This window comes from Tauraco erythrolophus, chromosome 1 (genome assembly GCF_009769465.1).
Source record: "Tauraco erythrolophus isolate bTauEry1 chromosome 1, bTauEry1.pri, whole genome shotgun sequence".
NCBI lineage: Eukaryota > Metazoa > Chordata > Aves > Musophagiformes > Musophagidae > Tauraco > Tauraco erythrolophus.
The window spans coordinates 55687054-55975411 of record NC_141465.1 but is presented as its reverse complement, the minus strand read 5'-3'; the positions used below and the strand labels follow the sequence as shown (position 1 = coordinate 55975411).

Here is a 288358-nt window from a genome sequence, read left to right as displayed (position 1 = left end):
GTCTTCGCTGACAAGAATCCAGCAAGATGTATGTTTATCCTCATTCTCCCTTATATACATTCATACATTCCTTTTTTCCTACAGAATATCAGACCTAGATTTTATTTTCTTTTCAAACATTCAGTGCTATAAATGTTATATGAACCTCTACTGAAATCAAATAAAGCATTATTACGTCTAGCAACATATAAAGAGATTTGACACAATTGATCCTGCAGTTCTATTAGCCTTACTTTAATGTTATACTATCGCATTTACTTTCCATCCTTTCTTCTCCAAATCAAATAATCTAAGCCTTTCCATCATTTCACTGAATAAAGCCCTTTACCCCTTCCTCCTCATCAGTGCAAATTTGATTTATTATCTAAATTTTGTCTAGTTCTGAAATATCACTTTTAAACTTTAGATGCAGCATTTAATGTATGGATGAATTACTGACATAATAATGAAACCGTAACATTTTCCATATCACTGTGTGACATCTGTCTTTTTCATAACACTGTCAACATCCTGTTCATGCTTTCATTCAGTCTTATTCACTGAATAGGGTTTTTCAATGGACTATTGTGGTATCTCCATTTTCTCTAGGAAGGGTACAATCCCACCATTATGTCTGAATGATTTAACTTGTTAGTGCCAATGTGCATAGCCTGCTGGCTCATGTTATTTTAAGTGACCTCTTTCAGTGTAGAGCAATGAATTTACTTGTAAAGCATATTTTGTTCACTCTTAGCATGTTTTTTAACAGTGACTATATGCACTAAGAAATACCATATTCGTGACTAGCTGTTCAAACACTTCAATTTAGAATTGCAAATCTTTTAATAGTTCATATTAGTTGATATTTGTATTCACTTTCAGGTAGGATTCTAGTCTAGAGATGTAATTGCAATTCTGCTATAACTCAATTTTCTCACCAGGCCAAGGAACAAAATTGAGCCAAATGATTGCAGAGCAAATAAAATTACATATAAGAATACACATCTTTTTAATACTGTTATGAATATAAATGTATAATATATACACACAATTATACATAATATTTGATAACCAATTAATATTGGTATATACAAAAGAAAGGGAGAAACAACCTATTGATTAAGGCACTAACATGAAAGGTGGAAGTCTCTTGAATGTCCTCCCTGACAATTGATGGAATGTAAATTATTTTAAGATCTTTCTAGATTACAAAAATATCATCTATGTTTTTAAAATACACATCAAAGAATCATTTAAAATCTTTCTGATTTTCAGTCAGGGCATTAAAATCAGTACTTATCTGATGTATTAACTTAAGAAAGCAGGTGTCTCGGGGCCTCCCGTTCATCCGGGATTGTGGTATCGGGTTTTATCTGTTTCGGGATTGCAGCTTCGGGAAGAGATGGGCCTCGGTCAAGGGGTGGTGAGCAATTACACCGTGCATCACTCGTTTGTATATATTTATCCTTGTACATATCTGTACATATATATATTGGTAGCAGTAGTAGTAAATTGTTCTTATCTCAACCCACGGGTTTCTTTTCTTTTTCTTCTTTAATTCTCTCCCTCATCCCTGGGGTGGGGGAGGGTGAGAGAGCAACTGTGTAGGGTTTGGTTGCCGGAGTGGCCTAACCCACGACAGCAGGTTAACAAAATTGTCTGAATTTAAAGTTTTTCTAATTATTTTCTGTCCTTTTGTGCAAGTCCTGCTTAAATGCATTAAAGTGTGTTCGATTCAGCTACAATCAAGAATGAGAGTAAAGCAACAATTTTTAAAGAATGCTTTTGAAAGTTGATTATGAATAGCAAAATAAACCAAGTTTGTGGGGTTTTTTTTCAAATTTCAAACAGGTACAGGCAATGATGTGAAAGTAGTCTATCTGGAAGATTGATCTTTACTAAGTATCATGAATCTATTTGATTACATATGTACAATATTTCAAAAAATTATACCTAAAAGAAACATATTTATTAATGCTAAAACAGTAATGAAAACAACAGCTTCTTTTTGTTGTTAACAGCATGATTGCTTTAATTTAAGTAGTAAACCCCGCACCAATGAAGTAGCATTTGAAACATAAAGCTGGCCATAAACTCTTTTAATAGCTGCAGGAATAGATAGAGAAAGCCTTATACAGACAAAGATCATGCTATAGCCTAAATAAAGAAATTAAATGGATTAGTTTTGACTTATGCTTTGGGTTTATGTCAGAAAAAAATCTTGCCTATATGTATAAATAATTATTTAGGAATTTATTATATTTTGTTAAAGTAAGTTCCTATCTTTAAAAGATCTTTGATTGAAATTATGATTGATGAAAGAATCTGTTGTACTCTTTATTCTACAGTAGAAAGCTACTACACTTAGTAGCCTTAAATCTCACCTTTTCCTAACTACATCAGCATGTGGAATGCAGAAAAAAAATTGCCTTGCAATGCCTCCTTCCATTCTCTTGCTGGAGTAAATGAATATTGTTCTAACGCAGCCTCCATAACTTCCTTTGTTTTGATAGTCAGAAACAAATTCTGAAGTCCATGTTATATTTTCATTTTTCTCTTTAATGAGTAAAAATGTAAGTTTCTAAGCAAAGTTTCTACACTTACATTTTTGCTTTTTTCCTTCATTTTATGTTCTCTTAAAAATAATTATTAAAACAGTCATAACACGTATGCCTCCTGAAAGTGAGCTCGACCTTGTGCTCACCAACAGGGAGGGACTGGTGGGTGAGGTGAAACTTAAGGACAGCCTTGGCTGCAGTGACCACGACACGGTGGAGTTCAAGATCCATGGGGCAGCAAGGAAACCATTCAGCAAACTCTGTACCCTAGACTTTAAGAAGGCGGACTTCGGCCTCTTCAAGGACTTGATGGGCAAAGTGCCGTGGGAGGCGGCCCTGGAGGGACGAGGGGCCCAGGAAAGTTGGTCCACATTCAAGGAGCATCTCCTCCAAGCTCAGCAGAGGTGCATCCCGATGAAGAACAAGTCGGGCAAAAAGACCAGGAGGCCTGCGTGGATGAGCAAGGAGCTCCTGGACCAACTGAAAATGAAGAGGTTAGCCTACAGAGGGTGGAAGCGGAGACAGATAGCCTGGGAGGAATACAGAGAAGCTGTACGAGTGACCAGGGATCAGGTGAGGAAGGCTAAAGCCCTGAAGGAATTGAATTTGGCAAGGGATATAAAAAGCAATAAGAAATGCTTCTATAGGTATGTAGGGGACAAAAGGAAGTCCAAGGAGAATGTAGGCCCCCTCCGGAAGGATACTGGTGCTCTGGTCACCCGCGACATAGAGAAGGCTGAGGTACTCAATGAATTTTTTGCCTCAGTCTTCACTGATAAAGCCTCTTGTCTTACCACCCAAGCTGTGGAAAGAACTAGCAGGGACTGTGAGGATGAACCACCGCCCACTGTACTTGAAGAGCAGGTTCGGGAACATCTGAGGAACTTGAAGGTGCACAAGTCCATGGGACCTGATGAGATCCATCCGCGGGTCCTGAAGGAACTGGCGGATGAAGTTGCCAAGCCACTGGCCATTGTATTTGAGAAGTCGTGGCGGTCTGGCGAGGTCCCCGATGACTGGAAGAGAGGGAACATAACCCCCATTTTTAAAAAGGGGAACAAGGAGGACCTGGGCAACTACAGACCGGTCAGCCTCACCTCTGTGCCTGGCAAGGTCATGGAGCAGATTCTCCTGGGAACCATGCTAAGGCACATGGAGAGCAAGGAGGTGGTGGGTGACAGCCAACATGGCTTCACCAAAGGCAGATCGTGCCTGACCAACTTGGTGGCCTTTTATGATGGGGTGACAACGTCGGTGGACAAGGGTCAACCAACGGATGTCATCTACCTGGACTTGTGCAAAGCTTTTGACACTGTCCCGCACGACATTCTTCTCTCTAAACTAGAGAGGCATGGGTTTGATGGATGGACCACTCGGTGGATAAGGAATTGGCTCAATGGCCGTACTCAGAGAGTAGTGGTCAACGGCTCGATGTCCATGTGGAGACCGGTCACGAGTGGCGTCCCTCAGGGGTCCGTGTTGGGCCCGGCCCTCTTCAACATCTTTGTCGGTGACGTGGACAGTGGCATGGAGTGCACCCTCAGCAAGTTCGCCGATGACACCAAGCTGTGTGGTGCCGTCGACACGCTGGAAGGGAGGGATGCCATCCAGAGGGACCTCGACAGGCTGGAGAGGTGGGCCCGTACCAACCTCATGAAGTTTAACCAGGCCAAGTGCAAGGTCCTACATCTGGGTCGTGGCAATCCCAGGCACAAATACAGACTGGGCGGAGAATGGATCGAGAGCAGCCCTGAGGAGAAGGACTTGGGAGTACTGGTGGATGAGAAGCTCAATATGAGCCGGCAATGTGCTCTTGCGGCCCAGAAGGCCAACCGCATCCTGGGCTGCATCAAGAGGAGCATGGCCAGCAGGTCGAGGGAGGTGATTCTCCCCCTCTACTCTGCCCTCGTGAGACCTCACTTGGAGTATTGCGTCCAGTTCTGGAGTCCCCAACATAAGAAGGACATGGACCAGTTGGAGAGGGTCCAGAGGAGGGCCACGAAGATGATAAGAGGGCTGGAGCACCTTTCCTATGAGGACAGGCTGAAAGAGTTGGGGCTGTTCAGCCTGGAGAAGAGGAGGCTCCGGGGTGACCTTATAGCGGTCTTCCAGTACCTCAAGGGGGCCTACAAGAAAGATGGGGAGAGGCTGTTCAGGAGGGGCTGTTGTGATAGGACAAGGGGTAATGGTTTTAAAATAGAGGGAGGTAGATTCAGGTTGGATATTAGGAAAAAATTTTTTACCATGAGAGTTGTAGAACACTGGAACAGGTTGCCCAGAGAGGTGGTGGATGCTCCATCCCTGGAGACGTTCAAGGCCCGGTTGGATGAGGCCCTGAGCAACCTGATCTAGTTGGAGATATCCCTGTTCCTTGCAGGGGGGTTGGACTAGATGACCTTTGAAGGTCCCTTCCAGCCCTAACGATTCTATGATTCTATGATTCTATGATTTGGCCATTGTCTATAGAAGATCTACGCAAATACCTGCAGGCAGATTCAAACTTGTTCCATCTGATTAATCATGCTCAGCATCTTAGATCGCTCCCAGATGCAAACGATGCTGGCGATTCCCACCAATTCAACACAAGAGAACTCAGCTTTTATTGAAACTTTTAAGATAAGTTGTCCCAGTTTTTACAGAGTCCCTGAAGTATATGTATATAGTTTGTTGTAGTTTCAGCAGTCTTCAGTCTTCAGCACCATCTGTGCTGTGAATTACCAGTCTGGTTTGTACGTTTAGCCTGTCAGTCCGTACTAAGAGAAGAAGAGACATAGTGCGTATAGAACTGACTAAGATGTTAGATATGGTTATTTTAACATGTTGAATGTCAAAGGCTGAACAGTGATGACGACTGGGCTTGCACATTTAATTTTGTTTCAAGCTAGATGTGTCTTCTTTGGAGAAATATTGACAATTACACAGAACCATCATTAACATTTGCTGTTCTCTGTGAGACTTTCGGTCAGAGACAGCACAGTGCTAAAGTAGCAGAAGTATCCAGATTTTGGTGCTATGCTGTCAATCCATGTTAACAGACTTGACATATTTGCCATTATAGCAAGTCTGGAATAGGACTGCTATTTTTTTTATGCAGCTAGGAATGACTTTGTCATACATGTTAAAGTGATTTTTCCTCAAAATGACCCTGTATGAATTGGATCTCTTAAGAAACTGTTGGAAAATGTCCATATTTTAATAGCAATACTATTGAATGGTAAAATGGACTGGTAAAGATCATGTGGAAATTATTATGTAGATAATGAATCTACAGTTACTTAAATATCAAAGAAGGATTTATTTTTTTTACTATAAAGAACATTGTTAGAAATAAATGTAGATAACAAAATGAGCAAATCAAATATGCCATGTATTGAACTTGTCTCTGCAGGTAGTGATAAGATACCTAATTATTTGAGATTTTTAAAAGTACAGTAGGCTGAAGATGGTCTCAAGTCTGGTAGGAAACAATTTAGGATTTGACAGAGAAACAAGCTAAAAGTGCTGTGAGATCAATTTTTTTCTTAGCTTTAAGATTGGATAAGGGTGTTCTCCAAGGCACTGATGAAATTATAGCATTCAAAAAATACATTAAAACATAAGAAAATAAGGAAAGCAAAGCACTAACTTCAGTGGCAAATAGTAGGACCAAATGTAACCATACCTGGTGCTAGTGTTTTCCTTCAGATATCTATTTAGATATAGTAAAGTTGATTTTTGAGAGGATCCCAAAGATCGTTCCACTGTAAGGTGAACATCTAAGATAAAAGAATCTGCTTTTTAAATGTCTTCCTTCAGAGTCTACAAACACTGACACAGTTTTGCTGTAGGTATCTGAATTTAAATGTGAGATTAAATTCTCCAAATATCGCTATAAAAGTTTTGTGAGACATTTGTATATGAAGATACATATGTCAGTTAATACTAATTGATAGACGTTGTATCTTGCATTACTTTTTCTACAAGTACAACTCTTGTTTCTGCGCTTTAAGGGTTGCTGGATTTAGTCTGATCCACACTAGGATGAAAGAACAGATTGCACTGGAGTTGTCCTTGACATCACATTCCAAGTCAGGTTCCCATTTGTTTTATCTTCCAAAAGGACAAGTGGAGAAGAGTCCCATCTTGCATCCTGCCTGTGGTTAGAGTAGAAATATTTTGCTGAAATTCTTATTGAGTGAGAATTATGAGCAACCTGGTACTTCTTTCACAAGTTCTGCAATCAATAGCTTTTTGTCCAAAGGCGTGCTCCTCCTCCTCTGTTAGGCATACACTTTCAGAAGGGAATGCTGCAAAGAAGACAGTCATCTCTTCAGACATACTGCTGTGACTGATCTTTCGTAAGATTTTACTGGCTACTTTGAATTGTGTCGTCTCATTCAATGTGTACGAGCTGTGAAAACCCTACAAGACTCAAACCCAATCCCATAACATAGTGGTTTTCTCTACACAAAATGGAGGTTCCTTGTTTGAGCTATCTGGATCTCTCTCCAGAAGAAATGATGTGCTTACTGGATAGAAAGCGTCTGTGTTCAATTTAAGGTCTCTGTGTTGCTGGAATCAGGTATTTAGATTTGAATACTGTAACACCAAAATGCAGTGGAATAAATGTGGTCACACATTCTCTTTTTCCTAACAAGCCCTTTTACACTAAATAACTAAACAGTAAAATAAAAATATTTTCACTTTCTTCACTAAGGTTCTGTGAAAGAAAGCTTTGATTTAGATAATACAGCTATGCAAGTATTAATCTCATTTTTACAAAGTTGATTTTCAAAATCCCCAACAGAACAACTCAACTATCAGTTTATGGATCTGAAAAACAAGAGGGAAAAAAGTCAGAATTTTTTCAGTATTTTTCAACATTTGCATTCTTAACACATCTTACCATGCAATGAAAATTCAAGATACGTTCTATGATCCCCACTCATTTGAAGTAGAATGTACTTCTAATTTAAGAAGGTTTGATCCTGTACTTTTGGAGAACATTTATCTTATCTAAATCTGAAGAGTGTAGATTTGCTGTGGAGACTGAATAATTAATCTATTTCATGGACCATTGAAAACCAATTAGTTGATTATTCAGATTCTTTTGGAATACTTTACACTTCTCTAGTTATATTTTTTTCTAAAAATTCACTCAATAAAAAGATGTAAATACTTAGCTATCGTCATGAAATAGGCCTGTGACCTTATTTAATAATTTCAAGGGAAAACTTTAAAAAGGTTACTATAAAGATGAGATTTTATGTATTTTTAAAAGTGCAAAAATATAAAACATTATGCAGGAAAGAGTTGTTCGGTAAGTATGAACAGACAGAAAAAATCATACTGGAGAACATGCAAAGAGAAACAATGTCATTAGTAGATGAATTTTTTCCCTGACTATCACCATCAATGCAATCTGCTGTTTTTTTAGAAAAAGCATGTACAGATGGAGGAAGTCACATGGAATATCTATTTTCTAAGCACCCACCCAAAAAATAACAAGGCTGTATTATGAAAAAAGTCACTGAAGTTCCAAAATAGTAATGAAGATGAAAAAAGGGCTAATGAGGAAAAAACACCTACATGAAAATCCGAAGATATAAAAGTATTCCCAAGAAAATCTCATACTATCCTCTGCATTTTATTGGTTATCAAAGCACTGTCGTCTGATACCAAATTGGAATACTGCAACAACAGCAGAATTAAATGAAGGACAACTTTCTGAAGTGGGAGATGTCATGACCGGCGAGTACCCCCACCCCACCGCAGGGCATGGCAATGGGACTTGTGTCTCATTTGGGTCTAAATTAAACTCTTCCTCTCCATCTCTGCTTGATTCACAAGTATCTCCATCTCCTGTTTCCAGATTCCAGTCCTCACTCTGGACTGCCATTAAGGCTTCCCAGTGCTGTTTCCCTTTGTGCTTTCACCTCTCAGTGTGCTCAGTCCTTTGTGGAGCCATCATTGCTGTCATGTCCATTAGCCCTGGAGTCTGCTGAGTGTCTCTCATGGAAGCACTTCCAGCAGCAAATAGGATTTCCTCTGTTTTTAACCATTTAAACAGTCTTTCAGCTTCTGAAGAACAGCTCCTTGCCCTTGAAGTGCAGTCATTAACAGCCAACACAAATAGACATGCTGATCACCTGTTTTTCTCATACTATTCCTTTCTTATTTTATAAGACAGCAGTGATACCATATTGGACCTATCTGAGCTTCATCCAAAGGAAGAGGACTAAGGACTTTCACGGTCAATTCTTTTCATGGTCTGGACAAGCTGGATGCCATTGTGGGACATTTTGGGAGCCAGGGGCATCCACCTTCTTCCTGTCCCCACCATCCTTCTGGTCAAGCACAGGAAGCCTTTGAGGCCACACAACTCCTTTTTTCCTAAGCTCCTGACCCAGAAACAGGTACAAATGTCAAAACACCCTTCTATAATTAATCCCAAGAAACTCTAATCACATACAGACCCTCACACAAACAGAGGTAGGTGTGTACCACTCCCCCCTCCACAATGTGTAAGTCCCTAGGGGGTTCCCCCATTCTCCCTATGGGAGAGGTGGCTGCTCCAGTGACAAGTGAGCTCCCACTACTCATGACTGCCCACTGACCTGCACAAGGAGGAGCCATCCTGCAAGGTCTGACACCCTGAAGGGGGTCCCCATACGCTGCCCTGTGCCAGCGGCCCCTGGCGAGGCACAGGTGCCCCATGGCAGGGTGCTCTGTCCAGGCTGGACTTTCCACAGTGTCAAACCCTGTTTGGCTGCTGTCCTCTTCCCACTCCAATGTTTGTCTTCCTGTTACAAACGTTCATGCTTTTTAAAATATTTTTTTGCAAGCTGATTCCTTTATTTCAAAAGTCTTTTTGTAATTCCCTGGTTATTGTTGAACAAAAACAGTGATCATCTTCCTCTCTAGCACTATCCTGTCAGTTTGAGTCAAACATACTCTCAGATAGCTTTGGGTATTTCATTCACACACAGATTGCACTCACGTTCCTGTTTAGAAGATGTTGTTATGCAGACCATTTTACAAAGGTTGGGCTATGCAGACACCCCACACAAAAGAAATCTGGTTCTGAATTAGGGATGGCTTTAAAAAGTAATATAAAAAAAATCAATACAGCACCTTGTAGAAGGAAAGGTAATTTTTATTTTTTTTTTTTAATCTTTAAGTTAATTTTACCTCTTCATGCTCTCACACCCACATATGGAAGGCACCAAGGTATCTGTGTGAAAGTGGTCTGGCCAGGATCAAACAGGAAGAGGCAAACTACCTGCTAACACCTCACTACATCTCTGGAGTTCTTCTTTACTGGTGACAACAAACTGCTTTTCAGTTTCTTCTTCAATATTGTTTGAGTGGATGCTGCTGGGGATCATTTGCATCATTATTTTGTTCCACTGTTTCTAGGTTTCATGTAAAAATCCTGAGCTTTACAATTCTTAATTCCCTTATAAAATCATAGAATCATAGAACGGTTTGGGTGAGAAAGGACCTTTAAAGATCATCTAGTCCAACCAGCTGTCCTGGTTTTAGCTGGGACCGGGTTAGCTCTTCTTTTTAGCAGCTAGAAGAGCTCCGTGTTTTGGTTTTACTCAGAGGCTCGCTCTGAGAAGAATGCTGATAGCAAGCTGATGTTTGTGCTTGGATGTGAAACTCCAAGGACTTTTCAGTGTGCCGGAGTGCAGAAGCACAGCGGGATAAGGGGGGAGTATAGTTGGGACAAGGGGGACACGATTCCCCTCGTGATTTGTGGTGGAACTTAAGACTTAGGGCCAAACTGGCCAATTAGTATTCCATATCATGCAGCGTCATGCCCAGTATAAAAGTGAGGGTCAGCCGGACAGAAGGGCTTTTGCGCTTTGGCTCTTTCGCCGCTTTTGCTCTTTTGCGCTTGCTGCGCTTTTGCTCTATTGCCTTTTTTTTCCCTCTCTCTCCCAGTACTCCCACTCTCGGAGTACTTTCTCTCTCTCTGCCCCTCTCTATTTTGGGGCCTCGTGTTCATCCGGGATTGCAGCTTCCGGATGAGACGGGCTTCACATACAAGGGGGTGGTGAGCATCTACCCTGTGTATTAAATCATCTGTATTAAATTGCTCTTATCTCAAACCATGGGTTTCCCGTTTCTCCTTTAATTCTCTCCCTCATTCCTGGGGGTGGGGGAGGGGGAGTGACCAGCTGTGTGGGAGGGTCAGCCTAACCCACGACACATGCTATGGCTGATTCTGGATTTTTTGCCACTTCAGTCCCATTCCTCATCATCTTGATATTTGATTTTAGTGTCAGTTTGCTCTCCTCTTCGTTTGAAGGAAATCACACATATGACACTAAGATATTTCTTCTTGTCCTTCTTCTGTTGTTTCTTCTGGTGCTTCACCATAGACATGCACTCTTCTCCATACGCATTGTAATTCATAGCTAATTCCTAGCAATAATAATATTTGTTTTACAAATCTCTACACTTGGATATTCTCCAAGACCTCAGCCTGTACTGGTCACCTATTCATAAACACCTAAATCATAGAAGCACAGAATGATTGAGTTTGCAAGGAACCTCTGGAGCACATGTGGTCCAACTCCCCTGCTCAAGCAAAGCCACCTAGACCATTACACAGGAGAATGTCAAGATGGCTTTTGAATATCTCCAAGGAGAGAGAGGTTGCAGACAACCTCTGTGGAGAGCCTGTGCCAGTGCTCAGCCACTCTCACAACAACCAAAAAAACCTTTCCAGATGTTCAGAGGGAACCTCCTGTGTTTCAGTTTGTGCCCATTACCTTTAGTCTTGTCACTGGCCATGACTGAAAAAAGCCTGGCTCTATCCTTTTTGCACCTTCCCTCCAGAGATTTCTGTACATTGATAAGATCTACTTGAGGCTTTTTTTCTCTCCAAGCTGAACAGTCCCAGTGCTCTCAGCCTTTCCTTATAGGAGAGATGCTCCAGTCCCTTATTAGGCTGTTGATAAGGGATCAAGCCTTTGCTATCCACAAAGCATGAAGTATTTGGAAAACAGGACATGAAGGATTTAGACATGAGTGCCTGAAAGATTAAAATATTAGGAGATCATGTTGCTACATGGAATTCTTGGTTAATTTGTTCTAACCAATTTATAAATATACAATAATAGTGTAATTTGGTCTCAGCTTCTTAACAAGAACAGTATGTTAGATAGTTTTCTAAGTCTATCACATAACAATTTAATTAAAACCATTGGCAAGTATTAAAATAATTTGCTGTACATATAGATATTTAGCCAAAAACGTAGCTAAATATTAGAACAGATCATGAAGAATGTGCTGGCTTCTTTGTCACTGGACTAATCGTTACTGAATATTAAATACATGTCAATTTTTTAAATGGTTTTTTTTTAAAGTATATACTCATGCTCTTGAGTGTGGAGCATGATGTACTATAAAGACATACTAAAGAAATTACACATTCTGATCATAAAATCCAAGGGGACACGTTAAGGGGTAAAACAGGTAGTGTTTACATGATATGATTCCATGCCTCAACATGAGCAAAGAAATGAGACTGACATCTTTGAAGTACTTGTAGGAATCAGCTCCCCTCTTTTCTTGCTTATACCGCACTCAGATGCCTCGTCTTTGATACTAACCCAGTTTCATTCCTTGTTCTGTTTAATCTTTATAATATCTTTTTTTACTTGTTCTGAGACTTCTGATTTGCCTCTTCTCTGCCATCCATGCCTTATCTTGAAGAGAAATCAGGAGCTCTTGAATTAAAAGAAAGTAAAGATATATTTTCTTCTTATGGAAACATTCCCACTTCTGAAGTTCCAGTGGAATTTAGCTAAAACTGTTGCATTTTTATGAAATCTTTCAACTCAACCAGTACAAACTATCTGACAAAGCAAAAATGTTTTCTAGAAGAGAACTTTTCATCAGAAGATAATAGTTAACATGTTGAGGTAAGGTTTTATTTCTCACAGAAGAGCTCCAGAAGGAATTACATCCTGTCTTACACTCTACAGTATTCAGGATGTATGATGCTATCTGACTCCAGATCTTGATTTGTAGGATCAGTAGCATCACAGATAAGGGGCATTATGTTACAAAGTTTTCCCATTCCCTCAACATAGTGGTATGAAATTCAGCAAAGATGTACGGAAGGTCTGTTGCAAATGAAAACAGAAAAATCTGGCTAGATGATATGCGTCCAAAAATGTCTCAGCACAGACTCACTGAACTGCAACAAAAATGCCCTGAGGCTCTGTCTCAATGAACATAATCTATTCTAGGACTACAAGAACCCTTTTTGTATTAATCACTGAGAGATGAAGGGTCTCTGCAGGAGCCAGGACTCTATTATAGAAACTAAGACTAGGAGTGAGAGACAAAAAGGGGAACTATTTAATTTATGAGAACAGAGTTAGAAAAGGGGGTCAGGTCTGGCAAAGGTAAAAGGACTGAAAAGCCACAGAAAAGAAGTGGTGGGTGATGTCATGGAGACACCGCAGAGAAATCTGAGAAGTAGCTTTCCGGTTGAATATTTTCTTTATCAATACTGAGGGAAATTTTCATCATCCAAAATCAGCACTAATGTTCTTTTGTATTGCCTTTTTTTTTTTTTTTTTAAGAATAGCATTGCATTCGTGTTTGATGTCATCAAATTATATTCTTTTTCCATTATGTCTTCACAAAGTGGACGTTATGTCAAGCTTTATAAATTCTAAAGTCTTCAGCTTTGTGAATTGTTTACATTTTTGTACTTCTTGATTTTCTACATTTGCTGTATTTATACTGCTTCACATAATTAAATTTAATGAATTTCGTCTTGTTAGTGAGGTCCTAAGTGATTTCACAAAAAGCTTATCTCTTAAATCTGTCTTAAATTGAGCTAATATTCTTTCAAATCCATTTTAAGCTAAGCTGTATAACTTGTTGTTCAAATTAAGCTTTTATCCACAGCTATTTTGAAGCCTTATTTCAAGAGCTGCTGCACATGAATTAGTAATATCTTTCCTCAGGTTGAGCTAAAAACTGGCATTTAATTTATTTTAATTGTGCAAATACCAACCTTAATCATATTTTTCACTTTTGATATTTCTCACCTATCTGTTTTGAGGATTTCTGAGACACCAGCAATAACTTAAAAAAACCCAATTTCTTGCTTTCAAGCTACTTGAAATTTCTGGACTCTCTATGGATCAGTTACTTAATAAAAATCCCTAAACCTCATGACCACAAAAAAATCCCTGTATTTTTTTTCAGGCTACCATTATTTGTTCTGCATTGAGAAACTCTGTATTCCAGTTTACTAGAGAGACTGGTGCGTTTTTAGTATTTTCATTTTGAAAGCACTGACATAGAAAAAAATTTCTGTTTATGAATGTTGTCAAATATGTAAAGTACAAAGTGTTTACGTGTTTTACACAGAGTAGAAAATGTTCACAAAATGATTGAATTCTAGGGTTTTCAGGTAGCTCTTTGTGTGAGGATTTTTTTGGTCTTGCTCTGGATTTCTGAAGGGTTCCAACTCTTTGAAAAACACATCTGGGCTTTTTTTTTTTTAATTAGCATTTATCATAAGCTTTTCTCTGAATAATTTTAAATCCTTTTCCTATAAAGAGAGTACATCCATATCAAAAAATCCCTTGGATACAGAGAAGCATGTTTATTGAAAGCAATTTTACATTTTTAACATCTGAAATGTCTTTTGAAGAATGGGACAATTAAACTGGAGGAGGAATGAGCTGAGATCTTAAAGGTAAAATCTGAATATGTATCAGGGAATTATGCAATACTAGGGTGACATCCAAATATTAACCTTTCAGATATTAATATAATAACAGAGAAGACCAAAATAAAAACAAACACCAATAAAATAAACTCACAGTGTCCCAATTGTGCCACTATTATCCTTTGCTATTGAAAATCTGTGAGAATATGGGAGCAGTATGAATAAAAATGGTTACTACTATTAGAATTCCTTGCAGATTATGGCATCTTAGTAGAAAATCTGCTTCTGATACATGGTGAATGATACATAAGTAAGATACCAGTAACTAGCATTAGCCAGGTATAATCTACTCACAAAGAATATATCTTGTCAGAATAGTGGCATTTAAAGTAGAACTAAATAGTGCTAAAGATATCACATACTCTGGTAAAAGAATTTTAGTCAAATTTGTATTCATACAAGTCAAACTGTAAGAGAACACAAAGTATTATAATATGGGCTACTTAGAGATTAGGTGAAAATTTTGTGGCAAAAATGATTATATGATTAGAACTCTTCTCTGAGTAGGGTTCAAATCAAGCTGCAAACCGATTATAAAGACAAAGATTAAACAAGACATGAGAAGTTCTACCTACACACTCTTAAATAAAGTATATCTAATACATTTGACAAGGAAGTACACTTTAAAATGGGGAAAGGACATGGTTTTTTGTCTTTTCCAAAAACAGTTTGTAGAACTCTGCTTGCTCTTAGATGTCATTCAGGCAGTAATTTGAAATAAATCAAAAAAGCATCAGACTTCCGTCACCCTTCTAGACATGAGGCATCAGATAGCTACCAGCTTTCTAGACACAAGAGTTTTTTCTTTTGGGAAGAAGGAGTGTGGAGGAGGGTTGTTTTGTTTCCTTTTGTGTGTGTGTGTGTGTCGGACTGGCGTGGGTTGTTTGTTTTTTTTTTTCACAGAAGACACCAAATCTTTATAATTTAGGACAGTTAGGGAATATCTATACCATGCTTTGGAGTAGTATGCGAGAACAGCCAAGTTAGATCCATCTTAAACTCTTGTAATCATATATTTTACTGTAGCACAATTTATAATTGAGATCCTCAAAGATATGTAGGCTGAGCTAAAAATCTTGTTTACGGGCAAAGAAACACACCCTGTATCTATGTAAAGTCAAGAGTTTATTGTTATTATAATTGAAATAGTTTAATTCACGAATCATTATTAGTCCATATATAACTATTATTAAAAAAAAGGGAAAAATAATAATACAGTTAAAATTATTATACACGTGCTTAGTTTCTACCTCTTTTCCTGATGTTATGTTCTCAGGTTTTGTGCTCCTCTGGGTCCTAAGGCCGGTGGTTTTGTTCTACTGAGAGTTGTGAGTGCTGCAGTGAAGGCAAGATGGAAAAGGAGACAGAACTACAGATTACTGAACCCCCTGTACAGTGCAACACTGGGAGTAGGGTGGGGAAATCTTAAGAAACTCAGGATATATCATGTAATAGTGAATGGGAGGTTTAAATTTAACTGTTACTGTCAGGATTTCATCTGTTAATATCACTCTGTGCAGAACTCCAAACAGACATATTAAAGAAAATAAAACTCTAAATTGAATAAGCACAAGGGTTACTGGAACAGATGGTAAATGAAGACGCTTTCATAGGAGAAATCATATCTTATGAACTTGAATTATACAGAAAGGCTAATAGACAGGCAATAGACTTCCATGGCAGAATATTTTGTTTTGCCACATGACCGAAACAGAACTCTCATGTTCAAGATAACTGTGTTAGATATTACAAATTATTTGATTTTTTTCTGTTTGCTTTATTTTGAAGCTTGATATGAGCCAGAAGTGTGCCCAGGTGTCCAAGAAGGCCAATAGGATACTGGCGTGTACCAAGAATAGTGTGAGCAGCAGGAGCAGGGAAGTGATCCTGCCCCTGTACTCGGCACTGGTGAGGCCGCACCTGGAATATTGTGTCCAGTTTTGGGCCCCTCACTTTAAGAGAGATATTGAGCTCCTGGAGCGAGTCCAAAGAAGGGCAACTAAACTGGTCAAGGGGCTGGAAAATAAAACTTATGAGGAGCGGCTGAGGGAGTTGGGGCTGTTTAGCCTGGAGAAGAGGAGGCTGAGGGGAGACCTGATTACAGCCTACAAATACTTGAGAAGGGATGGTGGGAAGGTAGGGGAAGGGCTCTTTACATTAGTGATGGGTGATAGGACAAGAGGAAATGGGTATAAGCTTAGTCAGGGGAGATTCAGGTTGGATGTTAGAAAGTATTTCTTCTCTGAAAGGGTTGTCAGCCACTGGAATAGGCTGCCCAGGGAGGTGGTTGAGTCCCCATCCCTGGATGTGTTTAAGAAAAGGGTGGATGTACTGCTTAGGGACATGGTTTGATGGGGGATTAGGGACGGTTGGACTGGATGATCTCTAAGGTCTTTTCCAACCTAGAAATTCTATGATTCTATGATTCTATGATTTTGGTTTGGTCTGGTTTTTTTTCTGTCCCAGATAAAGTCATGGCCCGTGTTGCCATGAGGCAAACAATACTCTGCTTTGAAACAAAATGACAGGTCTTGGCAGTCTGTTGATCATAAGAAAATGATGCCATGTCTTTGACAGTTATGAAAGGGATTTCCAACTAGCTACTGCAAATCAGCATTGTTATAGAATCTTTGTGATTCCTAGCTGCACTGTCCTCTCAAAGTCTCATTAACATAACTAAAACTGTAATTTATTCAGTTCTTCTCAAGTTGTTTCAAAAGGGCTTATTATGTGCTTTTCCCCTTGGAGCACTCATTCACCCATTCAGTTCATCAGAGCTGCAACATTGAAAGGGGGCACAATTACATACCACCACAAATTGCTTAAGTACTTCTAGGAGAGAGGATGTCCTTTCAATCTGTTTAAAATAACATGGATTGTTTAGTGTATCAGATAAGTTCTTAAATATTTACAACAAATTTTGTTCTGTTATATAGCTGAAATGTAAATAATGACTTTATTAAGAGATACTATGGGTTACTTGCAGCCACGTGGATAATAATGAGCTAAAATGTCTTTCTGTACTGATGGTTTTGGTTCATAGTTGCACAAAGTAAGTTGAAACAACATATTGTGCACTCATAATTAAACAACCTTATGCCAATTGCTTGTGTTAAATAATAGCTTTCTTCTTAGACGAGTTCTTTCTCATCATTAAGGACTCTATTGCCCTTTTGACTAATACAAGTCACTTTCCTTGATATTGATAGGATTTTGTGAACAGGCATCGATTACTTCCCCTATATGAAAGATTATGCATTACTTACATGTTCAAAGCTGTCCTCAGGTGCCTCTCAAGTGATGTCCAGTCCTTCAACTAGCAGTACAGTAGGAACATGTGTGCTGCTAAATATATGAGGACCAAACATAAACCTTGGGTCTCAAGCTGACCATGTTGTTAAATTGTTAGGGCACTCCTCAGATTTGCTGTGAAACTCAGTTTCTCCAAAATAAGTTTAGTATTAGAGGTGCAAGCTCAATGCAGTGTCAGCATGAAGTTGCTAATGTCACTTCACCTCAGACCTGGACATCCTTTGGCTTTTTTATTTAGCAACATGAGTATACAGAGTGAAACTTGTCATTATACTTGAGTCTCAATACACAGACTAAACATTTGCAGTCTTGTTGATGCAGAAGTTGCAAATTTTTTTTTTTTTGTCTATGAACAATATGATATTTACATGCACTGAATGCTGTATGTATTAATAAGCTTCAGGATTGGGTTATTTTTCCCCTCTTGGCACACACAATCCACTGAAATATTATTAATAAGTACTTATAAGTAATTGATCATTATAATTAAAAATAATTATAAGTAATAAGAAAAAAATGTAGAACCTGAAAAAGAAAAAGAGAGAGAAAGAAAGAGAGGACGGAAGGAAGGAAGGAAGGAAGGAAGGAAGGAATATAATTTTTTAGATGTGTTTAACCTGTGATGTCACTCAGAGCAGCGAAAGTGATTGAAACCTTTGACAATCAGTAGATGCTCAAGTATCCTTCTTTAGATGTGCAAAACAATACATGAAACTTTGTTTTGTCTACCAGCTTTCAGTAAAGTGAGAGCCATGGTGTTTCTTTATGTCAGTTGACTAGCTGTAAGCCATCATTGTTCCACTACAAATAATTCAAATGCAAGACATTATACAGACCTGTAGATTGCCTGAAAGAGTGGTTTTATATGGTTTATTTCTGTTTTTTTTTTCTATGCTTCTTAATGCAGCATGGGCATCAAATAAGGAAAATATATTTTAAATCTCTTTCTTTCCAACTCAGAGGAAGGACTACACTCTTTTACTACAATGCATTTCTCAGAGTTTCAGTTTTCACTAATGTATTTATTCCCATCTTCATTTAGTAACAAATTTGCTACACTGTTTACTGATTTTATGTCCATAGTGCTTTGCCTCTTATGATAGAGGCTTGTTAAATTACATTTCACAAGTGCTAAATCCATTAAGATTCCTTTCCAAAATTGTGGAGTTTTTTATTGTTACTGTTGGATTTTATTTTCTCCTCTAGTTCTCTTATTTGTATCTAGACATGTTACAAATCTTTCACAGTTAAATCTTTCATTTCTTTTCTCATGGTTCTTACAAAATACTTTGTGTAATAGCCTAAAATTAATCTAATTGTCTGATAAACTGATGTTTAAAATGTGTCAAAAGTTTGATTACATTTCTCAAATATTTCTTGACTTGTTTTAAATGTTTATGTTTTTCTTTCATTTCTTTCCTTTTAGTATCTTTACTATTTCCTTTTTGTACAGGGTGACTTGGGATAGACTTTGTTGTTGGTTTTTGTTTGTTTGTTTGTTTTCTTGTTATTTTTTTTTAGTTTCATAGAAATACTAAGGTTAAGAGCTGTAACTCCAGGTAAACACCACAGTCGCCTCCAGACTCCTGGTCTCTACAGATCCTTTACCACTTGGTTTCTAGGTATGCATGGAATTTGGGTATGCAACTAGGAAGATTACAAAGTCCCTGTGAACAAAACGTGAATCTATGCAATCAGTACAATAAGGACTCTAGGACACTACAGAGCATGTTTTCTATTTAGATCAGTTTATGCATGGCTTTTAAAGACATTTTCAGTTGGATTTGATTACTGGAGACCATTGTCTAATGTTCTGTTTCTCAAAAGCAGGAATGTTCATCAAGTTCTTAGTATGAAAATAGCTTTCTGCTGCATGCTATTTAATTATAAGAACTATATGAAGCTCTCAAGCTAAACTTTCATCTTGGACATGCATTAGAATTTTTGGTAATGAAATCACTAGAATTCTTTGTCATTGCTCCTTCCTTCCACATGCCCACTTTTTATTCATAAGCTTTAGTTTGGACATAATACCTTTAGTTTGGTTTTTAAATAGATAGTTCATTGGAAAATGAGATAAATTTCATATTTCTAAAAGTGTAATGCATGTTTGTACTTGTTCTCTATACATAAAGAAGATGTCAAAAAAAAGAAAATAAAAGAGGTTGCACTGGAAGACTGAAAAATAACTTTTTTATTGCACTGGACTGTCAAGTAATATTTGCGTTTTGTACAATTAATTGTAGCTCAGAAGCAGACTTCAGCATTTCATAGTGTCTTCACTTGCAGTCTTTGACACAGTTGGAAATCAGAAAAACTAATGCTAAGCAGTCAACATTTCATTTGAGTTTGTTTTTTGTTGTTATTGTTTCTTTTCTCAGATGAGTTCTGTTTAATATCTACCTGAATAAGCCTGATTGACATGGTTTTACTTACAATTCTAAAATTGCATTGGACTATAGTGGACAAGAATAAATAATATATACCTTACACATTGTGTTGCTGCAAGCAAACAATTTAGGAGCTAGCATAACTCAGCTTCTAGTTCAAGATTTGTTTTTCTCTGCTGTCAGGAAATCTTAATGAAAGAGCAGTAGAAAAAAAATCTATGCATGTGAATTTGGAGTGGAGACAAGACAGTGCATACGACCCCCCTCTATTTGAACAGAGTAACTTATTACTACGGTGTCAAGAAACACTGAAGGAATCAGACTGGCTAGGGATGCTTTTCGTTATTTCTTCTTTCTATCAGACATCTTCTATTAGATTTAATAGAATCTTCTCCAACAACCAATTTACCAACCAATTTAGTAAGCATTGCTCTTCCTCAGCTAACTAATTTTGAACTCTTTTTTGTGTATTATTTTAAAAGTCTTTTAATCACACTTGCATGAGACCTAGAAGAGTGAATAAGAGAAAAAGAAATTTTTCCTTTATCTTCATCTTCCACAGAAGCCAAACCACTAGCAAGCTAGAGCGCTGTGCAAAAAACACCACTTATTACTGGTGTGTTTTTTTATTCAGTAATAGATCAATATTGCACTGTTTTTTCCAGCTGGCTTCTACACCAACATACAGAACCTCTAATTTTGGCACTACACCAGATGTCAAAATGTCTCCATGAAAAGAATCACCCACTCTACTACAGGAGTTCATGACAAAATGGGGTTGAAGCTGAACTATTTCAAGGCCTGCATATGCCTCTTGTTTCTCTTAGCATCTCTCTAGTGGGAATCAGGCTGTCAGAAGTGTCTTTAAAACTATTTTTCTACATGTCTCTTACTCAAAAAGAAGTTTTCAAATAGCAGGAGAAAATCAATGTAAATAAGCACTGACAATATTAATTTAGCTACCCCAAGGGAGGGTTGTCATGCAGTGTCTTTAACTGTCTCAGTTGTGTCAGCCATGGTGATCTTCCTGTCAGCCCCTTGGGAGATTCAGTGGGTCTAAGAGAAGAGGATGGTAAAGAATGAACTACTGTCTGTGCCAATTTGCAAGCCAGAATTCATTTAATCCTACTTTCTTTATTATGTAAAGGCAGAGCAGAAGGCTGGCACTAAGAAGGTAAGACCCTCATGACATCACTCTTTTGTCTACCTGTAAAAGGTTGATCACATGTTCTGGCATGTGCTGCTATCCGAAGTATAAAATTAGACAGAAAATGCAGAAAAAAAGGAATTTCCTCCAACCTCTTTATTCATTTGCCATTTAATTTTCTGTCTTTAATTGGCTTAAAGGGATTAATGAAGTATTTGGTTACAGGAGTTTGTGATCTGGCAGTTTTATAGAGCTGGAAGGGATAAATAATTAGCTTTGAGAAACAGGTAATTCTAAGTGCAAAAGCACGATGCCCATGTAACTTCGTCATTATTTGGCACTCATGGCCCCTGGCAAAGAACTTGCTAATTTGCCAGCAGGCTTCGAGCCCTCCCTTTTGTAGTTCATAAGTGTGAAGAGACAAGAGGATATATCTGGACCGGAAATAATTTCAGAAAGTTCCATTGTATACATTGCCTTCTGTACTCTGGTGGTCTGCCCAAAGAATCTGTGGACCAGTTAATCCAGCTCAGAGCTGGATTAATTCTAAACACTGAACATAATACTCCTCTGTCACTAAAAGGCTCATTTTTGATCCGACAGTCAGGGAAAATGCTCCATTGCAATAGAGATGCGTATTACAGGGAAGTGTTCCTGCCTTGTTGGTTTGCTGAAATGTGTTACATGAAAACTGAATCTTGTACAAACAGGTCATGTTCTTGTTAAATTATTCCTTTTGATTACACAAATCTGGTCTATTTTTTTTTTCTGCTTTTTTATTGATAAACGCATCTACAAAAGAAAAAAGCATTCTCTGCAGTACTATAATTTTTACAGTCAAGTTTTTTGTTTTCAAAGGTCCTCTATGTATTCGACTTGAACAAGGAGAGGATGACTATATCTTGAAGTAGATGAGCAGCTGTGATGTGATTCCACTTGCTTTCACTAATACTTTATAAAGCACTGTAATAGCACCTGTCAGTATAATCAGGTTCTGTCAAGTACTATCATAAATTTCAAGTCTAATACATTGATAGGTGATTTTTTTTTGTGTGTATGATTTATTTATCAAGAATTATTAAATGTTATCTCTGTACTAGTGGGAAACCAATGAAGGCATTGTATAAATATGTATATCAAAGCTGTCACATATATAGAATGAGAAATATTCTTTTTTATCTGCTAAAGATGCCAATAAAAAATAAAGTAGAACTCCCACTGAAGCGGTTTTACAGTCATTGTAAAACATAGCCTGGGAAATTAGAACGTAGCAGCATTTTGGGGATCTTTGCCTGGAATTTAGGCATCTAGAAACATTAAGTAGTGCTTTTCGTTTCAGCAAAGGGCAAGGACTAATTTGCATTCTTCAGTGGCTCTTCCTACGAGCAGATCAACAAAGCAGTGTTGGCTTCAGTCCTGACAATTCTGGCTGATAGCCTCACTTCCCTGGCTGCATGGTGTGTGACTCATGCATTTACAAAGTGTATGAGGGATAAAGGGATTCATCCTGCACCGTTGACTTCAGTGGGATGGTATCAGACACAAAGACTCATTGAAACTCAATGGGACTTAGAATCTTAAGCAGAGCTGTACAAGAAACTGATTCTTTGGTTGTGGCATGGAATTTTTTAATTAGGTTTAAAAGTGCGATGTTGAGAAACATATCTGTGTTAATTTTTGCAGAATTATTAAAGGTCAAAGCAAGCATTGCATTTGCTCTAGATAAAATTCTCCTTGTGTAGGGGAAAAGGAAAACTTCTTTATTATTATTTTTAAAAGTTTCAAAATGGAAAAAGGTGTTTCAAAAAAAAATAAATATTTCACTTCGAAAATGTTGATATGAAACCTTCAATTAAAATAAAATATCTTTTTTCACTGAATCTGTTCACAAATAGTCTCAGACTCTTCAGATTTCATTTTTTCAAAACAAATAATTTACAGAAGAATATATTACTAAGTCTCTTCATATTAGATTACTTTATCAAGTTGGGATATACAGTTTTGTTCCCTTAGTGGAGATGACTTGTTTTGAGGAAGGGTTTTGTCCTTCTTCTAGTGTAGTCCTTTCCTTCAGCGATTCCTATCCTTGGCACATAGCTGACTTTGAAGACATTACTGAATCACCTTGCCTTTTTAAAAAGAAACATGCACCATTTTTTTCCTAATTAATACATCAGGCTGTAAATTCTGCTTGTTCAGGATCTTGTATGTCTCATAGCAAACTGAACAGGCTATGCAGCAAATAGGAGATGGAAGAACCCAGGAGAAGAGAGGATGAACTGGAGGAACAGTGACTTGTACTCCAGCTTGATTTTGAACACATTTTTTTTATGAATCAGAGCCATTGGACAGGCATTTTAAAGATACTTAGTGAACTATTCCCATTGATTGCAGTGGGATGTACCTACATCCATCCACAGTCTGATCTTCAGATAGCACAGATCTGAGTAGCCCTGTAATATAAATACCTTAAACATTTTGAACTCTAGTTAAACTAAGTATTTTGTTCTAATTTAGAATTGTCTCACTCTCCCTTTCCTTCTGCCTCTCCTAGTTGCTTGTGTTGGAAAAAAATCAGGACTTTCAACTGTTCACCAGACTGGATGGGTTAATTTACAGGACTAAAGCCTTTTTAAGACTTATAGTCACCTCTGTGACTTTTTGCTTGCTAACTGCACTCATGTGTTACTCCTTTGAAAAATGAAAGAACAGAGAGCTTCTATCTGAATGTCCAGGACCTTATCGCTATCTCCTTGTAAAATTAAAATCAGTCAACTACGAAGTAAAAACTCTAAAAGAAGACAACAAAACACTAACTGTAATTCGTAACTAGATAAGAGGACAACAAAACACTAACTGTGATTTGTAACTTTGACAAGGCTTTTCCCAGAGGATATAAAAAAGCTTTTGTCAAGTATACCAATTGACTTGGAACATCCTTATGGAGATTCTGTCTTTTCAAGCTAAGACTCTAATAGATAGCTATGATTTCAGAGTGTATTAGATGAAGAGGTAAAGTTTAAAGAGATCTGTGGCGTATTACTAGTTTTATTTGATAAAAATAGGTACTACAATAGATTATTTAAGTCCTTCTTAAAAGTCGTTTCAAAACAGTGTAAGAACAATTAGAAAAAAAAAGATTTTTAATTCTTTCATACTGTAATCTTCATATGAAATTTTAAAAGGCTAAAGACCGTTTACTATGTATGAATTTCTACGTAATGGCAAATTAACTACTCACATAATTAAGCAATCTGCTCAAAGTTCTCACTCTGATTTCTGAAGTGTTAATAAGACTAAATTGCTCAAATCCAGGAAAGAAATTAAGAGATGTGAAATGTTAATTAGATGAAGAAACAGAACTAAAAGGAGAAGCAATATGAAATAGGGATTAAACAAGAATAAATAAATATTTCAGTTGGGAATTAAAAAAAAAAAAGAGAAATTGAATAGAGACAAAATAACAATACATAAATGTATTGTCCTCATGATACAGTAGAATATAAGCTCTCACTTATGTTAAGGTATGTTGCTGAGATAGCACTATGACTTCCTATTTACTGTAAATGCTGGAAATACTCAGGATGTTCTGAGCTGCTGGGAGTGTGGCTCCACATCATTATGGACACCAGGGATGAGACTCAGAGCAAGGCTATTGGAACCTAAATTTACAGGTAAGATGACTCTGCAAAGTGTCATTACAACCAAAGGTCTGGGCAATACTTTCACTGAAGACTAGAAAGCTCCTCACCTGACCAGTAAGCTTCTACTTTAGGATGAATACACTAGTTCTGTAAATTCAGCTGACTATGGACTAGACAATACTGTAATGCAAACCCCGATATTAAAAGCACTTACATTTAAGTATCTGAATGTGAAGAAGAATTTCTCTCCCATTTACCACTTGGTTTCAATACACACGTGCAGAACAACAGGCAATACTGCTAACAGTAGCCTTGACGTAGCATACCACAGAAATATATGATTGCATTCTCTTTCCTGAACATACATAGAATCACAGAATGGTTTGTGTTGGAAAGCACCTTAAAGATCACCTAGTTCCAACTCCCCTGCCACAGGCAGGAACGCGTTCCCCTAGATAAGGTTGCCAAAGTCTCATACAACCTGGCCTTGAACACTAACAGGGATAGAGCATCCACAACTCTTGTGGGCAACATGTGCCAGTGTTTCATCACCTTCACTATAAAAAATTTCTTCCTTAGATCTAATCTAAATCTACCCTCTTTCAGTTTAAATCCATTTCTCCTTGTCCTATTATTAAATGCCCTTGTCAAAAGTCCCTCTCTAGCTTTCTTGTAGGCTCCCTTCAAGTACTGGAAGTCTGCTGTAAGATGTCCCCGAAGACTTCTCTTCTCCAGGCTGAACAACCTCAGCAATATCAGCCTGTCCTCATAGGAGAAGTGCTCCAGCCCTCCCATCATCTTTGTAGCCCTCCTCTGAACTCTCTCCAACAGCTCAATGTCTTTCCCCAGAGCTGAACACAGAACTCCAGGTGGGGTCTCACAAGGGCAGAGTAGAGACATAGAATCACCTCCATCGACCTTCTGGCTACGCTTCTTTTATAGCAGTTCAGGATACAGTTGACTTTCTGGGTTGCAAGCACACATTGTCAACTTATGCTGAGCTTCTCATCAACTAACACCCCCAAGTCCTTTTCCTCAGGGCTGCTATCAATCCATTCTCTTCCCAGCCTGTACTTGTGCTTGGGATTGCCCTGACCCATGTGCAAGACCTTACACATGGTTTTGTTGAGCTTCATGAGGTTTGCACAGGCCCACTTCTCCAGCCTGTCAAGGTCCCTCTGGATGGCATCCCTTCCCTCCAGTGTATTGACCACAGCACACAGCTTGGTGTCATCAGCAAACTTGCTGAGGGTGCACTCGATCTCACTGTCCGTGTCACCAACAAAGACGTTAAACAGCACTGAACTCCAATATCGACCCCTGAGGAACACCAGTCATCACTGGTCTCCACTTGGACATCGAGCCATTGACCATAACTCTTTGAGTGCGATATTCCAGCCAATTCGTTATCCACCGAGTGGTCCATTCATCAAATCCATGTCTCTCCAATTTGGACACAAGGACGTCATGCGGGACAGTGTCAAATGTTTTGCACAAGTCCAGGTAGATGATATCAGTTGCTCTTCCCTTATCCACCAATGGTGTAACCCTGTTGTAGAAGGCCACCAAATTTGTTAGGCATGATCTGCCCTTAGTGAAGCCATATTGGCTGTCACTCATCACCTCCTTATTTGCCATATGCCTTAGCATTGTTGAAACTTAATATATTTCTGTATCCATGAGGACGGCATGCTGAAGGTAAGATATATTGGAAACCCTTCACACTTCCAAAATGGAGAACACCCCACATGGTTGGAAAATATATACTGGCTTTTTGCTGAAATCCCTTTTAGTGGGAGAAAAGGAGGCACAGATGTCCCCAGAGGAACATGTAACTCAGTTTTCTAGGGCTCTTCTCTGCGATCTGAAGGGAACACAATCTGCTGTGGTTTGGCCATGATTTTCCCCATGTTTACTTCCTAGCTCTCCCTTTGATGCTTAGCGATGCCAGCTAATACTGTTCCCATTTTCTCATCCACACCATAGTAAAATCCATTTTTCTTTCCTTGTATAGTTTTTTTTACACATTTTCTCCCTGTTCTAACTTTAGGTGCATGACACGCAATAGTCACAAAGCAATATGGAAGCTTAGACTGGTTTCTGTATGAAAAATTTAAAACATAATTTAAAGGAGAACCTGTTTGGGGGATCAGGGAGACGAAGGAGATAAAATCAATGTTTTCCCTGTGCTCTCCTTTCAAGGTTAATAGTTGCATTGCTATTGACTCTCAGGTGATGACTTCATCTTACTACTTGTCTGCTGGGATGTTAAAGAATGTTGCAAAGAAATTAATATTCCTGTAAGCACTACTAGCGAAATGTAGCTAGTTGTGCTGGAGGTGGAAACCAAATGAAGGTTTGCTGGAGTGGAAACAGGTTGGAAAGACTGGCAGTCCTTTCCTTGTATTGCTCATCGAATGCCTGATCATCTTTACATCACGAAAAAATAACTAGTATGAATCAGACAAAATAGGAGACTTGTTTTCTGACATATTTTGGGGATACATAACAGACTGATCCCTAACATACGTGACAGTCTGAAAGACAAAAATAAGAAAAATCAATGTCAGGAAAACACAATTTAAGAGTAGTATTTCTTTAGGAGAAGTTGCATGTTTTCAACATGCAGCTGATATCCTAGCAATATTTTTCTTACACAAAGATTAGTAACAAGAATGATATATAGCATGATTAAGTATTAAACAAAACCCAGGCTGCTGTGTTAGGAAATTTATTATGAAAGTACATATTTAACAGCACCAAAAAAAAAAAAAAAAAAACCACAAAAACCTAAAAATACAACGTTGGGGTGTTATATAAGTATGCTACACAGCACTGAAAAAATGCTGTATGAACAGGTGATTTTTTTTGGTTCTTCTGCTGAACAAAAAACATGAAAATATCTTTGATATACTCAGGAATAGGAGTAAAACTCTATTAAACACTCTTTCTGAAGCAGAAATATTGTAAGTTACAAGATACTATCTTTTATTTGGAAGATTTTTCTTTTTTGATTAAAAATACATGATGTTAACAATTGCTGCATGTCGATTTCAAAATGTCAAACCAAAAAAAAAAAAGAAATCCTATACTTTGAACCTGCTGTTTTCTGCTTTTTATCTTTCCATCCCAACATTTGGAAAAAAGTCAATCATTCTGGAATGAGATGAGGGAGAAGGTGTTTATCCATTTAATTCAGAACACTTTCAAATATTTTAAATATTGCAAACTCAATCCTTAAGATAACTTGTCATAGAAAGTAATAAGTTCAGTGATTTTTATGTTTACTCAGTAGATGCTACCTAATTTATTTGTTTCAGTAAAGTTTCTTCTGATTTCTTTATCCTGAGCAACAGTGGTGGAGCTTGTGCAATGCTAGTAGCTTGCAATGTAAAGTGGTATAATTCAGCAGCAGAAACCTAGCTCAGTTTTGGATTACTTTTGCAGAAGCATATTAAATACTTTAACACAGACATCTACAGACAGAGAGGTATTCATCAATGAATAAGGACAAATTATGAGAAACTGTAGTGATAAGTAAAATGATTAAAAGTAATCATGTGCAAGGGGAATAATGAAGAAAGGCATCCTACTGATAGATCTATTGTTAATCTTTGAACTTCCAAGGGAAGTGACTAAAGTTTCCTTGATCAAGCCACATGATGTTCAGTTTGACAATATGCTAGCAAACACTTTATGAGAAATAATGCAGGATGGAGTCCTTAGAGGATTTTTTAAAGGTGATTTTTGTTTTTATTTTCTCTTGAAGACTTCAATGTTTTGCATATGGGACACTCATTATAAATTATTTGGCTAGCAGAATAATGGGAGAACATTTTCTCTTTACAATCTATGAAGGTTCCTCTCCTTTTAAAATAGTTCTTCCTCATGCAAAAGACCAAAATAGAAACAAGTTTGATGATATCGTTGAGAATTTTCCTTATCTTCGTGTTACTCTTGCCTATGAAATCTTTAAAACAGACGAAATCAGAGGGAGAAATATTCAGAATATTATGGCTTTCTGCAAAATCTAAAACATTTGGATTGTGTTCTTTTCTTCTGAAGACTACAGTAAACTGCAAGAGAGGAAAATGCTTGTAATTGCTCAATTTACATATGATTTCTTAGTAGTGTCTCATATCGCTGTATAGTTGAAGGATATTCTGTGAATGCATATTAAAATTCTGGGGCCATTGCTGGGTAGTTCCACAGAAGCAAGAATCAGGTTCAGTCTATTTAAATTCAAAACCTCAATTCATATTATGTGGCATATCTTGTATTACTGTAGAACAAAGACACAGTTTATATTTTCAAATAATGAAAGCTGCTTTTTTTTAAACCTCCAACATTATTGTAGAGAACCACAAATATCAAGACAAAAAAAAAATAAAGATTTCTGAGATAAACGCATAGATGATTTTATAATATTCATCAAATGTAAAATTCATCAAATGTTTCAGTTATAGACCTGTAACAACAATATACCTCCGAAAGTGCTACTTGCTTTTCACATATTTTAGATTTTCAGCAATACTGACAAATGATAGATTACTTTAGAGATCTGGTTGAGACTACTTGGGCATTATTTTCGTCAGAGTAAACTAACATCACTTGCAGACATAAAGGTCTGATATAAAAAGTCTGACTTAAGATCTTTAGAGAAAGTTAAGGAGCTGAGGGACATGATGATTGGGAAGAAAAAGAAAATCGCAGTTTCCCATTATTTAAAATTACTGGATTTTATCTATGGGTAAACGATGACATTAAGGTTGTGAAGATTTTTCTGTCCTGTTCAAATATGAGGAATGATGAGTCACAGGAATAATAGCATTAGTCAGTTGAAGGCAGGAAGCTGTTGTTGTTGTTCTTCTTATTACCATCACAACTGATCTGCCAAGCTGTTATTGTCAGGGCATTGCATCAATTTAGCAAATTTCATTAATGTAACACGACATGTGAGGCCAGAAGCATGTAGATGATGGTAATGCTAATTCGAATTACTTGGGAAAGAAAAAATAAATCATGCAACAGGTACAGTAATCTTTTTATTACCTTCTTTCCCAATTATCATGACTTTATTTTTGTCCTTTAATAAGCACAACTAACAATGTGTTTTTTTTTTTTTTCTGGTATTACAAAATCATACAGTTTAATACCATGATGCTAAGGTTAGACTGTATGGCTTTGCTTGATTCATGGCCTTGTCCTAAGCAACAAGTTTTAATGGTCACTGAAAGAAGTCACTGAAAGTTCTTAAGGAAAAAACACAGGACAAAGTTTGAGAACTATGGGTTAAGGCATTGCTTTCCCGAACTCAATCTCCTGATTAACCTGGCCTTGGTGATGTCCTAGGTTACAATGTAAGATGTGCCCAAAAGTATGTATTCTATCACCATCTTCATGAGCTGTTGAGACCAGGTGGGGCAATGTTTTCCTTGCCTCCTCCTTCCAGACCATCTTCTTTTAATGGGCCCATCAATGCCTTGCCGGGTGACTCATGGATAACTCCCTCCAGGAGCTATCTCTGTTTAATGGGCAATCAAGGATCCGCTGCCAGACTCGCAGAATAACATCAGCCCCATGGTGAGATGCTCCAGACGGGAGGGGAGGGGGCGCCTCGCGACTGCGCCCGGGAAAGCGGCGGCGGCCGGTCGGGCTCTTGGGGTCACCGGGGGCAGACGGGCACCGCTCGCTGCTGGGTGCCTGCTTGGAGCAGCGCAGCCACCCGAGGCCCGCTGTGTGCCTTCCTCTCAGACCGGGGGGGCCGGGTCGGTCGGCGTTGACCCTACAGAGGAGCAGCTTTTCTTCTCCGCCGGGTTCCCGGAGGAAGACCGGGCCCCCCCGCAGCCCCGCCGGCCCTTCGGAGGCGGCCCGCGCCCTTCTGCGGGATCGCTGCTCCAGCGGAGCCACGTCTGCCGTTCCAGGAGGGCTGCAGCCACCGTTTGATCGGACTGCTGCCAGCACCCTGACCGGCAGGGTGTCAGGTCGTATTCTCACTCTGTCAGTAGTTTTTTTTTTTGTGTGTGTACTATTGCATTTGTGTTTTTTTCCCCCTTCTCTTTAATTTTCCTAGTAAAGAACTGTTATTCCTACTCCCATACCTTTGCCTGAGAGCCCCTTAATTTCAAAATTCTAGTAATTCGGAGGGAGGGGGGTTTACATTTTCCATTTCAAGGGAGGCTCCTGCCTTCCTTAGCAGACCCCTGTCTTTTCAAACCGAGTCAGGTGAAAATGAACGGCAGTGTAACGTAGTACAGACTTTGTTCATGCTCTTGAAAAGCTCTTTGAGAGAAGAGTCATCAGTTTTCTTCAGAGACTGCAAAATAAGCTCTGGAGAGGAAAGGGATAGATCATTTATAAGTAATGGATTGAATCCTGAAAAATCTTGTAGTACATGACTGAGAAAGGTGATGGACAGAAATCGAGGATACACTGAAATTCATGATCTTTCTTATGTTGTTTTTTCACTCTTTTTGATGTTCTTTTCGCTTGGCCATAAGGTCGTGTCCGTGTCAAAGTATGGTGTAGAAACACATTTAGCGGTAGGAAGTAAAATAGTTTGGTCTCTTCCCTTCTGAGGAGGATGAAGTAAAAATCTAGATGAAGAAGACTGAAAGGGATTTGTATAGAAACAATCAAATTTTTCTACCGGCTTTTCATTCATGCACTTTTTCTGTATTCTGCTACAAAGCATAAAGACCCCAAAGGCAAGCCAGGCAGTCTTCTTTCTCCTTTCAAAAGCACCAAGAAATCCAGGAGAGCTGATATCTTTAAAAACCTTGTAGGTCCCATATAGGAATTTATTATGTTTTTTTTTCTCTAAAGAAAAACTTTTCAGTAGAGATGGGAAAGGGGAAACATTTATGTGAAGATTTGTTTTTTATAAAAAAAGTGATGGTGTCAGGTTAACCAAGTTAAGTTAACCTCAACCATTCTAAGATCCTGTGATTCTGTGAAGTCCACAGCAACAGTCTGTAGCAAAGAGTAGAGCATACTTTTCCCTAAAAAGCAGATTATTTGTTTTTTATTAGGGAACAGGTTTTTGCTTTAAGGATTGTCAATAAGAGTATTTTCAGGGTCTGAAATGTAAATGTAGAGAAGGACTGGAGAACAAGAAGAGCAATTGCTTCCATCCAGATACAAGTATTTCATGTTCTTCCACCCTCAAACCAGGTTGAGTTGGGAATCAGTGGTTATTGAGCAGTGTTTCCCACTTTTTTCTTGTAACTTGATATGATAAAAATCATGATCATTTGTCTCCTGCTGTGATTTTATATTTTGCTGGCAACTCAATTTGAAGGTAAACATTAAGGCAATCGAAGGTCTCAGGGAAGAGTTGACGTGTTTTGCTCCTGATAGAAACTGACTTTAAAGAACTAAATTCACTGAAAACTTGCTGAAATAGCACTAAAATAACAAAATAGGAAATAGCCCCCTTATGGCAAAATAAAATAACCCACAACAACAAAAAAAACCAACAATAAAACCTAAACAACAACCAACCAACCAAAAACCCCCACAGGACAATACTGTATCATGCATCATGCCAGTTACAGTATAGAGGAATAGCCACTTAATGGAGGAAAGGTAAAAAAAAAAAAAAAAAAAAAACAAACAGATAAAAAATATTATTAGTACTGCTGAAAATATGTGGCAAACAGTAAACTATAATTTACTTGGAAAGTAGCCTAGCTAAAATTATCTCATGTATACCAAATTATCTTTAAATTAAGACAAATATGGCGGCAGTGATGACAGGGGCAAAAACTGATCTGAGAATTGCAGTACTACCTAACATTTTCAGTCTTTTGTTTATACTGCTTTAAAGGAACAGTAAAAACAATTCTATTATCTTCATTAACAGTAACTTGATAACAACAACAAAAATATATCTATAGTAAAAACATACAAGGAAGACTTTCTGTGACAAATCTTCATCTGCCCTAAAGAGACAAAGCTCTGTTAAATTCAATGGAGTGAATTATTCTATTTACTAATCTATTTATTCTGTTTATCTATTAGAAATGGTACTGTTGCTCTTGCTTGCACAAACTGGTTTTACTTTGCTCCTTTTGTTATGCTTCTATTTAAAATGCTATTGCAGCATACATGTCTATATCAAATGAAACCCACTTTTCAACCTCTTCTGTGAAATTAGAAGTTTAAAGTGAAAACGTACTCTGGCTAATGAGACCAATTGTTTTTCTAGATATGTCACTGCTGTCACATAGGAAACACTCAAATTCTTCTTTCATTGACATTTATTTGTTGTAGAATTAAATAATAGAAAAAATCTCACCTTGCTCACTTTGAAGCAAACATGCAACTTTCAGATTAATCTCAATGTCATACGTGATTTTTCTTCTTTCGTCCATTTTATGGCTTAAATTAATTTATTTTTCAACCACAATTTGATGAGATATACCAACTACTGCATGTCTTTTTCCTTTTATTCGTTTGTGAGTTGTATTGAAGCTTTTAAGAACACACTTGTGTGTAAGTCACTGTACAATGTGGGTTTGCTAATATGTTTTTGGGTGTGGTTGTGCTTTTTTGGTACGACATTTTACTCTTTTATTTAGGTTGCTCGATTTTTTAGGCCAATTGTGCATATATGCTGATAGTGTGCAATCCACAGGGTAAATTCAGCAAATTGCTAGTTTATTTACCTTGGCCTTCTTTATGCCTTATACTGTTTACAAAATAGAAAGCTGATTTTACAAAGTATACAAAATCAAAGTCACTCTGATTTCATATTTTTCAAAGATAACCAAGTTTTATTGTCTTATTTCTGGAAAAATATACTGAAAAATCCATTATGAATACAATTCAGTGAAAAATTTCTAGTATAATAAAAATTCAATCATTTTATCATTCCCCCTTCCCTCACTTTTTTTTTTTAAATAGCGTAAGAAATTCTTACAAACAACTATACGTTATTTATATGTGAATTGAATCTAAATGGTGAAATGTACATACTGACAGAAGCAGGCATATATTAAAATTTCAAGTGGCGTATAATTTGCATTTTGTCTAATCTTGTGATTTTTTTCCTTTACATGAGTCATCCCATTTTATTATGAATTAGACAAAGTCAGAATTATGAATATGTAACCAACTGAGAAATTTCTAGTATAATTAGAAAATTTTTCCTATATAAATAGGAAATCTTTGAAGAATTAATTAAAATTTTGCTGACACTGGAATAAATTATTCTTTGATGTCAGTGAAGTAACCTGAACAGCTTTTTGAGAAAAACACAAATTCCTGGGGCTTCATTTTCTTTTTTGAATGTGGTATTTCATCCAGCAGGGTGCTTGTAAAACTGAGTGCCGTTTTGTAACAATCAACATTGTTTTCAATCTTCAGTGATAAATTATAACTCAAACTATTACATGACTTAAAGTTGGAGACTTAGTGAGTATCACTTCTAGTGATATTTTTAATAAAAAAAACTTGACTGCCTAAAATTTTTTAGACAGATGCAAGTAAATCCTTCAAATACATGATAAATACTGCCTTAACTGTAACTTTCTTGCGATGGATAAGCTAAAATTCAAATGTGCTATGAGTATGGCATGAGTAATTATTTTTTTCAGCTTCTATCAGGAAGGAAATACACACAGAAAAGACCTCAGTATACAAACAACAAAGCAAGTGCTACGCGTTTTTCTTAAGAGAGCATAAGTATTGTTCTTGGTTCAGCAGTGTTGAATTCAGTGGGAATGTTGCTATTGCTTTTAACGGGAAGAGATTTAGACCAATATGCACATCTATGATTAAAGAACTAGTGGAATTAAAGCCTTGCAGAAGAACACATAGTGCTTTCCAAAGTCACAAATGGACGCCTAACATTTGCAGGCTTTATGTCTAAATCTTGTTTGCTCATTTGACCTTGAATGAGAAAACCTGTGATGATAGCTGAGTGAACAAAGGGAAACGCTTTCCGCAACACTTGGTTGTCTTCAAGAGTGAATTTTGATGTGAATGTTTGCAGTCTTTTCATGTTAATTAACTCTAATTGTGAAGTACATATTTAAATGTAATAAAAAACCAAGTGTGTGGTGGGGAGAATTAAGGTATTTTCAAAATAGTCCAATTTAAGGAATTATGGCTTTCATTCTTGAAGGGAGCTACGGGGGAATTTTCTCAACTACAGGCTGTTGCCAAGAGAACCCTTGACAGACCACCACAGGGTTATTGGCATGTCTTCACAGCATAAGGTGTCTCTTCATACTTGAGCATGTTATTCATTTAGTCCTTTCTCTCTGGTACAGTGTTTCGCTGTTCCACCATCTGTTAGACATTCTACTGCTTGAAAATACTTGCCCAGGTAACTGAAATGAGAGTCGTGATTGCAGGTGTACAAGTCAATGAATTCTTCTCCAGAAATTGTCAAGAGAGGAAAGGGTTGCTTTTGCTCCTCGCAGGTCATGGCCTGACACTGGACCAAGGAGCACCTGAGGACCCATCTAGTAGGTCCCTTGAGGTAGTGGTAGGAAGACAGTGAGCAAATCGGGACAAAGCAGGTCGCATACATTACGTACAAACCGCTTCTGGATGTAGTCATAAGTCTAAACTCATGCTTTATCTGGCTCTGCCCAGGCTCAGGCTAAAATGGGTACCTCTGTGTGTGTGCAGGGAGGAGGAGGAAGAAGGGCAGGACAGTTAAATACTAGTTACATAGCATAGCCTAGTGGGTGAAGCACTTTGCAAGCTAGGAATTTTGCACCTTGTTTTTCTTTTTTGTTCTCAGAAATGTGACAAAATGAAATACAGTACAGGAAGCTGGAAGCAGGTATTTCCTCTTCCACTTAAACATTCCACAATTAAGTATTAGAAAGGAAAATATATGTATTTTAAAAGGGAATGCTGATTTTATTATCCACAAAGTATGTGTTGGAATAGCTGGCTTTCAGTAGTGGATAATGTAGAAGATATAATGTTCTACAGCTTGAGAAAAGAATGGACTGTGATGACGAAGACACATTAAGGTATTTTTCTTTATGTTTAGAAGAAAAACTCTGAACAGGATACAGTACCATATTTTCTAGAATAAACAAATATTACTTTTTCATTTTCTGGTTGCAATCACTCACCTTTTCTATGGAAAACTCAGACTGTGCAGCTGTGAACTCACCAACCCTACCCATATGCCACTACAGCTCACATGTCACCAGAAGAGATGAGAACAAAGAATCAAACCAGTCTGTATGTTCTAGAAAATGTTAGAACTGATACCACTATATAATTTATAATGTGGGAATGCATTCAATTTTCACAATATTGTTACTTTTGCACCTTCTCACAATATCTACATTTTTCCAGCCTCTGCTGTCCGTTACTGCTATAGCTGTTAAGTACACATTATGCAGATTTATAACACAGGGAATAAACACTTCTGCATATTTCTCCACCAGATACCTAAATAGAAAGAACGCAAGCGCATTTTTCAGTCCTGCTGTTTATCTGTTGTTATTTTATTTACTTCTAGTCTTCTGTTCTTGTCAGAGTTGTGCGTAATATTTTCTAATAGTTAATCTTCCTCATGACCTCTTTCATATACTATATTTCATTCCTCTGCTTCGTTATGCATGGCCATTATGGCACCCCTGTAAATATAAGTCCTGCTTTCATCTATTCTGAATTTTTATGTCACAGCTCTTTGGTATCTTTACCTCCTGACCCAACAGCAGTTTCTTTTTCATTGTGAAATCTCAGCAAAAATACTGAGCTCACAGAACGCTGCTTCAGAGATGCTTGATATAGGCAGTCCATGACTGTAGCTTCCATTTTCAATTCTCTCCCAAAAGTCCTTGTGGTCATTTAAATTACTGTGGATAGAATGGGCCACTAGAAAACTGATTCACTGAGCATGAAAATCGTAGAGGAAGGCTACAGGCCTGCCTAGCCTGCTCTGCTGAAGACCATTCACGTTCAGATTTGTCTTCTAGATGACGTCTGTGCATTCCTGAATCACTCCTTTAGCCTGATGCCAGTGAAAACCACTACAGCTGTAATGCCATGAAATGATCCGTATGGTGTGATTCTCATCTCACTCTGCACACGCTTGTGTCTTAAAACCTCTAGGCCTTAATGATGAAACTCACTGTTCCAATCAGATCTGACCATAAATACTATTTTTTTTTTAACATTTTGCAAGTACATAAATTTCTGTGCTTACAGTAGTCTGAAAAAAATATTTGACATCTACATTAGCAATTCAGTTTTCAATACTGAAAATTAATTCTTTACCTAAACACCGAGTCAATCTTGCCCTCTCAATTTCTCCATCAGTTTTATCTCTGGCTTTACAAACTCTAGACATGTCTTTCCTCTTCCTGCATCTCTTTCTTCAAGCACAGTGCCACATCTATTCTGCTCCTACCTCCTCCATATGTGCCTCTTCTCCCTGGAACTCACTCTCCTTTTATGCCTTTCCATTCTTCCTTTTCTTCTTGATAGTTGAATGACTGCAGAGTGACAGAACTGCAGTGACACTCTGTTCTCTATCCCATTACTCTTTATTCTCAGGCTATGTATTAGTAGGGTACATAGAGCAGAAACCAGAAAACTATTTCTTCATTCACAGGCATGGACGGCTTGAAGGATGGTTGCAGTTGAACCAGGAGGAACAGTCCTGAGCTGCTAAATGTTTTCTAGTCTTCCTCCTTATTCCCAGCCGGAGCAGCTGACCAGGAAGAGGGAAATCCGCTTTCCTGGTGCAATAATCTTGTTCATTTATAAACAAGGGAGCAGTCAGTAAGACACAGTTTCCTAAATCACTAAGACTGTCATACTAATATCTGTATTTCCAAAATCTGGAAATCACTGTGTTTTGAAGTATTTAAGTATCAGCTATTTGAGTGAGCAGATCATTTGATTTGTTAATATTAAGTGGCATGGGAAAAGCTATAAATAAAGACAGAGAATTAAAGAATATCTGTGTTTTCAAATGCTTCAACAGCAATAAAAGCATTTTCTTTATGGAAACAAACATTTCTGAACATCTGTTGAGAACGCTTTTCTGTTTCATGTGTGCAAACTCCACTTTCAGTTTACGAGGTCTGTTTTCACTGTCTCCTTTAAAACAATGTTATTACCTGCTTCCATTCATAATGATTAAAAGATAAAGAACTTTAAGCTTTTCAGAATATCTTATTGTGATAGGACACTGAGTTATGAAAAGCAGACTTAACAACTATGTTGACATTCAGATATAGAAGTTCTGATTTTCCTGGAATGTCTTATAATAGCTAAATAGGTTTGCTCTTCTTCTAATTAACTAAATATTACCTTTTATATTAGAGAGGGTTTTTATACATATAGATGTAATATAAATATTTTTGTTTCTTATTCTACTATGGCCAATGTATTCGCAGGGGCTACAAATAAGATACTGCAGAAATTAATAATCACAAATTTATGCATGCATGGGTGATTCAGATATTCAGAAAGAAATAATGATCAAGTTCACATAGTTCAACTGTTCAGTAAAATAAAGAAAATTGTTTATTTTTGTTGCTTGATTTGAAATTATGTAAATTCCACTTTTTGTCCCTCTAATACTATTATTTTGCATGGAGAGATAGATTTGCTAAAATGAAACACAGGTCATTTTGCTTAATCAAGATAATTTGACGTTCTGACTCCCTCATTCACAACTGTATTAAAACTTCGATGCAGCTATATTACTTTAGGTTAAAATTCCTTTTTTTACCAAATGTCAATAGATTTTTTTGGTAGTTTTTTTTTTTTAAATTCATATCATTTCACCTAGAGTATAAAGCATGATAACTCTATGTAAACAGCTGGTTTACTTTGATTCTTTAGACCGATGGGTGATTTTATATAAATTCTTCTAAAGACTTCACTTGTATAGGAAGTCTTGAGAGCCTTTAGAAGTTTAAGATAATGATTATTCAGTAGATAAAAAAGGGGAAAAAAAGAAATCAAATGAGGTTTAATATACCATCTTCAAAACCTTCTAACATAGTCAAACTTAATCTCTATCTTACTCAACATATAGTATCTATTTTAAAAATAGTTCTGTTAATTTGTTCTTCTGAAGATCACAGAAGACCTGTCTTTGGACTAGTGACTATCACATGTGATGTGGATCAGATTCAGTATTATGTGCAAGTTTTCTTTTGTCCAAGAGTAAGATGCCTTCTAAAACTTTGTCCTTCATAAATATATAAATGTTTTGGGTTGGGCTTTTTGTTTGGTTTGTTTTGTTTCATTTTTGCAAAAAGAAGCTGTTGGAAGTTAACTTACAGACTGAAATAGTTATGTTCCTGTAAGCCTTTAAACTGGGAAAATCTTAACGTTTAGAGTTTGCAGTACATGATGAGTTATCCTAGGAGTTTTCTCATTTGATCTTGTATCAGAATTCTCATGGAAGCATGGAAAGCATGCATTGTTCTGGGTCCCTGTTTTAGTTAACACAGGGGCTTGTAACTAGAATATTCAAGGCTCAAATAATAAAAATCCCAGCTTTGACATGAAAATCCTCACTATGTCTGGTACACAAAAGAAACCAGAAAACACTTATATGTTCCTTTTGCAGAGTGGAGTGACAAATCTGTAGTCCATGGCTGTCATATTTGCTTAGAAGATGTAAGCAGGGAAGAACCGTGCAATCTAACACTGAAATTCATATTTCATTCCCCGCAGATCTTGTGATGAAAATAATTACCAAAACAAGTAAAATAAATCTTCAAAAAAAAATCATGCTAGGTAGTGTCTAGATTTGATAATGCAAAAGGATTAAAATAAAATAAGGCATTCAAAAAAAAAAATCCTTAAAGTTATGAAGCTTGCTTTTTTTTTTAAAAAAAAAAAGAATCATTGCATATGTCCTCTCCCAATATCCACAGGTGTCTGACATTTTAAGTCAGTGTTAGGAATATATAGCATAATACGAAGGGTATATATTTTTCCACTAAAACATTTAACGAAAGATTTCAGGTTCTAAAGTGGACAACAAGTAAATTTCAGTGCACTGTTGAATCCTTAAATCACCAGGAGCAGAATTAAAATTAATACTATATGTTTGACTGCATTATTTACAGGAAAAGAAATATTCTTTTGTCAATATCATCTGCTGTGCAAAGTCAACCGTGGGATGTGCCCTCTCCATTTTTCATAGCATTGAGTAGAATTTTAAAGTAAGTGTTTTGTAAATTGTTTTAGGACTTGGAAGTTTAGGATGTGTTTAGGGACTGATATTAAAGACACTGCGCCATGAACAGAACTTCGACAGTAGGATTAATTAGCCTTGATGTGGTGGGAAAAGTCTGTCATTTTATACCCACGGACCATATTTCTAAATTGCTAGCCTGTTAAATACAAGAGGGACAAGGACTGGTGTCAGGGTTGTAGGGAAGCGTCAGAGAATGGTTTGCATCCACAAATCTCAGTGGTTTACTTGGAGGCATGGAGTGTGCTCATAGATCATCTCTTTCAGTATATACCTGCTAAGGAATCCAGCTCATCTGCTCCAGGATGGCTCGTAATGCACACCGAAGTTTAGTTTGTGAGGAAAGTTTGATAAATGGGGAGTGGGAGATTTCCTTTACTGGTATATTCCTGATTCAAAAAAATACTAATGCAAACACACCTTGGCAGTCCAGTATTACTTCTTTGTCCTCTGCACTCTTTGTCACTGAACTTTTATTCTCAGTATTGTTATATGTTCTTTCTGCTTCTTTTCTCTTCCTGGTTTCTAGTTTATACTTCTGAACTCTCTCTGGGTTCAGTCAATCCAGGCTCAGATCACTTCCCAACTCCTCCTCATGTGTCTTTGGTTAATGGTCATATTTCTTCTGTAGCTCCTGCTGTCCTCCTGGCTCGCTTTGTCCATTCTGCGTCATTCGCTTTTACTCACATTTCTGTAACCTCATTTTTCACAGATGAATGGGATTTATTCTTTTTCTCTGAGGAACAACTGAGGACTAGATTCTGCAACAAAACTATTGCAAGTTGAGTTATTTTCACTAAGTGAGTGAAAATAGACAAGATAAGTTATCTTCACACCTTTCCCTCAGTTACATTTGTGTGTGCATCTTCTGAACAAAATCTTGTGTATATCTCTGGAAAAAAAGGTGTTTAAAAGGACTAGTTCCAAAACGTCTGTGAAATGTATTGGTACTTTTCATATTCTGTGACTTGTGACTAATTAAAACCAGCTTTTATATTCTGACACAGCATGGAAGCAGATAATAACTATGTGTGTGTATATAATAGTATAATATAATTATATCTGCACATATAGATAGAAGCCAAAATACATCCCAGATATCTAAATATGTAGACTTCTGAATCAAACAAAAACCCAGCTAGCCAGAGTTCCTACAAAGGTTCTGTATTTGCACATTAATCATCATATTGCCTATTAAAATAATTGAAATGGTATATGTTCCAAAAATCTTCTTTGCTCAAATTAAATATCCTCTAAAATTGTATTGTTTCATATTTTCACAACACTTCAAAGCTTGCAATGCAGTAATTGCTCTGAAACCAATTGCTAAAGTTGAGGAGGCATATAAAAATCTCAGAAGTAAAAGCAATACAGTTTTGTTTTTTTTTTCATAAATTAAAATTTTCTCCTTTATAAAAAAAAAAGATATATGGTCTTGTTTACATCTTTAAGTCAGTTTGTATTTGTTTTATAAGTTTCTAAATTCTTCATGAGGAAGAAAATTGCAGACTTAATAAATGTCAAGTTGGATGAGACTCCACCCCATCAAGAAGGAGGAAAATACTGTTATACCTTAACTTTGTTTTCTTAACAGCTGGAAAAGAAAACAAACCAGAAAGTAATAATTGGTCATCTGCTTCAGACCTAAAGCAACTGTTCCTGTGAAATTAAAAGGGACAGTGCCATCTTACCTACTTATAAAGATACTCTTTTGAAAACATGAAAGAATTGACATACAGTGAGAAATATCAGTAAGAATTTGACAGTTGTAAAAAGTTGTATGCTCAAACATGTTGTCTCTGAAACAACTTTACTGTCTCCTTCAGATAATCATTTACATGGCTAAATTTTGTTAATTTTTACATTGTTAATTGCTCTATTTTTAAGGAAAGCAGAGGTAAAACTCCACAAGTTCAGAATGTGTAAAATTCCCAACTATGCAAAAAGGCGTAAAACTAAATAATTCCGAGTGATAAAGATGAGATCAGATCTTGAGTTCAGAATTGAGACTTATGATCTGTTTAGTACAAATGCACATATCTCTGCTTTTTAGCATTTGCCTTTGCCTCCAAGATTATCTGCAGTCTCCAGATTATTAAATGTGAGATGTCAGATTCATAAGGATTTTTGGAAATTGCTGAAGTGCTTCTAAACCGCTGTTATCTTATTAATACAAATATCTGTATCTCTGTTTTGTGGTTAGCATTCTCTCTCATATAGTACTTAATTAATAGATTTTTCCATTTCTTATTCATCATCTATTAGTAAGCTTCTGAGTTCCAAGGAAATTTCTAAACCTGCTCTGCAGAGGTCAGTGCAGTCACTGGGATATTATCACCACTCTGAGGAGCTATTTTTTGTTTTCAATCCATGTTAGTCCCTAGTTACCCAGTGGCCTTCTGAAAGAAGAAACAGTTCTCCACAGGAAAATTTATTATGCATAAGATCTGGACGGTGTGTTGGTAGCAGGAGCCGCAGAAGACCAGGTTCCTAATATAGGTCTCAGCTGTCCAGAGTTCCAGCAACTTATGTCTTTGTTTTTCTTTAACTGTGTGCTGCAGGTCCGAGAGCTGCTGGCAGTTGTTCCATTTGTCCTTGACTTATATTACTTCACATCCCACAGACTCAGGAAGAAAAGGTAAGTAACTTCTTACTCACTATTTATTGAAACAGCAATTTCTAGCGCTGTTGCAAAAGAAAGGCCACATCCTAGCTGTGTGCGTGTACACCTGACTATTTATGCTAATGCCTCCATTGAAACTCTCATTATAAGTGTCTGATTTAGAGATATATTAACACATCTGCAGTTAGATCACAAGATTCAGGCGACACTGAATATTACTTCTTTTACACATGCTGGAGCTTTAATTTTTGGTAACGAAGTTTTTATTTGATTAATTTTTAATCACATTCTTACTGACTTTCTGCTAAATTAATGATGCAGAATCCACAGTCTTGGGAGCAGCATAGAAATTTTTTTAATAAGCCTGTTATTATGAGGGAGAGAGAGGCCTTCGGTTCTCAACTGAGCAAGTGACTGTTGTCCCATCTTCAGCTACTCTCTCACTGACCACTACTCCTTGAGTGCCTCAACTGCCTTTTTTGCAGCTGGCAGTCCTACCAAAAACTAAGTAAGGAGCTTGGCTGGCTCTCCATGACTGTTGGGGAGTGCTTAAAGCACATTGCTCTTCTTCCCTTACTTCTTCCTGACTGTCCTTCACTGAGAAGAGAAAAAAAATGCTAGTAATAAGCAAACAGTTCCTATTCCTTGTTTTTTGGCCCCAGCTCCAAGCTTAGAGGGACCTCTAGCATATATTTGTTGTCAGCGATGTCTGAGGGCTCAAGGGACAGTGGTTACTGGAACACAGCATATTCCAGGGATTTTCCCTCTCCATGCCCCCCCCCCCCCCCCCCAAGTGAGAAAAAAAACAAATTTGGAGCATAATCCCTCTGTTAAACTTTTCATGAAAAATGGTTCTCCAGGCAAGACCTGCACCTGGTTTGTACTGTCATTATCTCTATTTATTGAGTCTAGCACTTTGCCTTTCTTGGAATAAAATGAGTTGAATGTTTCTTTTGTCATTCCTTGACACAGTGCACATTTCACTTTGCTGTATTATCTACCATGGCAGCACTGTTCTCTGGCTAAAGTAGGGCATCTTGGGATCTAAATTTATACTTCTCAATACCCAGATGAGCACTGTAGATTATGTTCAACATATCTAAATCCATATGGTATAGCATTATGACACAACATCTCTGTGCAAAGTTCCATTATAATCTCATTATCTGCAGTGATTTCATTTGACTAGTCCCTGTAAAAATGTATCCTTTGAGATACTCGTCTTTTTTTTTTTTTTATGTTGGCCAGTCACACAGAAGAAATCCATCACATTATTTTAACATCATATCATATCACATTGTATCATATTTCTTCCTGTCAAACTCATTTAGAAATAATTTGCATTCAATTCATATTTTTTCAAACTATTCTTCCTGCAGTTTCTTTGCTGCTGCTTATAGGCATTCTTGAAAGAACAAGCTCCATTAAAAATATTTTTGCAATATCATCTTCATTTCCTGAAATCCACAAATTCCACTCTGTCTTCTCAAGTGAGATATCCAGTGACTGATGGATACTAAGCACTCATGCACCTGCTGTCGATCTGCACATTGTTACCTTTACAAAATAACCACCAGCGCAGGATACTAGAGTGTGATCATCAGTATCAGCAGTTTCTATGAATTTTACCTTAGGCCTTGCTTGCCTTTGACATGATGTAATGAAATCTTGATGCATGAAAATGGTAATTGTATTTATTTCCCCAGATATGTGAAACAAGCCCCCACCAAATGGAAGGCAGTATACCATGAATTCTCGTCATACAAGGCTAACTGTGCTACCCCTCGATTACTTCACATTGATGTGAGAACAGGAAATGTGAATGGCTAAGAAAGCTTTTTGTGCTTTGATGGTACAGTGTAATTAGCTGTATCTAAGAAAGAGTTAAGGACAGTGACCTTTTAGAGATTAAGAAATCTTGCTGTGGGACAGAATGACAGACTAATTTAATTTATCATTGATTAAAGATAAATATAGAAAAGAAACAAATGCCAACAGTGAATCACAACAATAATATAAACTTCAGAGGAACAGGAGAGCCTCGCTCCAAGCTGACACTTTCCCACTAAGGTATACCCCATGCCAAACCAAAGCTGTTGGGCTGGCACAAACTGCAGACAGCCATAGAGACTGATGCATTGAAAGAATGATGAATATTGTCATGTAAATATCCTCCAATGGAACTTTTTTAACACTAAAAGCAGCAAGAAAAATATCAAATGAAGAATGCTCTTTTACAGTCATACAGTACAGAATGGAACGAATCTGGGGCCAAACTTAACTATTGTGACAGAAAAAAAACCTCACATGAAAATATATCGTTATTTCTTAGGGAAGCATCTGATGAAATAGTGATAAGAGATATGCGATAGCATTAAATGAGTGAGGGCTGTGAGTTAGGTACAGCAAAAAACATGACATCAGACGTCAAAAGCTGAAAAAAAAAAGAAAATGGTCTCTAGAAATGAAGTATTTTAAAAATAAAACATAGATAAAGTCCTCTGTATTTTTGACCAACATCTTTGGCTGTTGGAGAGAAACATAACTCTGCTGTCTAATCTAAATCAAGGTCAATATATGCCAGTTCTGTATCTGGCTTTTTTCTTTTATTTAAACCTGGATTCTTGGGAATGGGACTACTCTGAAGCATCTGGATAACCTACAATCCCTGATAAAAGGCAGTAGAGGAAGATTTTTTTATGCTTTCAGTACTTGATAGTCTTCATGTAGGAGGGAAAACAACAAGATGTCATCTATTTCATTCCTCATTTACATAAGTGCGTATTCCAAAAATAACTAGAAATGACTGAAAATGTTTTGCTATTCTTTGTGGGGAAGGGGTGGAATATGAAGTTGGAAAAATGTAGGTATTGCAAACAGTTCTCAACTTTTCGTGGAAAAAAATGGAATGCATCTAATTTATTACATATTTATTTTACATTTGAATGGTTGGAATATTAATGCATATTGGTCTTAATTAACACTATGTCTCAGGGGAGTTGTAGTTCACTTGGTTTATGAAAAATTCTTTCTTTGGTCTGGACTTTGTGATTGCATTGACGTCATCCCTGAGTGATCCAGGTTTCTATACCACAGTAAAATTTGGATAAAGTAGTCTGAGTGGGCTATAAAAGACTGAGAAAGTGTAACTTCCTTAAAACATAACTTTTAGAAGAGGACCTTGGTGATCACAGCGGAACACCAAACAAAATGGTTTGAATCAAAACTTCATCCCAAAATGAAATGTTATTTATTATGCTACAGCTCAAACAAGACGTTTAGACATTTCCAAACCCCTTCCTTATTTTTCATTTGCATTAATAAAAGGTTAATGTCTTGCTTTTCAGATTAATTTGAGGTGCTAAGAAGCATTTTAGCATATTATGATATTAAATACATAATATCATAATTTCTAGTGGGATGAAAATCCCAGTTTTTACCAGCTGCTAGTGGCCTCTGGAGAGATTCAGGCTGATGAGGTTTGTGATGTCAAACAGCTGTAGATGGAAATACGAGAAACAGTTGACAATAATTAAATAATACAAATGTAAAACTACAAATCTGAGACAAGTACATAATTGTAATGGTATTATTTCATATGATTTTTATGTGATATCAAATATCATTAAATTGTCATACTCTTAGCAAAGTCAAAATAGGAACATACTAATCTGCAGATTTATATTTCAGACAGTAAATAAAAAAAACAACACCATATTTAGTTAGCATGAACAAACTTCTGAAAATTTTCTTTTTTTTTTTAGTATGAAATCGATTAACTGAAAAGAAAGTAATTGATTGAGTTGACCCAGCAATTTAAGGTGAACAATTCACAGAAATGACATAATCGTAACTCCTTTTCTTGTGTATGAATTATCTCAGAGCAAGCTGTGGAATTTTGAAGTGTACCTGTAATTAAACATATTTGCTGAACAATTCTAAATCTGCAGTTTATTTGCAAAAGCTTTATATACAAATTCAATATTCAAAATTCAAGCTGCTTGATTAAGTCAGTAGGCACATATGTTTTTATCTCAGAAGCTTGATTCTTCATATCAAATATCTGATATGAATCATTCACCATTTGCTTTTTGCAAATACTCTTCAATAATATGCTCAAAATTCATTGAATACTATTGTTAGTACCTCTATTCAGCAGAATAGTTACAGGAAGCAAACAATACCCAGCCCAAATTACTAAAATGTTTATGTACCTTTCCAGTGAAAGCAAACCTGGTTGATAAATGGAATTTAACAGTATAAAAGAACAAACTATGTTTACTTACTCAGCGTTTGAAGGAAGAATGACATTAACATACCTGCAATATATGGAAATTCCTTAAATATATATGAGTAACTTATATTGCTACCCCTACGTATTTTTTCTAACAGAACTCATTATTTATCTGAATTTTAAATATAACATGAAGGTATATTTATTTGTGGAGGCTGGATGTGTTAGATTTATCTGAATTATTTTGATCCCTAATTTGGAAAATACATTTTTCAGCTGCTACGCTATGCATTAATATGAAAAGTTGCTTACCAAAGCTTTTTTCCAGTGCTACAAAAATACTAACAGAACAATTAAACCATTGCTTCAATGGGAGTTGCAGTGCATACAGGCAATAAATATTTGGAGCTTATTCTCTTATATCTTCATTGTCTTGAGTTTCTTTCCTTTTACTGACAGGCTTAGAGAACTACAAAAGCCATGAAAACTCAATGCTAACTTAAAAGTGAAACCTCTTTTACTTTAATATTTTTGTAATGTGTATCAAGGCATTGTTTACATTAGATAATGATATGGAGATGGGGCAAAAAACACACCTCTGAAAGACTTTCTACACGAAAGGATGAACACATAGTTCTTTGCACAAAGCATTAGAAAATACTGTGATATTTTATTATTAAAAATGCTGCTGAAAAGTTTATACATATGTGTCCAGCCATATATATCTTCTATCATTACTTAAGGCAAAAAACAAAAAATTGCAAAACAATAACAGAAGAAACCATTAAACCCTGCGTGCCTGTTAAGGTCAAGAATATAAGCCTGGGAAAGTACTTTTGTTTTTCTTTTACAGTTTGCAAAGTATATTTTGATATCATTATTATAGAATTCTATGAAGACCCTATAAATCTGTTCCCTCTATAAATCATACATCAGTCCAGATGTATCAAATTATTAAATCAACTTGATTGTAATTACTTTTAAAAGCTAAAATCATTCACTTACAGGAACTTTTTTTTTACCCAAATGTCACAAGCCTGACACAGTACTGTACATATTGCTAGCAGAAGACAATTGGAAGTACTAAACAAATACTGTAATTCACATTACAAACATACCCAACTGATTATGATGTCAAGCATCATTACCTTTTTTTACTTTTTTCTGTTTTTTCTTTTTTTTTTTTTTTTTTTTTTCTTTTTTTTAAGAGTGATGAACTGCTGCATCTCAGCTGAGGCATTACATAGGTGGCAGAAATGGCCTGGTATAGAGTCAGCATTAATCAACATTATGTGATGGATCAGTGAAAAAAAAAAACAAAACAGTTTTCCATTTGATACTAGTTATACTTTGGGGTTGTTGCTTCATCACATTCTGACCTGAGCATCTGGGTCAGGTTTGTAGCACATTTATTAGAGATAAAGGATTATATCAGCTACATGTTGCATTTTTATCATGTAATTAACTTTCTTTTTATTGTTCAGAGGAGGGCCACGAAGATGATCCAGGGGCTGGACCACCTCTGCTACGAGGACAGGTTGTGGGAGCTGGGATTTTTCAGCCTTGAAAAGAGAAGACTTCGAGGGGACCTAATAGTTGCCTTCCAATACCTGAAGGGAATTTACAGGAAGGCTGGGGAGGGACTTTTTACAAGAGTGTCCGCTGATAGGACAAGGGGAAATGGGTTTAAATTGAAGGAGAACAGATTTAGATTAGATTTTAGGAAGAAATTCTTCAGTACGAGGGTGGTAAGACTTTGGAATAAATTGCCCAGAGAAGTTGCGGATGCCCCCTCCCTGGAGGTGTTCAAGGCCAGGTTGGATGGACCCTTGAGTAGCCTGATCTAGCTGAGAGGCGTCCCTGCCCATGACAGGGAGGTTGGATTAGATGACTGGAGGCTGGCGGATGTCACCCCCATTTACAAAAAAGGGCGGAAGGAGGATCCGGGGAACTACAGGCCTGTCATTTTGACCTCGGTGACGGGCAAAGTCATGGAACAGGTTATCTTGAGTGCTATTAATGAGCACATACAGGTTAACCGGGTGATCAGGCCCAGTCAACATGGGTTTATGAAAGGCAGGTCTTGCCAATCAAACCTGATCACCTTCTATGACAGGGTGACCCGCCTAGTTGACGAGGGAAGGGCTGTGGATGTAGTTTTCCTAGACCTCAGTAAAGCCTTTGATACAGTTTCTCATAGTGTTCTGGTTGAGAAACTGATAACTGCTGGCCTGGATAGGCACACCCTCCTTTGGGTTAAAAACTGGCTGGATGGCCGGGCCCAAAGAGTGGTGGTAAATGGGGCTAAATCCGGCTGGAAGCCGGTCACCAGTGGGGTTCCCCAGGGCTCAGTGCTGGGTCCAGTTCTGTTTAACATCTTTATCAATGACCTGGATGAGGGGATTGAATGTACCCTCAGTAAATTTGCGGACGACACCAAGCTGGGAGGCTGTGTCGATCTGCTCGAGGGTAGGGAGGCCCTTCAGAGGGATTTGAACAGACTGGATCGTTGGGCTGAGGCCAATGGCATGAGCTTTAATAAGGCCAAGTGCAGAGTCCTTCACTTGGGGTATAAAAACCCCAAGCATCGCTATAGGCTCGGGGAAGAGTGGCTGGAGAGCTGCCTGGCGGAGAAGGACCTGGGGGTCTTGGTTGACTACCGGCTTGATATGAGTCAGCAGTGTGCCCAGGTGGCCGAAAAGGCCAATGGGATACTGGCGTGTATCAAGAATAGTGTGACCAGCAGGAGCAGGGAAGTGATCCTGCCCCTGTACTCGGCACTGGTGAGGCCGCACCTGGAATATTGTGTCCAGTTTTGGGCCCCTCGCTTCAAGAGAGATATTGAGCTCCTGGCGCGAGTCCAAAGAAGGGCGACTAAACTGGTCAAGGGGCTGGAAAATAAAACTTATGAAGAGAGGCTGAGGGAGTTGGGGCTGTTTAGCCTGGAGAAGAGGAGGCTGAGGGGAGACCTGATTACGGCCTATAAATACTTGTAAAAAGATGGTGGGGAGGTAGGCGAAGGACTCTTTACATTAGTGATGGGTGATAGAACAAGAGGAAATGGGCATAAGCTTAGTCAGGGGAGATTCAGGTTGGATGTTAGGAAGTATTTCTTCTCTGAAAGGGTTGTCAGCCACTGGAATAGGCTGCCCAGGGAGGTGGTTGAGTCCCCGTCGCTGGATGTGTTTAAGAATAGGGTGGATGATCTACTTGAGGATATGGTTTAATGGTGATTAGGGATGGTTGGACTCGATGATCTCTAAGGTCTTTTCCAACCTAGAAATCTATGAATCTATGAATCTCTTAAGGTCCCTTCCAGCCTATGCCATTCTATGATTCTATGATTCTTTCCTTCAGAATCTCTTTTACTGCCTGACACAACAAGGAGTTGTGCAGATGAATAGACTTCAGTGAATCACCTTGTCTTTGATTTTATTTGTAGGGTTGACTATTCCAAGATATTTTATTAGAAAACAAAAAGTGTAGAAAACAAGGAGAGGTACAAGGCATCTTGTGTTAGATACTTGTTCAACATATGATATTGATGGAGCTTAGTTGTGAACTAATAATAAAAAAACATCTGGGATAATCATGTTCAAGTGCAGACCAATTTGTTCAAATATCTTTGGTTACTATCTTTCAATGATGGAGTAACTTTCAAAGACAAAATATAAAGCAATCTTAATCTGCAAGAATTTATTTCTAGCTTTTCACATTCAAATCAGTTTTTTGAATCAAACTGCTAAATTCCTTTGTTTGATAGCTCTGTTTGGCCCCTGTTTTTTTTTTGGTGAAGGAATGGCAGAAGGAAATAATCAGCTAAGAATTTTGCCCTTCCTGAGAGTGATGCTTTCTGCGATTTTCACGTTTATTCAGATGCAGAACAGTCGACGACATCTTTGCTTCTTTCTCCATAATGTTCACCAACTACGGGACTGCTGTGTAATAAGTCAGCAAAAAAAAAAGCATTTTCTGACAGATACAGTCTCAAGCACAAAACAGGATACTGGGCAGAGAAGTTTTTTACACACTGATCATTTCTGAACTCTTTAAAAATCAGCCAGCCAACCAACCCACTGTTTCCCCACTTTCAAATTGTGGTTTTATTTCATTTAGCAAAGCTAAGAAGGTGCTTTCTCAGCTGAGATTCTACTGCAAGTGCTGGTGCATATAGGGCTAGTTTTCCTCAGAAAAAGCTGACCAAAACACAGGCATTCTTTGTTTTTGTCAGGGCACAAAACTCTTCCTAATGTATCACAATAGCCAAGAACTATAAACTGGACTCTGAATATATATTATTGAATGTTTCTTGGTTCAGTTAAACAAGCTTATTTTTTTGTCTCCATTTTCCAATCCATTGCTCTGTTGAAATTTAACAAAGGATAACACAAAAATTAAATTATAGAAAAAAAATGTTTCAGAAAAGAACAACAGTCTCCTATGAATACTTTAACATGCACTAGTGTAACCTGTAAGAGAAAATATGCAGGTCACACAGACAACTGTATCCTCTGCATGACACCATGGCCTCATATAAATGAAACATGTTAGAAAAAACTCATGTTTTTTGTTTACCACTAGTAATTAAGAAGAAATTCCTCCTTTGGGCTCGGAGGAAACAGAGGTGATATGACTAATGTATATACACATAGGTCACAACCAAATGCACAATCTTTCTAAAAGCTCTTTTCAAACTGAAAACATCAATAAAAGCTGCTTCTTTTTTTTTTTTCCATTTTGTTTTGTTTTGTTTTTAAACTCACAGCTATGTACATTTTTACAAAGTTTCTTTAAATATAGTTCAGGCTGGCAAGTCATCTCTTTGCACAGAACTATACGTATTTTACTGCATAGTCAGTCCTCCTCTTTTTTTTAATTTTTGTTTTTAATAATAAAATTCTATTTCCCCCATCTGGATTACAGCTTCATATGCTGGGTAAAAGCCCATGGTGATGTCTTTGTTTTAACAAGGGCCATTCATGGTATGGCACATAGAGAATTTTTTTATTATTTTATTTACTAAAAAAAAAAACCAAAACCAAAAAAAACACCTGTACAGTCACTGGCTCTGTGTTCCAGAAGGCTCTGCTTTGCTTTTTAAACTCAAAATATCATTTTAAGTGACTTCTTCTGTCCTCAGTTTTCAATCAAAGTGGTTGAGATCTTAAAGCAGTATCGTAACAGCAATGTACATTTTTCACATTTCACAGGGTTTGTAGTTGATCTTTTACATCAGAGAGTTTCTGTGGGAAGGATCAGTAAGAAAATAATGACTGTCCTTCTCTTTTACTTGTTTTTACTTTAGATTTTGACAAGGTGTTCAATGGATGGTATTATAACTTCTTCTTCTTCTTTTTTTTTTTTTTTTTCCTTTCTTCCAAGTGGCTTGTGAGGGCAGCGGGGGAAGGGCTGAGCTATACCCTAGTGGTCGAATGTCCATGGGGCAAATTTGTACTGTTTTGTCCTCCACTGAAGGTGTTGAAAGTATGCAAAGGCTGCATTCCTGTTAATGTATTTGGAATCATGGTTATGGTGTTGGGTGTCATTAGTGGGATGTCGTCTGGGGACCTTCTCAAAGTAAGCGTGTAGTCAGGTGGACAGGTTAGTCTCAGCGTGTCATGGGCCTGCAGTGATTCACACTCGTGGTCATGTTCCAGCTGTTTCATCTGCAGTGACATAATCTCTTCGTTCTGTATGTGTGCGATATCGTTGGTTGTATTCCTCTGGGGGCTAGGGCGCCTGTGAGTCTCGTGACGTCGCTTGTCCTTCTTGTAATATAATGCAGCAAAAGCTAAAATATTGAGGAACAGCAGGGACGCCCCCACAGCAATGGTGACGCTCAGCTCCGTGGAGTAATCTCGCTTGTTTTCTATCAAAACTGTTGTATCCTCCGGAGCTGTTTTATGGGTGTCTTTTGAATGTTTGGGATTATTGGCAGGTGTCATTGCTGGGCGTTTGGTGGCTGGCCACAATTTACCAGGAGAACGTCGTGTCACATAAGGAAACGATGTCATGTCAGGAGGGGGGACTTTAGTTGTTGTGGAAACGTACTGAAATATTTCGTTCAGGTTGTGAAGGTGCGGTACGAGCTCCAACCAGAAAGCAACTTTTGTTGCTCGGTAGTGATCACGAACTCGGGGTTTCAGGCCAATATGCAGATAAAGCTGGTCTTTAGGATTGTATTTGGACCAGGCCACCTCTTCAAAGCGGTTGGGTTTTGTGTGGATGAACTTTGTGTCCTGTGGAACAGGTTGATTTGGATCTCTACGAAAATAAAAACAGGCAATATTACAGTTATAAACAAAACCAAAATCAAAAACTGAAACAACAACAAAAAATCCCTCCATCCTTTAGTTAATGATTTATCCGAAAATTAGTATAACCTAAAAACAGAAGCTAAAAAACCCTCTCCAACTTAAGAAGAGATGTTAATAAACAACCAAAAGAAAAATTACTTACTGTACAATGCATCTCAGACACTGTAACACTTTTTTACTTGAAAACAGAGAAAGAGTTGAGTTTCTGCTCCCAAAAGCTCATCTGAAGTGCTGTGATTCAGGATCATACTCTCTGAGAGAGGTACTGACTACCTTTACTCATGATAAAGGTGTAAGTTCAGCTCTTCTAAAGGTCTGACATTAACTTTCTCAGTTAAGGTACCATTACTTCCACTGCTGTAAGTAGTAAACAGGGGCATCTAATTCCTGTGGCAATGTTGGAAGACCATGTGACCATAAGAATTTATACTGGCAGTGTGTATCACATAAAAAACTTCACAACATGAAGTGGCAGGGATAATACATGTGATTGGGAACTATTTCTCTTTGTGTTCCTTTACTGAGCTATCAGTCCTCCTTAGCTCAAATATGTACTTTAGGGAAAAACCTTTGAAGTATTTGTATGTCGCGAATCTTTCCATCATTTGCATTAGAAGATTATTATATGAAAGTTCCTTGTACTCATTGCTACCAAATATGCTTAATGGCTGTAGGACAGTGAGCCTTAATTCTGTCCCAGTTTCTAGTGATGAGAAATGTATTAGCTGAGATCAACAAGGTTTATAGTAGTTAAGCAGTAGTAGAGATGAGAGTAGTACACTACTCAGAGATAGTTTCAAAATTGATTTCCCAAATATTTAATTGAAATTATGCTTTTCATATTTTTTTTTCTTCTTGTAGGTTCAAAATAAAAACAAATCAATGGCACAAAAAGCATTTAAATGTGGTTAATGTCAATGTACCCTTATAATTTTGGTAAACCTTACATAAATATGACTTCCTTTTAGCATGCAAAAATACAGAAATTTAAAATTACTAATATTGAGTTTAATGTTATGTTGTGCATGAATTGGATCTTCTTTTGCAGCAAAGCGTATTTTCTGGAACTTTGTGATATCTCATGTATGCTGAGAGTACATGATTCATTTTCTGTGCATTACTCTGAGAAGTTTCCTTTCTCCTTTCCATTCCCATATGCATTAGTTTATTTTCTGTGAAAACTATTCTAATATTTTTCTTTTCTTCCAATATACTGTTATGTATATTATGGGAATAGCAAGACCTACCACTGCAGATTTTAAAGCTTCTTAGTTTTTTAATTTTTCTGTTTTTAAAAGCTCATGAATATGATTGCCCAGTTTAGCATACCTCTGCTGTTCATAAAGAGCTATTCCTTAGTTCTTAAACCAGACTGGTAATTGGACTTCAATAATCACATGATTCTTGTATTCATTTGTTTACCTGAAAGAATTTATCTTACTTTTTTTTTTAACTGAAAGGAAGAATTCTTTTTCTGTATAATTTTGGTATTTTGGTTTACTTATGTTTGTAGGTTTAGGGGTTTGGGGTTTTTTGGGTGGTTTGTTCTTTTTTTATGTTATACTGTATCAAATCTTTCCCATCTCACTAAAGAGTTCCAAAACTGTGGCTATTTAATTAATTGATATGTTTATTTATTTGTTTATTTATCATTTTATGTAGTAATAGTTAGCCAAATTGTGTAAATTCTGAACAAAAAGATAATTGTCTAGCAATTGTTCATCCTAGCTGAAGCTGGAGAAGTAATATTCACTTCCAGGCAGTTCAGCAGCACATGTATGCTGCTACTTTGAAGGATTCTAACATGCATTCAAGAAGGACATAAAAGTATTTCTTCTGTTTTTGAAGAGTAGACTGAAAGATTTTGAAAATCCAGAGGAGAAGATATTGGCACAATTCAATATATCGACTACTACAGTGTTTCAGAGTTCAACACATAAATTCTAAAGCAAAGAAAAAATCTGCAAGATTATAACAACACAAAGCATTCTTCTTGTCAGAAACTGAAAATCCTGCAAGAGTTACAGCACAAAATCCATCCATTTTGTGTTCTCCCTACTTGCTGTTCTGAATCGCACAAAAGACTCTTGGAAGGGTCCTATAGAAGATATATAAATTAAACTAGCTCATAAAAACAAGTTGTGCTTGATAGACAGTACAGGAGATGAAGAAGCTGAGCACTCATGTCAATGAGTGAAGCTGGACATGCACTATTTTCTTTCTTTAAAGGTCCTATAAAAATGATAATAGATGATGATTTTAGCAAAGAAACGTTTCTGAAATTAGCATTCCCTTCCCTTACAAACAGTCTACAAAATAACTTAAGTATCCATCTCCCTTTCCCTCTCTTCCATTCTCTACCTCTATCTTTCCTTTTTAACTGTATCTATTCAAATAGCTAAATACGATGCTGTCTCCTTCAAACACAAGAGAGAAAACTACATTATGTGAGACTGGTTTTGTATTTCAGGATTTGTTTACCTGGTCATGTGTGGACATGAAGCTGTCCACTGAAACAAGCAGCAGAAAAAAATCAGTCAGTCCTACAGACAAGTAATGGTTTTGATAAGCATCATCTCAAGGGTTGATCACTTAATAACTCAATAGATGATCTGAATATTCTGTCTCTGAATTTGTAAGATAGATATCTAAATTTTTCTTTGTTTTTTTTTTTTTTTTGGTCGTTTGTTTTGTTGGGGTTTTTTCACAATAAAATGGAATAATTAAGTCCAGTCCTAATAGAGGATCTAATAATGCACTGATCTAGCTTTGCAGACTAATGATAATTTACCAAAAATATTCAATGGATATAAATAAGAGTATTTTTACTTTCCTTGGCCCCTTTCCTATGTGCACTGGAAACAATTCATAAAATCATAAGGTTACAACTTATGACATGTTAAGTATTTTTCCTGGGAAGTTGGGCAGTTTATTCTATTATGAACACTTTTCCAGTGTTATAGATAGGTGTAAAATACAGGTGTACATAAAAGATAGGTTTACATACAGTCATGTCTCCATACCCAATCAGCTGATCGACAAAACTTTTGATCTATTACTTTAACTTCAAATTTCCTTGATTTTTTTTTAGCCTCTTACATCAGCTTTGTGTTTCTGGACATTCTTGAGACTCAGGTGTACAATTACAAAACTACAGGCTGCTGAGAGACCTTCCTTTACAAACCCACTGCAATCATGATGACAAAAATATAATTGGAATAATATATTTTCAGTTCTACACTTCCTCCAGTAATGGCTCTCACAAGGACTAAATAACTTGTTTCCCAATCTCACTAGGTGGCACTAGGTGGCAGGGAGGCTTTTTTTTTTCTTCATCCTTATGTTAGGACAAAATTGATGATGATTGTCGTTCATTTTGCTCTCCAATTATTTATTTTCACAGCCTTCATAATTCAATTTCTAGAATCATCAAATCATAGAATGGTCTCGATTGGAACAGGCCTTAAAAATCATCTAGTTCCAACTCCCCTGTCATGGGCAGGGACACTTTCCATTAGATCAGGTTGCTCAAGGTCTCATCCAACCTGGCCTTGAATATCTCCAGGGCTGGGGCATCACAATTTCTCTGGGCAACTTGTTCCATTGTTTAACCACCCTCATTTTAAAAAATTTCTTTCTTGTATCTAATTGAAATCTACCCTCTTTCAGTTTAAAGCCGTTGCTCTTATACTGCCCCTACGTGTCCTTGTCAAAAGTCCCTCTCCAGCTTTCTTGTGGGGCCCCTTTAAGTACTGGAAGGCTGCAATAAGATCGCCCCAGAGCCTTCTCTTCTCCAGGCTGAACAATCCCAACTCTCTCAGCCTGTCTTCATAGCAGAGGTGCTCCAGCCCTCAGATCATCTTCGTGGCCCTCCTTTGGACCCGCTCCAACAGCTCCATGTCTTTCTTATGTTGGGGACCACAGAGCTGAACACAGTACTCTGAGTGGGGTCTCACGAGAGCAGAGGGGCAGAATCACTTCCCTCGACCTGCTGGCCACGCTTCTTTTGATGCAGCCCAGGATACAGTTGGCTTTCTGGGCTGCAAGTGCACATTGCCGGCTCATGTTGAGCTTCTCATCCACCAGTGCTCTCAAGTCCTTCTCCTCCTGTCTGCTCTCAGTCCATTCTCCGCACAGCCTTTAAAAGCTGTTTAAATTTAAACATCTTCTCCATCAAAAAATGTCCCCGTCATGAAATGCTTGAACTTGTCTTCCATATGATAGAAGACCATCTGATGGTCTTTCTTGTCTTATCTAAGATATTTTTTTATTAATGTGCAGAATCAACTGATTTCACCTATTACTTTTTTCCCCCACTATCAGTCTGCACTGATTTTGCTCAATTTAACACGTTGCTATTTGTTGTCATTTAATTCACACGTCATGGGCTACAAATGTACATTCAAAGCATTGATTTTTTCTCAGGTGATATAAATAGATGTGTCTGCAATAGATGTTGACTGAAGCACAACATACATACCTTTTCACAAGGTGAATTAGTAGTTGACGTGGAGGGCAAATGAGGTTACTGAGTATTTCATATCTGGTGATATTGGCATGGAAAGAATATTGGAAAGATACAGGATATCTTAAGAAGTTTTCTCTTATCCTGAATTCCATATAACCTGTTCAAATACCATTCATCTTTTATTTACTTCTGCCACAGAGTTAACTATCATTCAGGACACTGGAACTGTTACGTTAATGCACTTAAAGTGTTCCACTCTTTTGTGTCGTTTTCTTTCTAACTTCACTGGAAAGCAAAATGTCTTGATATTTACATACTGAGTATGTCTCCAGACACTAAAGGGCCCCTTGATCATTTATTTTCTTTCAGCAGTCCTCTTTTCTCCACATGGGAAAAAAAAACAAAACAAACAACACACACACAAAAAAAAAACCACAAAAAAACCCCACTGTGGCATTTCTTCATGCTTCCACTGATTTTTCCTGTTGTCACAATATTAATAATAGTACAGACATTCCTGCCTGAAGCACTGATACAAAAGCTATTTTCCCTTACCTCCTTTCCTCACATCACCAGGTCCCACTGTTGCCATGCTCCCAGTCAGCTATTATAACTACTAAGGAAATCAAACTATAAGTACACTGTTTTGTTTGACTAACACAGATTGACCATTGGAGACAGTTATTTCTTCAGACAAAAACATCAAAAAGAAATGCAACAGCCTCATAAAAGAGTTCACAGACAATTGATTTGAAAATAAACTTTAATCATTGTAAGTTTAATTGTGTATTCCATTAGAAAACCAAACTGAATATAAAATATAAACATAATAACTCAGGTTTTTCCCTTACAATCAATGGTAGTAAAGTAATTCAGGATTATTTATCTGAATTACAAAGAAAACAAGGATATATCTTTTAGGCCTTTATCTTTCCCATCACCAGCCTAGGTAGAACTTAATGAATGGGAGCAAAATTTGAGTATTGTAACTCCTCAAAAAAGGGTGAGTTTTAGAAACCTGATAGATTTCTCTAATGGGAGCATGGCTTCATATCTACGCTATGAAACTTTCACAAGAGTGTAGCTGGCAGAGTATTTGTGAAGGACTAGCACACATCCCTCATGTCATTCACTCTCCCCCTGCTGATGTATCTGCGAAGGATGTAACATGGCCCTAACTAACAACATTTGAGCATATAAAATTGCCATTACAGTTAAGACAGTACTACTGGCAGCAGACTGAAGCTTTAAGTACATTTCTTAATGAAGCTCTTACATATAATTTTGCACATAGTGGAATCAAAACCCATATTTTCATATCATTTTTGTATCCAAAATGTAGTTTCTCACACCTACTCTGTAAAAAATTGTTTTCCTATTTCTAGGGTGTGTTAGAAATACAGTCCTGAAAAAGGCAAAACAACTGTTAATGCACAAAAAAAAAAAAAAGTCATAGCAAGGTAGAAAACGGAAGATTAGCAAAATGCAGCTTCCAGGTATTCATTTCAAGCACAATCCATTTACCACTAAACAGTCACTTTAATTGTCACCTCCTATTTGCTAGCTTCAGTAACAATTCAAAGTGGCTTTGACATCTAGTGATTTTACAGGATTGACCTGCCCTCCAAATCCAGCCTTGGCAGTAGGCCCATTAAACAATGTGTGTTTTTTTAGCTGCGGGTGGTATGTCAGTTAAAAGCCCAGCATAGTCCATCAGAACGATGCACCACCTGAGACGTAGTTATACAGTAAGTACCTGGATGCAGCCTCTGTGGGAGAGTCATCAAGACTGGAAAAGTCTCAGAGACATTAAAGTTAAATAAATAAATCTGCGGTTTTAATGTTCGTCTCACTCACCTACAGGGAAGCGTGGAATAATAAAATCTTTCAGTTAACAGATTTTTCATGTGTTGCCATGGGTACAAACACAAAGCAAGCCAAGTTCCATCAGAATAAGGATGGGGAAACGATCAGTTTAAAAAAAGGGTGGAAAAAGCACCGAAACAAAGCCCCCAACGATGCAATCTTGAAACAGATCAATCTTTTTGAGAGTTGCAGGATCTGAGTGGGCACACAAATTCCAGATTGCATGTGGGAGGGTAGAGAGGAGAACAGTTACCCCATGTATGTCCCCTGTTGCTCTGGGCTTGAGGTGCTACAACCTTCCTTTTTCCATTGGAGGCACCAGAGGTGCAGTGCAAATGTAATCTTAAAATATTATTTTCCTCCAAGTATTCTCTTCTACTATCCAGAACAATCAATCATTGTTCGTATAAACCAAGGGAAAAAACCCAGCAAGGTAATGCGTCTTGGGTTGCTGTTTCCTTTCCTTATGAAAACTGAAATTTTACAGCTAGAGGTCATTTTTTCTGATGTATCTTTTAGACTGTCTATAAAGGGGTAAGTTCGTATTAGAAGATATACCCCATTCCTGTTTCACCAGCAATGGCCAAGTTTCAGAAATTACTCATGGCTCACCCAAAGCACCTGTTATGCCTTTAGGTGCAGCATGACAATAGGTTCATAAACAGAGAACTGAGTGATGGCATGTATAGCCTGCTGAAATTAGCTTTCGAGTAGCAACAGCTGGAAAGTGCTTGCAATTACGAGTAATGGTGATAGCTGGGGCTATCACCCATGTTAGAAGTGAGAAGCTTCTTAGCTGTGAGAAGCTCCTGTCAGCCTCAAAAAATTTCTTAAATATGACTTCTTATTCTACAGGTAATTGTAAATAATAGTGAGACTGTGGAGATCTTGCATCTCCGTAATAATTCCAATGATGTATATTTGTGACGATCTGGGGTCCTCTATGTATATGTGGTAATTCATCCATAAAAATAAAGATAGATTGGTGGTATAATCATCTTTCTGATTGTGTGATACAGCCAGTATGCAGTATTCTCTGTCAATAAACAAAGCTTTCATACTGAAGTTCCTCCATCTCAATATTGATGATGTCTTGTTGCCAAATGCATCTAAATATTTCGCAGTTCATTCACTATTGTTGCAGTACTGTGGGATTTCTGCATGCAAAAGTATCTGTTTGTCTAAAATGCAATGCAACAAAAGCTTTCTTTTTACCTTGTAAATTCACCTGAAGCATTTGATTATTTTTTTACTCAATTCATACTCAAGGTTTTTGTTAAGAGTGCAAAATCTGTCTCCTTTGAACACCATTTGGATTCATTAAAGGCTGCAAGAGCTGCTGAAGCCTCGGAGTGTTTCACACTAGACATCTCTGAATTTTTCTTATACAGCTGCATACCATTCACTGCAGTGCAGTAAAGCTGCAGTTTCCAGAGCCCAATCCTGCCATTAAACATTCATTGGAAAGATTTACAGCCCCTTTGTGCCACAAGTATCTTTGTTTTAATTCAGTACCAAAGACTCAAGGTTAACAAAAAAGCCCTTGCTGCTCAAGTAAAAGTGCAATACTCTTTAAAGGAATGCTATAGGAGGAGGATAGAAATTATTAATAGCACTCACAGATTAAGCTGCTTTGAGGGTTCTTTCCTTGATGCTTACAATTCTATTTCAGCAAAACCACTGATGTCTTTATTTTGTTTCAAAACCAAAATTAATTTAAATCTTTAACCTTCTCAAAGCAAAATTTTTATGGGAGTCTCTTCTTCATTGCAGTCAAGCACTTATTATTGCCATTATAGCCCTCAGAGGGAAAAATCTTTCCAGTGCCTGGCTTTCTGTTCCACTTCCTCCCCGAGTCCCCATTCCTGTGAAGGTCGCTAAAGCAAGAACTTCCTTTCATTTGTAGCAGATAAGTGCTATCTGCCTGACAGTTCCTTCTTCAAGTAGCAGACATGTTGCCACTGATTTTTCAATATCTTAGTGAACTGCCTTTTCTCTGAGACATGCTTTGTCTGAATAATTGCCCTACTTTTTGAATCAAAAATACAGTGCATTATTATTCTCACTGAGCTACTGAAAGAAAATAGTTTAAGGGAACACACTAATTAAAAATCTATTAAATATGAGTAAGTCCTAGTTACCTTCTCTCTTATACAAATACTGCTATAATACTGCTGCAAGATCAGGCTTTGAAACCACTGTTATGGGATACTGACTATTTTAGAAGTATGTTATCAACAAAAAGGAGTGCTGGAGGTCAAACGTACCCAGTTTTGGCGAAGTTAGTCCAGTACGTCATAACTACTGCACTGAGCATGACGTCATTCTTGGAAAAGTTGCAGTTGAACAGCTCTGTGGGGCCAATCATAGGAATCCCAAACACATAAGGGACTTCATCACCATGAGCTGAATCAGCCCAGCTGGGTTTCATTTCACTTTGACAATGGTGATAAAATGCATAGAAATATGTTGGAGATCCATACTGGGCATGCAGGTCAGCAGTAGCAACGGCCGGAGCAACCCACTGGTGGTCTGTAAAAAGAGCTACCAGGGTCTTCCGTCTTGTTTCAGGATTTTCTTTATCTGCCCAATCGGTGTACATGAATTTAATGGTCTCTCGCAATGTATCTTTCCCTTCTGGATAACCATACAGATTGTCCACAAAATTGGAGACAGAAAAGTCAAAATCATTGGGGGAAACACCATCTTCATTGTCTACAATGCCGTCCACAAATTTTAAACCTTCGCCTTGATTCACGCCCAGCATTATATCATAGTTAAGGAATTCCCCTTGCTCCATGAGAATCTGAGGGTCATCTGGAATCACATCTCCGTCTATCACAGGCCCAAAGGCAATGTGGTATGTGGCTGGAGTGATGGTCTGTTGAATGAGTTCTTTGTAATTCTTATTCCGAAGACATTCAACCAAATCAGTGGTATCCAGCATGTCGCAGCCCACTTTATCTGCCAATATCCGAGTGTACTTGGCAGGCTGGTAGTTCACTGCCCAGCTGGACAAGGCTGTTCCACTCTGTATGATTGCCTTTTGGAACAAACCTGCAGGTGCAAATTGTTTAAATGCAAATCCAATTATATATTTAAAAAAAATAAAATTAAAGAAGCTTTCACTAAGCAAAGAAGGCTTTGATTATATGATAACTAAGGGATGCATATTTCTGAATCTCAGTTCAATTTCCATATATTCTACTCACTGCTCTCCCTTTTTATAGTATCTCTAATAGGCTACTAATTAAAATCTCTCTTGTTCTTGATGCTCACACACATGAAGCATGAAGGTTTCAGGTTACTGTTTCAAGAACAAAACTCATGCTTGTACTGCAGTTTTCTTGCATCTTTAATGGAAGTCCCCTGGATTTAGCATAGTGACAGTTCTGTAAAAATGTCTTTACAGTAGTGGCTGCTACAAGGAATCATATCCTCTTCTCCATGTAAATGACTCTCATAAATGCGCTCTTTGGTAGTTTAAAGGTCAAATAAAAATTACACGCTCTCATTTCCTTCACAGAAGCCATGCATCATATAATTTGAAAAAATCTACTCTGCTAAAATCAATTTAATAGGCTTGAGTCTTCTACTCTAATTTTTTCTTTATCATCCGTAACATTTTTTTTATTATTATTATTATTTTATTTGTATGTGTGTTAGCACTGCCTATATGTTAAATTAAAATATTTGCATTTTTGGAAGAGAGTAAGATGAGATCCAATAGTTCTTTCTGATTGTTTTATATGTACTAATATAAAGAGAGATGAAAGACCCAGTCCGAAGTGCTTCTTTGTGTCACCAGAGCACTGAAAAGCAATTGGAGCTTACTGGTCAATCTACCCCATCTGTTTTTTCCTGGTAAGATCACTAAAATTGTCTACTTTATACTTAAACTAAAACTCCTGGGCCTCTTCTGCACATGGTTTCTACCGTCAAGCTCTTGAAATGCCAAAACCAGTAACAGCTACAAAAACATTAAAGACCTTGAAGAATTTATGGGAAAAACTGGCTGTGGTCAATATACTTTTGTGATGATTACTAACTGCACACACTACAAAATTTCAGTGATGTGATTAGTTAAGTTTTTCATTGTTCCATCTGCTTGGTTTTGGCATGGCTTACTCAACAGTTATTCACTGCACCCTATTTGTATCAATAGACTGAATTGTCAGGCATAATTCATTGTATTTCCAGATCAGGTGTGTTTACCAGCAACCTTGATATAATTGCCTGCTAGGGCTTGGCCTTCTGCCATGGATTTCTGTCTGGTTTAATAAGATAGAAGTAGCATGGGCTTAGAAATACAACAGATTCTTTTATAAATCTTTGTAGATTTGGTCTGATCACTAGGAATCTTTATGGTTCAGTACTGGTGCTGGACACTTTGAATGGTTTTTATTGAGAGGGGAGGAGGTATTGAGTATAGAAATCCCACAGCTCAATCTCTTACTAAAATCTTAAGAACTCTGTGTGGGATCATACAGTACTTGTGAGGAGTTAAATACATTTTTAAAATAAGATTAAATTATGTTATTAAGTAAGGAAACATCTAAATACATGTTGGAAGTGCAGACAAGAGTATGCCAGAAATGAAAAAGGTCACTGCCCTTTTTCATTTTAATTAGGGCAAATACTTTGATAGAAGAGACAGTGGAGGCTGTTGGTAAAGCTAGAAAAGGAATATTGTCCATGGCATTTTTTGGATTAAATTTATGCTATAATAGTATTTATTTTTTCATCTAAAAATATTTATGTTGACTAACACAAATCCAGAATACTAGCTAGCAGGTATTTTACAAAAATTACAGACCTCATGTAATTCCAGTTCAGCCTACCCGATAATGCCATTTTTGTTACACTATAGTGTTTAAACAAAAGTGCTTTTCTCAGAAGATTGTTACCTTCTGAATAGTGAGAGAGTGTGAGGAGACTGACACAGGAAGCTCCTGCCCCAGATCCAAAAATAGTAACTCTTTTTGGGTCTCCTCCAAAAGATCCAATATTTTCTTCAATCCAACGTAAAGCTTGGATTTGGTCAAGCAATCCATAATTGCCTTTTGCAGCTTGGTCCCCAGTACTTAAAAAACCTATAAGGCAAAAAAAGATAATTTTAGTTCACCGGATACAGAGTTAGCTACAGGGTATCTACATATTCACAACACATCTTCCCAACTTTTCATCTTCTGGGTTTTTTTTTTCCTTCTTTTTTTTGAAAGGTCACAGTCCTTGTTAAATGTCTCCAGTGCAGACAGTGGAACTCATTTTGTATGCTGTTTACTTTTGGTTTGTTTTTCCCTATTGCAGAGGTCATGTTCATGAAAAATCATTATTTCCTTTTTGAAATAATTCTATATCAATGCAACAATACAGACTGAAGATTTTAAACGTTTGATAACTGTTTGTAAAGTACAAAAACTTGGGAAATAATTTTTGTGCAAAGAAGAAACTAGATACTCAGTCTTCCACTGAGAACAAGGTTTCCTAACACATTAATTTAAATGCTTCTCACCATGAACCAAAATTGTTCTAAACTACACAGCTCTTTAAATTATTGTACTTGTGATACGGATAGACACACTCAGAAAAAGAAGGATGAAGAACATAGCAAAAAGAGCAGGAAAAGCCTAGGAAAAAAATGCATTTCAATTTCACAGAGGATATTTATTAGGAAGATAGCAGGTAAATCCTTGGCAATTCAGCCTTTGGAAGGGAGATTTTATCTGAACAAACCAGGTTTTTTCTCTTTTCTTGAAAATTGCAAGGAGAGCTGTGCTGCTGTTTTTTGTTCCTGTACTGTGGTTATCAGATTTTAGAAGTAAAGCATGACAAGTTTGCTGCTTGTCTTGCAACCGAGAACAAAATGACCGAAAGACTGAGATTAATTTTGTTTTTCAGAAACCAGCTAAGGTGGAACACTGCAGTTATCCACGCTTCCTATCAGTCACAGTTAAGACCTTGTGCTAAGCCCAAATTACCGCATTGAGCCATGTACTCACACTCCTCTTTTTAACTCCCACAGACCTTTTCCTATCAGACAACTGGAAGTCAGAAGTCCATTAGAAATATCGTACAGCACATGAAAGTTTTCAGATGGACATTACATATTTAGGCACTGCTGACAGCTGCTTATCAAGACGAAACGAGGAAATCACTTGGCTGGTGTTTCCAAGCTAGTTATCAGTTCAGACAAATTTGCCAGAAGAGGGCTCCAGGACTAAGGAGATCTGCAGTCCCGGATCAGTTTGAGATGAGAGACTGTAATCCTGAGCCACCTTAGCCTGCTGTGACAAGACCTTCATGCTCCTAGGAAGGACTGCAAGGGAAGTCTGAGGTTCCTAGGGAAAAAAAGGCCTTGTGGTACATTTCACCTGCTTTGGCAAAGGTGAACCTCTTTGCACTGGCTGCAGTTATTTTTTCAGTGACAGGAAGAATGAAAATTCACAAGGTGGAAGGGATTCGCAACATGGAGGAAGCGGAAGAGAAGGAAAGGAAAGAGAAAAGAAGAAGAAATTAGACATCAGACATTTACACCTGTCAGACTTTCACCATAATGTTTTCTATGGTAAAATTCCTACAATGAGATGCAAAATCCAGGCTCAAGGTTTAAAAGCAAGATCACATAAGGACTAATCTCTAAATATGGAATGCAATATGGTCTATGTTACAGTGGCATAAATTTCTGCATGCAAGCTTAGACAAGATTGAATGGAATGTGTTACCTTGCACCCAAAAGAATCTTTCTCATATTTAATTAGTAATTGTTAATATGCATTTAATGTCAGTAAGTATCTGATGAATCCCTGTATTTTTCGTAAAACAGTTGCTTCAATTGCAGTAAAAAGAATTGTATCTTTATTGCTAAATAGCATTTTATACAGCTTTCTCATAAAATGTCTCTAATAAGGGCAAGCATAGTAGTTTGAATAGCAGTAACATCTTTTTTCTCTTCTATACCAATGGGGAAAACCCAAACAAACTATTAATTTGTAATTGCCTCAATTTTTTTAACAGATGTGTTTTTCTCTTTTTCACATGCCTTTATTATCTTTTTAGGACTGTCAAAGAAAGAATAATCCACTTGCTGGCTTTGTTGCTGCAGCTCACTGCAATGTTCTATAATATTCTATAATTAAGCCTTTATTCAATCAGAACTATGACCTCCCTGGGAGAAAGTGACTGTTGTAACCTTTAAAGCAGCATGGTAATTAATATTCCAAGCCTAAACACATTTTAGCTCTTCTAGCAGCATCAAGCTAAAGCTGGTTGATCTTTGTGATTTTGAATTCTTTCCAAATGTACTGAAAGGTGACTGAGTAAAACTGTAGTCAATGAATATCTGATGTTAGACGAGTGAAGATTTTTTGTTTCCACAGCTCTTTGCTGATTCTCATTAATTGCAAGAACAAATTTTCTTAATTTAAAAACTAATCATCATGGCAAAGTGTCAGCCCCACATGACACAAACTGAATTCATAAATCTGGCTTTTCTTGATGAGGATATATTTTCAATAGTGCTCTGAGTATCAGATTAAAATATTTGTTCAAAGCCATTTCAAGAAATTCAGGCAAGGGGTAACTTTTTATCTAGAAATAAACAACACTGAGGTTGTTTGTTTGTTTGTTTTTTCTGTGACTACTGTAAAGATTTCAGAACAATATCTTCCTGTGACACTCTAAAATCCTGAACAAATGGAAATGCAGCTTTTTATTTCTGAGATGAGGATTTATATTCTGTGCCTTTTACGTATGTATTTTCAAGTGCATTTAAGACTATTTCCCATTTCAGAGTTTGTCATGATTTGAAGGGCATTCTGTGACCTGAAAATCCTTAGGTTGTGGTTTTCATTGAACCTGGAAGTTCTTCTCACTATCATAATGGAACAGAATAAGGAATGGTAATAGCTGAATACGGAAAACAAAGAGCTGTTGTTTTTTGTGTTTGTGTCCTGTCCCCCGTCCCCACCCCCCCACCCCCATATAATGACATAGAAAGGCATTAACAGTAGCATTCATTTCTTGACTTCACAAATATTTCTTCCCTTAAATAATGATTTGGAAGGGTGATCATATGGCTTTTCCATTGCAAAATGCCATGGACAGCAACAACTGAACAGGAAGAAAATGAGTACATCCATGTGTGTTGAGTGAAATACCCCAAATTGTCTTAGGGAACATTTGCTCCAAACTTATTATACCTGAGGGAACGATGACCAGCTGGACTGAGTAGTAGCCGTGGAATTAGAGTCTTCTGAAGCAAATGTCAGATTGAAGAGAAGGGCAAAAGAAGCATGACAATTTGTAAAAGTAGAGAGAGGGAGATGGGGAAGACAACAGCAGCTGGACATAGTTTGACATTGGTCACCAACATCACAAACTCCCTCCAGCCTGGACAGGGCCCCCTCCGGTGGGGCAAGTGCACCCAGTCAGGGGTTGTCACACAGGGACTCCCTTGGGGTGTGTGTGGCCTCATGGGGTGTATTTTAACCTGTGTGGGTTGATGAGTGATCAGGAGTAGCAGGACCTCACCTGATGCTGGAACAGCCATATGTCCCACATGGAGAACAGGGGAACTGCCACGGTCTCCTCATGGAGCTGCTGGTGACCCACACAGCCTGGGGGTGGCTTAGTGTATACCTAGCTCTGCACATTTGTGTGTGTGATTAGAACTTTTTGGAATTAGTTACACAAGGGTGTTCAGAAATTTGGAATTGTTTACTAACCTTTCTTAAGTGTCTAGTATTGTGGTTTATATTTTGTATTAATCCTGAAAGCATTGCTCACCGACTGCTTGTTAGATATATGTTGTTAATAAATCAATAAACTGCTTTGATACTTAGTTGATTTAAACCACATGAATTGAGCAGCTTTTCCCTATGACTGTTTATTCTATAAAAATAAATAAAAATGCATAATTTTATAAGAGGAAACAAAGTATTCTTGATTTGTTTTGCTGCATTACTTGTAATTAATCTTGCATCTCATTTTTTCTGCTTTCTTTCATGTAAAGTAACATTTCTTTAAATTGAGGTTTCTAAAGTAACAGTTTTATTTACTTTTCTCTGATTGTATTAAGAGAAACATTCAAGATGAATGCTTTAATTTTAACCTGCTAGATTAGCTACAGTCAAGGAGGAAGAAGACTACAAATGGAAATTACAGGGAATTTTGCTTTTCTACAGCCTTTACAAATGAATGGACTCAGAAGTCACATGCTGTCACTTGCACTGTTTTGATAATGCAGTGAAGACACAAAGCTACACACAGAGCTCCCACTCACACAAGAGAAAAACCCTACATCTATCTTTATAGTTGATTTTCCCACTACGCCACAGAAATCTTGCTGAGAGACTAAACAAACCCCTATAAACCAGTGGTGATATTTCCCCCTTACTACTAAAAAAGTTATGTAGGTACCCACAGTGACAAATAGCAAGGGCCAATATCTATAAAACCCATCCAGACAGCTTACTTCTGTCCAGCTCCCACCTTGCCTTGTGGCTGGAGGCCATCCCTAAGTTGGCATGCTGTGCAGACTTGCAAGAGGGAATCTAGAACAGAATAGCTGGACCTCACACTGTACACATTTCATGTACTGTTTTTACTATAGCCTAACTCTTCTCTGGTCCTGTGGGCTGAATGAATGACCAACTGGTGAACACCATGCGTAATGGGGAGCACACTTTCCAGCTGAGGTTCACCTAGAAGGGTCCAAGCTGTACTTTACAGAACCTCTCTGCAATGTGAATCAATGTGCATGGAGGTTGTGACAATACTGATGTTCTCTGTGGACATGTACTCTTGGTCCAAATTAAAATGCTAGTGCAGACATGCTGAAGATCAAAATTATGTTATTCCAACCATGGAATTTCAATTTGCAAGGAGAAAGCTCAGGTGCAGCTGCATTTCAGCTGTGGACCTTGTCCAGATATGTGAGTAAGTAGGCTGCTTAACAGCTATAAAGCATTTCACTTATACTAAATGTGATACTGGAATATAATCTATCCTAATACTTAGACAAAAGTATTTTCAACTGAAAGTTAAGTGGTGATTTACAGGCATTGTCTAGATAATTTGAGGAGAATGGCATGAGTATGTCAGGAAGAAACATCAAACATAACTGACATCTTTGTTTCACCTAGAGCTCCAGATCGGAGGAGATATGGAAGGATGTATGGATCACTGTTAACTTTAGTCACCTAAAAACTCTGCATCTGATCTAATATAATATTTTTTGTACTAACCTGACAACTACTGTGAAGAGACAAAAAAAAAAACCCTCCAAAAGTAGCTTCATCTTTTTAGACATCTATCTTTGGATTGGTAGAATTCCCATCAAAGTAATTTTCTTTCTCTGTAGAAAATAGACAAATGTAGATGAGCAGCTTAGACCTGAAACTTACCTTTTAGGCAAGTTTAGGTGAAATCAGTTCCTACCTAGAGAAGAAAGTCATCTCTAGCACTTGTGGCTTCTATTGGTCAGGACAGATAGACTGGCAAAAGGGCAAACTCTGCTCTGCCTGCTATTGAGATGAAAATATCGAATGACTCCCCTAACTTCACTCCAGTTTTCCTAGATTTAACCGGCAGAAAGGGAAGAGGAATTTGTTTCCATTTGAGGACATGTTTCATTTTTTCTGAAGTAGCTGTGCAGAAATAAGAAGGTTTTATCTCTCAGGAATTACTAACCTAGCCATTGGCATGAATACTAAATAAATTTTTAAAAGAACAGAAGAAAATAATTAAAATACATATACTTAGGAAAAAGTAAAGATAAAGAAAAAAAGACCATAAACCATCATTAAGTTAAAGACAGTAAATTATGACCTGAGAACTACGACTTCAGCCTCAGAGATAAATACAATCACTAGGAAAACCACAATCTTGTAGCAATTTGCATTTGTTTTATTCCTATGTACTGATTTCTCATTCTTTTTAAATTATTCAAAAAATAAAATACTGCGACAACTTTCTTTTGTCATTTCCCACACAGTAATACCCAGTACTGTAGAAAAAGCCCATTCTTTATCTTCGTATTTTGGGCCTAATCCATACCAAATCAATTTGATGGCTAGCTGAAAGCCAAAATTTAAACCGTGTTTCTCCATTGCTTTCTTTCTTTCTTTCTTTCTTCTTTCTTTCTTTCTTTCTTTCTTTCTTTCTTTCTTTCTTTCTTTCTTCTTTCTTTCTTTCTTTTCCTTCCTTCCTTCCTTCCTTCCTTTCCTTCCTTCCTTCCTTCCTTCCTTTTCCTCCTTCCTTCCTTCCTTCCTTCCTTCCTTCCTTCCTTCCTTCCTTCCTTCCTTCCTTCCTTCCTTCCTTCCTTCCTTCCTTCCTTCCTTCCTTCCATTCCTTCCTTCCTTCTTCTCTCTTCCCCTTCCACTTCCCCTTCCCCTTCCTTCCTTCTGTTTGTTGCTCCCAAAGTAGTGGAAGCAGGAGACTAGACACGGAGCTACACTTCCACCTTCAGATTTTTTTCCACTGCTTCCTTAATTATCCCTTCCACATTGGTTAACAATGACATCTGAATTCCTGTATCAACGCCAGACATAAAGGAAACTTTGTATAATGAAGGCATGTGTGATGGAAGTAAGTTGCCTCCTCTATGTGAAGAGACAAACAGTGATAACAATGATCAAAACCACTTGTACTACATTATATTTTTCGAAAATATTTACTTCATTTCTTTTACTTTCTCAGTATAAATATGAGCTGCTGTATGGTCATTTAATTCTAATCTTGAAATTTTCCATTTGATATACATAGTCATATGGGTGCAAACATAGTTGGTTGTACTCTATGCCAGGCTGTAATAGATTTTAAGTTATTAGAAACTTAAGGGGAAGCTATGAAAACTACAAATGCAAAAGATGCTTCTGTTGTGATTTTTTGCAGGTGGGGTACTTCAGTAACTTTTTTCAACAATGTCAAACAAAAAAGTATTTCCTTTTCTCAAGGAAGAATATTTTGCGCTACTCTAGTAACTCTTAGGACAGGTTTTTTTTTTTTTTTGTTCTAAATTTATACTGCAATAGATAGTATAAAATCTCCCACTGGGAACAGACAAGGTTGATTTGGTGTGTGAAAGTCAGTATTTTTCTTACTGCTTCAAATAGTATCAAACTTACAAATACAACATGGTACTGATAAATTGTACTGACTTTAAGATTTAAATAAAACTGCAAAGCAGAAAGTTAACCAGTTATATTTGATACTTTTTTTCCCATTTAAGGGGGAAAAACATAAATAACGAAAGATTAAACCTCATTTTATCATATGTTTTAGTAGCTACTACAATCAATTTTAAAAGTGCATCTTGAAATGAGGTACATTTCTCACTGCAAATGAAGTACTTCTGCTTCTTCTTCTGCCCTTCACAGGTTTTCTTAAAATAAAAATGTTTAATTCCTGAGACTTTTCCTGCCATATTGTCTGGATTCGCATTTCTTTTGTCCTTATGACTCTTCACAGCTGCTGCCCAGACCAATATAGCCTGCTGCAATTTGTTTGTCTGGCAAAATTCTCACAAATAATATTGATTTACAGAGCATCTGATCAGAAATATGACATAAGCAATATAAATAAGATACAAAAGACTATGCTTTGAAGCATAATCATGTCTTTTTTGTTTTCATTTGTGAAATGACAGAGTAGGGCCTTTTAAAAGCAAAGATCAAATGCCAAGCATACAGCAGTCTTCAAATTTTCTGATAGCTTTCGTCTATACACATCACATTCACCACTGTAAAAGTGTACCTTTTGAACTGAAATGTTAAAGTGTTCAAATGTGGAATCAAATCCATTGGGGCTTACTGAGTACATAAAGACCACAGTTGGTTCAAGAAATCTCTGAGATACAAATAGGTGAAGGATAGAGGAGTATTAGAGGGAATTATCATATAAGTTTGTCGTATTTTTACCCTTCCTTAACTGTCCCCAAACATCCTCAACAACATTTGGAGACAGGATGTTTGGCTTGATGATGTTTTGGTTGGAATCAATACAACTATATATTACTTTTGTTTTGGCTCTATGCACAACTTTAATAGTACCCTTTTAAACTTTACTGCAAAGATGGTGGGATGCAATATGGAGTGATGGTGACCTTGGCACATGTTTAGCAGAAAGAAAAACATCGCTGAGTTTTTCCTGCAGCATGAATGGCCTACGCAAAGCTGAGCAAGCATCAATGCTGCACAGGCTATCTCTGTGCAGAGTCTGAGACAGCTATCTTCTAGTGACTAAGATGAATGGGAGGACTGTAGAGTGGCCATGTATGGGTCTGTGCAGAAATAATGTTACACAGATACTTCTTCATCCTGAAAACAAAACAATAATGCTTTTCCTTCAATTGCAAAGCAGTTTGAAATTTGCAGGTGTTACTGTCAAAGCAAATTTTAATATTCAGCAACTCAAGCAGTAGCATTTCTGGCTGAAATGGCTACTTACCCTACCTAGGTCCAGATAACACTCATTTAAATTTTAACTCAAGATATAAGTGAGAAGAAAAATGTAGTGAAGACAATTCAGCTTACAGTTTTCATATGACTTAATAGATTATGTTAACATATAAAGGATAGCGATGTATTTAATCCAATATTCTAACTCAGGCTTAAGCAAGAAAACAGTCTCTTATGATTCTACCTTGATGGATTCTTTCAAATTACTTCTATTGTAAAGATGAAACCTAAATCTGCTTGTCTAGAAAGAACATTTCATTACCACATGCGGTACAAAAGAATAGGTCAGAGAGAGGGTGAAGTAAGAATATTATTATTTGTTTCTGTATTGTTTCAGTACTGAAATCTAAAGTGTGTTCTTTACAATTTAGATAAATATCTAGTCTTAAATACATAAAAGTCTTTTGAAAATGTCTTGGATAGCATATATTTATAAGACACTCAGGGGAAAAGAATGAGAAAAGACAATAGGATACATTATAACAAGATTTAAAACCTATTTGTATACACATTTCTAAACAGTGAAAAGCTTCTTTGAGAGCATAAATTTATCAGAGCACTAGGAAGATCAAGTTTCCTTCATTTAAGCCATTATGATTTTTCTACAATGAAATAGTTTTAATGAATCTAATTGAAATTTGTACATGACAACTTAACTGTTTTTAAATTTGCCTTGTTCATTGTAAAATGCTCTGAAACTGTCGTGCAACGTTAGGCCAACGAATGTTATCTAAAGCATTAGAGACATTCAATTCTATCACCACTATTCATGATGAGTAGCATATAAGCCTATATGAAGCATCACTAAAGAAGCTTTTACCAATTGTTATGAATGTAGAATGTTTTTTTAAATGGTATACAAAGATGACAGGAACAAACATTGCAAAACACATTCATTGATCTATTGTCTTATTTACTATTTATCCAAATATTCATAAGTTAAACCTGCCATTACACAAAATACAATAAATAAACCAGTAGGTCCAATAAAAAGATTGTTGTTGAATGCATTATAAAGAGTCTGATTAAAACCAAACCAAAACAAGCTAAAATCAATCAATTGCTCTAAGAATGTCATTGTCTGGGAAAAAAAAAATAAAATGTGTGTGTTGGAGAAGAGACTCACAAATACCTGGTGTACCCAATCAGCTTATGCTTTGCAAATATTCTCTAATCACTGGCCTAGATGGTCAAATCCAAAGGCATTTAACAAGAGAAATGCACTATGAGTACAGAAAAATGAAATGAGCCACTACTTTTTTGTGGTGTGTTGATCCTGGCCAGCAGCCAAGCATTCACAAAGCTGCAGAGCACACTCCCCACCAGAAATACAAGAGGAGAAAATGAAAAGAACAAACACAAGAAAACTTGTGTGTTGAGATAAAGACAGTGTAATAGCTGAAAGAAAGAGAAGAAAACAACTGAAGAAAAGAACATCACTCGCCACCTCCCACAGGTAGACCAATGACTAGTCAGTCTGAACAACAGCTACTTGGAAGCCAAACCCACCGCACTTCTTCCTCTGACGTTACGTCCTCTGAGCATGGTCCTATATGGCATGGAATATCCTCTTGGCCAATTTCTATCAGCTGTACTCACTCTTGCTCACCCTCCCAACCTCTTACCCACCTCCAGCCTACTGGCTTTGGGTAGGGTGAGAAAAATAAAAAGCCTTGGCCCTGTGCAAGCACTGTTCAGCAATAGCCAAAACGCTTTATTATCAACGTTGTTTTAGTTATAAACCCAAAACACAGCATCATATAGACTACTCTGAAGACATTTAACTCCATCCCAGCCAGATCCAGTACATTATTCCATAGTTGTGGCACAGATCTCTACTTCTAAAGCATCTGGTCGCTTTTTAGAAGTGCCTATATCATCAAGATATATACCTATGCTATAAGTACATGAAAGTTGGAAATACTTTTTTTATTATTATAAAATACAGATGAAACTTACATGAAAATAAAACTAAATGAATATACTTTTGATATTTTCAACTAAATGATCAGTATTATGAGGGAGAGACAGCATCTTTCACTGGTCATCTGTAATAGAGAAAATCTAATAGAACAGGGAAAAAAATTTACCTATTTTAAAGACAAGCAAAGACATTAGGTTTACCCCTATAAATGACAGGAAAGTTAGCCTGCATGACATAAATAGTAACCAGCTGTAAAAACAGCAAAAGGATTTTTATCTTTAATTATCAGCTTCAAAAGATTGGAATCTTTCAAATAAAAAGGTTATAGCAGATCAAGAGCAATTTTTTCTTACTAGGAAAAGCACCAAGTGACCAAGTAGACAATATTATTACATTAATATACTGATATCAAAAACCAAGTGCTTACAAGTCACTGTAAAAATAAGAAATAAGGGCTCACAATAAGAACTTGATGGGGTTATTTTTTGTTCAGCATTTAAAACAAAGTTACCCAAGAGTTTTTGTTGGTTTTATATAATGCTACTTTTAAGAGAAATAAAATTGCACTGTAAACCCGTAAGTTTCCATTGGAAAGAAACTCATAGAAACATAAATTTCTCCACTGGTCAATAGGCTGTTAGTATAATGGTACTATTACCTCTGAAAAATGCAGGTGTTCTCTTGAACATATTTGGTTTAGTGTTCAACCAAATTAAAAGTCATCCTACATGACCCTCCAGTGAATCCTGCTGGCAGTTCAGGAAGTAGTCACCACCACTGACATATATCTTCTGACTTTCAGTTTTATTTTCTTATGCCATAGCCACCTCTTCTCCAGTAAGAATGCTCTGTGCTGTCTTATGTAAGAATTGGATGGCAACTAGTAGCACCCAAAACTAATAATTTTTTCTTGAGTGAGTGAAATGATTAGAAAATGAGATTTTGCATAAAATTAGTGTTTTGTACACATTAGATAAGGGCCATTAGCAGGCCAGTCTGAGTGCATTGTTCCCATTGCCTTTTCACTCAGCTTGTTTGTCCTGAAACAATAATTAGATACATGTCCACTAAGTCCAATGGAAAAACACTTGGAATTGTATGTTTCTGTAAATAAACTAACAAATCAACTAACTAGCTAACTAACTAACTAAAATAACACCGTTATGTTATCTAATAAACTTATCAGAACAACTTGGATTCTGCGCATTCAGTGCAGTCAAGGCAGATGCATATTGATGTGATACCCTACAGGTAACATCCAGCTCATAGAGCTTCTTGCAGGGAGATGAGTTGAGCGTAAGGATTCAATGGTTGGCAAAGAAATGGAAGTAGGATAATGCTAATTCTCTGCATTGGCCATATGTTGAGGAGAGTCATGCAGAACAAAAAAAACCATGGCAAGGGTCACTCCAGTTTGGGATTAACAATGGCCTCTTGCAGCTGTGTCTGTAACACCCTTAACACTGTCCTAGGCATTTACAAATCAGCACCATTTATCCTCCTTGGAATGTGCATAACAGATGTTCTGGGAAAAATCTTCACTGATCAAAATCCTCAAAAATGTTTCAGTGACATGTAGGTAGCTGGCACAAATTGTGACTTCCAGTAAGCTGATCTGATAGAAGAGGGGCCCCACCATCAACAGGAAAACAAAGGTCAGTTATGATCTGGTCCCCAAGCTGCAATGCATGTCCCTCAGAGGAAGCTGCATTTTTGTGCCTCTGTTCACATTTTTGCTGTGTGTCCCATTTTGGGCTTAAAACTGTATGCATAGTTGGAGCAATGAATGCAGCAAAATATCAGAAAATAGAAGAGAAACACATATTGAATAACTAATATGCCATGCAAGACACATCATTAAAAAAAGATTTAAAAAAAAAAATTTAAATTTGTTTAGTTTAAATGGGCTACTTGCAGAGGTAAGCACTTATAAATGCAAAAAGTAGATGTGACGGGTGCACTCAATCCCTCAACCAAACTAGCGGCGGTTTGGTGCAGGCTCCAGAGGAGGTAAAGGCGTGAGCTGTAGCTGTCACCGGGCCATGAACTCCTCGAGTTTCAATCTGTTCTCTGTAAACTCACAAAGTTGCAGAGTGACACCATGAGCATCCCTGCCTATGAGCTTGGAACAGCAATCATGCCATCAATGCACGAATAGTGGGTGGCTTTTCCAAGACTTATTTATCAGTTGTGCTGGGTTTAAGTGACGGGGGTTCGGTAGCACGGACGGGCTGTGAAAATGACTCCTGTGTGTAGATGTGAAAAGCTTCCCGGGCTCCAAAACCCATCCCCTCAGGCCACGGCTGAGCAATCATCACCTCTGCAAACGTCCTATTTAAAACAGGGACAAAGGAGCCCTAACCGGGGCTGGACCCACCCTGAAGAGAGGGATGAGGCGGGGGCTGCCCTCGAGCCTCCCGGGCAGGCGGCTGCCTGCGCCGGGCTGCCGCTCCCGAGGTTCGCCGGGCCAAGCACGGCTGCAGCGGAGAGTGGACTGAGATCTGAAGGATGCGGCTATGCAGACACCAGGATGGCAAAGATGGAGCGGGAGTAGGTGCCCGAGCTGAGGTTCCCCTGCAGCCCGTGGTGAGACGGCAGCGGCCCGGCTGCCATCCGTGGAGATTAATGGTGGAGCAGAGATCCACCCGCAGCCCGTGGAGAAGCCCACGTTGGAGCAGAGATGCCTCAACCTGAGGGAGGTCGTGGAGAACGGTCTCCGTGAGCTGCTGGAGCCTGACGACGAAGCACAGAGGCACCTGATGCCCGGGGTGGGAATAGCAGCTCCCTAAGAAGCCATGACTCTGTGGGGAAGAAGCCCACGCTGGAGCAACCTGATGGGTAAGGATTGCATCTTGTGGGAAGGACTCACGTTGGAGATGTCTGTGGACTGTCCCGTGAGTAGGCGATCCATTGGAGCAGGGAAAAGAGTGTAAGGAGTTCTCCTCCTTTAAGAAAGGAGAGGCAGAAGCAACGTGTGATGAACTGATCTGCAACCCCCCCATTCCCTGTTCCTCTCCACTACTGGGGAAGGAGGTAGAGTCGGGAAGAAGGGAGGGGTGGGGGGAAGGTATTTTTAAGGTCTGGCTTTGTTTTCTTGTTATCCTCTCTGAATGAACCGTTATCGAATTAAATGGCGTTGTCCCCAAGCTGAGTCTGTTTTGCCTGGGGCCATGGTTGGTGGGTGATCCCTCCCTATTCTTATCTCGACCCTCAGACCTTTTGTTACATTTTAATCCTCTCCACCTCACTGAGGGGAAGGAGTGAGAGAGTGACCTCGTGGTGGCTGAGCTGCTGACTGGGCTAAACCATGACATGCATACCTTTCCATCGCATGTGATTTGGCTACGAGCCAACCACTTTATCCCATAAAAATGATAGCTTTACTGAGCCTTCTTTGAGGTCTCCCTGCTAGGCAGTGTGGCTGCATGGTAGTGATCTCCCCTTGAGCTGGGACATCTCTCAAGGTTGCTCCTCAAGGAAGACAAACCTTCTACCAACAGCAGGTCTTTGGTAAACAACCAATATTGTACCTAACCTTGTAGTATGGTAACTTTAATTTTGCCTTGGTAACTTTGATTGCATGCTGAATTGATGCTAATGGAAGGATTATAAACCTTGTATATATAATCTTTTAGATCTAAAGCATTGACCAAGTCTGGGACTAAGTCTGGATGTAGCCACACCTAAACTCCTCTGTGAGAAAGTTTAGAAAGCAAGGGGGTCCACTCTGAACCCTGTGACACAATGAGAGGGTTTCCTTCATGTCTTATATTTCATTAGACAAACTGTTGACCAAGTCTGAGATTAAGTTTGGACCCAGTCGCACCTCATGATTTCATAGTGATTCCTTAAGTGTTCTAAATCACTCCCATATGTAGCAGTAGGACAATGTAATAAAGAGAATGCAGCATCTAATAAAAAATATTTTCCTATTAGGTAGCCCGACATCATTAATCTATTATAAAAGGCCATGTGATTTCAAATAGTAGACTTCTTATGATGACTGTCCACTTGGAAGAGGGTGGTGGTTAGCAAGTGATCATTAGTAATGGTTTCACTTCTCTTCTGCTCCATGGACAACTGTCTCTTAAGCATCATTTTCAGTTGCAAAAAGCAGACATAATGAGTTACCTCATTGGGTTGTGTTGCTTCCTGTTCTCAGGTATAAACTCCATTCCCCCAAACTAGAAAACAGTGTGTAACATTTAGACAACTTAGACTATAAAACTAAAAATTAACTGTGCTTTTTCCTTTTTTTTAGCTAGAAATAGTAAAAGATAGCAAAATATCATACATCTAGAATACAGAGTACTATCTTCAGAATTAAAAGCCTATTAAAATTATGCTTTTTTAGTTAGAATGGAAATAATTATGTAACTAAGCAGATGAAAAGATAAAAATCCTCATTTTCCAGTTAGAATTTTTTTTTAATAAAATTTTGTTTCAGAGTTTATGGCTTTAAGGAAGAGTAACTCTATTGCCATTTATCACAACAGCTATATATACACTTAAGGAGAAAGTTCTTTTTATTCTTTATTTATCTGTTCTTCTCTCATTAACTTGAGAGAAAGACCTTGGTCACAAATAGCACCACACTATACATCCACAAACTTCAGTTCAGTTATTTGTGGCTGCTGCTGCTTCCTATCTTACGTGTACAGAAGAAGAGCAAAGTTACAAGCACAGAACTGTACCTGGCCCAATGCACCAGCTGTTATTCACTCAGCAGTATTTGAAAACCAGAAGCTATTGCATCAGTGCCAGTTAATCTATGATGAAAAAATCATCCAAGTTGACCCTTCTTCTTCCAGGAAAGAGATTTTGTGTTGGTAATATTAGGCTGGCTTGAAGCCTGGTTGCTCATCAGTGCCCTGTGTAGAAGCCATCAACTGATTATGGATCAGTTCTAGGCATAGCCTTCAAAAACCTATTTTGAACATTGGTGAAGCAAAATGCTCGTTGTTGATAAGCACAGAAAAGAAGCACATATGGTACTGAGAGAAAAGCTAAATTGACTCCGCACAATTAAAGCACTTGCACTATTTCTCTACCTTTCATTGTGATCTTAATTTCCATAAAATTTCTACTAGTAAGTGAAACAAAATTCATAAACATTTATTTTGGCTCACAAATAATTATATATTTAGGCTCACATAGGAGTTGAGTGCGGTAGATTTTTAAATCATCAGAACATGATTACATATTTTTAAGTTAATAGTGAATTGTTAAAAATTAGCAGGAATGTTGCATTATTTTAATCTTAACAAATGGCTGTTCTGAGAAGCTAATTACATTCTGACTTCTTTATTGAAGAAAACTGATAATGCTTTACCTTGTTTATTTGTAGTGCATACCATTATGAAATATGGTATCAGTAACCCATAAACTAAGTAGCATGCTTTTCTGAAAGCTCATGTAATATGGAGTAGGATTTTCTGAGAGTTAGACAAATCAGCTCTGTTGATAATATTTGACTAGAATTTGTAATATCCTTAATAACCTGAAAAATGCTCAGCTCTTTGACAAAGCATTAAGGAAAGAGACTGGGGAGAAATGAATCTCACCACTCACTCGTCTGACAATGACTAATTGCTGACAAAACCTTTAATAAAATTACTGGGAGCCAAAAATAAAGTTGAAAAGTGAGACTATTATTAAAAGTCTTTTTATGCTACATACTCTGTATATATCTTCTAAAAATGATTAAGAATTATACTATACAGACTCTTTTGAGAAAGGCATAGCACAAATGGTTTTCAACCAGATTATGTTTCATGATTCTTTATTTTGATCCACTAGGGTTTTTTTTGTACTAAATGCTCCCATAACATGAAATTTCCTATGCAACATCTAAAATCCCTGCTGAAGAACCCTGTCAGTGGATGCAGGCGAAGTATCTCACTTAAACAAAACCATGATGTTTTAAAGCAGTAGATTACATAAAACATGTATAATTTTTTTAGGCCAGAGGACATTGGCATATCCTAATACAAAATTTCCTTTGGAATTAGTTTTTAAGAAAGGCTTGAAATAAAACAAAATATCTTCTGGTGTTCTAGTTGTTACTTGTTAACATGCTTGGTAGTTAAACTTAAAGGTTATGAGTTCTGTTGATGAAGTTACCAAAATGGCAGTGTTCAGAAGGATCACATGTGGGTGTACTTAATCTTTTTCACCACAAGTCTGGTTAGCGTGTAAGGGCATCTTAGGTGTTTGTATCTCAAAGTTAGACCCTACGACCCTGCAGATGGGCTAACTAGGCTATGATAAAGCTTAAAGTTCATTCCTTGGCTGATTTACAGGGCACTCAGGTATCATCCCAATACCAGAAGCCACAAATGAGAGCAACATTGCCATTGTGTCTCCCATTCCTCACATCTCATACATATTGCCAGAACCGACTTGTCTACTAAGCAGCTTCAGAAATGGCTAAAATGAAATTTTTAGAAAAATAAAAATGTTCATGCACTTCTGTCTCCATCTACTACTCAAAATAGAGCTTTAGAAGACTTGAATAAAATGAGGCAATATTTCAGAATTATGTAAACAGATTTCTAGAACTCCTATTAATATACTTTTTTTTTTTTTTAGACTTCTGCTGATAGGAAAAAGGTCTACATGCAAATTTACTTTCTTTTTTTAAAAAAGAAGTTTTTGACAAAACTATCTTTTCTAAGTCTTTGACACTGAAGTCCACAGAATATATTAAAATAGATTGTCTCAGATTGGTTTTGCAGATCATGAATCCCCTGCGAGAAAAAAATGAATTTAAATAATGTGCCTCAGCATTCACAGATCTAACAAAGTGAACCAAATCAGTTCTGCTGCACATTCAAACACACAGAATATTCTGAATTAGTGTTTCTAAGGAGGAATTTACCATGACGGTAGAACTATTATGTGCTACAATTATCCTTAAAAAGAAAAAACTAAGTATAAACCTCTTCTTATGACTTCCATAGCCTCAGTAATCTGATTATTTACACATAGAGATCCTAAATATTTTAAAGTATACTTTGACAATTCTAAATTAGAGCATTCCTGGAGAAATATTTGTAACTACGATGGTTGCCAAACAACTTTAATAAAGTGGAATAATAAATTATGTGTTCTGGTAATATGAGACATTTCTTCAACTTGAAAAAAAAAACAACAAAGATTTGAAGATAATAATATGTCATGTTCAAATCACTGAAGACATGGAGTTGCTTCTTTGTTTTAACACATTATTTCATAAGTTTTCTATAAAGCTCTGAATAAATTTAGAAGGTCATAATCAGTCTTGTCCTACCACATTATCATAACAGGTAAAATATTTTTCCTATTTTGTACCAATCCTGAGCAATATCTCATGGTTTAGAAGATATATATACGCCTCATTACATTTTGCAGTTCTCAGTTTTAAAGTATCACTTTTACATGTCATTCATTGAGCTAATTCTCAATCATACTATATATGAGCATAAAGCACAAATATATGATCATAAAAATATCACATACAAATAAAAATATAACCATAAAAATTAATTAGAGGGGGAAAGGGACTTGTTAAGTCAACTATTCTATGACACACGGTCTTAATGGGAGATTGTCCTTTTTATTTATCTGGCAGTATTTTTGTCTTTGTAGCTAATTATTAGTGGTTTTGGTGCTTGCTTTATTTTTTTACCCTCATTAAAGTCATAATAACAGGTGAGGTAAAGCTTATAATTAAAAATAAGATGAAAGAACCAACATGTACATTTTAGACATTTTAATATAAAGTCACCTGTTGGAAGCTGAGTTCATGCTTCAATAGCCATCATTACATAGGCATCACATAAACTTCCTTCTCTTAGGTGGTATATAATGGCTTCCTAATAGAATTACTCTGGGCCTTAGGGAGGAATTAGATTTTCAATTATTACATTCATAATTTAGAAAAGGAAATGACAATTAGATTTGCTTAATTTAATCTTTCAGGTAATGTGGGATTTTCCCCACTAGCATATTTGTACTTGGTTTTGGTGCTTTATTCTGTACTTACTTATCTAATTAATAATATATGCTTTATAACACTAAATCGCTATAATGAATTGTTATTCTCTAGTTTTAAAAATCTCTTTTTATGAATCTCAAGATAAACTTCTTTTGTCCAGCCTCATGGTTTTAGTTCCTACACTGTTTACATTTACATATTCATGTAACAATTTTAACACTATGTGAGAAAGCTAGAAATACTGGAATAAAGAAATAAACTAGAATTGCCTTTAGAACACATTCCGAGGTTTCTAAATATCTCCAGATTATACTCTAGCTCTTAATATTTTCTTCAGGATGGATTCAGATTTGCAGGTTTCTGAGAGACCACTAGAAATCATGCACTGACAATCCCCTACTCTCAGAGGTGATTTTGGGGTATACTCTTCCCCTCCTCTCCCCAGTGCTCATTGTTGTACTCAAAACAACACATTTCAAAAGCAAAGTAAGAGAAATCCTCGATCAGTTCCTTGAAAATATTCACAACAGTATCCAGAATTTGGCTGCTCAGACAGAGATATGAATAGTAGGAGGATCTTACTCACAGGAGCAAATTTTTGCAACAGAAGATTAATCTTCATAAAATCTTTCATAGTTATTGAGGGGAGAGAGAGAAAAACCCCCCACATTTTCTAGAGAGCAAATTAAAATACCGAATTGCAGTCCTGCTCTGAACTGTCACTGAAGGAATCACTCTTCAGACTGACAAGAGAAGGAGTGTAATGACACTAATCTGTAAAAGGCACAGGAAGTGCAACCTCAGCACCTCCTGTTATGTGCCACCAGGGGTAAGCAAGGGAAGTGCCCGCGGAAGTGTATCAGCCAGGACACATCTTCCAATCCAGCAAACTGGTGTTGAAAGAGCAGGGAAGGAAATTATCATTTACTACTCCCTAAAGAAGCTAGGAGGAAGATGGAAATTATGGACGTTCCTCTTGGGAAGCAGAGCAGGTCAGAGAGATGGTTGGAAAAATTACTGCCACCTGTCAGGGCTAGGGAAGGTTGTGACAGCAGTTAACGTGCTTCTCAAATGTTCGATATTTCACATCCTAATTTGTACTACCGCTTCTTTTACAGAAAATGAAACATCCTATCAAAATCTCCCACACGAATCTTATTCCTGCAGAATAAATCCAGCTCCTTCTGGCATTAACTGGCACGCATTAAAGCAGCAATTACTCTTAGTACACCTACACTGGATGTATCACTAGAAAAAGATGAGAGTCTTTACTAATTTCTACTCCAAATTGTCCTCAATGTGTTGAAGTTAACTCAGATCCTCTACAAAACAAGCAAAGCTAAGAGGTTGTAGGGTTCAGCATCTAGCAAAATAGTTGTGAGAATGTTATAATTATCACCCAAGAGAACTGGCATAAATGCTGAAGAAGGAAATCTATCTGCAGCGAAAGAAAATATGGAAGTATTTTATAAAGGGTAGTATGACCATTTCCAGACTTTATCTTGGTTACTCTGATGAGATAAAGTCAAATCTGAAATGATTCTCCGTAGCAGACAATGTATCTGAGAAGCCTGAAAAGCCTTGACTGAATTTGGTTATAAACCCAAAAACATTTACTTCCTGGAACCATTCTGGTGCCTTCAGATTCTTTAAGATAGTAAAAGATCACAATAGAAAGTCCTAAAAGATTTATTAAATACACAGACAAGCTGAAATTGCTTCTGGATTTGCACATATACATCCTATTTTATGAAATGTAAATGTTGAGTATATGGACTCTGTTGTTTTCGTCCTATATTCTTCTGATTATGAAACAGATGTTCTTTTGGAGAGGGAAAAAAAAAAAAGTTAGAAACTGTTCAATATTCATATTTTAAATGTTTCAAAATAGTATTATAAAAATGATACATGATAAAATAATAAAAATAATAGTATTATAAAAATGATAAATGAGAAAAATTTTCTATTTTTTATTTTCAACAAAAATACATAACAGAAATAATTGTTTGTTTAGAAACCAATTTTGAAGACTAGGAGTTTACATTCTGCAGTTATGGCTAAGCTCTTTGTAATGGTTTCTACAGAAAGCTGGAGATGATTAGTTGGTCCTGTCCTTTCATTCCAAGAATTCAAAAGTTCAAAGAAAAGAGAGTTAAGTGCTTGCACAAAATTATACTATCTTCACATTTCATATTTCTCCCTAATATCTCATATTCAAGAACATCATCCTATAAATTCAGACTTTCAGTCCTCTGAAAGTTAACAAAAATGTTACCATTAACCACACTAACAGCACTTTCCGTGCATGTTATCTGTTCCTAGATTATTGCTCTGGAGAAGGAAAAGGAAGAATATCTAGCAATGACTACATAGAATATTTTTTTTTTTCCTCCACTATATCCTACTTGTAAAGAATACTGACAATAAAGTGTTAAGTAGTAAATAATCTGGGGAAAAAAGGTTGTGAATTTGTTTTCATATTTGGATCCTCAGGAATAGTTATTTCTGATCTGTCTACATACAGCCTTGATAAGAATGAAATTATTCTTTCCAATGAAGAGAAGCAAAAGTGAGGGTAACTTTGTACAAAAGTCTCTTCGTGTTATGCTATTAAAGACAAAATTGAAGGACATTTTCATATTTACGTTTGTGCTTTGTTGAAAGTTTTTAGTAAATCTAATTATTGCTGACCTTTTATTCAAAAATACGTTTTTTGCTTCTCTTTATCCTTCACAGAATGGTAAACCAGTCATTTATTTCTTCTGCAGTATGTGCCTATTAAAATGATTATTTACTCTCATACTTTACTATTAAAATGGAACAATTTCGTGTTGCCTAGATACAGAACAGAAGGCTACTTTATATAACTAATACACATGAACAAACAAAGCAATCACAGATGAAAATTATTCTTTATTCTACTATTTTCTTTACCCTTCTTTGCCCTTTTTTGTTACCATCACTTCACATATTGTGACAATAAAAACATTCTTACTGAAGATACTTACAGCTCTAGCAGGATTTTATGGTCTTTTACATTCAAAGCATTTCACCAGCTAATTTTGTAAATGGATTATTGCGCCCATTCACTAGATTGCTGGCACAAAGAGGAGGATAAGCTTTGGCACTCAACATTCCTAGCTTTACTTACTGCTTTAGTTCTATTTGGATGTAAACATGATTCAAAGTGCCTTTCTCCAGAAACCTGTTAAGATTATCTCAAGTTGTACTTTCCAGCTTACACCATGGGACAATTTTAAAGAAATACTGTTTCTATAAGTCTGTTTTCATTCAAAATGGCCATTATAAAATGAAAAATAATAGAGGAATAGATAATTTCAAATATGTGTTTGGAGAACTGCATCACTTTACTGTTATTATGCAGAAATTGTAATTCCCTTTCTTGCTTTTAATTTGAACTGTACTTTTTTGCCCTATATATGTTTTCTGTACATATTGGTCCCCAGTTGAATTTTTATATACATATATATGTGTATGTGTTTATGTAGTGTTCATTAAGTAAGAATTAAAACAAAAAAATATGTCTTTTGTCAAATACTTCAACCCATTGCGTGGTACTTACTGCTAGAAAAGGAAATGTAAGAAAAACAAATTGCTAAACTGGGAGAAGGTTGCAGAACCTACTCTCTGGACTGTGGTTGTGTTGTTCTGGTTTTGCTTCTTGTGTTTTGTTTTGTTTGTTTTTTTTTCCCTAGGGGAATTTAAACAGTAATACAAATGAAATTTAAAAAAAAAATGATAAATTACTCAGATCCCACCATTTTCCCTTCTCTAAATATTCTCATCATTCACACAGCTTCCTTTTGCCTCTCTATATTATCTCCCCATGATTTTTCCAGCCTGTCTGAATAGTTATCCAGTTTACCAGAAAGATTACAGTCTATCATCACTTGGAATACCTCCTTTGAGGCTCAGTAAGTCTGTAAAATAGGTTTCCCACATCTTGGGTGAATACTACCAGGGTAAGATGAGAAATAGCTGTTTCTACACACTGCCTGCTCTTGAATGTAGGTCAGATTGGTTCCTAAGGGGAAGGCTCCCAGTGGTGTCTCCTTTCTGTAGGATGATTTCTTTGTCTCAATGAAGGAGAAACCTGTATTAATAAAAGACAGTCTTTCCTAAGGTCTTCAGAGAGGCCTGACTTTCTCTAATGACTGCACTGTTAACTTAAACACTTTATTTTTGTAGAATAGACCCTAACTGGAGTTAGGCACCTGCAAGACTACAGTGTCTGAGTTGAACTAATCAAGTACAAGTAACTAAAAGGCAGGGCTGCTAAACCACATCTTTACAAACGTGCAAAATAATGTGTCCAGAAATAATTTCCAGCACTGCTTACTATAGAATATTCAAAAAAAAAAAAAAAAGCAATTGTTGAGTACTTTTAGAAAACCCCCCATTTTAAATTCTCACATCTGTAAGATAGAGAGGGCTTTGCTTTTGCACTGCAAATGTATACAGAATACATGAGTAGCGGTAAAACAGCTAGTGGTAATTGGTATTTGCCTAACAATTAGTGGAACTTTTGAAGCAGCCTGGATATTGTGAGTGTTCTTTTATGTGAGTTGGTGAGTTGTTTGTCATCATTTGCTGAATTTGTTGCATTATGTAAAGAGACAATTTTGCTTGCATGCTACTTTGGGATCAAAGCAATGACTCACAAGCACTATTTGTCTGTTTGCCACAACAAGTCTTTGTACCAGTATTCTTGCTGAAAATACCAGAGCTCCCAACAGGATGCAGAATTTTTATGGTGCTTTTTTCATTCTCTAACTATTTCATGGCAGGTCACCAAATATTTTTGTAAGTGGGTCATTGAGCCCATTCACAGTTTTTCTTTTTTTTTTTTTTTCTCCTATTTTTATCGCATTAATAGACTCCTGAGAAAGCTGCAGAGACGTATCATCAGTGCATGGATATATTTATCTGTGCTGTCTAATGCCAGAATATAGTGTCTGAGAATGAAAATTAGAACAAGAAAATACCCGACCTCCTGGACAGAAGCTCTATGTGTTTTTAATGTTCTCTTGATCTGAAATATTTTATATACATACCCATACACATTGAAAAAAAAATAATTAAGCATAAATCTAAATTTACATAATCTCCTTTCCAGTGAGGGGATCAATGGATACAAAGATTTTAATTTTCATAGGTTAATCTGAGAATTTTTAGTTCATTGTTAGTGCATCATATCTATTGCTTCCAACTTATTGCTTAAACTTTAGGTAATATCCACGTCATTTGGCAGAAATTTTCAGCTTCAAAGAGAAATTAAAATCTGAAAGTGTCAGTTTCCAAGTTCTCTTGTACTTCCAGGTTCCCAACTCCTTCAATTCATAATCTGGATTAAAAAAAAAATCTTGTTTACACAGAATTTTGAAGAACCTAAGACTCTTTCCAAATCAAGTGAAATAAATGGTGTGAATTTGGACTAAAAAAATCCAGATCCTTTTTGACAGTTTAATGCTAAGGATCTTTATCTGAAATTACTATAAGTCTACGTCAGGTATCACCTAGATAACTAATATTGCAATAAGTACAATAGGTTCACGAATCCCTACTGCTTTGCTATTCTGGAAAAGGGTCTGATGGAAAAGTTGACTATTGGAGAGACATACAAGTGTGTATAAATGCTCTTTAGCCACACTATAACTACCCTATGTTGAGCATAGGCTTACACAGTAAATTCTGTGGTAGGATTATTTTTATCTTACTCCCTCCTGCCTTCTCTTCACCTCTTCTCTCTTTCCAATGTTTTTTGTGTGTGTTGTTTTTTTTTTTCGGTAACAGGACATGGTACTTTATTGGTATCATGTCTTTGAGAGTTAGAAAGTAGTATTATCTTTATTTTACAAATGAATAAACTGGAGCAGAGAAACTGAAAACCCAAGACACAGAGAAAGCCACTTTTAGAATTAATAATAGAGAAAAGGAGTACATGGCTCCTAGTCCTAAGCTCAGCATGCTGCAAAGTGAATGTTTTCATCAATGATCTGAAAGTAAACAGGAAATCACTGATAATAAATCATACAGATGACTGATGCAATGAGGATAAAACACACAGACAGCAGGATACAAATCCACTTAGTATTCTGTTCTTTTTTCTTCAAAAAAAATCTTTATCCAAAGCAAAGCACAGATTTATATAGGAACAAGGAATGGAAGCCATAACAACCAAATTTACGTCAATGCGAGAGAAGCAACGGACAGTACCATACAAATCAATGACTAAAAAAGCCCTCAGGGTTTGGAGTTTTTTAGAGCAGCTGAAGAGAAGACACCAGTGTGATGGACTGATTCCGTCTATGGATATATAAGAAGGAAGCAGTTTGTAAGAAAAGGGGGATGACTTCACCCCTACTAAGAACACTGCAATTCATTCTGAGGTTTTTATTTTAAAAGATTATCTCTGCAAATGTGGAATAAGCCAAAAAATGTAGGAACTCAGGAAAATTAAAGAAAAAAACGTATAGGATTAAACTCCCCTACTTTCAAATGTTGCCAGTGTAGACAGGTGAGTTAGTCCTCTAGGTATCCCTTTAATGTCAATCATAATAAAAACCTACTACATTTTAGGTATACACATTTAATAAAAGAAATCCTAGGCTTTGGAGCCTCAATCTGCTGAGGTTTTGCAAAGAGATTGAGACATGACTTAATTGCAATGTAAAAATACCCTTCTGAACACAAAACTTTACTTATTTAGCAAGGAAAAGTAATCAAAAATCCAACAACAAAGAGGTTATAAGCTAAAGTGAGACAATTTCAAGCAAGATATAAATCATCCAGATTTTTTTAAAAAGATCAAGCAACTATGATACTTTAATCTAATGGTTAGTGTATGATGTTGATACAGCCACACTAAGAAGTAGATTTGGTAGCTTAAAATTTAAGTGAGGAATTATTTTATTTCACAAAACACACCTTTGCCTACTGAAAGAGAACTTTGAAGATGCTGTGTGGCTATATTATTACAATTTCAATGGACACACATTATCTTTCAGTCTGCCAATAAAGGTAGGTATTGAAGTTTTTGTTCTAGTCTAAGACCAAGAGATGACTCATTTTAAGTTTCTGCATATCCGTTAAAAATGACATATAAGCTCTTATGTACAAGTGAATGGTATAGCTATGAACACACCAGAAGCAGTAATATATAATGAATATATTAGTTATAGTTGGGAATATAACATCCTTATAGAGTGAGAATTAAACTGGTTGCACTAAGTACTAGTACTAGCATAAGAAACCACTCATAAGATTTGACCCTTTGATTAAATATTTCAGTTTTGTAGATTGGTAGAATCTCCTTTTCTCAAAAGGAAGGAACAATTATTTCCATGCATTTTTTCTATTAATATGCTATTACTTTATTTTGCAGCTAAGTTTTTCCTGACCAAATTTTCTTTCCCTTATACTATTAATTATACTAGAGGCCGAGCACTGTCATCTATTCAGTTCAGCTTCTTGAATTGCATGTCCTAAACAGAGGCAGATGATAACAATGCTGAGAATGTGTATTGCTGTTACTTTGTGATAAAGAAAGTTATTTTCATGTGCTAGCTTCTGATCACTTACACAACAATCGGGGAACAATTTGTCCCTTTATCTTGTCCTGTACAGTTTGTTTAGGATGGCAGTTCAGCTGCTTTCCATCATAGCATTATATTAACAGTTCTATAAGAAATCCTGCTTCTCTCAGAATCTCTGGGAGATATTGCCTCTTCATTATAGCAACACAAACTGGTAATTCCATTTAAAATGAAAAGTGTTTAGTTGCATAACAAAGTGGATATTAAGATTAACATTATTAAGATTTCCTCTGAATGCATGCTACAGCTAACCCAGTGTTCCTGATGTCTTTTATAGGGATTCTGTGTTACTTATTACAACTGTAGCTGAGAATTATTTTCTTCTAATGATGAGTTAATTTTTCATAAAAAATGAGTCAATGTGCTGGGAAATAAAGAGAAAAATTCATAGACTATGTTCGTAACATATTTCAGGAGGATTGAGGAGGGGGAATTCAGGGTTTAAATTGATACCGGGTAGAGAAGCCCATTTTCCTTTAAAATTAATAATTTTTAATAATACAAACAATGTGATACAATCTAACAATGTTACTACAGTGCCATGAATATATAATTATATTGTTGCTATGCCATGAATGTTCACGTTTATATATTTTTCCTGTCACTGAAGTAAACAAAAAAGATAAAAAAAATTGTACACATTTTTTTTTTAATCCTAAAAGATTATTTGAAAAGAGAACTGAAAAAAAAAAAAATCCTCAGATTTTAATATGACACAATTATACAACCAGACAGTAACTGGTTAGATCACAAGTGGAAAAACATGGTTCAAATCTGCATCTTAAACTGGATTTTAACTCATCTGTTACAAGAAACCAAGGGATGTAGAGAAATGTCATGGAATGAACAACAGAGAAAAAAGAATTTGTAACCAGCATTTTCAGTATTTGATTATTTAATTTTAAGATGACAGCACAGACTAACCTATTTTATCTTTTAAACTAAGCAGTTCAAAGTAGAACTTAGATGCATTTGCTTACTTACTTAATGCTTCACAATGTTTGTAAAAAGGACATTGTCATGAGAATGCAAATAAATTAAATTAAAATAGAGCCCCAAACAAACAACAGATTCACTGATCATTTAATAGACCTCCTGTGTGATGCAAAATAAAATGCCAAATTGAAGAATTGCCCTAACCTTTCTAGTCTAACACAGCTATGATAACATGTTTTCCTTTCGAGTTTAGTGGGTTTTTTTGTTTTGGTTGGTTTTGGTGTTCGTTTTTTTTTTTTTAATTTATTTATCTTTTAAGGCAGAAAACCTGCTTAAATCCCAATCTTACAAGTACTTACAGACAAGGATAGCTTTGCACACATGATTAGGTCTTCTGAAATCAATGGACCCACTCATATTATTAACTGTTTGCAAAATCAGGCTGCGTATCCTGTAGGAACTATTTCCCAAATGCAAAATCCAGTAGTTCTAAATTTAATGTTTACCATCTGCCAGCAAACTAGACTTTATCTAAAAATACCAGACTGTGATGCGCTTTCAACTAGAGAGGAGATTTTTCTATTACTTATTTCCCCGATCAGTCTTAAGCTAAATGATGTGAAACTGTCTTCTCCAGTTGCAACCACATCTATATTACAGGAGGAACAACTCTCCAAAATGGCAGCTCGTTTATCAAACGGAAAGGCAGAGTTAAGAAGCATGGCTCCTCCAGCAGTAACGAAATCTATCAGACCTCAGGAGAAGCACCATAGCACAACATCCCTTTCACAGTAAACTTTACCCATATAAAAAGTTTCACAGGTAAGTAAATGAGATCATAGGAGTTAAAATTAAAACCTTTGTAAAGAAAATAACCCAAATTTAAAACTATTTTAAAAAAAGTTAATATTACATGAAAATTCCAAAGAAATATTGAAATAGTGATGTAGTGACATAGAATATAGTAAGATATATATCTATTATTATCTCTTATATAAGATGTATTTTAAATTTTTTATAAAGATATTTGTGATATTATGAAGTTGCAATAGCATGAAGGAAGAAGCCATGCTCAGTCCTAGATAGAAGTCAATGAAAAAGGTTAATATAAAAGCAACAATTTGGAAGAGAACTCGGAAACAGAGAAATAATAGTATAAATAAATCATGTAGAAATATTATTAACAACACATTGAGAGATTTGTACAGATCCCATTACAGATAAGAACTATATCCCTCAAAATTTGAAGGAAAAAACCTTGTAAAACTACTACATACGAATGTGAAAAAGCAATAAATTATTAACATTTCAGATCTAAAGAGCTATGGATAAAGGGGAGAACCTGTAAGAACTCCCTCTCATCCAAAGCAGTAGTAAAACATCACTTTCTCTAGTACATGTAATTCATAATTTTAACTATTATGATTTCGTTTTAGTCATTGTTGCTCTCAAAACAATGAAGAAGCATACATACATACATACATACATACATACAAGGATACATACTGAGCTTTGAGGCAACGTGTGCTGTCACTGGACATCTTTTAGTGGCCTTTCATGCATCCTTTTTCACATTTCCCTTTCTCTCCCCTCCTAATTATTTCCACAAAAGGCTGGTGATTTGTAAGAACTGGGTGGCAATTGAAAAATACATACTTTCTCAATTGTCAGCAGTGACAAAGAAAGAAAAAATATTAAGGAGAGCTTTTCACTCTGTCCTTATAGATTTTAATGTAAACAGTGCTGAATACTTGTGTTAGGAAAGCCATACAATAAATTCAGAAACAGTTTTCACCTGAAGCTAGAATGACCATTGCTGCTTCAGGTGTATCTCTAGACACTTTTGAACACAATTTAGTCCATGTTTACAGGATTTCATAGATTTCTAGGTTGGAAAAGACCTTAGAGATCATCGAGTCCAACCGTCCCTAATCCCCATTAAACCATATCCTTAAGTAGTTCATCCACCCTATTCTTAAACACATCCAGGGATGGGGACTCAACCACCTCCCTGGGCAGCCTATTCCAGTGGCTGACAACCCTTTCAGAGAAGAAATTCTTTCTAACATCCAACCTGAATCTGCCCTGACTAAGTTTATACCCATTTCCTCTTGTTCTATCACCCATCACTAATGTAAAGAGCCCTTCCCCTACCTTCCCACCATCCTTTCTCAAGTATTTGTAGGCTGCAATCAGGTCTCCCCTCAGCCTCCTCTTCTCCAGGCTAAACAGCCCCAACTCCCTCAGCCGCTCCTCATAAGTTTTATTTTCCAGCCCCTTGACCAGTTTAGTCGCCCTTCTTTGGACTCGCTCCAGGAGCTCAATATCTCTCTTGAAGCGAGGGGCCCAAAACTGGACACAATATTCCAGGTGCGGCCTCACCAGTGCCGAGTACAGGATCACTTCCTTATTCCTGCTGGTCACACTATTCTTGATACACGCCAGTATTCCATTGGCCTTTTTGGCCACCTGGGCACACTGCTGGCTCATATCAAGCCGGTAGTCAACCAAGACCCCCAGGTCCTTCTCCGCCAGGCAGCTCTCCAGCCACTCTTCCCCGAGCCTATAGCGATGCTTGGGGTTTTTATACCCCAAGTGAAGGACTCTGCACTTGGCCTTATTAAAGCTCATGCCATTGGCCTCAGCCCAACGATCCAGTCTGTTCAAATCCCTCTGAAGGGCCTCCCTACCCTCGAGCAGATCGACACAGATCTTTCTTTCACGTCATTTTGTTAGGACTGATAGTTAGGGTTACTCATCTGGAAAAGGGTAATGTCAAGTTTATCTCTCTTCTCCAAATTAGGCTAAGGAGGGATTTCAAACTGGCTCCCTTATGTAATCTCCTCATTTTTCCACCTCCGAGAAAAATGATACCTTGGTATGTGTGTTTTAGCTGGACTGTTGGGTGACTCTCTCTCTATTCTAAATAAATGGATTTTAATGAAAATATTTGCTTTTGACAGACCAGAATTTTCCAACAAGATAAAACTGTCAATTTGCAAATCAGGAAACAAGATAACAAGAAATATTTATGCTATATTGAATTCTGAATTCTTTCCCACTCAGTTCATCTATACTTTTGCATTTTATGTTTGTCTTCATATTCTTTCTGATAGCATATAAAAAATTTTGTTCCTTTCAATGAAATAAATAATACAGAAAATGAACGACATCGCAGCCAAAACCAAAAGATAATTCCTGATTTATGGTCAATTTATACACTCATGAAGATCAGTTTTGAATCTTTCTAGCATTTGATCAGATACAGATGGATTTATGATCATCAGCTAAAGAATTCCATGTTATTACTTAAAAATAATAGCACTTATGACAGATTGGAATACTGTAGGTTAAGCCTTTAGGTATAACTGAGGGATCTGAATAATTTCAATTCTTATGCTTAAATTTTTTTTTTTTTTTTTTCACATCTCAAAACTCTGGTTCCATATCCATGTTTGTGTGTTTTACTCAGCTTTCAAGGCCATGTTTTGCTAGTTCTGACACTATAGCATACTATGGTGGAGATGAGAATGATAGCTATTTTAAGAATATTCCTCTACTATTACATGTTCAGCATGAACTCAGTTTGATAGTTGTTATTAAAAAAAAGGCTTGTTATTTCAATAATAATAATACATTTTGCAATAAGCAGACTAAATTAATGAAGTAAAATACTTGTTCATGCCACTATCCTCACTATCTTAAGACTTCTTAAAGAAAGAGTTGAGAAAAAGGAATGAAAGGGGAAAAAAAGGAGAAAAAGTTTCTGAATATTATTAAGAAGATCTAGGAATCCCTTTCTGTGAATAACTTTAGACTGAGAATTTAAAGAGATCTTACTTCTTAGAGGATTTGACAGTATCTGAATAGGGTAAATAGGGTTTCAAAAATATCTGCTAGCCATTAACATCAATGCTTACCTGCTTTAAATTGCATCCCTAGACTTCAGACAGATAAGTCAAACAATTGGTGAGAGAAAGTGCAATCATTCCTTTATTACAGAAAGAGCAACCAGACAGAATAGTGTAACACACAACAAAACTGCAAATCTTTGAAAGTGAGCCCCATTCTCTCAAGATTAACTGAAAGCATGCCCTTTCTTTTCAACAGCATAAATCCTAAATCCATGCAAGTCTATAGGAAGATGCCTACTGACTCAAGAAAACTTGGATTAAAAAAACCAGCATAATAAATGCAACAGTTTTCATTCAGGATAAACTTCCTTAAAAACAAAGAGTTTCATTTAAAACTCTGAATAAAATGTTAATGACCATAAGTATTACTAATTGGAACTATGCACAGGGACCATAGGAGTTATCTTCTATAAAGAGTTATCATGCAATTAGCACAACAGTAGTCTTTTAAAATATTAAATTAGAGCTTTAACAGACTCTTTTCTGTGGCATTTTGTAAAGCATTAAACGTGATTCTCCTCCTCTACTCTGCTCTCATGAGACTCCATCTGGAGTACTGTGTTCAGCCCTGGGGTCCCCAACATAAAGACAAGGAGCTGTTGAAGAGGGTCCAGAGGAGGCCCACAAAGATGATGCAAGTACTGGAGCACATCTCCTCTGAAGACAGGCTGAGAAAGTTGGGACTATTCAGCCTGGAGAAGAGAAGGCTCTGGGGCGATCTTATAGCAGTCTTCCAGTACTTAAAAGGGGCCTACAAGATAGCTGGAGAGGGACTTTTTACAAGGGCATGTAGCGATAGGATAAGGGTTTTAAACTTAAAGAGGTTAGATTTTGATTAAATCTAAGGAAGAAATGCTTCCCTCTGAAGGTGGTGAGCCACTGGAACAGGTTGCACAGAGAAGCTGTGGATGACTCATCCCTGGAAGTGTTCAAGGCCACAATGGATGAGGCTTTGAGCAATCTGATGTAGTGGAAAATGACTCTGCCTGTGGGAGAGGGTTGGAACTAGAATTTAAGATCCCTTCCAAACAAAACCATTTTATGATTTTGTGATTCTATAAGGTATTAAAGAAGCTTAACCAATTTGAGATTTCAAGGAAGCTGTTAGAAGTAGGTTTACTCTTCATCTAGCTTTACCAAAGTTCAGGATCTTGCTGAATCTAGGTTCTTCTAGTCAGTCAATGGAAACTTCCTAATGGCAACTCTGCCCATTTCTTATGTAAGCTAAGAGTTATGAGATCTTGTTTCAGTTCTTCTGTTCTGCAGTTAATAGTAAGGGATTACTATCAGATTCTCAGAATTTCTGAAATGGATGTTTAAGTAAAATATATTAACTTATTCTATGTTAAATTTTACAGCAGCTACATACACATGAATGCTGTATGAGCATCTGTATAGTTACAAATGCAGAATTTACAACACAGATTTTATATAGGATCTTTAGAGCTCTCACATAATCCTCCACTGGACAGTACAGTCGAAGGATTGGCATTTGTAATTGATATTAACATGTTTTGAATGATGTACCCTTTCATATTCTTGTTCTATTACCCAAGCAAACTCAGTGGTACAGTGACATGCAGTATAATCAGTGCTAGGAAAATATATAATTTCTTTATCATCATGACTGTATACCCAGGAATTCGAGTATCCATATGATGTCTGGAAAAAGGAGAACAGAACAAATGCAAGCACAAGGGGAAAAAAAAATCTTGAGGACAATTGAGGTTCTTTGTATTCTCTAAATAACTAAGAAGCAAGAAGCCAAGTATTCCTGCACAAAGATCGACTGGATGGTAGTTACAAAGTGTTCTTCGGTATATCTTTCAAAATAGCTCCCTCTGCAGACACATTTACCTCGAGATGAGAGTGGGGTTATTTCTATCCAGTTGCGGGTTTTTTTTCCTTCATTTTAGATTTACTCTTTTCAAATCAACACAAGCTGTCTCATTTATGAAGATGGGAATATAAACTTGTCAAAAAAATTATTCGTGCCTTTTAAATCTGAAAATAAATTTTACTGCAAGAATAAAATGATTTTGTGAGATTGCCAATAAATCTGCTGTACTCAAGGCTAGACAATATTTATATTGTGTATACAGGTCATTATCAGCCACATTTCTAGTTCAAATCTAAACTGACACTATAGAAGAATAATATATACATTTAACAATAATGATATATTTCGATGTCTATTCCATTTCCTCTATTAGTGGTCTTTAAGCTCAGAAGTAATTTTTGTTTTACTCAACTTATTTCTTTGGTAAAAATGCTTATTTAAATTCAAACTTTATTTACTACCTAATCTCCCATAAAGACACATAGTCAGCATAGTCAGTTTATTTCTATATTTCACTTACTATTTCACAGAAAAGAAAGCAATACCAATGCCCTCTGATTCACTTCAGTATTGTGGCTCTCTCACAGTGAAGTTGTTACACAAACCTAGATTATTTCAATGATTAAATAAATGTAAAATGGCCATGGCTTTTGAAAAACAACATGTAGTGGAAGAGATGTTGTTTTATTCTTACAGTATCTATCTAAAACATCTTTTTTCCACTGGAGACTCTTTAAAGAGCTATAGGCCTTGTCACCTGTTGCTCAATAACTCTACCAAATTCCCAGAAACATCACAAAAACCTGCTTTGGTAAATCAGTCCTTCTGACAGTTAAGTATTATCAATGGATGTTACAGTGGCTGAGTACCCAAACATTGAATGAAAATGCTAACATATAATAAAATATTCATGGCAGATTACAAATGAGAACATCATTTCCATTTTTATTATTTGCATAAAATGAAACATAACTGTAAATTTTTCAACAAAGGCAAGAACAGCAAGAGATTAAAATCAGTTCCCTCAATACAATGTACTGTAGGAAAGGATGAATTAAAAGATCTCTACCAAATCTAGGATAAAATTCAGTATGCTTTAGGTTATGAAAGACTGCAATTGACAGAATGAGATCATTTTGTTATGAGAAGAGATTAGACAGAGTAATACGTGATTAGTTTGATGTAACTTATTTGCCTTATTTACATTCCTTCCCAAGACCCAACCTTCATACAGCTTATTCACTTACAACAATTGCGTTATAAGTGAATTAGAAAACAATACCATCAGACTTGCTAGTGAGAGATTTTGATCAGAATATCATGTCTTCAGATCCAACTTTTATATGTTTCATTGCATAAAATAAACTGTATTTGCTTCGTGGCTTTTCTTCCGTTTTAGTTCTGTAGAGTACAGGATTTGTTAGCTTGTCTGAACAAATGTATACAAATGACAGAAATATCAAAGTCTTTCAGCCTCTTTTACTGTGGACTTGACTGCTTGTCAAAAATGAATTACTTACAACTTTACAAGGAAACAAAGTGTATCTTTTCAATAGAGAAGAAAAATTACAAAATCAGAAAAACTTAAATGTGATTAAATTATTCATATGTGAAAAAAGGTACAACTTTTACTGTTGTAAGTACAGATAAACATGATTTCTTTCTCTTTGTCTTCTTTGTCATCTAATTTATCTTCACCTCTTGTTTTTTTGTAGTGTGTTTTCAAAACACTATCTCCTTGTTCTTTGTAACTTTTTCAAGTACTGTTATGTGGAAGCAGCACTGAGTCAGTTTTACTGGAAGCAATTTTTGGAAACAAATAGCAAAGATAATTGATAAACCATTTGAATCACAACAGAAAATCACTTTGTTTGTTTTGGTAACAAGCTGGTTCACCTTTCCACATTATGTTATTCCATGACATTCTTATGCAATTTAGGAGTTATAATCATTGGGTAGGTCAACAAATAAGGCAAAGCAGACACAGAAAAAGACTACAGACAAGAACTAGCTGAAACTGGTAAGCTCACAGTGATCAACCCAAAAGCTGCACTGCCCAGAGACTCTTCTCCTATTTGACCTTCTCTAGATACAAGCTACTAGAGGAATCTGTCCCCAAACTTAGAGATATTAAATGACACATTTCTCCTCAGTCCTATGCTTGGTACAAGACAGCAGAGACAAGTCAACAAAGAAATCAGACCAGAAGAAGCAGCAATATAAAAGTCAAACTTGGGCGCATAAATAATTAGCAGGTTTTGAATGAGATTTGTCTACATTTTCCTAAATCTTACATTGAGGGTGGTGAGATATTGGAACAGGTTGCCCAGAGAAGTTGTGGATGCCCCATCACTGGAGGTATTCAAGGCCAGGTTGGATGAGGCTTTGGGCAACCTGGTGTAGTGGAGGATTTCCCTGCCTATGGCAGGGGGGTTGGAACTAGATGATCTTTGAGGTCCCTTCCAAACCTAACCATTCTATGATTCTACGATTCTATGATCTTCTGCATTTTTCATTTTTCTTAGCTGTCCTTTCTTTAGCATATTCACCTCAGCTTATCATCTTTCATCTCTATTTCCCGTTTCTTTCCACTTGATGATCCTCCTGAGAATACCTCCTCTTCAAATAAATTCTCATCCATTACTTGTCCCATGACCATATTCTCTATGTGCATCTGTTATCATCCCTTCATTAGCCTGTGGCTGTCTGTTTAAATTGAGGTTTTAGGAGAGAGATAGCCTACTGCTCTATGTCTGTGCATTCTTTAACAGGTACAGGTATCATTCTTGTAAGTCACACAGGAAGAAAACATGATTAATCCTAAGGACAAGTGCTGCCTAAGGAGCACAAATATCTCCCCTGACACTACCAAAGGTTACTCGTATTTCATAGATATATTCAGCCTACAAACTAGGATTACAAAAAAACCCCAACTAAACCCAAAGCCAAAAACCAACAACAATCCCTTCTTAGTGAAATCGAAGAGGGAAAAATCAGTCCTCCTCCATTTTTTCAAAAGATTCCCAAATCAGTTCTGTAGTAGCTATGAAACATGAAATTGGCAGTCATCCTTAAGAATACTGTGAGTCAAAGGATAATATAGAAGGATACAAACACAAAGCAGAAAATAGTAGTTTCAGGCTTTGGAAAATATATAAATGATGAATCTCTCACAGCACTATTAGAGAAATAAATACATACCATAAAGTTTATCTTTATCAAGTTCATAAGCAAACACAAGGGATAGAATTGCATCTGCAAATTTTATAAACCAATATTTTAAAATATCATTTACAGCAAGGGATAATCCTTTAAAATCAGTAGAGTTTCATGATGTTTAGTGTCTGTGAGAAATAGCAATACATATTCCTGTCTATAGCTAGAATGTATCATGCATGAATCTCACATCTATAAGAAATCAGACTCAATTTTCAGAGGTTATTAATGGAAATCTGTGTACCTAGCACCAAAATATTACATGGCAAATCATAGTATTAGCATTAGCAATAGTAGTAATAGTAATAGTAATAGTAATAATAATAGTAATAGCAATAGCAATAACAATAGTAATAGTAAACTTCAATAGATTTTAAGTAGGCTTTATTGAATTCAGCAAAACATTTTGTTATTGTTTTCCATTAGGTCAGGATTTTGCCCACAATGTTTGTACAAAATGCAGGCAATTTATTTCGTTTAGACACTCTGAATATTTTTATGAGATTAGGAAAGCATTTTATCCACTAGAACACTCAAAGGAAGATCTATTTATATGAAATCTTCCTGAAGGGGGTAGGAAGCAATATCAGTTTTAGATGTCACTCTAATCCTGCAATTCTTTCATGTCACAGCACAGAAAGTCCTTTAGATTGAAAGACCCAATTTTCAGTTTCCAAATTATTTGATCATCTTAATATATTATGTCATTTCTTCTCAATCACAAACGTAAAATATTCAAAACTGTTGTGAGTAGGTAGATTTTCCAAAAGCTGAGAATAATAATACTCATGTGTCAAATTTCAAAGCCACACTTGAAAGTTTAACAATTTTGTGCAATAAAAATGGAATAAAAGTGCAAAAATGAGGTGTAAGTTGAACATTTCTTCTTCATAGCACTTAATGTCTTTATTTTAAGGAAGGAGAAGAAACATTTTCTCCACGACTGAAAATACATCCATTTTAAGTTTAAGGGGAGTTGAAAGTTTAAATGCTGACTTATTTCAATGGATATATCTCATATGATTTTATATAAGACAATTCATAGTATTTTTTTAATAAAATAGAAATTCTTGGCAATTGTTCACCTGTTCATAAAGAATTTATAGAAGGTGCAAAGGCTTTGCTGATGTGCAGTGTTGTCTCTGAGGGGGGAAAACATACAACATGCCCTTTTACATGAAACATGGTGGCAATGGAGTAGCTGACTGTACGTAATGATGAACACTAGCACTGAGAAACTACTCTGATGGGAAATCCCTCTATTAGGAAATACCATTTTGCTGAATACTGCCAGCAGCTATTCTTCATGGATTGAAGGGATTAGATCAGCCCTCTCTGTAGGCAAATTAGTGACTAATGTAATTATTAAGTATATTTGGGCTTTCGTTCAGCATTCTGATAAAACAAAAGAAGCAATAACCTTGCCTTCCTTACTAAATCTTCTGATACAAATGGCTAAAAATTTAGCCAATTTGTCTGCTGATGTAAATGGGCAATACTTCAGCTACATCAGTGTAGCTGTTTTATTTTACATAGGCAGAGAATGCTGCTCTTTTTGCAATATCATAAGGCAAAATTAAAAGACAAGACCAGTATATCGGTGCCAATGTAATGCAGTATTAATGCAGAAAATAAAGCTAGTGTGTAGGGGTCAATTGGGGTAGAGCCTGGTGGCAATAGTTGAGTCAGAGATCTTTTCAAAGCAAAATAAATAATACGTGGATTGTGAAACAATATAATGGGACCTCTATATTCACATAAAGTAAAGTTAAAAATAATCCTTTATAGAAAAAAACCCACAAATAAAATAACCCAAGGAGAGGCACATCTCTGTCATACAAACTGAAGGTATTTTAAGGATTGGGTTTCTCTGTTTTCCTGATATTTCCATGAAAATGACAGTCATTTAACTAGATTGCTTTTCTGGGACAAGCCATGCAAAATTTAACGGACCCAGTACCTCTACCAGATAGAATGAATTCCATCCTTCTATCTATCCTCTTTAATCCACTGGATTAACCTCTTTAGTCATCTTTAGGTATCAATGGAAGCTGAGATGGATGTCAGAGAATTAAGACAATATCCTTCTCTCTGATTCTCGGTTCTGCTCAACCACACAGAAACTGAAATCACGTTTCCTACACTCCAGAACAGTGTTCCAAACATTAGGCCAAAGAGTATTCCAGGAAAAACTCTTTTTACAGAACTTTTTTTCCTACTGACACCAAGCTGAACAAAAAGGAATTCAAAAGGCATGCAGCAGCAAAAGAGACTCACTAGAGCCAGAGAAGGGAATAAACAGAAAATGTTCTAAGGAGCTCAGGTGCCTAATCCATTGGATCACATCCATCTAGGAATTAAAGTACTTAAAACTCAGTGATGAACATTTTTAGCTGTGAAACAGAAAGATTTGTTCACATCACTGTGGCTGGTACATTTTTCCAGAAATAAGACTTGGACTCTAAAAGTAGATCAATCAACAGAATTCTCAAAATTATTCCTAAAAAATAACTACATAGGATCAAGAAGAAAATAAAAGCGACATCCCCTTCCCCCCCATGCTATCAGCAGAGACCAATTTTGAGGATTTTTGAAAGTATTGCTATGTGATTTTGAAATCAAATATAAGATCTTACCAATCTAAAATGTCTATGAAGGCTATCTGAATCTTTATTATATCTGAATCCTTTTTGCTGTCTAGATTGCACCTTTGTGTTGTGGCAGGAAAATGATGACCTGGTCAAAGAGCAAGAAAAAGGCTCAGGACTGAATTTCTTTACTACACAGTTATTCTCTTTCCATTTATTCTACTCTGTTATTGCAGAGACCAAATTGGTTAATTAATTTGATGTTATCTTTAGAATGGTCAGTATCCTATCCCTGAATATTAATAATAATCACATGAACCTGTTCACTCCAATAATATCATATCAATAATATCATATATATATCATATATATCTACATGTTCAGTACTTTACTCATCTCATATTAAAAACATTAAATTCAGATGTCTTCACAATCGAGATTAGTATCTTAGGTAGGTGTCTACACTGTCATTGCAAGCAATAAAGCTCTAAACAATGCAGCCAATGGAATTGAGCGTATCAGTACATCAGGCCAAATGTAGGCATCTGCTCTAGAATGGCTCCCTTGACTCCACTGATTGGATCTAACTCACATTCAAAAACCCACAGTGAAGACATTTTATTTTCACTATTTTAATATAGCCCTGAAATGCATCTTCTCCCAGTAACACTAGGTTGTCTGCTACAATGACTTTTAGCTTTTCCCTAACTGAAGACTATTCAATATTTTCATTTCTTTATATGTATTTTGCTCATGTAAAATAAATTTCATTGTGTGTGAAATATTAATTGATTCAAATGTGGTAAAATAATTCAACTTCGGAAGTTGTATTGCATTGCCTACAACAAACGCTCAGTCAAGATATGAAGAAGCTACATCCTATTTTTGTTGTCTTTTCTTTCAGGGTCCTTCTTTCCTTTCTAATTCGAATATAAATTTCAAATGGAAATTTGAAACATTAGGCAATTTCCAGCTGTAATATGTAATGGAAAAGGCACAAAACATAGTTTTCAACTATTTATATCAACAGACTAATTTCTGCATATCAGAAATACATATAGACACATGCTGCCCTTTCCTTACTACATTACTATATAGTTTTAGACACTCCAGAAGATAAATGACACCTTTTACCTTACAACTTTTGATCTTTATTTTTAAACACAGATGAAAGTTTCAAAAACTGTTCAACTAAACTACCTCGAAAACACACATAGCAAACCCTTTACATTCCACCTATATTGTGAAGGTACTCTCAATAGTTTCATACAAAAACATAGCTCTAAACCACATGTATCTCTTTGAGTATTGTGCCATATAAACAGTGTCTACATGTATAGAGACAACTTAAACCACAGTCAAAATTCCCGAAGCATCTTAAAATGTTTTTTCTCTGCAATTAAAGGTTCACTCATTAAAAAATTTCCAGTTGTCAAGCTCTGACCCTCCAAGATTACTAGTGGGCTAGCCCTCAGGGCGAGGATTGCAGCCCTATAAAACATATGCTGGGCTTGAGCCCAGAGCCGTGCTGTCTCCTGATCTTGTTGATCCTGTGTGAAAGCCAGGTGCACATGCCAATTGTATGTAGGTAAAATGCGAGGATAAGAAGATTGCAGAGAGATATATGAGTATAAATAGTTGCAAGTAATATACATCTAGGTGATTATCCATCTTTATACAGAAAAACACACAAAGATTTATCAATTAAAATTCTATTTTAATTGTTAGTTTCAGCCAATATTATAGGTTTTTATTTAAAAGCAAATTGTTGTGATTGTGGTCCATAGCTTCATTCCCTTTTAAAGGCCAGTTGTCTTGGTCTGTGTATGTGCTAGAATTCAAAATAACTTCCTACTTGGACAAAGGAGACAGTGTATGAGTACAGTTTGAGTTCAGTTTATAGCAGGTGAAGTCTAATAGAGGAATAGAGATCAAAAGGCAAGTATATTAAATCTCATGACAGTATCACAGTAGCTTTACTGGAAAAAACTATTTTACATATCTAGGTATTTGATAACTGGAACAAACAAAAATTTCTGTGAAAACTAGAATTAGGTCTGTTAGAGAAATTTCAGATTATTTCAGTGTTATTACATCCCATAAATTTTACTTTTGTTTATTTGAAATATTGCCTTGCATCTGAAGAACAAAAGGAACAGAAAAAGGATGTCTGCTTTTCATGACTGTAAGTTGTTATTTTTGCCAGTAACTCCATCTTTTTCCCCACTGGGCCATTAGACAATAAATCAGTTTCAGTAACTTCAGTTATTAAAAACTGGACTTAGGTGGTCAAAGTAACTTCATATGATTAATACAAAGCAAGTGACAAGCTATAAAACTTTGTTTCTCTAAGGAAGATATTAATTATATGAATGAAACAACAGCAGCAAGTATAACCTGCTGTATATAGAATGCAGGTTATTGAACAAACCACAGGATAAATAAATGTTTTGATTCCTTTTAAGTCCATGTTTCATTTTTCACTTTGATTCTCTATTCCTTTGTCTTTTTTTGAGATGTTCCAATATCTTATGAATTAATTGAATGTAATAGTTAAACTACTTTTTACATAAAAATGTTTTTGAGGTCACTTACACTTGAACATGTATCTAATGTCACCTGAAAGTCCTGCATGTAATGTCTCAATTACAAGCTGAAAATTGCTACATAATCATGACAAAACAGGAAAATGATGTCTTACATACATAATTTTATTAATTTGTTTAATTGCCCTTAGATATCTTTTCAGGACCTTTCGATTACAATGAAGATATTCTCCTCTGCCATACAAAGAGCTCTCTTATTCATTGGTTTTATTCCCATGAATCCAACTGTTCACAAGACTATTATGTGAATAAGACATAGCTGCTAGTGGGGTCACGTAAAAAATAAACTAATTTCTATTTGTTGTTTTCAAACTATATGAAATTTTACAATATTTTTCAATATTCTGTTCCTCTGTTATAATGTTTATTTGTCATGTACTAATGTAAATTTCCAAAATTGGAAGAAAGAAAATGAAAACCCAGTATACGCACATATTTGTGTCCTGTTCTGTCTTGGATTTAGTCATGCTGAAGGAAATGGTGACTCAGTCACCCCATTCTGACAAATCCTTTTTATTCTTTGCATTTAAAAACTAGAGAGACAGATTTTTTCTTAAAGGTCAGATGCCATACACTGGAGCTACATCTTCGGCTGTCAAAGCTGTTAGTGCTGTCAGGTCTTCTCCATGTTTCCAAACTGAGGTGAAGTATTCCCATTATATATTGTGTACATTGTCCCCTCTAGGAATTGTGTCAGGATTCCTTTCATTCAGCATGTCTTGCACTGTAAGTGACACCAGTGTGTGCATCATTATGACATTTCTATTTGGTGTTTCACACATACAATCTCATTTTTATCTCCAAAGATTACACATCTTAACACTGTTAACACTGTTCCTTCAACCAACTCAGGGAAGAATACATAGTTGAGAAGGCTGGCTAAGGATATTGGATAACTGTCGTATAATAAGATTCCCTGGGACTCCCATTTAATTAATGTTTGCTAGATGGCCAAGCATAGAAAGGATAAATTTGCTCTAAAATAACTTACAAACTTTGTTTAATATGTTTGCGTATTTTGCTGTTTTGGTTTGTTTACTATTTAAAAATGACAAATTATTTCCCAGGAATAAAAATCACATTACTGTGGTAATGGACAACAACTCATTCCAAAGACTGCCTCCAAACGCATCAGAATTAAATGTGAGTTTTGATTCTATCTTTGCTGTTAAACAGTTATCTGTTAATAAGATCAAACCAAATCCTTCTGATGCGAGAAGCTTCCCCGGCTCCAAAATCCGTGGGACCAGTCTCTGACCAGGTTGGACCCGCCTCTGACCAGGGCCAAGCCAATCAGTGCCTCTGCCATATTTAAGAAGAGGACAAAGGAACCTGAGACATGCAGGACCTGCACTGAAGACACCAGGGAGGCAAGGGGCTGCCCTCTCCACTCCCACGCTGGACCACCGCCACTTGGCTGGTGGTGTCTGTGGCAGTGCAGCTTGAAAAGCCCTGAAGTGCCCCACTCCAGGGGTGCCCGCTGGACAGAGTTTGTCCTGCCGGGACTGCCAAGGTTTATCGGGCCACTTGCACCTGAAGCAGCTGCAGTAGAGAGGACTGAGATCTGAAAGAAACAACTATGCAGACACCAACGTCAGTGAAGATGGAGCAGGAGATGTGCCAGAGCTGAGATTCCCCTGCAGCCCATGGTGAGACGGCAGGCGGCCCCCCTGCAGCTCATGGACATTAATGGTGGAACAGAGATCCACCTGCAGCCTCTGGGAGAGGACCCCATGCTAGAGCAGAGGTGCCTGCACCTAAAGGAATTCATAGAGGACTATCTCCCATGAGGAAGGACCACATGCTGCTGGAGACTGATGGTGGAGCAGAGATGCATCTTCAGTCCATGGGAAGGGACTCCACATTGGAGCGGGTAGCTGAGCCCTAAGAAGCCATGACTGTGTCGGGAAGAAGCCCATGCTGGAGCAATCTGATGTATAAGGATTGCATCCTGTGGAAAGGAGTCAGTTTGGAGAAGTTCATGGAAGATTGCCTCCTGTGAGAAGGGGCTCCATGTTGGAGCATGGGAAGAGTGTAAGGAGTCCTCCCCCTGAGGAGGAAGGAGCAGCAGAAACAATGTGTGATGAACTGACCTGCAACCTCCTCATTCCTCATCCCCCTGACTGCTGGGGGAAAGAAGTAGAGCCAGGAAGAAGGGAAGGGTGGGGGAAGGTGTTTTTAAGATCTGGCTTTGTTTCTCATTATCCTCTCTGAAGTAATTGCTAACAAATTAAACTGATTTATCCCCAAGCTGAGCCTATTTTCCCCGGGGCCATGGTTGGTGGGTGATCCCTCCCTGTTCTTATCTCGACCCTCAAACTTTTTGTTACATTTTTTTCTCCTCTGCATCTCACCAAAGAGCGAGTGAGGGCTGCATTGTAGCTTAGATGACAGCTGGGCTAAACCACAACAGCCTAAAAACACCAAGCAACAGATAACTTCAATCTGAAATATTATTTAAATAGTTCAGGAAATAGTGCAAGAAATAGCACCTCCTTCCTATATCCACAAGAAACTATTTCTTTTCAGAATCATCACCTCAACAGGTGATTTTGAATCATCTGCAGTCCTTACCCTTGTCTTGCTGGTTACCCCATACAAAGAACCTGAAAGAGCTATCCTCTCCACTGACAAGCCTGTGTTTTGAATTCCATTACAAACAAATTGCAATCCCCTAAACATTTCAGGTCTTTTAGGAGTCCCACAGAGTAAGGTTTTTCATGTGCAAATAGTTGTTACCATTACTTGAATGTTGAGTAAAATTGTTGGTTACCATTACTTGAAAATGATAGTGCTGACAAAAGGGATTTTTCACTTTATTTCAACAGCTGTAACCTGCAAGCTTGTTATTACTTTTATATCCCATTTAGCATGTGAAAAATATCCTTTCTTTTCTTTAAACTTTCTGACTACTTTCTTAATATAATCAGCTTTATCTTCTGTAATTATCAATTTCTTAATAAGTTTTGGTAAGAATATCATTCTCTTTAAAAGTCAATTGACAAAATTTTTAAATTCATTCAGATTAAAAAGGTCAGGGTTTTTTATTTATTTATTTTTAACTCCCATTAATTTTTTAAAATCCTTTAAGAAACCAAAATTCTTTGGAAATGAGCTAATGTTTTGAGTTAATAGCAGACAAGCTTCAAATAGATATTTTTTTCTTAAGCTATTGTCTGATTGTGAAAAATCACTTTTTAGATGACCACCTTCTGTCAAAAGGTAGTGAGAAACTTTGAGACTGTTTTGGGCTTTGTTAGATGGTTTGTTTGTTTATTTTTTCTTTTGCACCTTGAATATGGTAAGCTTAGTGTAAACAGACGTTTGCACATATGGCAGGACTATATAGAGGACATTGTCTTAGAAATGTCATTGCTTCTAAAGTATTCAGAGTATTTTTTCACTACCACCAGTAAAGGCATATCTCTCTCACCACAAATTTGATGATGTTACACACATCTTACCTTCTACTGCTGATTCCATGTAAGCTATCTGTTCTTAAAAGTCTCATTAAAATATAATACTTAAAATGGAACCACAAACTGTTTTATCAAATGTATTTGACTGTACTAAGGCAATTAAAAAAATATATTTTTAACATTAATTCATGTAGGAATGACAGGACAGCAAAGAAATAAACAAACTTGTGCTACACTATTATTATTAAGATTAAATTATTAAAAACCATGCACAAAAAAAGTGAAAATAACTTCAAAATATCACAACTTCAAAACACCACAACCAGAAACTAGATTAGACTCAGGAGAATATTTTATGAACAGTTCCCACCATCAATAGAAGACTTTAACTTTTCCTGATACTATAACACCTTGAAATTATTATTTTGTAGCCATAACAGAAGGAAAAAATGTGATTCAGAAGAATGTCACTATTTCAGAGCAATATTATTTGCGAGTATAATGTAGGATTCACCTAAACGTATAGACTTTTATATCTATCTGGGCTTCCAAGATATTATTTGCAGTAAGTTCAGAGAAGAAGGCACTTCTAAGACTTTGTTTACTTTCTAATTCATTGTCTAAAATTAATCAGACTAACTTTGCCCATCTCTCCTATGTGGAGAGGATACATCACATACAAACAAACATCCAAGTTGCAAGTGTTCCCAGTGTACTTAATCCGCTGAGCTCCCAATTAGACTTCACTCTCAAGTCCTCAAGAGGTGATATTGTTTCCTTATGAAGTATTCCAATTTCATAAAACCAAGCTTGTAGACACAGTTAACATTATTAAACATTCAAGTAAAAAAAAAAATAATTCTAAATAAGAACACTTTTAAAAAAAATTGATATTGCTCCCTTTTGAAAATCATGTGGGGCAATATCGGTGACCAGATCCTCTGCTAGGTTTAAAAGACTTTGAGAATTTATTTTCCATTTCATTCTCATGCTTTGGTATTGAAATTTTGTGCAGGTAGTCTGTTACCTTCATTGTCAAATTATTTAACAACCAATTTCTATTCATTCTCACTGAAATTAAGTTTCAAAGACGAGAAGTGTAATCTGCTTTCTTCAGTTTAGTATCTAACTTAGGCTCTAAGTTAGATACTAAACTGAATCTAGGCAATCTTTCTGTCATAAATACAGAAAGGTGATCTACTTTACCCATGTCAGATATGAGCCGTATCCACCAAGTATGGGAAATATCATGCAACGTTATTAAATGCTATGCAATGTTATGGGAACTTCAGGCTAAGATGTGCTCTTCTGAAGACAAGAAGTAAATTAAATAAAACAAAGTGGAGATTTCTGACAACGCAAAGAAGACATCTTGTTTCCAGAAATGTCCTATTCAGCAAGACATGTTGAATCCTTGCATAATACTCTCCACTATTTCTTTCATCAAGCTGAGAAAATGTGGCTAGGAATGCAAGATTTCAGAAATAGTAGAGAAAAAGAAGAGCAAGTCAAAATTTAGGGCAGAAAAGGGGAGGTCAGATTCAAACCCACCTGAGCACAGAATTACTGGTTACATTTTCCACAGTGTTCAGTAAAGGTTAGGACCTCAGTTTCACTCTTCTGAGATGAGTACTGAAACCACTAGACTATTATCCACCACAACCATCAGGTCAAAAGAAGCTAGTTATAGTCCTGACCTTGTCTATCTTCTAAGGTTTCTCCAAGAGATTTAGGTCCTCAGACCCTTATCCGAAACCTGTCTGTATTGGATCTCAGTGCAGCAGGTAAGTAAGGAGGTGACGTTTTCCCCTACTCCATCAGCCCTCAATTATTAGCTTTTGTGGTGATTCTTTCTTTCTGTTCTTTCTCAAAAGCTGTCTTTTTTACAGCCAGAAAAACAGCTGCTGTGAGTTCAAGGTCACTTGGGGGGGGTGGGTGGTGGTTGGTTGTTATTTGTTGCTTTGTATGGTCAGTTTATTTTTCAACTTCTCTTTTTCCTATAACCTCTCATGTTCTCAAGCACTGAAAATATAAAAACACTATTCTATTTAGTGCTGCTTGACCTTTAGAGACTTAGTTATTCCTTTTCTGACTCTTTCCTAACCTGAGTCTAAATAGACTCAAATCAGCCAAACATCCATATCAGAGAATCAGAGAATACTTCATTAAAGATTTTACATTTCACACTAAAATGTTTCATTAAAATAATGATAATTGTACATACATGCTGTGTATCTTTATAATAGCGTGATCCTCCTGTAATCTCTCAAAAATATGAGGTAAGACCAGACCTATTCCTGATAAAAGTGAAGGAAATAAATAAGAATGCTTTCACGATAAACAAAAATATTATTCAAATCAATTTTTCAGCAAGCTTTTGCATGTTTAAAAGTAGATCTTTTTAGAAACACTGAAATGCATCACTGGATGAATGAATCTGCTATGATTGCGACCTTGAATTTAGAGGTTGCTTAGGTTTTTTTCTTCCTTTCTTCTAACAATGAATTTCCAGTGCATTTTAAACGAACAGAGGTATTCGTAGGATTGACGCAGAATTTAAATTTTTTACTGGATCAGAGTCAACTGCTCAGCACCTTACAGAATCAAGTCTCAAAATTTTTTTAGTTGATAGAGCCTGTCATCTTGAAAAGAAAAAAATTATGTATATCTTTATGTGCAGATCATCTAGTAATACTCTCTGACACAGATGACTATGAAACAATCCTGGAGAGAAGACAACTAAAGTAATCTTACTATTGCATTGTTAACATATTTTCTTTTTCTCTATTTGCCACTCTGCTGTTTTACATTGAAATCTGCCTTTATCAGGCCCATGAGGGCACCACCAGCCCTGGCTGTCCCTGACCAGCTTCCCAGGGCTTCTTTCACCCAAGCCATGTCATGGCTTCCATGGGTCCACGTCAAGCCCCCAGGACCATCAGGTCCTGACCCAGGAATGCCGCAGCAGGGTCAGTCTCCAGCTCCCCACAGCCCTGCCCTGCGTGGGCACGGCCCTTGTTGAGCTGCGCCCACCCATAAGCACAGGTCTTGGCCTCTGCCCGTCCCCAGGGAGGTGCCCGATGCCCAGGGCTGGGGCTGCCCCAGTGCTCCCAGTTTCCCTGCTTCTGGCTGGGGTGAGATGGGCCCTGGCTGCCAGGTCCTGCCCTACGCCCCATGGGAAGCCCTCACTGCTCCTGGATCCTGTAGCCCCCAAACAATGTTTTCTATCAGATCTCCTGATATATATATCAACGGTCAACGGTTCAATGTCCACGTGGAGGCCAGTGACGAGTGGTGTTCCTCAGGGGTCCGTACTGGGACCAGTGCTGTTTAACATCTTTGTTGGAGACATGGACAGTGGGATTGAGTGCACCCTCAGCAAGTTTGCAGATGACACCAAGTTGTGTGGTGTTGTGGACACGCTGGAGGGAAGGGATGCCATCCAGAGGGACCTTGACAGGCTGGAGAGATGGGCCTGTGAGAACCTCATGAAGTTCAACAAGGCCAAGTGCAAGGTCCTGCACGTGGGTCGGGGCAATCCCAAGCACAAGTACAGGCTGGGCGGACAATGGATCGAGAGCAGCCCTGAGGAAAAGGACTTGGGAGTGCTGGTGGATGAGAAGCTCAACATGAGCTGGCAATCTGCTCTGGCAGCCCAGAAAGCCAACTGTATCCTGGGCTGTATCAAAAGGAGCGTGGCCAGCAGGTCGAGGGAAGTGATTCTGCCCCTCTACTCAGCTCTCGTGAGACCCCACCTGGAATACTGTGTTCAGCTCTGTAGTCCCCAACACAAGAAGGACATGGAGCTACTGGAACAAGTCCAGAGGAGGGCCATGAAGATGATTCGAGGGCTGGAGCACCTCTGCTATGAAGACAGGCTGAGAGAGTTGGGGCTGTTGAGGCTGGAGAAGAGAAGGCCCAGGGTGATCTTATAGCAGCTTTCCAGTACCTAAAGGGGGCCTACAGGAAAGCTGGAGAGGGACTTTTTACAAGGGTGTGTAGTGATAGGACAAGGGGCAATGGATTTAAACTGAAAGAGGGCAGATTTAGGTTAGATATAAGAAAGAAATTCTTTACATTGAGGGTGGTGAGATACTGAAACAGGTTGCCCAGAGAAGTTGTGCATGCCCCATCCCTGGAGGTGTTCAAGGCCAGGTTGGATGAGGCTTTGGGCAACCTGGTATAGTGGAGGATTTCCCTGCCCATGGCAGGGGGGTTGGAACTAGATGATCTTTGAGGTCCCTTCCAACCCTAACCATTCTATGATTCTATGATATATATATATATATATCTACAAAACCAAACATTTCTTGAGCCACGCCTGACAAGCCGCTTCCAATTTCTGTGTGGCACCAATCCTTAATCAATCTTGTTTTTTTTTTCCCATTCGATTAACTTCTTATGGAGTTGTTGACATTTTTCAGAATTTAAAAGAAATAAATCGAAGTCTGTATACGACTTTAAAAGTTCAGTGCATTTTAGACCAAATCATTATTGTTTGGACAGGTGTTTTCCTTTCAGTTACTAACTTAAAATATTCTTCTGTAATTATATCACTATATTCTCCCTGTTTTCTCCATTCTTTTTTTTTTTGTGATTTGTGCACACTATAGCTTCAAGAGAAATAAATAAACTTACATAAAAGTTGTCAGTATCTCTTACTGCACTGTTTATGCCCCGTGATCTTGCTCCCCAACTCTATTCTAAGAAATCTATTTAAAAAAAATCACAATGAAGATGTCTTTTATAGCAATTATTAAAAGCAAAAGGGAGGAAAAAAGTTGATTTTTTTTCTCCCTGAAGGAAGGTATTTGATTTCTTTTTAAGTTAAGCAACTGAATTTATGTACATACATAAGGAACATAGTCTTTCCTGTTTTCCTAGTACTGTCAGTGAGATTTGGAGCTCTTCTAGAGGGTGATTCAACTGAACCATGCTCCTGTTTGGGAGCACTCCCTGAAGAAGTCTCTTTCCCTTCCTAACTGTGTACAGAGCCTGCTGAGTCTATGCTTCTGCTTACTTCATATCTTCACTATTTTCCAGTCAGCCCCTAGATATGAAATTGCTGGAAGCCATAAAAGGGGATTTCAGTATGAATCATGATGGTCCATCAGTCATGCTAGTGGCATAAATATGTTCACGGAAAGGCTAAGATCTCTAATTTTATGGGGCTACTATTGTTTACACTTTAACTCTTTGGGAGCCATAAAGAAAAGAAAGACTTTCCAGAGGAAACTTAGATCTATCCACAGATAAAGTGAAAATAAAAATCTGTATTTCAGATCTTTTCAACATACTCAGTATTCATTTGAGGGCCCAGGACCCACCTACAACTCATATGTCCTTTGTCCTGGCAGTGAGGTCTCCCTTTTATGCAGAACTTCTTCTGTGTAATCTTGTTCTTGACTTCAGTTGTGAGACCTCAGGCCTCAATCATACTTCATTCACACCCATAGTCTCATTTATTTTAAAGGACAATGTGCCATTAAGTATCTTTAGCATGGTAACTCTTTTTAGATTCAGTTAGATTACTCTTCTGCAGTTAGTTCTACTCAGCATATGCCCAGTCCTTTCCTCTTCTTGGTTAGTGTGCAGATCAGCTCATGTGGTTATTTATGTGAACACATCATCTTGTATACACAAGTAACTAAATGAATGGAAATCATAAGAAACATATGTCATGTCACTTTTTGTAATTAAGCTATAATATACTAACAAACGCAGCTGGTATTCAGAGCACTGAAGAGGACTTAAGTAACTAACTTTTCCCTTTGTGTTTATACAGCATATGCTCTCACTGGTAATTATTTAGTGTAGTCTTTTCTGGTCTACTTAAAGGCTGGGATTAGATTTTAGGACATAATCTCCACTAACTAATAATCAATAAACATTAGACAAGAAATTAATAAGACAATTCAGCACATAAATTAAGTACATACTGGTTGTGAAAAGGGCATTTCTTCAAGATACTCAAATGCAATTCACTTTAATTTGACCACAAAGACATTCATGAACATTCATGAACAAAAAACATGTGTGCAAGTTCTTATTCATGCTTAAGGAATCGCTACTTCGAATAGCCAGAGCTTGGTATAGACACAGATGGTTTTTTTTCCATGACCATAAGAAAGTTCTGAACTCTAAAGCTACCACTGAAATTCCTACTTCTTCACTGAAAATCTAACATGGGAAAACTTAAATTGCAGAATTTGATCCTTCCTTCAACTTTGTGTTAGCATTTAATTGGGAAAAAATAGAATTCAGAAGAGAAAGTAAGTAATGGCAAAAAATACAGAACAATTCACAATGTACTTAGAATGTATTTCAGAATGATTACAATGTGTTAGTGCACTGATCCTTTGCACACCACACAAGGACCAATATATAGAACTGTTTTTCATTAAAAAGGCTAACTGGTTGTTAATACCAGTGGGGAATGTCATGATTCCCACTGCACCAGACACTGCTCTTCAGAAACAGGTCATTGTTTTTCTTCTATCTCTGTCAAGGTCTTTTATAAGGTTTTTCTCTCCATGAGGAAGTAAATGTATGCTATTTCCATCCATTCCACAGTAATGATCATGACATTTGCAAAAAGTTATATACCTACCTGCATATGGAAGATAGACAGAGAGAAACAAGTGAGATTTGAGCCCAAGAAATTGGGTAGATAAGGATTAGAATCACTTAAGAAAAGAAAACATTACTGCTGAGATGTATGCGTAAAAATACTACATCTGTTCTATTTTCCGCATTCATTCAAAGTTTAGAATTGCTTACATGAAACCTAGATTTCCACTATCACAAATTAGGTTTAAATATCCTTACCAAAAAAAATTTCAGAGGACTTCAAAAAGCTCATTTAAATAAAAAGATAATTACAATTTATAACACAATGTAATTAGAACACGAAAAATAAGCAAAGCTCTCAAATATAGTTGAGCACTTTAGAAAAATGACTTTAGGAAAAAAAATAGATGAAAACATATGCATGTATAATGTGTTGTTATTTATTTATACCTTCCTTGAAGAAAGCTCTTTTGAAAGTAAATAGTATTTATGCATTTTTAATTCGTTCTTTGTTCTTGGTTCAAGCTAGGTTTTCCAGATCAGACTATTTTCTTAATGCACAAGCCTGTCAATCATACCAGCCGGGCTTTTACTAGGCAAGTTCACATTCAGCTTAGTGATAGCCACCCAACACAATACCTCTGTCATAGATAATAAGCCTTCCCTTCAGTGTACACTTATAGTATTCATTCAGTTATTCTTGCCACTCAGCCTCTGAAATAGAAACGTATTGAAGCTTTAGATAATTAATCAGTTACAAAAAATGCAGTAAGATGTAATCAGCATAGTAACTAAAAAGGTAGAATATTAAAACAATATATTTAAAAATATATAAATACTTAATAACTACTCTAAGGATTGGAGGTCCTTTTGTCTTAAGCCTCATCACCAAATCCAGCCTGAATTCAACAGGATAATTATCTAGTTCCGATTTAGTTGTATCTGTCTTTTCTTCCACCTGGCATCTGAGTATTTTCTCTGCTTCTGGCATTCAGTCTTTCTCTTTCCCTTTTGATTTTTGATTTTTCTTTTTTCTAGAAGTCAATCTTCCCCTTGAACATAACTGTCTAGGCAGTCCACGAACAAAATACACAGCGTGCTTCAGAAAATGATTATGGCACAATGTGCAATCAGACTTGGAAACCATGTCAAAGGTAACCTTCAGCCCTATTGTCCTTAGGCAGTACTCAAGAAATGTCTGATGCTCATACATATGAAAAAAATCAGCTCTGACTAAGAAGATTTGAATGTGATTCCTAGGCTACCAGGAAGAATAAAGATACACAGTATAAATAGGAGGAGAACATGAAAGCAACCAACTTAAGGAAATACGACATTTTATATCCCTGCATCAATGGGTCAAAGATTACTGCTTTATGTGGCATAGGTGATGAAATACACTGAGTAGAGTTAAAGAATAGCAATATCAGTGGCTTGAACCGGAAAAACCTTTTAAATTTTTTCTTTTTTTGCTTTGCAACTAGTATATCCAGCATTTTACATGGTCTGAGTATTACCCAGGAAACACTACACACAACAAAAATATGGAATGAGACAGACCAAACAATGGCCAAGTCTACAGAAAAAACATCATACTGTTTCAAAGGTATCTTTACATTTTTTACAAGCTTTACATTCATGATCACTTTAATTGCACTTGAGTAATCATTTTCAGGGATGTTGTGTACAACCTACTTGGCACCACAAGAAGACAGGGAGCATTGTAAGGAATATGACAAAGTTACATTGTCAAAGCAGTATCTTTCAGAAAAAGACAGAAGAAGCAGGTGATAAAAGTGTCTAACACATTTCAGTCCAATTCTGTATTGAAGGATTATCGTTTCACAAATCTGGGATGCACAGTTTCTGATACAGTCATCAAGATTTTTAGAGATACTGCAAATTTATATTTATCGTATTGAAAATATCTGAGAATGGAACTCTGACCTATTACTTCCATGATTGTTTTAAATGTCAGGCTGCAATATATCGACTCACATTCCTGTTCTCTTGCTTATGCCAGCTCTAATGCTTATGCGGTCATAGGTAAAATGGATGAGTTTGCTGAAATCTACAACTATCATCTGCAGAAACTGCTTTCAATCAGATCTGTAAAATGGTTTCTCTCAGCCCACAGCTGCCTATTTGCTAGAACAGGTTACAGGAATAAACTTTACCCCTAATTTACTCATTATATAGGTCAAAGTGAGTCCTCCCAGGTCCCTGTCCTGTGTCCTAATCTATCATTGAAAGAGAAATGGGAACAGGAAAAATGCAGTGTTCAAAGACAGTTACAGGGGTTTCAAAGTCAGCACGGTCTGAAATTTTGTCTGAAATTTTCAGACAAAATCATGAAGAAGCTACAGCTTTTAATTAAAGCTACCTATAACAAAAATAAAATACAGAATAACAGAGCAATTACTGTATGTTAAAAGAATGAAGAATCAGGAGTTATGGCTTTACAGAAGAAATCACTCTTACACTTTAGGGGGGGGGGAATCAGAATTTTTTTCCCTAAGCTGAATAGTAAATAGTGTTAAAAATGTTCCTTGAGTACTTATGGTTTTTATTTATTCCAGATGGGGAATACTTGTTGGCATTCAGTAGTTTCTTGGCCTTACAATATAACAAATTGTTATCTTCAGCACTAGTGCCAGATGCTTCAATATTTAAAGTGTTACTTTAATCAGGAAATCTCTTATTTTATAGGACACAGAAAAGAGTCAGTGCCCTAGGGAAATGTCCATGTAACAAGAAATTTCTTGTAACAGCTGCTATTAGAAATGTTTGACCTTATTTCAACTGCAGTCAAAATTAGGGAACTGTGTAAAACTGAAAAAAGAAGTGTAAAAGGAGTAAAGGAAGAAATTAACATTCGAGTCAATAGGCTCTTCACTACCTCTCTGCTATTTTGGCTATTAAGACCATTATGTTTTAAAATGAACAGTATTTTAAAAATCACTGTGTCTGAAAACCATACATTCTGCTTGGCAAGATTATTCTTTTCTGAAAGATCAAAATGTAAAAAAAAAATATATAAGATGTTACAACTTAGGCCCAAAAGAGACATGCCGAATGTTGGGGGTTTTTTTAACTAGTCTATATTTTCCAGAAGCAATGTGCTCTTTATATATTAGAGAATACTTATTAACAAATTATGTAATAGACATATTTGCAATTTCTCCAAACCTGCGAATTTTCTTAATTAAAAAATGTATGATTTTTTAAAGTAATGAAGGCTTATTATTTAAAAGTGTGGCAATATTTACCTATTTTTTATTATTTTTGTAAACACATTTCTCAGATTCAGATAAGCACCAGTCTTATTTGTATTAAATTAAAAGAATGTATTTTCTTTTCTAGATAAAAAATAAAAACCTCTTAAACAAGTTTCCTATTGAATTAAATATTCCCATATGGCAGAAAAGATCATGTAGGGAGCCTTTTAATAAAAACAAAGTAAACATACTGAAATATATATATTTTTTTTTAGTGGAATTGACTATATCCATACATGATGTGTTGATCATGTTGAAGGTTTCTATAGCAGCTTTTTCTAAATAGTCATTGCCTATTACAAAACGTACTAGCCTAGGATTCAAAGAATGAGTCTTATATTCTTGAATTCATCACTGATGTTCTGAATGTCTTTATGAACTTATTGCCTCTTGCTATGTTCTCACTACTTCTGCTTACTTTCAACATGAGTAGATATATTTCTCTGTAAGGAAGCTCAGTAAATGTAAATGGACAATTTTATCTAAGATTACGTACTCTGATTCCTAATCTCCTGGGTGATGTACAAAGTTCAGAGTTTGGCTTAAATAAACTTCTTTAAACACGATTTTTGACTTGAAGAGTAAATTTTATTTGAAGCTATTTACTAATATTCCACCTTACAATCACTATAAAGCAATAGGAGTAAATATGAGATAAATTTCAGATTGTCTAATGTTCAGAATTCTGGCTTACCCCCTAAATGCTCACAAGGCATTCAAGAAAACTAGAAAGTAAATTATATCTGCAAGCATTACTTCCCTGATATTTTTTTTTTTTCAAGCTAAAGTTCTGATAGCCCTCCTAGTACATCTCCCATATATTTTGTAAATATTCCAGTCTGTTGTCTTGCATGCCTGGATATGAAGGGAACTGTGTTATTTCCTATTCATTAAAAGAATCCATGTATTTTGGATTCAAGTTACATGGACAAAACTCCTACCTTAAACCAGTATATTTTTGAATATTTTGTAAGATTTTGTAAAATATCCCAGTTGCTAAAGTACAAGTAGTTGCTTACAAGCAACTTAACCAAATTCGTTTTTCATCTGCAGGTCAGCCTTGTCATTTTTAAGACGTCATTGTTGTCAACTATTTTTGATTGATTATTCAGTCAAATTATGGTTATTATGTCTAAAGCACAAGTCTTTTTGAAGAGCGGCTGAGGAAACTGGGGTTCTTTAGCCTAGAGGAAAGGAAGCTGATGGGGAGCCTTATCATTCTCTATACCTACCTGAAAGGAGGTTGTAGTGAAGTGGGTGTCAGCCTCTTCTTCCTAGTAACAAGTGATAGGACAAGAGGAAATGGTCTCAGGTTACGTCGGGGAAGGTTTAGATTGGATATTAGGAAAAATTTCTTCACCAAAAGTGTTGTCAAGCATTGAAACAGGCTGCCCAGGGAAGTGGTTTGAGTCACCATCCCTGGCGGTATTTAAAAGATGTGGTGCGTAGGGACATGGTTTAGTGGCAGACTTGCAGTGCTTGGTTAACAGGTGAACTAGATGATCTTAAAGGTCTTTTCCAATATAAACAATTCCATGATTCTATTTGTGAGAAGTATCAGGGAAAAACAAAACAGGAAGCATAGAAAACAAATGTCTAGAATACAAACTTACAGCACACTGAATTGGGTGTAGTTCTTCGAATATTGGTACAATTCAAACTGATCCTGCAGTCGTTCTCACAAATTCAAAAAAAGAAAGTCAGAAAATCCCTACTTGCTTACCAGCATGCTGAGGAGAGTCTAACTTCTGTTATCATACTCTTGAGTACAGGAGCATTCTACTGAATCAGCCTGCTTCTATTTATATTGTTAATCAATGCCATGTGGTAATGATCAGCGAGACTTACCAAAGACACTGATCAGAATTTTTTTACGCAGTCTTGCTTTTCCTGTAAACAACAGTAAGCATGTTTCATTTTAGCAATAAAGGGAAGATGCTCAATTGTTTCCTAAGTAAAATATATTATACTGTATACATATTAACAATATTAATATCTGACCAACATTGTCATTCATAATTTTTCTGATCCTGTCTTCTATGTACTTCTTCTTATAAACAGAAAGTTGCATAGGTGATTCATTAGAATTTCCAAAGCAGTATCTATCTCTATATTTTTTCCATAAGCCATCAATTCAATTTCCTTTAGGCAGGGCATATCAAAGTCGTGTACCTTGAGTATTGCCTTCAGAAAAAAAAAAAAAAAAAAGAATGGAAAGGGTAAAATGTCACTGCTTTAGAACTTCTGAAGTAACTTGTCTTTTTGTGTTTTAAATGTAAATTTTTCTTGCTGAGATGACATAGAAGATGTTTCCAGACATGGGACTTTTAATATATTCTTCTTTTAGGTACCGTCTTTTGACAGATACCAAGATGCAGGCAATTTGTCCTTGATGAGTCAGCTATACAGGTAACTGATTACCAGACTCAAATACTTCTTTGTCTGAGTGATTTGTTTCCTGTTATTATCTTTGCAAATGACAAAGTCAAGTTATTATAATGAAAGGAAGACCTTCTCTGCAGTAAGAGAAGATGTTGCCTTTTAAAGAAAGCAATCTGAAGGTGAAAACTGGATGCCTTAAATTGAAACGTAAAAGTCCTATTGATTTAAACAGCAGGAGGATTTCATCATGAATGTGAGAAAAATTTGTCCCACAGATTATTGAATATATTGAATACATTATGAAGTAGAAATAATAATTCAAGCTCTGTGTTATTTTAGCAGGCATGCACAATGGATTTTTTCTTCTCTATAAATTTTCTCTTTCAGAAGACTGTATTTGAAGTATATCACCAAAGGATTTTCTCATAAATGTTGTCCATGTACACATCCTCCATGAAGGTCAGAAGAGGAGGGGGCAAACTACTGAGTTTTAATAAAAATGTCCCTTATGAAGATAGATTTTTATTAAATAACTTCATAAAGGAACCTAAGAGATAAAAGAAATCAGCAACACTCATAGAAAAGTAGAAGGCTACTTAGGCTTGATTCTCTCTTATCAGACACAGGCATGGCTATAAAGATGTTAGTAAAATTAGCTTGCATTTCAGCTGAGCATTGACTACAATCACAGAAAAAATCAAATAAGTGAGGGTCCACAGGTTTTTCACAACGGTGCTATTTTTCTTTCCTGATAAAGTAACCAAGCATTTAAACTGCATTTCTGACAAACAGCAGAAACTTCCATGCACCAAGATAAGTGATTCGAATGTCTTTCCTTTAAAAACAGACTTTTAGCATTTGCAAATGAAGATGAGACCATTTCTGAAAGAAAAAAAATGGTGAGCCTTGCATGGTAGAGACCAAGCATATGTAAACGGTCACGAGCTCTGAGCAGTTTGCAAGCTGAGAGCTGTATTGTACCTTCATTATGAGGTGTGAGAGCAAAGCCATGGATCTGTTGGTGCCAATCTGACTGATGATATTGTGACAGCTCTTAGTCTCATGCACAACAGAAGGGGAGCTTTTTTTTTTTTCTTCATACTTTTAACAATTTCTCTGCTCTTAACAGTTAGGAGCTGCAGTCACAGACAAGGACAGCCATTGCATTGGATAAATCAACCACCAGAAAGACGGTTCTTCCTCAGAGACTTTGTGATGTAAATTGGATAATCACACTCAGAAATCCTGGTTATCATTGTACAGAGAGAAGTGATTACCTTACTAGGAACAAACAAGTTTGCCCCATTTGTCAACTTGTAATCCAGGTTAGAAGAAAAAAAATCTTTTCTTCTTTGAGAAGTCATCAAATGAAGCAATGTAATCCCTCCCAAGAGCAAGGGAAAAATAGAGATGCAATTAGGACCATATGAGTCATAGCTTGTTCTCTCTTCTATTTTGGGAGCACAACATAGGTAAGCTACCCTTTATTCAAGGATATTCAGAATTTAATTCTTTGTATTTTTATCAAAGAATAATCCAAGTCCTTGATGAAAAACAATTGAGAGTCTAGGGCAGAATCTGTGCTTGATTTCTTGTATTTCCCACATTAAAATGAAAATGATAGGTAGAGAGTGTGGAGTTTTTTTGGTTGGTTGGTTTTGAGTTTTTTCCTTCCTAGTAGCTGGTATAGTGCTGTGTTTTGGATTTAGTACGAGAATAATGTTGATAACACAGTGATGTTTTGGTTGTTGCTAAGTAGTGCTTATACTAAGTCAAGGACTTTTCCTAGGGGGAAAGTGGAGAATTCTTCCTCTTCCTCCTCTAGTCTCTTCAGAGACATTGGTCACAGTGCAATAGTGCAGTTGCTCACCACCTGTTCACCAATGCCCAGCCCATCTCCGAGCAGTGATCCCACCCCCTGTAGCCAACTCTCCCCAGTTTATATACTGAGTATGACGTCATATAGTGTGGAATATCCCTTTGACCAGTTTCGGTCAGCTCTCCTTGCTATGCTACCTCCCAGCTTTTTGTCACCTCTTTGCTTGCAGAGCATGGGAAGCTGAAAAGTCCTTGACTTAGTATAAGCACTACTTAGCAACAATTAAAACATAACTGTGTTATCAATATTATTCTTATACTAAATCCAAAACACAGCACTATACCAACTACTAGGAACAAACATAACTCTATCCCAGCCAAAACCAGGACACCAAGAAACAGGAATTCTGGTGATATTTCTTTGGTAAAAGGAAAATGATACAGAAGTTAAGAAGCTTCACAGCCGAGTCTCCTAAAACCTTATAGTAATTAAATCATAGAATAGTTAGTCGTCTGTACCAAAGACACAAAGCTTTAATGGTGATATTTCTCCGTAAAAGATTCTCAGCAGAACAAAAGTTCTGATTATGTCTTGCTAGGACAAACACAATTCCATTGAAAGTATATTGACATGAAATTTTCATCAAGATTAATTAGTCTCAATTTGGTACTACTAGACAATTTTCTGTGTAAATCAATGTATTAATTGATACTTTTCTACTGGTTTGACATACATTTTGATAGAAACTCAATTCATTATGGATGAAATTGTAACAGAAACATGAGGGAATTAGGTAGCTACTTGCTATTTGAACATAGAAATATTTTCACAGAGCACAAATATTTAAAGTCAAACATTATTTGTTATAAATTGAACACAAACAAAATGTGAAAAAGTATACGTATGATATTGTTTAAGAAATAGAGTCACATACCTGAGTAAATGTTAAACACTGGTTTAACATTTCTGGCAGAAATTAAAACACAAACTTATGTAGCATACTTAACAGAGATTGGTTTTTATTTTCTTTACATGTATAAGACCTGATTTTATGCAAATCTTATCAATGAAGAAACCTGTGTTCCTTCTGGTTTTATTCTCTTCTCTTAAATTCTTCTGAAAGCTATAAGCATTTATTTTACCCTTTCCCAGATCCCAAAGGGGATACTTAGTTTTAGGCAAAATATGTAACACATTCCACAGATGGCATGGGAAATGGCAGGGGGGAAGGAAAATTCTGAAATCATTTTTTTGCCTGTTATAAACCTTCTCACTTTTCCAACAGTAATTGCATTATGTCTCACATTGCTATACATTCTCCTAAGCGATAGAAGCTCTAAATGAACCAGTGCTATTGCAGGAGACCTGGCACTAATGAATGTCAAAAGAACACATTATTTTGATTCCCTAAATGGAAGTCATCATTTTCAATTAGAAAGCAGAAGTGAAAAGATGAAAATTGATGGCCTGTCTCAGCTTTACCTGCAGATATCTATTGAAAAATGCATTTAACATCTATCACCAGGAAAAGCTTTATTCATTTGATGCTAGTACCTTATGAAGGCAAAAATTCATTGTCTATTCTGAAATGGAAGCTCCAAGACCACACAGGGTGCATATTTTTAGCTCTGTACACTGTACATTCATGTAATGGTTAGTACATCAGAGCCGAGGCTTGATAGGTTATTGTAAAGCAGTAGGCATTTTGATCCTTCAGTGCTAGTCAGTCTGTGATTGCAAGGAATGACATGGAGGTCTGATATAATTCAGGGAAAAAAATGCATTTGTTTTGTGTTATCCTTCCAAGAGTACATCTCACTGGCTCGTGAAATCATGCAACTTTAACTCTATGAACCATTGCACAATTCTCTCCTGCCTCCTCATGAGCATCATACAGACATTACTTGCTACCTCACACACTTTACACAGAATCACAGAATCGCAGAATGTTAGGGTTTGGAAGGGACCTCAAAGGATCATTTAGTCCAATCCCCCTGCCTGAGCGGGACCACTTAGATCAGATCTATAAAATAGATAGTATAAAATATTGCAACCCTGTGTGATTATTTTCATACAAAATGAAAGGTTTAACATGTATTTATTTTAGTCAGTCAGAATATTTATAAAAGCATTAAAAGCAAGCATTTACACTTTGAGGAAACTCTACAAAACTCTGCTTAAAAACACAGACTATCATGTTGGTGGCTTCTTATGAAATACGAGGATTAAATACATTGAAATCTTGACCCATTTGAGCTGACTAGTAAATATCTCATTGACTTCAATGCACTTAGAACTTCATTCACAGTTTTTTCTATAGTAAGCTACAATGTAAGTAATGTATGTGTTATCATTATATCACCCTTTTATTTCAGCCTGATGCTCTAGAGTTGTTAAAGACTGAGAATTTTAAAAATATTATAAAAATATTTTACATCCATATTAAAACAATGTTTTAAATTACAAGTGGACAACTCCTTCTCCCCTAAGAAAACAATGAAGAAGTCCAGCCTTTCCACTCAAAGATTTTTCTCACAGATTCAACAGTGTTTCAGATGTCCCATAGTCTCTCTCTACCATTTTTTCATTTCTCTTGTGGACATTATAATTCCTTAACTGCTAAAAAATGGATATAATGTATGCTTTTGTAAGAGTTTTGTAAGAGTTTGTACCACTGTTCACAAGGTAAGGCAAATGAAAATACCAAGGAAACCTAAGCAACATCTGATTTCAGTAAGAGCCTTGATAAAAAACTTAACAGCTGCCAGTAAGCCTTTACCAAATCTATCTGGAAATGGACTTTCATACTAGTTGCTAAGAGCAACTTGGTGTTTTCAAACACAAGCTCAGCTCTACATGCCTTATGGTTTGCATTCCAGTCTGTGCTCTGTCATGGCTTCCAATCTCCTTTAGAATTCTCAAACCTGCAAATTTTAATCAGATTAACTCCTGCAAAAAGAAATATTAGTTGCATAGGGAAGAAAAAGAACAACAGTGTGGTCAGTAAGTTTTAAGTCCCTCACACAAATTGTTCTGCACAACTGCTTGCTGACCATCACAGGCTTACATAAGCATGAAAGAAAAATCAACTGATAATTTATTAAGTCATTCACTTCTGCAAGATTAGATTTTTGAGAGAAACTGCAGAGCCAGCCAGCATATCCTTGGAAGCATGAGCAACCAGTAACTTTCATTTTCTCCCCTTAGAATTTATATTGAAATTCTGTAGTTGTGACAAGAATTGTAGCTCCAGATTTAAATAGATTTGCCAAGAACAAATATGAAATGGAAGGTTTTCTAGCAAGAGCTTGTGTTTTTTTCCTGAATCGGTAAATACCATATAAGTTGTTGAAGGAAATTTGATCTTCACTTGCACTTTAAAAACACCTTCTTTTTTTACCAACCAGTATTTTATAGTGACAGTTGCTTAATCTCAGGTTATTTCAATAGCTTTTTACACTTCTTTTATCACCAACTAAGACAATGACAGTAAGGCAATACTTTCAGGTTTATACCAGGTTATAAGTGTCATTAAGTTAACTTCTGAATTTTATAATAGTAACATAAAATCTACGCATTAAATACAAAAAATGAACACTAGGTGCCTAGCTATACTCCAAGCATTTAATTCACTCAAAAAAAAAAAAAAAGTAAGAATATAGTCAAGACTTGCTACTTTTTAAAGCACAAATTTTCACTATTGCCTGTCTGCAAATTCAGAAATAATAATTCCTCTTTGTTTCTCTTCAAATCTTTTTTAGAGGTCTGTTACTAATATGGAATGATTACTGCCCAAATAAGTATAAAACCATGCAGTTTCAAGGAAAGAATTAAGAATTTGCAGAAAAATACACATAAATCATCTAAAAGCATGATATTTGAAAAATAAATTACACTCTGCTAGAAATTCTGTCTTTTCAGTGTTATTACAGAGGAAAAAAAAGAAAATTACTGAATTAATAACTAAATTAATATATACTATAAAAAATTGACACATTTTCATAGTCATATTTCAATTGTTAATATTGTTTTAAATTAATATATATGGAGTCACACTTACCTTGATGTTGCCAGAAATATTCAAGTGATGACTGCTGTGCTTCCAGATGTATGCAATACTGGGAAATGTAAACTAAGCAAACTAGAACTACCTCATAGCATGTTAAAATTTAGTACCAATAGGTCATAGATTAATATAAATATTTTAGAGTATCAATAATGATATTAGGAATTCAAAATATCAAAGGAAAACACAGGAAATACAGAGTCAATATTTCTTTACATAAGATTCAGAAAAACTGTTCTTCACATTTTATAAAAGCAATTTTTTTTTTGTCTAAACTGATTAACTATGGAATCTTCATAAAATTTACATGGATTATATATATATTTATATAAAAATCACCTTAATATTAAAATACATAATGAAAACAGAATTTTGACCATCAGTGTGACAACAATTCACTGATACATACGTTTTATCATGTTCAGAAATCTTATCAAATAAGTTCTCAAAGACACAAAAATATATCTCTCAAAAATGCTTGTGAGTTTCAAATGATGTACAGAGATATGAACAACTCATATTTACTATACAAACTTGTTTAATATTTTCACTGTAGTTTATTTGCACAGGCAACTTCATAGAATGTTTTTTTAAAAAGAGCTTTTTAGTTTTTAAGACTCTAAATTTCTTTATCTCCTTTTCAAAACCACACATAACACACACTTTTAGCAATATGTGCAGCGTTTTGTGTATTTGATTCTTCCTTTGAAAGTAGCTAATGCATGAGATCAGAATGTTTTTTCAAAGTATCAACATTTAATTTGGTTTCGTCCACATATTTACTATAAAGATATGCAAGTCCTCACTGTTGTCCATCTAATGTTCAGGTACTCTATCCATATTTGGACCTCAGTACAAAAGTTGTTTCAAAAAGAGACAGCATACCTAACTGTTACTCATGATTTCTGAAGATTTTTATCAAATCAGGACATTCTTCTTGCACTGCTAAAATACCAACATAAGTATATAATTTCAAAACCCAAACCTCTAATTCTTTCATACACAGTAGGGTCAAACTTGTTAAAATATCATATTATAAATCTTTTAGTTAACACAATATGTTCTTAAAGAAATTAAGTATGCTCAGAGTGATGAACAAACATCAGCTTACTCAGTGAATTACCTAAAACTCTTATCTTTTTTACTTCTCTTACATTGTCTTGTAGCTTTTTGTTCTGTTCGACTACATAGGCTATGATAAAAATGATTTTCTGAGAGCATGCTTTAGTAGCTTAGTCAACTGGGTCAATCCATCAAGCCTGGAGGAAACAGATTTTGTTGCATTTAGGTAAGGGGAACTCTCTGTCAAAAGGTTCTGGCTAAATTCCAGTTTTGACAATCACATTTTAGAATGTCCATACTTGCCCCTGACTACAGAATTACGTAGCCATTATCTAAGCTTGTTGGGAGTTCAGAGGCTATAAAAGTAAGCCATATGAGATCAGAACAAGCTATTAAGTGTATTTGTTATTGTAAGACACAAAGGAGTATCATATACTCACTCTATGAAAGAAACATATTTAATGTTAGAAACTCTATGAATGTACACATAGCTTCTGATGACACTGTAGCTCATGTGCTTATTGCTTCTGATGTTTGAAACAGAAGATATTGTGACATGACAGCCTAAAAACAATGGGATACTGATTGATTTTATCAGCTTCATTTGCACAAATACATTTTCTGTGACTTAACAATAGATTTAAAATAAAAGAAAAAGATAAGATTTACAAAAAATAATTAACAAAGAGCCTAATTCTGATGTCGACAAAAACATATTGATAGCAATGGAATTAACACTTATGTGTCACTGCTGGGAATTTAGGAGTTTCACTGAAGTAGAAAATCATCTGACATTAGTGGACACAATTATTGGCCAACGAAGAAGACAGGCCAGGGATCAAACTGGCCAGGAAATCTTCTGCATGAAGCCTCGATACAGGTAAGGCAATGTGATGAATTTTGCATTGGCTTCAGCAATGTAAACAGTCACTATAAGCTAAATTGAGCTTAAATAAACCTCCTTTCTTGTGTAAATATGAAACAGTGATTTGCTTCGCACACTCCAGCTCCTGCATCATTCCCATGTGTACTAATCTACCTCTGGCCTTTTCTACCAGCAGATCACCTTTAAATTTCCTGTACTAGTGCAGTTATGTGCACTGGATGCAGAGGAGGGCTGTCTGGAGGCACAAAGGTAACAGATATCTGTATGTCTAAATTTAAAATATCCAAAAAGGAGTCATTCTGTACAACAATTACACTAGTGAAGATAAAATTTGACATATTGTAGACTACTGTACATTGTCAACATGAAAAAAACAGACTCACGAGGTCATATACTACTTACTTGCTTTGATTACTGCGAAATGTAATGTAATGTAATGGAACACAGGAGAAAGAATAGAATAGAATAGAATAGAATAGAATAGAATAGAATAGAATAGAATAGAATAGAATAGAATAGAATACTAAGCAATTAATTTACAACATATACTGTTTCAGTGCACTGATGTTTTAACATGCAAACCAGGCACTCAGTGAAGGAAAGAAAGCTAAGGTTCTCAGTAACTTGTGTAACTACTGAGCCTCCTTGTAAACTGAACTCTGAATTGTATTATACTGCCTAATATGATCATTTATAGAGAGCTATAATTGCATGCGGATATAATTTCTAATAAAAGGAAGTTCAGCCTTTTAAGACAGAGTACTTAAAATGGATGCTTATTGCCAAAAAGATAAGAGATAGACTATTCTTATCTGCATGATTTGGAATTCTAAAAGGAAGAAAATGTTAAATTGCAAGTGGTCTTGGAAATGCTAAGTCAATTTTACAATTTTGAAATCTGAGCGTGTCTCATTTACTGCAGTAGATGTTTCATTTAACTCTGTCTTCTAAAATACCTGATGCATATTTCTAGAATTCATTTCAGGTTTTGCCGTTTCCTTTTTTTCTGTAATAACACTCTGGCTTCCAAAATGCCTCATTCATATTTGTAAAACTGATCTCTAGTTTTGCATTTAATAGCTCGCACAAGAACATTAAGTCCATGTTTGAATATGATAGCTTTTTGAAGATTGCTTAAGATTATTTTCTTCAAAGTGTATACCACTATGACTGAATTTAACTGCATAAAAAAAAATTGTGCTGGGGTTTTGGGGCTTTGGTTTTATTGTTTTGGGTTTGGTTTTGTTTTGGTTTGTTTCTGAGGGGCTGATTTGTCAGATTTAATTTTTACTGTTATACAAGCTAAACAGGGATTCAGCATATTGAAGTCTCACCATGACACAGACAATTAAGGTCATGTCACTGTAAAACAATAATAGTCATAAATCCCTCTTCTGTATTTTCCCTGCCAACATAATCCTGAAAAAGGCACTGAAATAGTGTTTATAGCTAAGTTGGAAAGGTGTTACATTTTCTTAAAGCATATCCATGAAGACTAAGAACGTAGATAATGAAGAGGAATTGAGCAGTATCTAGACTGAGTCAAGTCATTCAAACCATCCCGTTTTTCGTAATATTAGAACATTCTTTGAATTAGGATACCTATTTTGCCTAATCCTCCCACTCTACTGAATTTCTATTATTTCAGTTAAGTAATTCCCTAAATAGTTGGGGAATTTTGAAAATTCAACTCAATTGTTGAATAACTTAAACTGATTATAAAAAATTCTGTCATCCTACACAATGCTTAAAGCATGGGGTAGGCAGCAGGATTTAGTACTTCTATGTGTTACAGTATTGAATTAATCAAGATACGGGAGCACTCCCTTGCACTGGGACAAGTTAGCAATTTCCTCTAGCTCCAGTAGTGTCTTCAATCTTCTCCATGGTGAGGTATGAGTAGGAACAGAAACTACTGAGTTGGGCAGAGGCAGGATCCTCTTAAACTTTAAAGTGCACAAGAAATTAAACACCACGCTGCAGCACTCCGCTTTGAACAGGTCTCACTACAATAAGTAGAAGGAAAAGATAAATCTTTCTATTTTTTGTCCTAAAAGGACCCTATTCAGGGAATATATTTTGATAAATGTAAATGTATACTCAAAGAGAAAATATGGCCTTCTAAATAACATCAACAACCCATACTATTACTGCACGCATGCTTGGGGGGGTGTCTAGAAATCTCAGGAAGAATAATTCCACAAGGATTTTTATTCAAAGGACAGAGAATGATAATTAAAATTTGGAAAGTATTGGGGCCAGCTGTTAGCTATTTTGCCATAATGCTGCTTGAACTCTGAGAGAGAGAAATGAGATACTTTCCAGAGCAGCTCTGCAGTCCTCCAAGACAGAGAGGAAATGTGATTCTTCTGTATTCTGGAGTTACACAACACAGAAGTTAGTATTAGCTGCACAGTCTAAAGGCTTATATTTTAGCCAGATGCAAGAAGAAAAGATAGAGATGAAGATATTTGTCTCTATCATCCAGTTAAAATGTTTTATATGTCACTATGTTACAGTTACAGTAAGTGAAGCATTTTTTCTGTCTGAGATGTCTGCTTTCTGATTAACTTGAGACTAGAAGTTTCAGCATCTCAGTTATAGCCAACAGGCAACCAGACTTCTGCCTATAAAGGATGGAGAAACCTTGTCTTTATGGTGTCTGCTAAAACCTAGTTTTAAAATTCAAAGCGTGCAGCGTTCTGTGTTAAAACCAAGTCTATTCAAATCGTAAGACTTTTACTAAGTTATAGGATGATCACAAATTCCATTAGGTATAGTTAAAATTATATTATATCAGAAAGCAGTAAAAGAAACCCATATAGTTTATATTCTGTTACCTTGATAAATATTCCATGGCTGTATAGATATTTTTTTGAGGCCAAACTCAGCCAAGGATAGTCAGGTAAAGTAAGCAGTCCGTAACAGTTTTCCTTTTCCCTTATCTATGAAGATGCATTTCCAAAATCTGGGCTTTCTTAAACATATGTAATCATTGTTTTAGATTTGTTACCAGGATCTCACACTGGGATTTCTTCCCCCATTTTTAACCTCGGGAAGCTGATACTAGCAGTGGTAGCAGCAGCAGCAGTTGCTTCCTGCCAAGAGCAGTGGGAGGCTTGTGAGGCCCATGGGGGTTGTCTAAGGTGGTTTCTGGGCCCTCAGCATCCTTGGGCTGCTGGTGGGGGAGTTATCAGCCAGCAGGAGATAGGTCTCATGAGATGGATGGGCAAGAGTGGGGTGGTGCTGTCTGTTCCCATGACCAGTTCAAACCGTGGGAAGCAGCGTATAACCAGCCCCTGGGGAACGCCAGCCACAGGGAGCACTGCTAACAGGCTGTGCAAAACAGAGACGGCTTCAGCTGGGAGCAGCATCAGCAGTTTGCGTGGCAGTTCACATGGCAGTGCACATGGGAAGAGCTGCCACCTCTGCCAGCGAACGGGCTGCTGCCTTCTCTGCTCACCCATGAGCTTAGGCTGCTGATGGTGGTGCAAGTCTACCCAGGAGCTTGAGGTCTCCAAGGAATTAGAATAAGAAGAACAATGTCTTTCAAAAGAATTATCATTTTGTAAGTGTGCTATTTTTTTTTTTGAGAACTATAAGGAGACTGTGATCTGCTGAAAGAAAGTGGTATCCACCCAATACAACTGCAAGGCTGTGGCTGAAACCTGAATGGAAGCTATTTGATGACATCTCCACCTAAACAAACCTCCCAAGGACTGAAATAGCTGTCCACATGTTAAGCTGCATGGAGCTCCAGTATCTGAAAGTCCCCCTAGCAGCTGAAGGTAGCGGTAGATGTATACCCAGCTGAAGGAACTGCTCAGACAAGGAGCTATGTTACTAGAGGAGCCCAGCAGGCAATGCAGTATCCAGGAATGTGAGCAGGAGGCCGATACACGGTATCAACTGCAATAGGGAGGTGAGCCTGAATCCAACCTCAAGATGACTGACACAGGTAACTCACAAGATGAAGCAGACTGGACCCTTGTCTCAGCTCAGGACAGAAGAACATTTCTCTGTCCCCTGAAGTGCTCCTACATAACAAACAAGATGTTATGGAGTTGGAGAACAAAGAGCATATAAGTAACAGACAGGATCCAGGAAAAGCCAATCATGAGAACTTGATCCAACCACCCGCCTGCATTGGAACCATTGCCACCAGAAAAGCACATGAGGTATCAGGAATTGGAGACTCCCTACTGAGAGCTGAAGCACCCATCCAGACAATTTCTCTAGATAAGTATGCTGCCTACCAGGAGCTTGCATTCGTGGCGCCCTGGGAGCCTCCCAAGCCTGATGAACTCTACAGGGTATCATCTATTCCTACTGTTCCATGTATGGTCTATTGATACCGCAACAAGGGAAATTAGATTATATGCCTCTCAGAGCAATATGAAAAGGATCAGGAGCACAGATGCTCTTCTCCTCTACCCACCCAGCCACAGGAAGGGGTTCAGGAATGGCGAAGTAAATTGAACAGATGAATGCCTGGCTGTGTAGCTGGTGCCATACTCAAGGTTTTGGCTTCTATGACCATGGATTCACCTTTGAGAAGCCAAGTCTCTTAGGAATGGATGGGATTCATTTGACCAAGTGAGGCAAGAGCCTCTTTGCCAGCAAGGTGCTCAGACTTAGAAGAGCTTTAAACTAGATTTAGCAGGGGAACAGGATGGAGTTTTGTGTAAGAGAGAAGAGCTGGATACTGTTGATATATTAGGATCCAACAGAAAAACACCTATGAAATGCCTCAAAGGAATTAGGATATTTTCCTCTATAAAGGTGACACAGTCAACAGCCAAACTGAAGTGTGTCTATACCAATGAATGCAGCATGTGTAACAAACAAAAGGAGCTGGAAGCCACTGTGCAGCTAGAAAGCTATGATCTAACGGCTGTCACAGAAACGTGGTGGGACAAATCACACAACTGGAGCACTGCAATCAATGGCTATAAACTGGTGGTGGGTGGGGGTTACCCTCTATATAAAAAAAAAATAGATTGACTACATACATCCATCTTTGAAAAACAGCAATGAACAGGTTGAGAGCTTATGGGTGAAAATTAGAGGCCAAGTCAACAAAGGAAATCTCAAATTTGGTTTTACTACAGGCTGTTCAATCAAGGGGAGAATGTTAATGAAGCATTCTGACTTCAACTACAGAAGGCATCATGCTCTCAGGCTCTGATTCTGCTGGGGAGCTTCAATCACCCTCACATCTGCTGGAAGAGCAGCACAGCAAGCTATAAACAGTCCAGGAGGCTCTCGGAGTGCCTCAAGGATAATTTCTTAATCCAGGTGACAGACAGACCAACCAGAGGAGAAACATTACTGGACTTGTTGCTTACCAACACAGATAAATTAATAAGAGTGGTGAAGACTGGTGGCAGCCTAGGCTGCAGTGATCATGACCTGGTGAAATTCACAATCTTGAGGTATATGGACCAGGCTAAGAGTAGGGTCAGGACCCTAAATTTTAGGAAAGTAAACTTTCAGTTCTTTAAAAAATTAGTAGATGGAAGCCTCTGGGAAACTGCCTCCAGGGATAAAGGAGCAGAAGAGAGCTGGGAGCTCTTTAAGGTTCATGTTTCTTAAAGCACAAGAGCTCTTGATTTTCACACGTAAGAAATCAGGCAAGGAAGGCAGGAGACCAGCTTATCTCAGTAAGGATCTCCTGGTCAAACTAAAGTGTAAGAAGGAAATGCACAGACAGTGGAACCAGAGACATATATCCCGGGAAGAACATAGGGATGCTGCATGAGTGTGTAGGGATGGGATCGGGGAAGTTAAGGAACAGTTGGAGATGAATTTGGCAAGGAATGTGAAGAATGATAAGAAGGGCTTCTACAGGTATGTTGGTCAGAAAAGAAAGATGTACTACCCCCAATAAGTAATACAGGAGAACTACTGAAAACTAACATGGAGAAGGCTGAAGTACTCAATCACTTTCTTCCCCTCAATTTTCAGTGGTAATCTCTCTTCCCACATCTGGCGAGTCCCTGAACCTCAAGGCAGAGATTGAGGGAATGAAGTCCCTCTTATTGTAGGAGAAGATCAGATTTGAGATTCACCTGAGGAACCTGAACATGCACAAGTCCATACGACCCAACAAGATGCATCCCAGAGTCTCAAGAGAGTTGGCAGATGGAGTCACTAAGCCACTTCCAGTCAGGGGAAGTCCCCAGTGACTGAAGAAAAGGGACTATCACACTCATTTTTAAAAACTGTAATAAGGAGGACCCTGGGAACTATTGACCAGTTATTCTCACCTCTGTGTCCAGTAAGATCATGGAACAGATTCTCCTGGAAGGCATGTAAAAACATATGGAAGACAGGGAGATAATTAGAGATAGCCAACATAGCTTCATCAAGGGCAAATTGTGCCTGACTAATCTACTGGCCCTCTACGATGAAGTGGCTGTATCAATGGACAAAGGAAGATAAACCTATGTCTTCTACCTGGACCTCTGTAAGGCCTTTGATATGGACCCCACAACATTCTTGCTGCTAAAATGGAGACATATGGGTTTGATGGATGGACTGTTAGAAGGATAAGGAACTGGTTGTATGGCTACCTTCTCAAGAGTTGCAGTCAACAGCTCAATGTCTAATTGGAAAGCAGTAACAAGTGGTGTCCCTCAAGGGTCTCTACTATTTAGTATATATTATCTAATATCTTCATCAATGACATAGATAGAGGCATTGGATGCACCCTCAGCAAATTTGCTGACAACACAAAGACGAGTAGTGCAGTTGATATATTAGAGGGAAAGGATGCCATCCAGAGGGATCTTGACAACCTTGAGGAATTCAACAAGGCCAAGTGCAAGGTCCCGCACCTAGGTTGGGGCAATCCCCAATATCTATACAGACTGAGGACTGAATGGATTGAGGGCAACCCTGTAGAGAAGGACTTAGGGATAGCAGAGAATGAAAGAATTGGACATGAACCAGCAACATGCACTTGCAGTCTAGAAAGTCAACCATATCCTAAGCTGCATAAAAAGAAGCATGGCCAGCAGATCCAGGGAGGTGATTCTCCCCTTGTGCTCTGCTCTCATGAGACTCCACCTGGACTACTGCATTCAGTTCTGGGGTCCCATATACAAGAAAGATGGACTTGTTAGAGCAGTTCTGGAAGAGGGACACTAAAGTGGCCATAAGGCTGGAACACTTCTAATATGAAGAAAAGTTGAGCTGGAGTGGTTCAGCCTGGAAAAGAGAAGACTCCCAGGAGGCCTTATCGGGGCCTTTCAATATATGAAGAGGGCTTATAGGAAAGATGGAGAGACACTTTTTACCAAGGCCTGCAATGACAGGACAAAAGGCAGCATTTTTAAATTGAAAGAGAGTAGATTTAGATTGGACATAAGAAGAAATTTTTTATGATGAGGGTGGTGAGACATTGAGACAGGTTGCCCAGAGAAGTTGTGGATACCCCATCATTGGAAGTGTTCAAAGTCAGATTGGATGGAGCTTTGAGCAACCTGACATAGTAAAAGATGACCCTGCCCATGGCAGGGGGGTTGGACTGGTGAGGCCGCACCTGGAATATTGTGTCCAGTTTTGGGCCCCTCGCTTTAAGAGAGATATTGAGCTCCTGGAGCGAGTCCAAAGAAGGGCGACTAAACTGGTCAAGGGGCTGGAAAATAAAACTTATGAGGAGCGGCTGAGGGAGTTGGGGCTGTTTAGCCTGGAGAAGAGGAGGCTGAGGGGAGACCTGATTACAGCCTATAAATACTTGAGAAAAGATGGTGGGGAGGTAGGGGAAGGGCTCTTTACATTAGTGATGGGTGATAGAACAAGAGGAAATGGGCATAAGCTTAGTCAGGGGAGATTCAGGTTGGATGTTAGGAAGTATTTCTTCTCTGAAAGGGTTGTCAGCCACTGGAATAAGCTGCCCAGGGAGGTGGTTGAGTCCCCATCCCTGGATGTGTTTAAGAATAGGGTGGATGAGCTACTTGAGGATATGGTTTAATGGGGATTAGGGATGGTTGGACTCGATGATCTCTAAGGTCTTTTCCAACCTAGAAATCTATGAATCTATGAATCTATGAATCTTCGAAGGTCCCTTCCAACCCAAACCATTCTATGATTCTATGATTTGGCTGGTTAATATCATCTAGTGATTATCATGCAGTCCTAATAGATTTTCTGTCTACTGTTGTTAATGACACAATATAGACTGGAAGGAGCTAATATTTGTGGTAAGTGTAAGATCCAGTATTCAGGTCCATTCAAGTGATAATTTTTGACAGGAAGGAAAAACATATATATAAAAGGTCTTCAATAACTCCTCATTGTGATTAATTCAATGTATATTTCTCCATCACAGGATGTGATAATAGTGATAGAATTACACATTTCTGTCATTAAAGTCAAGTTTGTATGTTTCCTTTTATGAACAAACTTACAAAACAATACAACTGAAATGCACTAGATTTACAGAAATAGGTATCTTTAAAAAAGAAGATAAGCAAATACAAAGATTATTAATCTTCAAATTGTATGTTATAATAATTACGCTACTTTTTAAGCTTTGTTGAATAAACATGTATGTTTTCCATAGAGTTTGTTACCTGAAGAAATTTGTGTTTTCTCTTTCATTTTTTTACTTATGAAGCAAGTAAAAAATATATGGAAATACCTAACATCTTCCAATGTCTAGACAGAATTTAAAGCATTCTTATTTACATTTCACCCAGGAAGAAAAAAACAAATATGCTCATAAAACACAATTCTTCTGATTTTTGAAGTGCAAAATGCATATTCTGAATATTTTCTGTTAGATCGTCTATAACAAAGAATAAATTCCATAGTGCCTTAAAAGTTACATTTGTCACATTGTTGGGAAGCAGTATTTGATACCAAATACAACACTGTATTTTTCCTAATCCTTTAAAAATCCTCACAAAAGTTATTACTTTTCAGTTTCTTATATGAATGCCTCTATATTGCACCTTTTTTTCCTAAATGCCACAATATAAAAATAGAACATTCTGCCGTTTTTGTTTGTTTTCAATACAAATACATAAAATAGGAGTTAATAAATGAAAATATTGCATTTTTTCCTTTAGATTGATATGACGCAGCTGGACAATGAAACATTTTAAACTGATTATAATCATCTGTATCCTTGGACAATTTTAGTTTTAAGAAACTACAAGAAAACCTTTTACAGATCCATTAAATAACCATTTTTACAGATAAACAACTATTACCACATTCCTGGGAATATACTTTATCTAACAACAATAACAACAACAATGCTTTTTTTTGAGCCTTGAATTCTTCACTTATATTTTTACTGTCCTTTTTTTTTTTTGAGGGTCTGTGTGTTTCTGAGTACCAAGATCCCATGCATAAGTATACTAAAATATCTTTTTATATTCCTAGCTTTATGTTTAAATCTGACTATAACATAGAATAAATGCTCTCTGATATTTAAGCAAGAGTCAAAATCAGGGACAACAAAAAAATTTTCAGTACTCTGATGATCTAGAACATTGTTGAAACACATTAACCTATTAATGGATGACTCATTATAAGTTTCTTGTGTTCCGAAATAGTACGTTACGAATATAGATCAGATTTACTATCAAGAAAAAGAAAAGATTAAAATACTTTGTCAAAGCCATTCTAAATAATAAAAAAAAAAACACACAAAAAATTTACTATACTTTACCTTGTATATTTATAATGCTGGAAATATGAGCATTCTAGCACTCTATATGCTATTCTACACAGACTATATGCTTTTTCATTAAGATAAAAAAATATTTCTAATATCTGCTATTATAAGCAAATTTTTAGCTTAATTTTCTATAGAAAAGTAGAACTTCAATAAATAAACCGTCATTTAGGGAAAAGCCCAGTACATGCAAACATCCAGGAGTCGGAATCACAGTGAAGGCAGGAAAAGTTTTCGGTTTGTTGTCAGGGATCTAAGGTTATTTTAGTATTCAAACTAATGGTGACAGAAGACTATTTATAATGTCAAGAAGATGCAGTTCTTGTTCTGTTTGAAACACAGAAGTATTAATTTCTTTCAATATTATAATCCATAATTATGTAGTTCCTTCTATTTAGGAAGATAATTTTACATTACCCCTTGAAACCCCTTGACTCCATATCACCTGTAACATAAATTCCATCAGTGTATATAGTCTCTTTTGCCTATATTACCTCTACAACTTCTGCCCTAAAAAACCAATTTGCACACAAAACCAATAAAAAGATAAATAGTAACATTTTCTCTCTTCCTACCATTACCAACTGATTTGAAACTAGAGTACTCATTCTTGATTAATATTTTTTTTTACATAGAATCGAGAATATTTTAACGAGAAAAAGATACAAGTTCTCAAAACCTGTTAAATCACTGAGCCAAGAACAATTATGATTGATATGATAACAAATTTAACATAAATCAGCACTAACACCATTATAAATGTCCAGTCATTTTTGTCTATGGTGAAGGCAACTGTTAAAAAGAAGCCTTTTTAAGAAATGTAGCCTGGCCCAATTTCCATAAAATATTGAACAGAATTCAAAATGAATAAAATAAAAACTATTGACCAGCAAGAATATTCTGTTTTAGAAACAAAACTGGCCCAAGGATTTATAATCAATTGGTAGATAAATTAAGCAATAAAAGATTTCTATGCAATTGGTGATGAAGAAAAGAGTCACTTACCTAAAACACCCAGTCTGTAATTGAGAGTGACAACAATGACATTTCCATAACTTGCAAGAATGCTGCCATCAATCATATTGCCAGTACCCTCCATGTAAGATCCACCATGGATGTAGACCATAACGGGTTTCTTGTTGTTCTGATCATGAATGTCTGGAAAAATTCAAGTAAGGAAAACATAACAAAGTAATAAAAAGTAAGGAAATATGGCATTAGCAATTTATAACATTGCCAAAAATATTCTTAATTATTTCCTATGTTTTCAATGTCATCATCACCACCACTTTAATCAGCTGCCTTACACAATTCAGTATCATCCTATAAGCCTAATATTTATAGTCTGAATATCTCTCCTGGTTACTTCAAATGCTAATTCCTCTGAAATGTTCTCAGAACACTTGAAATGCCTTCAATATTACAAGGAATTTAATTTGAGTATAAACATCTAAAAGCCTAATGAGAAAAATCAAATTATGGAATAATCTTGTCTTTTTTTTTAGAATATTCTTATTCAAGTATATGCCAATTTAGAAATATCTGTACTTTTAATAAAAAAATTACAATTATGATCCATACTTTCCTATTCCTCACTGAGACATAATTGTTGAAATTATATTCCCAATAGTTCAGTAAGAGACAATATCACAAAATCAAATTGTTTTGATAGAAGTAAACATAGTAAACTGTTCCTTCTTTCAAATAGCCTAAGAGTTAAGAAACAAAGAGAATTTAGGTGAATTCACAGCCAAGATTTTTTGTATTTAAAGCAAACAATGTCTTCTGTGCTGTGCTTTTCCTTGTCATGGTAGCTAAGCCTTAAAGACCAGCCTTGAATTAATGCTCCTTAATGGTATGGTTGATCTTTTGTATACGCAGAAAAGCTCTTGACTGCTTTCAAACAGATGAACAGTTGAGTCTTTATTTCTAAAAGAGAGTTAAATGGAATTGATAGTAATATTTTCAGAGTGAGTTATAAAGATGCACTGATCAATGATTTGCAGTATATTTAGGACTGGATTCATATGTCATCCTCTAATAACAAAAAAGTTAGGCTCCTGACCTCAGGGATGGTTCAGACTGCCTAAATCAGGAACTTATGTTCTCTACAGAAACAGTGGGAACACAAGCTAAGCTCCTTTAAAAAGCAGAGGGCAATTCAGCAATCTGTTGTTAGATATAGACACATTTTATAAATAATTCAGTGTATCTGCATGTGGAATAATAGCATTTCTTTCAATCATATAGTACAAAATGTAAGGAAAAGCAGAGTCTCTGATCATTCAATCAGGATTTGAAAAAAAAAGATTTATGTTCTCTTTCAGGTAGGATAGGCATATATTGAACAGTGGAAAAGGGAAGTGGAGGAAGAAAAAGCTGAGCTAAACACCTAGAGGCAGGGGACCTGGATATGAAAGCCTTCCAAAACCCTTCCCTCTCCTCAGGTTTGTTAGAAAATACTCTAAGATACCAAAATGTGATCAGCAATGAGGCACCACATATATAATATTTTGTATACACGGAACAAATTTCAGCATATTTGAAGGTAAATTATGACTGTTCATATTCCTATGCACCACTTTTATTTTACTCATATATATGCACTACCCTAAATATCAAAAAATGTCAGCTGAGTGTGACGAATGTATGTTCAAGCTCGAATGTCAGAGTTTCAACCTGTCTAATTGTCAGAGTTTAAGGCTTCTCATAGAATAAGCCTTCTTTAAATAAAAAGATACGTACTTTACACGTTGTATTTCATGTGTTGTACTTGAGCAGCAGAACAAAAGGCTTTGTGACTATTGTGACTATAAGAGTAATGCAGCCATTAAACAGATCATATGAAGGAATGAGGTATATTCTAGCATGTGTATTTTTTTATTCTCAGCATTTTCAGCAAAGTACATGAAAGTGTTTCTTCTGTGAAGGTTCAGCTAAGCCCTCAAAAAATGAAAGCAACAATTATTTTAACACAATTATTTGTGTTACTGAATCACCTTTCCCTTCTCGCTTCAAAGTTTCATGGCATGATTTGTTGTATTTAATCTTTCCTTATTACATAGTTCTGTCTCAGGGTTGAATCTTTCACTGCTGAAGTCAATGGGAGGTTTCCTCTTCCCCTTCAATGTGAACATGATTAGCTTCCACATAAAGGAAATGAGTTCCATGCTTTATGTGCTTAGATATAAAGTGGATGCCCTTGGTAACCACAAAACCCTAACGTTTTACAATTTTTTAAGAAGTCTGAATAAAAATGTATTCATAATCCAACATCGATCTTCAGTTTTTAAAGCAATTTTGATTTTGCTTGTTACTTATCTTTAGCTTTAAAGTTAACTACAGAATTCGGTATAGCAAATGATGATGCCATGATTTCAAAAAAACATCTGTTGCACAGAAATAGAAAGGTGATATTCAGAAAATAACAGTAATTTTGGAGTATTCTGCACAGCGTTTTTGGGTTGTAAGAAATAATGTAATTCAGCAATGAAGGTGGCACTGTAGAGAGTAACGAGTGTGAATCAAAGACTAGAGATTTTTATTATGGTGTTTTATATATGGATAGACTAGCTACAATTAAGCTGAACTCCCAGGAAAAGAGGAGATAGTGTCCTCACTGCAGTATACATGATTGTAAAGGGAACAGACAAATGTTTCAAAGTTATCTGAACTGATGTCAGATAGAAGAAAACAGGAAAAAAAGCATGGAATAACACTTTGGATTGGCCAAACATAAGAGGATTGAAAACCACATTGCTCCAACACCAGAACACTAAATTACCCAAGGCTGCTATATTCTCAATTAATTTGAAAATATTTTTCTTAATTTGGTAAATATGTAAAGTAAAAATAAACTATCAGTGCAACTTTAATGAAAAGGAAGGGTGAGAATAGAGGAAGATTTAATGACTTCTTTCTATTTCAGTGCATCCTAAATAGCTTTGCTGTGCCAAGGGAAGAAAAAAAAGTATTTCCTTGTAAAACTTTTTTGGGGTACTTCACTGTGAACTTTAACATTTCTTTTCAGGGAATCCCATTCAACTCTGAAAGAAGTCAATGAAAATTATTGTCATTGATTTCAGTGGAAATGTGGTCAGTCAGAACGAATGTATCTCAGAGGCTAACTGATTACAGGAAAAAAACAATAAAGCAACATCAACAGCTTCCTTTATTTTTGTGTCCTGAAATAAACCACATCCTGTGAGAAAAAAAAAAAAAAAGTAAATAGAAATAGCAAAGACAAAGAACAATTCAACTGCATCAATGTACAGCATGTGCACTGGGGAAATAGTGGAAGTGAAAGGAAGGATATAAGTGAGTTCTTTCATGAATTTCAAACAGGTGAATTTACAAAATGTGTAGGAGGGAAAAGAGCACATGCATGTTTTTAAATTCCATTTCCTCAACCTAAGAAAGAATTGGGGAAAAAGTATGTGGTTTCAAATAATATTTATGTTACTTCACACATATTTAGGAATCACCTTTACACCTATGTCACAGGGAAATTGCAGTCATCTATATGCTAATTTGGATTTTAAAAAGAAAAACAATGAAAGTGATTTCTAAAGAAGAAAATAAAGAGCACATTGAAGTGTGCTTCTGCAAATAAGAGACTAAAAATCGTGTTGAAATAACAGCAATAACAATAACAATAATTATTATAATAAAAATTAAAAAGTTTATGTTCATGCATCAGGGTCGAGCTTTGAAAAAACAAAAAATACCTTCATCTTCACCACGATCATTACTGGTTATATCATCTGCGCTTTTCTTTGTGTTGGCTCCTGGGATCATAGTGAGGAGGAGAATAAAGGGAAAAAAGAGAATTCAAAAACAGCAGGTTCTCAAAAATAAAAAAACACTAGTACAAAAAAAAAGAAAAATGTAACAAAAATGTCAAAATCTGTTACATTTGAAATTGAAAAACAAAAAAGATGCAAACTGCACATAAACATAAAATGTCAAGAACAAATTGAAAATATTTGAAAAAATGTATCATATTCTGTGACAATGCAGTTACTTCAGTTAAAAGTGATTTCTGCAAAAACAAAATTAATGTGCTATTAAAAAACAATAATACAAACCAAAAAAAGTGTATTAAAAATTTATCAAATTATGGTTTCTACATAAGAAATGCAATTTATTTAATTCTGTTCTGTAACCTTTAAGAAATAACACCTTCAGTCACTATCTTCAATGACTTAACATTTTATTCATCTTCATTAGGATTTATTAAGAATTAGTCACAGCCTGAATTTTAGATGGAATCAATGCAAATAAAACTAACATTGAGTCTTACACGACTTGAATGGACCAAGACAAACCATATGGACCTCCTTAAAATTCAGTCTTGCTTCCCATATGAGCAAAAAGGCATTTAAAACAACAGACTGTAAATAAAGGTGAAACAGAGTTAAGTCAATCCCAGACATGAAATTAGTCCAAAAGTAGCCTTGGTTCACATTATACCACATTCCATGCTCTTTAGAAAAGCCTAGAAAACAGTTACTTACCATGATAAAAACTTACACTTATTCATTAGAAGATTCAGTAAAGAATACATTTTAATTTGTCTTTAATACGCTTTCTCAAAAAACTTTGGAGGTGTATACATACACACGCACAGACACACACACTTCCATACATTGCCATTGCATGTGTTTATGGAAGCAAGAGGAAATAAACACAGTTTACCCTGCCCCTCTCCTTGGGCAATACTTCTGTTTTCTGATTGAAAAAAAATGACGTCAAGCTATCCTTGTACCCAACATTTCATTATATTGTGCTTACTCCTGTAGCAAGTTGCCCTCTTTAACGTAAAAGGTTACTTGATAAACAGTGAAATGTGAATAGGAAACAATTTTTTAATTCAGTTTGGAAATGAAATATGGCTGTTAAACAAATAAAATGGTCTAAGTCATCACTTTTTTTTTCTGAATTATTTTTATTTGGAATTGTGTATTAAAAGAATTGTATACTTCATTAACTTGTGTATGTATGAGTGTGTATGAAGTCTGCATATGTCATAGCGATATCATATTTAGCTAAAATAGTTATTTCCATTACTTCTTTTTATTCTACTATTTTAAATATCCCTATATCCCTCAAATTTTAAGGTTTTGGGAAAATCTCAGTCCATAATTGTAAATAAGACAGAATGTGGTTAATTGTTACTAAAGTACTTAAGATTTGTTAATATATACAGTTTTGGGTTCTATGAACTGGTTTGCTTGAGTCTTCTTGACACAGGAAGAATACAGATTTTCTAAAAAAAAAATATTTCTGGAAACTCTGCCTTTATATAAGCACTGACAGTGATTAGTGAGTCAAAATGTGAAAAGCAGTGGCTGAGACTCCATCTCCACACAACTGCATTGAAGATGCAGTTGTGCACAAGTTTTGTGTATGTAGTACAAAAGTGGATTCAATTACATATATTCAGTATACAATTAACTAGGTAAAATATCACTGTCAGTGAAATACAGATGTTCTCTAATCTATCAATTCATTTGAGGAATGTCAGATACAGGCTCTAAATCTCAGTCACCATCCATATTTTGCCCTTTTTTTAGTACTTTCTAAATTAGTTTTAGTCCAATAAAGATTGAATCCTTTCTCAAGTGCTATCTAAATAAAATTAATTTTATATTTGCATAAACTAAGTACTCCAACCATAAAGTGCCTTCAACTATTTTTGATTCATGTAAAAAAATAATTAAAATAATAATTCATAGACAATAAATCTACATAGACGCAAATTTGAAAGCATGTAACAGAAGAAATTTTGATCTCAGTTCCCCCAGGGAGTTAGTCTCCTAATTATTTGGTAAAAAAAATATAATCATTGTATGCCAAACATAAAATTGACTACCAAATATCATTCCTATGAATTAAAAAATAATAAAATCAATGTGACCCCATATATATAGTACCCATAGACAGAAACTATATGTGCAATTATGTAGACTGCTGTCCATATTTAAAGTACTTTGAGTGTATGAAAGATTTTCTCTCTAACATTCTTCCTGAAGTGACTCTGGTCCAGTGTACTTTAGAAATGACAACGAAAGTGTAACAAGAATTTACAAAATGTCACCACATCATAATGATAGATACGATGAGACACAAATATCACATAACATAGGTATGTGACACAAGGTTATCTGCAATATTTGAAACATTCTTTTTTCATTCTTCACAGTTTGAAGAAATCACGGAGCAATCAATTTTCAAAACAACTTAATATAATTCTAAAATGTATTTAATTACAATGTAAGTGGGAATGCTGTTTCTCTTACCTGTTGTGGAACAATCTTTTGTTTGATTATTGGTAACAGAAAAATATTTTTATAAGTAAATTCTTGGGATGGAGGGGTTTTTAAATTTATTTTGAGATCTGATGAAATGGATTACATCAATGAGAACTCAAACTCAGTTTCTGTGTTCATACCACATTGGATTTTTTTCATACTGTGGATACTAGCCATAGAATCATAGAACAGAATCATAGAATCATTTAGATTGGAAAAAGACCTTTAAGATAATCGAGTCCAACTGTTAACCTAACACTGCCGAGTCCTCAATCATGTCCCTAAGCACCACAACTACATGTCTTTTAAATACCTCCAGGGATGGTGACTCAACCACTTCCCCGGGCAGCCTGTTCCAATGCTTGATAAGCCTTTCAGTGATGAAATTTTTCGTAATATCTAATCTAAGCCTTCCCTGGTGCAACTTGAGGCCATTTCCTCTCATTCTATCACTTGTTACCTTGGAGAAGAGACCGACATCCACCTTGCTACATCCTTCTTTCAGGTAGTTGTAGAGAGCATCCTTTTCTCCAGGCTAAACAACCCCAGTTGCCTCAGCCGCTCCTCACAGGACTCATCCTCTAGACCCTTCACCAGCTTCACTGCCCTTCTTTAGACACGCTCCAGCACGTCAGTATCTTTCTTGCAGTGAGGAGCCTGAAACTTAATACAGTATTTGAGGTGCAGCCTCACCAGTGCCCAGTACAGAGTGATGATCTCTTCCCTCGTCCTGCTAGCCACACAATTTCTGATACAAGCTGTGTGGGTAATAGTGTTGATGTGGAACTATTTGAGGAGAACAGCAGTGGTTTTGTTGGAATTATTTCAGTAGCACCAAAAACACATAAGATGCTCAGGAGTATTGTTTAGAAAAATTATATTGATCTTTTGAATATATAAGCTTCCAGATGCATATTATCTCATACAGAGAGAAAAAATTGGAATTTTACAACCACATTGTATGGTTTTTGTTAAAATTGTTAATTCATTTTTCCTGAAACTTCTATAAGAATATGGTATTCCCTGTCATAAGGAAAAAAGTTGCTATGTCTCTGAGATTAGCTTAAGGTTGCACTTCAAGTCATTAATCTAGGAGACAAAATATGAATGTGACGAGAAATCTCCCATGGCTTAGTAGAATTCCCTATCTGCACCAACTGCTTGTCTCACCAAGCAGCACTTCCCTCTATTTTGAGGCTTCTTTTGGAGATATTCAGGATTGGAGCATTGTTATCCCCATATATATAAAGATCACAAGAACACCCATTTTAGCCTTGGATTCTCGTATACCGTCACTAGATTATAGGATCAGCCCTTCTGCAGGCTAAGAAGTGTTTACTCATTCATACCACAGGAAACATAGATGGTAAAACTTAAGAGCAATCCTGGAATCAGCAGTAGAGCAGAGAGCAGGACAGATAGTAGTAGTGATCTAGTGCAATAAAGACTGAATTCCAGGAGTATCGCTATTAACCAACCTAGGGTTTGACTGGAGTTCTTGGTTTGCAAAGTTCGTGTATCACCTTTCACGCCGATAAAAAGTACCAAAGAAAAATATTTCAAAATGTTAACAGGATGTGAAGTTATTTTCCTTATGGTCAAGGCCAGGAACTACTTAACTACATATGTACATATCTACATGCTGTAGATATCATAGCTCTACTGAAGATTACATTTGTATAAAAGTTCATGTTTTAGGAAAGTTCTGAGACTTTAATGGCAACTAGAAAAAGATGTGACTTCATAACATACGTATCAAATGCCAGGTGACCTCTTTTCATTTGTCCTACAATTCCACTCATTGCTGACTGAAAAAGGCATGATGTAACTCCTTAGTAAACAGTGTCAAGCCTCTTTTGTAAAGGATTTTTGCTTGCTTGTTTTGTTTTTAGGATATAGTGTATTAGTACAGATGCAGAATAATGTAGGTATATATAAGCCAGTTTCAAACTAGAGCCAGACAATTTAGCCATAATAAAGCAGGGTTTCATGTGGGCTATGTTTTTTCCTCCCTAAGAAGCTCTGTGTGCAATGCAGTTGTAAACTTTAATTCAATAAGCACCTCTCTTTAAAAGATTTTCATTCTGAACACTGACCCATCTGCTAATTAACTTTTAAAAAATACTTGATATAACTTATTTATGGATGTAAATCCATCTTGTATTCCCAGATTGATTCCCGATGCCATTATACATCTATCACAAATGAAGAAGTCACCCCACTGTAAGCACGTTTCTCTGGCTTGCATTTCCTTTGATAATGAATAAAAATCTCATTCAGAAACAGATTTTCTAGAGTTACAAGTCTTCCTAGATGTATTCACAGTTTATGCTACATTTTCCTCCAGTCAGATAATATGTACCATATATATCCAATATAGTCAGGTCCCATGCATGTAGTTCACCAGTGCTTGTATTTTAGGTATCCATTTTGAAGCCTCTAATGGCAGCAAAAATTATCAACTACTGCTTATGCTCATGCCATTTCTTTGCATTTCATATGTAATTGCTCCATCTGTCACACAGTATACCTTTTGACCCTATTTAATTTTGGGAAAATGCTCAGTTTTCAGAAATCACACAGCATATTGCCAGTTGTATGACCTCCCAGTTTCACACAGAGCATGTTCAACCTTCTGGAAATTTCCAGCTCAAGAGAGATTAATACAGGATTTAATAGTCATTCTCTCAGTGATATGTCTTATTTTTACAGCCATTTCAATAGATCTCTAAAGCGCTTGGTTTTCCATCCCACGAGAACTATTACAACTTTACAATCAGCTCAAGTCAACAATTCATTACAGCCTTGAGGGAGCAATAAGAAAGCAGAACTGTACTTTCCTTTCTGCATTTCTCCCAAGGCTGGTGGGTTAACTTCAGCTTGACTCTCACTTAGTGCACAAGCCTTAAGCCATTTCATGTCCAAAAAGAGGCATCAGTGGGGGAGTTTGGCTGTCATAACATTGTCCCTGCCTCATGGCTATGGCCAAGGCTCTCCAGCCACCTTTATAGCTGCACCAAGAAGTTCTCATTTGGCAACCAAAGAAAGACTAAAAGAGACATGTAGGCATTTCAGATAAAATTGGAGGACTACATGGAGACACTCTTCTCATACCAAATCTCATACTAAGTCCAAAACGCAGCACTATTCTAGCCACTAAGAAGAAAACTAACTCTATCCCAGCTGAAACCAGGACAAAAAACAACATACCTATCTATATACTTGTATTTTTAAAAGTCTGTTGATTTTAACTGAAGAAAGAGAAATAGATGTATACTGTATAGATTCAAACAACCACTATTTCTTAATTATTTACTGAATACTGGCAACATGTGTTTGTAAATGTGTGGGTGTTTGTATGTGCAAATATAGACATATATATACACAAGAAAATACTCTATATAGTTAATAGTCTACCAGAAAGAGCACAGGTTTATTCTCTGCACTCCATTCCCATAATGGCGTTAAAATGAAATTATAATCTGTCAATAGTATGCATAACTCTGACAAACAGCCACATTTAATGATTTCAAAGCAGTACTTAGCCATAAATTAGCTGCCTTTCATCTGTCTCTTAAATAATATGAAGACTTAGATTCCTATTGTTCTAGGTAGTTTTTAATGTGGAAGCCAATGAAAGCTCAGAATTTTACTTAAATTTCCCTGAATTGGATTTGTTTCGTTTTGTTTTAATGGCTATATTACCACTGAATAGCAGAAGACACAAGATTACAGTGGCCATTATACTGATGGCATTAACAACAACAACATCAACAGCAGTTGGGTTGCAACTGCTAGCTCTGTATAGCAGCAGCATTTAACTAAAGAACATGTAACATAATTGAATTTGTGTTCTTAATGACTCCAGATGCAACATATACACAAAATAAAAATTTCTAGAATTCCAGATCACAGTAAATGTGTAAATGCTGCTATACAGCCAGGAAATGTTTCTTTTCAAGAAAAGGGAATTAAATGAGAATTTTATGTCATATTCGAAATTGGATGGACTGAAAGAAAATGCATCAAAAATCCCTACAGAATGTTATGTTCTATGCATTAGTGAGGATTAAAACAAGAAGAAAATGGTATTTCACAGGCTTCTTTCAAACAGTTTAAGAGAACCAATAAAAAAATCTACATAGACACTTCTATTGAAAAACAAAAGTTCTAAGGTTGAAAAAGGGGTTGCATAAAAGATTGTACAGAAAAAAAGGTTACATAAAGGGGTTGTTTCATGTATAGAAAATGAAAACGGGACGAAATTCTTAATATTTTACAGGTGGTAGTACTCTGTATAGTTTCTCTCAAATAAAGACAGAAATAATGACTGCTCCATGTCCTAAATCACGTGTTTCCCACAAGCTATGGAAATTATGTGTTTCCCCAGACAACAATAAGTGCATTAAATCAGTCCATCACTCAGTTTCACATGCTTTAAATGAGGTTATCTCTTCCAAGAAGTTAATACAGGTCAATGGAATATATTAAATGTCACACAGAGTGATTTTGCTGTCTCATATAGTTCCACAGAAGAATGCAAGCACTTTTCAAGTAGGAATCTTGTGAAAATAATTATTTATTACTTTTTAATAATAGTTATTATTTTTTATGATTGATATGGGAGTCCTTTTCTTACAAGTTTATTCCACATCAGTATGTTAATATGGATTCACATCAAAGAAAAAAGTAAAATATTCACACAGATTCCCAGGTAGGGAAAATCTTCTAACTATCTGTTTAGATGATATGCGATCCTGATCACTGGTTAGGACCAAAAAGAGCTTACAAAAAATAGCAATAACAGTTATCACCTAGGAGCTATGCTGTTATGTGAAATTTTGACCTGTCTACATTCTGATTATACTATTCTCTATTCAGCAACTAAATGCTATTGACTCTTATTCCAAGATTCAAAAGATAAAACCTTAATTTATGCAACTTTGGGCAAATGGAGTATCCCTTCCCTTCTATCAAAGTTTCCAAAGCTTCCTATACATTTCGTTTTAGGAAAGTGAGCCATTCATTTGAAGAAGATAGTTACATACAGGTTTATGATGAAGATAAACACTGACTTTTACATTGGACACTGTCATAGCTGCTAAAAGAAACACATCTGAAAGCTATTTTTCAATCCGAAAATATTTGCATTAATTTGGATTGCATTTATTCACTTTGTAAAAAAATTGTAAAACTAATAAATTTCATCTTTCATCCTGTTTTAATCCATTTTGGTACATTTTTCAACAATAAAATAGATAATATAGAACTCTATTCTGCATATAGAAATGCAGTAGCTACATAAATTCAGTAATATTTTTAAATTAGGATTTTTGTTATGTAAGTTACACCACATCAGAAACATAAAGTCTTCTAATAACAGCACATTGCTTTGACAAAACCATCTATAATGGCTCAAAAGAAAGAATGCATTGTGCAGCCTATCCTTTCAGTGACTTGCAATAGATAAAGGGATTGTTTCTTGCACTTCCAGGGTAAATGAATCTTCTCTATTTGATGGAGGATTGGACTAAGCCTGCAATGTTTACTGATTGAATAATGAAACACCATTAAAAAGCACAAATCTACCATGTAGTTATTTAAATTAATTCAGAAAGAAGTACATTTTTTTCTGTACAAGAATCAGGAGTAACACTGTTGGTATGAAAGTGTGGCAGTGACCTCAAATAGCTTACATTTCTCTGCTAAATCGGTGCACTTGATGTGGTGGGAATGTAAAAAATGCTAACATCTATGACTGCACAATACTCCTATGTAGAAGCACTGCATTTGCTTTCATCTACCTCACCTTCCTCGTCAGTGAAGACATTTTGAAATTAGAAGGGATGCCTACATGCTCCTTTCTTGAATTACATCCAAAATCTAACAGTTAATTTGATATACTGAAATGTTTAAAAATACACTCTTTCCTTTTGTGTTACATGTGCTGGCCCTGTGCTTGGAAAGCTCTTAGGTACATGCAGACTTTTAGGCAAATGGGCAGTCCTGTTGTCTCCAAAGGAAATACCAGCATGAGTGAGCTTCAGCACTGGGACAAAGCTGGCTTCAGTCTTATCTGAGAACCCAGAACATGGTTAAGTCTACAGTAAAGACTATGGTAAAATCCAAGAACATGAGAGCCCCCACAGGATCTACAAATCCCACTGCAAAGATTGTCCAGAAGTGTATGTAATATACTGCACTGGTAAGTCAGCGGGTGTAAGGTGTGGTCGGAATATGATTAGTTGCAGAGGGGTATAAGGTTCTTCGCATGATGATTATTCTACAGTTACGTTTCCAAGAATGTACAGGAATTCTAAATTAGAAGGCAGATATCAGCACTATTATTAATCAAAATTCCCAAGACTAGAAGTAACTACACTCTAGGTCATCTAAGTAACTAGACTCTGCAGAAGGAATTCAGTAATGTTGACCTAACATTACCTATAAGGACAGGATGAGTTACTTTCAAATAAGCTTAAGAGAGATAAGAACCTATGTCTCACTTAAAATGAATGTGAATGGATGTGTAAAAAAAAGTGAACTAACCACCAGTTTTAATAACTAAAGGTAACTGTCACACCCTCTGCAGACAGCTGAAAAATGCAAGCACATACTCTGCATTTAACAGCTGCTGGTGAAGTTGTTTGTGCAAACTCTCCCTTTGGGCATTTGTAGGCATCACTGGAAGCTGTGAGCTGAATAATCAAGTCTCAAGAATACCTCTAATTATTGATGCAGCTATTTTAATTGTTCATTTTGAACACAAACTCAATTTGCAACTGCCTTTGGAGAATTCAGGAAATAATTGTGTTTGTTATTTCAGTAGATCCTGTGAGAATGTGATTTTATTTCATTGTAATAGATAATGTAATATTTTTGCACCATATTCACTTTTAATTTCGATGTTTCCTATATCTCTGACATGTCAATTTTCAATCCGGGTATCATGGAAGTATTAGTTACAGGTAAGTAGGAGATCTGTATAAGACATCCAAAGGAGATACATGAAAAACTTCATTCAAGGGGTTTTTTTGTTTGTTTACTTGTTTTTAGAACATAATCCAGTGTTTTCAATTTTTTCTCTACTAGATTGCAATGACATCTTCATCTACAGACAACAATGTATTAATTCCTACTGGAATTAGCAATATCAAATCAACTAAACAATTAGACTATCAAACAACTAAAATGTTAATAAAAGCAGTTAAAAAAATAAAAATTAAAAGAAAAGATGGGGTAGAATACACTATATCTATTTCAGGGAATATCAGATCTAAGGTGGATATGATGAAGAGCTTTATCATCTGAAATATAAATATTTAATTATTCTAATACTTCCAAAAATAGTACATGCATAGAAAAGATTTTCCATGGATTGAATAGCAGATGCCTAGGAAATAAGATAGAAGTTAGAGAGGAAAGTTCATTTAAACATTTTATTCATTATTACTCAGTACTGAAACATATATGACCTTCCCAAACAAAAATTAGTGTCCTTGTCCTAAAGAAATTACGCTGTGAGAAGATACCAAAGGAAATACTGACTGACTGGACTCCTAAACAAAACATACAGAAACCGTACTCTTAAAGAAAATCTTGCAGTCTGCTTTTTCATTATTTCCACAGAAGAATAGTTGAAGACCACAAGATATTAGGATTGGGCCCCTTAAAAAAAGTGCAACTTTATCCTAATGTCAGGAGATCAATTTAGAGAGTAAAAAGCAAGGAGTTCATGAGCACACCACTTCCTAGCCTCACTGAAGTCCTGGAAATTAAATGCAGCAGATCTAGACTTAAAAAAAAAATAAATCTAGAAACAGAACAGAGATTTCTTTTGTGTTCATATTACCGTTTGTGAGGCTTCAGCTTGTGGCACACAAAGTTAGTGCATGCAGCTTTAACAAGGGTTCAGCTGTTGTAGGACTTTATGCATGAAGTCATCATAGGATTTTGATTTTCGTGTCTTTTCTGTCTTCAACTTGGTGAGATTTTTGGATGTTTTCACAGAAAAATATTAGGAAAGAGGGATGAGGAGAGGGAAAGCACAGAATAAAATTACATCATTCCATATTATGTACATTCTAACAGCTTCAAAGTATAAGCTGTGTGAGGTGTGACCAGGTGAACAATCTGCTCAGCATGGTGGCAGAGCTGCGAGAAAAAGTAGAAAGGTTAAGAAGGCTTCAGGGAGACTGAGAAAGAGATAGACTGGTGGAACCATGCTCTGCCCAACCTGAGACAGAAAAAGGAACAGCTACCAGAAAAACAAACCAAAACAAACAAACCAAAACAAACAAACAAGATCAAAGGGATCCTGTGTCTTCCCCCCACTAGCCTGAAGGCAGTAGTTTAAAGGAAAGCAAGGAATGGAGGAAAGTCCATGCTCCAGGCAGCAGGAGAACCCTCTCCTCCCCTCCCTCACCTTCCCAGGTCCCTCTGTACAGCAGGTATGAAGCCCAGGATGTGGAAAGTCCATCAACGGATGATGTGGATGATGGTCAATCTACACCAGAGGTGTTGCCAGGGTCAGAAATACCTACCTGCTCTATCCCAACCACCTCCACAAAGAAGAAAAGATGGATTATAGTTGTAGGCATTCCCTTCTGAGGAGAACAGAAGGTCCAATATGCTGAACAGACTCTCCTCTTAAGGAAGTCTGCTGCCTCCCTGGCACAAGGGTTAAGGACTTTGCTAAGAAACTTCCTAGCCTGGTACAGCCCTTGGACTATTACCTATTACAGCTCTTCCATGTGGGTGGCGATGAAGCATAGTCCAAGGGTGATCAAAACAGACTTCAGGGCCCTGGTAAGGGAATGTGGAGCACAGGTTATTTTTTCCTCTCTCCTTTCAGTTGTGGGCAGGGACATTGGAAGAAACAGATGCACTCAGTCTCTTAATACATGGCTCTAAGGCTGGTGTCACTGCCACAATTTTGGGTTTTTCGACAAGGGGATGGCCTGCACAGCACAAGGCTTTCTAGCACCAGATAGATTTCACCTTTCTTAAAGGGAGGAAGAGGGTCTTTGTTCATGACCTAGAAGGGTTCATTGATAGGGCTTTAAACTAGACTTGAAGGGAGAGGGGGATAAGATCGGGCTTGCCTGTAACAAGTTGAGAGCACTGAATAGCAACAGAAAGGAATTCCAGCCACTCCAGCCACAAAGTCACCTTCACAGGGAGGAAACTCAAATACCTCTATGCAAATGCATATAGCATGGGGAATAAACAAGAGGAGTTAGAGACATGCACATGCCTGCATGTCTTATTGACATCACGGAGACGTGCTGGGATGGATCCTATAACTGGAGTGTTGGAATGGAAGGATACAGGCTCTTTAGGAAGAACAGACAGGAGAGACAAGGAGGAGGTGTCACCCTCTATGGGAAGAGGGACCTAAGAATGCTGTTTAATATTAAAGGATCACCTCCTCCAAGATCGGGAGTGATGCATCCCAACAAAGAAGAAGTCAGGCAAAAATGCCAGGAGGCCTCCATGGATGAACAAAGAGCTCCTGGACAAACTCAGCCACAAGAGGACTCCTACAGATAGTAGAAGCAAGGACAGGTGGCCTGGGAGGAACATAAAGAAATTTTCCGAGCTGCCAGGGATTGGGTTAGGAAAAGTAAAGCCCTGATAGAATTCAATCCAGCTAGGGACATCAAGGGTGACAATAAAAGCTTCTATAGGAATGCTGATGAGAAAAGGAGGACTAGGGAAAATTTGAGCCCTCTCCGGAAGGAAATGGGAAACCTGATTACCCAGGATATGAAGAAGGCCGAGGTACTCAATGACTTATTTTGCCTCAGTTTTCACTGGCAAGGACTCTAGTCACACCACTCAAGTCATAGAAGGCAAAGACAGGGACTGGGAGAATGAAGAACTGCCCACTGTAGGAGATGATGTTTCAAGACCATCTAAGGAACCTGAAGGTGCACAAATCCATGGGATCTGATGAGATGCATCAATGGGTCCTGAGGGAACCGACAGATGAAGTTGCTAAACCATTATCCATCCTATCGGAGAAGTCATGGCAGACCGGTGAAGTTCCCACAGATTGGAAAAAGGGAAGCATAGGCCCCATTTTTAAAAAGGGAAAAAAAGGAGATCCAGGGAACTACAGGCCAGTCAGTCTCACCTCTGTGCCCAGTAAGAGCATTGAATAGATCCTCCTCAAAACTACGCTAAAGCATGTGGAAAAAAAGGAGTTGACTGGTGACAGTCAACATAGCTTTACTAAGGGTAAATCATGCCTGACGAATTTGAGGCCTTCTACGATGGAATTAAAGTATTGGTGGATAAAGGAAGAGCAGCTGATGTCATCTACCTGCAAAGCATTTGACACTTTCCCGCATGACATCCTTCTCTCCTAATTGGAGAGACATAGATTTAATGGATGGATCACTCACTGGAGAAGGAAGGAATTGGCTGGATAGTCACACTCAGAGAGCTGCGGTCAACAGCTTGATGCCCCACTGGAGACCACTCAGTGATGAGTGGTGTTCCTCAAGGGGTCAGTATTGGGACCAGTGCTATTTAACATCTTTGTTGGTGACATGGACAGCGGGATCAAGTGCACCCTCAGCAAGTTTGCTGACGACACCAAGCCGTGTGGTGTTGTGGACATGCTGGAGGGAAGGGATGTCATCCAGAGGGACCTTGACAGGCTGGAGAGGTGGGCCTGTGCGAATCTCACGAAGTTCAACAAGGCCAAGTGCAAAGTCCTGCCTGTGGGTCAGGGCAATCGCAAGCAGAAATACAGGCTGGGTGGAGAATGGATTGAGAGCAGCCCTGAGAAGAAAGAACTGGGTGTTAGTTGATGAGAAGCTCAACATGAGCCAGCAATGTGCGCTTGCAGCCCAGAAAGACAACTGTATCCTGAGCTGCATCCAAACAAGCATGGCCAGCAGGTCAAGAGAGGTGATTCTGCCCCTCTACTCTGCTCTCATTAGACCCCACCTGGAGTACTGCATTCACCTCTGGGCCCCTCAATGTAAGAAGGACATTGCTGGAGCGAGTCCAGAGGAGGGCCACACAGATGATCCAAGGGCTGGAGCACCTCTCCTATGAAGACAGGCTGAGAGAGTTGGGGTTGTTCAGCCTGGAGAAGAGAAGGCTCCAGGGCGATCTTCTAGAAGCCTTCCAGTACCTAAAGGGAGCCTACAAGAAAGGTAGACAGGGGCTTTTTGCAAGGGCATGTAGTGATAGGGCAAGGGATAATGGCTTTAAACTGAAAGAAAGCAGATTTTAATTAGATCTAAGGAAGAAATTCTTCCTTCTGAGGGTGGTGAGGCAGTGGAACAGGTTGCCCAGAGAAGTTGTGGATGCCCCATCCCTGGAAGTGTTCAACGCCAGGCTGGATGCGGCTATAATATCAATGTTGTATAATATGATTTTGCTATTCCACCTGAAGAAAGATAAATTGAGTTGTGCATTTAAAGCGAATCATGTATGAATTGTGCAGAATTATATCTGAAATGACACAGCTTGTGTATGTAATCACTACTGAGAAATCAAATTCCAGATTTCTGTGGCTAAATACAAATGAATAGATCTTGTGAAAAGGAACAGGTCAAGCTTTTCTTCTTTTGATTTATTTAAGCAATATTATTGTAAGATTACTGGTGTTGTCTGTTGTCATATGTACTTTAGTTCATCCAGGAAAAAAGAAATAGAACTTAGTACTACATTTGTATTCAGCTGTAAAAGAGAACTAAATGTTTCCTTGTGTCAATCAGCACAATTTAGAATTTAAAACACCTACCATCTGTTTGAGGAAATTAAATATAATTGGCAATTTTTCTGGGGAAAATAAGCCATGGAGTTTAAGTGTGTTGAAGGTCACTGACAAAGTGAGTTAGTGAGGGTGTGTGAAGTTAGAACTGGCACAGCATCAGTCCAAATTCTACCTGCCTGTATATTGTCATTACTCTGTCAGTCATATCAGTGCTGAAATACATTTACAGGAACGAAAGGGAAATAGTGGCACCACAGCCAACTTCTCTCTCACTAACAGCAACAACAAGGAGATATCAGACTTAAAAACACAGAAAAAAAATGCTATTATCAAACCTCTACGGGTATTACTTCAGTTTTCTCCTGGCATCAGTGAAACCTCCTGTCAAAGCTTAAAGCCCTCTGACAAAGACTATGAGGTGTAGCAGAACGAACTTACTCTGTGCCCTTGAACTCTCCTCTCCGCTGTAAAGCACATCCAATTTCTACCAACTCATTTTCACCTGAGATAAAATTTGAAAGGGAAAAAAGCACCAGGTGAAAGGTGACTTTTGTAGTAATCATTGTTCTGCTTGGAAATTGCAAAAAGGTAATTTCTTTAGTTTCGCTCTGTGTGTCTGTGGTTGTACATGTGTGTCTGTGTGACATTTGTCATGTTCTCCACCCACACTCTTTTTAACATTCCATGCCTGGACTTTTTAGGAAAACAGGAAAACAATGAGAATGTCCGTTGTGTCGTGTTTTGCTTCTCAGGCACCACAGCAGGTAATTTCATCCTTCTTACCAGAAAATCTTAATCAAATTGGCCATAGAAAGTGGAGGAAGAAGAAAGAAAAGCAAATGAGATAAATCATGCCTGACTAATCCAATGGCCTTCTACAATGGAGTAACTGCAATACTGGATAAAGGAAAAGCTTAGATGTCATCTACCTAGAGTTTTCTAAGGTCTTTGGTATGGTTCCCCACAACATTCTGGCTACTAAATTGGAGACTTATGCATTTGAGGGGCGGACTATTAGATGGGTAATGAACTGTCTGCATGGCCACATCCAAAGAGTTACAGTCAATGGCTCTTTGTCCAAGTGGAAACCAGTAACCAGTGGTGTCCCTCAAGGGTCCAATACTACTTAATATCTTCATCAACGGCATAGTGGGATTGAGTGCACCCTCAGCCAGTTTGCAGATGCTATCAAGCTGTGTGGTGCAGTTGATAGGCTTGAGGGAAGGGATATCATCCAGAGGGACCTTGATAGGCTTGACGAGTGGGCCTGTGTGAAGCTAATGAAGTTCAACAAGGCCAAGTGCAAGCTCCTGCACCTGGGTCAGGGCAATCTCCGTTATCAATATAGACTGTGGATGAATGGATTGAGAGCAGCCCCGCAGAGAATGACTTAGGGATGCTAGCGGATGAAAAAAATTGGACGTGAGATGGCAATGTGCACTTGCAGCCCCGAAAGCCAATCGTATCCTGGGCTGCATAAAAATAAGTGTGACCAGCATCACTGGGGCGTGTGTTTTTATTTCGCACATTTTCTAAGACCTATGACACATTAGTTTTGGCATATGTTTAATAATTCCTGCAACAAAACTATGATGGGACGTTCTGCAGAAATTGCATCTAGAGTTTAGTGAAAACATCTTTCTACATTTTAGCATTTAAATAAACTTTCGCTGTCACCCACATTTTAATTCTGATGATATAATTTTCCTAGTGGTCAAAGTGCATTGCCCTTCTCTGTCCCATATTAACTTCAACACATTTCATTTTCGTAGCTCCTTTCACAGGTCTCTCTATATAGCTTCCCTCCTCCTTTTATGATGAATTTCTGTTGTAAAAAGCAGCAATTCCAGTAACAAGCCTTAATTTGTGATTCAGACTCTTGCCTTTGAAAATAGGTTCCAAACCCATTAATATCGGCAGTATGGTACAAAACAGACCATTAAAATAATTGATAACGTTCCCTCTCACAAGAGTACCTCATAGATTTCCACACCAAGAGAATGACATCACCTGACAAGTTATTTTCTTCCAAATCTTTCTTCATTCTTTTGCAAGTTATTGCATTCTCTAGCACCATCCTTTTCTTCACACTGCTCAGCTTTCTAAAATGACACTCAGCTTCTTCCTGGCAAGACTTTGATCCTTTTCTTTCCTCATTCTTTCATTTCACAATGTTCTGGGTTTTTCTTAGTTAACCTTACCCTAGGGTCATGCCTAACTACCCATACATAATCTACCACCCTAGACTGTCAAAATTAAGGCAACCCCATGCTGTCTTCAGTTATTGCCCACCTTCAGCATCCAGTAATAACTGAATGCTATTTCAGTTTCTCCGATTTTGTACTTGTTAAGCTAACTTCGTTCTACATTTACTCTTTTATTCTTCTCCAGGTACCTAGTTTAACAAGAAAAAAAAAAGGATAATATGCATTTCTCTTAGAGTACCCAGGAATTAAGCATACTTGAAAAAGAGTTACAACAAGCCATATTTTTATAAACTGGAATGTCAGAAGAGTAAACAGTAGCACCTATATCCTTAGATGCATTAAGGATAAACCAGTATTTTATTATCGAAAAGCATTTGAGGATAAAATTATTGATCTGTCAATGAAAGACTGCAGTATCTAATTTAAAAAAGCGACTATAATAGAAGATTAGTAAGAACAGATAATATGCATATTAAAATCAAGAAAAATAACTTACTCAAGCCTAAGGAAAAGAGCAATTAAAAGCCTCATAAAGCATTCAGATACATTGATACAAAACAACCCACAGCTGTCTTTAAAGAAAAAGAATCGCTCTTTGGTCTGCTAGAAAACTTTAAGCATCTCCTTCGAATACTCGATAAAATAAATCTGTCCATAAAACTAATTTGGATTTTCAAGAAGTCTTTGATAAACCTTTTTCTGTGGGAAGATGTTGAGAACATAATTATTCACAGAGAAAGAGGTGAAGCAATGTCATGGATTAAAAACAAGCTACACAGAGTATGCTAAATTGTAACCAGAGGTCAATTTTCAACATAGCAAAAGATAAATGGCGTAGTGAAATATTCTCTATATTAATCTGATGTTGTTTAACATTCTGTTAATGATCTGGAAAAAAAGAATGAATTATGGTATTGTACAATTTTCCAGTAACAGAAACTACATGAGCCAAGGCCAGAGAGAATGTGAGTATCTTCAAAGAGAGTTTATAAAGCTAGATAAATGATGGATGACACTTCAGGTGCTACTTTTGAACTGAAGTCAAACTTACATCTAAATGCCTATGAAATATGACCTAATAACTCAATGGAGAGAAAGAATATCTGTCCCAGGTTGAGATGAATTACAAACAAGGTGTGCTTTTTTTTTCTCTCTCTGAATAAAAAATAAAAAATAAGCTTAGCACAGAGACGGAGGTACCTATACAATAGTATGTTTAAAAACTAATAGTCATGCACAGCGGAAAAAATAACTTGAGGCAGATACACGATTGTTAGGGTCCAAATTATTCATAACTTCCAAAGAAAGAAGCTTGGGTATTATTCTAGTCATAGCAGTGAGAATCTTAACAAATAGCCAAATAGCTCAGAATGTCAAAGCGTAGCATGAAGTAATTCTGAAAATTATTATACATCAATGTATAATAACGAGGTTTGGAAGGTCTTATCAGGAATGATGTATTCACATCCAGTTTCATTTTCACACAGAACATAGCAAAAATAGAAAGTCTTCCATCAGTACTCCATATTGCTGGAAGACAAAAATGGTATTGTATGAAAACAGATTCAATTAGAACCCTCAATTACCTCTAGAAAACAGAAAAATAAAAGGGATACCATTTTGTATTGTTCACTTATAGTGTGTATGAAGTGAGCATTAACTTTTCTGTGAATACAAGGAGTGTTGAATTCCTCTAAATAATTGAATATCTTTAAAAGCTATTAATCTTCAACAGCTCAACAACGATAGATTCTTCAAAAAAGCAATTAAGTCATAACACAGAAATATCATTTATTATCATTTTGTATTGACTTTCAAGCATGTTACACTGACACCAACAACTCAACAGAAGACAAAACAGACAGTTACATCTAATTTTATTGAGATAAGAGAGACTGCTTTATGCTCAAAATTAAGCTTATGGGGCAGAGATCATGAATTGTGTGTTTCACCGCACAGATCAGCCACTAACCTATCCAGGAAGAAAACTCCAGTGAAGTTTAGTTGAGACAGAAGTCTCTTGCACCATCAGGATTCCTTCCCATGATGCATAACAGAGCTGCCAGTTTGAGAATAAGGAACAGGATACAAATTTTTGGTATGGGCTCATACATCACTTTCAACTATAGTTTTTAATAGTGTCATGGAGTAAATTGACTTTTGTTACAACATAGTTATTCAAGATGTGACAGCAGTGAAATCAAAAGCAGATGGTAGAGTGATAATAGGATCAAAGACGGGACTTGTTACTGTCGCTAGTCCTCACCTGGAATTGTAAAATCATAGAATAAAGTTTCCTGAAAATTTTTTGTTGTTGTTTCATTTTTATTCCACTTTTAAGACTTACTGTACTCTTTGATTATATTCTCTTCCAACTTCAGCATCAGAAAAAGAAACAGTATTTTGTTGCCAGATAAAATGTGGGCCTCTGTTCATATTTAGAAAATTATGTGTGCTTCACAGATGTATTAAAACAGACTTTCTCAAAACATAAAAGCCAAGTACACAATTACTTGTACACAAGTACACAAAAGAAGTGCATCTTGGTTTCTAAGGTTAATTCAAATTTGCAGCATTAAGTATGTGTCTGCTAACTTACTTTCAGAATGGACACAGTAATAAAAGGAATGCACAAAGATCTGTCCTGAAAGAAGCAATGGCAATAGGAAGCACATGGCAAATCACCCTCACATCCACACAGAAGACGGACTGAAACTGGTTCAGAGCTGTAATAGCATTATAAAAAATGCATCAAGTTGTAATTGAAAAAAAAGAAAAGCTGTGAGTCTGGCACTCCTTCCCACATGCAATCAACAATGCAAATCAAAAGCATTTCAACACTGTGAATTTAGCTACGCAATTACAATATTGGAACAAATTATTTGTGCCCTTCAGATCTGTGAAACATTTTTAAACATAGCATGATTTTTATTTTAAATTTTCATCAGAAATCTATGATAACTGATGGAGAGCAACTGTACCTGTATGTACATAAAAAAAAAAACCAACAAAAAACATCTGCCTTTTAAGGATTGATGTTGCATTGCTCATAATTAGAGGGAAGACTATTGATATAAGTAAGAATAAGAATAAGGCATGAGCATTCACAGACTGACAACAGGGATGGGTTATTAATTTGTAGACAAAGAATGACAGCACATTCCTAGAAAGGAGCAGATGGACACAAGGGAATGCTGATGTTTCTTTAAATCTCCATTGTATCACGACGCTTACATCATGCTGCGTTGGGTTACATCATGTTACGACTAGTGATGTAACCCGTCGCAATGCAATGCACACATCGCATTCAGTCAGCACTTTTTCAGCTTGTCCACATGATCACCGTGGCCAAGACAGGTTTGGCTGTGTTGTTTAAAATAATTGTATTCCTATGGTATTTCTGGTTGTTCATTAATAGAAATTTATTTGTTTTAAGAAAAAGGAGGAAGGAAAATAAAACAAAAATGTATTCTAAACATATAAAACAAATGTATAGAACACACAGATAGGCTTGGTCTGATGACCATCTGAAAAGCCACCCACATTAATATATTATATAGTAAACTTAGGAGCCAGTAAATCAAGGGAGAAATATCATATGCTTCACTCTCACTATAAGCACGTTTCCTCTTTAAGGACAAAATACATCTTTCTGTTCAGTCAGAATTTCTTTTTTTTTTTTTTTTAATGGAATGTGTTAAAGAGAACTTTAAGGTAAAGTTTTAGAGTAAACTTTTCCTATATGTCCTGGGTGTAATCTTCTTGTACTATCAAACCAAGCTTTGGCTCTAGGTGAATAAATTATTTCTGTGCAGCAGCAAGCTGCTGAAGGTATCAAAACAGCCCCATTGCTAGTGCCTCCACTGCACATGCTGGAGTCTGCAGCGGCTAAACCATGGCTGATGGCGGAGCTGGTGCCCAGCAGGGTATTCAGACAGCTGGGGCGGCAGCAGCAGCAACTGTGATTAGAGCCAGATACTGCACATCAACTTTAATCATTTGCTTTATTGATAAGACTAAAACCAAGCAACCCTAATCTTTTTCTCACCTTGCCCCTTCTTTTGTTTTCTTAGTCTAGCCTTGATGCCAGTCCCTAGTGCTTGAGCAGAAGCATTTAGATTTAGCTATGGGCAATTCTTCCAGGTAGCTTCCATTTGAAAATGTGATAGATACTCGAGTGCACAGTTGTAGCTTTTCCCTGTCATAGACCACAGTAAGTCTGTTATTTCCCACTTTGTTTTTCCATACTATCCCTTGGGAAGCACTCTTTTTTCTAAATATTTAAACATAGGAGAGAAGAATAGCATATTCACAAGACCATTAACTTTTTATTAATCCCATACTCCTTAATACTCAAGTTTAGATTGAGAAATGGCCATCAGTATAGGATGTAAAAAAACTGGCAAGGAGAGTCTGATGTTACACGTCAGTATGCTCTTGCTTTTTCTGTTGCCAAATTTGAGCATAAATTATATTTAACCTACTGAACACACTGCATTTTCACTGTTATTTTTGTTTATGTTCAGTTAATGTTTCTCCCACTCTTCCTATCTTTGCAAAAGGTATATATAGAGGGTGTATAGAGTCTTGCTGATTTTGTACTCTGCTCTTCCTCTTGCACACTTTGCTCATAGCTTGCACAAATACATGCATACTCTCTCAAAAAGATAATATAATTTCCTCTTGAAGAACAGATTGTATATTGAATATTTTTTAAGATTGGTCTTCAATTTTGATGTGAACATGCATTCTCTTCCATTGGCAGTTATAGTCATGAAAGCATTTACCATTCTTTGATGAAATCCCACCCTTTCTGCCTCTACTGTCATCTGCTTATTACTATCTTCTTGCTAGAAGCTAATTCAGCTGCACATGTAATTTTTCCAGAGCTCATCTCAGATAAAAAAGTGTCAAGTTAGCAAAGAACAACTCTTTACACTGATTATGCTAAAACACTCTGACTGAAATGGGTTAGGAGACAATCATCTGAGTAGCTTCACTAGCAGAGGCAGCAATTGCTAGCTTGGAGGGTGACAAGCAGTGACTTTGGTGGTACAGTTGCAGTAGGAAAAGGATATATTCACTTCTCTGAAATATTTAAGCAGGTGAGAAATCATTAGCAGACAAGCAGGATTAGAGAATTTACTGGAGAAAGATAAACACTAATTCAATCTCCAAGAATGGAGATGGAAAGCAGAGTGGTATTATGTCATCAGGAAGCAGGAGTTAGAATTGATAAAAGAGTAGATGCCAATGAATGACAAGCCTCAAGACACTCAATACAGCTGATTCTCAAAAATATATGATTCCAAGTTGCAAAAGAAATAGTTAATCTGATTTCTGTTCATATTCTTCCTAGTCCTTCTCCTTGAGTGAAAAGACAAGTTATACATAAATCAAATAAAATACTCCTATCTTAAAAAAATACCAGTGAAATGCCTGGAATCAGATCACAACACAGTCAAAGAGACTAAATATGGTTGACAAAAGACAGACAAACGCAGTTCTGGAATGGGGTCTTCATTCTGGTACTTTGGAAAAGTCTGTAGACATGTCAGGCACATAGCCCCCCCAAGTTTTGAGTCAGTTTTACTTAAAGTAGAATAAGAGTAAAGGGTTACATCTTAAATGATACATTCTAAAGGGGGAAAAAAAAAATAATGTAAATACAGTGGCGTAGGCAGAGTAATTGTATTAATAAGGGTAGGTTTACATGGAAAATACAATCTTTAGATGCTGTTTTTGAACAGCAATCAATTTTTAACTCTGCTGTGTTAAAATAACTGAAACCCTGAAGCAAGAAGGGAAGAAAAAGGGTACTGAGCTTGAAGACTGTCTCTAAGGCTCCGTACCTTCCAGGGCTTCTTCTGGAACAATGGTAATTACCCATCAGCTATCACTCAAGGCTTTGCCTAAAGACACAATCTAGCTACAAATAATTATTCATATCATTGAATCCAACAAAGTCTCTTTCTTTTCTAAAAAAAAACAATAAACTCTGAATCAGGTCAGAATCCCATAAACATTAAGCTGAAAAGTCTTCCATTGCAGATTATGTAAAGCCTCTAAAGGAAAAATTTGTGTTTATGGATGATCTTGCTCTATGGCTTAAGCTAAAATATCTACATTTCCTAATAATTAGTAGGACAATTTATTCTGGAATCTTCTATCATCTTAGTGAAAAGCACTATGTCCTTCCTGCACCCAAGCAGCAAGGATTCATGACATGAAAAGTTATAATCAGGCTTCTGCTAATAAGGAATAAGTAAAGTCTAGCAGAATTAAAACTTAAGCAGTTTGTCACCCACAGGAGAAGTCAATGGCAAAATGATGGCTTGGTTTATGAAGTTTGTGGCATCATATTTCAGATTTGCAATGGAAAAAACAGTGAGAGTAGACTCTGTGATGCAGAAGTTGCAAAAATGAATCCTGGCATACAAAAATCATTTCTGAGTAAAGAAGTGTATTCTTTTTTGTACTGATGTACAGCTTCACAGATATTTGTTTATATTTGCATTCATATATTTACAAACTAACCACAATGTCAAATTTCTCGGAAATTTAAGATTAACTAGATGAGATACAGCAGGGCCATGAGGAACCTAACAATTCCTTTAAAAGTTGCAGTCTCATGGAGTTTTGAACCTATCAAAAATTTTTTTGTGCATAACATGCATACTGTCTTGAATGCTATAGATGATCTACTCTTTTCACCTCACACACTCTGAATAGAACACTGAAAATATTTAAGTAATTACGTTATCAGTGTTTTCAGTGCTGCAATACTGAAGTCCTAACCCTTATTTTAAATATGACAGTCTTACTGTTTATTGCACTCGTGGAAATGCATCTTCATAAAAGAGGCAACAGCAACTATTGACTTTAGGATAGGCACAGATTACATTCGTTAACACTATGAAACAATAGGTCCATTTCCACAAAAAAATGTCATTATTTTGTGTAGATGGAGTGAGATGAAGACTATTTTATAGCATTCATTTGCCGCAATAAGACAACATTAGGAAAAAAGTAGGCCTTCAGCAGCTTAAGAAAAATGAATTAGAAAAGGACAAATTTAGTGCATTAAAATCCTACTTCCTCAGCCTTCATTAAATTTAACATCTTCTCTCCTCTGAAATGGATTCTATTTTATGTGCACATGACTGTGTGCTTGTGGGTCCTAAAACTCTTAAAAGGGTCAACAGGTAGCAGAGAGTCAAATAGATTATTTAATTTTTGGTCCTTGCTTTACACTCAGTACAACCAAGCAGAACATGAGCTTCGCTGTAAGAGCTGTTAAGGTAACTTCCATATTTATTCTAATAAGATTGTTAGAATGACAAACCATAAGTATATATCCAAGCTTGTTCCATTGCTTAATGTAAATGGAAATCTGGAAACGATACAAAGGAAGGCATGAGTTTAACAGAGAACTATAAACTCAATTCCACCTGCAATTTAAAAGAGAAAATATTAAACTTCTACAAGAAGAAACTGCACATCTTGTGCTGCTAACTCATTACTTCTGGTAGTCCATCCAAATAAGTGGGATACCTATAGATACATAGAAATCATTTTGTAGGGACTGAATTACGAAGAAGCTGTTTTAACGGATTCCCAAAAATCCATGACAAGCTACTCCATACTGCTCATATAAGTCACCCTTAACAGTTCCAGTAATAAAATCCCTTTCCAGAGTTGTCATACATGACTAGAAGAGAATGTGTAGAAAGCAGACAGCAAGTCCTACCAACAGGACCTTAATTAACAGTTTAAGTAATAAATTTGAACTGTGTTTATGTGAAGACTCTGATGGGATCTTTATTACTCCCTGAAGTGGTGCACAAAGAAAAAAATGCTTGTTCTTCTTGACTACCTTTATCACCTAAGTGCCTCAGACCACACTGCAAGACAGTAGCTTCAATCCTGTTCCCTTGGGAACTCATTCTGCAAACAGTGTGATGGCTATGGGCCAAAAGCTGTTGTCAAATTTGCTTTTGAAAATCCAGGACAACTTAATCAAAGTCCATACATGGCACACACAATTGAATACTCTGGCTACATCTAATGTCATACAAAATAGTTGCATTGCCCTGGGGGGCAGGGGAATTGAACAGGAAACCAAGAACCTATCAGAAGCAGTAGAGGAACAAGAAAGGTAACCATTTGAGTACACTTCAGAATAAATGGTCATAGTGGAATATTTTCATACTTTATACTATGTTCAAAGGCATCAGAAAGAGTTAGAGAGCAACAAAAGTCAGAAATCCACATACAGGTACAAAAACTACAGAGTATACATAATGACACTTTTCTTACTTTTTCAAAGCATCCTGAACAACTATACAGCTTCTGATCAAAATTCAGACGTAGGTTTAAATTCGCTCTGAAAAAAGTAAACTGCGTATCATTAGATCTTGTAGACCCTGTGATGCATGTCAATCCTCAGATAAGGAAGCTACGTTTGGTTTCTCCAGTTTATAGCTAATGTAACAAGTGTGACAACTATGAGTAACTCCAAGTCCAGGCTCCAGATTTCACATCCTTAACGCTTTTGTAGTCTTTTTTCCTACTCAATTACTCAGCCTTTGTGAAGATGGTTTAATCCCTAATTAAATTCAAATTGAGATTTCTGGTCTCTTTCCACATACTACATATTAAATTACTAGGAATAACCTGAAATCAATGCAATTACTCACAAATGTAAATACTTATTGTGCAATACTAGAAAAAGAACAGAGAACTAGACAACAGAGAAATAAGCCCCAGTTATATACGTATACTTGGAGGCTGTAAAAAATTTGACTTTCAGAATCTAACTTAGGTCCCTAAAAAATGAAAAAAAATGAGCCTCAGCAGGGACCAGAGAGAGGAAGCCTCTCCAAGAAGCAACTTATGCCACCAGTGATAGGCAGGACCTGTGAGCCATCAGTAAGCAGTTTAGTTCTAAAACGCATATCTACAATTCTCTTGTAAATATAGTTTCTACTGTCCAGTTTATTACTTAAAGAAAAAAAAAGATCCCTACAGATTACATCACCAAGTGGTAAAGCACTGACTATATAGAATACTGAAACAACTTTGAAATGTAATACTAAAATGTAGATTAGCTTTCAGAAGAGTAACATACTTGTAAAATAAAGAAGATTACATTAATAAATGTATAATCCAGGTAACACACAGAAGTTTTAAATACAGGGAAAATCAAAATGAGTTTGATGAGTCCCTGAGAGATGGTCTGCAATGAGTGGAGTAGCAGTGAGAGAGATCATTGAGCTAGCACTGAACAGGCTTATTGGTGACTAGAAGCAGAAAAACTGTATCACATTCTTCCTAGTCAATTAATTAGCTCTGGTAAGTGGCAAGAACACTTAAGGTGGAGCAGCTCATTATGTTCCCCAAATAGCACTGCACGCTGTAGATTAATTAGTTCTTCTCTTTCCCTTGTAAAAACATGATGCATTACTATAAAAATTTAGGCATAGACAAATATAGTTCAGAAGCCTAAACGTGCACTACCACTTAGATTTCCAAACAAAAATTGATAAGCTCTACTTTAGGTAGCCTTTTCCTTGAATTGTCTTCAAAGTTAAAAAAAAAAAACAACAAAAAAACAACATATATAGAGTTGTGCAAACAGTTAAAACAATTCAACATGACTGAAAATGCACTGACAAAAGATGAGTTAATGGACTTGAATTCACCTCAACTGTACTGTTCCATTCCTATTCCTCAGAGCAATCATAACATATATTTACCTGTATTACTTTTAGACAGCTTCAGACCAATGAAGTCCCAAACATCATGCCCTTTTGATAATTCTCAGTGACAATCATCCTAGCCTCAAAATCCCTTACTGTAATTATACCCTCACAAACCACTGGCACCAAGCTTTACCTAGGAAATGAATCTGCAAGGTGGTCTGTGGTGAAAGGTTCATGCCTGGAGTACACAGCCATTGGCTCCTGCCCCGAACTACACATCCACACTTGAAACAACCATTTCCACTGACATGAAGCTTTCCACCATGGCTGACTGTATGTAGAAATTCATGTGCTGGCTTCCTGTGGGGTCTCACATGTTCTTAATTTCTACTGTTGAGAAGTCTGAGAAAATGCACCTGAAGAGCAGTAGAAAGGAATTCCAACCACTCCGGTCAGTAAGTCAGCTTCAAAGGGGGGAAACTCAAACATCTCTATGCAAATGCACATAGCATGAGGAATAAACTAGAGAAGTTAGAGACATGTGTATCCCTGCAGGGCTATGATCTTATTGGCATCACGGAGATGTGCTGGGATTGATCCTATGACTGGAGTGTTGGAATGGAAGGATACAGGCTCTTTAGGAAGGACAGACAGGAGAGACGAGGAGGAAGTGTCAGCCTCTATGTCAGTGACCAGATGGAGTGCATGGAGCTGTCTCAGGATAGATGAGGAGTCAACCGAGAGTTTATGAGTCAGGATTCAAGGGAGGGCAGGGACAGATGACATTATAGTGGGGGTCTGCTACAGGCCACTTGACCAGGAAGACCAAGTGGATAAGGCCCTCTACAGACAGAAGGGAGCAGCCTCACATTCAGGAGCCCTGGCCCTCATGGGGAGCTTCAACCAGCCCAATATTTGTCGGAGGGACAACACAGCAGGACAGAGCAATCCAGGAGGTTCCTAGAATGCGTGAATGATTCTTTCCTTCTCCAAGTAAGAGAGGAATCAACGAGGAGAGGTTCTATGCTAAACCTTGCTATCACCAACAAGGAGGGGTTGATGGGGAATGTGAAGCTCAAGGGTAGCATTCACTGCAGTGATGAAGAAATAGTGGAGTTCAAGATCCTGCACATGGATTGGAGCAATCCCAAGCACAGATACAGACTGGGCAGCGAATGGATTGAGAGCTGTCCTGAGGAGAAGGACTTGGGGGTGTTGGTTGATGAGAAGCTCAACATGAGCCAGCAATGTGCGTTTGCAACCCAGAAAGGCAAACCTATCCTGGGCTGCATCCAAAGAAACATGGCCAGCAGTTCAAGGGAGGTGATTCTGTCCCTCTACTCTGCTCTCGTTAGATCCCACCTGGAGTTCTGCATCCAGCTCTGGGCCTCCCAATGTAAGAACGACATAGATCTGTTGAATTGGGTCCAGAGGAGGGACACAAAAATGATCCGAGGGCTGGAGCACGTCTGCTATGAAGACAGGCTGAGAGAGTTGGGGCTGTTCAGCCTGAAGAAGAGAAGGCTCTGGAGTGATCTTATAGCAATCTTCCAGTACCTGAAGGCGGCCTCCAAGAAAGCTGGAGAGGGACATTTTACAAGGGCCTGTAGCGATAGTACAAGGGGTGATGGATGTAAGCTGAAAGAGGGGACATTTAGTTTAGATCTAAGAAATGCTAAGGGTAGTGAGTTGTCGGGGAAGTTTCCTGGCTGCTACATGGGAAGCACCTGTGCCTTGTCAAGACAGGTGCTGTGAGTCATGTTGGTCAGCTGGAGATCATGTGACCTATGGGAGGCTTAAAGGCGGGGCACTCCCCTCAGGGAGGGGGGCATTTGCCTCCTGGGTATTGGAGTGGTAGGAGCCCCTGGAGAGTGGTGTATTGGAGCTCTCAGTTGAATAGCCTTCTGATTGAGAGAGCGCTAAGTTGAGGCTCTCTGTTGGATAGCCTTCGATTGGGTCCATTGGGATTGAGACCCTTAAGAGTTGAGATAAAGCCTTCTGATATACGAGGGGAATCACAACGGCCTTTTGGGTTGTGATTCCTGAAGACGAGATAGCAGCGGTCCGTGACAGTGAGTCACTGGCCCAGGTTGCCCAGAGAAGTTGTGGATGCCCCATCCCTGGAAGTGTTCAAGGCCAGGTTGGATGAGGCTTTGGGCAACCTGGTGTAGTGGAGAGTTTCCCTGCCCATGGCAGGGGGGTTGGAACTAGATGATCTTTAAGGTCCCTTCCAACCCTAACCATTCTACGATTCTGTGATTCAAGGTCTCTTCCAACCTAAATCATTCTATGATTCTATGAAACCTCAGACTTTCTGATATATATTCTTGGGTAACAGCGAAAAGCCGTATTCTCCATCCAGTTAGAGATATAAAATTAAACAAGGGTGCCACACAGGCATGAAGAACACACTTCCAGTGTACCCTCTTATAACTACACAGTGTCCTGATTCATCCAAGTTTGACTACCGTATGTTTATGTGGAAATACCTGCAACATTTGAGTTGAACATTTGTACAAGGATAGCATCCTGACAAGCTTTGATGGAAGCTGGTATCCCCACAACATTTTTGGTTTGTGTTTTTGTGGTTGTTTTTGGGTTTTTTAAATGTAATACTGAGTACTTGCTATAAAAAGAACTCTTTCTGAAAGTGAAATGTAGCTAAAATGAGTTTTCCAAAGCATCTGACATATATTAACATTATTAGTATTATTCCTGTCTTCAGTTTGGTCAAGAATATAATAATAATAAAACACTAGTTATGTCATACCTTTGTACCGAAATAGGTAATAGTAAACCAACTTTCAGTACAAAATTTAACAAGGATTCATCCTTAGATCACAGTAAATTTCTCATACAGAAAGTCATGAACTATTTTCTTATTTTAATTACACCATACTAATCTCTTTTCTATGCAAAATATTTTATACTCTGTTGCTTTAATTAAGATTCCAGGAGAGAAAGCAAGAGTCCTTTCAGCTCTATTCTGTACCTAATGTTGTTATTCATTCAATATCGTTGTTCTTACTTCAAAGTCAAACAGTAAATTTAGTCCATGTGAGTTTTGCGGCTCTCTGTTAGTCATTAGTGCTAACGGACACTACCCTGTATTCCATGCATATTGACAATTTCCTGTCAAATAACAACCATACACATAGCTGGTCTAGAATTTTTCTAAGAAAGACTGTAAGATTTATTTCGCAATTACATTTTTCACTTGGTTTCATAAGCCAATGAGCCTCTTGGAATTATGTCTCTCCTTCTCTACCAGTAATGACAGTTAATTAATTTCGGCTTTCAATTTCATTGCCTTATGTTGCTAAAAGTTTCACAAAGAAAATCTGCAGTATGAATAGCAGAGATTCAAACTAATGTTGCCTCTGAGGAAAGCAAGGATTGACTCAGGAACTCCACCTTCTTCACTGTGACGACTGGCAGCCCAAACAGCATGACCATATTACCGGTCCAGCCCTGCTGGCGTGTAACTCAAAACTGCCCAAAATGAACCCATCTCTTGCTGCCTTGAGTTGCCACATGGGACATGGAAAGATCTGGCAATATTGTAAAAGGCACGGGGTCTGAGGGATTGAATAGGAGACCAAAGGTACATATGTCTAAGAAAAAAGTATTAGGTTTTTCGTATCCAAATGATTATCATTTATTATTACTATGTAAGAGTTCTTGCAACACTAAATACCAGAGAGGGCAGGGCAGGGGCAGGGAAAAGGTACAGTTCTCTGTTCTTATGAATTTCATCTGTTAATATATACAAATTAATATATGGTGATTCCACAGGAACAAACGGAAAGCTAATTCTAACATATATTACGAAAACCTTTCTGGTTTGCACAGTTTAGCATTGGTGTCCCATACAAAACCTGTTGGCAGCAAAGAAATAATACTATTCACACAATGGAAGGGTAAAAATGTATTAAATATTTATATTAGGTTGAAGTAAAGCATAAAACTTACACCATGAAAATTGCCAGGGAAGAAAGAAAGTCTTACTTATTTCATATTTAAAAAAAAAAAAAAAATTTAATGAGAAATCCAGTGAGAACTGCGTGCAGTGAAGTTTACTTGCACTCCAGCAAAGATGACCAGAAAGAGACTCAATCTTAAAACTGGCAAGACAGAAAAAAATAGAGGACTTGAGGAAGAATCTGATAGTGTCAAAGGAGGTTTAAAAGTAAAAGAAATTTATTTTAGCTGCTTTTGTAACTGATATACTTTATATTGAAGTATTTACTCTATTTCTTCAAAACTTCAAACTTTCTTGTTGAGGTAGTTTCATTTCCCACACCTAGAGCTAACAATAGGTAAGTATTAAAGAAGGAATTAGACACCAGATGCCTTTCTCCCTCAATAGCACCTGAACAACCCTTTCTATCACGCTGTCTAGATCAACAAACATTCAACAATCTGATGCCCTCAAAATGAAAATGGCTAAGAAAAGCCACTCTGGAATACTCATTGTATGATGGTTGAAGCACTTTCCTCTTGAGAGGAACGTGTGGATTTATGTTCTCTTAGCAGAGAAAACAGATGGATGGCCTGCCATACTCTACTGAAATATCTTAAATGTTGATAGAGAATGAAAGAGAATCTACTTCTCTTCTGTTCTCTTCTTACCTGAATCCATCCAGAAAAAGTGTTAAAAGTCTGAGAATATTTGCTTTTGAACCTCATATTAGTCTATAGGCTACAACATAGTTCATATTATAAATGTGTGCAATGCAACAAAAGGACTTTGGCTCTTGGTGGAAAAGCTGCAAATAAAATGCAAGTCAAAAATTATTTGTCCCATTTTAGACAATCAGTATTTAATGCCTAAAAATCAGGTTTGCTTAGGCAAACCGACACCGTTGGCAAAATACCTTTGGAATCTGCATATGCACCTAACAAGTGTTTTCCAAATCATTGAAAACAAAGACACTAAAAATGTGCTTTTAAAGTTTAAAAAATATATATACCTAACTCAATATATTCATAAAGTCTCTACTATTACATTTTATATTACAAAATCCATGAGCCCAATGACTTGCATTACACTACCGTACACCATAGATGGATACATTCCTGATATGAATAATAACCTTTCACTTTTGTTAGGATTTTGCTACAAGATTGAATTGCCCTCAGTGATAAAAAATATAAAATTAAATTAAATTAAACTTAACTTAATAAACAAAATTGTGATGCTTGAAGTATTTGAAGTAGTCTCACTTCAAAGTCTCAGCCCTTGGTTCTTGTTATGCCTTTTCTGTTACATTACAGGATCTCTCAGTACTTGCTACTTTGTACTTGTGAAGGTACTTAAACACTGTAATCAAGTCACTTGCAATCTTCTCTTTGGTAAACTAAACAGATTGCATCCTTTAAATCTTTTGCTGTGAGGCATTGTCTGTCTCTTAAGTAGCCCTTTACTGCATTCTTCAGTCTTACATAATTTTAAAAAATGCAAGCTCTGTCAATGTCCTAAAAATTAATGGGATTGAAAATACCAATTGAAACAATCGTTATTGTATTTCACAATTAAAAAAAAATTACTATAAAAAGAAAATAATAATGTTTATAATAATGCAATAGCTTCCAAGTATATCAAGTTGGAACATAAATCTGACAAGTCACATGACTATGAATACACTAATTATTGGCAATATGTACGCTTAAAACAGGGACTTCCTACCTGGAGTTTACTCTGCTTATTGTGAAGCTAGATTTAGCTGCACTGCTGTCAACAAAATAGATCAGTGACAGCATTATATGCTCTGTGGTTATTTAAATTATAGAAAAGCCTTCCTAAAAGCCAGCTAAATTGCCATACAGCTTGGATGCTGCTCTGCAGGCTTCAAGGCTGTTAGTCTGCTAATTTAAAAGATTTAAACCTATTTATTGCTAATGAATGTGTTATGCTGACAGCTCTAAAGACAGAAATATTCTGTTTATTCACAGGATGGGTACAGCAAAAGAATATAAGTATGACTGTACTGAGTCAGATCAAAGAATGGAGTTTCATTCTTATAGTGAAGATACTTGAAACAGTAAAATGACACTTGCATTTTATTTCCAAATACTTATTTCCAGTTAGTTACTTGCCCATGCTTCAAGAAACAGAGGTAAAAGAAATAAACAAAGACTCACTAAGCTAATTAATGTTAACTAAGGAAGCTACCAGTTTTGTGAGGGTAGAAGTTTGTGTTTCTTTAGCAGTCCAGTGAAATCTCAAGCATACAGGCTGATACCAAAACCTCCAGTGAATGCAGTGCTGTAATTGTGCAATAGGTAAGTAGGTAATTACAAGCAACGATGAAAAAAATCTGATGAGTCTTTTTTTTATTTTCTTTTTTTTTTCTTTTAAACAGGAATGTCCATCTGGATAGATATAAACAGTAAAGAAAAGGATGAATAGATGAATACTGATATGCCAAAAACAGGCAGGCTCTCATTGTGTGCAACAAAGTATGGCATTATTATTTTCAAATACTCAAATCAGAAATACTGGAAAAGAAAGTAACTAATTAAGAAAAAAGTATTCCACAAGATAGCAAAGATGTAACAAAAAGCTTTTTAAAACTTCAAAACAGGAAATACTGGTGTTTCTATTTTAAAGTTCATATGATGTATCATTGAAGGAAAACAACCAAACAAAACAAACAGCTGGGAGTACATCCTGCGTAATATCACAACTAGAGAGGAATGAGAATGAAAAATTCAAGAGACAGAATATGCAAGATGCTTAAGACTGTAGAACATGAGAAGTTTCTAATTACCTGGGCAATAAATGCTCATTAATAACTGCAAAATTAATACAGTCAAATGCAAACGGAAAAAGATTCCCTTGAACTATTCAGATTCCATGAATCTAAGTAATTATGATCTTCTCAGAGATGGAAATCACCCATCAGCCCTTAAAAGGGATCAATTTACACCTTCAACTAAACATTTCACCTCAGATTGCTAAAGAATGGATTAGATAAGAAGAAATTTGGCAAAAGTAATAGATTTTATTTGTGTGTGTGCGTGTATGTGTGTGTGTGTACAAACACGCACGTGTATATATACACACTTGGGATATATCAGATACCAAGAGTTTGTTTATGCAAAATCCCATGTTAACTGCTCTTAAACAAACACGTTTAAACTAATACAAAAAAAAAAAAACCAAACCAAACACCTGACTCGCTCACTGCAGCATAACTAAACTTTTAAAGTATGACACAAATTATTTACAAGTCAGTGTGGTCCTATCATACAGCTGGCTCCAAAACTAGTCTCTGTGCAGGTTAAACCCTGAGAAGACATCTCAACATAATCAGAGTGCAAATTAGGACCTTTCTAGAAAACATAAACACACTTATTATGGCAACCAGTCATTATTACCCAGCTGGATTGAGTTGAGATAATGAACTAATTACTAATTAACTCAAGGTACCGATCCTGCCTACAAGAGGCAGGCCATTTCCTCCTGGCTGTGGAAGATGCAACAGTGTCCTTGGTGCTGCAGTCCAGGCTGGTGAGCAACAACTGGTGACCCCAACGTGATACATCCATGAGACCCTGGGAAGCCCTGACTTCCTCGCTGGAGCCGAGAGCCCGAGCCAAAAGAGCTGGAGCTGAGAGCCTGAGCGAGAGTCCTTTGGAGAAGAAGGTAAAGCCGCAAGCCCCGATGTGGTATTTGTGGGAGGGAAGCGTGCTGGAGTTGGATGAATGGGCCGGGTCTCTGCTCACCGTAAAGCCTTTGTGAAAACAAAAAATGCTAAAACAAAAAGGGGGAATTATGGCAACCAGTCATTATTACCCAGCTGGATTGAGTTGAGATAATGAACTAATTACTAATCAACTCAAGGTACCGATCCTGCCTACAAGAGGCAGGCCATTTCCTCCTGGCTGTGGAAGATGCAATAGTGTCCTTGGTGCTGCAGCCCAGGCTGGTGAGCAACAACTTATGACTGCTATCCGACAATGAAGGGGTTAAAATTTTTGTGTAAGAATTCATGAAAGGTTTAGTAGGCGATTTACATGTACCTGAAGAACATAACAAGATGACTGTCCTTGAAGCTGCCATAAGTGATTAGAAGAGAGACTCTTTATCAAGAACTGTCTGCCCTTGAAGGGAACATCCCAGAAAATGTATAAGCTTTGTTATCATGTTTTTCTGAACTGTGAACGTGCGCAGCACTGACCTGGGGAAAAGGTAATTCCGGCAGGGGGAGATTACAACCACCTGCTTATGGACCACCTGCCTTGCACCTGGCACCACAGTAAAGAATGTCTGCTTTCTAAAAACTCCAGAACGAGTCTTGGAAAGTTCAATTGCATCAACTTTTCAGGTATCATGACTAAACAAAGGACTGCTTTTGGCCTACACTAAAAGATGAAAAAAGAACTACCAAATATGCCCATTCAGACCTGTGAATAAAAGTGCAGAAGGAGAAAATAAAAAGCTAAGGGTTGATGTAGAAAAGTACTTTATTTGCAGAGGAAGTAGAAGATAGATACACTAAAGGAAACACAGCTAAGAAGTAGTGAAGATGTTGTGCTATTTAGGAAAAAAAAGGTAGGAAAAGTTATGATGAAATGTCTGTATCATAACTTATTTTAACCATTTATCCTTTGGAATCTGTACCATCATTTGGGGGAAAATGTAAGTTTTCTTTGCCAGCTTAGATCTACTTTGACATGGCCCAGTCTCATCAGAGAGAATGAACAATGCTTTCCGTGTACTCTCGGATCTGGTAGGAATTTGGGCCAGGCCTTCCCAGTGACTGTAAAAATTACTGCTGCTCCTTCAGCAACATTGTCTAGCAAGCCAGTCCTGCTCAGTGAGGTCAAAACTAGAGAAATGTATTGTCATGGCCACTGTTAGCAGTTCCTCACTGCTAGAGCTTTGGATTACTCCCCAAAGGTATTCAACTTTCTCCATCATTAAGCCCAAGTATTTAACTTGGGCATGCTGATTGTCTTGGCTGCTATCAGATATTCCTTTAATGGGTGTTCTGACAGTGGACTGGGCAAAATCCAACCTAACATCTGTTGAATTTAAGAAAATAAATACAGTGCTTATCTAACAGAGCATACAACTGCCCCCTAAAATCCTAAGGGCTGCACTCAGAAATTTTCCTTTTGGGGAGGAACTGAGAGGTCTATCAGCTTCCTTAAACTAATTTCCTCCAAGCTACAGCATTGACAGGTCTCTTCAGAGAATAAAGGAAAACTTTGTTTTTCTTTACTCATTTCTGTGGCCAGTGACTTTACTTAAGAAGTGTAACTTTTCAGCTAAAATGTAGAGTTTGGCCTTAGCTCTCTTACCTGAGAGCTTATCTATGCTCCCCTATTGCGCAGTAGGGAGTATTGCACCATAATGCAAATTATCAGAGCACACAGGTAATTTTACAGGAAATATCAATCAAATATGAAAGTAATTTCAGAGCAGTTATCAGGCACACAGGTTAGTGGTTTTTCATTGTTCACGAAAAAATCACAAGAGTGTATGTACTTTCTGAGCTATAGGCAAGCCAACATATTTTTGGAAAACAATACATAAGGTTCTTAAATCTCTTTCTTCATAAACTTCAGGAACTATCATAGGCTATATGTAAGTAGCACCAAGGCTGCAGCAGTATGTTACTCTCTGTGTTGCTAAAAAAAAAGTGCTAATAAACGATGGTCTCAAAATTTCCACAAAGAACATAGCAAATCACAGGTACAATCTGTCTGTGATTTCCAAATGACCAAATTCATATTATTGATAAGAAAACAGAAAACTTTGTTAATTTACTTGATCCATATATCTTGTGGGGGTGGGAGAATCACCCTTGTTGTATGCTGATGAACACACAGAGTGCTAGCCCTTGCTATTTTATTCGATTTCAGCTGAAGTTCACATAACCTTTGGATACAACTGGGATAAAATTACCAATTACATATTCATATGTCATCTTGATTACTAGAGCTGACACATGTTTAAATTCTCGGAGTGTGAATCATTACCATTACAGTGCATTAGATAAACTGTGGCTGTTCATAGTATGTGTACCTTAAACTCACAATAAACATAGGATAAAATGCATTAGCTTAAGCATCCTTCATTAGTGTTTTTTACATCTAGGTTAAAAGTCAGGGCATTTATAATACACTAAGAATGTGCACATAATCAACTCATGTAGTTATCTCTCATACTGCAATAGCCCAATTGTGCCTGAAAGCTTTTCAGTCATTCTTATTTGTGGGGAAGACAGAGCAATGTGCCTGCCAGTAGAGAGGGAATGGGTTCACCATGAAACCATTTAGACTTCGAAATCAAATCAAGATTATGGACTAGGTTACAGCTAACTGATCAGTGAAAGCAAGCTAGGGAATACACAACCAAATGCTGTACTAAGGAAATGAGAACCAGGGAAAGATGTGATATTTTCCAGAAATAATCATCTCTTCAGTTGTGTAAAAAATAGTATTTTCTAGTTCTACACAAAGTAAGTGTGCTGCATGCAAAAAGAATACAATACCTTTGAAGAGTTAAGCTCTGAAAACAAAAGCAGTTGGTTGCTCCCTGTGAGGGTTGTTTAACAGCCACAGGACCACGTAGTCAGCACCAGTCTACATGGTCATGGCTGACTGAAAGGGCATTAAACAAGTTCCATGCATAAAGAATGTACCTGGTGGTCCCAAAGTACTGGACCCAGCATACAAGCACATATCACATTAGGTCCAGTCTCAGGAGGGTGTTTATAGGTCATGCAAAAAATAATCATTTCAGATTGATCTGCAAGGGTTATGCCAACTAGGTCATAGCCAGCTGGCAGATCTGCTAGAGCAAACACTTTATATTGTACTCAGGAGTAATTTCTTTATTAGTTGAGAGATAATGAAGAAAATTAAAGGACTCACAGAAACATTCCAAGCCACTATGTTGCATCTGCAAACAGCATACTTTCTTCCAAAATACATTTCTGACTTCATGCTTTTGGTAAGCTTTATGAAAGAAATCTATTATCTATGCATCACATATTAGTAACAGCTTTTTTCATTCATCAGTAATTTAGCTGATCCCTTCTAAATTTAAATACATTGCATTGACAGCTTGTATGCCTTATACAATCACAAAGTTTTTCTCATCTTTCAGTATTTGAATGCCTTAGGATCCTTTTCTGGCATAAGTCTGATATATGTCCTTTATCTCTTGGAAAAGTTCTATCTCCCATCTCATTTCTGACTCTACTTTGTGAAGATTGAGAGTAAAGAATTAAACGTAAACTTTGATAGTAAGGCTTCACTCTTCTATCAGTAAATGAGTCAGATCTTCTTTTAGATGCCCTAGATTTAAACGTCTTTACTGAATTCTTTAAAATCATGACGGTAAAATGGCTCTCAAATCTCTTGACCTTTAGACCTTCCAGAGTTTTGCTTAAAGGTTACAATACAATGCAATGATATGCAAAGTAGTGCCAGTAAATGGATTATGAGAGGAATAAGATAGAGCCCAAGAAACGCTATGCGCACAAATAAAAGTAAGAATGTAGTCTTTTAGGTCGCAAGTATATAAGAAGTAAATTGAGCCTTTTATCACCCAGAAACATTTCCTTATAGTTTGTTTCCCATGCTAATAAGAAAAAATAAGTATGATCCTCATTTTCTAAATGGGCAACAAAGGCACAAAGGTAGTGGATAGTCTATTTCACATCCCTCTCTGTTAGAAATGCCCTCAGACCATCTCAGACCAGTATACCTAAGCAATACAACTTTTTTAGTAGACTTAAAACCATGTTACATGACGGACATCTTTCACTGGCTTCCTAGATGCTCAGGCATTTTTATAGGCCACTGTATGCATTTAGAGAACTGACACTTCTGATATCTGAACATTATTCCCCTCTTGAATTTTCAATATCCCAAATACTTGCTGGGCATATTTATACAATAGGGTGTGGGATGAGGACGCAACCAAAATTCAAGCAAGAGTAGTTCAGCTAAAAAAGAAAAATGAGAACAAGAACCAACAGCTAAATTAAAGAAAACCCTAATGTACCACCGTAGGGCACATTAGGATCTTCATGTACTCCCCGTCAGCCCAAATTCTGTATAAATAATATGAAAAGTTTAATAAAAGTTTACCTATTCAATGCATCTACTATGATTTAGTTCTTGGAATAAGACTGAATGTATTATAGATAATCCCTTGATAATGAAAATAAAGAATAAACCATACAGTATGATTTTCAAAAACTTTTCTCATTTTTTGAGTTCATGTTACTGCATTTATTTGTATTCAGTTCTTTCTTTAGTCTGTTTTAATTAAAATATTCCCACTGAGAGGTTGTGATACTAAACTGCTCTCTTCTGTTCAACGTTTGTGTCATTTTCTTTGACTTCAATACACTTTGAGGTAGTTGTTAGTGACAAAGTATAGCAATTATTTTATATAGATGTTTTTTTATGCATCATCACAGTAAGCACCTGATTTGATCCAACTCTCAAGGACACACCCTAGTCATCAATTGCAACTCATCCTATTGCACCCATTCCCTGAAGGCAGCACAAGACCTATTGTTTAAGTAGAGGGAGTCCTGATAAAAGCATCTGGAATCAGCAAGACCATAAAAGTGCTAGTCCTTTTGAATCAGATACATTATGCCTGGAAGCAAGTTATTTTGGAGGGGAAGCCCTCTGAAATTTGTGTAATTTGGCACTTTGATTGACTTAATATAGCTTACTTATACTGTTAATTCTAATATGATGATAGCAAAAACTTTAAACACTCTGTACTATCGGTGAGGATGAAACTTCAGCATACTTAACATTTTTGTCTCGGTAAAATTTGGGGTTTTGCTTGATTCAGCTGTATAACCATATTATAGAAAATGGAGGGTCATTGGTGTAATTGAAAAAAAAATCTGCCTCTGTCTAAGTTGACGTTATAAATTAGAAGGAAAAAAATTATCTCTTTTTATGTAGGAATGCTTCTACTAACTCTCCATAACCGAACAGATCAAATTCTCTACTTTGGAATCAAACCTGCCCTCAAACGCCTTGTAAGAATTTCAAAGCAAGTATTATTATTTGCTATTCAATTACAAACTGATGCATTCTCAGTATGCTTCTCATCCAAGCCTTTATTATTTTATGACAAGAAATTAGTTTCGTGTAAGTTTGTCAGTGTGAAGGTATGTTTTGATTGGATAGGTTTTATTCCACATATAAATTCCTCAATAGACAAAAATAGAACCCACACTCGCAACATTATTAATTTTCAGCTCGGGAAAGGTGGTTAGGATCTTTTCCTATCTGTTTAAAGGGCATAAACCAGCACCTATTCTTATGTTTTACTACTGTATTCACCAGCATAATTTGCGGCGCTCTCGGTGATGTTGAGAGGCAGAAAAAATGAGTTTGCTGGTAACTTGTGCTCCCTCTGCTGGCTGAATAAAGCATGAAGAGCAAGTGAAAGCATAACCATTGGGGCAGCACTACAGATGCAGAATTATTATTTGAAATTTCCTAGCCACGATAAAAATACTACATAAAAGATAGATTGATCACAATTTATTTGTAAGAGGATGAAATGTATATATTTGGATTGGGTTTTCATTTGCCCTACTGCATATTTACTAAATCAGACAATGTATCCATGATTTCCAGCTATGATGCCTTGTAAACATTACCAGTGATTAATCAGATAGTCATTTGAGTCAGCACAAAGTAATTTCTCTCCATTAGATTAAATATGTCACACCCTGTCAATTAAAAATCCATTTAACATTAACCCAGCAATAATAAGCATCTTGGAACGAGGCACGAGAAATTCTATTTGTGACTAAAATTCCCTACATATAGTGTAGGAATTTGGCTTAGATTGCAAGTAAATTTATTCTTCACTATAAGTTTGCCTACAGCAAGAACTGTAAAAGACAAATTTTCCTTTTATTATAACACTTCTGTAATGGATTTTTAACACATCAGCACTAGATAGCTGTAAGCATTAGTTCATTTTCATGGTTTTATAATAATTATTTCTTATTGTTTGTCTCTTTTGGTACCAAAAGCAACATCCAGATTAAAAAAGCCCTAAACCTTAAGAATATAAATTTGTCTATATTCTCTCAGATGATGATATCACAAACACAAATGAAATATGCTATCTTTAACGTTCTTCTTTTTTTCTTTTTTCTTTTTTTTTTGTATTTGGATAACAACTAGTACGTTCAACTAATACTATCACAAACTGTGAGCATATGTAATTGATCACATGCTATTCTAAGAATTTTATCTGGAATCATAAGCAAGAAGCACTGATGTAAAGACTTGAATGCTGGAGATATTCTTTCACTCTAAAAAGGGTGACAAACCAAAGTACTGTGAAAAAAAGCTATTATATTCAGGAGTTTTTGTCTTCATTTCAGTTGTAAACAATTTTGTCAGGAATTCTGAGGAGCAAATGATGAGCATTTGCTTTATTTCAAATTTGGGTTAATTTATATTGTAAATACCTAAACATTTATACAATAGAATTGCAAATTTGCCTGGTTCATGCACTACCTATGACTACGACATTGATGTGGAGACAATTCCTTTAAGTATCTCCACAGATGCGGACCGATTTATGAGCCTTGTGAGTTAGTCGAGCTACTCAGCAAGCGTCAGCTTTGTCTGAAGCTGCTATTAATGTGCTAAGTACAGGAAACAACCAAATTTTAAGGAAAAGATGCAAATAACTTTCCAAGCAACGCAAAAAAATGCCTGAAGGAAGATCAATGAGATCACAAAGCCTTAATAGGAAATTAAAACTAATAGAAATGGTACAGCCATGGCACTGCTAAGACCCGAGCATATTCCACACTATTCACTACTCAGAAGTACTGAGGACCCACTGCACTGCCCTAGGACAGAGGCATTGCCTCAGTGTTAGTAGGTGTCATGTTGATTTGTGTTTTGTCAGAAAGCAAGAAGACACATAGTGAAACAGAGCAGCGTACAAAGACATGTTTTGCAGGAGTGCAGAGGAAAACTGTATAAAAAAAAAAACCAAACACACAAAACAAAACCACCAAAAAACAAATAAAACCTCAAAACACAAAATACATTAAAAAAAACCAATCCAAAACACCCTGAAGAGACAAGTGGGAGGCAACAGGCAAAATGAAGTAAAATTGCCTGTCTGATCTGTCTCATGACCCACATGACTAAAGATTGTTTCTTTTGCGTCACTGAGCCAAATGGCACAGCCTCTACATCTCCCAAAGGCACTGTTCTTTGACTAAAAGGATGATAACATTAATTTGTCTTTGCGGAAGAAACACTAATTCATTGTGTTTTAAAGAACACTCCCCCCCATTCTAGCAGGTTTTTCAATATGAGGCAATGCTGAGACTCTAGGAAACTGTGCTAAAAATCCTGTTCAGATTAGATAATGTCATATTGAATGCTGAGTCTTTTCGCTAGGCTTCACTGCGTATCAGTTCCTGAAAAGGCCATTTGGGTGCAATCCTGTAAAGTGCCTGTGGAATGGGCAACTCCTGGAGGGAAGGACAGCGTTTTGAAATCAGCAACTAAATCTGAATTTAGCTCTAAGGATTTAAGAACTTTATTTCATCTAGATTAGAGTCTTGTTCTTTGGTGTCAGAAGGTATTTGTGACTGTTAAAAGCAAGAATGAAAAATAAGGGCCTGGATTACCCACAGCTTTATCCTGGTAGGCAGAGGATAGTCAAACATATGCCTTCTTCTTTCTCACAGATGCTGCAATATTTCTGGATTAGGAGGAGGGGACATATTGGACCCTAACAGTGAAAGAATTGGCTTGAGGCACTCTGACACAATGGGGAGTTTATCTTTCACAATGGAGAGCGATTTTCTCTCCATCACTGAAAAGTTTGTGTTTATGTTCATCTGGGATTATATGCAGTAATTCCAACCTTATCATTTCATATTGTAATTGTTATCTATTATTAATCCCTCTCACTTTGGAAAGCAATACAGGCATTTTACAAATGGATATGTCTTATTATGTATAATTTTTGTACAGTATAAGCTGAAATGCATTTAAACAACAGGAGAATATTAATAATGAATTTGTATTTTTCCAAAGAAGACAAAGAATTGACTGAAAGGATGGAGGTTAAAAATAAACCAGTCATTGACAAAAACTGACCATCTTGAAACTGAGAACAAACTCTTGTTATATTCTGTTTTATCTCTGAAAAACATTAGTAGCAATATGAAACTGTTCAAACACTATCATCTACTAAAAACCCCACTTCTAAATATGTTTAAAACAAATTTAAAATATTTTTTAAAGTATAACTGTTTGATTAATTTGCTTTTAAAAATATTTCAGAAAACACAAGTAAAACTCTACATTCCTATACCAATTATATAAATTATAACTGACTTTAAAAAACACATAACAAAGATTTTGAGGAAGAATCAAAACTATAAACATGTAAACAAGATATATTGGATTCTTACTTTCTTAAAGCTATATACATAAATCCTGAATTTGATTACTTAAGTAACTATTTAAATTTACAAAAGTAGTGAGGAAATAAGAGAACAACTGCAATTTTGAGATTACCTGAAAATGTCAGATATGCTTCTACTGAAATTTGCAACTAAATACAGTTTAGGAAAATCTACTGTATAGAAATTCAGGTTTATTTAGCAAATAAAAGTTACTATTACTATTATTGTCTACTAATAATTCAACAAAAACAATGTTGTACAATTTTGCACGTATCTTGTTCACTATGTTACTATTTTTACGTATGGACCTTTATTCCTCATATTAATAAAGAAGCCATTGAATACCTTGGGTTTTTTTTATTCCATGCCATCAAATAATTGTAAAGATGGGACTCATCTTTTGACTATTTTTTTTCCTTCATCCCACCAAAAATAGGCAAAAAAATCAATTATTTATAATTTAAATTTTATCAGTATAATTATGATAAAAAGACTTTTTCCAAGTTAAACAGACACTGCAATTCAACAGCAATGACAAGGAGAAAGCTGCGAACACTTGTCTATATACTAAGCAGACATTTGATTTGACTAAAACAAAAAATGGCACAGTATGCAAAATACAGAAATCACCTAATACACATTGTCTTTATCAGCTTTGTTGAAGTTTTTCATTTCTTTATTTCTTAGTCAAATAGACACCGACTCTAAAAATGCAGGTACCTTTCCTCACATCACTGCTCAGAGAAGGCACACTGTTGATCTCTTTACTTTTGTCCAAGACTTTTTTTTTCTTCCTGGTAGCCCACATTTAAATATATCACTAATCACAATATTCTCCGTTTCCCTAAACTAATGAAAAAATCATGACCTACTCATTCAGCCTTAAAAAGCATCATGGCCTACTACCTTTTACTGTCACTTCAGCTGTATTTATTATTGTGTAAATGAGACGAGCTCATTGAGCATTTTTAGTGAGCAAACCTTCGAAGATGCTAAATACTTCATTAGTTAATCCCTAACAGACATATAGTGGTTGAGTAGCTGCCCAGTTGTGTAAAATGTACCATCTATTCATGTATCAAAATAAGTGAAGTATATATGCTTACTATTGATCATGCAAAGACAACAGAAATTCAGCTTTTGTTATTTTTTTGTTTTAATCTCAACAGAGCAGGTTTTAAACAAACAAATAATAATAATAAAAAATTGATCGTGGGGTTTTTTTTTTGGGGGAGGGTATCTATTTACTTATTTATTTATTTATCTTACCTTACTATTAATACAGTTTTGAAGTTTATCATGAAAGAAATCCAAATTAAGGGTCTTTTCTGTTCATTTTTTGTTATATTTTTCTCCAGTTATGATAGGAGTTAGAAATCTCCTTCGGCATCCACAGATTCAAATGATAAAGGCCAGGGATTAAGCACAGCCGATTAACAGTCTGTGTCCTCTTCAATCTAGTATTTCCACTGTAGATAAACCCATATTCAGACTGAAGTTATAATAAACAGACTGTCCTCAATATCATTTCCCTAGATGACCTCCTCAAAACTGACATTCAAGTATTCTTGTGGAAAATTACAGTTTATAGTAACTGCAAAAGCAGAAAAGACAACATATACCCACACAAATGATTCTGAAGATCAAGCCAAATGTTTAGAAAGCAATTTGAAGAAAATGATAATTTTACTATAAATATTTTATTTGTTTTACTTCTGAGTAATTTTTTATGATTATAGGTTAGAGATATAAAATAAAAGCAGTTTGCTAAATTTTATCTTTGTTGCTTGTACTGTGTATCTTTGAAAAAACTACATAATTATTTATAGTTACCATGACAAAAAAAAAAAAAAAAATCTCAATGGATTATAATGGTCACAATTCTTTCCCTTCCAAAGGCAAAGAAAAACAGACACTGAAATTCTCAAGCTACTCTAGATTCTCTGAAATATAAATGTTACTCTAAGGAAAGTGTTAGCACAAACCATTTATCTAGTGAATAATAGCAAAAAAATAAAATCCACATGGACAGAACTGCAGAAATATTGTTAGCTATGTGCTTTGATTTCTATCATAAATAATCTTTTCATCTAAAATGAAAAAAAAAAAAAGCTCCTAAAAACAAAGATACCTTTTGCTTTGTAGGAACATTTTAGCATGGAAAATTCTGATGGAATTCTGCTGCTATTTGACATTTTAAATGCAGAATCCTGCGGGTCAAAAGAAAGTCTATGATTAATACAGATATAAACTGTGTAACAGGGCATTTGAATTTCTTTACCTAGATGCTCCAACTGTTTTGAGAAACTGTAGAATTTTATGTCATTTAGTTTCAGTGTACTTCTTCAGACAGAAGCAGCAACATTTCAAACTATTCTAAATAAGTACTCTTATCTACCCAGTTAAAGTGATTGTATTCTACTGTTATTACCATTAGTTTATACTGACAGAATTCCAGTGAAGCAATTCTGAAATCAGATGAATACATGTGTGCATTTATTCTTCAATTCTTTATTCAAAGTACATGATCAAAATTTGGTTCCCTTTGACCAAACCAGGCAAGTGATAAGAAACAGGTCATGCTATATAGTGCAAAAAAAACCCCATCAAAACAAAACAAATACCCCACCAAACCTGAGCTGCATTTTGATTACTCATTCACTAGAATTGGTTTGAAGTAAGCACTGAATGTGAACACAGTTAATTCATTAGAGTTGTTCATCAATTCTTTTCATCGAAGTTAAAAAAAAAAAAAAATAGCATAAAATGATTCAGACTAAGTTTTATAGTCAGAACATTAATTAGGTTCGGGGGAGTCCATCCACCTTTTCTTCCAGACACAAAAGAGTTTCAAAGCTCTTTTAAATAAATCTGTACTTGAGAAAGAATGGAAAATGTGAATTTAACTCAAAGTCACTTACTTTGAGATCTTGCTTCAAAAACTAATTTCATGGTCTGTCTCCATAACAACGTAGCTTATTTTTGCCAACTAAGACTCATATAATGAAGCATAATGTGTTTAATCAGATTGTATGGACTACAATTTAAAGCTATTTATGTTTAGTATGATTTGGAGACACACTGACTTAGGAGATGTGATTTGTAGGTCAGTTCCTTAATTATGTGCAGAAGGTTGCATATTTTCCTCACCAAAAAAGCCACACAGTTATATTTATCTAGTGATAAGATAAACAGCATACAAATAAAATATCATATATTCAATTTACCAATTTTCAAGCTTCTCATTCCCCATTGGGACCTGTTAAAAATGCTTGTCATATTGTACAGGAACAATCTTGCCTTCAGCTCATCACTGACAACAAACCTTGTCTCTCATTATTCAGCTATATACTCTTTTATGCATGGCGTTATTATTCGAAGAGGATATATAAAAGAAAATTGACTCAATTTACATGCTATTTAGTGTAACAAAAAATCTAAAACAGGAGGAAGAGTAAGACACACCCTTTTTGAAAAATTAAGTGGTCAAAAAGGTCTACAATAGGTAAAAATAAATTTATCAGTCCTTTATTTTTAATCTAACAGCAAAAGCCATTATGTTCTACACACAAGATGAGGAAATTTATAAGTTCTTAGTCATTCAGCACCAGGTATTTTATTATTATTACCCATTTAATATCACATATTCTTTTCCTTGACATTTGTATAAATTTTTCCATGTCTAGTTTCCTGTCTTCCTTAATTAATGGATGAAACTTCTTATTACTATATTGGAGGAATATATGAATTTATTAGCATGGGATTTTGAAATAAGACTGAGCTAGCAGAACTGATATTCCTTCAGTGAGAACAAATAAAATCTTAACTCGAAATGCTTTCTTAGGTCAAACTTATCCTATTGACTAATTAAAAGCTGCAGGATAAAATCCAGAATATAAAAAAATTGGGGAAAGAATTATCGATGTTATTATCCCAGGAGTGAAACGCCGTGCAATGAGACTAGAAGAGGAAAACTAAGTGGAAAGAGCTGCTCCTTTGTCTACACGCATGCACACATGCACACACATGCACACACAGAGCCCCATACACACAGCTTTTCTTTCAGAGCACTTTTCATTATAGCAGCTTGGTAGTATTTATGTTCACAGAGCTCCTAGTATTCCCAAACCTCACCCCTTTATTTTTAGCTTTCAGGGTTTTGCTTCAGCTGATGAGGACAGGAAAAGAAGGTGGTATGTTTATTGCTGGCAAATAGCTTGGAGATTCTGAGTAAAGAAACCAATCAAGGCAGAAGGATTATAATAATCAAAGCACAAGATTTGCATATTTAGAGTATGGTTACTGAGAAATAACAATGCCTTGGTTATGCAAATCAAACTCTCAGCTAAAGTGAAGGGATTTGCATATCTGGGAGAAATCTGTCATGTTATGCATCGGTAACTGCATTCTAAGTAGCTGGAAGAACTAGCTTTTAGAAGAATATTAAATATAATTGCCAGTAAATTTTTTTATTTCCTTGTGATACAGAATAAACTTTACTCATTTGAGGTCTGATGAAAACAGATCGTCTTATCTGTAGGAAGCAATACCATTCAGAACCACAAAAGATACATTCAGCATGCCATAAAGCTTGCAGTTTTAAGACTGAGATCATGAAAATATTCAAGGAGTTGTGTGTTTCCAATTCCTTTTTGTCTATAGCAGGTGGTTTAAAGTAGCCCTCTTGAGAAAGGATTGCAGAAAATAGATGAAAGTTTAAGGCCACCTGTTCAGCTCTGGATAATAAAATCATGTTTACTTCATTTTAAATTTAGTGAATGAAGAAAAACAAGTTGAACTGAAAAGTTTCATATGTAAAAATTCTGGAAATAATCTGCAGACTGAACTACTATAACAATTTTTTATTATCTTTTAAAATCAAGTAGATTCAACAGTAGACTAAGAGGTATTATAATAAAACTAAAGAAAAAATAATAAGGGAAATTCTCCTTTAAAAAATAGTATGTGGCAGTATTTGTACCATTCATGCATGGGAAAATAAATATTTTACTTCTGGTTAATGTTTATTTCCCCTTTCCTCTCTTGTGAATGATGCTCATCTGTAGTTCAGATGTAAACTTAAGGCTGGCTTATGCACCCTGGTGATTGTCTGCAAATGAAATTGTGGTTTGGTGTTACACTGAAACATGAGAGAGAATTCATGGAAGCATGTTCAATCTACAAAGTATTACTTATAATGTGTGTTTGGAGGCATGGTCCAGTTCCACAGACAAAACATGGAGGAAACTGAGTAAGATGCTTCAAAGACCTGGCCACTACTCATGGGCAAAACTGGCGAGTGTGCTGCTGTGTGGTCCTTAGAGTACTTACCATCCTCTGTGGGCACATAGATATTCAAATACAGGCAGTCTTCATTTTGATCTTGAACATATGTCACCACGGTATCCAGATTGGCTGTAAACCAGACTGGCAGCATGTCGTTGAGCAGTGACCTCTCATCCAGGTACTGCGGACAGACGGCAGCAAACTGTGTGGCATTGCGGACACCCGTCCAAGATGATGGTGGCTCCGGAGGCTGAAATCGCCTTTCCCCAGTTGGAGGAGAGGCATAAGGAACGCCCAGGTACTGCTCCACTGGACCAAGGATCTCATTGGGCAAAGGTGTTCTTAAACCACGTATTTTGCCATAATTTGTAGTAACAACTGGGTATTGTGCTTGGCCATCGATGAGAGTAAATCTTATAGCCAGTGCAGTTATCCACAGGAGGAAGTTAGAATTCAACATGACACACACTGGGGTGAAGATCAAAGGCAGCCATAGGAGTCCCATTGGTTTCGACATTATTTAAATCAACATCAGCAGGGCTCTTTTTTTCCACAGCCAGGAGAAAATTAATCAGTCAAGGAAAATGAAAACTAATAAAATGAAAAAGTAGTCAAAAGGAGATGAAGTGAGGGAAAATGTTCAGGCAGCAAAAAACCAAAAGCTGATGTGTGTTAGGTGCCTCAGCTGACTGGCCGTAGACAAATCCTGACGTCAGAAGAAACAAGGGAGTGTTTGCCCCTAAGGCCCATCCCAAACTTCAGCACCTTCTTAATCCTGACAACGCACAGCACCTCCCAGCAAGCAGTTATTCCACTTCCCCAGTGAAATGGCTCCTTTCAGTGAAGTCCAGCCCACTCAGTCAGCCTGTGGCCAAAAGAAAACAAAAAATTCAAATCAACAGACATATTGGCTTAAATCTAAAAAAAAAACCCCAAACAATCAGACCCCAAATCAGACAGTTAAATTCATACACTACTTCCATGCCAAGGCCCATAAATGTTTAGTTATATGTTCAAAGGTATGTATGTAAGGTAAGAGAGTTGAAAATTGAAACCACAAACCGTCAGAGGTTATACCGCAAACCAAACATTTCTGTGGCCGTATATGCTTCCAAACCAAACCACAGTCCAAACATTGCTGCTTTCAGGAAGGGTATCACATTTAAGTGCTAACTCCAGGGTATTTTCTACCCTAAATAAACAGCATCTCCTTTTAAAGCATATTTGCACTTCCACATCAAATATTCATTAAATGTTTTGCTGTATTGGATAATCTCTCTTTGTTATGATACAACTTCTATATAGTATTTTTCACAGAGATGCCTACTCTTTTGTATGACAACCTAATTTACCTCCATCTGATTCAGAAGTTAATGCAATAGCATTACATTACTTCAAATCAAGTGTGAGAACAGAGTTAGTCAGAATTAGATACAAAGTTATTGGTTTTCACATCTATTTTCGTTGTTCTATGTCTGACAAACAGGAACCATGGAAACTGAAAAGAAAAAAAAAAAAGCATGACACAATTTCTCAGAAGTCAGATTTTGACCTAAACTGTGTTCCAAATACATAACGTTATCTTCTTGCATGCTCCTACTTTTAATTTTCAGACAGAAGGCAATTCATACAATAATTGTTGATTTTTAATGAAATACAAGTCACATATATATATATGCTAACCCTTATAAGTAGTATAAACAAACACACAGCACTTGTTAATACTTACATTCTTCTCCCTGCTCAAAGAAATGGAGGAGTTCCTTTCTATTTATTATTCAACTCAAAACCACAGATAACAATTCAACAGCTAAAAAAATCCTTTTTATAGAAAACTGACAATAATACTTTACATTTGATAGGATGAATACACATTTATATGTAAAACATATATGAGTGACCACTGAGTTCTGTTTTCAGTCAGGACTCTTTCTCATGAACATATAAAACAAATTTTCAAGAGCAGAAAATAACAAAGTAAGTAGCTATCAACAGTGATTTCAAATAAAAAAAACCAAAACAAAACAAAAAACAAACAAACAAAAAAAACCCCAAACAAGCAAAAAATGACCACAGGAAACATCTGTGTTGATTCTTTTAGACAAAGAAAGGCATCTGAAAGAAAGATATTTCATGCTCTCGAACCCCCTGGAATTCTTCAATGACTTCATTTTAGGACTTCTACCACAAAATTTTTGAAATACCTGAACGCCAGAGGCTGAAAAAATATCAGATGCATATTATTTATCGTGAACCAAAATTTTTATTGGCGTTTTCACTGATAATAGGCTCAGATGTTGCCTTCAAAGGATTTGCAAATTAAGTCTAATTTCTGAAGGATGAATCAGTAACAGTTCTAAGTGTCAAGTCCTCACTCCAGCTGCTCCCTGTCACTCAGAGTGGTCAGATGGCTACCAGTCACCCAAAATTCCTTCCCAAGCACTGCCTTCTCTTCTGATTTCTGCTGCCATCTTTAACAACAGAAGTTAGCAGCAAGCAATTGATTTTGGATAGTGTTCCCTCATGCTCTCTCCCATCCTGACCTTGGTACACTTTTCTGACCATGAAGTACAAAGCAGATTTTCCAGTCGTATCCAAATGAGGATTCAATCTGTGCTTAGGGAGGAACCACAGATCCTGCTCCCTTGATACCCACACTGCAGAAGTTTGTAATAACATTATAAGATAAAAGAAATATGGAATAAAGCACTGAGAAAATCGATAAGGTGGAAGGAAAGACACCTATCCAGATGATGAAAAATGGATAGAGAAAGAACTTGTCTGGGCAAATAGCAAATGAAAAAAAAAGAGGAAGCAAAACAAGAAAAGAAAATGGGAATGACAAATAAACAAGACTAAACACATTATCAGCATGGAGAGAATGAAAAATGACAACATGAAGGAAAGTGGAAATCTTCAGTTGATAAATGTATTAGAGATAACATACAACTGTCAAAACCATTATTTATCTAATAGTATTTATCCATACTAATTACAGTGTGTCTTTGCATCAAATATGTGGTTATATGCCATTATTTTGAATAGGGTGAAAGGACAGGAAAAGGGAAAGAAACATTTATTATTGACCTGGAACTGAATTTGCTATCTGATACCTTATCTGGGAAATAAGACCAACAACGTGTTTTATTTTCCCCTGTACCTTAAAAGGACCATACACAAAGTTTGCATCTGTGATTCACGCACACATAGCCATTTAGATTTTAAGGATCTTGAATCCGTAAAGAAACATGTTATTGGCTGACATACAGAATATTGCTAGCTCTCTCAGCTCCACTGTCTGACGTATAACAGACCTGCAGCCTTTGTCAGCCAGGGCACAGACATAAACAGCAGATAGTGACAAGTGCATTAACACAGGGAAGATACATAGCATAAAATAGCAATTCTAAGATGATAAGTCAGAATAAAACCACTATTTATTGTAATATGTTCTGGTTATTAAAAGTTATTGTTGTTTGTCAGTTAAATGGCAACAGAAGTAATTCAAGTTTTTAGTAATTTCTTATTAAACAGGTCTCTTTAAAAAGTTTTCGTAAGTAATAAACTATGTATGATCACTGTATACAATGTCATTAAACGGAAGTCTCATGAAGAAAATTGTTTTTCAAATATAGTATTAGGCAGAAAATATCCCACTTTTCAGTTTATTGACTTGCTACTTACACATTCAAATATAGAGAAAGATACATGGAATAATTTTCAGTAAGAAGATCAAGAGATAAGGAAGAAGGCATACTAGCTGTACACTCATGAACTATATAATTTTGCTATGTGCATCATTAAAAAGATTGGAAGATGTAAATAGAGATTCACAAATTGCAATAGAGATTAATCTTAAATAGAAAACTGCATGCATTTTAGAATATTTTTAGAGATTATACCAAAACCAGTTTGATGCTCATCTATATGTATCCAGTCAGCTATTTAACACACTTTTACATACTGAGTCTACAGGAAGAAATGTATTTGTCATGTCTTTATTTATTATCACTAATGGCTGTTGTATTTTTGCTATGGCTGCTTGTTGTTTTGGTTTTTTTACTTCTTCAAGTGTCAGAAAAATGTGTACAAACTTGCTTACAAAAACAATTGCTAGTCGGAAGCATCACCCACTCAAATAATCAAAAACGATCAATCCAAATCAATGTAATTAGTTGAAAATGGCAACTTCTGGCAACACAATACACAAAGACAAGTGAAAGAAGATCTGAAATCACATACATTCATATATGACTTCTTTATTGGCAGAGAAGTGTAATTTGAGGCTAATGAGACATTTATGGCCTTTGAAGTAAATGCAGATTGAACTTAACACGGATGTGCATCTACTAAAAACACCACTTGAACTCGATTATAAATCTATGCCTGAAGCCATACTTAGAGATGCTTAAATAGTCTATGAATCAGGTCTTCAGGGCAAACCTGATGGTTTCCAGGATCTGCAGTTAGCACTTTTTCAACTTGGGCAGATGAGTATGTCAGTAGCTCTTACTAATTCTGTACCTGCTGGGGAAATGAGACGTGGCTTAAAAGTCCTCTTTGCTCCAGGGCAGAATAGGAAACGTGAAAGTGATTTCAAGTTTTTTTGACCTGCTTGTCCAGGTCATCAGAAAACCAAACACAAATATAAATTTATGTATTTATAAAAATATAAACTATATGAGCACAGGAGACTGAGGACTGCACAGATTTCCTGGGGTTTCTCAGTCTTTATCTAAACCAATTATCTAAACCTCAGCTTTTGGTCACCAATCACCTTCAGTCTCCGAACCTTCTTTCTGCTCAAATTCCCTGGGGCAAGGTTTTTGACGTGTCTCATCTCAATACAGAATTGGGGTTAAACATCCACATCTCCCTCATCAGACACATGCTCTGAAAGCATACAGTTAGCTGGATTGGTTGAACTCTAAGAGTCACTGGCTAGGCACCAGAAAAAAATAACAAATAATGTAATCAATAAAACTTCAGATTCTCCTCATAGTGATATTTTGTACTGTATTTAATGAATTTCATAGAATGTGGGGATTTCAAAAATATTTCATTTATTAAGAATGTGAATTGTGGCTTTTCTTCTTTCCCTTCTCTTCCTCCCCTTAAAAGAAATCATTTCAAAAGTTACGAAGTAAAGTGGGCTTATGGTGGAGGTTTTTTTGGTTTTGTTTTTCTGGGGGGTTGTGTGGTTGGTTGGTTGTTGTTTTTTTTTAAAAAAGTAATTAAAAATATTATCTTATTTTAAACATATATAAAACTTTAAAATAAATTAATATAGTGGCAGGACACTGTAAATAAGAACTACCCAAGGCATAGCAGTTTGTGAATTAATTTGTATTAATTTTAGCAATACATATATATAATTTGGAACTTTGCCAGAAAAGTAATTATGTAGCTGTTTTCTGTAAAAGCTCTTCCCAAAGCAGATTTAAATGCACCTCTACCTCAGATTCAGCACTGTAACCTCTTAATCGTCACTGTATTCAAAATGTTTGCTCAATAACAAAAGAACAGTTCTTGCAAATATCAGTAAATGCATGCATGCATCATTCAAATAAAAAAAGCCAATTATAATTTCTTTAGGTTTTTTTTTTCCCAGCTTCTAACAGTATTTTCTTGATACATTGAAATGCACTAAGCTTCATTCTTCCTCATGCTACATAAAGTCATTCAGAAAAATCAGACAAAGTCATAGTGAAAAACACAAAGGAACATCAGTCATGAACTAATGTGCAATTTCTGGAGAGGATTAGTTAAAAGGTTTTTGGGAAGGTTATTAAAAAAAATCAGCAAATCATAGATATTTTTAAATCTTAGAACTGTAACTATGGCAATGCCTGGCTTCAAATTAACATGCAGCAGTCTTATGAGAAATTATTTTTCCTAATAGAAACTATTTGCTTATTTTGTTGATTTGTGCAAGCATTTTCCCAGTAAGAATAAATTTCAACAATGTATTATGAAATTATTATTAAAAAGCAAACAAACAAAAAAAAATCCAAGCAAAGAAACTAAAAAAAAACCACCAACAAATTCAGACTTATAACAACCCTAACTTAGCATTATAAACTTCACTAGGTATGCATATCTGAACTACGTATCTGCATTATTAATGGATTAACCAAGTTAAATGTCAGTATGATTACTGTGGTAGTACCTTGCTGTTCTGTCACAGCAATTCAGTGGGTAATAGGGATCAGAGGGGCTTTTAGTGATCCAGAATACTGTCATTTGTTTTTTACATTACTTTCTAATGTGTATCTTATTAATTCACGGTTAATTTGAAGTTTTAAAGATTAGAAATGAAAAGAAAGTGAAATGTCGGTGACACAAATTTAAGAACTATGATGTATCCTTTCTTAAAGTGAAAATAAATACCAACTATACAAATATCACTATGGATCTTGAAGTTGGTCTTAGATTTATGATTAGAAATAACCAAGGACAAAGGTAGATGATTTATATTATTTTTTAAAAATACAGAAATAAAGCTTAAAAAGCAATACAAGTTATACATAAACATTAAATTAATAAGTTATTTAGTTTTTTTTTGATAACATGCTGCATTCAATGTCCTGTGAACTTCTCCAGTAAGTCTCTCAGTTAGGCTAGGACACCGTCAGTAGATCCCTCAGGTTAGAAACTGCAATCATCACTTACTTTTCAGAAACTGGCACACATTTATTTCATACCATTGCTTCTTGCCTGAAGCTATCACTCTTATTCTGAATTTCTAAGTCTCATACAGTATCAAAAAGAACAATGGGATTATAAGAAAAGGCTGTGTGGTCCGTACATTGTTTTTGAAAACAGCAGTTCTCTCTATAACGAAAAACGAAAACAAACTGAAAAACAAGTGGAGGGAAAGAAAAAGTGTCATCATCACACCTTTTCAAGAAAAAACAAAGAAATACACTTCTTAAGCATTCTGTAAATGGCTCTAATTATAAAAAGCTGTTGTTGAACGATAGTAGATAGGGTTTCCCTTATTTTTCTCCTGTATTGAAAATGATAAAAAACATTATGGCCAGGAGGACCCAAGACTTACTGGAAATGCTCAGTTAAGACAGTTGCACTTATCTCACTGACTTCTAAACTATGATTTCAACTCGTATTACACATAAGAAGCATGGAAAATTTTCCATGGTTAGACAATTTCCATGATACTTTCAGCTTCTTGAGATAAATTGATGAAGATTGCAATTAAATATGAGCTGTCAATATGAGGAGAGAAAAAAACATGATATTAAACTTTATAAACATAAACTTTGAAATAATAGTTTACCCAAAATTCCAGGTATGTTTGTTCTACTCAGATCAAAACTTGACCAATCATGACATGAATTTAAGTTTCTTATGACTGAATGGATACTGCAGCCATTCAAATGCCTAAAGGTAGAATGCAAGAGAGGCCAAGACATACTCTCAAATAATAAAGCAGCAATTAACTTTGATTAAGTGTTTTTTGTTCCAATGTTTAAAAATTATGACCATGGACAGTGATCACAAGATACATCTGTTTATTTGATAGTCTTTGTCTAATTGTGGCTGCACAGTCTTAAGAAAATACTATTCTTCAAGAACATATTTCAAGAAAATGTACAAAAAATAGCATCAGTACAGTCTAGCGAAACTGCTGACTTCAGTTCCAGCTTTTACTTCTGATATGACCTTGCAAAGGAAATGTAACACTCTCTAGGTCTCTCTCAATTTCTTTTTTGCACCTCTGTTTTCTTAAATTCAGAGGTGTTACTCCAAAAGAAAAGGTTATGATCTGAAAGAGAATGTTCAGCCCTGAGTTTCTGTAAGATAAAAACTCCTGTAGAGTAAAATTCTGTGTGCCTGGAGTAAAAAAATAATGTATGAGTATTATAAAAAAATGAAAACATGAATACAAAAATCACCATTTTATACAATTTTTTAGGTTCACAGAATGAACTTTTATGATTTGAATAAATCTTCAAAATATCAAAGTTTGTTACCTATTACCACTGCAAGACATAACAAATAAACATTTCTAACATGGAATGGGTCTAACTTCTCTCCAGCAAGAAAGGTCCAAGCACTGAAAAGGAAAATTCTTACGGGAATCTATCAGGTTTTGTCTAAATAATAAACAGGGAAACTCACAGGTCTCATTGCTCTCTTTCTGTCTTCACCGTTAGGTATACGTGTGTGCCCTCCTCAAGCATGGAAGAAACTAAACTCTTGTCTGAACCAACTGAGAAACTGTCTGATGGACTGATTGTCCAGCAATCTGATCTCTTAAGGCTTTTTAATGATTAGAAATTGATATCGTCCTGTTGCCATTCCAATCTAAGAAGAGGAAGCATTACAAATGTTATAATAACCAAAAACATAGTGGAAAAAGCAATTTAAATGACCCGGGTATGTAGCCCCTCAACACTCCAATATATTATATGGCTAAAAAATCCACTTGTTGCTCTATTATACAAATTCCTAGACCTGAATTACACAAGAGAAAGAGGCATGACATTTTCATTGTATTACCTAGTTCAGTTACCAGGTGGTGATACTGCCTTCATTCATATGATAATGTCACAATTATGCACTCATCCTGGAAATGGGATAGTTGAGTGACTATCCTCATTAACCTGAAGAAGTCTATACCCAAACCTCCTATCTTTCAAGTTACAAACATTAGATTTCAAGTAAGACTGGGATAGCTATGAAGACTGTGTGCATCATTGTCAATCCTAAACTGAAATACGCTGAGATTCTCACGCTTGGACTATGAGAAAACTGTAACTTTGCAGACCTATAAAGCTGAAACTCCTAGATTCTCACGTTCAAGCGAGCCTTATGCAGTTTGTAGGAGAGTCATTTCATGAAATACAAATTGAGATTGTGGATTATCTTTACTACACTATCACATCATCAAACGTTTTCCAACTTATTCTTAATTATTCTTTCTTTGTTAGAAAGTGGACAACTCCACCAGCAGAAGGGAAGAATGTGCTCCAACTTTTGTTCCTGTGCTGCTCTCCTCCTAACTTTGTGGGCTTTCTCCTGCTAAATACTGGCTTGAATCCCTTATATTTAAGAGGCTAGAGAGCTTGTCTCAGCAAGACAAGTGTCCACAAAATGCTACAAAGAATGGGATCACCAGAATCACTCGATGGATCTTAGGAGACAATAACAAGGCAACCATTCCCATGCTGCCTTCTGCTTTCCCCTCTCCCCACACACACAAAAAAACCAAACCTGAGCTTAAAAACCAACCTAGATGAGGGTCTGTGTCATGTACTCTGCTTAACTCGTCTCTATGCTGAATTCATAATGAAGTGTGAAATTCTTAACTTTCTAGTTCACATAAGTGCTGGAAATTGTGAATTATATTATATACTGTGGACCCTTAAAAGCTAAGCAGAATATTGCCATACGGAAGTCTCATTATGCATCCAGATCTCAATCTGTTTATAGGACAGTGCAGTAAGCACTGTAATTTAGGTCTAAGCAGTAAACTAAACAGGGGGCTGTTTAGTTAGCAAGGGCTCCAGCACTGTCCTGCTACAGTATTCATACTGTGTAGATATGTCACCTTCCAGCCAATGTACAGGCATGACCAGGGAACATGGTGGATGCCTGAAGTCCAAGGTTGACTGCGCCTGATTCTATATCGTGTACATTTTTTGCTTAAATATGGAAAATGAGGAAAAAATCGAGATTATGTTCCCTAGAAAATTAATGAAATATGGCTGTCATCTGGCATCAGATATGTTGACAAACCTGTAATATGCGAGGAAGTACACAACAGCAAAACTGTAAGTGGGATTAATTTGTAAACCAACAATAATGGCTGAGTAAATATTAAGCGGAATCCAACAAAATCTAGAAACCTAAGAAACAGACTTCTGAAATTCCATTCCTTTGGAAATGCAAATTATAAAATTGTTACACAAAGTAGCAAGAAGATATAAATATAAAGATTAATTCTATACACACGGAAGCTTGAAAAAAAAGTTTTGATTTCAGTTACTTGGGTTTTGGGTGGGTTTTTTAATCACTATTTTTTTCAATTTTGTCTATTTGTTGCCAAAAAAAGGCAGCAGGAAAAGAGCAGAAAGCTAGGCTGGTGTGGGAAAAGAAAAAGATATAAAATTCCAATGTTTTGTAGATAACTTTCTATTCAGTTAAAAAGGTCCTCCATTTCCACCCCCACTCTCTCCAAGTGATAAAAATCAGATCATCTTTCATGGTATTTAACAATTCCAAAAGAAATCTCAGAATTACTAAGTGAATGCTTTTCTCTTAGGCAAGAAAAATAAAATAAATTTCTCAAAATGATCTGCATGACAGTGCCTATCATTCTACTACACGCATAACTTCAAAGACATCTCACATTGTTAATTATATTTTCTGCCATCAAAGGCTTTTCAGAACTCTAATGTAATATATCTGTATTGGATTTGTGTGGCAAGGTTTTGGTAGCGGGGGGGCTACAGGGATGGTTTCTGTGAGAAGCTACTAGGAGCTTCCCTTATGTCCAATAGAGTCAATGTCAGCCGGCTCCAAGTCCGATCCATCACTGGCCAAGGCCGAGCCAATCAGCAAGAGAAACAACTCTGCAGACACCAAGGTCGATGAGGAAGGAGCGGGAGGAGGTGTGCCAGAGCTGAGATTCCCCTGCAGACTGTGGTGAAGACCATGGTGAGGCAGGCTGTCCCCCTTCAGCCTGTGGAGGTTAATGGTGGAGTGGATATCCACCTGCAGTCTGTGAGGACCCCACACCAGAGCAGGTGGATGTCCAAAGGAGGCTGTGACCCGGTGGGAAAACTGTGCTAGAGCAGACTGCTGGCAGGACCTGTGGAGAGAGGAGCCCATGGTGGAGCAGATTTGCTGGCAGGACTTGTGACCTTGTGGGGGACCGATGCTGGAGCAGTCTGTTCCTGAAGGACTGCAGCCCATGGAAGGGACCCATGCTGGAGCAGCTCAATAAGAACTGCCCCCCATGGGAAGGACTCCACACTGGAGCAGGGGAAGTGAGAGGAGTCATCCCCCTGAGGAGGAAGGAGTGGAAGAAACATGATGAACTGACCACAACCCCCATTCCCCATTCCCCTGCACCACTGGAAGGGTGGAGGTAGAGAACATTGAGAGTAAAGTTAAGCCTGGGAAGAAGGGAGGAGTGGGGGGAAGGTGTTTTAAGATTTGGTTTTTATTTACTCATTATCCTACTCTGATTTTGATTGATGATAAATTAAACTAATTTCCCCAAGTTAAGCCTGTTTTGCCCTTGACAGTAATTGGTGAGTGATCTCTCACAGTCCTTATCTTGACCCACGAGCCTTTCGTTACATTTTCTCTCCCCTGTCCAGTTCAGGAGCAGGACTGATAGAGCAGCTTGATGGGCACCTGGCATCCAGAGGTCAACCCACCACAATATCATCTTTGCCTGTAGTGTGTAAAACTGGTATCTGAGTAGAAAAGGAAAGCCAGCAACAAATTTCAGCAGAAATTTTAATTTTCCCTCATGCTTACCCTATCACTCCCATTATTGGAAAGTTTCCATCTTTGCCTAGCAATGGAAATAGAAACCTGAAAAGGTACCTCCTCTAATTTGGACACATCACTAAAGCTCATATTCATCTCACTAGCTTTGTGTGAAAACATTAGATATTCTGTCTAAACAAGCAGCGTACACTTCAGGTAGCAATTCTTCTTAATGTAACAAAGGTATTTGTCATTAACAATTAGTTGAAGCCAACCACCATGAAAACATCCTGAAGATTATGTTTAAGGAGCCCAAATCATTAGCCTAGATTAGACAGCTAATGGGACAACCGTTCAATAGCTGAAGTACAGCAAGATGATTCCTTCTCTCACCTCTTACCGATATATATTGAATTATCTCTATAACCATGACACACAAAGTTAAGAAACTTGTCATTTTCCTATTAGTTTCATACATGAACCAAGTCCTCATTGCTAAAATCAGGAAGAGCATATTCTGCTTTGAGTTTCTAATAGTTTTTGTCTGTTCTCTGATTAGTTCTGCTGATGGTTGATTAAAGATGATGCCGCATCCATTGGTAAGAAATTCAGTATACAGAGTTTAGACTAAACTTCTGCTATTTTCTCACCTACCATTCAGTTCTTTTAATCTTCCAATTTATTATTATTATCATTATTCCCATAGCCATCTCTGTGTTATTTTGAAAACTCTGCTGCTCGAAGCAAAATCACATCTCAGTGAACAAGGTTATATATTCATTTTCATCATCTACACCTAACATTAGTATTTATTAACAGAACTGATAGGTTTGAGGAAAAACAGTACTATGTTAGAAATGTATGGTTATTTTGCATCTGTCTCTCAACTTGACAGAAAACACGTTTTCCATGACTTTTTAGATGTAAGTACTACTTACGAACAACTTTCCAACAGCACCCATGCAACACTATTATCATATTATTTAGCATATTCTACCTGTTTCCACAGGACTGCAAAACTACATCAGTACTTTCACAATTACAAACAGATAGAGAAATGAATCATGATTTTTCACAGATCTCTTTGACTATGTAACACATACATTCAGCAACATTCACACTAACTGCACTGTAGATTCATACATGGTATAAATTTCTGATCCAAGACTTGTCTTATTCTTGTTTGCCCCTGCTTGAAAACATGTCATTTTATAAAAGTATCTTCCATCCTATTCCTCTTTTGCACATGGCATTCTCAGTCCTCTGTCTAATTCTCAAATCTTGCTCACAGAGTGCACATCACTTGCTTGTTCTTTTCTCCAAATCCTAATTGTTTCCTATGGATCTTTTCTTCCTCCTGGTCATTTGTTTCTAGTTTTCCTTGGTCTCTTTATATGTATATGTAACATAGAGAAAGATATATGTCTATCAATTCAATCAATGTCAAATTGATTTTTATTTTGTAAATGTAATTTTTTTCATTTATCTTGTAAAAGACTTATGGTTTTCTCCCCCCCCCCCTTTTTTTTTTCTTTATCATATCCATATGGGAAGATACTGTAGAAACAATAGAATAAAAGAAAATTTGCAGCTGTCAAGTTAACTAGGAAGAGGTGATCTATTTTTTCCTGCTCTCAGTCAACTGATTTAGGTCAGGATTGAAAAAATACACGTTGTCACATGGCAGGAGTTACAGCTTCCTATGTGCTACTATTATATCATCTTAAGAAATCCCACTAATAAAACATAATCCCAACCAAAAATATCTGCTACAAACTAATGCAGTCAATTAATAGAACAGATGGAGGTCAGGGCAGACAATTAAATCCCTTTGACAGAGGAGAAGATTATTCTATCTCATATTGGAGATATGTCAGTAATTCCTGTCTGATCTGACTTACACTTTTATTCTTCAAAATAATTCCTTCCATAATGCTTTCTTTGGCATGAGAGAGAAAGATCCACCATCTAAAGGTCTTGCTTGCTGCTGTATATATTTTTTTTAAAAAAAGTGGTGGGAAAGTACACATATGTTTTATCAGCAGTATTTTTACTTATTTCTAGAACAAGAAAATCAAATATTCTTTTTGCTTTTGTTTAGACAGCTGCTACTCTTCTTGAAGTCTTTCCCCCAAAGGGATGATATAACCATCACCTTGGCAAGTTGCTAACCACTTTCTTATTGGAATTTAATATTGTCTTCCATATGCACTGGAGATAATCATCCAAAAATCTCGATTCATTATTTCTCTGGCTCTGGTTTCCTGGCATGTTGAAATTTTATAACAATTTCAGCATATTTGTAACAATTATCTTTCCTAAATTCTTGCACCAAGATAGTTGTATTTCTGTACATCAGATCTACACTGGTAATACTAAAAACTGTAAGTGCTGTTGTCATATTCTGGCAATATTGATTACATATTTTGTATTTTGAACATGAAGGTTTAGAATCATAGAATCATAGAATGGTTAGGGCTGGAAGGGACCTTCAAAGGTCATCTAGTCCAACCCCCCTGCAAGGAACAGGGATATCTCCAACTAGATCAGGTTGCACTATAGAAACTCTGAGTTATGTAATCTTTTTTTCTGCTTTTGCTGATTTCCTGCCTATACATTTCTAATGCTAAACCATAAACAACCATATGTAAAAATTGTTCCTTTAAGGATTTAAATGAAATACTCCATGAGAAGTTTTCACAAAAGAACTCTGCATCAAATGAACCCAAATTTGTTTCTAATTACAGGTCACTTGGGAAAAAAAAAGAAGTGATGTTTCAGTCTAGAACATCATAATCATAAGAAGCACAAACATTTTGATAACTAACTCCTTTTTTTTTTAAATTAACTCATAACAGTAATATTTCAAAGTTAACAAGCTCAGAACGCTGTTGCACTAATACTATGCTAATATTTAAAAGCACTGAGAAGTCTACACTCTGAAAGACAAAGAAGCTGATAAAAAAGTTGACAGGATAGTGGTTTTTTGGTGTTACTGCTGTGATTGCTCTGATTTCCATAGTGGAAATTGTAATACTAATTAGAATTCTACTTTTCTTTTTCAAGCTCATCTATTGAAAACTCTTGCCTTGTAAATTAATAAACTCAGATTAGTTAGTTTCTGCACTATCATCATAGCTTTGTCTTTCAGATACATGCTCTTTAATGAATCCTTTCAAATTAATTTAGTTTATGCTGAAAATAACAGATTTGAATTTCTTGTGCCCTTATGTAGCTTATTACCACACTGTTTACACTTTTGGTTTTAGTTGTGATGGCTTCCAAGTTTATGGAAAATAGATTCTAGCTCTGTCATTAGTTGAACTTTGTGTCATAGACTCACACCATTGCACTGTATCAATTGTATTTCATAGATTTCATAGATTTCATAGATTTCTAGGTTGGAAAAGACCTTAGAGATCATCCAGTCCAACCGTCCCTAATCTCCCATTAAACCATATCCCTAAGTAGTTCATCCACCCTTTTCTTAAACACATCCAGGGATAGGGACTCAACCACCTCCCTGGGCAGCCTATTCCAGTGGCTGACAACCCTTTCAGAGAAGAAATTCTTTCTAACATCCAACCTGAATCTCCCCTGACTAAACTTATACCCATTTCCTCTTGTCCTATCACCCATCACTAATGTAAAGAGCCCTTCCCCCACCTCCCCACCATCCCTTCTCAAGTATTTGTAGGCTGTAATCAGGTCTCCCCTCAGCCTCCTCTTCTTTAGGCTAAATAGCCCCAATTCCCTCAGTCACTCCCCATAAGTTTTATTTTCCAGCCCCCTGACCATTTTAGTCGCCAATACTAATACTATTCACTAATACTTGATAAAAAATCTGAAATAAAAATTATTTCAGTAGCTTTTAAAATATTTATTTCCATCTTATTTGGCCAAATAAAGTATATTTCTTGCAACCATCTCCCTTTAAACGGAACTGTAGTAACAATAGAGGCTCTCAGTATCTAATTATCCATCCCTTAACTTTTCAAGTGACTGATCATCATTATACAAACTTGTAATGTAACTTTTTGTTGGTTGATTTGTTTGTTTGTTTTTCCTTCCTTTTTGATACTTCCAGGTAATGAAAGTAAAAAGGACATATTGTTATTTTAAATCCATGGTAAGAAAAATTAAATTCCTCTTAAATGAAGAACACAGGATCATAGATTGGTTGAGGTTGGAAGGGACCTCTGGAGGTCATCTGATCCAACCCCCCTGATCAAGCAGGGACACTTGAAGGTTGTTGCCCAGAGACTCCACAAGCTCTCTGGACAATCTGTGCCAGTCTTGTCACCCTCACAGTAAAAATGTAGCTCCTGATGTTCAGAAAAAAAAAACAACCGGAACGTAACACTGTTACTCAGACAAATTACTATTTTCTTTAAAAGTAAATATAATGAAAAGATTGGGACATATGCAATAAACAGTATTTTTCACTCACAAGTGGTGTATTGTGATCACTAGAAACAATATTCACTTGAATAACAACGTTTACTAACAAACAACAGCCTTCCAAGTGATTTGTCGAATATACACGTTATCTTCTTACAAGAATTCAGTATCAGACAATTCATAAAATTAAATGTCATTGAAACGAGCCAATCAGCTATCATTCAAACGAAAAATAAAAGAATTATAATTCCCCAAGGTAGCTTGCATTTTCAAAGAAAAATGACATAGAAATACAGCATTTGAAATGTCTTTTGAAAACTGAATTATAGCTAATTTGAAGTTAGTTTATGATCAGTTTTTGCTATGATGTGATTTAATTAGCATGCATTGCAGAACAGAAAAATTTCTTTAGAAGTTTTGTTATATTTATAGATATAGATTTCCTATAGATCCTGTATTTATAGATCTCCATAATTCTGTGAAAAGTCTAGAATTTGAGGGGTTAGGGTTTCTTTTTTTTGATTCTCTGAAATCAACAGGAGCAAAGTAATTGGATCGGAATAACATGACTTTCAAATGTACAGTTACCTTAATTTCCCCAAAGAATTTTGGCAACGTGCATGCACTCACCTTGGAAAAAAGTATCTCAGTGTAAAAGGACAGGAATGTCATTATATTAGCTTGGATAACATTCAGATCAGCTTCAGAAAAGCAAACCCGGGCATAGAGATAACTTTTGCTTAAAAAAAGCCATCTTTTTTATTCCTTGAATTAATAACCTATAAATAGGGTACAAGTGAATTTCTATGCAGTGAAAATTAAATGGTAACTTTAATTGGAAATTAGTTATGGTAATAGTTATTTTCTGTTATATCACTCATTACAAAGTAGATGTGCTTCATTTGCCTACTATTGTGTTATAGCCATAAGCTCTTTCCGCCCTTTTCTGGGATTTACATTTCAGATCATTTTATGTGTTTGTGTATCTTTTTTGGAGGGACATATGACAAAAGGAGTCATAGAATCATAGAATGGTTAGGGTTGGAAGGGACCTCAAAGATCATCTAGTTCCAACGTCTCTGCCATGGGCAGAGACACCCTCCACTACACCAGGTTGCTCAACACCTCATTGAGCCTGGCCTTGAACATAGAATCAACACAATTTTTCAGTACAACGAAGCCCACTGACTGCAAACTACATTAGAATTACATGCATTATTTAGTTCCAGATAAAAAAGATTTGTTTCCATTATGGAGAGCCAACATACAATTTGAAGAGATATTTGGTTGCAGATTATTAATTTCTTACACAACAAAAATTGCAGATTTTTGATATTATAACTAAGTAGCAAATTTTGCCAGTTATTTGTAAAGTCATATTAAAATATAAAAATTTAAGACCGTTTTGCTAACATTCTGTGAATAGTTGTGTAAGCTTTCAATTCATGTTCATGTGAGAGCACAGATGGTCAGATCTCTATCATTATCAATGCAGCTGCAACCAGGTGAAAAACAGAATAGTATTAATTCATATTTATTCAAGAAAAGTAGAAAGTATAATGCCTGAAAACAGACAGAATCTAAATTTTACTTGACCTGAGTAGTTTTACCTACACACAAATAATGCTGAACTTTTTTTCAAATAGTGGATAATAATATCAACATATTTGTGTTGTGTTCCCTTCCTTTGGCTTTTTCCTTTGGAAAGAACAACAGAATGCAAGGCAATATATATGAAAGAAATGTCTTTTTTTTTATACAATAAACCTTGTAGAAAGAGTATTTTAGGTAATTTCAGCTTCCATATTAGAAGATTCAATAGAAAAATGCTGCATGTATGTATTTTGTGCACAATGTCAATAGACAATCAGAACAAAATACTGCTGTAAAACGTACAATAGCAAAAATCTGGGTCTAAATTGGCATGCAATTAAAGCTAAATGTATTTTATTTTCACATATACAAACAAACACATTTACCTTCAGAATCAAACAGTGATTTTCATTTCTAAGACATTTCTACAAGCAGTTTGGCTTCCTGCTGGCAAAAGCATTTTATTTTTTTCTTTTGAAAAAGAAATATGCCATCATCTTCCCTAGCCACTCAACAGCCGTATCAATTTGTTTTCAGGGCACTGATTAGCATAATTGTGGCGGATTACTTGCATTTGGCACAGAATAGAAATAATTCGGTATTTTTCATCATTAAAGAACTATGCTACATTGTTTCCCCAAGCTATGCAATACTAAGATTTTTAAAGATACTTAATCAAATGAAGCACCCAGTCAGCTTCTCAAAAACAGTACCCAGACTATTTTGCTTTCCTCCAGTCTTCTCTGCAACACTAGCATTCCCAAATTCATTCCTAGCAGTACGGAACAACTGTATTTCATTTTGTCAGCATTCACTTCACCTAGAAGACTAAGACCTCTGAAGATCTCTTCAGTCCCCTGCTTCATGAGATGCACTTCCAAAGGGTTGAGGTTAAATCCAAAAAATCCTGGGTACCGAACATAAGATTTATATTCAGAATGGGATACAAATAGTTTCCAGGTGACTTACTAGTTAACCTTAGAAGTGCATAAACTCACAGACATCCTCTCTTTTGCATTGCAATGCTCTCTGAGGTCCAGAGCCACAAAAATTTCCAGGTAAACTTTTAGATGTAACACTCAAAATCCCAGTAAATATTCTAGGCACCTGAAAAGCTCACTGAAACCACAGGTTTCCCTAGACACACAAAAATATGTTTCTGTACCTGCTCAGATATCCAGCATCTCACTCATTTGTTCTCAGATCAAAAATCAGAGACAACTTTCAGTTCTAGATATTAGACACCTATTTTTTTTGCTAAGTAAAGTAGTCTACCTGTGTCTAGCAAATCAATAGAGATCTAGACAATTTAGTTACTGATATCTAGAAGCATATCCAGAACATGGAAATATAGGTGCATAACATTGAGTATGCAACTCTTCTACATAGAGCTAGCAGATACGACATAGGACTCATGGGACATCTAAGACCTCTGGAGTGGTGCTGGATGTTATATTTCTAAAACCATACCAGAAGCCTGTCTTTAAGAACTCCTGAAGAACCAAAAACCTTAATTCTCCTGATTTGCTGCTTCATAAACAACCTCACATCACAGCTAGCACACACATCCATTAAATTAGCTGAAAATAGCCACAAAGAGAGCATTATTCAAAAGAGTTTCAACTTTATGTAATTTCTTAAAAATTCAGAAAAAAATAAAAATAATGTTGCTATTCTATCATTACTGATTTTCCACCTATTTTATCCCCAAATTCCAGTTTCAATGCTGAGCTGTCTATAGTGCTATTCACAGTGTTGTACGTGTGTTAAAACTAACCAGTTAAGTATGTACAAGGCTATTTACTTTAATCATAGAATGGTTTGCATTGATTCTCATGGGCCCACTTCTCAAGTCTGTGAAGGTCCAACTGGATGGCATCCCTTCCCTCAAGCAAATCAATTCCACCACTCACCTTGGTGTCACCCACAGACTTGCTGAGGATGTACTCATTCCCACTATGTTATTGATGAAGATATTTAATAGTACTGTCCCCGAATGGACCCCTGAGGGACACCACTCATTACTGCTTTCCACCAGTAACCACTGTCGCCTTGGGTTTCATCACCTACATTATAACCCGTATAAAAAGGATTATACAATATGGTTGTCTCCTGTTCTAGAAACTGGAGTTGGTGATTCCAGAGATCATCTTCTGTCAATTGTTTCTAAAAGCAACATAATACTGCATTGTGCAGAGCTCAAATTAAGTCATGGGGACTCCAGGGGGACACAAAATTTTGTTGTTACACAGAGCTATTCCTTTTATAAACTGAGGAAGGTAGCTGCTGAATGACAAATGGGAAGGTGAAGGGATATTTCGTACAAGATACAGATGGTCTTCCCTTGCCATACTACTGAGTTGTCCAAACAAAACAAACATAGCTCAATCTTGTGGTTAGTAATGAAGATGCAGTGTGTTTTGGACCTTGATAGCATGAGGACAACTTCTTACATGTAGTTCACTTACACTGGGACCTTATGTTCAAAAGTTTTACAGTTCCTTTTTTTCTTTTTCTGAGAAGCTCAACATGAGCTGGCAATGTGCACTGACAGCCCAGAAAGCACACCGTATTCTGGGCTGCATCAAAAGAAGTGTGGCCAGCAGGTCGAGGGAGGTGATTCTGCCCCTCTACTCTGCTCTCATGCGACCCCACCTGGAGTACTGCATTCAGCTCTGGAGTCCCCAGCACAAGAAGTACATGGAGCTGCTGGAGCGGGTCGAGAGGAGGGCCACGAAGATGATCAGAGGGCTGGAGCACCTCTGCTATGAAGACAGGCTGAGAGAGTTGGGGCTGTTCAGCCTGGAGAAGAGAAGGCTCCGGGGTGATCTTATTGCAGCCTTCGAAGACTTAAAGGGGGCCTACAGGAAAGTTGGAGAGGGACTTTTTACAAAGGTGTGTAGTGATGGGACAAGGGACAATGGCTTTAAACTGAAAGTGGGTAGATTTAGATTAGACATAAGGAAGAAATTCTTGACTGTGAGGGTGATGAGGCACTGGAACAGGTTGCCTAGAGAAGTTGTGACTGCCCCATCCCTGGAAGTGTTCGAGGTCAGGCTGGATGAGGTGTTGAGCAACCTGGTGTAGTGGAGGGTGCCTCTGCCCATGGCAAAGGGGTTGGAACTGGATGATCTTTGAGGTCCCTTCCAACCCTAACCATTCTATGGTTCTATGATTCTTTGAAAAAAAACAACACTGAGGTTTTCTGAAGTCTTTTTTTTTTTTTTTTAAGAATTAAATGTTTCATGTAGAAACTGATATAACACCACTACTTGTTTTTCAGTACAGTAGATTTAAATTACATGAGTCACAGCGATAAAACATTTTCAAGTTCAAGCATTGCAGATAGTAGTAAAATTTGCACTCCAGTTCTTTGAATTGAACATGACTCAACTTTAAAAAACACCTCTGATCAATCAGATGAGCTGCCTATGCAAAACACAAAGTGTGATTATATTCTATTTCGCTTTCATTTGCTTACTCACAATCTTATGATTCAGTGAACTCTCATTAGCCATCCAGTCTGCATAATGTTGAAATTACACAATTTTAACAGTTCTTTGTTACTGTTTTACAATGTTTTACATAATGTAATGTTCAAATTATTTTTCTGCAACACCAATTGTATTTATGGAATTGTTATTTAGATAAGAATAGTTTATACTTATTAAAGATTTAAGGCAATCATGACTCATACTTTTATTTTCCAATGGACCTCACCACTGAAATTGTATTTTAACAACAGTAATCACTCAAAAACTGTTAAACTTCCTCCTGAAAACTTTCAGTAAAGCTAATGATTTTAGGTAAAAGTGTTAAAATTATTCAATTCCATTACCAACTGAAAGTAAATTTAACGACCCGGGAAGTTTTGATATTTGCAGTTTCATATTTGAACAATATTTGAAAATACTTCATATTTCCATTTCTCCCATTGGGTTCTTCAGAAATCCACATATTGGTGGAGACCATTAGAGTTTACCTGCATTAAAATACTTCAGGCCAGTCATACTGAAACACATAACTAAATATTTCAATAAAAAATTAACGGATACATCACTTCAAATTCAAATGGAGGTAAGGAATCCTTTATATTCATTAAAGAATCTGAACGTTTTGATTCTAGTATTCACAGAAGGTCTAATGTTGAGTGTCTTTTCCTTTCATGGCAAACATAACACAATATCAGTGATGTAATGATTTTGCTAAGGCTGTTTTTACCAGTAACATCTCAGAGCAAAGCAACTGACACAACATAATTTGTTTTTTCTAGATCAATCGTGTCACAGCTAACTACATTGGATTTAGGATTTCAGAGCACTACCCCTAGACACAAATTTATAGACGCACGGAAAGATGTTGGACATCCTGCAACCTCATCTAGACAGGCTGGTTAAATCCTGGTTACATTCCCAGACAGTAGGTGATCAACTCAATTTACACTACCTGAATTTCTTGAAGAGGATGCGGTTTCCAATTTGGAAATCTACTGAAATGTTGAGTATCAGCCTCAATTAATTAACATGACCATACCACCAGTTCTGGGATGTTCAGCTGAAAATTTCATTAGTTGCTCCTGCTTGTCAATTATGTTTCAGTATGGAAAACACAACTGCTCTTTATAAAAAGAACAACTTAAAATTGAGTTCTTTCCTTCTTTCCATCACAGAATTAAGAGAACTGATGGGAAGAGTGTACACTGTAGACAATGTCAGCACAGCCTCTGTATCATAGTAGGTCTTAAGAGCCTACTTAAATGACGGATTTCAGACCATGCTAAAATTATGCTAATACTTCACCAAGAGAGAAAAAAAGTGAGGAGTGGTTTTCTTCCGTCTAAGAGTGTAAAATATAGCAAGAGCTCAAAAAGAAAACTAGAAAAGAGTTGAAGGCTTTGCTTAATCAGAGTTTGGACTGCTCAGCTGAGCTCACTTCCATTTACAGCCATAAACCCTAACGAGAAGGAAAAGCAAAGACTCTGATCAACAACACTGAATCCCGAGAGCTAAAAAGCAGGCTGAGGAGAGCTGACAGCGCAAAGAATAAGAGCTACATTGTGCCATGATTTTCCTCAGAGAATTAAGAGCTGATCCATTTCCTAAAACTCCCAAGATTAGAGCTGGAACGATTTATTCTTGCCTTCTAATAGCAAGGCTTTATTATTCCTTCACATTTGTTATCATAAATGATACAAGACAGAAGGCTTGATCAGAGTCTGAGAACATGATCAAGAATCTGACAGTATGTGGCTACATCAAAGAAACTACACAGCACCCCATGGACTACCACAGGGCTCCATCTGCATGCTCAGCTGTCAGGTCAAGATTTTAGAACAAAATCCCACCATTTAAACTGTCTCATACCTGTGATGTAAGATCAAAATCTGAGGACGAAGCGTGCGCCATTTGTTTGCTTTCATTTTTATTACTATATTGTGCATTGCCAGCAAGCACTTTTTGCATACTTTAAACATAAACTGTGGTTTTCTCTTCTTGAGGAAGATCATTCTGATCATTGGTTTATGCTGAAGAATTTTAGCTGCAGTTCCGGATGAGAATGATAGCAAGAAAAAGTAAAAGTGATCAAAGCACGGAGATTTCTTTTTGCATTTCTCTTAAATATGAGTAATATACAGCAAAAGTCACTGTTACAATCTGCCTGAGCTAATGTATCTAGTTATTTTTTTTAACAAATACTGATAATGATATACATTCCTTTCAGAGTTCTTCAGTTCATCCAAATGAATTCCTGTTGTCTGCTGCAAACACATCTTCAAAATTAGTTTGGCTTAGGCTGTACACTTTCCTGAATGCCTTCAGATTCATTTCAATTGGTTTCTTGAAAAACTTCTCATAAGAATATAACCTTCTTCCAGACAAAATAACAAATTCCTTAATATATATTACCACATTTCCGTTGTGTGTTTTCTGAGTACCTTGGTGTTGGCAGTTGAACATATATGTTGTTGGCTACATATACTTCCAGAAATTAGCAAGCAGAGAAGCTGAAATAAATTTGATGCAGATTTACAACTTCATTTTCTATGCTTCTGGGCTTTTTTATGTATAGTCCAATTATCACTTCACCTGAACAAGGAAATTTTCAAAAGGCACAGCTGGCTTTTGATGTCCACTAACTTGCAGTGGGAGTTTAAAAACAGACATCAATAGGCTTTATCTCACTTTTCTGTTTTAATGTTGTTTGTTTCTCTTTCTTCTCCTTCTCCCTGACTTTCCCTCTATGCATTATGAAGAAGAACAAACAAAATGCTGAGAAAACAGTGAAAACTAAAATCACACCATCCCTCAGTTTTCCCTTCAGATTCCTCTCCCCAGCTTCTTTGGTTTATCTCAGTGTATTGCGATAGATCTTGAGATGAGGCTTTCTCTCCCTTCTTGGAACATGGCTGTGGCTAATTCTGGTGCAAGACAATGTAAACCTACCACAAATTGCTAGTTCTAAAGAAATTAAGCGATTATTTTGACTTTGACTTCAGCCTTGTATTCTTTATATCAGTTATTTGCCTTTTTCCTGAAAAAATGTCATGAGTTCTCTGAGGAGAGTAAATCATCAAACACTGTGTATGGTATTCGTGCATATGTGTAGTGTTCACTGCAGTAACCAGTACAAGTTCAGCTATGATCATGATCAGCATGGATGCTAAACTATTAAACAGGCTCCTGCTCATAAAGTGGTTTTTGTTCAATTACATTTAAATTGCTACAAATTGGAATAAATATAGTTCAGTGATGCAAAAATCACAGGAGTTTTCAAAGCTGTTATTTTTGTCTGTTTTTTACACTTCATGTAACGGTACCCTTGGATCTCATAACTAACCTGTCATACTTTGAAATATTGCTTATTCACAACTTTATTATCACATCAGATATATTACTATTCCTTCTCCTTGAATTTAGGACCCAATGATAACACTAAATTGAAACGTCATTGTACTGCAGCTAGCGCTGTGATTACAGAAGTCACATCTGCTTCAAAGTTCATGGAGCATATAAAGTGAGAAGGAAGAACTATGCATCAGAGAAACTTTTCTGGTCATTTGTACATGTCTTTTCCCTTCTCATTAATCAATGTGTCAGGCACAGCATGAAAGAATGGTAATTAGTTTAAGCAAAGGTGTTTTATAACTAGGATATATTCTATTCATAGATTTCTAAACTAAAGCCTCGTCACATATTTTATATTGATATCATACAAATGTTTATGTATGTGTATATATACACGTACATATATCTATGTCCGTGTCTGTGTATACGCTATATATTAGAGTATATTATCTCACATTTTGCTAATAAAATGAGAGGAAAAGATAGATCTTTATGGTCACGATATGAAGCAGCAACCAAGATGCTTTATTTATACAACCTCATAAGAACTTTGGAACCCAACCTCGTTTGGCAAACCGAAAACTGTCAGCTCTGTCTGGTACAGCGTGGCCTGGAAACCCCAAACCTTACTGATTAGCAGTGTCACAATAGCCAGGTTTAATCCGACATCTTTTAACTACAAACTGATTGGTATCAGTCGATATTTACAGAACTGAAAAATAATAAAAATTCATGCTTATCATGAACAAGCACATAAACAGCACTAATGTTTAGAATGGATTGCATTCCATGTCTCATTGTATGAACACATGGCAGACAAGCATTTTAACTGGATGTACATATTGTAAAATCATATTTCAAACACATTTAAGAACACCAGCAACAGAGACTTGCTCTCATTTCTTTTTTATATTTTTACAGAAACAGAATTGTTCTGAACATACTTTAGTGCTTACCACTGTGTCGTATTTTCGAGAAGGCTTCACAATTCCCCCATAGGAGGCAGCATGATGTCATTTTAGTTACAGCAGAAGTTATTCCTGTTTGGAAAAAATATATAGTGCTCTTCAGTAAGTGAAGAAAAAAAATGCGTGTTTATGAGTCACAAATGGTGAAAAAAATTACTTATTAAATCACCTGTAATGTCGTTTTTCAAGTTTAAAAAAAATTGTAATATTGATACCCAGAGAACAAATACATTGATCACAGTGTATTGACTTCTGTCATAAAAATTATTAGTAACATTTTTTCTTTGCAGATTGACCTCTGAAAAAAAAAAAGTAATTGCCTTTAAATCTACATGCCACAAAACTCTACAGTTTGGGGAAAAAAGCTAAGGATATGAAAGAAGAAAAAAAAATCACCAAAAAATCCTTGGGTTTTACACTATTCCTATACAAAATATTTCTGTAAACATATATTAAACATATTCAAATATTTTAAAAAATAAATATTCAAATATATTAAAATATAAACATCCACATATTTTAAAAAAGAATTTCACTATTATTTATTCTTTCCTATGGATAATTCAAAACTGTAGCTTATACTTCAAACGACATTTCAAAGGACAGACTATTTACCAATAGGTAAATAGGTATTTGAGGAACATGGTTTAGGGACCCTGACAATGCAGGGTGAAGGGTTGGACTCGATGATCTTGAGGGTCTCTTCCAACCAAATGATTCTATGATTTTAGATAGACTATTTAGATAGACTAAATACCAATATTTACCAACAGTCTTCTGTCAGGGCTGTCTTGAGACACTGCAATTTAAAACTCAAACCTTAATAAAGTTAAGAAAGTAATTTCAGGTAATTTGCACAGGTTCCAAGACTGTATTAGCTAAAGCACACTTTTTTTCATATTTCTCTTAAAGTATCAAGGATACTTCATGTCATTTATTCTTATTTTCATTAAGCTGATCAACACAGAGAAGCACTTGGTGTGGAAAAATACCACTTCAAAACAAGTTACAGGAGCAAGGGTGTGGCCATCAAGTATTCCTATTAGCTTGCTAATACATCAAAATAGCTTACTATTTCTGAAAAAATACACAATGTATTTGGTCTCAGTATAGTGTCTATTAACGCTGCAGAAACACTTCTGCAATAAGCTGAGAAATACGTTCCACAAACTTAGACAGCTTTCAGAGTCCCTCTGCATGTTATTCATCAGTAGAATCAAACATGACTTCCAGATAACTGCGAAAGTATGGACTATGATCACAATGTGTGTGTACATACACATACACATACACACAAACACATTCTCTCCGTGTATGTATTTATATTGTACTTTAAGAAATAAATTAGTTTTTAGCAATAAAAGATCCTAAGGATCATGGCACTGAGTTTCCATCTTGCATTTCAGAAAATTTTCTAATACCATTTAAAGAAAACAAAATCAGATTTTAGATTTCATTTTTGATCAAAATCAGTGGCGCAAATGAAATCAGGCTTTAACACTTACATGCTACTGGCAGATTCTGCAATCTTACTCACACTGAGTAACTCTTTCTCATGAATATTTTGACTCATTACACCAAACCACTCTCTGTAAGTGCAATTAATTTTAACAGCTGCAAACACAGGCCTCAATTCTGTGTAAAGATGGTAATTAGCTTTATAAACTGGAAATAAATACCAGCGGATGGCTATCTGAATACACATCTGAAAAGGAGAAATTCAAGAATATGGAAGTAAAGCAAAATTCTTTATGAATAAGCAACGTGTGAAACACTCTATCTAAACTGTGAAAGTGTCCATCCGGACCCTTGCTGCAGGGGAAGCCTGGCAGCACTGCAACTTTTCATACACACCCGTTGAGGATCAGTTGTTGAAGTTTAGAGCAATCTTTATTCCAAGCTACGATAATGTCTTAAATCTCTCCACATAACAGTGGCACTTTTACTGGAGATTTCACTGCTCATGTAGACTTTGACAGCCATTCTAATTCTCCAACAGTAGTAGGTGATTAAACCTAGGATATAGGAAATAAGGAATGATTTAAGGAATGGCTGGACAGTGAAAATCCACTAGGGCTAACACAGCTTCCTTTCTCAGTTATTTTAAACTTGAATCTCTTTATTTCAGCAGCCTTTGTAGCTTAATTCCTGCTACAGGAAGAGAACTAAACCCACCTCAGCTTTACTGGAAAACACAGGGATTGCATTTGCTCTCTCTCCATAGCACTAAAATAGCCTCCAGCTTTAAAGTATAAAAATGAATGAAGAAAGTGCTATTTGTGAACTAGGTTTTCCAAGTTTATCTTTGTAGCTATATGCTTTTCCTTTTCACCTTCAGTTTGTCTTACAGATCTTCTAATTGTCCTTGCCACACTGATTTTAATTGTAGATGAGTAGATTATAGCTTAGACTTTACATATTTTAGTAAACCACAGTCTCTTGTCCATTTACAGATCATGTTTAGACTCTGCACTTCCTTTGTATCAGGAAGCATGGGAATACATTTAAAAGACTAGTAGTCAAATTCTAAGACAAAATATAGACATCTTCTATATATTTTTTTCTTTTTTAAAGTGTCATTTTATCTCCATATTTATGAGAATCCATTTCTTCATAATTATAAAATTTTAATAAAAAATTTTAAGTGAATCTGGCAGTCTTTCTAAGCATATTTTCCTGACATCTAAAACAAGTTTTCTCACCAGTCCACAGACTCAGAGGTAATTTAAAACTGATCATGCTGTAATGACCCTAGTTTTAAGGTTTGTCAGTTTAAGCTTACTTAATTGGCTCATTTCTCAGAATTACCACGACAGTCTCTGATTTTATAGGTGACATGACAACAAGCAACAAGGATTGACATTCTGTGATTATATTTACACAGTTATCTTAGTTTTTACCTGAGAAATAAAATCTCTATCTCATAAAATTTTTGTTTTGTTTAATTTTGAACATGATGACCCACTCTCTGCAGCTGTCCCTAAACACTCTGATAGTTCTTGGTAGTACCCAGATATAGGCTAAAAATGTTTGTTTACTCTTTGATGCTCAATTTTATTCACCACAATGACTGGAGTATTGTAATTAACTTCAGTTTGAGCAGACAGGATCATGAAGTCTCTCTGAGAAAATATTTTAAATACAGTCTTATGATCTTTAAATACATCTTTACATCGGTATCTTTTTACAGTGTTTACGTACTTTTTCCCATTGATTCATTTTTGTATCAAGTTCTTTCTTTCAAACATTTCCATAATAAGCTCTCCTCAATGCTAAGTTCAAGAATTTCACACTTAGTGACACATTCTGTAGCAATTAAATTTTTAAATTTTTTAAGCTATAAATAGAAAATCACTGACTAAACAATAGGTAAATGCATTTGGGCAGTTTTGTGATGTTCTCTCAGCATCAATAGCACAGAAGTCAGAATATCAGATAAGCAGATGATGCTGTTTCAACTGTTTATTGCCTGGACAATTTAGGGGAATGATGTTCAAAAGAGGAAAGACAGATAGAGGTAGAACTCACAGCAGGAAATGGAAACAGAGCAGCCAGAGGAGTATCAGAGATATGCAAATGAAACCATCTTTTTCCATAATTTAGGGTTTTGAAAGCTAAATAACTAAATCAATAACTAATAAAGAACACAATCCCCATTTTTAAATCATCATGACAGTCCAGTGAAGTTCCCACTGACTGCAAAAGAGGAAACATAAAAACCATTTTTAAAAAAGGAAGACCCAGGGAACTACAGGCCAGTCAGTCTCACCTCTGCACCCTGCAAGATCATGGGGCAGATCCTCCTGGAAACAATGCTAAGGCACATGGCAAAAAAAGAGGTGTTTTGCGACAATCAGCATGGTTTCACTAAGGGCAAATCATCCCTGACTAATTTGGTGGCCTTCTATAATAGGGTTACAGATTTGTTAGATAAGGGAAGAGCAACTGACATCATCTACCTGTAGCTGTCCAAAGCATTCGACACTGTCCCACATGATATCCTTGTCTCTAAACTGGAGATTTAGAATTGGATTTGATGGACAGACCACTCAGTGGATAAGGATTTGGCTGGATGATTGCACTAAAGGAGTCATTGTCAATGGCTTGATGTCCAAGTGGAGACCAGTGATGAGTGGTAGACCTCAGGGGTCAGTATCGGGGCCAGCGCTGTTTAACATTTTTGTCGGCAACATGGACTGCCGACAGGCCAAATGCAAGGTCCTACATCTGGGTCGTGGCAATCCCAGGCACAAATACAGACTGGGCGGAGAATGGATCGTGAGCAGCCCTGAGGAGAAGGACTTGGGAGTACTGGTGGACGAGAAGCTCAATATGAGCCGGCAATGTGCTCTTGCGGCCCAGAAGGCCAACCGCGTCTTGGGCTGCATCAAGAGGAGCGTGGCCAGCAGGTCGAAGGAGGTGATTCTCCCCCTCTACTCTGCCCTCGTGAGACCTCACTTGGAGTATTGTGTCCAGTTCTGGAGTCCCCAACATAAGAAGGACATGGACCAGTTGGAGAGGGTCCAGAGGAGGGCCACGAAGATGATAAGAGGGCTGGAGCACCTTTCCTATGAGGACAGGCTGAAAGAGTTGGGGCTGTTCAGCCTGGAGAAGAGGAGGCTCCGGGGTGACCTTATAGCGGTCTTCCAGTACCTCAAGGGGGCCTACAAGAAAGATGGGGAGAGGCTGTTCAGGAGGGCCAGTTGTGATAGGACAAGGGGTAACGGTTTTAAAATAGAGGGAGGTAGGTTCAGGTTGGATATTAGGAAAAAATTTTTTACCATGAGAGTGGTAGAACACTGGAACAGGTTGCCCAGAGAGGTGGTGGATGCTCCATCCCCAGAGACGTTCAAGGCCAGGTTGGACGAGGCCCTGAGCAACCTGATCTAGTTGGAGATATCCCTGTTCCTTGCAGGGGGGTTGGACTAGATGACCTTTGAAGGTCCCTTCCAGCCCTAACCATTCTATGATTCTATGATTCTATGACTGTGGGATTGAGTGCACCCTCAGCAAGTTTGCTGATGACACTAAGCTGTGTGGTGTCGTTGACACGCTGGAGGAAAAGGATGCCATCTAGAGGGACCTTGACAGGCTTGAGAGGGGGGTCCATGCAAACCTCATGACATTCAACAAGGCCAAGTGCAAGGTCTTGCACATGGGTCAGGGCAATCCCAAGCACAAGTACAGGCTGGGCGGAAAATGGAATGACAGCAGCCCTGACTGTTGGCTAATGAGAAGCTCAAGATGAGCCAGCAAAGTGCACTTGCAGCCCAGAAAGCCAACCGTATCCTGGACTGCATCAAAAGAAGGTGATTCTGCCCCTCTACTCTTCTCTCCTGAGACCTCACCTGGAGTGCTGCATTCAGCTCTGGGGCCCCTAACATAAAGAAGGACATGGAGGAGCTGTTGGAGCAGGTCCAGAGGAGGGCCACAAAAAATGATCCAAGGGCTGGAGCACCTCTCCTATGAAAACAGGCTGAGAGAGATGGGGTTGTTCAGCCTCTAGAACAGAAGGCTCCAGGGAGACCTTCTAGCAGCTTTCCAGTACCTAAAGGGGGCCTACAAGAAAGCTGGAGAAGGACTTTTGACAAGAACATGTAGCGATAAGGTGGAGCGTTATGGCTTTAAACCAAGGGTAGATTCAGATTACACATAAGGAAGAAATTCTTCACTCTGAGAGTGATGAGGCACTGGCACAGGTTGCCAGAGACATTGTGGATGCCCCATCCCTGGAAGCGTTCAAGGTCAGGCTGGATGGGGCTTTGAGCAACTCAGTCTAGTGGAAAGTGTCCCTACTGATGGCAAGGCAGTTGTAACTAGATGATCTTTAAGGTTCTTTCCAACCCAAACCATTCTATGATTCTATGAAACCTGACCTCCGGATTCCTTTGTGTTTAGTGAGAAAAAACACACATCCCAAATGGTAGAGGACTTATTTATCTCCATAAATCAAAGAGCGTGGGCTTTAAGTAAGAAAACAAATAACCCGCTCTTCACATATACCAACTGAGGTAATGCTGACTTACAGCTATGTAAGAAATGAGTGGTGGTATCTTATTTTCTTTTTATCAAATAATGCAAAGGCAGTGAAACGCAACTTCTGGTTTACTAAATGTGCAGTGACTCTCTCTTTGCCTAGAGAGAGGATATTCATCAACAAGAAAAACTCCCATTTTGGCGACCCATTTTTCAACTTTAATCAAAAGCAGCACACCAGAAGAAGACAGGAAACCTCCAAACACTCCCCCTAAATGAATATATTCTGAGCTGCATTCCTTGTCTTCCAGCAGCTCAGAAAGATATGATGGAACTCGTGTTGTTTCTTTCTCCCTCTGATATAGTAGTTTCCTCACGATTCTCTGCTCATCTCTTTCTGCTTTAAATAGTTAAACCTGTGAACCTACATGTGCCTCTGGCCTTGATTCCTGCCCGTCCTATAAAGATCCCCTTTGTAGTAGCATACTCAGAGAAAGCAACAAAAAGAGACTGACACTCCTCTGAAGTCAGTGGTGACAGACTGTATCCCCAGCCACAAGCAACTAGAATATCACACAGAATAGGTGGATGGCTTCAAACAGAAACTACTGGAACAAGAAAGAATAGGAATGAATCTGTGGCAAAGTCTACGAGGTCAGGAAAAACTGTAGCAGAGACCACAGATGAACAGATAAAGCAAGCAGAACAGCCTAACACAAATGACAATCGGAGACTGTCCTTCAGAGAAAATGTTTTTCTACCAAACATGTAACTACAGCAGTGGAGGAACGATATCCCAGAAATGGAAAGCTGAGGCCATCTCCACAGGATGCAGACCAGGGAAGAGAAATGAAGCTGTTTGTAAGGTACAATGGCAGCTAGGAACAAGCGATGTGAATTTACAGAGCTCCCTATTTTTTTTCAAAAGTACTAACATTTCTTGAAAAATCTTGTCTTCAAAAGTATTTAGGTATGAATCTTTGCTAATAAGACTGGCAAAACACAGGTTCATTTCTCATGTGGGCTACATTAGAATCACCATTAACTACCTATCAAAACAAAGATATCATGTGTGATACAGCAGATAAGACAAATTAAAAGCTCTCAAAAGAATGAATGAGAGTATATATTTGAATAGCATATAATACACATTTCATTAGAAAATTTGAAGATTTTTGCAACATCAACAATTAGAAATTTAAAGGATGAAAGGATGACAATATCAGTACTATTACGTTCAAAAAAAGACTAATAATTAATACTACAGGTCAAAAACCTGAAAAGCTCCAGAAAAAAAAAAAAAAATTATTTACTGACAGGGGAGGTGCACCAAACCAAATCAAACAAACAAACAAACAAACAAACAAAAACAAACAGAACAAGCAGGCTGGAAACCAAGATATTAGAGTTAGTTTGAATCAGAACAAAACCAGACAAAAGTTAAATCTTCTGAGGAATTTGCAAACTGATATGAGAAATCAGGAAGAATTAAACTCATGAAGCCTGAGCCCAAAACATCAACACACACAAGAAAAATGCTGATGATGCAGAAGAGAGTGATTTGCCGTGTTAAGAAATTCTCAATGGTAAATGGAACAATAAATCCCCTTAGGGAAACTCCAGGCCAGAAAGAAGCAATGCCAAGAAAGCATGTAGAATAAGACACAGTAAAAACGAAGGACATAAGAAAGGCTAAGTCTAAGGTCAAAGAGAAGGGGAGAGAGTGACAGTCTTGTGTCAAAATAAAAGGTTGATTCTCAAGTCAGGGATAAGAGAAAGGCCAAGCCTGAGATTAAGGAGGAGGAGGAAAAGGAGGACAAGATACAGTTAAAGGAGAAAGACAGCAGAAAGGGGAAGGGAAAATACCAATTCAAATTTAAAAAAAAAAAAAAAAAAAGATTAAGGACAAACCCGAAGTCAAAGGAACAGAATCCAAAGAGAGCTTCAAGACCATGCTGAGACATACAGAAATTAAAGATGAGTTGGAACAGCAAGAGCTCCACACAATAACCCTGAAGCCTGTCAAGGTACACCTTTCAGAGATTGTAGATAGGGAATCAGATGAATAGAAGACAGAATAATCCACCCAGTGGCATGAAGTTCAGATCATCTATTCAGTCCTCACTTCAAGTGTAGTTAAGTCTCCTTGGGTCTTTTAATATTCTTTCTGTGTTTCTGAAACTAATAGCGAGAAATGTGCCAAAAGGCACTTAAACAGCTATTATAGCAAGGCTCTCACTATGCTCAAGGTAATGTTGACTATCTATATCACTTCCAAGTTATTACCAGTAAAGCAACTACCCTTGATGAAATCATATATGCCTCTCTGTGCACAACCAAGCTCTGATAAATCTATCTGCCATTCTCCCATATATTTTTTTTAAGAACCTAGATAATTCAGGAAGATATTATCTTAAAATTTTCCTAGCCAGAAAGACTGGAATGATTGAAAATTCATTCAATGAAAATTCACATATGAAAATCCTCTCTTAAGTGAAAAAGTTTTTATCTTTCCTTTGCATCAATGATATGTCAGATACTATCATTGCTGGATAATGCGCAGTCAAAATATAAGCAACTGAGCTGTTTTTCATATACCTTCCCTAAAAAATGCAGCATAAGGTGAGAGAAATTGCAATCCCAGTCATCAATCTGAAATCAGCACACCAAAATCTGTGTGCACTTAGATCTTTGCCTATCCAGCTGCACAAATTTCCATTCTTATACTATCTAAATATCTTTCCAAGACATGCATAGGAAGGCTATTCCAGTTCAGTGCTGATACAACCAAGAAGTTGCCAAGGATATAAGGCAGCACACCCCGACTGACGACAACCTCGCCAGAAGTTCTGCCACTCCCTTCTCTTGAAAATTGATCTCTTATTCATTTCACCTTCATGATGTTTCTCTGTTTTCCAGAATGACATTAAAATGTTAGCAAACCAAATCATAGTACGCAACCCACCTATATCGCACCTCCACAGCAAACATTCGCAGAAAACCTTTCAGCCTAGCCTGTCCCCGAGGGCACCACCAGCCTTCACTGTCCTTGTCCAACCCCTGGGGCTTTCCTCACCTTGGCCAGGGCCCAAGAACCCACATCAGCCCCCGGGGGCCATCAGCTCCTGCCCCTGCGATGCTGCAGCAGGGTCGGTCTCCAGCTTCCCACAGCCCTGCTCTGCCCGGCCATCCCCGGGGAGGTGCCCGATGCCCGGGGCTGGGGCTGCCCCGATAGGGAAAATAACAGTCAGGCATTGCGACACAGCAAATAGTTCAGCAAAATACTGATACAGATAAGAGGCTCCTGAATGATGACATTAGAGTGGCTTGACCTGAGAGGGAGCAGATAAGTAGCTGTCTAGAGCCATAAAGATAACGAGAACTGTTAACCAGAACCCTATTGTTCCTGAGGAACGACCAGAGAAGGAGCAGGAACCATCTGGTCTTCATAAAGAGGCGCTTGTTTTGCCATACTGTGTGCAAGTTTGTGAAGGAGAGATTCCCCTTGCACCCAGCGCTGCAATAAACATAACTGCTTTATAACTCTCCGAGAGTTATGGAGTCACCCGGTGCCCCCAGTTTCCCTGCTCCTGGCTGGGGGTGGGATGGCCCCTGGCTGCCAGGTCCTGCCCTGCGCCCCATGGGGAGCTCCCAATGCTCCTGGCCCCTGTGCTGCCATGACACAGTGTTACTAAGTTCAGAAATTCAAGTGAACTGTTCAGGTAGCCAAAAAATCCAACTTTAACCAGACCCATGATGAGAGACAAACGCAGAGCACATCTTTCTTGTGGCAGCCATCAATCCACCTGTAACAGAACATAAAACCCCACATATCCCAAGCCCTGATATATTTTTTCCCAGCCACCATCATGGAAACTATGTGGATTAAATTAAAACAAACACGCAAACAGAAAACCGCACCAAACAATGCAGCAGAATAAACTCACACAATCAGTCAAGAATGGAAACAACTAGTTGCCACTGAATTTTTTTATAACATTCCTCTATTACTGAAACTTTTCCAGTTTCTGCACCCAGACTAACTATAACGTCAGAGATAAACCTAAGCACTAAATTCCTTAACTCCAATAAGTACTCAAAATTACAAACTCCACAGAGCAACGAATCTTACTATTGTCTCTATGTCTTTTTCTCTGGAAAAGCTCTCATTGTTTGCTATAGCCTATCTTCATGGGGTTTTACATGACTAACCCACCTACTCAACACCTATTCTTGCTACAGAGGTGCTGCCTCTCAAATTGTCTAATTGATAGATCAATTATGTTGTGAAAGGGCTTATATCTACATTTCCTTAGGAGGTAATGCTCAGAACATTTGTTGCTAACAAGTGTCCAGTGTAAAGTTTGCTGCTTTGGTTTCAGCCCCTTAGTCCCCCGAATCCAGAACATAATCATTTTTCCAAAGTATATCTGTTGGTAAAATGAATGATGTTAACTCTTTTTACAAACCTTGCTAAACTTTGAGATTACCTAACTGAAATTTTAACACAAGAACTTGTCTTAAAATTGAACAATCAAAAATTAAATAGAACAATGATGGCTTTCGTCCTAGTAGAAAGCACTATATAAAGGGGCAATGAGGTTACTGGTTCCATCTCTCTGCATTTTGAATTAAATCATCAAGTGAAAATAAATATAGAAGTGGTCATCACTGGACTGCAGCTTCAGACCATTTAGATATAATTTCCTTTCATCTACCCTGACATTTTATCTCCTTCCCTATCACTTGCCCCTACTCCTTCCAAAAGGTATCTAAGAATTTATTTCTTCTAAGTAGTTTTTACCTTTGTAGAGATTATCATCACAACCTAGGGGCAGACATAATAACATCCTACATAGACCTATGGACTAAACCCGACACAATTTAAACTGTAAGGAATGTGCTTTTTCCAGCCTCTTCCTTTGTCTCAAAATGGTTGGTGAAAAAGAATGAACAATGTTATCACAAAAATAACTTGAGAAGGGGTTGGGGAGTGTGCTGGGTTTTTGTGAAAGGGTTTTGGTAGTGGAAGAGGGGATTCACCCCCTGTAACTTCCCGGGCTCCAAAACCGGTCAGACCATTCTCTGATCTGGCCGGTGGCACTGGCTGGAGATGGCTGCGGCGGCGCCGCTGGAAGAGCTCAGAAGTGCCCCGGTCCCAGGGTTCCACTGGGCCGAGTGAATCCAGGGAGGAGTGATATCTGAGAGAAACAGCCACACAGGCACTGTGTCAGTGCAGATGGAGCGGGAGGAGGTGCCGGAGCAGAGGTTCCCCTGCAGCCTGTGGCGAGACGGCAGCGGCCCCTCTGCAGCCATGAGAGACTCAGTGGAACAGAGACCCACTCGCAGCCCATGGAGAAGCCCACGCTGGAGCAGAGATGCTCAGCCTGAGGGAGGTCGTAGAGAATGAGACTCACGACGAAGCAGAGATGCATCTAAAGTCCGTGGAAGGACCCATGCCGGAGCGGGTGGCAGCTCCCTAAGAAGCTGTGACTGTGGTAAAAGCCCGCACTGGAGCAATCTGATGGGTAAGGATTGCATCCTGCGGGTAGCGCTCACGTTGGAGATGTCCGTGGACTGTCCCGTGAGGAGAGGATCCAGTGGAGCAGGGAAAAGAGTGTAAGGAGTCCTCCTCCTTGAAGAAAAGAGCAGCAGAAACAGTGTGTGATGAACTGATCTGCAGCCCCCATTCCCCATCCCCCCATGCCACTGGGGGAGGAGGTAGAGCCAGGAAGAAAGGAGGGGTGGGGAGAAGGTGTTGTTTTTAAGATCTGACTTTGTTTCTTGTTATTCTTTCAAGTAACTGTTAATAAGTTAAATTTATTTGTCCCCAAGCCGAGTTCATTTTGCCCGGGGCCATTGTTGGTGGGTGATCCCTCCCTGTTCTTGTCTCAATCCTCAGACCTTTTCTTACATTTTTCTTCTCTCCACCTCACTGAGGAGTAAGCGAGTGGCTGAGTGGTGGCTGAGCTGCCGGCTGGGATAAACCACGACAGGGAGCAGAGAGTAACAAACTCCAAGTACAACAGCAATCTCATAAGACCATTTTAGCAATCTTTAAAAACAACCAGTGTGGCTAGAAGCATTCAAGTATTGATTAAATAGATATCTCTAGACATATTTTCTTAATTCAAAACTTTAAGTCACGAAATAACTAATCCCAGAATCCACTTCCAGGCATATGGAGGGCAAGCGGTCATCAGGCGCAGTCAACATGGGTTCACCAAGAGCAAGTCATGCTTGATCAACTTGATAAACTATGATGAAACAACTGGCTCGGTAGATGAGGGAAGAGCAGTGGATATTGTCCACCTGGGCTTCAGTAAGGCTTTCCACATGTCTGCCATAAGATCTTCATAGAGAAGCTGTTGACATCTGGGTTGGATGAGCAGACAAAGGCTCAGGGGGATCTCATTAATGTTTGTAAATACCTGAAGCAAGGGTGCAAAGAGGACAGGGCAGGCTCTTTTCAGTGGTGCCCAGTGACAGGATCAGAGGCAATGGGCACAAACCGAAACACACGAGGTTCCCTCTGAACATCAGGAAACACTTTTTTACTGTGAGGGTGACTAAGAACTGGTAAAGGTTGCTCTGAGAGGTTATAGAGTCTCCCTCCTCGGAGATATTCAAATGCTGTTGGGACACAGTCCCGGGCAACCAGATGCAGGTGTCCCTGCTTGAGCAGAGGGGTTGGACAAGATGATCTTCCAGCCTCAACCAGTCAGTCATTCTGTGCTTCCGTGATAGGTAAATATATGCGCCTTTTTCAAGAAAGATAGAATATGCCACCTAAATGAGAGTCTTGCCTGACTCAGAGAAGCCAGACTTTTGTTGCAAAGGTTATAGCAGATGTTCAGTGTTGGGCTACATCTGATTCATGCCAGTGAATCACTTCATCAATTACTCAGATCAGTATTTCTCCTTGTGGAGCAGTGTCATTTGGTATTAGTAACTGAAGACCAGCTTGAACTATAATCTCCCATATTTCAAGTGAATATCTTCATGCAAAAGTGAGCAAAATCCTGATCCAAGTCAAGAAGAGCAGAGATTGCTACAGTCTTGTATCTCCTGTGGTTGTTCTGTCCTCAAAAGAGACAAAGAAGAAACATATTTTAACTCTTTCCCACTTAATTTAAAACATGATGCAGAATCACTTGCCTATCAATGGAAAGTCATAGAGTCAGAACAAGGGGAAAGAAACAGCTCCACTTTCTTCCAGCACTACAAAGAACTCAATGACATGAAAGGTAGGCACCCTTACACCTCTTTTAGCCTCCATGTCAAGAAGACAAAAGCACTTAAGTCTCTATCTGTCAACCACAGCCTTGAGAGTAAACACAAAGAGGTTTGAAACCCGCAAGACTGTGTTTCACATGACTCTTATGAGTTTGCAGCTCTGTCTCTACTGCCTTCCCCTGGGCCTCATTCCCACAGTTGTCTACATCACCAGGCCTCCTAGTAAAGTCACAATTCCTTTCCTTTTCACGTATGTGGGGTTTCCTTCCAACAGATAAAATTAAGTAGGAGTAAATAGGAAGAGAGGGGTAAAAGGGACTACAGAGCAGTTCCAGATCGTGGCTTAACCCGCCCATAGCCCAGTCTGCCCCAGCTGTTCCAAATACTACCTTAGCTTGCTGTCTGAATACAGCCAGAGTTTATTTTGGTAACAAAGAGCAACAACAGAAAATCACAGAGAATTTATATCTGAGGTTCCCATTTTTCTTCTCTCAAATTCAATGAAGAGAAAAGCCTTTTGCTGGAAACCTTTCCCCCTCTAATTAAATTCCATTCTGGCTCATCTGGGCTGTACTTGAAACTATCGGTTTTCTCTTCTCTTGCTATCTGCTTTCAGGAAAGTTTTGGCAGTTTACCAAAATCATAGTATATGAAAAAGCAAATATTTTAAAATGTGTTTCCTTTTTTACAGCCAAAATGTGACATAACAGCAATGATGCCACTAGCGTTACTATTACATTGTGAGTGCACGAGGAGGCTAAGCGCCAACAGGCCGTGTTGAGTCTTGAAAGTTTGACTTAAGGTGTTTTGCAGAAGGTGTGGTAAACGTTGTACTTAGAATTGCATGAGATTTGGTTTTCTTTTCTTTTCCTACAGATTTACAATATTCTGTGAAGAATATACAAAAAATCAACAGACAAACAAACTCCTGAAGTTGAAAGAATATTACTCATTTTTGCAAAGTTTTGAATTTAAAAGTTGAACTGAATTTACCAAAACAATCTTAATTTGATCCCCTTATGATCTGACATTCTTAAAGGATATAACTTAAAATTAAATTATCTGGTTTTTAACTTAACACTCTGGATGCACAAACTTGAAGAATTTGTGGTTTTTCTAAGCAACTGTATATATTCTACTTTTTAACTTCTCAATGTTTTATCTTTTTCACCTGAATTATGCTTGCAGACTAATACAACATAAATAAAAATGCATATCACCATTCAACTCATTATTGCCATTTGCTATACATCTTCTACAGTGCAAATTATTTTGATTATTTCTCTCTCACCTCATCTTCTTAACTTGTTAGATGTGCTAGAGGCAAAAAAAAAAAAAGAAAAAAAAGGTTTACTATGTGCCTATCAACCTTCTGAACATATGCTATGCTGTAATAGCTTTCCCTTTGTCCCTCTCCTGTTTTCAAATATTTTATTTTTAAAACTAATGTCTCCATTTCTATATTTACCTATATCCACTTACATATTCTTATTGTAGCAAACTGATTCCCAAGTTCCTTAAACAAATCTTAGACAAGTAACCACTGAGGCAAGAATTTAGTAGAGAACTGTGTGTCTTCTTTGCACTTGACGCATTGAGGCTGTCCGCAAACCATTTATAACAGGTGAGAATGTGGCCCTAAATCTTTTTGATAAGTTTGACATATGCAAAAGATATTTGTTCAATAAAGAGATTTTGTTTAATGTTTCCACTAAGAATTGTCAAATGCAGAAAGTTAAATTCATTAATTATGACTTAATAATTCATTATAAATTTATTGTGTTGAATGAACCAGGTAGAAAATGTTAAAGGTTAAGAGTGATGATAGATTCCTGGAACACCCACAACAGAAGCATGAGCCCCTGACATTGGATTATCTCAATCCTCAGATAATCAACCGCTCCGTGTACTAACTGAATCTATTAGATTTAGAATTGTCCAAAATTAGCATCAGACAGTGTAGAATAATTAATTGAGCAAGCTAATAACAAACACAGTAATAATAAAAGCCCTTAAATTTCCCCAGGGCAGGAAATCAATATGTTGGTAAATTTATTTAAACTCCATTACATGAACTGAGTAAGTTCCATAAAATGTTTCCAGTGTCTTGGAATATTTGCTGAAGATTCTAAAGCTTCCCAAAAGTCTAATAAATCCTCTCTTGTCTCCCATCTGAGTAAGAAATGAAAAGATTTCTCTCACTGTAGGGCTATATATAAAGTCTTTGTTCTGTATTTAGAACATTCTGTTTTCGGCTATACCTTGCTTGCTCAAGGCTGTCAGTCATCTTTAGTTCTCCTGCTTGCAATAGCAATAGTTTATATCATATGCTGTTGATTACAGGTCATAACAAAAACAAATTTATGATTGCCATGAGTCCAATATCTCCACTCTCTTTCCACTTATCTGGTTGAGAAGCCAATTGCTTTTCTCTGCCCTGCTGTTACTTGGAAGAATAGAGATATTCAGGAGTGAATGAGTTATGAATATGTTGTCCTTTTAGTATTTTAGTTCCCAAAATCGAAGAAAGGCTGCAGTTGCTTTCAGCAGAAACTAAGAGATTGATCCAGAGCCCTTTGAAGTTAATAAAAGTCCTCATGAGATCAGTAGACTGCGAAAGTCAACCCAAGTATCACTGTCTCGTATTTGTTGTCTCATACTTGGCTGCAGCCTTTTGGACGATAATTTTGGGAGGAAATTCTGACAGGACATAGGTAATTACACTCAGTGGTAGCTGCTAATGGAAAATTGTAAATTACACCTAAGGTCATGGTTGTGACAACAATAACTATCACAAGGTCTCAGGTACAGCGTTAAAGAGAAACGTCTTTGAGAAGTCTCTTGCACAAAAGCAAAACTACAGCCATTTTGCAAACCACAAAACAAATTTTACCTCAAGAACCTGTGAGAACCGATGACATACCCTGAGTTATATTGAGACACAAAGATAACTCCGACCAAACTGGGATGTCACATACTACCGCGTAGTGCTGTGGAAGACAACAGTTCAGGCCCAGAAGCTGAATGCCAGAGGACTTTATCCCCGAGCAAAGCACTCAGCATCTGGAGGGCTGAACAGCGCTGCTGTGTCACTGTGCTGATATGTGCACTGTGTCCAGCTCTCCAAGTAACTTGGAGCTACACGTTGCTCCAGAATATTTGTAGAAGTAATGCTCTGAGTACGCACAGACTCCAGAAACATACCTGTGTGGCCAACGTTAATATGGAGGACAGCAATAAAGTGTAAGCTCACATCGGGCAGCTAAGTGGCCCGATTTTCAAAAGCTTTGCAAAACTAATACCTCAAAAGACCCCTCTGGTGTCAAACCACTGCAGCAATAAAATGCCTGTCTGTCCTGAGCACTGCGAACTCCAAATGTTGCATATCTGTATTTTTCAAAAAGTAATTGCCCATTTGTAGAAAATTTTCTCACCGTAGGTAACTATGCTAACAAAGATATTCTGCCTGCAAGCAACCTTTTGAAGTTTTTACAAATACACTAGATCTTCCACTAATACATAATCTATATTACAAACTCATAAAAACATTGTAGTTTGCAAATTTTTTTCATTTGTTGTAGTCATCAGCTGGTTTTAGTTAATAATTCAATTATTAACTTCCCTCAGTAAACAATAGGACATAATGACAAAAGCTTGTTGTTTAATAGAGCTCTTAACTTTGCATTATTTTAGGGAAGGCCTTAAATTTTTTTTACTAGTATTATCAGAAGTTGAAACTGAACTTGAGATATTGAGAAAAAAATCCTATCTATAGAAAACACAGATCATATTCCTTTGAAATGAAATTCTTGTTATGTAATCACTTCCAAAGAAATTGTCACTATCTGATTATCTATGCACAAAGAAATGCTACTGTTTCACTCAAGAATCCAACTGGAATGTATGCCCTCACAAAAACAAACCTCCCTAGCTGGTATTCAAGAGACAGATGTTCACAGTAAATGAACCACTGCAGATGGCCTTTTTTTTTTTTTTTTTTAGAATTTGAGTTTGCATTTGTTTCAATTTTATTTCTTTTTAAATGACTCATTAAAAAAAAAAAGCTATTCATAAAAGCCATTGCAGATTATCAAGTGGATACACACTATCTTTTGTCTGGAAATTAAAAAAATCAAACATTTAAAAGAGCTGAAGAATATATATATGTATAGATATACATTTTTTTAATTAGAACTTGAAATTTCTTTATTTGAAAAATATTTTTTAACATGTTTTAATTAAAAAAAATTTCCAAACATATCTAATCCTTTAGTCCTTTTGTTGTGAGAAATATTAACTCTTGCTGCTGAATTGAGAGATCCTTGTGTGCTGCAACAACAACTATATTAACTGTTCCCTTGATTGGTACTCTTCTGTAAAATTTTAAAATAGACGTGAAATATTTTTCATCAATCAGTTATATAACGTGCTCAATCATGATTATAAATAATGAAGCTAGTCTTCTGCTTCCTAATTTTCATATTGCAATTAATTCATAATGTCAAAAAAAGTTTGGAGGTTAGAACATTCCGGATTAGCTACAAATAGAAACTGCTGTTTTTACTGCTGGTTTTGGAAGTTTAAATCTTCTGTCTTGAGTTAAATTCATTTAGGCAGCCAACTCGTGGAGATTTTCCTTCTGAAATACCTATGAAATTTTCAGTGACTATATTGCAAACTTAGTCCTCTGAACATGTGTTCTACGTTGCATTTCACCACCCCCAAAAAATTTGATCATCTCCACTGTTTTCTGCTTAGCAAAACTCACAAAGGAAAAAGAGATGGTAGTTCCAGTCCTCAAACCTCAGCCACAGTAAAATATATCCATTATAATTATTTCCAATATTTCTATGCCTACTATATTTTTTCACCTCTTTTAGATTCAGAATAATTGAAAACCCTATGAAATACCTCCATACATTTTTTTAAGAGTATATCTCACACAGAATGTACATGTAGGTAACCAGCATATACAATGCCCTCTTTCTTTCATCCATAATGATCTACATCCATCATAAATGAGTAGCTCCTATTTTTCACTAAAACCACTGAATGACAATGTTGGATGGAAGAATTAAGTTTCTTGACACCAATAACCTGCAACAATCTGTGAAAAACCTGCTAGCATGCAAAAGTTCAAAAAGGACAATAGTCTGATCATTCAGGCCTCTGATATGTGCAGTAACAACCTCAAATTAAGTCTAGAGCGTAGACTATCAATGGCATTCAAGCATATCACACATCCAACAGTCTCCCACCTTCATAAGGAAAATGTATTTGAAAACGACATGAATGGTCAAACGTCAAGAACTGTATTGCCATGAAAAGAGCAGTCCTATAAAAGGAATCCTGTAACTTTATATAAGAGAAATAATGATAAAGCACAATTGTAAGAGACCTTTGCTCCAGAGATAATGTGAGTGTCTCATACAAGGCCTTAGAACAGGAAAGCCAACAGCATATAGTCTGTGGAACAACATAAACTGACCAAGATCACATTTACATTTATTGCTTATAAACATTAATCCCAAGTGCTTAATCTCATTCTAAAGAAGATCTCAAAAAAGGCAAATTGCATCCCAAAGATCTTATTTCTTTCCAGAAATTGCGATGAGAGCCTAGAATAACTGGTTTGCACACAACTGTCTATAGTTTGAAAGTAGACCTCTGTGGTATGCAAGACAAACCATCTCATAGGGGACTCAAGCAAGGTCTTTCCTCAAAAACTTTAGGAAAATCTTACCAAGCATCTGCATATACTTTTAACGCTCCTACTAGACAGTTAATCTGCTCAGCATCTGATAGTATCTAGACTGAAGAAGGAGTAACAAATGTTAAGCTTAGTTATAGTTTTTCTTAGTAGCAACCAAAACCCACTGCATTTCCAAGAGATTGAGAACTATGGTGCTGGTTTTCAGTGGCATCTGAGCTAAACTAGTGGTATAAAAGCCTGATTTAGGAAGTCAAGGGCACTGGCAGACAGATAGAGCTCTCGCTGATCTGACAGAGACATCTTTGAGAGAGAGGAGCTCTTTCACTGGGAGAGAAATCACTGAAATCCAGAGGCTGTTGGTGTCTCACACCAAAATCATCTTCACTGAAGCAGGTGTAGAAAAAAAAAAGTCGGTGTGAAATTTTTGTCACACAACCCAGCGCATGTGAGAATGAATTGATTATCTGAAATCTGTGGACCTAAAAATAAAATACACTCCTTCCTAGCTCTCCTAGTTTGTGTAACATATTCAATAGGTGTTTGATAAAAGTTTTTAAACACAGCCTCGCTGAACACATACACAGTTCACAGTGGGAAACAGTGTAGCAGCCCTGCAAGGATCTTTCATCAATCACTGATGAGGGAAGCATATGGTAAAATAAAGGGGGGTGTTGGTGGTTTTCTAGGTGGTTGGTGTTGGTTTTGTTTTGTAGGGGGTTTTTTGTTTGATTTGTTTTGTTTTGTTTTTCTGGGGAGTGGTCCCAGTTCTTGTATCAGAACAGTCCAGAATCTACCCAGTCAATTTTTCAGCTTCTTCACTTCGCATCAGCCAATTTCTAAGAATAACTAGTCTGAGATATCCACACACTGAACAACTGATCTCATGATCTGAAGTAGCTACTTGGACTATTAAGAAACTTTTGCATTCCTTCAGTGCATAGCTTTTTCAGGAAAGAAAGGCTTAAAGATGTGATGAAAAAAATCTGCGACCGTTGAGATTAGTATGGAGGACTGAATCAGTTGGTGTACAGCTCAAGAAATTCTGTGGGCATTGTTGTTTGCCACTACAAAAGCCAAGATCATCAAGAATAACTCTGTACTCCCTGTTGTAGTACCTCAGCTTCTAATTAATTTAGCCATCTGATCCTGCAACATCGTTCCTCAAAGTACAGCCTTCTGAATGTGGCATTTCTGGGAATAGCACCAAGATATGACAGCTATCACTGTATGTGCTGTTAATGCCTGTGGCTAGATTTTGTATTTTGGAATACCTTGAGGCATTGGGTAATGTGGATATCAGGCAATTCTTGTGGTGATTTACAAAGTCATAGTGCACCTAAACGTGCCATGGCAATTTTGTTTGATAAATTACGTAGTCTTAGGAAAAGATGACACCCTTCCTTCCAAAGGATACATGATACAGGGATATAAAGCCACCTCACACTTTGAAACAGTGTACAAAACAAATACTTGTTCTAGTTATATGAATATAGCAAAACATAAGGTAAATTAACTTTTTTTTTCCTTAAAAGATCACTAAATAGTTTAAAAATAAAGGTATTATACTGACATGCTACGTCTTTGCCTAGAGCAAGCTAAACAAACAAAAAGACTCTTGGAGTTCTCTCTATTCTCCCTTTTTGAGGAAAAGGCAATATTCGAAGTTCTAAGCCATGTCTACACGATCCTGATTTTCATATCTCTGATTTTAAGCTTAAGTGATCCAAAAGGAATTTTTGATTTCCGAATGTTGTTAAGGCATGTTTTGCCTCCAGTGCGGTAGGACCTCAGCCTTAGTAATGCCAAGGGTCTACAATTCGCAGCTCTGTAAGCCTTCCCCTAAGCCATTGAGATAGTGCTTTCCAGAGTCTCCTTAGTGGTATTTTTCTTTTTCCCTTGATGTTCTCAGACTCTCTCTGTGTTGTTATTCTCACAGTCTTGCGACTGCAAATCCCAACAGTTTTGTTATGGTAGGCATTCGTGGAAACAACTACTTCTACAGTGAGAATGGTCCCTCTTTTGCCTATTCTCCCACACCAGCTTTCCTTATCTTTTGTTTTGTAGACTTTTGTTTATAATAAAGAAAATCAAAATATAGTGCACAGCAAAATAGAGAATAGCTATTTAAATACTTATTAAATATTGTTCAATAATAAATTTTAATAATCAACTTGCAACACTCAACCCTAAAAATTACTGTATTCCAATGAGCACTAATAGTATCAAGAATCAAAACTACCAGTGGGAATTTTCACACTGTGTTGAGCATACAGCGTGAGGGGAGAAGCAAGGCCAAAAAAACATCAAGCTCGTCATCTTCATTGTTTTCACCTGCTGCACCAGAGAAAAATCCCAGAGAAAGGTGCTCATCAGAGACTCCTCACCATTGCCACTGCTTTTCCTGGACTGCCACTGAGGACAGTCTGCCCTTTTCTTTCCTCTCTCCCATCGGGTTCCTACTTTTATTATATTTTCTGCCTAAAGTAACACTCATCATTAGACCACATTAATAGAACTCTGTCTATGCAAGCCTGTCCCAACACTCTTTGTCTAAAAATACTTATGAAAATCCCGAATGAGAATTCTTTCTTATGTCTCTAGGCTGCCAGCCCAGGAAAAAGGAAAGAGCTGAAGTCAATTTACTGTCTTCAAAATTGTGGGGGTAGGCCAGAGTGAATCCTGGCGTGACTTCAGGTACATCCCGATCAGAAAACCCAGAAGCATTTCCCAGTCTGAGTGCTGGAGCTATATCCTGATTCTGTATTCAGGCATGGCTCACACTCTCACTTTCTCCTCTCCTTCCCAAAGTGGCCATCTTGTGCATTTCTGAAGCACGATTGAGTGATGTTGCAGGTTTGGCAGTGCAGAAAACCATTTCCCCTCCTACAGAACACAAGCCAAAACAAAACTAAACAAACAAACAAAAACCAAGAAGAAATTAATTCCTTTGCTCATGTCTCCCCTCAAAAAAACCCTATACTCAAAAGATATATGGAAGACTCTGGAAAGCATGTAACAGTCTAGACAAAGTCTAGATTCTTTATCTTTTTCTAATCTGCTCTATTTATTTTTGTAGAAAAATGTTCATGTTTTTGCAAATAAAGACAAAATATCATTCTACAATAAATTGAGTTCTTCAGCCAAACTTTTTATCAATCTTCTCAAGAAAACTACTTCTGGGCTGAGATATCTCTTTACATAAAATTCAGTGCTTATTTATTCATAGAAAGTATGTACTATAAATAATAAATCCTGGTGCATGTCAGAGCACAAAAAGAAGTTGGTATAAGGTAATAAAATAGGTTGTAGTGGATTTTTTTTCTCTTCCTTTTCATTTTTCATTCTCCTGTACATGAAACTTCTACCTGTCTAAACGCAAAATCTGAGCACATACTGGAAGTTAGCATGCGTTTGGAATTTAAAACATTTCCGCCTGACTTCAAATTTTGATAAAACAAAATCCTCCTCTTTAACGGGAATTGTCTAAAGAGGACAAATAAATTTAAAAGATAATTTTATCCCTAAAAATCATTTGCTTGAGATCTAAACCTATTTACACATAATAAAATGTGTGTCATGTTCAAGAATCTCATTTTGAACCACCTCCTGCCACTCACTTCTATCCTTGTCTTAACTTTTCAGAGCCACAGTGTCAAGAAGGTTAATGCAGTTACATGAATTTGTGATGGACCATTTCACTCACATTCACTAGGGCAAACATATATGGCTGGCTGGTAAACAATTTACTCCATAGAGAACAAGTTCTTCTCAGCTGAAAAAAGACTCCTGACAAATTAATACACCGAATGATGAGATGTTAGCTGCAAGAGGAGAAAAATCCTGGAACCTGACTATCTTTTTTAAGCACTAAATTAATACTTCTAGACACTCAAATATTAGGCACAGTGCCACTGAACACAATGGTATAAACCAACGTAAAAACAGTGTTAATGAGATCTTAGTCATGCTTCTAATCTTTTAACTATACAGCTTACAGCACGTGAAGAAAAATGGCTCTTAAAAGTGATGATGTATGCATTATGTCCATTTATGTGTATAGGGGAAGCTTGTTTATTAAGGACACGAAAGAAAGGCTAGTACTCTGCATACTCTGAGGGAAAGCCATTTTCTTCTGGCTGTTTTATATCTCACCAAAGATCTAATATTTAAAAAGATGACATTTTGGACTAGGCAGAGGTACATCAATTCTATTTTGTTTTAAAAGGTGATCAAATAAAAGATTTGTGACTACAGAATATAACTGAGGTATGATGTAATGGTACAACAGCCCCTGCACAGACTTCATCAACTATTACATTAACATCTTTGAGTGATGTATATGAGTAGGATGAAGATACATTTTACTCTAATTTTCTCCCCCCACCACCATTGATAGAACCATCAAAGCCTGCCTTTGTTAAGTCTGCCTTTATATAATCCCAGGTAAATTTCTCCATATTCTGCATGCACTTCTCTGCAAGACTAATTTATCTCAGGAACTGCAAGTTAATAGTAAAATTTGCCACACTGAGAAAATAACACCCCTAAACGAACAAATCAAAAAGAAAAAAACAACACTCAAAAAAATTTATTTGAAATGAAACAGAAAAGATGATTTATTATAATTCTTGGGAAAAACTGGATAAAAACAAACAAACAATCCTAAATAGAAATATATTGAGTGATGACACCACTGGATATGGTTTCCATGAAAAGCAATGGTGGTATTTTAATAAATGTTTTATTTGGACAAAAAATATTTTAAAAGTTATTCTGAAGAAAACAGACTCAATTCCAATGAGTATAATTTAGATCCCTACAGACTGATGATGATACTAAGAATGATATTTTTACCCTGATCCATATAGCGAACATACTTCTGTCGTGGTTTAGCTTAGTCGGCAACTAAATGCCATGCAGCTGCTCACTCACCCTTCCCCACCCACAGGGAATGGGCAAGAGAATTAAAAGGGAAAAGGGAAGGAGACTCGTGGGTTAAGCTAAGTACAATTTAATAATAATAATATAAAATTTAAAATAGTAGTGATAAAATAATAACCATATATGAAGATATTATATGGTTCGCACCCTCAGCAAGTTCGCTGATGACACCAAGCTGTGTGGTGCCGTCGACACGCTGGAAGGGAGGGATGCCATCCAGAGGGACCTTGACAGGCTGGAGAGGTGGGCCCGTGCCAACCTCATGAAGTTCAACCAGGCCAAGTGCAAGGTCCTACATCTGGGTCATGGCAATCCCAGGCACAAATACAGACTGGGTGGTGAATGGATCGAGAGCAGCCCTGAGGAGAAGGACTTGGGAGTACTGGTGGACGAGAAGCTCAATATGAGCCGGCAATGTGCTCTTGCAGCCCAGAAGGCCAACCACATCTTGGGCTGCATCAAGAGGAGCGTGGCCAGCAGGACGAGAGAGGTGATTCTCCCCCTCTACTCTGCCCTCGTGAGACCTCACCTGGAGTACTGCGTCCAGTTCTGGAGCCCCCAACACAAGAAGGACATGGACCAGCTGGAGAGGGTCCAGAGGAGGGCCACGAAGATGATAAGAGGGCTGGAGCACCTTTCCTATGAGGACAGGCTGAAAGAGTTGGGGCTGTTCAGCCTGGAGAAGAGGAGGCTCCGGGGTGACCTTATAGTGGTCTTCCAGTACCTCAAGGGGGCCTACAAGAAAGATGGGGAGAGGCTGTTCAGGAGGGCCTGTTGTGATAGGACAAGGGGTAATGGTTTTAAAATAGAGGGAGGTAGATTCAGGTTGGATATTAGGAAAAAATTTTTTACCGTGAGAGTGGTAGAACACTGGAACAGGTTGCCCAGAGAGGTGGTGGATGCTCCATCCCTGGAGACATTCAAGGCCAGGTTGGACGAGGCCCTGAGCAACCTGATCTAGTTGGAGATATCCCTGTTTGTTGCAGGGGGTTGGACTAGATGACCTTTGAAGGTCCCTTCCAGCCCTAACCATTCTATGATTCTATGATTCTATGATTCTATGATATACATAAAAAAGAATATATAGGAACAAGTGATGCACAGTGTAATTGCTCACCACCTGGTGACCAGCCCCTGTCCCATCCTGGCAAGTGACCTCAAAACAGATAAGTCCTGACATCACAATCCTGGACGAGCAAGAGGCCCAAAAAGAGAGAGAGAGAGAGTGCACTCCGAGAGTCTGAGAGAGAAAGCCCTCAGAAGAGAGCTCCTGGAAGAGCAAAAAGCCCTTCTTTCCAGTCAACCTTAATCTATATACTGGGTACGACACTGCATGATATGGAATACTCCATTGGCCAATTTGGCCCTCAATCCTAAATCTAAGTTCAAATCATAAGGGGAGTTGTGGACCCTTTGTCCCGGCCATGCTCCCCCTCCAGCCTGTTGTGCTCCTGCACACTGGCAAGAACATGGCAGCTGAAAAGCCCTTGATGTCTCAGTGCCAACTATAAACATCAGCGCACTATCAACATTCTTCTCATAGTGAATTCCAAACTAAAATCAAAACGCAGAGCTCTCCTGGCTGCTAAAAAGCAAAACTAACTCTGTCCCAGTCAAAACCAGGACATTTCTAATATATTGCACCCCCTTGGACTGAACAAAACTCTAATGTCCAAAAGCATCACCTCCTCTTAAGTCTCCTCCTCTTACACCTCCTCTGTAAGTCTGCCTTGACTCATATCCTGCTATTATAAGCTTTCCAGAATCCAGTATTTGAACTGTCATTCCTCTTACTACTCTACTCTCTATGCTCTAGTATGCCTGCTGTCCCTACACATCATCCCTGCATTCCTACCCTTTTCTCACATTCTCATCTTGTTTCTTTAGTGAGTGCCCTGTATCTGCTTTGAGACTCAACTTCAATTGACTTCTTACCTCATCTCACTCACTCTTCTCCATTATTATTCTTTTTCTATGAAAGCTAATCATGTTAACCTTCCTTTGAAACTGGTAATCTGTCTGCAACTCATGGCCTGTTTATAGTCTCTGGCTAGGATGGTTATCTTGAGGCGATGTAAAAGTAAGAGAAGAAAAACATCACACCAAGTTAGGGATGATGAAAATGAGAAGCACGGGGGAAGGGGAAGGAGGGGGCTGGGTCACTTAAGAAGCATCCTTATCTTGCACAGAGGAAAAGGTAAGAACTGGAATATACAGTCTTCTCATCTTAGACAAAATTATGCTCAGCATTTAGCTTTCAGACCTTAAGAGGTAGAAGTGATGTTACAAATGCAATTTCTGTTAAGAAACCCACAAATTTTCTTCCAGAATCAGACCATCTCTCCATCATCCTTATTGATGCCTCTGGCTCCAGACAGTATCTTCTCCAACTTTATGAGTTTTGGTTCCTCTTGAATAAACCAGCTCTAACTGGTTTCAGAAAGCAGTGAAGTGTCAAGCCTAACCAAATGGCCACCCTCCAGAGGCAAACAGAAACTAGATCTACAACAAAAGGATGTTTCTGTGAAGTTTTACGGTCCGATGATCATGTGCTCATATATGAAATGCAAGATTTATTTAGCTTGCCATTCTTATCTAGCTAATAGCTAAGAGAATTCAACACACTGCCACTATTACAACTGCTCTCATCTCCTGGCCTTTCTACAGCATTGCTAATACAACTTCCATATTGCTAATATGATTTCTATTGCCAGAACACAAAATCCTTCACAAAAAGGCACTCAAATTCAGCATAACAGAACTGCTAATGCAAATCTGCCAAGAGATAATGGGGTTTTTACTTTAGCTATTGAAGCTATCATCATCATATTGACCAGCACTACACCTTTAATAAGTCATGAATGGAAGAAAGCACTTTATAGGATTTGGGATGCTAAGGCAAATGACGAAGTTACAGGAAAAGAAAAAAAAATATATTGCAGGAAAGGCAGAAATAGAAAAAAAATGAAAGATCTTAACTACATGTTCTATATTCTGAAGCCAAAACTCTCTTAGATAAGATAGAATTGAGCAGGAGAACTGTTCACTAGAACATCTTATTTCCAAAGCCAACAGGAAAAGGAAACTACAGACTGACAATTCCAAGGAGAAATATTTATCCGCTACACTAAAGGGTGAATGAAGTTGGGTCAGCTCTTCTACTGCAGAACTAATTTTGCTTCTGCTTGCATGCCACTCCATGACCATAACAAGCCCATGTAAGATAATGATACATGCTAACTGCACCATTAACACACTGAATTTCTGTTACTCCTCACCTCTGTAGCAGATCAATGCAGCATGCCTTCCACAGTCCAGGGGTATAAAAAAATCTTACTAGCCCTTCTAATTTACTCTGTTCTTTAAATATAAGTGCCTGCTGGCCTGCATTATCAAATTTTTAAGGCTCTGTAACTGAAACATTATCTATATGTAAAGATGACATCAAACTAATATAAACACTAAGCATTTATCTTCAACAGCCATAATTCAAACACAGATCAACTGCGAGACCTTGAGAAAAAGAAAGACATAACAAATGTAAGATTAAACAAAGTAATGTATTTTCTTAATAACTGTTAACTTGTTCAGATTGAAGCAATAAGTCCACCTATCCTGCACTATAACTTGGGCACCTGAACGAAAGCAAAGTATCATCACAATGAGCATGAAATTAATATGCTAGCTCTTCCCTAAGGAGCACTCCTTCAGCTTCAAGATTAATTTCAAGTTATGCCAATCGTTATTATTCAATCTGTCAAAACCAGTGGATCTGCATCGTGTGTCCCCCAACTCACCACCTGCACGTTGGAAACTACACACACTGAACATTTCTAATTTGGGTAGCAGACCTACTGCTGGCTGTGTTAATACAAATTCACAGCCGTGGGCAACACAGCTCATCTGTCCAGCTGTGTATAATTTGCAGAAAGTTCTACTTCCCCTCACACCATTGTGTACTGAAAATTTACCTTTGCTTTCATGTAGACGATATAAAATGCAGTAGGCAGAAATTATAATAATTACATTAGTGACAGAGATATATTTGGCTTGGGAGACTCCAACCAACAAATCAGTGACTCTGTACCTGACTGAGAAGCAACACTCTGATTGATGAATGTTGTCTTGAAGTACTGCATTGAACCATCTGCTCTAAAATTTGGGCAAAGGGAACATTTCATACAGCAATAACTCACTAACTGCTTCCTCTGGTTATTGCTGGAATCTTTTTTCTTTATTTGCCTGACACATCCCATGAAATCCAGATATAGTCCTATTATTTTACAAATTTCAGAGAGTTTTGGTAATGGCAGATGTATCAAAGATTCATATGGGCTTCACCTCTTCTTCCACAATTCCTCTTGAATCCAGGAGAGGATTTTTGCCCTTTACTGTCACAATCGCCTACAAAATAATACTGAAATCTATGATCTAAAAACAGTACAGTTGAACACCCAGGGAGATAACATAACAGTATTACATAGCTAGCTTGGAAGTAAATAAAAAACTGTCTCTTCAGCACAACCAGAGTTAATGAGATGACTGCACAGAAAGGGGTACAAACCAGATGTGTGTACTCTGCCAGTTTGGTTACTAACAGGTACCCAGCTTCTGTTGAAAAGCAAATGCAAGAAACATCAGGAAGAAATCACAGATAGTAACAAGTCTGTACAACCATTGGCTTTTATAACCACAGTCACCAACACGAGTTGAGACAGTACGTGCTCCTACATCATCTAGGATACTTTTCTAGTGTGCATAATCATTCACACCTACAACAAGCTCTTCAAGGAAGGGATAAAGATGCATTATTTTTCAGAGTCTACTGGTTTCTTCTTTACTTTTGAAAGGTCTGAAGGCAATTTCATTAGCAGAACTTAACATGAAGTTGGCAGAAAACTTTTAGGCTGTATGACATTGCCAGTTCTATGCAAATACTCTGTATAATTCTAACCAAATGCTAACTTGCCCATAGCACCGGACCAAAAGCCTTTTGAAAATTAACAGGAATCTTTGCACTGAATCCAGCAAGACCTGGCCCCATGACACTAATCTGTCAATGGTCTGTTAATCTCAGTCCTATTACACAAGTCTGTTAATATTAATGGTCTATGCTACATCCAATAAGAAAATTAGTAAAAATTTATTGTACATTAGACAGCATATGGCTTACATATTATATGGTCCCATATGAATAATGCATTGATTTTGTTTATTTGAAAAGACAGATCTGGAAATATTTCACAGCAGATCAGAAAGGTAGAATCATATGTCAAAGCATAAATATATTCCCTATATAATCTTGAGGTAATTTGCAACCTGCTCTGTATATACCCAAGTGCTCGAAAGAGACATTTCACGGATAAGCGATATAGATTGGTGGAGTAAAGTAAGAAAAGTAGCAGAGAGAAAGGAAAAATAATGTTTTATTTATTTTCAGAAAAAGAATTTTCAGATGTATAATTGTAATATTGATAATTTTTGAGTAATTCCTAGCTCTTTTTAATAGCACAGTTCTGTGTAGTGTCTGCAAACAACTTTATTTAACAGATGAAAAACTGGCTAGCACATTTACTTTGCAAGATTAAGATTTACGGAAATCTAAAAAATTAAGTCTAAAATCAGGACTACAAAAGTCAGCATGAAGACATAGAAATCAACACAAAGAATCTGGTTCCATTCCAAATTCTTTATTTGAAAATGAGGCTATCAGCTTTGTCCTTGTTTTATTACATTTGGATGGATAGATAGTAGGGCTTTTATATATCAGAAGTTGAAAGTATGACATATAATGTAGCATTTGTTTATTGGAATAGAACAAATAGGTATTTGGAGATGATTACCACACAGTCCATTTTGGAGTAAAATACACCAAACAAAAGAGTTATTGAAGTTAGTCCACTTACTTTCCGCTGGCATTCAAAAGCACCAAAGCAATCTTGTTACAGAAAATGTAACTAATTTATTTGAGCCCCCTGCATAGTATTTCTAAACAGTTTTTGGAAAGAACAGTTGTTGCCGTTAAACTGACTATTTTTTCACTAAGGGTCCAAACTGACTTTAAAAGAAGCTTGGTCGCCAAGCCAGAGACGTCTGGCAAAAACATCACAAGATAACCACGTGATGGCACTGCTCAACGTGGCTGGTCAGTCTTACTTGGAAAGGACATGAACTTGACAGCAACACTACAGAGCACGGTCCCAAGAGTTTGAAAATCTCTTCCTTCCAGGTCTATATTGGGCCTGTAACCCACCCAGACACTACAGCAATAAAAAATTTCAAAATAATCTAGCCATTAGACCACTTCAGGCAACACTTTGAGACAGAAATCCTATTCATGATGGTCCTCTTCCATTGCTGGCTGTACTAGACCTCTCCTAAACATCAGTGACTACCTCCACTTGGAGGACAAAGGAAAGGTCTTGCCTCTGGACTCATTTGCACTGAGAAGCGGTAGGATATGCATTTTTGTCTACTGTATTCAATAGGTGAAAATCTGAAAGACACTGTTAGATGGAAGTTTGCTACCATCAAATCATGCCACTACTATTTATTCTGTCACCTGTTAAGGTGAAATATTGAACTGGCTTGGTCTCAATGATTTGTGTAACTAGATCATAAAATAATTTTTTTATTTATTTAAAAATACATCCATATACAAGTAAATAAAAATGAGATAACTCATTCTATATATGAAATCGTAACAGCCATTGCAGAATTAGCTGTAACTGACTGCTGATTAATCTAGGAAGAAAACCAACCATTTTATTGTACAAAACTCTTACATAGTAACATTATTATGAAATTATTACATTCTATCTAATAAAAGAATCATTCTTTAGTATGATTTTGTCTCAATCTGTCCAATATTTAAAAAATACGTCCCTCTATAAGCAATGAGAAAGAATTCTTTTAAAGGAAGTTACTTGAATAACATTAAATTATGACAGCTATGTACTCCTCTAGTTTTCAGAGTGAATTGAATCAGTCCACTGTGATAATCTCTCAAGTATTTTTTTTCTTATAAGGGTGCCATTCATTTTCAAAGCTTACCTCTCTTGAAAGACTCAGCCTCCCCATCAAGTTGCAAATCTCAGTGAGCACATACACAACAGAAGAAAGACAAGCATGGAAAATCCTAACTCTGAAGCTAGTCAGTGGCATACACTTACCGAAATACGCCCTGTGACACTAAGTGGTGTGTGGGCTCAGCACAGAAGACAGTCGAAAGAAAGAATCATACATTGTGACATCAGTGACTACAATTTATTTTTAGATTATTACAGTACAAATCTGAACATTCCCAGCTAGAGATCATTCCGGCATGTGGTCATGCATTCGGTTTGAATTAGCCGTGCCACTGGTAAAGCCCCACTGCAGACCTCACAGGAAAAGCCAGTGTTCTACAAGGGCTGCTTCCATTCAGATCCTCATGCAAGCTGTGCATGCAAACCGTAAAAGTCACTCTGTTTCGTATACAGCTTATTTTTAACGTGAACATTCAGAAAACAATCTCCATTAGTTTACATCGGTTAAAGAGAGATAAGCTTGCATGTAACATCTTCAGAATAATTTCCTACCTTTTGAATTCAACCACTGCAAACTATATATAAATTATATTTTCCAATTTGCTCTTCTCTACCCTTAAATCCACTTCCAAGTTGTGAAAAGGTGATTACCATTGTGCCCTATCTCATTGCAAATAATTTTCCAAGAGTTTTATCAATAAAACTTGCTTTTCCTCCACTAGGTATGAGGGTGGGGTTTTTTTGTTTGATTATTGGAGGTCTTTTACTGGTGCTGCTTTTTCTTTTTCCCCAATGCAATCTGGGAACTACTAAAACAAATACAACAAGTAGAGAACTATTGAAAAGTGATGGAGTTGAGTACATAACCCTGTCAGGTGTGAGGATAGAAACGGCTCACAGCACAAATGCTTTACAAACATTGCTTTAGAGCACCCGAGTTGAACAGTGTGACAGAGGATAGCTGCAGCTGGACACAAGAGCCTTACATTGATCTGTGCAGCTCATGTTTAGGTTTTCATTTTATTAAATTTTTTTTTTAAAGACTCACAGCCTTATAATTCAGTGCACATAACTAACCAATCTTACTCACGCAGAAGAGATCTTGCATCTCGGTGACAAGTCTTCAAGTGACAGAATGACTAAATTATATGCTGGTTATAGCATGATGCTTATTCCTGTCCTACCCAGGTGGAGCTGTTCTTTACACTATGTGATTCAGCCATCAAACAGCAGCATGCGTGTTTGAAAGGCCAAGAGGAGGCTGTATTGAGAACCTGTCAAAAACAAATGTGCAAACCTCTATGCAGCAGTCAGTAAATGTTCCTTGAATCACTCTTTTGCTAAAAAAAAAAAAAAAAAAAGCCAAACGAATCCTTGTTTCTGTACAATATCTTTAACACAAAGCTTCAGTTAAACAGCTTTTGTTTCTGCCTCTTGCCTTCCTCTCTACATGACAGGTCCTCAGCTGAAGGATGCCTATTACGATTGACATTTATATAAAATGTAAAAATTGTCAGGGAACGATTTGCCCAGGAACATAGGACCAGCTAAAAAGACAGACTTTTAAGAATAAAAAATATATAGGATAGTGCAGCGTCTCCAGTAAACCTACTGTTTTTGTCACTTGTCTGAATTTAATCCAGTTGGCCTGTTTCATTCACACTATGAGGCTTGCTTTTGTTTGCTTGCATTGTGATGCCTTTAAAGGAAATGAAACTTCATCACTTGCCACCACCACTATGCTAATCAAGAAAAAAATAGTGGGAATTTCTGTATTTACAGTCTACATGTTTATGATACAGCACTGCGTCTCAAAACAATACTAGCCAAGTAATCACTCCCTCCAGAGATGCAGAAGGAAGAAAAAGTATTTTCTTGTCTACATAAATGTTTTTGAGTAGAGACCAAACCTAAAGGCCATTAAATTAAATGAAAAAAAAAAAAAAAAGGAAAAATAAGTAATTTAAATTAGCTTTGAATCAGAATCCTCTGGAGGACCAAGGCATTTTGGATGCCAAACTGAATTTTAGTTTTAGTACCTAATATAACTTAACAGGTTGCACTTGTACACAGCATACCAACAATAATTGCATCTATATGACATGCAGGTATATGAACAGAGAGAGAGATCAGTAACAGCTGTATTTATACACAAAGGGCTAATAATTTCAAGATGATAAAAACGAGCTGGTCGAAATGAAATTTCAGTTTGTATTATTCTTAGAAGATTACATGCCATCATAGATCTTGCTGTTTTGAGTTACCAGAAACTGCATGGCATGTTTTCATGTTCTCTGTCTCCAATGATTCACTGGAACATGATTCATGAGACAATACACACAACTCCCTACTCAGTAGTATAAGAAAAAATATTTGAAATGTCTTGCCTTAACACACATCTATATAGGCGCTACCTATATAGGGGCCTGCATAGGTGATACTAATTGATCTAATATCAACCAGATATTTTGTAAGTAAAATGAAAATAAAATGCAGGGTTCATTTGACATATGGAATCAGCTCACTTCTACAAAGCAAAGTTGTGTTCTTATCCAGAATTTAAAATTAGTGGAAATAATTACTTCTTTTCTTAGGGTTACCGAACAAGACTTTATTTCTTTAATGCCAAGAGAGGACTTACACATCTAATAATTAATAAACTTAATTTGTGTCCCATAGGACGTGGACTATTGTCCTTCCATTTATATGAGATATCTAAATTAGCAGTTATATTTATGTTTTGAGAAGAGAAAAATATCAGAGATTTCCATTTTGGCATAACCGCTTGTAAACCCATCCAATTAAGCTTTCCTTTCTGATCGCCTACTGCTAAATATATGCATATACGCCCTTAACATCATCAATCATTTCAAAACAAAAATCGGTCTAGATTTTTATAGGCGTTTGCCTCTAACATTGATCAGACACGGCTAAGGGCTCTGTTTTCTTTTTTTTTTTTTTTCTTTCGGTGGTGGTTTGTTTTTCAGCGCAAAACATCCGAACTTGCCCACGCGTCCCTGCCGTCCCCGCGACAAGCAGCACCCGCACGAAGCCCACGGACTCAAAAAGCTGAACGCGGGCACCGGGTGCCACAGTTTAAATGCCCATCGCTCACCGACGGCTCACCGCATCACCGAGCCCGGTACCAAGCGCAGCCCAGACCGGCGCGCTCCATCTTGCCCAACCACGCGCCGCCGCGCTCCCTCGCACCCGAGCCCGCCTTTGGCCGAGTTCTGCGCCCCTACTCCCAATCCCGCACCTTTTCCCGCACCCCCCACCCCAATACGGATTTAAAAACAAAACAAAACAAAACCAAACACAAAAAAAAAAACTTCCCGTTCAGCCCCCGCGGGGCTCTCGCCGCACGAGCGCCGAGCGCGGGCGGGTGGGCGCGGGACGGCCCCGCGGCGGGGCGCGCGGCGCTGCGGCGCGGGAGGCGGCGGGCGGCGCGGCTGGAAGGGCCCGCACCGCCACCTGGCGGCCGCGCCCCGCCACCGCCGCGCCCGCCTCCCCCGCAAACTTCTCTCCCCCCCCCCTCAACGCCGGGCGCCCAAACCGGCCAAGTTTCCCGGCCGCGCCGCCATCTATTCTTAGCCCCGCTCAAGGCACGGCGGCGGGACGCTCCCCGCACCGCGACTCGCCCTCCGCACCCCTCCGCAGCGCCTACGCGGGGGCGCGCCCTGCCCGCCCCGACCCTGCGCGCCCGCGGAAATGGGGGGGGGGGGGGCGGGTTGAACGGCGGCTGCCGGCGCCCCCCCGCCCCCCTCCCCCTCGCCGTCTGACGGGCGTCCATCAGGGACGCTGCGGCGGGGCCGCCCCCGCTCGCCGGGGCGGTGGGGGGCTGGCGGCGGCCTTTCCCCCGGGGAAGGGGCACGGCCGCGGAAGCGCCGCACGCCGCCAGCTCCCGCCTCGCCCGCCCCCGCCCCGGCTTTGCAGAGAAGCCGATTTACTGTCGAGCTGGGGAGGGGTGGGGGGGAGCGGAGGTGGTGTGTGTCTTCTTTTTTTTTTTCCCTTTCTTTTCTCCCCTCCCCGCCCCCGCCACCGCTCCGCGCACGCCGCTCTCCCCAGTGCCAGTCCCCGCTCCATCACGTGCGGAAACCCATGCCCATCACAAAAGCGGGCATTTTACCCGAGCCCAGAAAAGAAAAGAAGGAAAGAAAAAAAAAAAAAAAAAGAAGAAAAAGAGAGGAGGAAAACAAAAAAAAAAAGGAAGAAGAAAAACCCACCACGGAGTGGCTAAAGCCAAACCGGGTGAACCACTTAATCCAAGAAGAGCTAAGATTTCCTCCGAACAGCCGCCTCCCTTGTTCTCCCCCCTCCCCGCTCCCGTCCCCTTTTTCTGTGGTCGTGGTGGTGGCGAGGGAAGTGGTTAACCAAAACCCTACGTGTTGGTTTTGGTTTTCCCTGAAAACCACAGGCGCACACAGAGCATGAGGTACCGCTCCTGCCCCTCTCCGCGCTTGCAGGAAACTGTGGCTTCGCTCTTTCTCTCTCTCCCTGTACTGCAGATATTTTTCCCTCCTCTCCTCCACACTCTTCTGTTTATGTGGCTGTAAGGCAGAGCTACTTTGTAAACATCTCACACAGAACCCCAGAGCCTTTCCAAATAGCTGATAGCAGCAAAATGCCTCCAAACAAATTATGGTGCAAGGGGGATATAGGGGACGAGACCGAAGCAGATAAAACGAAATAAATTTGCATATATATGCATATGTGACAACGAGATCGCGTATGATGGTGGAGATGGCAGAAAGAAAGTATCGCTTTATAATGATGGGAAAAGTAAAAGCACAGACTACTGCAGCAAACTGCTCGCCCTTTGCCAGAGTACCAACTGCAACACCTCTCCCTCTCTCCCCCACCCTCGCCGGTGAAAAAAAAAAGGGGGGGGGGGAGCAACAGAAAAAATTAAAATGAACACTCAAACGGCAAATCCAGTACTCCTACCTTAATACTGGAATAGCTGCAGAAGCATAAGGGTCTTTTTTACACAGCCAGATTCTTTCAGGAAATCCTCTCGGGCTATCATGCAGCCGGGATTATTCACACACGGTTCCTGCTCTCCTTTTTGGAATCCAACGCTATTCGCTTCTCCAAAGGAATGCCACGACCACGAAGGGGGAAAAAAAATTAAAAATAACAACAAGAAAGACAACAACACTGGATTTGAAGGAAACTCGTGTTCTCGGTTGTAAGCGACCTACATTCGGGCAGAAAATTCATTGCAATCGGTGCGAGAGGGAGAGTTGGGTCTGCGAGTCGGAGCTGTGATTGCCTATGCAGAGACCAAGCCGGAGAGAGACTGATCTGCAAGGCAAGGCGAGCTGGGAGAGAGAGGGAGAGGAGGGGAAGGGAGAGCGGGGGGGGGAAGAGAAGGGGGGGGGGGGGGGGGGGGGAAGAGGTCCAGGCTGTACCAGGCGCTCTCCTCCTGCTATTGGCCCAAACTGAATGAAATTTACAAAGCCGGCAGCCAATAGCTGTCCGCAGTCAGCCCCATCTCTACAGAAACCGTATCCCCATCCACCGCCGCTCGCCGGGAGCGCCGCATCCCCGCGCGAAGCGGCGGCCGGCGGGGCCGAACAGGTGGGCGCGGCGCACGCGGCGAACCGAGCGCGCGCGCGAGCGTGGGTGCCTCGGGGGTGTGTGTGTGGGGGGGAGGTGTGTGTGTTGGGGGGGGGGGGGGATCACGCAGCCCAGCCTGTCGCTTTCCAAACTCCACCGTCGTCTCCAGCAAGTGCCGTCTGTGCTAAACCCTTCGGAGCTGCCGTCTCCACAGCGCCAGCCTGTTGTTACCGTATTCTTCACCCACGCGCGTGTTACACGGAGCTACCGCCGTAGCTGCGTACCAACCGCTGGAGCGTTTTGCTCTTCTTCCACTTCCTCTCGTGCAAAAATAGCAAAGTAGGCACTTGCCCAGTGCCCAATCGTTTTAAACATTTTTTTTCTGTTTTTGTTTTCTGTGAGCAGACCAGTTATTTAATGCCCATGTGTTAGTTGGCTAACCACTGTCGTGAAGGTCAAGTGTAAGGGCTGAAGAGGGGGCCCTGTGGTTATTGCTAAGTACTACAACACAGGGTCTCTGGTTCACTTCCTGTGTGTAATTTCAGACTGAGGATGGTGTAGCAAATATGTGCTCAGGCCTCCAAGAGAAATACCTTGCTTCGCTCCGCAGCATGTTCCTTTGATCAGCTTAACAACAGCACTTAACATTGCCCAGAGCCCAAGATCCTGTACTGAGACCAGGTGAGGACTGGCCGAGTTCTCTGAGAACAAAATAAAGGAATCTCGAAGATCTTTCCGTAATTCGAAACAAAAATCATATTCATGTTTTGATGAGACTTCCTGCCACAAGACTTAGATCAGACTTCATAAGCTGAGTCTTTGACATTTTCAAATGGTGGGGAAAAAAAAAAATCAGCTGCTCTTCTTTTCTGGATTCTTTGTTTCTACCACCACGTCAAATCCTCAGAAGAGAGCAGATAGTTCTTTGTTTTCTCAAATCTGAATTCTGGCTCTGATATCGGGCTTATCAATCACTTCTATGCTCTCCTCTTTCAAGTGCTAAAGGAATATATACTATCAGATTTAAAGATACCATCTAGCAGACAACAGTAGGCCCCATTGTGTGTCTGCTGTTAAACGGTGTTTTGTTGTATAGTATGAAGGATACTTCCTTCAGTATCACTTAGGAAGGCATGCTTTGGTTTTGAATGTTGTACATCTAAGTACAGGTGTAATTCACTGACTTAAAGCATTTTAAGCAATGCAATAGCTACATTAAACTGTTAACTTATGTGTCAGTGGAATAATTACATTACTTAATTGTATGTTTTGCCTTACTTATTTTAAGCGACTCTAGCAGCAGGTGTTCATGCAAGTGAATTTTACGGCTTTTGTTATTTTAATAACGCAACCAGAATGTGCAACCAATCATATTGCTTGACTGAGTGAACATTTTGACACATTTAGAAAAGATGTCATCTTGCACTGCCATCTGTCCCAAATTTTGCAGGACAGTCTTTATTTTGATGAGTATGTCATGCATTTTACAAGATAAATTTGGAGAATATTAAAGTACGCACTAGTTAATCTGAATAATGATCTCCCACCTGTGTTGTAATATCAGGAGGCAATTTATTACAGATTACCAAAGGATCATTTCTAATGTTTGCAAATAATGTTTGCAACTGTGACTCAATATTCTCAAACACAGCAGTAAAGCTAAACTTTCCATAGACTTTACACAAGTATCCGATCCAAGGATTTAAGTGAAAGGCATTTGGTCTAAACAGCGGAATGCACTTTTCTCCTCTTACATCTTTCAAAAAGCTAAATGTGCAGTTGGACGCTGTGGCTTATTTGGGAGGGTATCTGCAGCAGTCCGCTGCATATTTATAACAGCAAGCAGGAGTTCAGGAGCAATCATTCAGAGAGAAGAATGCCCCTTGCTAAGTAACACCATCGCTTCTTACAAGGAGGCATTGTATTCTAGTATTAACCCAACTTGACTCTACTTGTAAACAGTGAAATCTAAAGAAATCACAGTACATGGCAGTCTGACTGAAGACAGGCCAAACTCTGCTGGGTTCCATCCCATGCAACCTCTTTTGATGTCAGTCAAACTGAGGCATAATTTGGTCTCCCATGTCCAATCACTGTAAAATTTCCACGAGTTCATTTCTAAATCAGATGCAGTGTGTTGCATACTGATGCTCGAATTGATAGCAGGAAAGTATGACGGCTTAAAAACCAAAAAGTGCTTCTCAAATTTTGTTTGGTTGGTTAGTTATTCATTCCAAGAAATTCGTGTTCAAAATGCAAACTTGAAGCAGTAGAAGAGGGGCTTTCTACAATTGCAAGAACAGCAATTGCCTTTTTACCCCTCCCTGTTGTCTGCTCAGTCTTCTCACTCAAATATTCATCATAATGCCAACAGACTTCCATTCCCTTTTACCCAAGGGTGAGCCAGTATGGTCCTAATACACTTTATCTGGTTGGAATGGGAGGTTTCACTAGCTTAATGGTGCAAAAAGCTTATCTTCAGTGGTCTGAAATCCGCAATGGATCTCCTGCTCGGGTGACTGGATGAGCTCACTTGCTGAATGCAAGGGTGATAATACATAGCAGGTATAGTCCTTCGAAAGATTTCACATAAATGAGAAGTGCAGAAGAAATTTGTGTCAAACTGCAGAACAGAAAGGAATTATAAGAAAATAGAATGAGTCTACCAGGTCCACCAGGTAAACAGGAAAAATCCAGAGATGGTTTTGAAATGAACGTGCAGAAAATTAAGATTTGGGGGAAATAGTAAATGTTTCCTAGTTGAGTAGGCCCAAAATGCTGTTTACTAAATTTCAAGAAAGAAATTTGTTTCCTATGTGGCTTACCTGCTTACAATTTGCTGATAAAAGGAAAAGTTGATCTGTAACTATTTTCGCAGAAAATTACACAGATTAACAAAAATAGCAACCAGAAAAATCACATATATATTTTCAAATTCAAAATCTTTAGATTATAGTAAAATGAAATGCTTACTGTACTGCTGTTTATGCTGCATGCCAGATAAATCAGAAATATACTGCACAGTCCCACCTGAATGGCCAATATGGTAATTTCAGAGTAGTGTAGTATGAGAACTAATACTCACTAGAGCTTCCCAAAGATATGACATTTTTCATGATACATGCCTGACTTTTTAGTTACATTCTAATTGCATTCTCCTTAGCATTTTTTACTAAGACTCTTGGTGTTGTTTTCTCCTTCTGAGAAAGGTCTAAACCTAAAATATTGTAGACATAGATAATAGCACAGAAAAATCACCTATTTAGGTCTTTTTTTAAAGAGCAAAATATAGGAATATGCAGTTATACAGCTTCTGAGGTGCAACCTTCATGAGGGGGGTACAGACATTGACTTTAACAGAGTCAATGTTTAAATCCTGGAAGAGTGGAAGCAGTTGCTAGGCTCTGGATTTCCTTGTGTAAAGTCAATGCTAGAAGAGATCATTATAATTATCTACAGAGATCTTTCATATAATTTAGGCTAAGTGCTTCATTAGGTTTTCTTTGAGGGGGGTTTTGGTTTTGGTTGGAGTTTTTTGTTTTGTTTTGTGTTTTTTTTTTTCCATAAAGCCATCTAGTTACTGTTGAACTATGTGAGTTTTTCTTTTAAAAAAAAGTAAATATTTCATGTGCAGATTCTACAACAGCTGAGTAAATTTTTCTAGTACATAATTACTGTCACTGTCAAAATCATGTTCCTGACTTGTCGTCTTACAAAATTGAACTTCACTTTGGTTTTGTCTATTAAATTAAAGAGCCTTTTAGTATTAACTTCTTTTTTCAACTTACATACTTTACAGATCATGATTAGTCAACCTTCTAACCTTCTTATTGTTGAGATAATTAGATTCTGTTTCGTTAGTCTCTTACTACAAGACAGGCTTTCCAGACTATGATTCATCCTTGCAAGGCTTTTCTCAACCTTCACCATTTATCAATATCCTTTTAAAAGTGTAAACTCTGGAATAGGATATGGAATTGTCATTGGAGTTATATTAATGCATTATTTTACTCTGAAATCTCATTTTTGTTTTTACAAGGATCACATTTGGTCTTGGCCTCTTTGTAAGCTGGGAACTCGTGTTCCTGGTTACTAATCATGATTTCAACATTTTTTCCCTGATTTACAAAATTGCATTATCTCATCTTAAAGTGTGACCTATGTTCTCAGTTTAATACGGACATCATTCTATAAAGAGACCAATTTACAATGCATAAATGTATCCTAACATCTATGAAAAACTGTTTGGCCGTCAGTGATATTTTTCACTATAGATAGCATTTGCAAACTTTTCCTGCAATTATTTAAGGTTTTCATTGAGATCTTTACTAAGATCTTACATGCTTAACCTTTGCTGATTTTTTTCCCACAGGAAAAAAGAAAATAATAATGAAAAAAGCTAATTCTTTTAATGAAAAGACCCTCCCTGAGTTACGAATGTGCTTGTCTGAACTGGAAACTGTCTCCTGTTCTTGGATTCACCATCATTCAAAAAAAGGTTCTTCCTTTTATCTGAAACTAGACCTAATTGAGGGGTCAAACTGCTGATCAATATCTGACAACATCACAATAGCAGCATTTCTACAGTGTAGTGTCTTTGGTCTTCAAAATATCACTCAGACACAAATAAGTTAATCATGAGATTAATTTAATTAATGCATGTTTGGAAACATGCAAAAAGGATATACAGTGTGTTTCTGTGCAATACGTTCCGGACAGTTGAAAACTCGCTCTACCCACGCAGTTTGCCCAGAAACCACAGCATCTGATCGACACAGAACGAGGCCTGAGGTGGTATTTATAACTATAATGAGTCAAGACAATCCCTGTGCATACTCACGGGCTACATGCTTATTGCCGTTTAGGTCTGTATCTTTGGAAGACGGACCCTTATGTCTTCTGTACAAGGCACTATACAGTGTATTGGGTTTTTGTGGTGGGATTTTGGTAGTGGGGGAGGAAAGGGAGGAGGTGTGCTTGTGCTGGAGCTGAGGTTCCCCTGCAGCCTGTGGTGAGACGGCAGAAGCCCCCCTGCAGCCCATGGAGGTTAACAGTGGAGCAGAGACCCACCCGCAGCCCGTGGAGGGTGCCGTGCCAGAGCAGGTGGATGCCTGAAGGAGGCTGTGACCCTGTGGGAAGCTCATACTGGAGCAACCTGTTCCTGAAAGACTGAACCCTGTGGAAGGGACCCATGCTGGAACATCTTGTGAAGAACTGCAGCCTGTGAGAAGGACTCACATCAGAGAAGTTAGTGGAGGACTGTCTCCTGTGGGAGGGACCCTACACTGGAGCAGAGGAAGAATGTGAGGAGTTCTCTCCCTGAAGATGAAAGAGGGGCAGAAACAACATGTGATGAACTAGCCATGACCTCCGTTTCTCATCCCCCTGCGCTGCTGGGGAGGAGGAGGAAGAGAAATCAGGCACAAAGTTGAGCCCGGGAAGAAGGGAGGGGTGGGTGGAAAGTGTTTTTATAAGATTTGGGTTTGTTTCTCATTATCCTACTCTAATTTGATTGATAACAAAATAAATTGATTTTTTTTCCCCCGAGTAGAGTCTGTTTTGCCCATGACCACAGTTGATGAGTGATCCCTCCCAGTCCTTGTCTCAACCCGTGAGTCTTTCATTATATTTTCTGCTCCCCATCCCACCGTCGCGGTACGAGTGAGAGAGATGCTGCCTGTTGCTTAGTTGCCGGCTGGCCCTACGCCACAACACAGAGGTGCGGTGCAATCAGGCTCCTTGAGTGCTACAGCAGTTAATATGATTAATAGCATTTGAAAAGCTCCTACCACAGGCAAACAGACAAACTATCTTCTTCAATAGTTAGCCTAATTATTCCCTGTGCTATATAATCAGCCCATTTTTAAAGAGTTTATATGGTTAGGTTTTGATTCAGATTATTACTTTTGGGGGAATTCCATGTAGCATTCATATAAATGCTGAAAGTGCAGTTTGCCCTACATACCCACAGAAATCTTGATTTGATCTTGACAAATGGGGTCTGTAACTTTCATTGATATGAAAGACTGAGCTAACCAGAGGCTAGTTATCCACCCCTGCTTCCATTCTCTTTTAGATTAGAAACAGACACAAAGTGCCTTGGAGTCAAACCTTACAAGCTCTTTGTAACCTTTTAAGTTTTAAAGTGCTATGCAGACTGATAAGTTATTAATATTAGAAAGAATTATTTATAGCATAATTTAAGGATTATAGAAAAGCTTATACCTAACACTGTATAAGAAACAAAAACCAGTTTACCAGTATGTATGTGCATCTTAAGCTTAACTGCACTTCAATCGCACAGAAAGGAGAGCAGAAACACCATTAAATGAGAGCAGAGAGAAATGAAATGCAGTCCCTAAATACCTAATGTTAATGTCAGAGCTCACATTCATTCACAAGTCAGCTCTCTTCAGCAACATAGGTTTCATCTACAGCCGCAACATTAAGGATCTGGATGTTCAAAACCAAGCATAATAGCTCTGCAGGTAACTCCTTTGACAACTGGTGGTCTGCAAGACGTTGCTCACAGGCCTGTGGACTTCAAAAGAATGCTATAGTCGCAAGCTTCAAATAGCAAATAAGTTTTCTGCAGAAATCATTCTTGGAAGTTGGAAGGAAATCTTCTGCTTTTGGACTACAAAGAGAGACAATTAGAAGATCAGAAGTGTTGGAATTATTTGCCTCTTTGCAAAATAATTACATAAAAAGCTGTATCAGTAGTAGGTAGTGATATCAATTTCCAAATGCCCTTCTCATATATCATTCATACTTTTCCTGGCCAAAATAATCCTATTTCTTTTGCTACGCAAAGTAGAATTTCAACTGGAATGTGGAGAGTGCTTTTCACCTAAACTAACGTCTATTGTACTGCAGTCTTGAAAAGTCTGCGTATGTGTTAACTACTTAGAATAAGGCAACAGGCTAGATTAAATGAGCAGTGAACAGGAGTTTAAGCTAACCTGTAAGAGAAAAGGAAAACTTACTCTGCCACACTGGCTTCAAGGATGGTCTTCAGCAGCAGAACAAGAGCAAACAACTTGGGATGGGGGAATAAAGTCTCAAACTCTGGCCGTTGCAAGTGTTTGCTAAGTGAAAGAAAATCACAGTGCTAACAGAGCACACAAGTCCAGCCACTGCGAAGCAGCTCATTAAGCCACATAAATTTGGTGACGTTTGTATGCCCACAGTTAATGCTCTGGGGTTCTGGCTGGATTTAAGAAGAGTTAGGTACAAGTTGTTCATGCTGAGTGGGTCTGGGAGGACCAGAAAGAAACTCCCAAATCTAAATGGGAAGTATCTCATGAATTTAGGTACTTACGGTACAGGCAATCACTTCTGGATAGCAACTTTACAGGAGTCTGACCTCAGAAACACTGTTTCAGTTTGTAAGCCATTTAAAAACCAAATTATCTTAATTTCAGATGTGAAAAGACATAAGATAGGTTGGCTTAAGAAGAACACTTTGAACAAGTAACTGACGTAAATAAACAGATGAAAGCCACCGAATGGGTTAAATTTGTTATGTCCAGGTTGCTGCCAAATCTTCAGCTAAGAACAGGAAGTTTATTGGCAATTTTCTGAAAGAGGAGGAATCCAATGATAAAATGTGAGCCATTTGTCTTCCCAGCCATTAAAGGAAATTCACTTTAAAGATGTTTCTAGAGTGGCTGCTGCTGCTGCTGTGCCCATTATAATTTATCAGTGTGTCTGCTGGTACTGTTACCATCAGTAGGGGCTCAGGTGGACTTCCATTAGCGCTATCAAAGTCCTTACTGGCAAAATATTCCACTGACCTAGACAAGATCTATCAAAAGCTTTCAAAGCCTCATCTGCCATGGATGTTTTTTCTGCTAATTATTTTCAGCAAGTTTGTGAAATAATTCCTCAGGATGATTTATCTAGGGAAAACCAGCAACAACAAACATATTTAATAAATAAAACTGTGTCAGTCATCGTCATGTTAATTTATTTATAGGTCATATCCTTCTCAGCCTTCATCTTCTTGTGTGACATTTAGAATATAAACTCTCTGGGAGAGATATTTTTTTATGTATCTCCACTCAGGTCCTAACTTTGATAGGGGTCTTCAGACACCAGCACAGTACACATGTTTAAAACTAATATGGCTATATGTAATAAATGTAACTAAGCACACTTATTTAACCATATGTTGCTGCTTGCTTTTACTTAAAGCTGTGTTAAATTCATCTCAAGTAATGAAAAGTCAAGCTTGTGTAGTTTCTTTGTCTTATATGTCTACACACGTGTGACAGCTTGGGAAAGGGAGGGAGGAGGATACATCCAAGACTAGGCAATCCAAAAAAGATCTTGTAATTCTTTGGCAAACAGCAACACAGACAGTGTGCTCCACAGGACTGTAAAAAAAGATGCATTGTATTATCCTGTTAAAAAAGGTGACCTGCACAAAAATGTCATCCCTAATGACAGGCTTAACTGGTCATCACCTGCATTTCCTGACCTCATACTATTACTAAAACTGTAATATTAATTGATATCTTACTTGCATTAACAGTTATATTTATTGCAGTTTCATCCCACAAGGCTTCATACAACCACATAAAAAAGGCAGTGTCTACCCTGAAGCCCTTATTACATGTATTTAACATGGGAGGTAACAGGTGCATGCAGCAGGCAAAACCAGATTTTTGTGAGATTACTGCAAAAACGCTTTCGAAAAGTGGTAAGCAACTATCACAACCATCACCTACAAATTTATTTTTAACAAAAGAGTAATTTGTGGCTCTCTCTTTTCCTTTCTCCCAACATATCATTGCCCCTTTTAGCACTTATTATTTCCTCATAGGGCTGTCAGTCATTCCATGCAGCCAGCAGGGTGACTGAAAACAATCTGCAATGATCAAATGCAGTTACTGTCTCTCAGCACCCCTTGATCATTCACTGGACTCAAGAGAGCGAGGTGAAGATGGTGGATTTCTATCACTATTTGGCAGGACTCACAAAACACTTTGTAACCCACCTCTAAAAGTGTACTCGTCAAGACCAAAGGTGGAAAAAATTGCAGTTTGTCTCTACTTCAACTAGGTCAGTTAAGCCAGCAAACTGGGAAAGAAATGCTGTATTCTGGCAAATGTTAATACAGTGCGCATATAATTTTCCTATACATTTTGAATAATTGATGGTTCAATACTTTAAAACACCTTGTCTCCTGCTTTTTTTGATGGCTATTTTTGAAGATGATAACTTACAGAAATAATTTCTTAAACTCGGTTTCCTTGAAATGTAAAATAACAGCTAGCATTGACACTGTTGCCTCTGTGTCTCCACGTAGTTTGACCTTTGTAGTTTGGGAGATCATAGTGAATATGGTAATACTGTAGTGGCACTCTGTAATAGCAATGGGCATTATTGTCAAATAGTTTGAAAGGACTCCAAAGAAAGCCATGGCTTAGGTCTCAGTGGACTACGTTTTTACTCCTACTTAACCTCAGAGTGAAGTGAATGTAGCTGGGTTTTTAGGTATCTATAAGAGTAATAAATGAATAAGTAAGCAAAACCAGTCAAGTTGAAGCCCAGAGGTTACATGAAGTGAGGTGTGACTTGATAAGGTCACAGAAAATTGAAAAGAATGTGTGTTCACTTGCAAGTTCAGTTTGGAGGAAGTAAGTTTTCAAATAGCAGTCGATGCTTTCAAACATTGCAAGCAGCTGTTTAGGTCTATTCAGAAGGTGGTTTCTAAATGTTCTGGCTTACAAGATCTGATTATACAGAAGATTATTACATACAGCTGTCTGTCCGGCCACTCTGTGAGGTGCTGCCATATCATAGCGAGGTCAACAGAATGGGTAGCACGTCTACTCCTCAGTTTTCAAAGTTTACCATTTTTCTGTTAACTGAGACTAGCATTCACTATTTGTTATAAGTGGCAAATTTTTTTATAACAGTTTACAAAAGTTTACCTTTATCCACTGGTCTATGAGTTAATGAGGCAAAAAAATCTCATTTATGGATCCTTTCGGACTTGACTCAATTAGCTGTGGAAGCATTGCATTCTTATTGCAGGCATGTTTTAAACCATTTGGCATCCAGGCTTTGTCCCTCACAAATGCAACTTGCATCAGTCTGGCAATGTGAAGGAATTGAATGATGTCTTCAGGCAGGAGTACCTTGATGCAAGTAAACATTGACTTTTTGCTAGCTCCAGACGTCATGATGGTATGTCGGAGGTGGAAGGGGCTTGAGCAGTGGTTACTGAGTGATTCTTTCTGGCAGAGCAACTCCTTGGGCATTTCTGTCTGTCAGTGCAGATGACATAAGCCCTAAGGCTGTGCTAGAGGCCAGCTGGATGCAGCTAGCACCCAAAATCCAATTTGTTTGTTGAACATTCTGCATGGTATGGATGTGCTATGTGTGTCTACTGTTTGTCTCTACTGAGTAATTTCAGCCATAGGCAACTTTTCTGTTCAACACACAGACAAGATAACCAATGATGATAACAGATTTACTGGTTTGCCACAAGCTAACACACCTTCATGGGTTTCTTTTTTAATGGTTTGTGCTTTCTAATCTCCCTAATCCCAGCTGAGAACTCAGATTTGTAAACCGTTTTATAAAAATAATCTTACTTGGAATCTGTGTTACATTTGTCAGTAGATAACTAACCTAATAACACACAGTAAGCAGTAGATGTGAATCAATTGACCTAAAAATATTTAGTCTTCCAGGCAAAAGGCACATTCTTTTGACAAGTTATACTTCTTCTGAGTATGGAAAAAAAAAAGAAAACTAATTATGTACCTTACAGTAAACATTTGGTGCCAGCCAGTAAACAAGGTCCAACCTATAAGTATCCTATGGATTATTTGCAAGTCAGAAGTATTGTAAAATACTTTATCTAATTTCATCTACCTTTCAGTATTTAACATTTATTTCATTGAGTTTCAGTCAAATATTTGTTAGAAAGTAGCCAATGGGCAAAGTAGCCGATCAGCAAAGAACGAATAATATTATAGTATCAAATCAGAAAAAATCTTGGCACTATTAAAGCCAGTACCAAAGGCAAATTAGTGTAAAGGAGGCTGGGATTTCACCTAGCACTGAAAAGAGGAAGAAAAAAGTGAAATATTTTTAAGGATTGCTATTTATTTTTTTTCCTCACATAGGCCACAATTGACACATTGGATTGAAAACCCACTAATATTTTCTATGATAATTCTATCTGTGCTAAGTAATCAAGATTGAGATCGTATTTGCTCTGCATGGTTTGTGCCTAATGAAAAGACAATCCCTATCCTCAAAACTCTATGATATAGCGAACTAATGCAAAGAGTAGTGGAAAGATTCCCATTGACTTCAGCACACATTAAATTGTTCCCCAAGTATGACTGGAATGTTTGATCATTTAACGGTGCATGCTTTGGAGGGCCTGTGAACGTGAAGAGAGAAAGAAGGCTTTCTTCCTCCCAAGTCATGAATAATTATACCACTTCAAATATTGTCACTGGTTCTTTTGTTGTGACTGTCAAAAAATATAACGGTTCTTTACAAAAAAAAAGAAAAAGAAAAAAAGGAGAGAATATCCAAATCACTATCATTCATTCTGGAGATAACAAATGTTTTTCCACCAGGTATATTTTCATACCTTTTGAAAAAAACCTTTTATTACGGGAATCACTCACTTCATAAAAATTAAAAGCAATAATGATCAACCAATATTCATGTTAGAGATTCAGTGATATTGAAACTAAATAAGTCCCCAGATCCGTAGTTCTTTGCTCTGGGATGCTCATCTAATCAGTCTAAGATGATTCAATACTTACTGCTCATGTAAAGTAAGTTTAGTCTTTTAGTTTTCAGCTGTACTTTTTTCCTTTCCGAGAATATTCCAAAAGCTCAGATAAAGTATTAACAAAGGAAAACAAACAGTAGCATGGTCAGATGCGTGCAGTATGTCCTGGCTGTGGCTAATGATGGTCAGAAACTTAATATCAAAAATCATAAAGTACCATCTTTCACTGGCTTCTGCTGGAGAAAAATACCTTTCTTTTTTTTTGTTTTTCTTTCTTTAATTTTGGCAGTTGGTCTGTGCTAATTGGCCTTCATACTTAAAATTAAGGGAATGATAGAGAAAGGTTCATGACTGTTATAGTATTCAACATATGATTCTGATACTGCAGGCTTTCATTGCCAAAATAAACCCATGGGAAATTTTGTGATGTCCTCCTCTAAATGCTCCTGGAGTTCAGATTTAACCAATGAGCATATTTCACCATCTCATCTTAGTCCTGAAGCAAGTACAAATGATCTTTTTAGATGAGTAGATATTGCGAATTTGATCTATTTAGTACCTTTGGCATTCCAGATGAAAGCACAGTGCATGTCACTAAAACACTGAGATAAAATAAAATTCCAGTTATTTCACTTACTCATCATAAAAGAGTTGTATTATATTCCTTCTAGTGCACCCTCAGCAAGTTTGCTGATGACACCGAGCTGTGTGGTGTTGTGGACATGCTGGAGGGAAGGGATGCCATCCAGAGGGACCTTAACAGGCTAGAGAGGTGGGTCTATATGAATGTTATGAAGTTCAACAAGGCCAAGTGCAAGGTCCTGCACGTGGGTCAGGGCAATCTCAAGCACAAGTACAGGCTGGACAGCGAATGGATTGAGAGCAGCCAGGAGGAAAAGGACTTGGGTGTGTTGGTTGATGAGAAGCTCAACATGAGCCAGCAAAGTGTGCTTGCTGCCCGGAAAGACAACCATATCCTGGGCTGCATCAAAAGAAGTGTGACCAGCAGGTCAAGGGAAGTGATTCTGCCCCTCTACTCTGCTCTCATGAGACCCCACCTGGAATACTGCATTCAGCTTTGAAGTCCCCAACATAAGAAGGACATGAAGCTGTTGGAGAGAGTCCAGAGGGGGGCCACAAAGATGATCTGAGGGCTGGAGCACCTCTGCTATGAAGACAGGCTGAGAGAGTTGGGGCTGTTCAGCCTGGAGAAGAGAAGACTCCGGGGTGATCTTATAGCAGCCTTCCAGTACCTAAAGGGAGCCTGCAAGAAAGCTAGAGAGGGACTTTTGACAAGGTCGTGCAGTGACAGGACAAGGAACAATGGCTTTATACTGAAAGAGGTGAGATTTAGATTAGATATAAGGAAGAAATTTTTTACAATGAGGGTGATGAAACAGTGGAACAGGTTGCCCAGAGAAGTTGCAGATGCTCTGTACATGGAGGTATTCAAGGCTAGGTTGGATGAAGGTTTGAGCAGCCTAATCTACTGGAAGATGTCCCTGTCTGTGGCAGGAGGTTTGGAACTAAATGATCTTTGAGGTCCCTTCCAACCCAAACCATTCTATCATTCTATAAAATCAAATGTTGCACTGTTTGTGTGTGATCATGCAGCATCATATAGAAGTATACAATTGTGCATGTGTAAATATACACACTATACTAAAAATAAAATCCTCTGAAATATTTGTATTTCTAAACATAACACTTAAAAGCTTTCAGAAGTTGTTTGACAAATATAGATTTTTTTCACCAATGAAAGAATCTCAATTTCTACCATACTCCTGTATTACATAGAGTGTACAGGATATTGTTAATGTTTAGAATATGCAGAAATTAAAAGCAATCAAAAGACAGTTTCCATTCTCTCTCTTTTACAGATGTATCAGAAGAGAAAATGCTGACCTTTCAATTTGCAAACTGGATTGGAGAATCCGTAGCATGTTTCTGATTTCTAATTCAGAAATATCAACCTAAAGTTGCCTGCAACCTCCTGTCAGTGTGAATCCTCTACTCTGACACATCAACTTAAGTACATGGAAACATTTGTGAAGTCAAATGACTTCTTTAAGGTCATGCCTCTGAAATAAATACCAAGTTTTTGAGTCATTGCATCATTTGATAATAGAACATGTTCTTTGTTTCTCTGTTTACATTATAAGACAGCTCTTTAGAGCAGAAGCTTCTCTCTCAGTCACATTTGTTCAGCATATGCTCGCTTGATATTGCCCAGCCCTCAAAATAATGAAGAGAATATTGTGAAAAGTAAAGGAAAACATTATTTAGGACAAGACTAAACCTAGTTATGTTACATTATCACAAGAGCCCTCAGATCAAAAATGAGGTCCTTAACACACTAGGTTAAGAACAAGGAGATTCTGCCTGTAAAAGTATTCTATCTATTACTCATTGAACAAGCAAAAGTGTAGACAAATACTCATGTATATACACATACACACATACACTTGTTGATGTATCTCGTGTCAGTAATATTATGGACACTTGTGGTCCCTGTTCTTACTGTTCTATCTCGTATGAAGAAAAGATCTAACATTTTGGTAATATTAAGGTAGGAAATTCAAGTGAAAACAGTATTTTAGTTTTTCTTTGTGACATACTGTCCTATAATCAAAAGCAATTATATACATGTTACAGATATGCAAGAATGTGTGTGGACATGTACATGAACTCGCAATGACACTAGATTTTGGTTTAGTTTTTGAATGTAAGATAATCTAACTATTTTGAATCAGTTTTACAGTGTTGTGTTGTGTCACTTAATTTGGTTACCCGGTGTTCAAGGGTAAGAAATGACTGCAGAAAATCAACCAGACAAAAAAACAATTAATGTCAACTGGCTGAGAAGAGAAAGGGTCTAGAAGGTTTATTAACAATTTCGCCCTGAAAAGTGGGTATGATGCTGGGCATATCGACAGGAAGCAACTATACATAAAACCAGAGGAAATGCCTTACTGGGTCAGCCCAATAGTCCTTGTGGCCAAATACTATGTCTGATAGTAGCAATAGGAAACCCAGTTTGGACACCTGAGCTTGGTCACTTTCTGTTGTTTTCCTTTTGTACTCACCTAACATTGATACTTGTTATATTAGAAAAACTAGACAGGACATCCCAAACTGGTCCTTTCAATGGCCATTTATTGATCTGTTACACAAGCATTCGTCCAGCCCCTTTATGACCCTACTGATAACATCTACCACCACAGTGATGATAAAACAAAATGCACATTTAATTATAGTGAGAAAACATGTAACAGAAAAGTCTGTTTTAAATACATCCCAGTACAGAAATCTCAGTCTTATGAGTATACAATATATGTAAATAATTTGTTAGTTATATGAATTAAACCTTACCTACAGCTCTCACAGATAATGTGATCAGTTTTTCCTTCTCCACATTTTTACTTCTTTGGGATTTGAACATTCAACCCTTACAATGCAGGAGCTTTAATGCAGTCAAACTTTGAGAAGTGCTTTGGGATGGTAAGGAAGAAGAAGCCATACAAGCGAATGTGATGTCCTGTTTGACCAACACTACCACTTTGCTCTGGAAAAGGCTAGTGGAGTGTATTCAAGTTAATTTACACACTGAGGGTTTAACTTAACAAGGCAAGAAAGTACTAATGGAAAATCCAGCTAGGACCTCCATTTTTTGATTGTTAAGATTTGCTCTACAGAAGCAGAGCAGAGACTGAGATTAAAATTGGAACACAGCAGCAAAGCTTTTATTAAAACCATTTGTTGCTAGATGATGGAGAAAGGAGAATGAAATAGAGTGTTGCTAATGGGGACATAATGAGTAAATTTGTGACCTTTTTGTTAGCAAAATGCAAAGCTTTTTCACAAAGACCACCAGTTTAGTGCTACCACTGTTTTCAGTGTATGTTGACTGAACTGTGAAGCTTTGGAATGTACACCTAAAGGAAAAATCCCTCATATTCACAAAGCAGCTTGGACGAGTGGAAGGCACTGGGCCGAATCACTAAGTCCTTACTTGGGTAAAGCTTCTGTTTGTCTCAGTGGTATTGCTGCTCAGATAATTGTTGCAGGCAGAGATTTTCATCTGATTAACAAGGTATGGAAATACACACCAGAACAAGGCAGATGCACTGTCATCCAGTTTCTGATTTTAGAACTGAAAATCAGATTAGATAAGAGTTTCTGTCACTCTGTATTATGCTTTTACATTTCGTATAATTACAGGTGTGAACGGCAAGAGCTTCAGAAGAGTTCCTTTAAACATAAAAAGTTTTCCTCCTATGCCAATATTTGAGCAATGCCTCAGTAACCAATTAAGACTGAATGACTTCACTTCAGTCAGACAGCAAGTGAATTAACCTGAACCTGTGGTCAAGTTCACATATCCCAGCCTAGACAGCAGCCAGTTTCTGTATTCCACGAATACTCACGCTTGTCACAAGCTGTCTGCATCCAGTTTCTAAAGGAAATTGGTGTGCAGACTGGCTCACTCTGTATTTAACGCTAGCTTCAGCAGTAATTAAAAATTAGGAGACATCTTCAGGAAATCAATTAATTATGCATGCAAAATGCACCAACTAAATTTGGACGCACAATTAGATGACTAATCATAGTCTGAAAAGGTTGAGAATTGCAGTTGCACACTTATAAGGACACTGGTGACCTATCCTACCCCAGATGCCTGTGCTTTCCTGTGTCAAAGCTTCCTGGTTTGTTTGCTACTAAGATCTGTTAGCCAGAAGTTTGACACACCTGTAATACAAAATAATGCTTGACAAACTGTTGCAGTGGCAATACTAATGAGTGTCAACATCAAGAGTCCAGAAACGTCAATATACAAATTTCTTTGCTCGCTAACGGGAATATCCTTATCCCCAATTTTTCAGAGTTTCAATGTATGTCTCTCCAGAAACTTGCATTTGCAACAGATTGGTGTTATTGAAAAAATGAATCTCCATTCGGGCTGGCACGCGGGGTAGTATTTATCAACCCAGATTTGTCTATGAAGCTCTGGAGGGAATGATAAGTTACATCTGCCCTGAAACTACTATCCCACTTCAAAGCCAATGTTATTTAAAGGCAAATTACAACAAATTCAGGAATAAATTGTTTCTTCCAACACTACGTGTTCTGCTGTATTTCCCAGTGTGACATCATATGTTGATCTCTAATCGTTTGACAACTTTAACAAGCTACTGCCTAACCATCTGACTAGCTCACCCCAGATTAATTCCAGTTTCACCTTTTCAGGGATCACTCAATCTTCTGATGGCAGTTCCCAGTACAGTTAAATTTTATTTACAGGAAAGCTTCAGTTTTACAGTATAATCCGTTCTTCACAGTTCACTCAGAGGTTTTTTAAACTTTCTGTTTTGTTTTGCTTTGTTTTATTTTATTTAATAAACTCATAACCAGAACATACAATCACAACAAGTGTTGCATTTCTCACTGTTTAAGTGCAAACATAAAGGGTACAACAGCTGTCATCAACTGTTATAGGGTTTTCATTCAGCAGATTAAAAGTACAGAACGGGGTCAGGTTACAGAGCAAATGATTGATAAGAGTGGATGACTAGCACTCGTTTTTCCCAGTGTGTTCTTCAGCTTCCACTACTTTTCTATGGAAGAAATAGCTCTCTTGTATATCTGACTACAAAAAGGATTTAGTGCATTATTATTAAAGAAACAGAGGAACAGACTAGCATTCTCCTTTTTTCTAGTACTTTTTATTTCACTACTTCTGGAATCACCTGACATAACACTTGATGTGAGTGAAATAATAGCCCTGAAGGCAGACTATGTAGCTAATTAAGAGTTTAATAAGTCACGTGATACACCAAAATATGACAAACAGCATCATATGGCACTCAAATGCTGAAAAATTTTAGGAAGGAAAAATGGTATTTTTTAGATTTACCATTTGGACATTAATATCTATAGAAAGTATTTCCTATAAGAAATATCACAGTGGTGTGATCAGGTTTGCCATTTTTATGGCCTTTCCCTCTCTCCCATCAAATAGGAGAAATATTAAGAACATAGGCCAAATTCCCATGCCATAATCCACAATGAGTAATATTTCACTCTGAAAGTAATCGTTAGTAATCATATTCTTTTGAATGGAACAATTTGGAAATAAAATATCAGTAAAAATAGTCAGTCAGAACCTTTCCCTCTTTAGATGGAATAATATTTTTGTAAGATCAGAGTTAACAAGATTGGATCGGATGCCCCTCCAACTAATGTCCTATCAGAAATCTGCCAAGTTAAACTGTATCTTCTTCACTGAGAGAATTTCATGACCCACCCAAGTATGTAGGACAACAGAAAGTAGAAGTTAAATTGAATAGGAACATGAAGCTGATATTAGAACTTATTAGAGACAGGACATCTTGAATCTAAATGCAAATTATACATTATGGTTTACTTAGTCAGACTGGATGGTGCCTCCCTTGGTAAATATTCCTATTTATCTCATTACCAAACATATCAAATAATAGCAAGCCCTGTCCAACTAATCTTCTCTCTCGAAACTGAGCACAGTGACTATAGTCACAACATTGCATTAACCAAAGCCATTTCTACATATGTGAGTCACACTTGTATTATGATGACCTGTAAATACGACTGAAGGCCCAAATATGTCTCATGTATGTGGTGTAGTGTGCTGCTTTCCAAGTATCGCCATGTAACACAGTTCTGTAAAACAAGGCAGATAAAGATTATTCATTATATCAGTACCTCTGATTGTTTAAGAACTTTCTATGCACTGGAAAATGTATTTTCATACATTCTTATAAACTGAAAAATGTTTTGAACAAATTTGAGTTTCTTATTCCATCTGCTATAATCACTTTGGTTTTACTAGTAACCAGAGCAATAGTGCCCTGAGGTACCTCTGCAAAAAGTATCTCCTTCTCCTGTATTATAGGTGACTGGAGAGTTCATCTACACAGTCTTGGCAATGCTACTTAACTACTGGTTTAAGCTGCAGAACAAGAGTTTCACCAGTGAGTGACACATAAGCTCATCTAGCACTTTTCTGAGATGTACATGTTTTTAATGTATTTATACACCTCAGATGCGCTACTAGTAAAGAAAGTCGGCTTACACTTCTGAGAAGGTTACAGAACAAAGTAGTGTCAGAACATAAGAGGTAAAGATGCAGTGAAAACTACTTCTAATAGGGATTAGAGTGTTTTAAGTGTTTTGTTACACTGTTGTTCTTCAGAAAAGCATATCTTACAAACCTGTCTCAAAAACTTAATGTCTTGCGTAATTATAATTAAAGACCACTACCATAAACATATTTATCATTTTATTGACATAGAATATTCAAGACATGAATGATGAAAGGAATAGGATATCAGGTAACACCTAAAAATGTTGTGTTGTATAACGCAAATAAAAGACAAATATTAGCATAATGTGTACTTAAAAATGCCATTTCAAAACCCTTGGGTTTTCTTAGGTGGCTCTAAACAAGAATATGTCCAACTCTTTTTCTTGGAATACACGAACAATTTATACTGTGTCTTAATGTTGTAAATGAAATCTTTGTGCACCACTATCAGTACCACTGCTGGCTGTCCCTGATATGCTGTTCTTTCTAAATTGAGTTGTTGTTACAACACACTATCCAGTAATAAATGAACAAGTGCTAGACAGCCCAGTGCAGCCCATAAGCCATTGTCTTAGCAGTGCACGTGTAGCTAGCTTCTTCATATGTGTTAGCTTATATATATATATATCCTTTTCAGTGTTTAAAACTGTGCAAATTTTGTTGACTAGAAGACATGCAATATCTGAAGAAAAAACAAACAAACAAACACAAAAAATCTTAAAAAAGCAGGGTACCAGGTGGCAGCCTTGTTGTTGCATTTATCTTATAAGTAATGTGTCAATTTTTTCCATAACAAACACATCCTGTATTGTGTGTGTCCACTCAGTCATTGATGGAATTTCTGTGCTTTTCCAATTTCTCACAATGACACTTTTTGATGCCATGATCACGGCTGAGAGCAGAGGTCATCACACTGCCTCCTGGTCAGCAATTTCAGGCATATAAAAGTAAAAGATGTGTCAATTTCCGTTTGGTTGTTTTGGGAAGTGGAGGTTTCTTTTTTATTTGTTTTAGTCTAAGTGACAGACTTTCTGGATGAAGTCATTCACCACTTATTCTTCCTCCTTTCAATTTGCAGTATAATTATATTTTGTTTTCTGATGTTAGCTTTATATGCTCAGCAGTTTCTTTTACATGTTTAGTTCTAAAAGGATGATGACACACATAACATGCCATTTTAATTTTTTATTTGCAGCATTAAGAAAGAAGATACTCCTGCCTGTTACACCTTATTTAGGACTGTGTAATGAATCTTTGAAATGCAACTGAAGAAAAAAAAATATTTGGAGGTTCCCTTATGTTCAATGTCACTTCTGTTGTGTACCTCAATTTTAGCAAAGCCTTTGACACTGTTTCCCATAACATTCTTCTGCAGAAGCTGGCTGCCTATGGCTTGGATGGGTGTACGCTTCGCTGGATCAAAAATTGGCTGGATGGCTGGGCCCAGAGAGTGGTGGTGAATGGAGTTAAATCCAGCTGGCGGCTGGTCACCAGTGGTGTTCTGCAGGGCTCAGTGTTGGGGCCTGTTCTCTTTAACATCTTTATCAATGGTCTGGATGAGGGGATCGAGTGCACCCTCAGCAAGTTTGCAGATGACACTAAATTGGGAGGTAGTGTTGATCTGCCTGAGGGTCGGGAGGCTCTGCAGAGGGACCTGGACAGACTGCATCGATGGGCCGAGGCCAACTGTCTGAAATTCAATAAGACCAAGTGCCGGGTGCTGCACTTTGGCCACAACAACCCCCTGCAGTGTCACAGGCTTGGGGAAGTGTGGCTGGAAAGCTGCACAGCAGAGAAGGACCTGGGGGTGCTGGTCGACAGGCAATTGAACATGAGCCAGCAGTGTGCGCAAGCAGCCAAGAAAGCCAATGGAATCCTGGCATGTATCAGAAACAGTGTGCCCAGCAGGAGCAGGGAAGTGATTGTCCCCCTATACTCAGCACTGGTGAGGCCACACCTTGAGTACTGTGTCCAGTTTTGAGCCCCTCACTTCAAGAAGGATGTTGAGGTGCTGGAGCAGGTTCAGAGAAGAGCAACAAAGCTAGTGAAGGGTTTAGAGAAGTTGTCCTATAATGAGCAGCTGAGGGAGCTGGGACTGTTTAGTCTGAAGAAGAGGAGGCTCAGGGGGAACCTTATTGCTGTCTACAATTACCTGAAAGGAAGTTGTAGGGAGATGGGGGTCAGTCTCTTCTCCCACGTTATGAATGACAGGACGAGAGGGAATGGCCTCAAGTTGCGCCAGGGGAAATTTAGGTTAGATATCAGGAAAAATTTCTTTACAGAGAGGGTTGTGAAGTATTGGAACAGGCTGCTCAGGAAGGTGGTGGAGTCCCCATCCCTGGAGGCGTTTAAAAAATGTGTGGATTTGGTGTTGAGCAACATGGTTTAGGGACCCTGATAGTGCAGGGTGAACGGTTGGACTCGATGATCTTGAAGGTCTCTTCCAACCATATGATTCTATGATTCTATGATTCTCTGCTCTTATCTGCAGCAATTAAGAAACAAATGGCAGTATAAACATCAGCTATGTCTATGGAGATATTTTCCATATACAAATAACAAAAACTACCTTTGATATGCATTCTTTTTTCTTTCCTTATTCCTTCTAGGTTTACAGCACTTTGTCTTTGCTACATAGCATATAGTTAGCAAAATGAACTAACTCTGTTTCCCAGTTGACACCATCAGCTTCCTTATCTAAACAAACACAAAGTGAGACTTTACAGAGCCTCTGCTACTTCATTTCATAGTCTTGAGATGATAATAAACATTTGGAAAAGTACATTTTTATTATTAAAATGCTGTTTAAATCCAGACCTTTCCTACAACCCAGTGCTAGACCCTAAAAGTTAAGAGTTTATAGTGACAATGAGTGCTCCGAGACTCATAAAAAAGTACTTTGTTTTACTTTAGAGTCATATTTCCTATTCACAGACTGTTAATAGGAAGCAAATCCACAAACAACCCAATGTTGTCCAGGCAGGATTTTCTAAACTATTTCTATAGCTGGTCCATGCCATGATAAAGCAAATTCAAAAAACACTGACTGATAAGTAAATCTCACTGAAGTCCTTCAACCATATTAATATCTTAATATCTTTGAAGTGTATTATGTGGCGTATAAAATTAATTTCAATCAAACTATATTTTGTTTCATAAGATATACTAAACAGTGATTGCAAAAATTTCATTATTGAATTTCTTTATAACAAACATACAGGTACAAGGAGCGTGGCTATTTAAACAGAAACATTGGATATCAATATAGAAGTGCCAAAAGGAAATCAATACCATTTTTACCATATGATACTTCTTCCTTGCTTTCAAATAAAGGTTATCCTCTAAATTTAAATCTAAATATTATTTACCACACTTTTTTTGACTTGTTACTCTTGCTTATGCTGAGAAAATGAAGTTTAAAAATACACCCATACAAGACAGCATTTTATACATACTTCACCTGTCTCCTTTCAATACAAAATGTCTATCTAAACTTCCTCTTTAGTAGCCACAAAACCTGTTTGTTGTTTGTTTGGGGTTTTTTTTCCACTAGGAAGAGAGAGAATAGTGTTTTCCCATGAGAGTCGTATTCATCAACAGGTACATGAAATATCATTAAGCTCCTACTGCAGTATCTCTTATCATTTCCCTTACAAATGAAAGCCCAACAAATATATCTAAATAACAACTCTGAGTTATTTCTGCTTCAAGTTTTTCCATGCCAGCTTGGCTGGGATGAAACAAAGCCCCCAGAATAGCCATTAATGTTTTGTGGATCTATCTATCTTCATTCAAGGAGTGTTCATGAGACAAGTGTGAAACAAAGAGATCTTCAAGGCTGTCCTGGTTTCATCTGGGACAGAGTTAGTTTTTTGTTTTAGTAGTTAGAAGAGCTCTGTGTTTTCAATTTAGTCTGGGATTCATTATGAGAAGAATGTTGATAGCGCGCTGATGTTTATAGTTGATGCTGAGACATCAAGGACCTTTCAGCTTCCCATATTTTGACAGTATGCAGGAGCACAACAGGCTGGCGGGGAACATTGAATCAAAGAATCATAGAAAATGGTTTGGGTTGGAAGGGACTTCAAAGATCATCTAGTTCCAACCCCCCTGCCATGGGCAGGGACACCCTCCACTACACCAGACTGCTCAAAGCCTCATCCAACCTGGCCTTGAACACTTTCAGGGACAGGGTATCCACAACTTCTCCGGGCAACCTGCTCCAGTGCCTCACCACCCTCAATGTAAAAAAAATTCTTCCTTTTATCTAATCGAAATCTGCCCTCTTTCAGTTTAAAACCATTAACATGGCTGGGACAAAGGGCCCACAACTTCTAGCCTATGATTCGAACTTAGACTTAGGATTGAGGGCCAAATTGACCAATGGAGTATTCCATATCATTCAACATCATGCCTAGTATATAGATGAGGGTTGGCCATGATGTTGGATCTTCTCAGAGTATTTTATCTCTTTCTCTCCTTTCGGGCCTCTCGCTTGTCTGGGATTGCAGTGTTGGGACTTACCTGTTTTGGGATTGCTTGCCAGGACGTGACAGATGTTAGTCACTGGGTTGTGTGCAATTACACTGTGCATCATTTGTTTCGACAGATTGTCTTCTTATATATTATAATATGTTATCATTATTACTTTTAATTTTATTATTTTATTATTATTAAGTTATTCTCATCTCAACCCTTTTCCCCTTTTCCCGTTTAATTCTCTCCCCTGTTCCCAGGAGGTGGGAGAGAGTGAGTGAGCAGCTGCCTGGTGTATAGCTGTCGGTTGGTTTAAATCATGACATAGGCCAAACTGTTTTTCTTTCCACAACGAATGCTCCCTTTGCCTCCCGCCTCACTCACCAGTACAAAGATAAAATGCAAGACTCATCCTGAGTGTAGGGGAGGTTCTTGCCACTCATGGCAAAATACATAAATAAGTAGATAAATAAATCACATTCTTACTGGAATGTAAGAAATATAAGAAAATGCAAGCGACAGGTTGGAGACAGCCTTAGACTTCTGTTGGAAGCAGCCAAAAGCAAGGCAAGACCATGATCTCTCACTAGCTGTGGTAATGTGGGAAAGCAGCTATTAAAGTATCAATATCAGCAGAGAGCTGTACCAAGGCAGTTCATTCAGCTCGTCTAGGAGAATTGTCTCTTATGAGAACTGAAGTAAAAGAGTGCAAAGAAAATTAAGTGGCATACCACAATAGAGAAGAAATAGTGCTTACAAACACTTAAACACATAGACCAATGTCTCCATTGAAGAAATACAAGAAATACATCAGATTTTTCTCTAAGAATAGACTTGAATTCCTCTGCTAGAAAATACAATAGCAATTTATTACTTTAAAAAGCCTTAAGTTATGTCTGGCCTAAATACTAGTCATTGATCTTGCCAGCTGTAGTATTTTTGGCCAGATATTATGGCAGTATTACAAGCAGTGTGGGATTTCTAGTGTCTGTTCAGCGAATCCAGAGTGATTTCCTTGCTGAAACAGATTTCACAGTGAAAGTTTTAAGTCTGTAACAAACAAATGAAATAGTAATTGCATGTGAATGAAAAGAGTCTTCTCTGGGGAAAAGGCTATCACTTTTTTAGTACAGTGAGGGAACACATTTAAGATCACATAATTTTTACTCCAAAATCTAAAGTTCTCAGGATGCTTAACACTAGTGTTATTTCTTCAGAAAGTAAGAAAGAACAGATTTCTGAGAACTCATCTCAAAAATATCTTTGAAGATCTTTCTTGGCTGCATCAAGACGAGCGTGGCCAGCAGGTCGAGAGAGGTGATTCTCCCCCTCTACTCTGCCCTCGTGAGACCTCACCTGGAGTACTGCGTCCAGTTCTGGAGCCCCCAACACAAGAAGGACATGGACCAGCTGGAGAGGGTCCAGAGGAGGGCCATGAAGATGATAAGAGGGCTGGAGCACCTTTCCTATGAGGACAGGCTGAAAGAGTTGGGGCTGTTCAGCCTGGAGAAGAGGAGGCTCTGGGGTGACCTTATAGCGGTCTTCCAGTACCTCAAGGGGGCCTACAAGAAAGATGGGGAGAGGCTGTTCAGGAGGGCCTGTTGTGATAGGACAAGGGGTAATGGTTTTAAAATAGAGGGAGGTAGATTCAGATTGGATATTAGGAAAAAATTTTTTACCATGAGAGTGGTAGAACACTGGAACAGGTTGCCCAGAGAGGTGGTGGATGCTCCATCCCTGGAGACATTCAAGGCCAGGTTGGACGAGGCCCTGCGCAACCTGATCTAGTTGGAGATATCCCTGTTTGTTGCAGGGGGGTTGGACTAGATGACCTTTGAAGGTCCCTTCCAGCCCTAACCATTCTATGATTCTATGATTCTATGATCATGTTGTTAAAACTGCAGTGATTGATCTTGGCACGTTAAACCTTCTTTTATTTAATCTTATAGCTAGATGTAGCAAAACAGAAAAAAAAAATCAAGAGAAAAAAGGCAACCTGATTTTCTTCCTCTCAGGGGCATGCTACTGTAAGTTTTGTTTAAGCGTTCATATGGCTAGAAGGTAGCTCCTCTGCTGTCACCTGGCACTAAGCCTGTCAAATCGAGTACTTCCAGACAAACTCTGCCCAAAAGCTGTTTTGTCATTTTCCTTTTAAGACTATTTTCCTTAGTGTTTGGAGTCAAACACAGGAACCAAATGAAACTCAAGTTCAAGATAATAAACTGCAAAGTGTGCTTGCAGTAGATGATTTCAGTGGCTTGCTGTGGCATGATTTATGTCATTTCACTACTTCTTCATTCTTCCAGGCTCAAAGCGCATATTATTTTTCATACCAATTAGCTTAGGGACTCCACAGATCCACCTGAGAATTACACTGTGTTATTAGCAGGTATGTTTTCAAAGCCTAGGCACAGTTACTCAGCTGTAACAGCTCTGAAAACTTACACTCTATCACCCTCACCACCGCCCCCCCACCCAAGAGAAATAACCTTCCTTCTCTTCCCTCCCCCGTTCAGTGTTATGCTTCCTGAGCAACATCTATGAGCAGATTTTTTGGTCCTTAATACTGTAACTTAAGCCTTTACATCCTCATGACTGGAGAGTGAATGTAGAAGTACTCTGTATGCATGTACTTCCTTGTAGCTTATTAATGACAGCATTTTTTTCTTCTTAATATTCTGCACATGTTCCTGTTCACAGGAAGGCTGAATGATGTAGACTGTTTCTTGAAGTCTTTGCCTTGATGATTTTTGCTTCCTTTATCCACATCAGCATGAGGTACAATCAAGAAATAAAAGCCTATTTTTGAGATACTGATATGAATAGCCGAGTGCATCCCTCCTCACCCCTTCCCTGCACTCTCTCCTTTTTCTTTTTTGAGCAAATTATAATTTTTATGTAGGGCTTTCTTTGGGAATCAGATTGATTTTATCTTCCTGTTCAGGGCGTATCTGTAAATCCTACCAAAGGGAAGTCTGCATACAACTCAGCTTCTTTTGAAAGGTCATTCCCATTCTGGAAGTTCATTCCCAATCTTCATGCTTTTTTTGCAAGTATTTGCTCTACAGCTTCATTTCCCTCTCCATCTACCCTGTAAATTCTGAACCTTTTTCTATTTCTATAATGTGGAGCTAACAGAATACTTGGTAATACTGCCACATACATTAAACTTTCTGCAGTAACCCACTTTTTTTTTCTTCTTTTTCGTTGAAAAGTGAGGTAAGCAGAAAGTTATTAATTCTTTCTCTATTACTATTTTGGGATGAGGTTTATAACTTATTATAAAGCATTTGCTAAGTTACCAAGCATTGTTCCATGAGTTTGCCAATCTGTGATACAGCATGTGAGTTTCCTTTTATTCTATGAGCTATATTAAACTATATAAAATCCATCGAGACAGAGTAAACCTACCACTAGATTTTCTTCAGCAAAAACCAGCTGGTTTACCTGACCTAAGTTTCAGACGAAAACTATGCTTAAACAAATTCGTAATTTATTTTTCTCTCATTTTTACCAGAGATAACCAGATTCACAAGCCTGAGAACAGTATTCGTACAAAAACTTATTGTTAATGCCATATAGTATAATTTTGATCAGCCACACATAAACAGGATTTTCTCTGAATGAACGTGTCAGCAGCCCTAGTTTTAAAGGTTCTCAAAAGGAAAACATGGAGATGATGCTCCAACTGTGCCTCCAAGCGTACCCAGGAGGCTTTGACTCTGACTGTTTGTCAACATATATATTTTAAAATATAACATTTTAAATATTTTCCTTTGTTTCCTAAATAGTACACAAAATAGATCAAGCCAATATCTGAGAAGATCAAACTGTTACCTGTATCAAAGGTTGAAAATGCAAGAAGAACCTTGGATTCCTCATTCACATAGATACAGGAGAACGTGGCAGCCTCCATCATATACAACAGTTCTGGATCAGGCTTATGTACAGCCATTCAGGTCGGCTACAGATTGACAGCAGTTATTCTTTTCACAGAGGTGCTTACTACTGCTTGTAAGAACTCTGTTCCACCAGAAGCCATACAGACAGAGGGATAAGGAAACCAATCTCCGTCTAATGGCAGATTACAATACAAATGTATCACATTTGTTATGGCAAGAATTTGATGTCACTGCTAGCATGGCAAAGTGGGCAGTAAAAGGCCTTCACTATCAATGTCCGTTTTAACTTATCCTTTGCACATAACTCTTCCTTTGTCCATGATGATTAGCAATATTTAATATCTAGCAGGATTGTTTTAATACAGGAAACTGATAAAGTACATCATGCAGAGACCATACACATAAACCTTGTTTCCCTACATATACAATTATCAAAAGCAGGCACTTCCATCATTCATACTTTTGAGTCTATGTCTACAAAATATTCTGTACCCAAACAATTCTGTTGCACATCTTCTTCACCTGCTTTACCAACCAGCCTCAAGCTCCTACTTTTGCAATGAGCAGACTTCACAGCCATCATGATTTCCCTTCTGATCAGGCCTTGCAGGGCAGTGCAAACCTATGGGTGCTAGCCACTGCTATTTTTTTTTTTTGTCTCCAGCTGTTTCAATACATAAAAGGAGGTAAAATTGCTCTTTCAATTTAGAAATAAAACAAATCATCCATTTGCAATTGTCTTTGCAGCAAAGATAACTCTGAACATGCAATATAAATGCAATTTCTTCATCCCTATATTCTGTAAGAGAACTCTAAAGGGGTTGGAGACGTTCTTGAGGTTGCAGCACTTTCATGAAAACAGTTTTTTTTTTTCAAACAGACCAATGGAGTCATTTTAGTATGTCTTATACCCTGTATACCTTGTGGAAATTAACAAAGTACATACCCTCCTTTCTTATGCAAAGTATTCAAAACAGGCACATTGTTATATTTTTTATCTTTCAACATACAGAACTCATTACGTGCTTAAGCAGTAACTTAAATTAAAATATTATGCAAACACAAATTTGACGTCAAGCAACTAGGGAATATTGTCTTTTGGGATGTTAAACCAATAACACAATTAAACCATGGCAGAGAACCAAGATAAGCAATTATAGAAAGCAGTGTCATAAAAGTGAAGAACCCTATAACGTCTTTCTTTTTAGACTTATGTGTATATAGCAAGAAAATAGAGAAGTGTGTATGAATATAATATAAATTTTGTGTTATTTTTTATGCACTTAAATATGCATACCGAAATTACTATGTGTTATAGGGGGAGGGAAGCCAACTTCTGTTCACCACCTATAGTACCTTCCTGAGAAATTTGAGCTTAAAAAGCAAAATGTGAGTGATACAATTACAGAACACATGTGAACAGAATTCTGTCCTCATTTCAAGAGCTTTCAAAAACTCTTCTTAGAGGTTCCTGATACTTAATCTCACTGAAAACTTGCTCTTCAAGAAATAAAACATCAATTCACAAATTTTCAGGGGTCTGTGAATAGCACTGGTAAAAACTGCAAACACAGTCCTAGACTTTTTGATAGAATTTGAAGAAACACTAGGAAAGATACAAGTAGTTTTTAGCATTTTTCTGTAGTATATTGGGTAACAGAGGTTGATGGCTTGTATAAGAAAGCAGATACAAAGTACTGTTAAGCCCTTTTAATTTCTACAATATGATCCTGCAAATAGAAGAGGGTTTTACTGTAAATTATAGGTAAATTGAAGGGCTCTTCCGCTCCTGTTTCCCCCTGCCCAAAATTTTGAGAGCATGTTCCTGCTCTTTTGGCTGCATGGAGACACTTTATAGTGAAAACACCAATTTAGTGCGATTTCCCCTTTCAATGTGGATAGTTTAATTAAACAGAAATGGAGATCTATCTTTATTCCCCATCAGGCAAATGAACATAGGCTGAAACAATCATTGACATCAGGGAAAACTTTTAGTGGACAGAAGAAAGGTATACTAACTGCAGTGAAGGATTGATGGATTTCAGAGTTATCTACAGTGAGGATGTTAGATGTCAAGCAGAAATATAGAAAGGAAACTTCTATGGCAGAATTAATTTCATGTTAAAGTTCTTGCCTCAGATAGATGAAAAATTTGTCTTAAAGAAAGAAAATAGAATATACTGGAGCAGTCAATGTAGCGAGAAAGTTTGTCACAAGCCAAACCTTAACTTTAGTTAAGTGCTAGAAAAAAAGCCAAAATAAAAAGAGATAACTGTAAAACTATACAACGCAGCTCTTTCTCCACAGTCTTGATTCCATTATCCACTTCGGTATTCTTTCAGAAACTAACTCCCTGCTGTGAGGAATTTGCAAGAAATCTGCATTACAGTAATTGTTCATTGTAATTTTCTGCAAAGACTGATCTCACAGAAAAATTGCTTCTTTTCCTTTTTGTTGTTTTTTTTTTTTTTTTGTCTGGTTGCCATTGTATAATTAATGTTGCCTGCTAACATACAGTACTCTGAATTACCCATATTTAATAAAACATTGCAAAACTCAAACTGTGTAACTCCTTTATCATTTCATCAAATATTCCCTGTGGGTGGTTATCACTGGACAACTTCCTTGACAGTCAAGTAAAACTGCTGTATTTATACACCTTCAGTCTTTGATTAATGTTTGAAGCAAGTCCAGAGTATAGCCATTATAAATTACTTACTTTTGTAATAAATTAGAACATCTTCTTTATTTTTTTTCTCTTGAAATATCAATATTTCCTCTAAATTATTTAAATTCATCCAGTTCCACACCACAAGAAATGTAGTCTTGTTCTGTTTTCTAACTGGGCTTTCCCCACACTCTTAAATTTGATTGTCTGTTAATGTTAAGCATGTAAGTTAACTTCCATGCAATTTTTGTATAAAGTTTCTAAACGTGATAGTACTTGATCCAATGAAAAAACTCATTACTTCTAGTGGCAGCAGGATTGCTCTTAGAACTTTATAAACTCCTTTTTATTTAGGGCTGAATATACACTTACACATACACATATGGATTTATTAACACTTTGGATCATACTTGTAAGTGTCTGTGAGCTTTTACTGACCTAATTCAATATATCCACAGTCCTACTTAATTATTTTAAGCCTCTTCATAGTCTCTCTCTAGGTATCATTTATTAGATCAAGTCGAGCACTGTCTGAATGCAGCCATTCTGTTTCCAGACCTAAGGCAGGGCCAGTTCAGACGTCTGCACCATCTTCCCATCTTGTAGTTCTAGAAGGAACATGAGATTTTTGGCAACTTTGCATCAACAGGGTAGGAAGGCTAGAAGATTTCCAAAGCTTTCCTGTAAATAAGAGAGTAAAATCTTGTATATTCATTAGTATCACAAGAACTATAGTACTCATGTAAGAAATTCAGCTTTAAATTTCATTTTTGATACGTATTTTCATGGCATCTCCTTTGGTTTAAAGTGTAGTATGAAACAAATTTTATATACAGTACCAGTATAAATTTATAAATAAAATATAAATATAAATTATAGTAAGTTGATGTTAAAATACATTAAACACATTTTTTTTAATAAAAGTGAAGACAAATTACGGTTTTACGTTACTGCAATAGTTTCCTTTTTAACTTCAAAAGTTATTATAAGGATAATGAACTAAAGTTTTCCTTCCTTGGGCCTAGAAGCTGCATGAGCAAGTGAGAAGGGGAAGCATGCTCTACCAAGAAGTTCAGCTTGTTAAGAATAAGAAAATGGGATCAAAAAAGAATGAATGGGAGTCTCCTTGCTTGTTGTACTAGAGATGGCTCTGCTAGAGATCATGCTCTGCTCCAGGATTTCTGTATGATTCGTGGATGAACTATGTGACAGGGAGACAAAACTACTGTATTCTGTACTCTATACACAGTGCTAACAGTAGAAAAAACAAACTGCTATCCAATCATGCTCTAACTTTCATCAACAAAACTCTGTTGACTTCCTTACAGATGCTTCCAAACTAGAGGTGGAAATAAATAAAATCGGACATAGAATCATCCACTACAAGAATCTCTTCCAGTTCTAGTGGGCATGGTCATCTCCTGCTTGCTTTATCCATTTTTCTCGCTATGAAAAGTACTGCAAGTTTACAGATAAAATCTTAGGAGACTGGCTAAAAACTCAGCTATTTCATGCAAATAAATTAATTAAATGAAATTAATTGTGAGATTTAGACATTCAATTCTACAACATTCCAGGATTTTTGTTAATAACATACTCACAGACCATACTTATACAAAGACATAATTACTTGCTTTAAAATAAATATATGCACAGAAAACACTGGAAAGCTGAAAGAGCAGACTTTTTTTTTATCTCCTCGTACTACATCACTTTATTAGAGACACAAACGATTTCTCAAGATAGAAGCCAAAGAGGAATCATATGTTTTCCCTCTGGATAACTGTATAGGAAGAACACAATATACAGTATGACCATGAGCATTTCTTTAAGCCAATGTGCAAACATTGAAAAAGATTCGAGATAAACATGAGAAAGCAATGAATACAGTGAGTCCTTAAGGTGCTTCAGTAATGTCATTTTAACCATAGGTTGGATCTGTAAGAGAGATCTGACTATTCCCACCTTCATTTGGATAAATTCATTTAATGCTGCCTTGTTGTTGTTTAATTTTTAAGTCTTTACCTGAGTCAAGTCTTTGAAGTGCCACTCAATATTGAAGTGAAAATGTTTCTATTCATTTTCATGATAGAGATGCCAGATTAACTTTGTCAAATTCTAATACCTTTCACTTCATCTAATAGCAAAAGAAAGAGTCCTTTTTCTCCCTTCAAAGTATAATTTTTTCCTGAAGTTTTCTTTTTTGAAAATATATAATCCAAAGGGCCCTTAACTCCCAGATGAACAGACTTATTAAAACATTGCTTTTGAAACTGAAGAGTGACATAAGCATTTCTGGACAATCATCCTAAAGAGTTCTGATTCAGAAACTATTTAAATATGTATGTAAAGATATAAGAAATCCCCATGAAACTGAAGTAAAGCTAGAATGGTGATTACATACTTTTTAACTTGTGGTCTGTATTCACATTTATTTTTACTGTAAATGCAAGCTGTAGAAAGAAAAAAAATAAGTTATTTTGAAGCTGAAAACATGTGATGCAGAAACTGGACAAAAGTGTCTTTTGGAAGTTGGTATAACAGCAGTATGCTGCAGCCAGTAATATAACTCACAGGGACAGAATCACATGACCAAACTAGAGATATCCTCTGACATAGAATGATAGAATGATAGAATGATAGAATCATAGAATCATAGAACGGTTAGGGTTGGAAGGGACCTCAAAGACCATCTAGTTCCAACCCCCCTGCCATAGGCAGGGAAACCCTCCACTACACCAGGTTGCCCAAAGCCTCATCCAACCTGGCCTTGAACACTGCCAGGGATGGGGCATCCACAACTTCTCTGGGCAACCTGCTCCAGTGCCTCACCACCCTCTGAGCGAAAACTTTGTTCTTTATATCTAATCTAAATCTACTCTCTTTCAGTTTAAAGCCATTGCCCCTTGTCCTGTCACTACATGCCCTTGTAAAAAGTCCCTCTCCAGCTTTCCTGTAGGCTCCCTTTAAGTACTGGAAAGCTGCTATAAGATCACCCCGGAGCCTTCTCTTCTCCAGGCTGAACAGCCCCAACTCTCTCAGCCTGTCTTCATAGCAGAGGTGTTCCAGCCCTCGGATCATCTTTGTGGCCCTACTCTGGACCTGTTCCAGCAGCTTCATGTCCTTCTTGTGTTGGGGACTCCAGAGCTGAGCGCAGTATTCCAGGTGGGGTCCCACGAGAGCAGAATAGAGGGGCAGGTGCAAGTAGTCTTAATAATTGACCTAAAATTAATCAAGTGACGTGATTCCTGCAATTTAATGATATATGCTGGTTCATAAATGGGCACATAATTGGAAAACACAGACACTTGTATTCTCAAAAGGAGAGTGTCAGGAGGTAAGGAGGAGGGGCACATGAGGTGTTTTAATGGGGTAGATCTATCCATGAGATGTGGTGTGACAGCTACCCTGCTGTGAGAGCAGATACCATTGACAATAGTGCCCACACACCCTGATTTCAGTTCCTTCCTGAGCACGCGCAGCCTTACCTAACATCACCTGTGACTTGTGAGACAAAACTAAAGGCATTGTGAAGCTCTTTTGAATTTCAGCATCATAACTCATTAGAACAAACAAGACAAGACTATGCAATACTTATTACAACAGACAAGGAACGGGTTGCCCAAAGAAGTCGCAGATGTCCCGTCCCTGGAAGTGTTCAAGGCCAGATTGGATGAGGCTTTGAGCAACCTGATCTAGTGGAAGATGTCCCTGCCCATGGCAGGGAGGTAGGAACTACATGATCTTCCAACCCAAGGTTGGAAGATCCCTTCCAGCCCAAACCATTCTATGACATGAGTGTTGGGGGTGGTGGTATCAGCAAAAAGGAAAATATCTAGTTATTTCTTCCATAATTACCTATTGTTGCTCCCAGCTTCCCAACATCTTTATAAATCAGCAATAACAAGGGGGAGCTCTAACCTGTCCCCATCTGAACTCATGCATTCCATCATCAAATTTTCCTGATTCATTATCATCACAGAAAATGAAGATATGCTCTTTCAGCCTCCATTTTATTAAGCTTACAGAAGCCAAAATTGTTTACTCTCACAAAGTAGATTTCTTCTTCCCTCACAGGTATCCAGATTATATTACCTTTTGATTCCTTCCCAGTTGTGTGTCATTAGCAAATTTCACCAACATGCTCCCAGCTATTGCGTTAGGTGAAAAAAATTAAACATGATTGACTCTAAAGTGATTTTTGAGGAACATCTTTCCAACACAAGATTAATCACAAGCCTTTATCACTCTAAACACTCTATTTATCAAAACTTGTTTGAATCTTCTCCTCTAGTCAATGAATACATAAATAAAAATTTCGTACTACTTAATCAGATATTTTTTTCAAGACAGGAACTAGTAAGTTCTGTGTGCCTTCATATCAAATATCCTGAAGTCTATGTTCAGGATTAATGTCTCCATGTTAACTTCATCTAGAAAACCAGTCATTTTAAAGACAAACACCATACTAAAGCAATATAATTTGCCATTGGTAAAACATTTGGATAGGTAAAATATTTGCATGTGTCCATTTACCTCTGTAATTTTTCTGAAAAAAATGTTCTACAGTCCCTCATGTTATCAAGCTCAGAATAACCTGAGTATTCAAGTACCAGCTCTTTCAGAATCCTGACAAGATATTGTCCATTTAATCTAATCTGAGGATCTGGCATTCTTTTCATTCTATTTCACTTGTAATCATCAATCTTTTTTTTCCCTGCATGTTTTCACAGTGTCCTCAAAGGTGCTTGTATCCTCAAAGGTGACAACATTGTTTAATTTTATTTTGGAATTATACTTACATTCTCTTTCTCATTTCATAATGCCATGGTCATTCTTCTTTTTACCTAAATGGTTGAAAAGCTTATTGCTATTTATTTTTATTCAGTTTAAAATTCATAATACATGAAACAGTCTTTTTGTCTCCTTTCTGCATTACAGTCCTCTGCATTAAATGAACTTCAGTATCTGTAGAACAGTAACTTTATTAAACATGTAGTGAGAAGACTTAGGAAAAAACAAAGTACCAGAGGAAACAAATACATATTTTGACAGCTTACAACTGCAAAATTAGTATCTTCTATATACTGTAGAGGGCTGATTGAACTATTATTTTCCATCTGATCCTGACTGAGGCAGTCAGTGGTTCTTAAAGGCATTTGATGTGTGTCAAGAGCACCTTGTCTTTGTCCCAACCAGAAGTACTTGTTATATGCCAGAGCACCTTGTCCTTGAGAAAATATGAGCTA

General features: G+C 37.2%; 1 protein-coding gene across 5 annotated transcripts; it reads right to left on the bottom strand.

The window, feature by feature from the left end:
- Positions 1–52252: 52252 nt before the first annotated feature.
- On the bottom strand, positions 52253–191961 carry NLGN4X (neuroligin 4 X-linked). Of its 5 annotated transcripts, XM_086609567.1 has the most exons (9): positions 191486–191808; positions 189076–189091; positions 184996–185021; positions 177941–177954; positions 143468–143527; positions 139746–139898; positions 64397–64582; positions 61757–62546; positions 52253–53102 (listed from the first exon to the last, which is right to left on the bottom strand). In XM_086609567.1, exons 6-9 carry the CDS (start codon positions 139864–139866, stop codon positions 52253–52255), a joined length of 1947 nt encoding a protein of 648 aa, XP_086465693.1. In that variant the 5' UTR covers positions 139867–139898; positions 143468–143527; positions 177941–177954; positions 184996–185021; positions 189076–189091; positions 191486–191808. The 5 variants fall into 5 exon arrangements, with proteins under 5 accessions (XP_086465693.1, XP_086465681.1, XP_086465699.1 ...); XM_086609555.1 differs by lacking the exons at positions 177941–177954; positions 184996–185021; positions 189076–189091 and having other exon boundaries at positions 191490–191961; XM_086609573.1 differs by lacking the exons at positions 143468–143527; positions 177941–177954; positions 184996–185021; positions 189076–189091 and adding an exon at positions 142907–142924 and having other exon boundaries at positions 139746–139884; positions 191452–191835.
- Positions 191962–288358: the final 96397 nt, after the last annotated feature.

Bases quoted from the DNA above. Each gene is read 5' to 3' on its own strand.
- NLGN4X (XM_086609555.1), bottom strand. From the start codon at position 191,961: ATGTCGAAACCAATGGGACTCCTATGGCTGCCTTTGATCTTCACCCCA. The intron at 143,528-191,489 runs GTAAGTACTCTA...CTATGATCCCAG, and splicing joins CTATGTGCCCACAGAGGATG to GAGCCAACACAAAGAAAAGC. The intron at 62,547-64,396 runs GTAACAATCTTC...TTGCACCTGCAG, and splicing joins ACTCTCTCACTATTCAGAAG to GTTTGTTCCAAAAGGCAATC.